Source organism: Salvia splendens, chromosome 11, assembly GCF_004379255.2.
Source record: "Salvia splendens isolate huo1 chromosome 11, SspV2, whole genome shotgun sequence".
NCBI classification, from domain to species: domain Eukaryota; kingdom Viridiplantae; phylum Streptophyta; class Magnoliopsida; order Lamiales; family Lamiaceae; genus Salvia; species Salvia splendens.
In genome coordinates, this window is record NC_056042.1 from 1,719,980 (window position 1) to 2,004,488 (window position 284,509).

The following is a 284,509-nucleotide window of genomic DNA, read 5'->3' on the forward strand; positions in this document are numbered from 1 at the left end:
GGGTTACATGAATCCCACCTGAACCCAACTTGCAATTATGATGTTCTTATTGGGCCCATCTAATAATAACATGAACAAGATAAGACTTGAAACTAACCCATTTAATTTCATGTGTGTTCGAGTTGTGTTTTCATGTTGAGTTGAAAACTTTCAACCCAGTGTTTTCATGTTGAGTTGAAAACTTTCAACCCAGTGTTTTCATGTTGAGTTGAAAACTTTCAACCCAAATGCTCTGATCATATACTCCCTCCGTATCATTATAAGTGAGACGTATTCATTTTCAGGCCGTACTACTATAAGTGACACATTTCATTTTATGGAAAAAAACAACATTATATCTCTCTCTTACTTTATCTTTTCTCCTACTTTTTTCTCTACTTTTTTTCACTCATATTTTACTTTCTCTTTATTTAACCACTAAACATCATTACCTAAAAACTTGTGCCCAAAAAATGTGTCATATGTAATAAAACGGAGGGAGTACTTAGAGCATGAGAGCATCCACAACCGTGCTCTTGCCAGCGGCACGGTTGTGGGCCCGGGCGGTACTATTCATGCCTGCTCTCTGGCAAGAGCACAACACCCACAACTGTGCTCTTCCGCAAGGACGAGCACAATTAATATAAAATTCAATTACACAAAAACATTTCCATAATATTAAAATTCATTTAAAACCCACAATAAATATTACAAATGACAAATAAAATTAAACATTGCATAATTAAAATCCTAAAAATTAAAAATTACATAATTAAAATCCTAAAAATTAAAAATGACACTACTCGTTGCCGAATTTCGCCCACATGTGGTTGATTAGGTCTTCTTGTAGTTGATTGTGGATTCGAGTATCGCGCATTGTGTGTCTTGTCTCGATCCTCTGGCCAACCGTCGTATGCTCGCCTCGGCGTAGGGGAGACCTCGCTGTTGAGCTTCCGGCTTCGTCCTCGTCGTAGAAGCTAGCCGCCCTCGGCCCTTCGTCGGCTATAATCATGTTGTGTAATATAATACACGTGAACATGATGTCGGCGATATTATTCACGTACCACAGCCGAGCCGGGGCCTTCACAATGTTGAATCGAGCTTGAAGGACCCCGAAGGCTCTTTCGACATCTTTCCGCGCTGACTCTTGACGCTGCGCAAAAAGAACCCGTCTCGGGTCGTGCGGGTTGTGGAGCGTCTTCACGAACGTCGACCACCTTGGGTAGATACCATCGGCGAGATAGTAACCCATGCGGTATATATTTCCGTTGATGGTGAAGTCGATCGCCGGTGCTACACCATTCATCACATCATTGAAGAGTGGTGACGAATATAGCACATTCAAGCCGAAATATGCATGCCAAATCCATAGGCGGTAGTCGGCGACCGCCTCAAGGATAAGCGTTGGGCCGCCGCCTTTGTGACCGCTCAAGTGTTGCCCCCTCCAAGCAGTCGGACAATTCTTCCACCTCCAATGCATGCAGTCAATGCTGCCAAGCATTCCGGGAAAGCCATGGACTGATTCATGAAGACGAAGCAACCGTTGGCAATCATCAGTGGTGGGTGCTCGAAGGAATTCATCCCCAAAAGCAGAACGAACGCCCTCGCAAAAATTCTTTAAACATAGGATTCCAGTGGACTCACCGATATGCAAATACTCGTCGAACATGTCGGCCGTTTGCCCAGTAGCGAGTTGTCGGATGGCACACGTACACTTCTGCAACGCCGTGATACTTTGCCGGCCGGCTGCATCTACACCTGTTTGAAAGTATTCAACACGTGCGGACAATGTGTTGACAATTCGCATGAACAAGCGCTTTGACATGCGAAAACGGCGCCTGAAGTAATCTGCCGGAAACCGCGGCTGGTCGGCAAAGTAGTCGGCAACGAGCCTTTCGTGGGCTCCCTCCCGGTCACGATGGATGTACCGTCGATTTGATCTGGTTCGTTGAGGAGGAGGAGCAGGGGTATTCGCCGCGACATATGCTTCGTAAGCGGCACGATGTTGTTCGTAGTATTCTTGTTCTTCGCGTTCCGCTTCCGCCATAATATGGGTGAAATCCATTTGAGATTTTGAGTGGGGGATGAATGTGTTGATAGTTTGTATGAGAATTATGAATGAGAGATGAATGAGAGATGATTTGATGTGATAAATGGATGATGAATGTGTGTATTTATAGATGATTTTGGGGAAAAAAAAAATCAAAAAAATTCAGAAAAAACGGGAAAAAAACGGCCATATTTTTGGGATTTGGAAAATATTTTTTTTTATTTTTTAGCATTATTTATAATTAAATACCGATTTTTAAAAATAAAAAATAAAAAAAAGTTTAAACACAACGGCTATGCCGTTGACGAATGGGAGCGCGCCACGTGTGCGTCCGCTGGCACGGACGTGCTCGATACATCGAGCAGCGCCGTGCCAGCGGCGCGGCTGCAGCGGCGGCGGTCCTGCGCCTTGCCAACGGCGCGGACGGCGGTGGCGTCTTTCGCCACCGCTGCGGATGCTCTGAAAGGTATATTGAGAAGGTATATTTCACATTTACCTTCTCAAAAAGGTTATTATACATTGTTAAAAAGTAATGGACTCTAATGATAGAATGTAAATTAAAAAGGCAAACAAAATAACTAACTTTTTACCTTTTCTATCATGAAGAGGTAAAAATACATTCTCAAAATGAAAGAAAGTATAATACCTCCTCAAATTTCATAAAATTTGACTAATGTAAATACCTTCTCAAATTTCATGAAGAAGATGTATTTACATTAATCAAATTTTATGAAGAAGAGGGTAAATGTGTTATTTCTCTTTACCTCTCCATTTACCCTCTCCCTTGGAGATGCTCTTATGAACAATAAATTTACATTAGTCAAATATAAATGAAAAATCATGGAATACGTTACTATGACAAATAATTTTAAGATTAATATTCTTCAAATCCTAAACTAATTCATTATAGTATACATTTACATTAGTCAAATTTAAATAAAAATCATGAAATATACAACAATACCAAAAAAAAAGTTGGTAAATTTTAATATACTTCAATCCTAAACTAATTACTCTTTCAATATACTTCAAATCCTAAACTAATTACGCTTTCATTTCCATCGAGATATTATACTTAGACTCCATTTGGCACACAGAATTGTGGGTTTGGAATTAGAATTTGAGACTTCAATTCTAAATTCAGTGTTTGGTATCATAAAAATAGTTGGATTTGAAATTTAAAAACCCTCCAATTCCACCATTTAAATTCCATATAAAAGTAGTGGTATTCCAAATATTTATAAAATTATACACATTGATTGCACACACATTCGCACACTTTGCGCGCGAGTGTATACACTGGTTATCTATGTCTGTGCGTATGTGTGCGGTGTTTGTATTTAGTAAGTGTGTGTCCAATGTATATATTTAATGATTGTGCAATGTGTGTATTGTGTGTGCGCACACAATTTTAATAATTCAATTCAATATCAAGTATTTCATTCTACCAACCGTATAATTTGAAATTGAAATCTAATTAAACTTCATATAATTTCAATTCCAATTCCGTGTACCAAATAGACACTCAATTCCAATTCCAATTCCAATATAAATAAATAGAAAATTGCAAAAAAGCCATGGGCTATACTACCTCTTACTTATATGTCACAAATAAAATGATGGAAGTGGTATGAATTTGGAGAAAAATATTTTATTGTCATAATTCTGTAACGGGTTTGTCCGTTCCTAATTAATTTTTCTAGCCAATTGCTTACCTAAAATTCTAAAAATTTCCTTTTTATATGATGATTATTATATGCATATGCAATCATATGAGATGATTTCAATAAGAGTCATGATGATTGACAATCATTTTCCATTATTTCGTAGCGAAAATCTAAACTTTTATGATTTTTAATTTATCTGAATTCGGGAATGAACATCGCCAGCAACAACACTTCAATCTAGTTTGAATATCAAAATTTTCATGTGCAAATTAAAGAAAATAAATCACAAATGCAATAAACATAAACCCCTAAAATCTGAATTCTATCAAATCAAAACCCATAAAAAGATACAATTTCTCTCATGAATCCCAATGAACGACGCAAAGAAAGACAAACAACATTCTATAAACATAACATATGAAGAAAATAAAATAATGAATTAACGACATAACGCCATTTATGTTTTTATTTATGAATTTCGTACACAAAATGTTCTTGAAATAAATGTGTGTTTAATTCTACACAAGTCGAACTTTATATTTTGGTATTTGATTTTTTTTACCCAAGCAAATTAAAAGGTTAGAAGAAGGAAAAAAGAAATAAATTGGCACACAATACTAGTGCAACAAAATTGTTGTTCGATTTGGAAGTACTCATATTACTTTCTTCAACAAAAATTTTAAAGTCAGCTATGTTTGAGTGGTGAAATCATCATTTTATCAAATAAACTAAACTGTGAATCCTTATTATCAAAAAATGGAATTTACATATCGATTTTTTGATGAAAATATTTTCATTGTTAATTACAATGGATCACTTATGAACTTTGGCCGTGCACCATCGTCATTTTATCAAATAAATAAACCAATCTATAAATGCTCACTACCAAAAAATTGAATTTACAAACTGATTTTCCGACAAAAATATTTTCATTAATTAACTTTGGTGCAAAGCACGTGCACCAATATAATTTTTTTCTTTCTCTCTCTCTTTTTAAAAGTTTTATAGAAAACCTCGTACCACTATAATTGTATATTCATACTTATGTTATCTTGCTTCTTGATTGAATAAACTGTAAATTAAGTATTTCGTTACTTCGTAATAACTAGCCTATTTTTGGGGTTTTGTTTTTATTTATTTGTTTATTTTGGGAAAATAGGCAATCCTATTGCTGTGGTAGTCCCAAATTTATTAGTGCTACAAATTTACAAAATGCAAAACTAATGTTAATTATAATTACGATAGCTACTGCCTATTGGTTAAACGTTCTATATATTACTCTACTTAAGGTTTATGTTAAAATGACAACACCTCTTAAAGTGACACTGTGACACCACGTATCCAGCAATATTATAAAGCTGCACAGCAATAGTATAAATGCTAGACAACAATCTATAGATTGATGTATAGCGTATTGGATATTGCTAGCCGATAAAAATTGTTGTATAGTGTATTGGATATTGCTGGCCGAGAAAATTTACCTTTGAGCATTTTTTATGATTGTCACATGTCAGCTGATTATTCGTCCACATATACAAATGATTGGCTAGGAATGATGGTATGGTGTTACTTTAAGAGGTGTTGTCATTTTAACGCACCCACTCTACTTAATTTACAATTATAACAAGTACTCCTACTTACAATATACTCTTATTAAATGAAATTTGGGCCTAGAATTAGAAAAAGCAATTACTTCTGAGAAACTTTAAGTACTTATAGTATAATCTTTAAACAAAATTTATCTTTTTCAAATACATTAATAAAAAATAGTATACTCATTACATATAATTAAGCCCTTCAAAACAAATTATGATTTTGTTTCATACATTAATCACTTTTATTTCCATACACATACACATACACATACACACCATGGTTAAACTAAATCGGATTTTTATTGATTACAAATGAATTAATAAATTTAATCAAAAATTAAAATAATCTAGTTAGAGTTAATAGATCCTATTTCAAAATGGTGAACTTTAAATGAAATTAATTAAGATGGATACCCGGTGCATTCGGATGTGTAAATTTATCGGACCATAAAATGTGGGGAAACCTTAAAATAAGGACAACTTTGCTTGTCCGTGTGGGCTAACCCACCAATCAGAGTGACTACAATGATACGCAGCATTTGTGCAAAATGGTACTCCCTCTATCCGGCGATCTTTATGTGTCGTTTTTGGACATTTTTCGACACTCCAAAATAGTACGTAAAATCCACATTTTTGTCGAATACAAATTAACTCTTCGTTGATTTTATCTATATACCAAAATACTATATTCAAAATGCATTTAAATTGGTAAAATATTTTTTTTACAATTAGTAGTAATATACGGTGTAGTATGACTATATGTGCGCTAAAAACAAATTTTGGGTGAAGAATTTATTACTTTTTGTTATAAAAAGTTATGGGTTAATACAGATTGGTGTGAGCTGTTACATTTGTGTGTTTGATAGCATTTAGGAAATTTGAATTAATGACAACCTTCCCATCTTCTCATCCATTTTTTTTATTTCTCATTCATATATTTCACTAACATTTTTCATCTATTTAAATTTCTTATGCTAAGTTCAAAACTATCAATTGAAATTCATCATATTCAATGAAAATATTTTACTTTTAGTTTGCAATGCTGTATGTGAAAATGGAGTGCTATAGAAGTGGACTTCATCAGTTCATTGGGAATGGTATAATAAATTTTATTTACTCAATAAATATCTTAAAAATAATATTTACATAAGCAGATTAAAGTCAGAAGAAAGTTCCAAATTACGGATAACTACCTGAAGCCGTTATATTGTCTTGACAAGCTACTTTTTAAACGGAATTCAAGGCTTTGCCGGTGAGAAAAAGTAAACACATATGTAACATTTAATTTGAAAAAACCTATGCATACATGTATACATATACATATAATTTGATATCTTAAATTAGGAGTGATTTCAAAAATTAGCTAGACAAACCACAATTTATAGAAATACAAGTGATTAGTATTTTTCACAATCGAAAATCAAGTAGAAATTGCACTCATTAGAGTAAAATAGGAGAGACACTTAAGGTCTTACTGTTTCATAAAATTGTTTCTATTTTAAGAAATGAATCAAAACGAGTACTGATATTTCAAAAAAAAAAAAAACTAAAAAACATACTCCCTCCGTCCCATGCTACTCGCACTTTTCATTTTAGGCCGTAAATTTGAGATTGATTTTTTTGTGTAATTAAAAAAGAATTTTAGGTGTAATGAGACATTACTTAATAAAAGAGCTCTTAACTTAAACTAACATATTAATTAAATGCATTAATTCTAACTTAAATTATAAATAGTGTAAGGACTTTGTGACGAGCCGAAAAGTAAACGTGCGAGTAGCACGGGACGGAGGGAGTACATAGAATACAAAAATTCATAATTATCGTTGCATATAACTAGCACGATACACACATTGTCATAAAAGACGTTAATTTACACGAGTTTTTGTTAAAAATGCGCCGCAACTTGTAAATGCATACGTGTGATCGATTCAGAATCGATTATAGCTCCCCCGCATCCTTAACATTTTAGTCATTGCAGCAAGATCTGCCCCTCCGTTGCCAACTGCACTACGCCCCTGCGGGCAATTAACATTTTAGTCATGAAACCGTTATCCGTACCAACTATATACATAAATATACTGAAAAAATCGCCGGAACTCTTGGAAATGGATATACTCACCCGTCCATAAATAATAATCAACTTTGATTCGCTCATAATAATTAGTCATTTTCCAATTTTAATCATATGAACCACCAATTTTTTCTCTTTTATCTTTTTCTTAATTTACTAATTTTGTATTAAAACTCGTATAGTTGATAGCCAGAACTATTTTGCAATTGACTATACAATACAATACTGATTTTTTTAAATATAAAAGGCCAAGAACATTAATGCAATCCTACACAATCCTATACACACAATGTAAATTCAATGAAATTAAGTTGAAAATGGGGGATGAGCTCTCACAAAAGGTGATTATTAATGAGGAGATGAGCCACAATTTAAATTTTAGTGATGGTTTAAACCAAGATAAAAAAAATTATGTGTAGGAAAGAGACAATCTCAGCTACAAAGCCCTCACGGCAACCTAGTCCACGTATATGGCCGCATGCACCTCTCTCACCAAACTCATTTACGCTCTCACACACATATAAACCACACACACTCTCTCTCTCTCTCTCCCTCTCCCTATCTGATCAGTCCAATGGCTCTAAGAAAAAGTGAGTCCGGCGCCTCCTCTTGGGTGGAGGCCGGAAGCGGTGGCGATGGGGAGCCGAACGAGGCTGCAGCTGGGGCCGTGGGCGCTGAGAGCGAGGAGCGGCGCCAGGACCCAGCCGAGGCCGGCTCCGAGGAGGCGCCGCCGGGGGAGGACCCCCCGAAGGAGGAGGAGGCCGCGGTGGCGGACCCCAGCATCTTCCAGCTCTCGTACCCGAGGCCGCGGCTGCGGTGGACGGCCGAGCTGCACGAACAGTTCGTCAAGGCTATTGACGAACTGGGTGGCGCGAACAGTAATTTTTACTTTTTTCTCTCTCCTACTTTCAGTTCAGTAAGCAGGAAAAAAGATAGGTGGAAGCTATGCTTTTTTTTAAAAAAAAATTGAAAATTATATTTTTAAGCAATTCAGATTTTTATCCTGCTTTCTGTTTAGTAAGCCAGAAAAACAGAAAGCAGGAAAAAAGATCGATAGAAGCTATGTTTTTTATAAAAATTAAAAAAATATACTTTTAAGTGATTTAGATCTTTGACAAGGGTTTTGTAAAAGAGGAAAATCGGAAATGAAGCTTTTATAGTAAGTTTACTTTTCTCTCTACTTTTATGTGATAGTGACTGTTTTTAAAAATTTATTCGAGAATATATTTATTAAGTGATTCAGAGACTTCTGAACAACGATCTACATAAATCTGAAAATTCTAAAAACAAGAAAAATAGCGCTCTCGCCACCCCATTTATGTCATTGTTGGTGTGTAATTTTTTTTTGGGTTAAAACTTGTTTTTAATATATGTATGTGGGAAGATTGTTGATTTAGTTTAGAAGGCTAATGTTTTGTTTTTTGTTGAAATAATTGTGAAATTTGTTTATATTTTTTGCAGGAGCTACACCTAAACTAATCCATGCCTTGATGGGAGTTGAAGGGATAACTCTCTTCCACATAAAGAGCCATTTGCAGGTTTTATATGCTCATTTTAATAATTTTCTATGTTCTTATCTTTAATTTTACTACTCTAGCTGGATTACATACTATAATACATAAGTCTTAGTTGTATTAAAAACATTAATGAGTACCATGATTTCACACAATTTTGCACAAAATGCAAATAATTGCAATGATTTCATATGATGGATATAAGTAATTAATGTTGTATTGAGCTACTTAGCATAGCAACTTATAAAAAATTAGGATTTTTTATATTTTACTTTTGAAATAATAAATAATTTTCTTTTATTTTTTTTTATAAATTGCTACAGAAGTATCGGCTTGGAAAGACTGGAAGGAGGCTCTGGAGAAAAGATCTCTTGCCGCCCAACTATTGTAAGTTTATAATATTTCATACAACTTTTTTACTATCATCACCCATTTCCAATTTATAACACAATTTTGAAATCTTGATGTAAAAAATATATACATGAATTTTGTGCAGTGTGTGATATCAGTATTTTTAGTCAAATTAAAGTAGAAGACAAAAATACATGTGCACTAATGTGCAATTATCACATGAGTTAAACGACATCGTTTAAGTAGTTGTGCAGATATTGTGCAAGTATTTTCCTGAAAACCAGATCTGTTTTAATTATGTGCGGTTTTGTTCGATATTATAAACCACAAAGATTCAATTGACAATATTCTTGTGACAGTTTTTAAAAATTGAGATGTAAACCAAAAATCAATTAAATAAATTTATGCTATTAGTAATACTATTTGTTTGGACTTATTAGTTGAAGGAGGAGATATGGTGCCACCAATGAACCAGCTGCAAGCTGAGGAACCTTCCGTTCAAAGTGCATTTAACATGAACGGGTAACGTTGTTTTACTTTTTTTTCTACTCTTTAATCTCGATTTGTTTCGGATAAGATTCGATGCTCCACTTTTTGTATCTCGCTGAATCGCTATGTGTACACTTTTATTTCTTTTTAATTTCAATTTTATATGCGTTCGTCGAATTTTATATGGTATATACCTAATTATTGTTACTTATAGTTTTCAAAATTACCATTTTTAAAAAAATAGTAATTAGTTATGTACATATAATTATCAATTTTGTTATAATGGTTAATTCGATATCGATAATGGTTCACTGAATCTCATCCCCGACCCGACCGCTCAATCCTAATGATCCTCATGTTTGGTATATGCAGGATCAATGTGTTGGGAGATGAGGCGCTTAGCGATCTCCATCTAATGGTCGAGGTAATACACCCCTTATCTATGTTTTCGAGTAGTTTAGTTAAATTTCAGTCTGTCTCGCAACTTTCAAAATCAGTAAGAAAAACTAAACTATGAAAGTTTGGATTTGTTCGCAATCCAAATTTTATTAATTTAGCACTACTATTTTAACCAGCCTCAGGCTACATTCGTGACTGCACCACCACCGCGACCACTACCGGCACTAGGACCACTACCAGCACCACCGGCACCGGCACCAGCACCAGAACCGGCGATAAACAGTGTCAAATACGAGGATGTAGTGGAACCTTCTCTGCTGCCTCTCTTTCCGGCGGGTGGGCCGACGATGGAGTGGCCGGAATTCAACCAAGGCGGAGCACGAAGAGCCCTCGACAACCCCCCAACGATGGACGACTACCTCAACTACTCCGCCGACTTCACCAATCCCTCCTCCTGCACCCTCTTCAACACCTTCTTCGACGACGTCGCCACCCTCCCACCCCCCAACCCGGACTTCTTCTCCCCCCCGCCTACTTTTCCTTAAACTTGTTCGTGTCTGTGTCCGTATTTATGTTTATTTTTAATTCAATGGCATTTGAACTCAACTCATAATTAATTAAGCCTTTTTGTTGCTTGTCACATGGCACGATTTACATATGTTTGAATTGATAATGCTACAAAGATTGAAATGAAAGTAGTCTCATTTCACAATTCACAAAATAAAATATAGCAAAGTTTAGTGAAACTTGAGGCTGGTGAGGACATTGTTGTTCACCGGGTCGGCCAGATGATCCAGGAGGTTCTGGTACGGGCCGACCCCGGTGACCAAAGCTTGGACGAAGTAGCCCAGGATTGCCAGCATGGCGAGCCTCCCATTCTTCACCTCTTTGAGCTTCAAGTCATTCAACGACTTCTCGTCCTTCCCGAACCCTAAGGGGTTGAAGAAGGGGCCGCCAGGGTAGGCTGGGTTGCCTGACCCCCCAAGCCCCTTCTCCAGCCCCAGGAAGTACTGCTTCCCCATGGAGCCCGGGTTGTACCAGTCCTGGAACCTCCTATGCTCCGCGAACCCCATCAGTGCCATCTCCAGGACGAACAAGGTGTAGTTGTCGGCCCAGTAGTTGTAGGTCCCGGCCGGGGGGATCACCCCGGTCTGGAACCACGCCAGGGCGGTTTCCTGAGGGATTAAACCGGCCTTGCCGAGGATCTCGGGAGCAATTGACCCGACCGCCCCCAGCATGGCGAAACGCCCGTTGATGATCTCGCCGTAGGCTAGCCATCTAGGCTCGATGAACCCTCCGGTGCCTTCCGGGTCCGACAGGCCCAACGGGTCGAACCCGTAGTCGCCCGGGAGGCTGCAAGAAAATTAAGTAGTTCTTGCCTTGATTAGTAACTTCTACTCAACTTTCATCATATTATAACATATGATGGAATAATTTATGGATTATACTTTATTAGTAGGGTCTAAGGTAAATTAGACCTATACTAGTATTTATTTATGTATAAGCTATATATCCTAAATTTGGAATTAGGAATTTCAAGACAATACTTTTTCTAATTTTTGTAATTATAATATAGATTTTTGCACAACGATTCACACAAAATATCGAAAATTTAAAACTCGTACCTTCCATCCAAGTAGGAGAGACTTTGTTGGGATGCGAACCAGAGTTGCCGGTTAGCTCCTTGCTGAAAATTCGACGTACGAAAAGTCGTGGTGAGACGTGATTGATAAAATCGTGTTCGTGTTAGTTGTCGTGTTGACTTACCTTGACGGGAGGCGTGGAGGCGGCCTTGACGAGGAAGGAAACCTTTCTGGAGGAGCGGAGGGGCGTTGCGCCGAGGATTTGCCTTGCGAGCTCAGCGGAGGTGGAGATGGATGAAGAAGAGAGCAATGCTTGTGTAGCCATTTTTGGGTATTGGAAATTGATGAAGAAAGAGCTACAAGCAAAGGGAATTTAGTAGAGCACAAACACAAGCATCTCAAGCCTCAAATATGGCCACACAGATTTTTGTGGGCCCTATAAAATGTGGTTGCTAAAGCCATGAGATAGAGTTGGGATCTTGGTATCAAATGGGAGTGTCACAACTGGCATATGATTTTGATAATAGTAGATATTATTTGGCTTTCACCTCCAAATTATTAAAAAATAATTTGACGCGTGTTTACTCTATAGTCTATTGGTATGGAAAATGAAAATACTTTCATTTGATCTTTTTTTTTCTATAAATTTGTGGTTGACATGAGAAGAGTTTGATATTCTCTAATTAGTCTTGAAATAAATCACTTAAAATTAATGACGATGATAGTGATGAGATGAAAGTGTTAAGTGTAGAGTTATTTGAAAATGGCTCTCCACTATTTGTCGGAGATGATGATCATAAAAGAACATGAATTGAGTATTTTTTGGAGTTATAATAAGAAAATGATAAAATGTACCTTTTTTTGGTTGATTATTGATCAATCATATAACTTTTGCTATATTACTTTTAATTTTAACCATTGTGGTACTATTGAGAAAAAAATAAAAAAATTATAATTTTATCTCACTTCAGTTTTACAGAAATCAACGAATGATTATGATTTAAATAGAAATTAGTCTTTAAAAAGTACAATATTATTTATAATCTGTGAATTAAAGTAATGTTGTTAATATAAGTATGTTTTTAGAATTAAAGGGTTATGAAAAAAGGCCATACCCACAAATATAAAACCACTTCCAATATCCCTTGCTCCTTTCCAATATCATATGTTAACCAGGCCCAGTCCAATATTGTTTGATGAGGCCCAATCCAATCTTATAAAAATATGCATATATATTAAGATTGTATACTACATACCTATTTTTTAACTTGAAATTAATTGATAACATCGATAAATAATTAATGGATTCGAGTGAACTGTAAATAATCAAACTCATTCTTCCTACGGTTTTGTAGTTGTAATACATAATCTCTTGTCCAAGATTCACTAGTTATTGTTGGATTGCATATAAATAGAATATTAGCGCATCTATCTCATAATTAAAAACAAACCATTAGCTGAAAAATTAAACATTTTATAAATTAAGATCTAATAAAAATAAAAGTATATGGCCCCTGTTGCAACAAATAAAAGACCCAAGGATACATGTTGCCTAATAAAAACTTACATTGGGAATCCCCGTACCTGCGGGCGAGTAATAAGATTGTGAGCACGATAGGGAGGAGGAGGCAAGCGAAACCCGAAAAGTGGTTGGCAGGCCTCATCGCATACTGCCTACCACATGACTTGATGAACGAAAGCCAGACATGGTTCTGTAGTAGTATAAGACATCGCAAAGTTGCATCTTATTAGATGACACCATGATTTACAGACACACTCGCACCTCATAATGCTTCAAATCGCTCCATCTTCCCACTGAATGAGACCAAATATTTATATAAATCCAAACAGATTAAATACTCATCATCACACTTATTATAGAATATCAAACTCCTTTCATGTTGTAAAACTCTTAAACTTTGTCTCACATCGACTTGGTGATGATCCTAGCTCATCTATATAAAAGCGGATAACTCTCCCCCTTATAAACCTATTAATGGGTGAGTGACTCATTTCTAATACATGTCGGCCACAAATGGAAAGAAAAAATATCAAATGAAAGTGCGAAAGCAAGCTTGGGGAAAATATAGCAACATTGGACGTAAAGTTGGAAGCAATAATGGAAGAACAACAACTGGTGAGTGGTTTAGTATTTGCTTCTGTGTTTTTGGAGTTGATAAATAGTTGCTTAATAGCTACGAACACGAAGCTACCATCCGTTGCGAACAACCGGTCACCATCATTTGCCAGAACTTTGAATTTATAAGCAATACCATGATAAGAATCAAAATATGGTGGAGAAACGTGTAGGTGGAACGTATATTCTTTTATCCATGAATTCTCGTCTCTATAGTTGTTCATCTTCCAGATAACAACACGATTACTATTTAAAATATCGCATAAACATAGCTGACCCTCCAAAATGTATAGATGATTGTTGCCATATGGATTGCCACCATAATCATGTGGTGGCAAAAGACCTGCGAAGAGCTCAGTTTCAATATCAAAGAAACAAACCAAGTCATTCTTCTCGAAATCAGAAACCAACCAGTAAAGATTTCCGTTCAGAAATTTAGCACAATCACGTCCCAGTGTAGGCACACCCGGTGCCGTTGGTGCGATGCTTCTCCACTCCCGTCCTGCTCTTCCTCTTCCTAGAGTGTATACATGACACAAACCATATTGATCACCGCATAAAATTTTATACAGTCCACTTAATTTGCTCACTCCGAATCCAAAAAAAGGAACCTGTTCCCATCAGAGGAGGAAGCATAGCATACTCACGAGTCATTGGATTGCATATGAACATTTCTATAGCGTATTTATCTGGATCCCACACCGTAAGCAAACCATTAACTGAAGCAATTACAACGTGAAAATTCCAACCAGGAAAACCAAATCGGAAAGTGGCTTGAAAGCCCCATCGAAGACCGTGTACTCTCTCCCGTCCCGATGAACGAAAGACAGACCTGGTTTCGAGGTGTACGACGACGTAAACTCATCCCCCTTTATCAAACGGCGCCATGATCTACAAACACACTTGCACATCATAACGCTTCTAAAACAGAGTCTTCTCAAATCTCAAGATATCACTCACCAACTCTTCCGGTAGATTTGCAAACATATCTTCCATCGTTGTTACAGAAATATCGTTCGGTTTCCCCTTAAAAAAGTTAGTGATCTTCATTAATACACTCAAGTTCCATTTCCATTCCAAAAAGTTCGTTATCTTCATTAATACCTATTTAAGAAAATTGTGTTTAATAGGTTAAATGAGATTAAATAAAATAAGAGGGAGTATAAAGTCTGTAGAGAGAGTAAAACCTGAGAAAGAATAATATAAGAGTGGTTAGATATTTTTTCTTATCATGAGTTGTAATATAGGCAGAACTAGTTCCTAGTGCCTAACAATCGAACCAAAATATAGTTCATTATTAGGTATGAAATACTTCATTTCAAGATCATTTTAGTTCAGTGTGTTGCAATGAAGTAAAACATTATAATAATGAAGTTCGTATAAAATGAAGTTAAACATTTACTTGAAGTTTGTACGGTTATAGAAACAATCCGTCTACTTTGCGGATGCCCTTATAGTCATCAAAACAATATCGTCCAACACATACATATACAATCACAAAAATCAATTTTTTAGCACCAATTTCGATTTCTCTCAAATTCAATTCCAACTTTCATCTTCATAGCAAATCGTGGAAAATAAAATAAAAAAGCAATCGAAAGAGGCAAATAATGAGAGTAGAGAGAGAGGGACATACCTTCTGAATCAGAGAGAGGACCTTTCAAATAGTGGTGTTTTACTGTTTTGGGTGATTAAGTATATTGGCTTTGCCTTAAAATTTTATAAATAAAATAAAAATAACGTGTAATAAATGAAAATGGTAGGTTGACGAAATTTGGTTACAAGCTGATACAATTATATGGAGAATAATACTACGGTGATAAATTTCTAAAATTATAGAAATCTATAGGTATAAAAAATACTGATAATATAAGTTATACATAAATGGCTTTACCCTCCAAACACCGCCTTATATTATAATTAATAATGACTAAATCGTAGCCTTTGGATGAAATCATGAAAATAATAATAATTTAGGACGTACAAGAAAGTGCTTATAAGTTGAGGACAAATTATTTTGATCTTTTGTTTTTTAGGATATTTCTATTTGTGTCCCCTAATTTTAGTCGAGACACTAACAATAATGATACTTTATAAAGTGTTGGGGGTATAATTTGACACACCAGTTAGTTTCCTTAATAACATTAAAAAGTGTCATTATCCGGTTTTTTTATGTTGTAGTGACCCTTGAGTCTGTATAGATTAATATTGTTGATGATTATTAATCCATACCCATATAGCTCTTAATATACATATGTGAGTCTGACTGTCTGACGATGATTAATCCATGCTTAATAGTACTCATTAATTATAATTAAATAAATATATACAATTAAGGAAAAATTGATTTTTCTTGTTAGAGGAAAGATCGACTATTTATCCACTCCAAAAACACCTAAGCTTTGTACATGCTCTTCTTCAACGATCTAAAATTTTTACTACCTATTTTCCAATAACACTAGCTATAACCCAAGCTTTCTTTCGACTTATAACTATGGAGATTCACAATGTTTGGGCATTAATATTTATTAGGAAAAATATATTCATAGGTTTTTTGACATTTCATATATTTTTCTACTGTTATCTACATTTAATTAAGTAGGTCCTTATATATTTAAAAATTTTATTTCAATAAATCCTTATCGTTTGTCTAAAAATTTTATTTTCATTAAATCGTTATTTTGTTCTATGGTCTTCTAACTTGTGTATTTATTCTTCTGAAACTCTGTGTTTTGCTTTCTTCTTGAAGAGAAATATTGACCATGTATTGATGATCCATCTCCTAATAAAAACAAATCATTTTAGATGAATCAATTATAAAACAATTATAAGCACAGCATGAGAAGGTTGAGTTTTTTCTCCATAATACTACTATGAAATTATACTAAATAACAGAAAATTAATAATTTTACACATAAAGATCTAATAAAAGTTTTTTTTAAATATAAGGCCACTCTTACAAATAAATAAAGTACATAAAGAACCTATGAAAATACATGAACCTACGGATATATGTTGTCTACAAAATCAATGACGTTAACATTGCAAATCCCCGTAGCTTTGAGCGAGAGAAAGCTTGGGATATAAGTGACGATGTTGTAAACATGATCGTTGGAACGGTCTAGAAAAGAATTGCTCACAAGGCATTCATCAGTGTTGTTGTTGTGGATAACTAGTTGATTATCTGTATCCACGGCAAACAACATGTCACCATTTGCAAAAACTTTGAGCGGGAAAACAACTTCACCGATTTGTGGTCGGTCGATCTTACATGCCTTTACCCAAGAATTCGTATCCCCGTAGCTTTTCATTGACCAGATGACAATTCAAGGATATTTTAAATTATCGCATACACATAGCCGACCCTCTAAAACACATAGCTCATAGTCGCCTCTCACATGGCGCCAATTTCTATCAGGATCATTACTATTATCACGAGGAGGAAAAGAAAACTTTGTAAAGAGCTCGGTTTCAAGATCAAAGCAGCAAACGAAGAAACTCTCCTTCAAATCAGATGCCAACCAGTGAAGATTTCCATTAAAAATACAGCATTTTCCTGAGGCATTCTAGGGTTGCTCGTTGGTCCTGCAATGCTTCTCCAACACCCTCCTCTTTCTAGAGTGTATACATGATACGACCTAACTTGATCACGACATAAAATCTTGTACTGTCCACTTATTTTGCTCACTCCAAATCCAGCCATGCAACTACGTACATGAAAAAGACAAGGAATCTCGATACATTCACTTGTAATTGGACTGCATACGAAAAGACTATCATCACATCCATCCAAGAATAAAAGCAAACCATTAGCTGAACCAACTACTAAACGATTATTACAAGGAGTATTTGAACATCGATTGTGAGGAGGAGGCAAGCCGAATTGGAAAAGTGGCTTAAAGGCCTCATCGCAGATTGCGAACCCCATCTCACTATGAACGAAAGCCAGGCATGCATACGACGTTGCAAAGTCACCGCCTTTTATCAGATTGCGCCATGATTTGCAGACAAACTTGCACCTCATAATGCATCTAATTGGAAGCCTTTTGATGATATCTATCGTCAACTCTCGCGGTAGATTTGTCAATAAATCTTTCTTTTGAAAGAGAAGTTTATTCGTCATCTGACACTCTGAATTTCAGTAGTTCAAAATTTTGATGAAAACATTACATAATAAAAAGTATATTTAAAACAAATATTAGTTTAAAATGAGCTCATCCTTGATTTTCGAAAGAAATGGAAAATAGATTAAATGGATTACCACTTATACCCAATACAAGACCTAACACATTCAATCACAAAAATCAATTTTTAACACCAAATTCGATAACTCTCAAATTCAATTCCTACTTACATCTTCATAGCAAATCGTGGGGGAAAAAGCAATGGAAAGAGGCAAATGATGAAAGTAGAGAGAGGGACGTACTTTTATGGGTTTCAATGGTGTTTTGGGTGATTAACATAACTTTTAATTTGGTTTATTGGCTTTGCTTTACATTTTTATAAATAAAATAAAATAATATGTAATAAATGAAAATGGTAGGTTGACGAAATTTTGTAATAATCTGAATAATCTGATACAATTATTATTATAATCGAAAGGAATTATGGAGAATGGAGATATTTAAATTTCTTAAATTATGGCAATCTACAAATTACTGATCTCTAGAATTATGAAATCAACTTGTTTTTAATTTTGATTTTACGAACAAAACATGACTCATTTAAAATTCATAAATAATTCTAGGATGATTACTTGAATTAATTGATTTTTTTGGTGTAATATAATTGATATAAACAATATAATAGTACTAAAAGATATACAAAGCAAATTAATCTTATATTTAATGGAGTACTAAGTTAATGGAAGATGTACAATACAAAATAAAATAAAATAATTGAAGATATTGAATGCAAAATAAATAAATTAATTAAAGATATACAATGCAAAATAATAATCTTTTGTTTTGTAATGTTGGATAGCAAAGTAAGTGTGGGATTAATTATCATTTAAAATTTTAATAAATTATACTTAAATAATTTGGTAGGTTGACTAAATTTGGTAGCAATCTGATACAATTATTATTATAATCGAAAGGAATTATGGAAATTACTAAAAAAATATTCCCTCTGTCCAAAAAAAATAATCTTAATTGTGTGCGAAAAAATAGTTTTATTGAGAAATTGTTAAAGTAATAAACAAGGTGAAAAAATTGATAAAGTAAGAGAAATATGGAGAAAAATTAGATAAAATATGGGAAAGGAGAAAGGTGAGTATAATATTAGGACACTTTCCATTTTAAGAAATGACACTATTGTTTGTGGACATCCTAAAATGACAAAATGGAACTATTTTTCGTGGACTGAGAGAGCATTGTATTATTAATTTACTAATTAAATCCTATTATGTCATAAACATTGTCTCAAAATCATGACCAACGAAGCTAATCCCCGATTTTTGAAAACTATATAGAAAATTGATTGAAGTGTCCCAATTATTATATACTATGCACTAGAAGATCTCACCTGTTGAGTTGAGGTGATTTGCAAATTATAAACAAAAAAGATCATGTAAATAAACTAAAAACACATAAGAATTTATGTATAAAAAAATGGTACACAAATCACCCAAAGTATAACAACTTGTTCATATGATTCAATTATAAAAATTTAAAGACTGAACATTATGAAACCCCATAGACGTGAGTGAGAAAAAGGTTGGGGTATAAATAACGATGTTGGAAGAATAACGTTGTTCGGAACCAACATATGTCCAAATCTTAAAAAACGATTACTTGTCCTAATTGCAGATCGAGGAGGGAGCTCGACATACTCCCGAGTCATTGGATTGCATATAAATATAATTTTAGCCAATGGATCCCAAGCCAAAATCAAGCCATAATCTGAAGCAATTACTGTTGTAATAGAATATTAAAATATAAACTTGATTTTGTAAATATCTAGATATTATGAAGAATTATCTAGAATTGAGGGTGAAAATATCTAAATATTTTGGTAGAATTAACTAGAGATAGAATTCTCTAGAATATAGATATTTAAAATATAAAATTATTAGGTAGATTCTAGAATAGGAGGAGGATTCCTATATAGGAATGAGTTGTAATATTTTGTATAAGTTGAGAAGTTGAAAGAGTTGAGAACTTGAGAGAGTTTGAAAAATAAAGTGTCCTTAGTTTTCCCATATTACTCTCCTAAATCATTTCCAATATATTCCACCCATTCTCCTCTCAAATATTTCCTCCAAACTAAATTACTCATTCAACATATATCTTATATATTCCAACAATTACAACACGATAGTCAGCAGAAGATGATTCATCGTGAGAAGGCAAACTGAATCCGAAAAGTGGGTTGAAGGCATCATCGCGGACAGTGTACCCCATGTCCATGTCGAGGTGAACAAAAGACAGACGTGGTTCCGTAGTATACGCCATCGCAAACTCATCCCCCTCTAGCAGATGACACCATGATTTACCAACACACTTGCACCTCATAATGCTCGTAACGGGGAGTCTTATCAAGATGTCTGTCCTAATATCTTTTGGAAAATTTGCAAAAAATTAGTGATCATCAATAATAGCTACGAACTAGCTAGATGCGGATGAAAAAAATATAATGAGATTGGAGATACTATTAGGTGAAGAAAGAGCTATATATTTTCAATAATCCTATTTTGAAAGGGAAACGATTAAGTTTATCTCTCTTTGTTTCAAATATCAATTTTATTTCTCACTTATCTGTAACGACAATCGGTTTTTTGTATATATCAATTTACTCGTTGAATACAGCATATTTAGATGAGTATCCTCTATATATATATATAGGATTGTGATCAATACCGAACCACTCTTAAACCTTAAACGCCGAACAACATCATTATATGATAACCTGGAGTTCATTATAATGAACTAATAACAAACTTATAATAAACTTCAGATTTCTAAACTATGCATGATGATGTCATTATTTTAAATCTTAGAATTCCCTATAATGAACTATAAATAAAGTTGTAATGAACTCCGAGTTATTATATAATGATGTGTTTGACGTTTAGTGTTTTAAACTAGTTTGGTATATAATACAATTCTATATATATATAGTATATATGAGAAGGAGGGTGTATTATTTTTTTTAGTAATTTTACAATTTGTAGTATGTTCTACAAAAAAAAAGTCGTATATATCCAATATTTATAAGATTACAATTGTTGGAAATAAGTCGTCATCGACTTTACACGACATTCTCGAGAAATCAAGAAATGAGGAAGATGTGCTAATTAATAACTAATCATGTAAGAATGTGTTAGAGAATTCTAGAAAAGTCAACGTGCAACTTTGATTAGTAAATTAATTATAGAAAATTGATATAAGTGTTCCCAATTATGTGTATATATGCACTAAAAGACCATGTTGAGATGAGGTCCAAGTGTGTTTGCAAATTAAAAACAAAAAAGAAAATGTATAAACAAAAAAACACATAAGAAATTAAGAATCTATTAAAATTAAAAAAAAATACACCAAACACCCAAATTACAACAACCTGTTCATATGTTTAATAAAAATTTAAGAGAAAAGGCTAATAAAACTGGTCCTGAACATATGCTCATTTTATGATTTTAGTCCTAGACATTATCTTTTGAATTTTTTGTCCCAAACATTTCAACTCGGATCACAATCGGTCCAACATTAACTATCCGTCAAATTTTAACTGTCAATGTTTTTAATCATGATTTTGACCAAATTAAATAACACAACAAAATTTAGCAACGGAACAAATCCGTCACAAATTGGGAGATTCCAAAAGTAATAAAAAAGGAATCCAAGTGCTTGTATCTCTGTGTTTGTGTATGAAGGATGGAGAGAGAGAGAGAGGCATTTTTAGTAACTGTGCATCTAAAAATAAAATAAAAAAATCTATTGGGAAACCCCTCCCTCCGCCGCCTTCCTCCTCCGCAGTTTCGATTCTGGACCCTAATTCGACCCAATCGCAGCAGCCGGCGGTCTACAACATCAACAAATACGATTTCTGCGAAGTCGTTCAGAAGCTCACCGGCTAGCCGGCGCACGAGCGGTTACCGGCGCCGCAGCCCAGGCCTCCGAGCTCGCGCCTGCAGAGGATTCGCCCCCCTCCCCATGGTTGTGAGCGAAATTAAGCTTGGGGTTGGATGAATAACGTTGTTCACAACCAACATAAGTCACAAAATCTCTTGTGTTTACGGTGTAGATATATAGTTGATCATTAGATGCGAACGTAGAAAACTGATCTGATACTGCAAATAACAAGTCACCATTCCCGGGCACGTACAAATGTCGATACAATTCAGATAAGATGAAGCTATATTCCTTTACCCAAGAATTCTCATCCCCGTAATTATTCATCTTCCACATAATAACAAGTCGCCAATTTAAAACACCACATAAAAATAGCCGGCCCTCCAAAACATATAGCCGATTATGGCCATAGATATTGCCACTATAATCACCAGGAACTGAAAAACTGGTAAATAACTCAGTTTCCAAATCAAAGCAACAAACCATGAATTTTTTTTTCAGACTCAGATGCCAACCAATGAAGATTTCCATTAAAAAATACAGTGCAATCACGGACCAGTATACGTTTGCCAGGTGCGGCTGCTGCGACGCTTCTCCACATCCCCGTGCCTTGTCCTGGAGTGTATACATGACATGAACTATAGGCATCACTGCACGAAATCTTAAATTGCCGACTTATTTTGCTCACTCGAAATCCAAAATACGGAATAGTTCTAATCGTGGATAGAGGAGGGATCTCGACACACTCACGAGTCATTGGATTGCATATAGATAGAATTTTAGTCAATGGATTCCACACCGAAAGCAAACCATTATCTGAAGCAGTTCCAGCGTGATGCAAACAGTAGATGATTGATCGTGAGAAGGCCAACCGAATCGGAAAAGTGGTACGACTTCGGAAACTTATCCCCCTTATCAGAATGAGCCATGATTTACAAACAAACTTGCACGTCATAACGCGATTTACAAACAAACTTGCACGTCATAACGCTCATAATCGGGAGTCTCCTACGATCTCTATCGTAATATCTTCAGGTAGATTTACAAACAGATCTTCCATCGTTGTTACGAAAATATCTGTCCGTTTCCCTTCACAAAAATTAATGATCTTCATTAATGGATGCGGAAAAAGAAAAAAAATATATGAGATTGGAGACGATTAGTAGATAATAAAGAGTTATATATTCTTAATAATCCTATTCTAAAAGGAAACAATATAAATCATGTTACATTTATCTTTTCTATTTATGTCAATTTACTCGTTATTATTACCGTGAAAGTGTATTTATGTACATTATAGAACTTTAATTAAAATAAAATAATTTCCCGAGACTATGGAAAATAGATTAAATTGTCCCAATTATTTATATATTTGTGAAATATGGCCCAATCTTTTAGAAAGGTCCAGCTGTATTTTGGCCCACTTCCTTAAAGCCCGAATTTAATTTGAATTGCCCAATGGTAAGATCAAACGATAAAGTAAGAGGAGAAAAAAAAAAGATTTTCAAAAAGTGGAGACGAACGGAAAAGGAAATAAAGTATATTTTTATGGACGGAGTTTTTTAATTATATTACAATTTGTAGTATTTTCTATAAAAAAAGTCTTATCCTCTATCTATAAGATTACAATGAGATTTGATTTTTAATAAAAAAAATATTTCTAATCTATCTAGAGTACAACAAATATATATCTTTAAGCAATCTTAACATCATCTTGTACAAATTTAATGATGTATGTATGAGATATATACTCATAGATATTAATATTATACATTAGTAGTTTTTAAAATGGATGAAGTCTAAATTTAAAAGCTATATATGAAAAAAAACAAGTGAGATTAGTCATGCGTTTCTGATTTATATTAGTATGTTTTATTAGTGGATTAATTATATAATAATTTGAGTATTGATGTAGAGCTTTTTTTCAAAATCAGCCAAGTAAGAGTATATTATTTTGATAAGCAGTATGCTTGATTCCTGAGCGTGTGCTTGATTCCATAATTATAATATGATTAGTTGAATTAATTTTGAAATAGATTAAATATATCTTTTCAAAGTTAAAAATTAAATATTCATTACAATTTTTACCTCGCAATCATGACCCAATAAGCTAATCCCTGATTTTCGAAAATTATGGAAAATGTAGATTAAATTGTTCCAATCAACGAAAAGATAATGTAAATAAACTAAAAACACAAATGAATCTATAAAAACAAAAAACAACAGTACACAAATCACCCAAAGTAAAACAACCTGTTCATATGTTTGAATAATAAAAATTTAAAGAAAGAACATTATGAACTTAACAACTAAACATTATGAAACTTGTAAATGAAATCAAGCTTAGGGTATAAACAACAATATTGGAAGAATGTTGTTTAGAACGACCATATGTCATAATATCGCCTGTGTTTTAGGAGCAGTTAAATAGTAAAATTAGTTACTAATTAAATAATATTATTATTTCATAAACATTATCACAAAATCATGACCCACTAAGCTAATCCTGGAAAATTGATAAAAAAGTGTACCAATAGTTATGTGTATATATGCACTAGAAGATCGTGATGGTGTTTGGGGCAAGTATGTTTGCAAATTATAAATGAAAAGATAATGTAAATAAACAAAAAAAATACATATGAATCTATTAAAAAAGAGTACACCAATAACCCAAATTACAACAAACTATTCATATGTCAAATAAATTTAAAGACTGAACATTATGAAACCCCATGGAGGCGAGCGAAATCAAGCTTGGGGTATAAACATTAATGTTGGAAGAATAATGTTGTTTAGAAACAACAAAAGTCTCACGTTTCACTAAATTTCTTGTGTTTTTGGTGTAGATATATAGTTGATCATTAGATGGGACCGTAGAACAACGATCTGATATCGCAAATAACAAGTCACCATTCGCAAGAACTTGGAGCACGTACAAATATGGATACACTTCGAGTAAGGTGAAGCTATATTCCTTCACCCAAGAATTATCATCCCCATAGTTATTCATCTTCCAAATAGTAACACTTCGCCAATTTAAAATATCGCATAAAAATAGCCGACCCACCAAAACATATAGCCGGTTATTGCCACAGTTATTGCCACTATAATCACGAGGAACTGAAAAACTGGTAAAGAGTTCGGTTTCCAAATCAAAGCAACAAATCAAGAATTTTTTTTCTAAATCAGATGCCAACCAGTGAAGATTCCCATTAAAAAATACTGTGCTATCATAGCCCAGTCTACGTTTGCCTGGTGCGGCTGCTGCGACGCTTCTCCACAACCCTGTCCCTTGTCGTGGAGTGTATACATGACATGAACTATTGGCATCACTGCATACAATCTTATACTGCCCACTTATTTTGCTAACTCCAAATCCAAAAAAACGAGTACTTGTCCTAATCGCAGATACAGGAGGGAGCTCGACATACTCACGAGTCACTGGATTGCATATAAATAGAACTTTAGACCATTGATCCCATACCGAAAGCAAGCCCATATCCGAAGCAGTTACGAGGCGAACAGTAGATGATTGATTGTGAGAAGGCCAACCGAATCGGAAAAGTGTCTTGAAGGCCTCATCTCGAACCGTGTACCCCATGTCCATGTCGCGGTGAATGAAAGTCAGGCATGGTTTGGGAGTATACGACATCATAAACTTATCCCCCTCTATCAGACGGCGCCATGATTTACAAACATACTTGAACGTCATAATGCTCGTAATCGGGAATTTTCCCAAAATCTCTATCACAATATCTTCCGGTAGATTTGCAAACAGATCTTCCTTCGTTGTTACAAAAATATAATCAATGATCTCCATTGGATGAAAGAAAAAAAATATGAGATTGGAGACTATTAGCAGATGAAGAAAGATCTATATATATTTAATAATCCTATTTTGGAAGGGAAAGGATATAAACCATGTTAAGTTTATCTCTTCGGTCAATATCAATTTACTCGTTTTAATTACCGTGAAAGTGTATTTATGTATAGCAGAAATTCAATTAAAATAAAATTACTTTCATGCATTTTTTTAATTTTTCATGCATTTTTAATTTTTTAATATATATTTAGAGGATCGACCTAAATATTTTTAATTTTAGTTCAGATAGATGTGATCAATTAATAACTAATTAGCCATTCAAAATTAAGATCAATTTCTAACCATTAGATTAGGAGATATAGTGGTTGATATAATATCAAGCAGATTATATTTTAAATTTAAATAATTATTGAATAAAATTAAGGGGTATTAATGTCAATTCTCTCTTATTAAAATTATCTCAAAACTTTAAATTACGTAACTCACTCGATTTAAATTATTCGTTCGCAAAAAAATATATCAATTTTGTTAGGAGTTTTGTGATGATAACAAGTACCAAGCTCGGCAAGTTCGTCAAGTTCGGCAAGTTCATCAAGCTCGGCAAGTTTGTCAAGTTCGGCAAGTTCGGCAAGCTCGGCAGCTCGGCAGCTCGGCAGCTCGGCTGTTATGACAACTCGTTTCCGGCAGCCGTTAGATCTGTTTTGTTAGTCAAGTTTTAATCCTAGCCGTAGGATTGAGGGTGCATCGGAACCGAGCGTGGAGTGTGCGACACGTGATCAAGAAGTTTGAGTCCAAAATTCTGTTATGCAACGGCTATTAGAGAAGAGCAGTTTGAGTTCACTTGCACGGCAGTTTCAACTGCATAGTTGATTCCTATAAGAGCAGTTGCAGCTCCATATCAGAGATTCGAGAAGAACCGAGAGAGAAAACTCAGCTGAGAGATCATAACAACAATCAATAGCTAGAGTGAGAGATACACACTATCTTTGTGAGGAACTAGCTTGTATAGTCTTCGGTGTGATATGAGTTCATATGCGAAGTGGGAGTAGCTTGTTCTTGAGTGTGTGATCTTGTTGTATGATTGTAGTTCTTGATCGTGATTGAAGTAAATCGATTCGTTATTCTCCCGTGGACGTAGGCTTACGCCGAACCACGTATATCCTCGTGTTCTTGTTGTTCCATTTCGTTTTTGCTCCGATCTAGACTTCCAACAAGTGGCGCCGTCTGTGGGAACGAGGAGAATCGTTGGAAGAAGTCGGAGATGAAGAACGGAGGGAGATGCTGAAAGTAGCGTCTCGAATGCAGCGGTCTTGGAGAAGGAGATTGAGTTCTTGATCACGTCAGTTGAAGGGGACGACGGTGTGGTCAGTTTTGGTTCGTGCAGCTTTGGGCGATATTGTTGAGAAGTTTTCTGCATTGGCGATTCATTGTGGAGAGAGCTCGAAGGTTCATCGATCAAGAAAGAGGGAAGTTCTTGGTGATCGTTGGTGTAGCTCGCTCAATGATCGTTGCTCATACTGATGATCCATAATGGGATCGAGTATGGCGATATGCAACTCATTTCCGAAGCCTATGATGATGTTGATGGATATTGAAGGCCATGAGAGCCTTGATGAGATGATGCTTCAGAGGCAGACGACGATGGTGAGATATCTTGGATGGTGCAAAGATGGTGTTCGACGAAATGCCTGAAAGGACGAATGAAGGGTTTCTTGAGGTTCCAACGGTGCATCCAAGTGGAAACGGTTACAAAATGCGGTTGCAGCATAGGCCGTCGTCAAGAAATGCCGGAGAGGAATGTGATTGCTTGGATGATAATAATCGCAAGGCACGTCAAAAGGGAACTCGAGTAGGACGGAGGCGTGACGACGACGCCATGGCTCTGCTCTCTCAGATGGAGACGCTGGGTTATCGCCCCAATTTGGCATCGTATTCGTGTTTGATAGCTAGCCTCGGAGACATCGGGAGGACGCTGGAGGCGAACGCGATATCCCAGGGAATGGTTATTTCGGGAGGTAGGCCGAAGGTTGGGCTGTTGAATTTGATGCTCAGAAGCTGTTTGATGAAAGGCCTTTCAGATTTGTCCGACGAAGTTTTTGTGCGCGATTTAAAATTGATCAAGGGAATCTGAGCAAGCATGTGAATCAGAGAAGTATACTTCAGAATAAATCTGCTGCATGATGCAAAGTCTGAAGACGAGTTACTCAAGGAGCAGCTCGGTCTGTTGGAGATCTCAATGAGAGATGCGAAGATGAGTAAGAGCAACGTCGACGACGTCGTGATCGTTAGCGATTCGAGGAGGATCCCGAAGGGGCAACAGCCATGTTATTTACTTCAAGATTTTTGTTTGCGTTTGTTGAATTGTCCGTGGGAGAGGTGCAACAGCCGTGTCATCTTAAGCGATGAAAATGGCATAATCTTGACAGAAATTCGGTTATCACTTATGAGAGATGTGTGATATCTCTAGGGATCAGCAACTCCAATTCTGAACAGGGAAGATTCAGATTAGGTGGAGGTTTTATCGTCCGGTGGAGGCGATCGTCCAGTGGGGGCGTTGTGGCTGATCAAGGAAGTGATAAAGGAGGATCTGGGGATGATTCTCGGAGTCAGGATACTGACAAGAAAAGTCAAGATTGGCGCTACTCGGACATGAGATTGACAAAGAACAAGGTGATCGAAAGAAGTGTTGTATCATCTCAAAAGGTGGAGGATTGTTAGGAGTTTTGTGATGATAACAAGTACCAAGCTCGGCAAGTTCGTCAAGTTCGGCAAGTTCATCAAGCTCGGCAAGTTCGTCAAGTTCGGCAAGTTCGGCAAGCTCGGCAGCTCGGCAGCTCGGCAGCTCGGCTGTTATGACAACTCGTTTCCGGCAGCCGTTAGATCTGTTTTGTTAGTCAAGTTTTAATCCTAGCCGTAGGATTGAGGGTGCATCGGAACCGAGCGTGGAGTGTGCGACACGTGATCAAGAAGTTTGAGTCCAAAATTCTGTTATGCAACGGCTATTAGAGAAGAGCAGTTTGAGTTCACTTGCACGGCAGTTTCAACTGCATAGTTGATTCCTATAAGAGCAGTTGCAGCTCCATATCAGAGATTCGAGAAGAACCGAGAGAGAAAACTCAGCTGAGAGATCATAACAACAATCAATAGCTAGAGTGAGAGATACACACTATCTTTGTGAGGAACTAGCTTGTATAGTCTTCGGTGTGATATGAGTTCATATGCGAAGTGGGAGTAGCTTGTTCTTGAGTGTGTGATCTTGTTGTATGATTGTAGTTCTTGATCGTGATTGAAGTAAATCGATTCGTTATTCTCCCGTGGACGTAGGCTTACGCCGAACCACGTATATCCTCGTGTTCTTGTTGTTCCATTTCGTTTTTGCTCCGATCTAGACTTCCAACAAATTTAAAGGTAATTTTATAAGGATTCTAACGAGATCTCAATTGCATATGTTCCAACGACGTTCGGATGATAGAATTTGATGATTTTTATTTCAGTTTTCGTATATGTTGATAAACAGATTTTTATCAACAAATACATTAAAAAATCTCAATATAATGTATATAAAATATCAACATAATGCATGTAAAATCTCAACATAATGCATATAAAATCTCACTATAATGCATGTAAAATCTCAATAAAACTATGTTGATATTTTCGTGTACTTGTGTTGAAATATTCATGTCATTATGTTGATATTTTCGTGTACTTTTTATTCATATTTCTTAAAACCCGTGCCGAGTTAAATGTGAACAACATTTGATAGATGGAATAAGTAGTATTTAGTCTCAGAATAATCTAAAGGGTCTTTAGTTCCTTTGAAGTACATATCATTGCATTCCAATTTCCAGCCAAACAGCAAATTTTTGTGCACTAAAACGAAATATTGAATTTCCTATTTAACTTTGGAATCGGATCCTTTACATAATTACCGTGAACACATAAATTTAAAGCAGGTTATAATAAATAAGATATACTCATAAAATAAGATTAATAAAAGAAAGCAAGTAGTGATTTTACTTAACAAGATTAACACCTGTCCCTATTCAATTACGAATTATGTTAAAAAATAGTGAAATTTACTGTAAATTGAAGTAGTCAAAGTTAGTTTCTTTTATTTAGGTCTATCTTGCAAATTGAGTGGCATTTTATTAGTTTTAATTAGTTGAGATGAGCTATTATAGAATTCATTTTGTTTAAATATGCTGTTATTTATTTCATCTTCCAAATCACAGAGGATTGGTTTTTTCTTCATCTCATTCTCTCTAATCTGCTATTTTTTGGAAATAATGAAGGAAGATTTATCGACAATTGTACTGCAAGAATTATGGATCAACATCCTCGGAAGACCTTCCGATTAGAAGCGTTATGAGGTGCAAGTTTGTCTGCAAATCATGGGGCGATCTGATCGAAGGGGGTAACTTTTTTATGTCCTATATTCCGAAACCATGCCTGGCTTTCGGGCATGAAGACACGGGATATGCTGTCTGCGACGATGCATGCTAGCCACTTTTCCGATTCCGCTTGGCTCAATCAGGTTTAACTCCCAATTCTATTTGTGCTGTGAATGATTCGGTTAATGGTTTGCTTTTAGTGAAGGATAGAGACCAATACGAAGATTTTTTTTTTGCCTAGTTAATCCAATGACTCGTGAATATATCAAGCTTTCTGATTTGTCCATACACTCAGGGGCGGACGCAGAAATATTTATCCATATGGGCTGAAATTTCTAAATTTTATACTAAAGTATACTTTTGAATAAATTAGATCATTTGTAGGGGCTTTTACATAATAATTTACACCAAATCTTAATATTTTTTTTAAAAATTAGTAAAAAAAGGTTTAAAAAATAATATCAATGAGGGCTTAAGCCCCTCCCCCTCCTCACTTGGGTCCGCCCATGCATACACTCGAATATATTCGGATTTGGAGTGAGTAAATGAAGTGGGCAGTATAAGATTTTATTAGGTGATCAATGGAGGCCACTGTCATATATACACTCTAGGAGGAGGAGAAGGGTTGTTGAGAAGCATTGCAGAAGAAATAGAACCACCTAGACAGTCTTCTGCTGGTGATGCTAAGTTTTTGAATGGAAATCTTCACTGGTTGGCATCCGGTTCCAATTTGGTTTGTTGCTTTGTTCTTGAAACCGAGCTCTTCACCACTTTTTCTCATCCTATTCAAGATTATCATGGTGATTGGAGCCGCGAATGTTGTGCATTTGAGATATTCATTTTGGAGGATTTGCTATGTTTATGCGATATTTCAGATGATGTGCATGTTTTTATTTGGAGGATGAACAATTCTGGAGATGCGAAATCTTGGGTAAAGAAATATACTTTCGACCAACAACCATATATCCTGAATAATGTTTTGCCACTCAAAGTTTTGGAAAATGGTGAATTGTTCACATCGAATGCAAATGATCGACTATTTATCTACTCCCAAAACACAAAAGCTGTTGAAACATTTGGCCTTCTTCAACGAGCTATTTATTTGTATTTTTCCAATATCACCATTTATACCCCAACCTTTCTTTCTCTCAAAAGTATGGGTATTCACAATGTTGGGTCATCATATTTTTATTAGGAAAAACATATTCATTGTGCTTCAACATATTTTTGTACTAGTTATTTTGTTTCAACGGATTCTAGATTTTAATAGAATGATTAAATTTTTTGTTTGTCATTTGTTATTTATCCAATTTCCATGTTATATCCTACTCGAGGTACAAGTTACAATTATTGAGGTAATTTTTATACGATTTTGTATCTTAAGACATTAGAATTTCAGAATTAGATTCTATAAAAATATACAAATCTTGTGATTATTAGTTAGCATAAGTCAAGCACAACTGCTTTTGTTGTTGATAAATACCGTGGCAGTGAAATCCATTGTGAACAAGTCATCATTTGCCAAAACTTTGAGTGGATAAACAAGTCCATATCCAATTAATCCTTTGAAGGAGGTATATACGTCACCCCAAGTATAATCATCTCCATAGTTGTCCATCCATCAAATAACAACAAGAGTATTATTATTCCATATGATATCGCAAAAACATAGCCGACTCTCCATAACACAGCTGATAATGGTCATGTTTGCTGCCATCATAATCCGGAAGAGAAAATTTGGTAAATAGCTCGGCCTCAAGGTCGAAGCAACTAACAAAGAGATTGTTCTCCGAATCAAATTCCAACCAATGAAGATTTCCATTGAAAAATACGGCATAATCACCCGGTGCTCTAAGGTTGAGAAAACAACAACTACGGAAATTTTCCTCGAAATCATATCCAAACAAACCTTTCATGTGGTGGTGTCGCTGCGATGCTTCTCCACAACCCTTCTCCTCCTAGAGTGTATACATAATACGACCTAAACTGATTGCCACATACAATCTTATATTGCCCGGTTAATTTGCTCACTCCAAATCCAAAAGTGCAACTGTGTGTACGCGAAGGCAGATGAGGAAGCTCGGCATATTCACGAGTCAATGGATTGCATATGAATAAAGTATTAGCGCATCCATCTCTCAGGAAAATCAAACCATTAGCTGAATCAATTACAACGCGATTATGGGCATGATAGAAAGGAGGCAAGTTGAACCCGAAAAGTGGCTCGTACTCCTCATCGCACACCGGGAAAAGCTTGTCTCGGTTAACGACAGCGAGGCAGGGTTCCGGAGTGTAGGACCTCTTAAAGTGATTACGCCATGATTTGCAAACGCACTTGCACCTCATAATGCTTCTAATCGGAAGTTTTCTGAGGATCTCTATCGCCATCTCTTGCTGTAGATTTGTCAACAAATCTTTCTTCTGCAACAGTCTTTTACTTCTTAGTACAGTAGGAGTTTCTAGTGATCTTCATCGATACCAACCTATGAATTTATTTACATAAATTAGATCATAGAAAGAAGACAAAAAACAAATTTAACAACAAAAATAAATTGTCAATTTACATAATCAATAACACATAAACAAAACAGCCATAATTGAAATTAATTAGAGAATTCACCAAACAAATTAACAACTAAGAATAAATTATATTTAAATCTAACAAAATGGTAAATTCAACAGCAAATACACATGCACAATCTCCTTTATCTTCATAGCAAAAACCTATTTTCAATCCATCAATTCATCAGCACCTGTCTAATTAATTTTCGAAATTTAAACTCTCACTACAAAATAATTGGTCGAATTTTGCAAATCATTACCTACCTAATTATATCTCGAATAGTTGCAAAGGAAGGCAGCGGCAAGGTTAGGGTTTTAAAGATGAATAGGCTATTTAGTATTTATATTCTTAAATTGTTGGGCTTCCAAATCATCAAATTAATTAGCCCAATTTTAGTTCGTTTCAGGTGGGGTCGATCGTCCTCGGTCCATGGGCCAACAGCCTTCGCCATGGGTCGGGTTGTGAAATTTGCACATAAGTTTAAATCTCATGATTTTACAGACCAATTTTAAAGTTCGTGGGAATAAACTAGATTTTTGCTCAAATGGTATTTCCCTTTACTAAATTAATTGCCATTTTTGAACTAAATATTGATGGGTTATTTAATTAAGCAGTTTAAATTAACTATGGTATATAATTAAGAATAGTTTTATTCATACTTATTCATTTTATTTAACATAGTATTCTGGTAACACAAACAAAAAGCAACATTAGAAATTGTAGGTAAACACAACGCCCAAAATCGAATACTGATGTAGTTGGAGTTTAACAGAAAAAAAAATGGTTAAATAAGAGATTATCAACAGAAAATATAAACATTTTATAAATAAGGATCCAATCAAATAAAAATTAATAATATGTAACACCACTATTGGAACAAAAAAAGTACAAGAAATTATGAAATTATAGGAACCTATAAATATATGTTTGCCTAATAAAAATATAATGACTGAACATTGTGAATCCTCATATTTTTGAGCGAGAGAAAGCTTGGGATATAACTGACAATGTTGGAAGAATAAAATGGAGATCGGCGAAGAAGACCGTTTCTCACAAGATTCCCAGTGTTCCTAGAATAGGTAAAAAGTTTATTATCTCTTTTCAACGTAAACAACAAGTCACCATCTACAGAAACTTTAAACGGAAAAATAATATCACGGATATCTGGTCGGTTGACCGTAAATGCCTTTACCCAGGAATTTGCATCCCCATAGTTGTTCATCCACCAGATAACAACACTACCACCTACTAAAATGTCACATAAACATAGTCGACCCTCCAAAACACAAAACCGATATTCGCTATTCTTATATAAAAAATATACAAGATGGTCGCCATAATTACGAGGAGGGAGAGAAAAACTGGTAAAGAGTTCAGTTTCAAGATCAAAGCAGCAAACCAAGGTATTCCTCTCCACATTATCAGATGTCAACCAGTGAAGATTTCCGTTAACAAACAAATGCAGCATTATCCTGAGGGAGTCTAGGGTGTCCTATCGCAGCTCCAACGCTTCTCCACGACCCTCCTAGAGTGTATACATGACATGTCGTATAATAATTACCACATAAAATCTTGTACTGCCCACTTAATCTGCTAACTCCAAATCCGAACACGCTGCCTTGCATAGGCATACTAGGAAGCTCAACATATTCACTTGTAATTGGATTGCATACGAAAAGAATCTCGTTACATCTACTCGACCCATCCCACACCAGAAGCAAACCATTAGTTGAACCAACTACCGCACGATAGCAGCCGAGGGTTGTAACTTCAATTTTTGGAGGGAAGTTGAACCAGCGAAGCCGCTTGCAAGCCTCGTCGCAGACAGCATACCCCTTGGTTCGATGCACGAAAGCGAAGCCTGGTTTCGGATTATACGACTTTGCAAAGTCACTCCCTTCTAAAATTTAGAAAAATTCTAAAGTTTCTATTTTTAAGGAACGGTCCAAAATTGAAATAGTTGCTATTTTTAAAAAACGGAGGGAGTATATAACATCACATTGGTCTGAACTGGCGCATTTTATTTTCTTCGCACTAATTTCCAGCTACAATTAATTTTATAAAATGGGAAATAATATTAGTATATGAAATTTTAAAAATTACAAATGTATAACAATTAAATAAACAACCATTTTTCCAGATACCATTTTTCCAATTCACTCGATACTAAATAACCTATTCTTAAATAAATTTAGAAAGAAATAAACAAATAATTTAAATATACTAAATTATCCCTTCATACAAAAAAGTAAAGATAGGGTAAATATGTCCAAAACTAATGAAACAATACCTCTAATGAATTAAAATTTTGTCTAGATACACCTCAGATATACATCTTATACTGTTCAGATACAATTTTTGTAGTTCAGTCTTTAATATTAAGATAGATTATTAAATGGTTGGGCTTCGAAATCAACAAATTAATTAGCCAAATTAGAACTCTATTTCTATTTCATTTAATGGATTTGTTTTCCAAATTATTAACAATTCTGATGTTGTTCGGAAAATATCTTGATAGTATATACTCGGAGGAAAATGTTAGGCACTATTTCTAATAATAAGTCTTTTTTTAAGATATGGATACTCATCAAAATCAATTGCCCTTTGTATTTATATAAGAAACTATGTCCATTGCCTTGTTAAACCAAATCGTGCATTCACCACCAATCCACCGTAGGTAATTTTAGCTTGCAACTTAGAAATTGTAAAGAATCCTAATTGATTTTGAATTTGAGATATAATGATTTAGTTGGAGATTGACATAAATAACATATGATTAACAGAAAACTCAATCATTTTACAAATAAGGATATAATGAAATAAAAATGAAATATACATAACGCCACTGTTACAAGAAAGAATATTACAAGAACCTACATATATATGTTTTCCTAATAAAAACTTAATGACTGAACATTGTGAATCCCCATACTTCTGAGCGAGAGAAAGCTTGGGATATAAATAACGATGTTGGAAGAATAAAAGGGAAATCGGCGAAGAAGACCACATCTCACAATATGCCCAGTGTTCTTGGAGTAGGTAAATAGTTTATTATCTGTATTCGTCGTAAACAACAAGTCGCCATTTGCAGAAACTTTGAGCGGTAAAAGAATTTCACAAACATCTAGTTGGATAGTAAATGCCTTTACCCAAGAATTCGCATCCTCGTAGTTGTTCATCCTCCATATAACAGCAATATGACATACTAAAATATCGCATAAACATAGCATACCCTCCAAAATACATAATCGATATTCGCCATTCATATATAAACAATATCTATGAGGGTTACCATAATAACGAGGAGGAAGCGAATAACTTGTAAAGAGTTCAGTTTCAAGATCGAAACAACAAATCAAGGGATTCCTCTCTGGATCAGATGTCAACCAGTGAAGATTTCCATTCAGAAATACTGCATTTTCCCGAGGCAGTCTAGGGCGGCCAATTGCTGCTCCAATGCTTCGCCATGACCCTCCTCCCCTTCCTAGAGTGTATACATAACACGACGCACAATAATCGCCACATAAAATCTTGTATTGCCCACTTAATTTGCTAACTCCAAATCCGAATACACAGCAACGTGTAGGCGGACGAGGGAGATCGATATATTCACTTATAATTGGATTGCATACGAAAAGAATTTCGTTCAATATTTTCCATCCATCCCGCACCAAAAGCAAACCATCAACCGAACCAACTACTGCACGGTCACAAGCAGTAGTTGAATCTTGTTTGTGAGGAGGAGGCAAGCCGAACTGGCAAAGTGGCTTGTAGTCCTCGTCGCAGACAGCGTAGCCCATGGCTCGATGCACGAAACCGAAGCCGGGTTTTGGAGTATACAACGTTGCAAAGTCACCCCCTTTTATCAGATTGCGCCATGATTTACAAACATGCGTGCATGTTATAATACTACTAATCGGGAGTCTTCCCAAGATCTCTATCATCATCTCTTGCGGTAGATTTGTCAATAAATCTTTCTTCTGCATCAATCTTTTACTTCTTCTGAGAGCAATTGGGGCGCTTTGATTCATCATTCGAGGCTTAGTGATCTTCATCGATAACAAGAAATAAGAAAAAACTATTCTTCTAATTCTATTTATAACAACCAATTACTCCTATTTCGAACGGGAAACGGTGTAAGAATAATTTTTTTCTCTTACCAATCTATATCTTTAACAAAACGAACGGCTTTATCTAAAGAAATTTGCATATTTATCTAATGAATCTAATTAAGATTCGGCCGAAATCCAAATAATTTTGATTCGGCATGGGTGGGCTATGGTGCTAAGAATGATTGGGCTTCATATGAAAAAATTATTTAGCCCAATTCCAGTCCATTCTCAATCACACAATTACTCCCTCGGTCCGCGAATAGGAGTATCATTTCTTTTCAGCACCGGTTTAATAAATATTTAGAAAAGTGGATGGAAGAAATATTTAGAAAAGTGGATGGAAGAAATATTTAGAAAAGTGGATGGAAGAAATTTAGTGGAATATGAGTCACACATGTATATATTAGTTTTAAATAAGTATGTGAGTGAGATAAGTTAGTGGAATGTGAGGTCTCTTTACTAATTATAGTACTCCCTCTTTGTTTAATATGACACGTTTTTCTTTTTAGTTTGTCCCAACTAAGATGACACCTTTCTTTTTTTAGAAACCTTCTCTCTCCAATTAATACATCTAACCACTTTTTCTCACTCCCATTAAAAATTGTCGGCCAAGAAATATGTCATCTTAACTGGGACGGAGGGAGAAGTGATTATGAACTTGAACTTTTATTTGTGGACGGACCGAAATAGAAAAATGGGATTTCTATTCATGGACGAAGGGAGTACTAGTTACACATTCGTCCGATCGTGGCGTATTTTATTGTCTTCACATTAATTTTTTATGAAATGAGAAACAATAGCATTATATGGAGTTTAAAAGCAACAAATGTAACCAAACGTAAAACTAAATAAGTTTCAAAATCAACCAATATGCACACAAATGTATGATACGATGAAAAAATGGTAAACGTAAAATTAATCATTTAGTAAATAACGATCTAATAAAATGAAAATTTAAAATATATAAGGTTCAGAACAAAAAATTGTACCAGAATCTTTGAAAATATAAATATCTTTACATGTTGCTTAATAAAAACTTAATGATTGAACATTAGGAATCCCCATAGCTGTGAGCGAAAGAAAGCTTGGGATATAAGTGACGATGTTGTAAAAATAAGATTTATATTGGCGAAGATGAGCATTTTTCACATGACGCTCGGTCTTTTTGGAGTAGATATATAGTTGATCATCATCAGACTTTGCAAACAACAAGTCACCATTTGCAAAAACTTTGAGCGGCAAAATAATTCCAATGATATCACCTACCGCATATGCCTTTACCCAAGAATTCGCATCCCCATAGGTGTTCATCTGCCAAATAACAGTACGACAAGGTTGTACAATATCGCATAAACATAACCGACCATCCAAGACACATAGCTGATATCCGCCATTCAAATATAACGGGTATCCATCATCATAAATAATGTGATCAGGAGGAGGGAGAGAAAAGTTGCTATAGAGCTCGGTTTCAAGATCAAAGCAACAAACCAAGGTATTCTCCTTAGAATCAATTGTCAACCAGTGAAGATTTCCGTTGAAAAATACTGCATTTTCCCAAGGCAGTCGAAGGCGGCCTGTTGCCCCAACAATGCCTCTCCAACACCCTCCTCCTCTTCCTAGAGTGTATACATGAGCACCACATATAATCTTGTATTGCCCGCTTAATTTGCTCACGCCAAATCCAACTACGTGACTATCCGCAGGCTGAAGAGGGAGCTTGATATATTCACTTGTAATTGGATTGCATACGCAAAGCCGAGCATCAATTCCACACACCAAAATCAAACCATTAGTTGAACCAACTACGACACGAAGGAGATAAGTAGTTGAATATATTTTGAGAGGAGGAGGAAAGTCGAAGTGGCAAAGTGGCTCGCAGGCCTCATCGCAGACTTCAAACCCCATGTCTCGATGAACGAAAGCCAGGCCTGGTTGCGGAGTATGCAACATCCCAAAGTCACCCCCTTCCCCTTCTATCATACTGCGCCATGATTTACAAACATACTTGCACCTCATAATGCTTCTAATGAGAAGTCTTCCCAAGATCTTTCTAATGATATCTTGTGGTAGATTTGACAAAAAGCACAATATTCTTTTACTTCTTCTGAGGGCGAGGGCAATAGGGGCGCTTTTATTCATCATCCTTTTAGTGATCTTCATCAATATATATCTATAACAAAAAGAACAGCTTTTTCTAAACAAATTTAATCATTTATCTCAACACATAATATAAGTAAGAGGATTCAGCACAAATAAGCAAATTTAATAATAAGAGAACGGTTAGTTGATTAGACGATTCTCACAACATAAATGAATTAACTATTAGTAATCAATATACAAAACACAAATAAATTGAAATAGTATAAAGTAGAATTGCTCGAAATTCATCAACACTTACCTAATTACTATTAATTGCTCGAATTCAGCTAGCACTCTGTCGAAATCGAAATAATTGCTTGATTTGGTGGAGAGTGAAGAAAAATCGAAATAATTGCTTGATTTGGTGGAGAGTGAAGAATGAGTTGCGCATTTTATATGAAAATATTAGGGTATTTAAATATTTATAATCCAAAATGAGTTGGGCTTTCATTTGAAAAAGCTATTTAGCCCAATTTTTAGTTAAATGATATAACATCAAAAATGAGTTTGTGTAGAAAACTTCTCTAATCACATGTCAAATCTAAATTCATTTTTGGATTTTTCTATGGAACGTTACTAAATATGGTGCTACTCTAAAAATTTAGAGACATGTACTAAAATTTTGTGTAAAATTTGAATTTAATTATTGGAGTAAAACTACTTTTTTATGTGATATATACTCAAAAATGGGTTTCAGTTTGAAGTAAGTAATTGGAGATAGTCTAAATAATGAGGTTGGAAACCGTTGAAGAAGATCATATTTCACTAAATACCGTATGTTTTTGGAGAAGATAAATATCCATTATTTGTATTTACTGTAAACAACAGTAACTATTTGCAATAACTTTGAACCAGTAAATAAATAATCGATTATTTGTATTTACTGTGAAATAATAAGTTACTATTTGCAAAAACTTTGAACACTCATTCATGTATAAAATGTAAATTAAAGCATGATGTTCGTATAGTTTTATTTTTTAAACACAACACATTTAATTATTGTCCCTAGTATTACAATTTACCATGGAAACATACAGTCACAATTGTATACTTTGGGATCGAACAAGAGGGGGTTAAACAATAAATTTGAATAATACTCTGATAGGGATCTCACATTCTTATTCGATCACCAAATATCTTCGGCCATATCTCCTCAACAATACATGGCATATCTTTTTTGATTTAGGACTCTCATTTTTGTTAGTTATCTTTATTTATTTTCCATATATTTTGTAATCTTTTATTTTAATTATCTTGCTATGCAAGATAGGTTTAGGGTTTAGAATTCTATAATTTATAGAATTCTCTATTCATTGAGAAATCGCCCCCAGCATAAGTAGGGTTTATCTTGTTCTTAGTTTCACGGTAAATCGTTGTAGTCCGATAGATCAAGGGTCTATCAACGGGTGCTTGATTTACTCTTCTCCCACCACAAACCATCTCATCCGAAGCTCTCTCAAAATCTCCCAAAAAATTGAAGTCACGTCACATTTTTGTCTCAAAATCTCTCATAATAAAAAACCCCATTCACGGCACTCTCTCACATCACCCCAATCTTCCCCACCCATTCACGGCACTTTGACAGTTTCAATATGAACATCCAATTCGCCAACCAGGACGAGAAGTTCTTGACGCACAGGCTTGAGCGGGAGTCCTTCGCGCGACGGCATGATGAGTTGAATAGTAGGCTCGAGGAATACTTGGCCAAACTTGCGGCCGCCGGTGTTAAGGCGACGAAGGAGCCGCTCGACCCTCCACCAGCGGCAACCATGAAACACGGATGGCAACTACCGCCATCGCTTACGCAGGCACCGCGCGGCGTATCACCCGCACCCTTGCCGCGCCTGAGAGTTGATCCTCCTCGTTTCGATGGAGAGAATGTTGTCCAGTGGATTAAGAATATGCAGATTTATTACAAGCACCGTTACACGCCTCTACCTGATTGTCTATACTGTTGAGAAAAGAGATTATTAAGTCCCAAGAAGATGCATGAGTTCCAAGAGTATTGGAAAATAAGAATAGCATTTATTATGATGTATGGTTCCTAGATACATTTATGTCTAAACTCCTATTTATACCCATGTATAATGTATCAAAACTCATCCAATGAATTCAGTTATTCAATCCAATATGGTATCAAGAGCAGAAGAAAAAATCGATCCGTGAGCCAATTCAAAAGTAGTTCTTTGGAACTCAGATTTTTCCTCATCACTGTTCCATACCCTTCCAAACCAATCAGCCAAGATCAGGCAACAAACCATCCCTATCCAATCTCAGAAAAAACCATACAGTAGCCCCTGTTGCAATAAAAACCAAGATCAAGTAAGTACCACATCCTCAATGGCCAACAAGACAATTGAAACAGTTTCAATCGGAATCAAACTAGATGGGAAAAACTTCCCAATCTGGTCGAAGTTGATGCGCGTCGCAATCGGAAGTCGACAGAAGCTCGACCACATCGAAGGAGAGAAGGCTCCTCCCCAAACCAATGATCCAAAATTCCAGGAATGGCAAGCATCCGACTTCACAGTTTTTTCGTGGCTCATCAACAACATGGAACAACGACTCGTGCTGCAGTTTGCTCAACATCAAACTGCTAAGGCAATGTGGCGGAGCCTTACAACTACTTTTGGAACCAGAGTTGATCCAGTCCAAGTATACGATTTGGAGGACAGAACCAACAAACTCCGACAAGGAAACGACTCCCTCGAAGCCTATTGGAGCGAACTCCAGAATCTCTGGGTGGGGATGGACAACCGTAAGCCATGTCCCTACAAATGTTGTGAAGAAGCAATCAATACATACAAAAAGGAAACTGAGACAAAGAGATTATATCAATTTCTATCCGGATTAAACGAGCGACACGATGGGCTCCGGAGGGAGCTCCTAAAAGAGAATCCCGAACCAACCGCAGAGGATGCATTCGGAAGAGTAAAACAAGAAGAATCCAGGGAGGGGATTTGGAAACCAGCCACCCAAACCCTAGATTCGGGAATAGGCGGCGGGTTCGGTGCGAGACAACCACCACCACAACTCCAATTCCGAGGAATCCAGTCGCCTCCCCACAGCTCATCGGCGCTACCACCGCGAGGGAACTCCAACAATCGAAAGGGAGTTGACAAATCAAAACTCTATTGCACACATTGTGGGATGACCAAGCACACCAAGGAGACGTGCTTCAAACTCGTCGGCTTCCCGGAATGGTGGGAAGATGGTCACAAATCAAACAAGAACAACACCGGCAAGGGAAGAATCGCCGTCGGGCGAGAAGGAGCAGACGAGAGCTTTTTCCTAGCGGGCAACCAAGTGGCCGCCGGCGCTGGGAACGATGGCAGCCGTCCGATTGGGAGCTCAGCGGCGGGCAGCTGGTGGGGATCTGGTGGAGGAAGCGGAAAAGAGGAAGAAGCTGCTAAGGCGTCGTATACACGCTCAATTGAAGGTAAAGGGTTTGGGGCTTTGCCTCAAACCCTTGCTTTTTCTCACTCTCTCAATTTGCACCCCAAGAAAAGTGGTTTGTTAGGAAAAGAACCCCAAGTCACCCCAAAATTGCAAAACATGCCCTTTATGCATGCTGATATTCCAAAAACACCCCATATAGAATGTAGGAATCGTTTTTCAGTCCTAAATAATGATTTCGATATTTCAGTGGCTTGTAAAGTAAAAAAATCAGATATTAGGGATGAAAGGGGGTGGATATTTGATTGTGGAGCAACGGATACTATGTCATACGATAGGGCTGATTTTGGGGAATTATCAAAGTCAAAAAGAATATATATCGAGACAGCGGGAGGGGATCTTGTTCCGGTTGAAGGGGCAGGGACTATTCAAATATCTCCAACATTGAAAATTGCTAATTGTCTTTATGTTCCCACGTTATCACAAAAATTGATGTCTGTCTCCCATGTAACACGAGAACTCAACTGCAGACTCCTAATGCAACCGGATTGTTGTTTTCTACAGGATATTCGGACGGGGATGACGATTGGGCGTGGCACTGAATACCATGGGTTATACTATGTGGACGAGGTAGCTCAAACTGGCAGAGGGATGTTGGCTCACAGACCTACGGAACGAGAAATGTGGTTATGGCATAGGCGGTTAGGACATCCGTCCTTGAGTTATTTAAATATTTTATTTCCAAATTCTCCTAAAAGCTTCACTTTTGAATGTCAGACATGTGTTTTGGCAAAAAGTCACAGACAATCTTTTAAATCAAGTAATACTAGGGTTGATTCGGTTTTTTCTTTAATACACTCTGATGTTTGGGGTCCTTCGCCAATAGTTGGGGGAAATGGATTTCGATATTTCGTTCTTTTTATTGATGATTGCACTCGCATGACTTGGGTATATTTTCTTAGAAATAAATCTGATGTTTTTTCAAAATTCTCTGATTTTTATTCTATGATTCTTACCCAATTTCAAACCAAAATCAAGGTCCTTAGATCCGATAATGGGGGAGAGTATGTCAACACTAAAATGAGAGAGTTTTGTGCTGAAAAAGGTCTTATCCATCAAACATCATGTGCCTATACTCCGGAACAAAATGGGGTAGCTGAGAGGAAAAATCGTACAATCCTAAATATAACCCGAGCCCTTATCCTAGATTCCAAAGTCCCAAATTTTTTCTGGCCTGAAGCCGTAGCCACATCTGTATATCTCCTCAATCGACTTCCCACCAAAATTCTCGACCTTAAAAACCCTCTCCAAAAATTATCCACCATGTCTAAAATACCTCCTACCTTGTCCCTCGAACCTCGCATCTTCGGTTGTTCGGTCTTTGTCCATATCCCCAAACATGAGCGTAATAAATTCTCACCCTGTGCAGATAAGTGTGTTTTCATTGGGTATGGGGCTCATCAAAAAGGCTATAGGTGCTATAATCCAAAAACCCGCCAAGTTATCACCACAATGAACTGCACTTTCTTAGAAACTGAATTCTTTTACGCCACCCAACTTCCAAGTCAGGGGGAGAAGGAAATAAATACAATTGACTCGATAAGTTGGCTGCCTATGCCAAATAATCACTACTCTACCGAAGGACTACCAGAGCCAGCTACATCTGTCGCCGAGCATGCCACGAACACACCACAACCTATGGAGCTAGGTGACACCCCAACAGTACCCGTTCCGATATCTGAGGTAACCAACCTTGAGAACTCTGTTAATATTAGCACTGTTGCTACAGAAGAAGAACAGAGAGAGATTATAGATGAAGACACCGGACAGTACATTCGACCTATCCGAAGTACTCGTGGAATTCCACCCAAACGGTACTCACCTGAAAGAACGAGCAGAAGGTCAAAATATCCAGTGGGAAGTATGGCAAGAGCAAACTTAACCAAACTGGCCAGGGCATTTGAAGCTGCCCTCTATGAAGAGGAAATTCCACAAACAGTAAAGGAAGCATTAAAAATCAAGCATTGGAGGGATGCAATGATGGTAGAGCTAAAAGCCCTGGAGAGGAATAAAACATGGAAAAAGTGTCAACTTCCAAAGGGGAAACGGACTGTAGGTTGCAGATGGGTTTTTACTATCAAACGAAGACCAGACGGGTCCATCGAGAGATATAAGGCTCGCCTTGTGGCTAAAGGGTATACCCAGACATATGGAGTGGATTACTCTGAGACATTCTCACCAGTGGCAAAGATGAATACTGTCCGAGTATTACTCTCTATTGCAGCAAGCAAAGACTGGCCTCTTCACCAGTTTGATGTAACTAATGCTTTCTTACATGGTGAACTGAAGAAAGAAGTTTACATGGAGGCCCCTCCAGGTTTCGAAGAAGACTTCAAAGATGGGGAAGTCTGTCAATTGAAGAAAACCCTGTATGGCTTAAAACAGTCGCCCAGAGCATGGTTTGGGAGATTCACAGAGGCTATGAAGAAGTATGATTATCAACAGAGCAATGCAGATCACACTCTCTTCATGAAGAAAAAAGGGGATAAAATTACATGTTTGATAATCTATGTCGATGACATGATTATTACTGGAGATGACCCTAAGGAGATAGAGGAGCTCAAGAAGAACTTGGCCACTGAATTTGAGATGAAAGATCTAGGGGCACTTAAGTACTTTCTCGGGGTCGAGGTCTTGAGATCAAAGGAAGGGATCTTCATAAATCAGAAAAAATACACTTTGGATCTTCTGGCAGAAACTGGTATGATGGAATGTAAACCTGCAGACACACCAATTGCAGTTAATCATGGACTTCAAATCACAGAAGGAGCTCAACTAGCCGATAGAGAAAGGTATCAAAGGTTAGTTGGAAAATTGATTTATCTTTCACACACCAGACCGGACATAGCATATGCAGTAAGTGTGATAAGTCAATTTATGCACCGACCCCAAAGCGATCACCTTGAAGCAGCACTGAGAGTTGTTCGGTATCTCAAAGGTACCTTTGATCATGGAATAATGTTCAGACGAAGTGAGCATCTGGAAATCCATGGATATACAGACGCCGATTGGGCTGGAAACCCAGTTGACAGAAGATCCACTTCGGGGTACTTCACATTTGTTGGAGGGAACCTTGTTACATGGAAGAGCAAGAAGCAAAAAGTCGTAGCGCTATCAAGTGCAGAGGCAGAATTTAGAGGGATCAGAAATGGATTAACTGAGGTACTATGGCTGAGGAGATTATTGGGCGAACTAGGTTTTTTATCACAGAAGACGTGTCAAATTTTCTGTGATAATAAAGCCGCAATCAGTATCGCAGAGAATCCTGTCCAACATGATCGGACGAAGCATGTTGAAATAGATAGACATTTCATCAAAGAGAAAATTGAAGAGGGAATTGTTGAGTTCCCATTTGTTCGATCTGGAGATCAACTTGCAGACATTCTGACCAAGGCAGTAGGAGCAAGAAACTTTGCAGAGGCTCTTGGCAAGTTGGATATCGGGAATCCCGTTATCCAACTTGAGGGGGAGTGTTGAGAAAAGAGATTATTAAGTCCCAAGAAGATGCATGAGTTCCAAGAGTATTGGAAAATAAGAATAGCATTTATTATGATGTATGGTTCCTAGATACATTTATGTCTAAACTCCTATTTATACCCATGTATAATGTATCAAAACTCATCCAATGAATTCAGTTATTCAATCCAATATATACCTTACACAATACTTGTTCGATCACCCGGCCTCGGAATGGAGGGCATACTGGATGGATAATAATGCTGGAAAAAGGCTGGGATGATTTTCTGTTGGCAATCAAGCAGCGTTTCGATCCCGACCTATATGAGGATTCTGTTATGCACGATCCATCGTGCCAGAGCCGCGGCAATCAACCGTTGACCCATGCCACATCATCACCGATGCAGCGGCACGCCACCTCCCAAACGACAATCCCAACGTCACTACTGCCCGAGATCAGCCAGCCATATCGTGAGTTTCCAGCTGTTCGAGCCTCAGCTACACAAGTTGTTGAAGTCGCGAACTCGAAGCAGGTGATCATCAAGTCGATGGCCGAAGACATTGGGGCGAGCCCAATTCTTTCGCTCATCAATGTTCCCAGCAACGGTGTCGTTCTTAATGATGACGTTACTCATGATTTTTCGAGAAACGTTGTCATTCCTCACTCGAGATCAGTGATGCAAGTGTTCGTCCCTCCCACATGGCGTCACGCTTACTGCTCGAGGATCAACCTATTCCCTCATCCAAGTTCCGTGATGTTATTGAAGCTAAAGTGGGAGCAACCTCTACACCACCCTATGGTAATTATTATATGGAGTCACATCTACAGAAGCAAGCTTTGCTTTGTGTTGCTGATCGGGATTTGTTCAGATTTAAACCGACATTCACCTCCGATGGTCGCTCGATCCCGACGCGCAATGTTGTGACATGTTTGGATATTCTCTTTGATTTTATGGGTTCCTATCATGGGGGTAGATAATGGAGTTGTGCTACTCTTCGATTTGGTGGAGACAAAGGAGTTCGCATATTTGACCCAGGAGCTTTTGATGGGTCGAATTAATCCAATTTAAGCACGAATATCAGCCACCCCCGTCCAAAAGTTCAGGAGTACTTCAATACCAAATGTCTTCTGCTAGTCAAGATGTCAGTGCTAGCTCTACTTCCCCTCATGGTGCAGACGTAGCTATGTCGGAGAAAGGAGTCTTCCCCAACCTGTGCAGCAACAGTATAAGGAGAAGAAAGGGGAGGAACTACGAATGTTGGCACCAATGGAAGGATCTTGGTTCAGCTGCTCTTATTTTGACTTCCACGGCAAGGTGGTTTTCAACTATGGGAGAGTTGATAGGGGATCTCATGTTCTTATTCATCAACAAATATCTTCAGTCATATCTCCTCAACAATACATGGCATATCTTTTTTGATTTATCATAACTCTTATTTTTGTTAGTTATCTTTAGTTATTTTCCATATCTTTTGTAATCTTTTATTTTAATTATCTTGCTAATTTAGAGTTTAGAATTCTATAAATTATAGAATTCTCTATATTTTTATTCATTGAGAAATAAAATATAAACTTATTCTTATTCTGGTGGAAATCGTTTATCTTGTTCTTCGATTTCACTAGAAATCGTCGGTGCTCTAGTCCGATAGATCAAGGTCTATCGTAAATTAATTATTCTAAATTAGAATGCAAAATAAATTAAGCACAAAAGTAGGTCAACAATAGAGTGTAATGTCAGGTTTGACTCACTTTTAAATTTATATTTATTCATAAAAATGTCAATGAAGATTAAAAAAAGGAATATCTTTATCAATTAAAGAAAAAACAAACAAGCTTTACACCTTGTTTCTCACCATCATAGGAACGCCTTGTCCTAACTTCAACACCAAGAGGCAAAACAACGTTAGAACAAGCGCGAACGGCCGGCCTCCGACGAGGCCGGCCAGAGCGACGAGGCAGAGCGCCATGTTCGATCTCCAAGCCGCCACAGGCTCGGCGATCTCGCTGCAGCCATTGCCATCCGATTCCTCGATCACGCCGTGATCAGAGCAAACCGAGCCGCCCTCGTCCTCTCCTTCTCCTTCTCCTCCCCCGTTTTCCGAAGCCGACGGCGATACGCTTCCGGAAACGTCGATCATCGCCTCCTCGCCCTCGTCGCAAGCAATGCCGAAATCGTGATCCTCCTCGCCCTCGTCGCAAGCAATGCCGAAATCGTGATCCTTTTTCGCGCTTCTGAGCTTCTTCGGCACGATTTTCCTCATCTTCGATTCGATCTTCGCCTTTCTCGATTTCCTCTTGGAGCTAGCGGTGGTGATCTCCATCTCCGGCGGTTTAATTTCTGCGTCGCGCCGCTTGTGAGAGAGGTTAACCAATCGGGAAATTCGTGAGTTCTTCAGCTTCTTCCATGGGAAAGGCATCGTGCAAGCGAAATCGATCGGATTTCGATTCCGAATTCTTATTTAATGAATTGATTCGGAAACGAGAAATTTCTGAAAGATGCAGATAATGTCTGCATAAATCATCCAAAAACCCTTTGATTTGAAATGGAGAGATTTGATGATTCTGAAAAGAGGAGTTTTTGCAGAAAGGGAGAAACTTTGAATCTTTGATTTCCCCCTTTCTGCTTCAAAAATGGATGGGATTGAGAAAATTTTTATTTGATGATATTTAAGGCTAATTGCGTTGTTAATATTTTGACAGATGTGAATGCACGCACGTCATGGGGTATTTGGGTCGGGTGAGATTGGACCCGTTTAACCAGGCCCAAATCCACCCACAGCCCGAATTTGATCTGAGCCCATTCAAATTCAAGCTGAACGTCGGTTGGTCCAGCTCGAGCATATTGTGACTCAAAAGATCGAACCCGGTCATTTTGACACCTCTATTTTTTCAGTTAAAATCTTCAAAGTAAGACTCACAAGGGATGATTGAAAACATCAGAAATTCGAAATTAAGTTTCCATTTCACCATTACTATTGGCAACATTATTATCAAAGTACATAAATCATGATGCCTAAAATAGGCTTACAAAATCGAAGCAACAATTCTAACATTCGTAAAAACAAACACATTTAGAGTTAACGCAGTCACCAGAAAAATAGCCTTCTTCATTACATTCTGCGGCGCATAGGTCCCTAGTAGCAGGTGTTTCTGCGCAAACCCCCTGATACCTTTTGCTTAATACTGGGCAGTAATCTGCTTCAATCATCATGATCTCCTCTGCAAATGAAATTAGTTAGTATGGATAAAGATGAAATCCATATATTGTATTTGGATTACATCTAATTCCATCAAAAAATGATCCAAATGGGCGTGCTCGATATAACTTTACACACATTTTGCCACGTTGTGTGTCCAGTCAATCACAACTGTGATTGGCCCGGCATGTGTTTTGTCCACAAAATTTTCACTCACGTTGCAATACTTTAAATAAAAAACGGTTAAGAGTAATATGTTGGTGATAATATTTTACGAGATAATGTTTGTAAATTGAAAATGATGTGCTATGAGATAATATATGTGAATGAAAAAGAGATTTTTTTTTTAGTATATCTAGTAAAAGGTGATAATTTTTTTAAGTAAAAGAGAATACACATTAACCTACGAGACGGAACGACATTATCGAGAGACTTGACCAATATGCAATAATTTAGTCCGTATAATTTATAGTTGCAAAAATCAGAATAATATACTTAATTAAAATTTATAATCGCAAAAATCAGTAACTTAGACAAAAAATGCAATAATTATTCCATGTTATCATCCAAAAAAGATGAAAGGGTGTAAACTTACGAGAAGCTAAAAGGCAAAGAAGAAAGAGAGAGAGAATTGAGAATTGCTTAGCCATTTTGAGAGTAGGATTTTTAGGTTGATATTTGATATGATTACAATATACATTCATTGCCTTTTTATAGAGTGGAGAATTGCACAAATTGAAGAAAAACAATAAAGCTTATTTAGTCACGTTTTATAACAACATTACATTTTTTAACATATAAAGTAATAAATCTTTTTCTAATCCCATTTTTTTACAACTTCCTATTTTGTTTTACCTGGAGAGATTATGTTGTTATTTTTTTACAAACGCACTCGTCCCGAATAATAAACATGACAAAAGTTTGATACTAGTATGATATTTTTCTTATTAGGGATATATGCTTATAAATTTCTAAGCTTTTATCAGATTATTGTTTTGCATAGAATCTTTAAAATTCATTTGTCATCACCAAATTATTAATTGGTTCATCCTCAGTTAATTAACGGTTTCCATCCTCAATTATTAGTACTCCACATGTCCCTCTGTAGTAGAGACATTTCATTTTAAGCACTCGTTTTAGAAAAATTATAATAAATAGTTAAAGTGGAGAGAAAGTAAAGTAAAAAAAAATAATATAGTTAAGAGTCTTCTCATTATTATCATTTTTCCAAAACGGGTGCTGAAAATGAAACGTCTCTACTACATAGGGACGAAGGAAGTATTTATTAACACATAAAATGACAAAAGTCTATGAAGAAAATTGCATTTCTAATTGCAATATTAGTTGTATGTATGGTTCTCAATAAAGCATATATGTGCATAATGTTCAATTTCAATCTATGAAATTGAATTACAAATTCATTCGTATTTATTCAAATGTGAAATATTGCTTTATACGATGTCGTCAATCTCTTAGAGAGCTAGTTATTCATAGGCCCAAGAAAATGGGTGGGCCAGCCCAACTTAAGACACAAACTAGCTTGATGGGCTTGCACGAAACAACTCACTCAAAATAAAAACTTCTGTAATAATAATAATAATTTAGATCATAAATTTGATCCAATATAATCAATCACTGTTTTATGTTTTGACAATTGTATCATCCGTGTGTAAAATGTCGACGATTCTTAAAATGAGATAGTTTCATAAGAATAATTTTTTTCTTTATTTATTTTTTCATTTTAATGAAGCAACGTTGTTTTAATAATCATCAAAAGACGGTCGTTTTATACATGAATGCAACAATTAAGAAATTGAAAAACAAACTATAACAACCATGGAAAGTTAATTAAATCCAGTTCATGAATCATAGCCTCTCCTTTATAAACTTAAACAATTTCTTAATATTGAATCCAAAACTATATTCTAATCACGAGATAGGGAGTGATATTTTTCTTTGCGACGTCGGAATTCGAAACAATGGCCACAAAAGAAGCAAAAATAACACTAATTTTCTACTTCCACTACTCAAAAAAAGAGATAAACATGAGATACTTAATTCACACTTGATAACTAAAAAACAAGAACTACTACAATACAACCTAAACGGAGGAGAGGTCTTCATACACTGTCTTGATGCCGGGCCTCTCCGACACCGGCCTGATGCACCGGAGCGCGATCCCGAGCACCTCTTTCATCCCTTTATCCGCAGCCGGGATGCTCATCTCCGCCACCAATGCTGCATCGAAGCACTCCGATCCCCGCCCTTCCGCCACCTTGAACCGGACCCAATCCGTCAGCCCGACCCCCCCATCAGCACCCGAGGCGACATCACCCGCGCACTTCCCGGTTAGGAGTTCCAGCATTATGACTCCGAACGCATAGACGTCTGATTTGAACGACGGGAGGGGCTTCTTTGACGCGACCAGCTCTGGCGCCCGGTAGCCTAGAACACCGGCATCGAGGATCTGCTCAATGGTGCCCGATTGAGTCATGAGACGGTGCAGGCAGAAGTCGGCTACACGGGCGTTGAGGTCGGGCCCTTCGAGTAGCACGTTTGCTGCTTTGAGGTTCCCGTGAGGAATGGCTCGGTCGAAATGGAGATAGTTCAGGCCACGTGCAACGTCTACGGCTATCTTGAGCCTCTGGGCCCACGTCAAGGGCGGCCCCTTCTTTCCCGGCCGATCTGCAAACGATAGGTTCGTTGAGTCGGAAACACAGAGACAACATAAGTAATTCACATTGTACATAAACAACAATCAAATTGAATGAATGATTCAATGATATTTTAAAATTCTATGCTCATTCATTCAATTACAATTATGAAAATAATTACTCCATCCTTCACAACGAAGATGATTCACTTTCCTTTTGTGTATGTAGCAACGAAAACGGCCCATTTCTAAAAACAGAAACACAATATCTCTACTTTATTCTCTCTAGTTAACACACAAAACAACACTGCATAAAACCGTGAAAGTTGCGACAAGTTAAACACCAATCAAGCATACTTAGTAAGGAAAATCAAGATCTCATCAAAGTCTATGATGACCGTGTCGATCACGGCTTCATAAAATTACAATGCAATCGCACGAACGAAATCCATGCCAAGCACGTATTACGAAGATACACAACATTGCAAGCAAAAATAAGACAGTAAATTGGTTGAAAAATCGAGGCTAGGAGATACCGTAGGGGAAGCTCGCGAGGCCTCCGGGAGAAATGTAGTCCGAAAGGATGAGCTTCTCGTGTTGCGTGGGGCCCCAGTAGTACCCTCTCAGCCCCACCACATTCGGATGTCTGATGTTGGAAAACTTCTTTGCTTCTCTAGCAAACTCCTTCCTCTGCTTAGCAACTCCTTCCCTCAACCACTTCACGGTCAACAACATCCCGTTCTCGAGAGTCGCTTTGTAGGACGTCCCGTGGCTGCTCCGTCCAAGGACTTCCGCTGGGGCTCGTGAGAGCTCCTCAGCAGTGAACGAGACAGTGTCGTCTAGAAAATACAGCTCGCCTGCCAGGCGGTCAGGGGATCCGGCCTCTAATTTCGAGAGGCTCTCCATAGTGTACGAATCACCGGATTCAGGCGACCACGAGAAGTGGCTGGTCTTCGATGGGGAGAAACCGGTTACTGCCGCCAGTTTCTCCTCAGGGTCGATTATCTCCGACGACGACCCTTTCCTCGATCTCGCGAGATCCCCGGCCGAAACGAGCAAGCCACTAGAGCGGTCCCTGCCACCTACGCTCGACGGATTCGTTGAAGGGCGGCTGACTTCTTTCGTCGTCGCAACAGGGGACGGCCTCTTGGATTTTCGCTTGTGACGGATGAAAACGACGAGCAGGATCAGAATGGTCAAGGCCGCCACACAAGAAACCACGATTGCCACGATAACGATAGTTCTCGGACGATTATTTCCAGCTTGGCCTTGTCTCGGTCCTGGAGGAGGATTAGGGAACTGCAAGGCGGAGTTGCCAGGGTAGAACGAAGACAACGGGAACCTCCTCAGATTCTCCGGGACAACGCCCGAGAGATCATTGTACGAGGCATTGAAGCTTACGAGACTATCAGACAAGTTCTCTGGCAGATGCCCGGTGAAATGGTTCCCGGAAACGTCCAACGCGTTTAGCCTCGTGAGATTAGCAAACGAGCTAGGAAACGACCCTGAGAAGTTGTTTTTTCCGACGTTGAGCCTTTCAAGTCCAGTGATCAAACCGAATCCATCAGGCAACTCACCACTGAGCCCATTGTCAGAGAGATCAATAGCAAGAAGATTAGTAATGTTAAAGAGAGGTGAAAACTCGATCCTTCCAGATAAGGCATTGCCCTGCAGGTGGAGTTCCACGAGAGTCTCGGACATCAAAAGGGAAGGCAAAAGAGGCCCTCCTAATCTGTTGAAGCCGAGATCGAGAGTGGCGAGTTTTGGAAAATGCGCGATGGCTTTAGGAAGGGGACCATTCAGGGAATTGCGCGACAGGTTGAGGTAATTCAGACGCAGAAACTGAGCTGTCGCCTCTGGAATAGGCCCGGTCAATTGGTTCTGGCTCAGATCAAGGATCTCGACGCTCTCCCATTTAGCCAACCTAGTCAAATTTCCTTGGAAGTTGTTTCTCGACACGTCGATCACAGCACAGCTTCCCGTCAGCAGCGGAAGCTCACCAGAGAGGTGATTAGAAGACAGGTTGAGAGTGTGCAACGTCGTCGAAGTAATGAAACTTATAGGCCCTGTCAAGTAAAACAAGGTATTGACAATAGCTTTTGCATCACTTCGCAAATGGATAAGATCGTAAACAGTTTGCTAAAACAAAGAAAAGCAAACACAAACATTAGATAAAACATAAGAACATATTACTAAAACACGAAAAGGCAATCGATAGTTTTGTCGAGAAAAAAGATTTTTATAAAGCTCTAAACATAGTTATAATATCTAGACGATATCTTAACTTATCATATCAAATCAAGCAAAGCAAACGAGCCTCAAACATCATATCCTACTTCACTTGCAATTTAACAATAATCAACACTACAAATTCTTACCTAAAACACGAAACAGTTACTAAAACACAAAAAGCAAACAATAGTTTGTCAAGAAAAAAATCCTTATAAGCTCAAAACATAGTTATAAGATCCCTAAATTTCATTGGCAATCCAACAATAATTAACAATACTAATTCATACCTAAGTTATGAACATAAGATAAAAATTCACGATTTTCTCAAAAAAAAAACAGCTTTGAGTGGACAATGTACCAGAGAGGTTATTCCCACTTAGGTCCAGCTCAGTTAGAACCAAAGAATCTCCTTTCAGAAGGTTGTTCGGGATGGGGCCAGAAAACCCGTTGTTGCCAAGTTTAAGGACTTCAAGATCGTAAACAAAGTTGAAGCCAGGCAACTCCCCAAACAGCTGATTATAACTCAAATCCAAGACCTTCAAGCTCCCAAAAGCCTCTGCATTGCCACCACCAACGAGCGATCCTACCATCTGGTTGTGGCTGAGATTCAAATACTTAAGAGACGGTGAGACGCCTCCTAGAAACTTCTTCTGATCCTCAGCAGGATTAACTAGCGAATTCCCACTAAGATCAACATGACTAGCATTAGTGAGCATTAAGAACAAAGGATCTACCCTGCCATCGAGCATGTTCCCATGTAAGTCGAGCACATCAAGTTTATTCATCAGCTCTAGACCCTTCGGGATGCCCTTTGTGAACCCGTTCAACGACAGATTGAGATACACCAAACTCTCCAGCCTCGTCAAGGATGAGGGTACGGGGCCGGATAGGGAATTCCGGCTCATGTCTAGAGACCTAATCGAGGCGAGGCCAGAGATTGAGTCCGGAACAGCACCAGAGAAGTTGTTTCCAGCCAAAGACAGATTCTTTAAACTAGCAAGTTTGCCAATCTCAGATGGCAACGAAGAGGATAACAAATTATCAGAAACATCGAGATACTCGAGGCTCTTAAAATCACCTAGGCTTTGATCTAACTTGCCGAAGATGGAATTGTTCGCAATCGAAAGCTTCACAAGCATGGTAAGATTAGAGAAAACACCCAAATCCACATCAGCAGACAATCCCAAATTGTCAAGAACAACAGCAGCAATGTTATTGCCATTACACATGATTCCATTCCAAGAGGAAGGGCAGCCATTGTTTTCAATTGACTCATCATTCCATGAATTAACTACAAAACCAGTTGGATCATGTTTGATTCCTTTCTTGAACTCAAGCAGTGCTAAAATGTCCCGAGATGGGAGCTGTCCTAAGCAGGAGACACAGCAAAGACTCACAACAAGAAGCCTAAATATCCTCATTCTAAACAACCAAAAAAAAGCAATCTTGTAATCCACAAGATAACATACCAAAACTAAATAATTCCACTAAAAATGTGTTCTTTCACAAAGCCAAAACTCCATACCACATTTTCTGACCAGAACACCACAGCACAAAACGGAGATCTAAACAAATGAAACGTCACCGTTTTACCACCATGGCAGCTCCCTCCTTCATAGCGAAAAATGGATAGCTCCCAAAATACAACAATGTACCCAAAAAAGGCAACAATTTCTCACTTTCTTCTCTCAATGTAGCTTTCACTAGCCGAGTTCTTGGAAAGAAAGGCAAAAAGGGTGCTCAAATTATTCCACAACAAATGCAATTTCACACAATTAAACCAAAAAGGTTTGTGGCCTTTCAAAACCCTAACAATGTGGGGAGCAAAAGATTAGATCTTTATGCCAAATTACACAAGAAAAACACTCTCTCTACACAAAAAGGGGAGTAACACCTTTTGTCTCTACTAAGCTGATTCTTTTTAGAACTTTTTAATCCTTCACCTAAGCAATCACTTTCTCGCTCCAAAAAGGTTAAGTGGGGAAGCTCAGCACATTAATTTTGTTTTGTTTCAATAACCTTTTTGCTCCATCACGTTTTATACAGCTATTAATTTAAACTGTATAGCCAATTAGGATGAGCATTAATTAGGGGGTACTATAATTTAATCAAGAATCTCTGGCACCAGAAAAAAAAAAGAGGGAAATATTAGCGGGAGGATTAAATGCGTTATTACACCCGCCAAAAGAGGAATCTTAGGACGCCAATGAGAATCATCAAATCAAGTTTATAAGTTTAATTGGAATCCAAGAGCTAAGCAAAGCGGTAAAGTAGTTTTAGGACAGGAGTGGGACCCACCAGTAACCATTTGAATAGGGTTTTAAATTTGCCTCATATAATATGGAAAAATGGGATGTTTACTTTTATTTCTTTTGAATGGTGTTTTCAATTGTGTATGTTCATTTGTCACTTTTAATTGCTATACTTTCATTTTCTTCAATTGGAATATAAAAAGATGTATGTTGATACAATCAGAGTTTTTTAAGCATGTAAGACTGATAATTTTTAACACGATACAAAATATGTACAAAATTAATAAATTTGAGTCAAATCTTATTATAATTTATGCTTCTGTCGTTAATCCATTAAAAATGTAATAATTTTGGATTGGAATGAGTTCAAATTCATAGGACCCATTTGTAATTGATCTAGGAGTATTGTTTTAATCATATTTATTTCTTCTTTTAATATAGATTAGGCTATCATTTTCCACTTTTTATTCGGTCGTCTTCATTCCATTATTTGTTTTTACCTCTAATTGTGGATGGCTATTCAAAATTAATATTCTCTGAGATTTTATACCACTTAATCGTAGCCTAGCAAGGAATTAGGGAAAGAAGCATAGATTTGGACATTTGGTACCAAACATATATGAACTCTGGTTTGATTTGATTTGATTTGATTATACAAACTCAATTTCAACTATTAAGATATCAAAATACTCTCTTCGTTCCGGACTACTTGCACTTATTTTTTTTTTGGGCGTCCCAAGTTATTTGCACTCTTTCCATTTTTAGTAAAAATTTTCACCTACAGCCGTAATATTTGACTTTGCTATACACTCATTCTTTAATCTCCGTGCCGAAAAGGAAACGTGCGAGTAGTGTGGGACGGAGGGAGTACATGAATTGAAATATGCTTTTAGTGTCGGTGTTTGGACACGTAAAAAAGAAGAAATTGATGAAGGTGGAGTTGTATGTAGAGTGTAAAACTGTGTATATTGGAGTTAGTAATAGTGAAGCATCATTCAATGATTAAATGGGGCCCACTATCTGTCATATAAATTCCAGTCTGTTGTTTGGAGAGATATTAACTTTAAATGTAGGATTGGATGGTGGGCCAGTTAGGAAATTGTAAAAAGAACTAGAATTGGTTATTTTCTTCACTCCAAAAAATAATGGAAATATATTGTGTTTATTATACTACTCTCCAAAAAAAAAAGTTTATTTACTTCATATTGGTTTTTAAAACATATGAAAAAATATATGGAAAAAAAATTAGTATTATATGAATTTTGCTTAATTGTTTTTATATACTACTATCAATTTTATACTATTATAGTGAATGAATTAGTATAATGTACACCTACTTAATTATCAAATACTCCCTCTGTCCATAAAAAATTGACCTAGTTGTAACGACACAAATTTTAATGTATAATTTGTAAAAATAAGAGTGAAATGAGGAAAGATAGTGAAAGTAGCATTAGCGGATTGTGAAGTCCATGTTATAAAATGATGTATAAAATTAGTATTAGTTTAAAAGTTTCTATTTTAGATTGTGTCTAATTTTAATGAAATGGAACATGACATGATGGACATCTTAGATTAAAAAATATGATACTACGTTGCTTTGCAATCAAAGGAATGATAAGATTGAGTTCATAAATTTTTTTTTTTGAATTTGACATATAGGGCAATGAGGTATAATACCTAATTTCGAAATTATCACAGCCCTCTACTAATGTCCAAGTAATGACGATTAGCCAGGTCTCTCTCTCTCTCTAAACAACTAAAGTAAATTAAAATATTTTCCTTGGTAGTATATATATTTTCCTTTTGTCAAAAATATTTTATTTATACCTAAAGTAAATTAAAATACACACAAATATCTATACCCTTGATGTGCCTCGATATCTTATACTCCCTCCGTCCCGCACTACTCGCACCTTTCCTTTTGGGCACGGAGATTAAGGAATGAGTGATAGACAAAGTCAACAATTACGGCTGTAGGTATAAATTGTTACTAAAAATGGAAAGGGTGCAAATAACTTGGGACGCCCAAAAAGGAAATAAGTGCAAGTAGTGCGGGACAGAGGGAGTACTACTAAGTTGCAAAAAACTCTTCTTTTAATTTCACACACACTGATTCAAGAATATAAACAAATTCGAAGTAAAATCCATTATTTTGTGTCTTTATATATTTCCTCTTAAGTATATTATAAATGAAATACAAAAAATCACACAAATCTCTTAAATCTCTACTTAGTTAAATGCATAACATTTGGTAACATTAGAGATTATATACAGCATAATGTCATTTTAACTTGCAGCGCCTTGCTTGATCAAAACCACGGATCCTTCTATTCCCTCTAACTTCATCTCAAACTCTTTTCGAACAACAATGATGACATAACTCGTCATCAAGAATCCAATGGATATAAATGTGAAAATTCGTTAAATAACAAATAAATAGATAAACAGAAATGTTTACGTTTGACTAATTAAAACTTAGCGACTGAACATTATGAAACCCCATGGTCGCGAGCGAAATTAAGCTTGGGGTATAAACATGATACGAGTATTTCGATTAGTATTAATTAGTTTAGATATATTAGGGATTTGCATATCTTTTCTTATATTTGTTTCTTGTTCCCTAAGCTAGTATTCTATTATTATAAATAGGATAGATTGTTATCATTTTATTCATTCAACCAATTAATGAAATCAGTATTTCGCACAACTTGGCTTGAATCACAAAATTATATTTCTCTATCGCTGTCGACGAGAATCTCTCTCGCGCTCAGCGCTCTTTGCCGTCCAAGTCACGACCCAACGTTGGGCGCTCGACGAACGACGACATCTCGTTTCTTGATTTTGCGTGGAAATCAACGTTAAGGAATTAGGTCCTTAACAACTGGTGCTTTCATTGAGAGCTGACCCTCCCACCATCTCGAACCGAAGCTACACCGCTGCCCGACGGAAAACATTCCGCGCACAGCAACTGCTTTGGTTGTCGAGTCCCGCCTGTCCGCCGAGCTCTAGCCGCAGGACAACACTACTTCTGCAACGCCCGACGGGAAGGATTCCCGCGTGCCGTGTCGAAGTCAGACGATCATCATCCACCACAGCCACGCCTCAGTCCGTCAACATGTCATACGACTACGCCGGTTATCGCCGTCGTCAATACGACTTCCCTCAGGCCACACTGCTATTCCGTCCGTACCAGCCGGCCCAACCTCGCCGTGTAACCAGTTGGGACCCTCCGAGCAGCCGGGTGGAAGTACTCCGCCCGCCGTCGTGGCCTGATCTAGAATCACCCTACGTCTCACACCACTTGGATCCACCTGATCGTCGCCCACGGCCGAGATACCTGCCCATCGGGTACCGCGATCGCGCGCAAGACGCTTGGCCCCGACACCGCGGTGGCTACATCGAGAGGGGTGGCCACCTATCTGATCGCAGAGATCATCAGACCCAATTAGGGTTTGATCGCTACCCGACAACCGCAACGCAGCGGCACCGCCCAACGTGCTGGGACCCACCGACGCAACAGCAGGACCGCGGCTACCCAATCGTTGACCGGCCCCGACGCTCGGAGACGTGCTGGGACCGACCTCACCCTCGGGAGGAGGTGAGAGCGCGAGTCCAGCCCGCCTCCCACCAGCCCCGCTACTCCACCGAAAAGCCAACGCGGGACCTGTACAGTCAGCCCGCTCGTGTGACCAGTCAAACTCCGGAGCAGCCACGCTTGCCGCTAATACGGGTCTCCCAGGCGGAGAAGTCAGAACGGTACAGGCTGGGTCTCTGCTGGCACTGTCCCGAGAAATGGGTGATGGGACATGTGTGTAAACAACACATTCTCTGTTATGCGGATGATGGGGAGGAGTTTGAGGAGAACATTCAAGATGAGAATTTGGCCGAAGAGAAAACTGATAATACTCTCACGATAGGATTCAGTGATGATGTTCCCAATGACATTACCGATGTTCACAATGATGGCGCTCCTCTTGATGTTCCAAACAACGAGTCCCCTGGAGAGTTCGTCAAGAACAAAGGGATTGTCAAGAACGACAATGAGTCACCGCAAGTGCTCGTTGGGGTATATGATGAGAAGATTGGTGAAAAGGAGGAGACATTGCTAGAAGATAAAGAGGATGATGATTCTATTGGTGAAGTGGAGAAGATAATCGCATCGTTCAATGTTGCTCAAATGTCATCGACGGAGGTTACGAATTGTTGGTTTAAGAGATGAAGTGTTTGCACTGGGGTAAGGATAACTGCCTATTTCTACGTGGATTTCTTTGATGGCAATGTCCCAAGTATTGTTCATCGTTCGACATCACTCGACGTCGATACACGATTCATCCCTCCGTGCAATGACACGCCATATTTGAGCATTCTTGGAGGTGATAAAGGGAGACATTCAGCTGTTCGATATATGTTTGATCCAGGAGGAGAAGTCTAGCTAAAGCTTTTGCTTTCAACTCTCGTCCTTGGTTCGTGGTTCCCACCTTGAGGACAAGGTGGATTTTAACCGTGGGGGAGTTGATACGAGTATTTCGATTAGTATTAATTAGTTTAGATATATTAGGGATTTGCATATCTTTTCTTATATTTGTTTCTTGTTCCCTAAGCTAGTATTCTATTATTATAAATAGGATAGATTGTTATCATTTTATTCATTCAACCAATTAATGAAATCAGTATTTCGCCCAACTTGGCTTGAATCACAAAATTATATTTCTCTATCGCTGTCGACGAGAATCTCTCTCGCGCTCAGCGCTCTTTGCCGTCCAAGTCACGACCCAACGTTGGGCGCTCGACGAACGACGACATCTCGTTTCTTGATTTTGCGTGGAAATCAACGTTAAGGAATTAGGTCCTTAACAAAACATCAATGTCGGAAGAATAACGTCGTTCAGAATGACCATATGTCACAAGAGCTCCATTGTTTTAGGGTTGATAAAAAATAGTCAATCATGAGATGCTGCCAACAAGTCACCATTCACTAAGACTTTGACCAGGTACATGCTTGAATATTTTATGGATAAGTCGAAGCTATATTCCTTTATCCAAGAATTATCATCTCCATGTTCATCTTCCAAATAACGACATTGTGGTGTAGCAAACCATATCCCACATCGGAGAATGAACAAGAGTTGCAAGCATATAAATGAGCTATCCCAACTCCATTAGTATGAGGCCTTTTGGGGAGTACCTCAAGAGCAAAACCGTGAGGGCTTTGCCCAAAGCGGACAATATCATACTAATGTGGAGTTCGGGTGTGCACCACCGATACCCAACAGTGGTATCAGAGCCCTGGTTCATGGGCTGGGCCTGTGTGGCTCGGGGTTCGGTGGTTGCGCTTGCAAGTTCTCCGATGTCTCTGCGTGAGCTCGACCAAGACTTGTGGTGACATGGTGACCTGTAACATGGGGGTACAAACATGTGGTCTTGGTCTGGTGGTCTTGGTTTGAGGGGAGGATTGTGGTGAAGCAAACCATATCCCACATCGGAGAATGGACAAGAGTTGCAAGCATATAAATGGGCTACCCAACTCCATTAGTATGAGGCCTTTTGGGGAGTACCCCAAGAGCAAACCCGTGAGGGCTTTGCCCAAAGCGGACAATATCATACTAATGTGGAGTTCGGGTGTGCACCACCGGGAACCCAACAGTGGTATCAGAGCCCTGGTTCAGGGGCTGGGCCTGTGTGGCTCGGGGTTCGATGGGTTGCGCTTGCAAGTTCTCCGATGTGGTGTGTGAGCTCGACCAAGACCTGTGGTGACCTGGTGACCTGTAACATGGGGCACGGACATGTGGTCTTGGTCTGGTGGTCTTGGTTTGAGGGGAGGATTGTGGTGAAGCAAACCATATCCCACATCGGAGAATGAACAAGAGTTGCAAGCATATAAATGGACTACCCCAACTCCATTAGTATGAGGCCTTTTGGGGAGTACCCCAAGAGCAAAACCGTGAGGGCTTTGCCCAAAGCGGACAATATCATACTAATATGGAGTTCGGGTGTGCACCACCGATACCCAACAGTGGTATCAGAGCCCTGGTTCATGTGGGCTGGGCCTGTGTGGCTCGGGGTTCGGTGGTTGCGCTTGCAAGTTCTTCAATGTCTCTGCGTGAGCTCGACCAAGACTTGTGGTGACCTGGTGACCTGTAATATGAGGCACAGACATGTGGTCTTGGTCTGGTGGTCTTGGTTTGAGGGGAGGTTTGTGGTGTAGCAAACCATATCCCACATCGGAAAATGAACAAGAGTTGCAAGCATATAAATGAGCTACCCCAACTCCATTAGTATGAGGCCTTTTGGGGAGTACCTCAAGAGCAAAACCGTGAGGGCTTTGCCCAAAGCGGACAATATCATACTAATGTGGAGTTCGGGTGTGCACCACCGATACCCAACAGACATCCCCATAGATGTTCAAATTCAATTCAAATTTCTACCAAAAAAATCAATTCTTTAACATCTCAAATTCAATTACCTTGTAGTCAGAACCGGAGGGTTTCGAGTCACAACAAGAGATGCAAATTCAATGAGGCGTGGGGAGTCGTTCTATTTAGCACAGCACACCATACCATACTCCGCATAAAACGCAAAAGTCTTGGCATGAAACGCTGGTTTTTTTTTAATCTCCATTTTCCTATTTAACATATTCGTTCTCTTTTTCTTTTTTCTTTTTTTACCCTTTTCTAATATTTTTTTATTATTAAAGCCTAAAACAGATTATAATATTCAATTACAACAATATCAATTATCATTACGTATGATTAGCTAAGAGTTATTTTGGAATTAGAAAATAAAATTAAAAACAAAAATGAAAGAACCATCCTACCATATGATTAGCCAAATATATTTTTTTTTTAAAACAGAATGAAAATTGTAAAAGACTATAAAGTACCATATGCTTAAATTACAACAATATCAATTATGATTGATTACATATGATTAGCTAAACAAAATTTTCGAATTAGTATTTTTAAAATAAATAACATATTGTAAATAAAAAAGACCACCCTTTTATACTACGTATCTACTCTTATTAAGTAGTATTACTACATACTATTTTATTTAACTTTATCAATGTTCACAAAATTAGACCGTTAGTGTAAATTTAACATAGATTTATTTTCCTTTTATACAAAACTAGTGGTATCACTCGTGCTATGCACGGGACAAAAGATTTTCAATTAATGAAGATACATTAATAGCTGAATATATTAAAATAAAGAAGATATAGTAAATAATATAAAAATATTTTTATAATAAGAAGTATTTATAACATTATAAACATCAACAACAAAAATTTGTAATTCTTTTAAGATACTATAAACGAATCATTTCATATTCAACATACAATTTTATACAACTTTAGTATCTTATATGAATATAGTAATATTATATAATAGAAATAACAAAATAATAGATGTGTGGATGAAATAGAAACATTACCTACTCACAAAATTTAGATTTTCAATAAATAAATACTCTCTCCGTCTCATCTCAAGTGATTGACTTCTTTTTGGCGATTGTTTTGTAAAGATGATAATAAATAGTTAAAGTAGAGAGAAAGTAAAGTAAAAGAGATAATAATAATAATATAGAAGATATGCGTATCTACATTATTCTCTTACTTACTTTACTTTCTCTCCAATTTAATTATTTATTACTCTCTTTGTCCCAACTAAATTGAGTTGTATTTCTTTTTGAATGTGCCAACTAAGTCGGGTTATTTTCTTTTTTGACAAAAAATAAAACATTCAATCAATCTTACATTATCTCTTCACCTACTGTATTCATCTTATACTTTTCACTAGAATTTCTTAACTCCATGCCCAAAAGTTTTGACTTAATATAGTTGGGACAAATGGAGTATCATTTTTTCTAAATACATGCCGAAAAACAATCAATGATTAAAATATTCAAATCTTAAAACTCTTAATAGAACAACATAAAATTGTCCCGGCCTAAAACAGTTTTCTCAAATAAAAAATCTACTATGCTTAATAAAAATAAATATGAACAGTGAACTGGCCTTATTCTCCATTGGGCACAAAAAAAATACTATGACCCCAGCACCTAAAAGAACCGCCAGGCCCAAAAACTATATAATTAGAAAAAACTTAATTAAAAACTACTCTTATTAAATTAATTATATAAATACGAAAACATTAACACTAATTAATGTCCCTAATTAACCGTATGCGCCGCTCCATCTAAACCCTAACCTAACCGGTGCCAAAATTTTCTTCTCCGACGCGACCAAAGACCTACAAAGCTCGTTTCAGAACACGATGAAATCTACATATCCACCAAAATCAAACACCTGCACGTCTCAAAGAGATCGACCTAATGAAATCCTGAAAACCCTAGAACAAATCTGCTGAAATTCACGCCGGGGATGAATCGGCCGAAAAAGGTAAAAACTTCTTCAACTGTAGGCATATAATTCACAGATATATATTGATTCAATTTAATACACTGAGGTCTACTAAACTTGATCAATCTTTTTTAAAGCTTTTCCATAAGGTTTTCTACACTAACAAAGATTTTCTTCACTAATTTCAGTAGATTAACAATGGAATCTGGCCAGCCACAAAGTGGAAATCGGAAGAACAACAAACCCTAGTTGTAAAAGGTATAAAAATTTTCTAACTACGACTGTACTCATCTAATACTCTTCAGCATGTCTAAATACTACTACTTTAAATAGACATTATGTACCTTTAGTGCTAGAGAATGATCCTTTTTATACAATTATTTGCTAACAATTTTTAATTTTCATTACCAGGAATAGGGAGAATAAAAAAGTGAAGAACATAATTACTACTATAAATTCCTGGAATATTTGCTATTCAATTAAATTCTGTTGATATTGCCTATAAATTATAACTAACCACTGTTTTCTCACATTGCATCAATTAATAGTACAAAAAGTAGTTGTTTTGCTTTAATGGATGAAAATGAAGATTTATTTGACACTTATGAACACACTACACAGATCTACGTTCGAAAATAACCCAAATGCTAAATTAGATTGTTAATGCAATTCTATACAAAATTAGATTGTTACTTAAACTTACCATATTGTATTTATTTTCCTTTAATCAAATATATTCCTTTTACTGAAATATTTTATTTGCACATAAAGTAAAAAATACACACAAATACCTCAAATATTAATCACAAAGACTAATATATCCTTTTAAATAATAATACTAGTAGAATATGAGAAAAGAGAGAAAACAAATAAGAAACAAAATATTAAACATAAAAATTAAAAGATTATTTTAAACTAACAAGTGAAAAAGAGCAAGAATGTCCTAAAATAGTACTCCCTCCGTTTCATATCCACATATCCTAAATAAAAGACACGCCTCCCTCTCCCAATCGGCGGCTCCTCCTCCCTCTCTCAATCGGCGGCTTCCGGTGAGCTCCGGCAGTTCTCTTTTATAGTTGATTTAATATGATTCAAGTATTCTAATTTTGTTTTTGAGTTGGTATTTGTTGAGATTTTGAAAATCTGTTTTTGACAGATTTATGAAAAAGTGCAGATTAGGGCAAACGAATCATTTAATCTTTTATTTTGATTATGAAAAGTATTAAAGATTTAATTTTTGTTTGATCCAATGCTTGTTTTGTAATGGTTTACAGTATTAAAGATTTGATCTTTTTTTGTTGATAGTATATTCTAATTTGTGCTTATTGCCTCGCCTGTTTCCTTTTCTTGTGTAGATTTGATTGACTCAATTGCATCCCTTTCTTGTGTAGATTTGATTACTCAATTGGCAAGAAACGAAACTGAGAGGTAATTTGTTTGCAAATCTACCGGAAGAGATTACGGTAGAGATCTTACGAAGACTCACCATTAGGAGCGTTATGACGTGCATGTGTGTTCTTAAATCGTGGCCCATCTAATTGAGGGGGATGACTTTGGGATGAGGAAAAGTCTATGAACTGCAAAAGACATTTTTGAAAGTATAGCTACGATAAATGTGTGTCACTATGAATAGGTCCTAAACAGATAGTCATCTAGACGTACCTAAGTCAAAGTAACGCAGCTTACCCAAACCTCCATACTCCATCGGAGATGCTCCCCAATAAAATAGTGTCTCAACAGTTCTCCAATGCCTATGCCCTCCGAGTCTATAATAGTCAGCTTCTGAATTGTTTTAGGTGCTTCCAAGCGGGGTCTAACTTTCTACAATAAATTACATTTACTTAATAAGATAACATGCAAAATGCTAAAGTGATTTTTAAGTTGAAACTTAAGAAAACAAACCGTCCACAATTGAATAAACATCGGACTAGGGTTGCACATATAAGCTGTCGCTAGTCTCTCGGGATAATTGTTTAGCAGCACGTTGATGGATTCAAACATGTGGTGGCACTCGTATCGGTAATGAGCATTTCGTGAGATCAATCACCCAAAACATTTGCTCTTGTCTTTCTCGTAGATATATCAAGACAGTGTCAATTGCTAATATCTGTTTTATATCATTGAAACTGTCTTGATATATCTACGAGAAGGACAAGAGCAGAGGTTTTGGGTGATTGATCTCGCGGAATGCCCATTACCTGATACGAGTGCCAACGCATGTTTGGAATTCATCAATGTGTTGCTAAACAATTATCCCGAGAGACTAGCTGCTGCATATCTGTGCAACCCTAGTCCAATGTTTCTTTTCAATTGTAGATGGTTTGTTTTCTCAAGTGTCAGCTTAAAAATTACTTTTACATTTTGCATGTTTTCTTATTAAGTAAATGTAATTTATTGTAGAAAGTTGGACCCCGCTTGGAAGCACCTAAAACAATTCAGAAGCTGACTATTTAGATTCGGGAGGGCATAGGCATTGGAGAACTGTTGATGCACTATTTTATTGGGGAGCATCTCCCGATGGAGTATGGAGGTTTGGGTAAGCTGCGTTACTTTGGCTTAGGTACGTCTAGATGACTATCTGTTTAGGACCTATATTCATAGTGACACACATTTATCGTAGCTATACTTTCAAAAATGTCTTTTGCGGTTCATATAGTTTTGCCCATTCAATATCCACATCAACGCCTTACTTTCTCGCTCCCAATCGGCTCTCCACTCCCTCCGCTCAATCGGTGGCTTCCGGTGTGCTCCGACAATTCTCTTTTTTAGTTGATTTAATATGATTCAAGTATTCTAATTTTGTTTCTTAGTTGTTATTTGTAGAGATTTTAAATCTTATTTTGAAAGCCATCATCTTTCCATCAATAATTTCACACAAATATATTTTTGACAGATTTATGAAAAAGTGCAGATTGGAAAACGAATCGTTTAACCTTTAATTTTGATTATGAAAAGTATTAAAGATTTCATTTTTTTATCCAATACTTGTTTTGTAATGGTTTACAGTATTAAAGATTTGATTTTTTTTGTTGATAGTATATTCTAATTTGTGCTTATTGCCTTGCCTGTTTCCTTTTCTTGTGTAGATTTGATTGACCCAATTGCATCACTTTCAGAATAGGATTAATCGAGTTTTTAATCATCTGCTAATCTCGGTATTGATGAAGATTTTGGAAGGGGATTCTGAGTGTGGCATAATGAATAAAAGTGCCAAAAAGAGTCGTTTATCTGTAAGAAAAGAAATGAAACTGAGAGATAATTTGTTTACAAATCTACTGCTCACTATCATGTTATCGTTGCTTCAGCTAATGGTTTGCTTTCAGTCTGTGATCAACGGGATAACATTCTATTTTTATGCAATCCAATGACTCGTGAGCATTTCGAGCTCCCTCCTCTATCTAAGTACAATAAAAATTGTTCCTTTTAGGGATTTGGAGTGAGCAAAACAAGTGGCCAATATACGATTGTATATGTTGATAAAGATAGCTGTTGGGTATACACTCTAGGAACGAGGTCGTGGAGAAGCATTGAAGCAATTGATCCAGGCATTTTTTCTCCGGGTTTTGATATTGCTGCATTTTTTAATGGAAATCTTCATTGGTTGACATATGATTCGAAAGAAAATCTCTTTGTTTGTTGCTTTGATTTGGAAACTGAGCTCTTTACCCGTTTTTCTCTTCCTTCTGAGTTTAGTGGCGATGCATATATCTACAAGTGGATATATATTTTTGAGGGTTGGCTATGCTTATGTGGTATTTTAGATTTGCGTCATATCATTATTTGGATGATGAACAACTATGCGGATGATAATTCTTGGATAAAGAAATATAGCTTTGATATGCCCGCATAATATTCAAGGAATGCGCGGGCTCAAAGTCTTGGTGACTGGCGAATTGTTGATAGCAATACCGGGTCTTTATACATATGCACAACTCATGATCAACTATTTTTCATCAACCCCAAAAACACTTAAGCTCCGGTGGCATATAAGACATATGGTCATTTGGAACAAAATTATTCTTCAAATATTGCTGATTATACCCCAAGCTTAATTTCGCTCACCACCATGGGGTGTCATAATGTTCAACCTTTAAATTTTTTGTATTAGTTAAACATATAAATAGTTTGTACTTAAGTATTTTTAGTTTATTTATATGATTCTTATTTGCATAATCGTAAACTTCTTTGCTATCTATAAAATTTGTCATCGTTTGTTATTTAACAAATTTCCACATTATATTAGAATGGTTGTGATGTAGCTAGCAAAAGTTGCTTCGTGTAATTTGTTAATTTTTCTTTCTTTAACCTTTCTGTTACTAGTACGTTATGTCCCATTTATAATACTCCGTGCCATAACTAAATAGGACTCATATTTCGGGACGGAGGGAGTATTAAATTGCGAGGTTTCAGTTTTTGCAATTGTCATCTATGTACAATACATCATATATTTGGCAATATTCAAAACGATGTAGTTCATTAAAATAAATATTTTTTCACTTGTTTATCGTTCTTAATTTAATGAAACAATGTTGTTTTGAGTATCATCAAAAGACATCGCTACGTACATGAGGAAGACAATTGATGAATCAAAACTCTGTTTTTAATAGTACGTATTTTGTTTCTAAACCTCATATGCTTTAGATATATGTAAGTCGGTTGGTCTAGCCCGAGCATATTGTGACTCAAAAGATTGAATCCGTCATTTTGACACCTATGCTTCTTTAGTTCAATCTTCAAAGTAAGACCCACAAAGGATGGTTGAAAACATCATGAATTCGAAATTAAGTTTCCATTTCAACATTACTATTGGCAACATTATTATCAAAGTTATTAAATCATGATGCCTAAAATTGGCTTACAAAACCGAAGTTACAATAATGTAAATGTAACAAAATATCGCATTGCATGATTATCTATATATAATAATGTATGTAAAATTTTGTAAAATAAAGCTAATTTTGTTGATATATTAATGATAAGATGGAATAAATCCAAGTAAAAATGGATGCATGGAATAAAATGATGTGAGAGAAATTAAATATAGAAAATGGAGAAAAGAAAGAAGGGATAAAAATTATAGATGAATTGATATGAGAGAGAAATTATGTAAATGTACCATAATGCATATATTTACTATAATTTGCAATCGTATGATACTAATTTTTTATTCACAATCGCGATTCACATAAAAACCGACCCTGGCTCTACTTTAATCCACATTGATATCACCTCGGTAAAATAGTTATTTCAATTACAAAATTTCGTTAACTTATTATCGATCATGTAAGACTTTTGTGAGTATGATAGCTACAGCCGTGAAGAAGAGAATGAAGGAAGAAGCTCTCTCAAGCTTCGGAGCTTCAGCAGCCGTAGGATCGAGTTTTAGTTAGATGTTTTAATCTGAGCCGTTGGATCAGATATAGCCGTTGATCCTTATTAGGTTTAAATAGAATTCTGTTTTAGTTTGTTAACTCAGTTTTTCCCAATTCTCTCTCTACGTAATTCAGCTCAATTCATATCAATAAACGTTTCTCTCGATTTCGCATCTATCCATCTACATCTCAATTATTGCCTCACGCATAAACAAGCTTCAATCCTAACAAATTGGCGCCGTACGTGGGAAGTGAGGAAAGAATCGTTAGGAGAAGACGAAGTTTTGTTCAGCGATGGCGTTGCGTTTGGAATCAGATAAGTTCAACGGGAAGAACGATTACTGCTTATGGAAGATGAAGATTAAAGCGATCAAGATCGAGAAGGGATGCGCAGCGGTCTTGGAGAAGCCCGATCCCGCAGATAAAGAGAAGGCACCTGCTCTCGATGACAAAGCACATGCGAAGCTAGCGGAGATGCAGCTCAAGGCTTATGGATCCCGCAGATAAAGGGAAGGCACCTGCTCTCGATGACAAAGCACATGCGAAGCTAGCGGAGATGCAGCTCAAGGCTTATGGTGCGGTAATCTTGAACCTTGGAGATAAGGTTTTACGTGAAATTCAGGAGCAGAAGACCGCGGCGGATATTCTTGATAAGTTGGATGAAACCTACTACAGTAAGTCACTAGCGAATCGTTTATATATGAAAAGAAGGGTCTATTCCTATAGTTTCTCTGGTGATAGGTCAATTCTTGAGCAATTGGAGGATTTTAATAAGGCCGTGGATGATTTAGTGGCGTGTGATGTCAAGGTCAGCGATGAGGATAAAGCTATTTTGGCCCTCAATGCGCTACCTGAATCATATGACCAGCTAAGGGATGCGATCTTGTACGGCCGTGATAAGGAAATCACCTTCTCGGAGGTTCACTCAGCACTTAAGGCAAAGGAGTTGCAGAAGGGTGCAATTAGAAACCAAGGTTCACAGGCTGAGAGTCTAAATGTGAAAAAGCTTAAGGGGAAAAAGCAGTTCAAGAAACCTCAGGATTCATCCAAGAGTGGCTCATATGGGCAAAAGGAAACCCGCTCTTGCCATTGGTGCAAGAAGCCGGGGCACTTAAAAAAGGATTGTTTTGCTTGGAAAAGGAGGCAAGAAAATGAGGGTAAGGCTGTTAACTCAGCTGAGGAAGCCCAGGAAGATGATGAGGCTCATGAAGTCCTAAATGTTATGGAGGGCAGAGTGCTATCATCTTGAATCATGGACTCAGGGTGTAGTTTTCACATGAGTCACAATCTTGGTTGGTTTGAGGATATTGAAGAAGCTACCGGGTAAGTCATTCTTGGGAATAATCAAGTCTGTTACATCAAGGGAATTGGGACAGTAAGGTTAAAAGGTGATGATGGGGTAGTGGTAATCTTGACTGGAGTGAGATATATTCCTGATGTAAAGAGGAATTTGATCTCCCTTGGTTTTCTTGAGAGGAAGGGCTGTTCTTTTGCTTCTGCTGGTGGTAAGATGAAGCTGTGTAAGTCTGGTAAAACACTCATGAAGGCAGATAGGAGGGGGAGTCTGTACTATTTGACTGCCCTTGTCTGTAGCAGAAATATTGGGGAAGCTCATGCTGTGATCTCTAGCACTTTAATCCAATGGCACTCCAGGCTAGGCCACCCTGCAGCAGGCAGCATTAAGGAGCTGGTAAATGTTCAGATGCTACAGAAACAGTCTCATGTGAGGACTGTGTGATGGGCAAGGCCAAGAAGCTCCCATATCCAAAAGGTACTCACATTTCCTCACAGCCATTAGACTATGCACATAGTGATTTGTGGGGACCTGCCCAAGAAAAATCTATAGGTGGGCAGATACTATATGAGTATAATTGATGATTATTCTAGGAGAATTTGGTTGTACATTTTGAAGGAGAAGTCTGGTGCTTTTCAAAAATTTAAGGAATGGTGTGCAGAAGTAGAGGCTGAGAAGGGGATGGGTCTGAAATGTTTTAGGACTGATAATGGTCTTGAATACTTGTCAAATGAGTTTGATGAATGTTGCAAGTTGAAGGGTATTAAAAGGCATAGGACTGTGCCCATGAACCCTAAACAAAATGGAGTGGCAGATAGAGCAAATAGGACCATTTTGGAGAGAGTGGGGTGTATGCTTCTAGCAGCTGGAATGGAAAAACGATTCTGAGCAGAAGCAGCTTCAAATGCAGTCAAACTTATTAACAAGTGTCATTCTTCTAGCATCAATGGAGATACTCCAGATTTCAGGTGGTTTGAGAGTTATGAATGACACTTTGAGTTGAAGACTTTTGGGTGCAAGGTTTTTGCTCATGTGAGGCAAGGCAAGCTAGAGGCTAGGGCATTGAAATGTGTCATGCTGGTTATTAGTCAGGAGTTAAAGGCTACAAGTTGTGGTGCATAGAACCTGGGAATGGTAAAATTATCATCAGTAGGGATGTGGTTTTCTGGGAAGAAGAATTACCATTCAAGGTGGGTTCAGCTGGTGCAAGTGTAGTCAAGGTTACTTCAGCAATTGAGGTTGAGCCTGAGAAGTCTGATTCCAGCCAAGATGAGGAGATTCCTGACTCACCTCCAACTACTAATCCAGCTAATTCATCTTATCAGCAAAATAATGATCAAATTCCTGGTACAAAAGATGATACGAGGAACTGGAAGTTGGCAAGGGATAGAGCCAGAAGGACTATAAAACCACCAGGAAAATACTCAGATGCAGAATTTCTGTTTTATGCTTTGCTAGTAGCTGACGAAGTTGAATACTCAGAACCTTGTTCATACAATGAAGCAATGCAGAGTAAGGAATGGGAAAGGTGGATGCAAGCAATGATTGAGGAAATAGAGTCTTTGCTAAAAAATGGAACATGGGTGCTGGTGGAGAAACCTGATGGCAGAAATGTTATTAGCTGCAAGTGGATTTTTAAGAAAAAAATAGAAGCTCCTGAGCCTGATGGTGTTAGGTTCAAAGCCAGGCTTGTAGCAAGAGGTTTCAAACAGGAGCAAGGTATAGATTTTGATGAAGCCTTCATCCCTGTGGTGAAGCATACTTCTATAGAGTTCTGTTAGCCATTGTAGCAAGAAGGGATTGGGAGCTGGAACAGCTTGATGTTAAGAAAACTTTCTTGCATGGGGATCTAAAGGAGACACTTTACATGATGCAGCCAGAGGGCTTCATAAAATCAGAAGATAAAGGAAAAGTATGTCTCTTGAAAAAGAGCATATATGGTCTCAAGCAAGCTAGCAGACAAATGGCATAGAAAATTTGATGAGCACATGATCAGCAGTGGTTTCACAAGTTCTCAGTATGATGAGTGTGTGTATATTAAATCAAGGTGGAGCTGTTGTGGCTTATCTCTTACTCTATGTTGATGATATGCTACTGGCTGGGGCTGCAAATATCAAGTGCAAAAAGTCAAGGATGATCTCAGAGCAGTTTTTGAAATGAAAGATCTTGATCCAGCAAGGAGAATTCTGGGCATGACAATAATCAGAGTTAGGAAGGAGAAGAAAATCTGGTTAACTCAGGCAGATTATGTTTCAAGAATGCTCAAGAAGTTTGGGTTAGACAATGTCAAGGAGGTCTAAGTTCCCTTATGCTAGCATGGTTGGTAGCATTATGTATGCTATGATCAGCACAAGGCCAGACATAGCCCAAGCAGTATCTGTCACAAGTAGATTCATGCCAAATCATGGAAAGGATCATTGGTCAGCCTTAAAATGGTTGATGAAATACATGAAGGGAGCAACTGATTTTGGAATATTGTTTGATGGAGGAAAGGAAGTTTCTGGAGATGCTTTGATGGATTGGTCAGATTTTGATTTTGCAGGGAATGTAGACACAAGGAGATCCCAATCAGGATATGTGTTCACTTTATATGGAGCTGCAGTGAGCTGGAAGAGTAGTTAGCAAGCAGTAGTTGCTCTATCTACAACCGAGGCTGAGTTCATAGCCCTAACAGCGGCGGTGAAAGAGAGCTACTGGTTAAGGGGAATTTTGGGAGATTTTGGTGTGGTTCAAGAATCAGTGGATGTTGGTTGTGACAACAACAACGCACTTTGTCTAGCTAAGCACCAAGTATACCATGAGAGAAGTAAACACATAGATGTGTGTCTTCATTTTATTCGAGAGAAGATAGATGAAGGGGAGGTGAAGATTTTCAAGGTAGATACCAGTGAGAATCCGACAGATATGCTCACGAAGCCAATGCCGAGAAACAAGCTTGAATTGTGTACGAAGCTTGTGGGTATATGCAAGATGAGTTTAAGATCGGCTGAAGCTATCAAGGTGGAGATTTGTGAGTATGATAGCTACAGCCGTGAAGAAGAGAATGAAGGAAGAAGCTCTCCCAAGCTTCGGAGCTTCAGCAGCCGTAAGATCGAGTTTTAGCTAGATGTTTTAATCTGAGTCGTTGGATCAGATATAGCCGTTGATCCTTATTAGGTTTAAATTAGGACACCGATATATCGGCCTTCGTCTATGAGTGATGGCCGATGATAGGCCTCCAATTGTGGAAGAAGGGCTGTTCATCGACCTTTACACATCTTTTTTTATTTTATTTTTTATTCCATAATTCCTACACTATAAGTAACCCATAATATTTTTATTTAAATTTGCATCTCGTTGTATTCTTTTTTCCAATACTGTAGTAAAACGAAGATTTGCTTATTAATATTTTTTGCATTTACACTTATTTAATTTGGCAATATAATAAATATAGAAGCGCAAACAAATTAGAATAAAATAGTGATGATGTGGAATGAAATGGAAGTACGACAAGCCCTTTGGAATGGCCCTTCTATTGCAGGGAGATAGACCCATAGGTAAAATGTTGACGTGGAACGAAATGACCCTCTTCCATTGTGAATGCTCTCACAGGGAGATAGACCCTTAGGTAAAACATCATCTCAAACTCGTTCAATCCCTGCTGAGACTGTGCTCCAAGAACGGCTTCGCGAATCTCTCCTTTGAACACCTTCCCAAATCCCCCACTCCAATCACTAAGCTCTCATCAAAGTAATTTGTCGCTGATCTAATCTCTCAACTAACAAGAAACGCCTCCCGGACATGACTGTGCCATTTGGCTGGTTCGTGCTCTGATAGCTCGTTGATGACCCTTTACCATTAGCAGTAGTGAACCCCTGAAGGATCGCGATTATAGCAAAGAGGAGCCACAACAGTGTCGTTCGGGTTGGAGTAGGCTACATTAGCCTTGGTGTTAGGCACAGTACCAGCATCCGCATTGATCATGTAGCCCGAATCCATCTCTCAAGCCCTCCAAAGAAGCGAATCATGGGAGGGCCTAATAGACGAACCACCAACATTCAACCTATACAACGTCTCAATCCCTTGTTTTCCCAACTCCAACCCACCACGGCCACCCCCAACTCCTCTCACAGAAACATCAAACACACCACTCCCCACCTCAGCAACCCTCAATAGCATTAACAAAACCAAACGACCATTTGATGGGACGAAGCTCACAACCACCAAATTCGACACCACAAACAAGAAATACTCCTTCAACAAATAGGAATCAGTGGAGTTGGCTTCTGCAGATCCAAACAAGTTCATCTTATTATATGCAATCTCACCGGGAACATTGAACTCGGAAACCAACCTCAAACCATTGGCCTCAACTGAAAAGAAAGACTCATTCACATTATATCCATCAACTACCAATGGATAGAAGTGCAGCCTAAGAAATGATTACCATGTGGAAGTTGAAAAGTAGAGTTCAAACTCCCACTAAAGATCCTAGCCATTCAATACAGAGGCCCGTAGATTCGATCACCATTGAACACACTAGTTGAGGCCTCAATCCCAGCAGGGGAACTAAGGTTGACATTGTTAGCTACAGCAGCATCACCTATCCATCTCCTTCCATCAACATTCACAATTTATTACAAAAGCTAATTTCTGAGCTTCTCCACATAATGCAGACATAAACAAAATCAAGCATAAACTCCCTCTAAATTTAGCCCTTCATAAGCCCGAACCAATCAACAAATCACTACAAGAATAAAAGAGGAATTGTGAAGCTTAAATCACAGTATTAACTTCATAATCACCAAGATTTCCTCTCAAACTAATTCCTCAAAAAACACATGGCTTACCTTCATCAAACACAAGCAAAGATTGAAACCCTCAGATGGCAGCAGAGTAAATGTAGGCCAAGAAAACAGATCCTAAAAATGAATGAGAAAATGGGGTTCCGAATTGGGGATTTTTTGGGAAACTAGTATATCGAGAAGTTTGTTAGCGACAATCACAACCAATCTAATATAATGTGGAAATTTGTTAGATAACAAATGGTGACATATTTAATAGTTTATGGAGAAGTTTAGGATGCAGTAAATAAGAATCATATAAATAAACTAAAAATACATAAGAAGTATTGCAACAAAAAATAATTAGTACACCAATCACATAAAGTACCACCGATCCGCATCCGCATGTTTATTTAATAAACTTAACGGTTGAACATTATGAAATCCCAAGGTCGTGAGTGAAATCAAGCTTGGCGTATAAACACCAATGTTGGAAGAATAAGGTTGTTCCAAACTACGATATGCCGCATACGTCGCATACGTCACAATAGCTTCAGTGTTTTTGGAGTAGATAAATAGTTGATCATGAGATGTAGACCAAGAAATAGTACCTGCTATTGCGAATAACAAGTCACCATTCGTCAAAACTTCAAGCACATACAAATATGGACGCTCTCTGGGTAAGTTGAAACTATATTCCTTTATCCAAGACTTCTCATCACCATAGTTGTTGATCTTCCAAATATTAACTCGGCGCCAATCTAAAATATTGCATAAACATAGCCGCCCCTCCAAAATATATAGCCGATTGTTACCAAAGCTATCACTATAATCACAAGGAACTGAAAAACTGGTAAACACCTCAGCTTCCAAATCAAAGCAGCAAACCAAGAATTTTTTTTCCGGGTCAGATGTTAGCCAATGAAGATTTCCATTATAAAATAAAGCAGATTCAAGAGGCTGTCTACATATGCCAGGCGCAGCTGCTGCGACGCTTCTCCACAACCCGGTGCCTCTTCCGAGAGTGTATACATGACACGAACTATAGGAATCACCATATAAAATCTTATATTGCCCACTTAATTTGCTCATTCCAAATCCAAAAAAGCGAGTAATTATGTCCTTTGATAGAGGAGGGAGCTCAACGTACTCACGAGTCATTGGATTGCATATAAATAGAGTGTTATTAAATGGATCCCACATCGATAGCAAACCATTAGCTGAAGCAATTGTAACACGATGGTTAACGGTAGACGATTGATGGTGAGAAGGCGAAGCGAATCTGAAAAGTGGCTTTAAGGCCTCATCGCAGACAGTGTACCCCATTTCCATGTCTCGATAAATGAAATTTAGGCCTGGTTTGGGAGTATACGACATCCCAAAGTCATCCCCCTCAATCAGATGGCGCCATGATTTAAGAACACACTTGCACGTCATAACACTCATAATTGGGAGTCTTCCCATGATCTCTTTCGTGATTTCTTCTGGTAGATTTGCAAACCGATCTTCCTTGGTTGTTGCCAAAATATATTTCCGTTTCCGTTCTTTTCTTACAGCAAGACGGTTATCTTTCGGTTTCTGTTCTTTTATTACAGATAAATGCCGCAATAGATCCTTTTTGGAGAAATGTCTCCAATCTTTTCTTAGAGCTACACGCCGTTTCCGTTGTTTTCTTACAGCTAAACGCCACAACCGATCTTTTTTGGCGAAATGCCTGTTACTTGTTCTGAGTGCAGCAGGGGAATTTTTATTCATCATCCTACACTCAGACACACATATGGCAGAATCCCCTTCCAAAAAGTTAGTGATCTTCCTCAATAACTGAAAAAAATATATGAGATTTGTAGATGCAAAACAAGTATCAATAAAAAAAATCCAATCTTTAGCAGTCCTTTATTTTAATTCATTCATAACTAAAATGTAAAGGTTAAACAATCGAAACCGTTTCACAGCTAAACAAAGCAGACAAATCCGAGCTACTTATATTCGCCAAAACTATCTAACTGCCACAAAATTCGATAGATCTCAAATTCAATTCAATTTCCAGCCACATTAAATCACAAAAAAAAGTACAGCTAAATATTTAACATCAATTGGATAGATCTCAAATTCAATTCAAATTATCGATAGGTCTCATATTCAATTGCAAATTCCAACGACAGAAATACCTTGCGTTCGGAATCCGAGAGCGTCACCGGAGGGTTTCACCGAGAGAGACACAACAAGAGAAGCGATGCAGAGCTTTCCAATTCAATACCTTCTTCTGAGAGGGTTTCAATTGAGATGCGGAGCTTTCAAGTACGAAACTTACCATATTAGTATATATATTTTCCTTTATATCAAATTTTTAATGAGTATAATTAAATATTCTAAGATAGGAGATTTATTTTAAAATATAGAAAATGAATATTAAAGAAAAGAACTGGACATCTTAAGAAAGTATGAAGAGATTTATTTCCATAGAAAGTGGATATTTAAGTGGACAAACTAAAAATGAAAAATGGACATCGTCTGGTTGAAATGAGATATTTAAACAAATCGATACGAACAACAAATATTGAAATAATTTAGAGGATACAAATGAGAAATTGGTGGAAGAATGTTAAAGAAATGGGATATAAATAAGCCAAAAAATCGAAAAAAAATGTAGGGGGTTCAGGTCCAGGCCGGGACACAACAGGGCACGGCCCCGGAGGCTCCAACGCCGAGCCGGGACGCAACGGGGCACGGCTCAAGCCGTGAATCGCCTTCCTCCATCCCGCAGGCCGCGGGCCGGGACCCAGGTGCCCTGAATATATATCCACGAATAGGATGGGAATACAAATATACCACATTGGGTTTGTCCATTACTTCATCTAATATTCGTCGAGCATTAGGTACTCGGTATCCGATTCAAATGGATTGGGCAGTATTTATGTACCCAATACCTGATATCCAATTCTATTTATAGGCTAAAAAAGATCACATGAAAAATCTTGCAATCAAGGTACATCATAAAGAATTTGGAGGTTACCTCAAGATGAGAGGCCAAAAGTCTCTCTTAATCCTCACGTCACCAATAATCTCCTACATTGGTTAGAGCCCTATAAGTTCACATTCTATTAACTCATTTCACTTATATTTTATTTTTAAAAATAGTATTCTCTCTGTTCCACTTTAGACGTCCCAATTGAGTTTTAAGAATTGTAGTTGGTGAAAAAAGATAGTGGAATGCGAATCTCACTTTTTATATAGTAGTATTAGGTTTATAAGTAATAAAATGGGAGTAGAATGATATCTGTGTTTGTGGGGCTATTATTATTTATGAAATATTCTTACCGGACCTCCTAATGTGGGTCGAACTAAAATGAAAATGTCGGGACTCCTAAAGTGGCATGGAGGGAGTATATACAAATGAGTCTTATAATCCACTAATATTTTCCACTCACTTTCCTTGTACTTCTTCCTTCCCAACTAAGTTGTGTCACTTCTTTTAGACACGGAGATTAAAAAATTTTGTTGAATGAGTTAAATGATAATAAAATAAATAGGAGAAAGGAAAAAAGTAGGAGACATAAGAGAGAGTATGCTACTTAAATCCACAATAAAATTGATAAAAGGAAAATAGTATATAATATGGTAAGTTTCGTATCAATATTATTTGGAAGATGAACAACTACATGGATGAGAATTCCTAGATAATGGAATATAGCTTCAACTTAGCATGAGGGCTTCCATATTTGTATGTGCTTGAAGTTTTGGCGCATTCGCAATAGCAGGTGCTGATTCTGGTCTACATCCCACGATCAACTATTTATCTACTCCAAAAACATTGAAGCTATTGTGGAGTATGCGACGTATGTGAAATATGTTAGTTTTCGACAACGTTATTCTTCCAAACGTCGTTGTTTATACGCCAAGCTTGATTTCAACGTTATTCAATCAGTTCATACCTATGCTACTATGCTAGTGCTTTGGTTTCTTATAGTACTCCATCCGTCGGTCATTAGGAGTCTCATTCTTTGGCGGCATGGGTATTAAGAAATGTTAAGAAAAATGGGTGAGAAATAGTTAGTGGAATATAGATCTCACTTGTATATATTAGTTTAAAATTAAATGTGAGTGGAATGAGTTGGTGGAGTGTGTGTCCCTATTATAATTTATGGTAAAAGTGAATCGGGGCTCCTATTCACGGACGGATGGAGTATATCTTAAACCTTCCGTTTTTATTTTTGATTTAATTAATTATTGATAGCAACTTTATAGTCTCGTCCCATTTATAACATCAATTTTAACAGGTTTTAATTACAATGTAAACTTAGATTAAGATTATTTTACAGTCTAAATTTGATAAAAAAAGTTTCAGTTACAACTAAAACGAGAAAAAATAACGTCAAATTTGTTGCTAATCTTTTGTCATTTCATAATAATATTTGTTTGGTTGACGCATAAATTTATGGTTGAGAACTGAGGACAAATTTTGGCAGACTTTTCTCTCTTTTTAAACATTCAACCAAAAATTTTTAGAGTATTCCCTTAACTTTTGTTTTCATTGAATTATATTAATCTGTCATCTTTAGCTTATGGTTTCTTGTTGAAATTAATTTGTGGAATTAAATAATTATTGTCTCTCTATGGAATCGACTCTTAAGTAATATAATTAACGTTATATTCTTGCAATTTAGTAAACTTACTAAGGAACCGTGTAGTATGATAGAATGAAATGATATTGAAATGAAATTACAAAATTGCGAGAGAGCCAAAATTTGATTGTGAAATTGTGAGATCGAACAATATAAATGGAATGTTTGAGGGTGACATCATATACAGTTAGTATGAAATTGTTAAATCACGAAATTGATGTAGTACTACTAATTAAACTAGAGACATGATAATATGAAATGAGAGTAAAAATGAATGAAAAATAGGAGTAGAAGACAAAAAAAATCAATGTGAACATACAAAACAGAACAATCTATGTATTATTGAACAAGATTCAAGAGACATCCATTCCATCTCAAGATGTATTTCTCCAGATTCTACTTTTTGCATCAACGATATTAGAGCACCCGCAACGCGGGCCGCCGGCACGACCTCGCAGCGGAAAGCGTTGCGGTGCACCGTGTCGTCGACGAGCCGTTCCCAAGCCGTGCCGGGTGCCGAAGGCACGACCCGCGGCACGGTCCGTGCCGCCACGCGCTTCGGCGACGTGGCTCCTCCCCGCGTCGTGCGTGTCGCCCACTCGCCGGCCCGCGAGTGGGGGACGTCACGTGCTGACGCAATAATTAATTTTTTTTAAAAAAATTCAATTTTATTAAAAAAAAAATTAACGGTAATATTACCGTTAATTTTATACCGTTTTAAAAAAAAATTTAAAATTTTCTTATTCTATAAATACTCCTACTCCTAATTCATCCTCATTTCACACACAACTACACATCTATTCTTCCTAAATCAACTTCATTTCCTCTCCAATTTTCATATTCAATCTCTTCACAAAATGTCCGGTTTTGGCAACTACGGCGGTGGCGGCTCCGGTGGGTGGGATCTCAACGCGTTCGGCGATTGGGAGACCATGTACAACACACTTGGTGGTTACGGTTCGTCGACGCCGGGCACCTAGGGGTCGGCGACGCCGGGTGGGTACCAACCACCCACTTTCGATGTGGATGCATACGCTCGAGCCTCCGGCACGCGGCCGCCTCAGGGATTGTCCCAGATTCGGGAGGGTATCCCCGTTGAACCCACACAGGGAGGAGGCGGTGGAAGCTCCAGGGCTGCGTCTGAGGCGGCCGAGGAGGAGGAGGAGGAGGAACCGGAGGATCTGGGCCGGCATCCTTACAGCAACGAAGAAACAAAGGCGGTGTACAACGCCTGGCTCACCGTCTCGTACGATCCCATGGTCGGGAATCAACAAGCCGCCAAGTGCTTCTGGGAAAAGGTCCGTGATGTCTACCACCAGACAAAGCCGAAAGGGGTCCGGAAGCGCAAATATACAATGCTCCGTTCTCACTTTAAACGAGTCGACGCACAGGTCAAAAAATTCTGCGGCATCTACTCGGCCGAAGCGGCGCAATACCAAAGCGAAGCTTCCGGCGCCGACATTCTGAGGGCAGCTTTGCGCGCCTTCCCCCAGGACACCGGTAACCAATACAAATTTGTTGATATTTGGCAGCTCGTCAAGGACGAGGAAAGGTGGGCCGGCGGTGTCCGCTCCAGCTCGGGCTCAACCTCAAAGCGCACGAAGCACACGGCGACCGGCAACTACTCGTCTGGTGACACCGGTGAGGCCAGCGAGGGTGAACCGCAGGTGTTTGGGGGTACGGGGTATCCAACGCCCGACGAATACCGCGGATCCAGCCGTGGGCGCCGTCGGCCGCAAGGGACGAAGGCGGCTAGAGCGAGGAAGGGCCGAGGCGAATCAAGCCAGCCGGCCTCGGGATCGGGCTCGCGGGGAGGCTCGGACACACTTATGGTGGCGTACATTACCGCCACAATGGCGGACACTTCCCGCTTCTCGTACGCCCAATTCACGGCCTGGTGGAACGGAATTGTTGCTATGGCAGCACAACTTGACCTTCCGCCTCCCCCTAAACCTCGACCGCCGCCGGAGGATGATTCGCCGGCGGAGTAGTTTTTTAATTTTCCCACGTTTAATTATGTATTTTTTATTGTGTGTTTTTTATTTTTTTAGGATTTTAATTGTGTGGTTTTTATTTTTTTAAGTTTTAGTTGTAATTTTTTTTAATGTTGTGTGTTTTTTAATAAAGTGTGTTTGTTATTTAATAAAGTGTGTTTGTTTTAATTGAATTGGGTTGAAAATAAAAATAAGAAATGAAATTGAATGAATAGTAATTTAAGGAACAGTTAAGGAACGGCTAAGGAACGGAGGGTTGCAGGTTCCGTGCCTTAGTTAAGGAATGGAGTAAAAAAGTACAGTGGGGCCTGCAAATAGTAGTTTAAGGCACGGTTTAGGAACGGTATAGGCACAGCGTTGTGGATGGCCTTACCGTGCTGTCTTCCAACATCCCGTTGTCGTGCGACTTCAGCCATCTCCCGATCTGCATGTTCTCAAACTTCTCAACATCCACGAACACAGTGGCAAAGTTATCATCGACTGAATGTCTATCTCGACCTCCCCCATCACATCACCCGCAGAGAACGTGTCGTAGTCATAAACTTCCTGTGGTTTCACACACGAAAAGATCATTACAACATGCAATGGCCTCAAGATCAGATCATGCAAGACGTAAAATGAGGATTACCAGCTTGATAGGACCGTAGTTCTGTGGAACGGAGAGCATCAGTTCCTCGTTCCACACGGGATTCAAGTTGCTGTCCGCCTCAGCTCTTTGGACTCTCTGCGAATGAGAAGAAACAGAGGAATTGCAGTGAATGGACGTATTTAATTGATTAGGCAGGTTATGATCGACTGACCTGCTTTCCAAGTTTCAAAACGACGTATGGGTCACTAGATAGCACATCTCGAACAGCTATCATTCTTGTCCTCATCAACACTACAATCTTACTTTGACACAATTTCCTCCCATCATCGATTACTCAAACCAGATCTGCTTCTATAAAGACAAGGCCTCAAACAATGAGCTTCACAATCATCATGAAAATCACATAAAAGAAGCAGCTGAAGCATTACATGGACGTGCCGAAGAGATTTCTGCAGCATGTGATGCCACTCATGGTGGCGGAGAAAAGGTCGTTGAGATCGCCAACTTCAATACAACGGCCTTAATGACTTGCAACAGAGATACTGCCTGCTAAATCATGTACATTAAATAATCACCAAAATAAGCAAACAAATAATGTGGCATTGTACGGCTCAACAACAGTGTCGGATACCTTTGGCGATGGAAAGACAGAGAATGTCAACTTCATCCTGTCTGGAATGACATAGTTGAAATCCGGTTGAAGAAATATCAGAACAATGTCACAATCCAATAGAATAATCACCCTCAGTTTGCATTATCAGACCCGTGGGAGGGATGTCACAGACACTGGACTTTACGTTGTTGGGGGATCCACTCGACAAAATAGGACAAGTTCTTGTTCTGCATGTTGATCATCTGCTCGTCAACTTCTTTGGGCTCATCTTGCCACGGAACATGGCTGAGGCAGTCAAGTACCTCCCGTGGCATGGGTCTGCAGCGCACATCACGTTCTTTGTGTCCAACATCTGCTGAGTGAGTTCGGGTACTGTGAGAAAGATCTATGTACTGCTGGGAGCCTCTGGAGGTTAAGGGTAGGTGCAAATCCAACCATGAAGAAATGAAGCAGTCGAAAGGGGATAAGGTTGACAGACAGTTTCCTGAGGTCAGAATTGAGTTGGCATGAGAAACGGAGACAGCATGTGATGCCACTCATGGTGCCGGAGAAAAGGTTGTTGAGATCGCCAAATGCAATACAACGGCCATAATGACTTGCATCAGAGATACTGCCTGCTAAATCATGTACATTAAAAAATCACCAAAATAAGCAAACTTACAGAAGGAGTGGAAAGCAGATATCATATAGAGCCTCATTATCCACAAACATACACTCATCCACATTCTCAACTAGCTGATAAACAAACAACGTGGCATTTTATGGCTCAGCAATAGTGTCGGATACCTTTGGCGATGGAAAGACGAAGAATGTCAACTTCATCCTGTCCAGAATGACAGTTGAAATCCGGTTGAAGAAATATCAGAACAATGTCACAATCCAAAAGAATAATCACCCTCAGTTTGCATTATCCTACACCCTTTAAACCCATCGTAGGCAGAGAATGAACTACATATTGAATTTCTTGCAAGAGAAGAAGTGATGAATTTGGTATACGTATGACAGAAGTAATTGAGACATCAAATACATAGTACTATATCTTTGTGAAGTGTTCATTATTACAAGCTTATAAACTAACAAACGGCAAGGCTTATGGTAAATTATGCCATATTCAAAATTGTATATTAAGTTCCATTAAATGCTATCTATCTCTGCATCTCTAAGTGTATGTAATTCAGACAAGCAAAGTATGGAATTCCATGTCATCAAATCCACACACTGTAAAAGATGGTCAAAATTATATATCAAATTCAGACTGAACCTAACAGTTAATCACCTAGGATGATTATTCTATACAGCTTTTCACTAGTTAGCAGATGGGCAAAACACAAACACATAAATATGTATATATGAGAATAACTTAGTGCAGTTAGTAACTAAACCTCGATCCTTAGGCGTCGCAGTACGAATTCAAATGTGGAACTTGAGGTCAGAGTTTGGCATGCAAGGGCCCTTATATCCTTCCTAGAACAGTCCTGCGAAATACGAACTAGCTCCCAGAGGGCTCCTCCGCTGATCATGTCTTTTGCATTGACCTCTGTGAAGAAGGTTGAAATCCTGTCAAAGAAATATCAGAGCAATGTCACAATTCACTACAATAATCACCCTCCGTTTGCATTATCCTACACCTTATAAACCATCGTAGGCAGAGAATGAATATCATATTGAATTTCTTGCAAGAGAAGAAGTTATGAACTTGGTATACGTATGACAGAAGTAATTGAGAGATCAAATACATATATCTTTGTGAAGTATTCATTATTACAAGATTATACACTAACAAAAGGGCAAAGCTTATGGTAAAATCTGGCATATTCAAAATTATATATGAAGTTCAATTAAATGCTATCTATCTCTGCATCTCTAAGCGTATGCAATTCAGACAAGCAAAGTATGGAATTCCATGTAATCAAATCCACACACTGTACTAAAGTTGGTCAAAATTATATACTCAAATTCAGACTGAACCTAACAGTTAATCACTTAGGGTGATTATTCTATACTGCTTTTCACTTGTCAGCAGATGGGCAAAAGACACACATAAATATGTATATACAAGGGGGTGAGCACATGGTCATCAAACAGACCAAACAACTCATTTTGTTTCTGACGAAATCACAACAGAATTCCAGCTTCAGATTTGGTTAATGATCAAACTGCAAATACATATTTGTCAATCATAACAAATCATACAAATTCCTATTATACAGGACTTTTCCAGTAGAATGAAATACAGAAATTTTAGGCAATATCAGAGGACAACAACTTTGCAGTTGTAGTTTTTACTTTAGGAGATCAGAAAGACATTGAACAATTCAGACGATGCATGCATGAGCAAATGTGAAATACCTTCTGCAGCTAAGTTGCCTTCCACTTTTACCACATATATCCGTGCAGTAGCATCCTCTGACTCAAGTAATGATAATATCTTTTGCAATCGAACTGTTATATCAAGAAGCAGATGAATACAATTACCGATACATGAAAAGTAATACAAATCCTCATTACCAGCACCATTGTTAATCTGCATGAGAGTAATACAAATCCTCACATAATCTTTGAGAAAGTGGCAATTGGCAACAAAAAAAAAGGTATTCACGCTTTATTTCAGATCTGCTTTGATTCCTTAATTTTATTGCCATGTAAATAATGAGAGGAGCAAGTTATCACAACTACAGGAAATGATGGTTGCAAACCCAAACTACCTCTGCATTAATAGCATGCTTTTGTTGGTCGATAGTCCACTTCTCAAGCTTCTTAGTTGAGTCCATATAATCCATCTGACATTTGGTTTTCTCCTCCTAACACAAAAGGTTGATAAAGGCCACAAAACTAAAAAGATCAAGTAGCTTCGAGAAATTTTTTATGGTTTTTTAAGGGATTCAAAATGGCATAAGTGATTAAGGCTGAAACTACATTTACTAATACATAACTAGACTGCATTATTTCTCTGTAAATTATAAACTCTATTCTAAATCAGAATGTTCTCCACTTTCATAGCCTGGTATAAATCAGAATGTGCACACATTATGATTGAACCTAATTTCAAAAAATAAACCACTTCTATCTTTTACATTTACTTAGATCTGGATCACAACGTCTGCTACTAACAACTCACCCTTGCCAAACATTATGGTACTTGAAGTCTCTGTTCGAGATGTAGAGAAGGACCGATTGTGATTACTAATGATGTTCTGGATGTCCCTGCGGCATAAGTACAAATCATATCCCGACTCTGTACGTATTGATTGATAGTTATAGGTTAAAACAATGTAACTATGAGCAGATATATATTACCCAATTTTTTAAACAGGTTATGCAAATGTGTGATAATATTGCTTCACAAAGTGTCATGGAAAATTACTGAAGTTGTTCAACGGAAGCTCACACATAATATACTTTCAAAACAAGCACTAACTCTGACCTCCAGATGAATCTTTAACTAGCCTTGTAAGCTTTGAATCTCAAACTGGGACGTGGGGACTGTTTTCTGCCAAGGGATTTATACATTTCCCTAAAGCACCAAGTGAAAGATATATAGACTTGGCTTCTTCTAGCATATGTCCCTTGCTTCCTTCAAGAAACAATAAAAAACTTAAATTACAATTCCAAATAGTTAACCACTGAACACAATATTAATCAACAAAGCGAGAATGGCCCCAACTGACTCTAATCTAGAGATGGGCATTAAACTTTTTAGATTCAGCATCAAGAAACTCAATCCAAGATCAGAAACAAAGACCAGAGGCAATTCATTCTAGTTATGGCCTCAACTAGGTTAAGAGGAGTGCTTGAAACTGATTTATGAATGCGTTCAGAACCAGCAAGAACTACCACGATCAGTCTGCCTTTACGTAGCATAGCAGGCCTCAAATTATCAATTGGAGCGATTTTGAGCATCAAGAGAAAATTCAGCCCTTTCCACTACAGACCTGTTCACAAGTACCTATACTATGACAAATGAGTATCAATGTTTCATAATTACAAAGGCCAAAATGTATAGGCAACCAAAAATAGTGTTATCAATACTAAGATTTACCATCAGAAGGGCAGGACTCCGAGAAGATTCAGTGTTAAGTTTAGTGTTGGCAACAAACCTATGTGCTTCACCAAAGAGTAAGAGTTGCATGAACTTTGCTGGTCTCTGATCTCCCAGACTGTCGCCCCTGGCAAAGAAACATCACCAGTTTTCTGGTCCTCAACAATTGATATATCATCATTTGTTGGGTTCAACAGATCCTGGATGTATTCTATATAAAGTTACAGAAAAAACTAATTCTATATAAGAATAGCACTTCAGAATATAAAGATCTTCGAGGAATAACTCAATCGGACAAAGAAAGATATCCATAATGATGGAACCAATATACAAGCATGCAAGTAGCCTGTTCAACCTGCAAGAATGAAACTGAGACAGAATCAGTCTCAGGTGAGATATTTGCAAGAATATCCTCCATCGCACGAACCATTATACCCCGAGCAGAGGTACCTTCATCGTCTCATCGTCCTATAGTATAAGTCTTCACGGTTCCGGTTTAACCATAAGTCATCACTGTCCCATTATAACCCTGTACAACACTCTGGGAAAGAAAAGAAACAGCATAGAATCTATAATCAAGAGAGAGTTCAAAACAGCTTCTGTGTACAAGAAAAGTATTCCATTACTTAGCATACTCTTTCAGTCTGATGATGGAAATTTTAAACATGAGCCAAATGCGGACATAAAAATAAGCCTATACATTTGCGCTTTTCTGTAATCTGTTAATATCCAGGAACACCTAACACACTGAGCCGTATTAGCACAACAAACTTGCTTCAGTATGAAATGCTCGATATGTTAAATAGTAATAAAGCTCTGCCAAGCTCACCTCAACAACAGGTTTGGCAGCAACTCTTTGGTATTCTGAGGTCGCAATCTTACAGCAACTCGGACTCTTCCTGAAACTGCCCAAGTAGCATACATGAATCAGATTTTGCTTAATCAAACAACATACTGAAGCTTAGAAGTCTTAGATTTGCTAACGCATAAGTGATCACTCATTAATTGGATTTCTCTTCTACTAACTGTATATGCATTCTATAAACATTTTTTCTAGCTTCCAAAAGAACATGAGAAAAGTCCACAAAATAATAAACATTAATATCTAGAAAAGATCATCAAAATGCCATAAAATTCTCTCCTCAGTCAGGTGTGTAACTAGTACTAAGACAGAGGATGGGGATTAAGCTCTCTGCCGCCACCGATGATATAGGATGGGGATTAAGCTCTCTGAGCAGCAATTTTGGCCGCCACCGATGATATGAACTCTTCAGCTCTACAGATTTCTAGAAAGCGGGGAAATTACAGCTATTGTCGCCGAAGCCAGAGCGGCGCATGGAGGGAGGCAATAGTCGAGAAGCAACCTTGCAATCAGTCACAATTCCCCGCCTCCTTGAGTCGCCGCAGTTGATGCCGTGCTCGTCGCAGATTACCTCCCGATCGGCATTGAGGTGGAATTGTGGATGATTTCTCTGATTTTCCTTGATTTTGGGGGGATTTTCCTTCTTCGATTTTACTAGTATTAGTATAATTTTAATGTACGTGCTATTAAAATAATCTCTATTCTCCCGGGAATAGAGAAATTTGAATGAATCTCGTTTAATTATCATTTGTAGGACTTGAAAGGGGTTTAAAATGCACATTAATTTCATTTGTAGGACTTGAAAGAGGTTTAAAATGTACCTAAAAATCGTTAAAAAATAGTGAAGCATATATATTTCAGTGAAGTATTTTAATATTGATTAAGAAGATTAAACTTGTATTTAAAATAAAAAACTGAAATCTTATGGTCATTTTGATAAACAGAGGACATCAAAACTAAAGTAAGTTTATTTGGTTTGAAAATACTAATTATTTGACACTTACGACTATGAAGTTTAATGAACTAATTATTTTGGAATATCTATATTTGACATATTTTCAAGAGTTTTACACGTATAAAATAGAGTATTAAATAAAATTGTTGAATAAGACGTAGATTCAATCAAACAAATTGAGACTTTACTATCCGATTTATACATAAAATAATTAAAGAAAGTTAACAAAATAATAAATCCCGTACCCAAAATCAAGGAGAATCAGAGCAATCATCCACATCAATGCCGCAACCAGAGGGTTTTTTCTTTTTTGTTCTAAACTAGAACTTAGGTTCTTTATTTGTTCTAGACTTTTTTTTTGTTCCGGATTTGGGAGAGACGCATGACTCTCATGCGTCTCCTTTTAATGAGACGCATGACAGTCATGCGTCTTTCATAGAGACGCATGAGGGACATGCGTCGTTAATTTTTTAATTTTTTTCGGGCAAAGACGCACGAGGGTCATGCGTCACTGGCAAAGACGCATGATCATCATGCGTCGCTAATTCTGACCTGGTTCAAACAATAAATGAAATAAGCACTTCAAATGCGGTGATGATAAGCACGTTGGGTGACATGACACCTGAACCAATAATTGCTAGTCCACTAAGATAGGTAAACTCCTAGAGGGCTGATTTTCTATCCGACAAATAAAGGGTGGTGGACCATCCTAGCCTATCACGTTATTATATTGTGAAATGTGTGGTCAAATCACTGGACAAATACATAAAATAAGGGGAGGTGGACCATCCTAGCCCATCACATGATTTATGGTGTCAAATGTGTGGTCAAATCACTGAACAAAAACCAACAAATTAAAGCAATAAAAACCACTGACAACCTGAGCGAAGCAACAAAAATAGCGACGCATGATGATCATGCGTCTTTGCCCGTGACGCATGACCCTCATGCGTCTCTGCCCGAAAAAAATTAAAAAATTAACGACGCATGTCCCTCATGCGTCTCTATGAAAGACGCATGACTGTCATGCGTCTCATTAAAAGGAGACGCATGAGGGTCATGCGTCTCTCCCAAATCCGGAACAAAAAAAAAGTCTAGAACAAATAAGGAACCTAAGTTCTAGTTTAGAGCATCTCCAATGCTGGCGGACGTCAAATAGCCGTCAAATAGCCTTCACACTGCCACATCATCAGCACTACAATTCTCCTGCCACATCAGCTTGCCACATCAACTGGACATCAAATAGCCATCAAATAGCCTTCACACTACCTATCCACATCACTAATAACAATTATATAATTTAATTTACAATTGTATCAACATACATAATTTAATTTACGAGACAAATACGGAAAATTCGAATAATAATATTAAAATTTAAAAAGTACATTACTTTTAAAAAAAAGTACAACAATTTAAAAAAATTACAAAAAGTAAAAAGTACATTAATTTAAAAAAGTAAAACAAAATCACTCATCGCCGCCGTCCTCGTCTCCGTCGTCGCCCAACGCTTCTTCACTGCCGTCGCCGCCGCCTCCGTCGCCACCTACGCCGCGGCTATTCCCGCCGGTGTCCCTCCTCATCGCCTCCAGTTCTTCACGCTGGCTCTGGAGCAATACGCGAAGAAAATCCTTCACCTCGGGGTCCACCGCCGCTTGGAAGTCGGCTAAGGTCTTCACCATTTGAGCGCGCGTTTGTTGGCGCGCGAAGAATTTGAGCTCCTCGGTAGACCTGCCGAGGGGGGATGCCGAATGGACATCCTGGGAACTCGGTGTGCCCCCCCTCGCAACCTGCTGCGCCCGCCTTTGCCCAACCGGGCGAGGTCGGCGACCGAACGACCGAGGAGTCGGGACCTCCTGGGCCGTCTCGGGGAGGTCTGACGAACCACCGCTGCTGCCGCTATAATCTCCGGTATAGTTCAGTCTCTGCCTCTTCGGCCAGCCAGCGTCGACGCCTGCCCGGAATTTCTCCGACTCGTTGAGCACAACGTAGCAGTTCCAGTAGGTGAACTCATAGTACTTCTTATCCGGATCGGGGTAGGCTCTTTCCGCAATCCTCCTGCAGTCTTCCTCTGTTTGGCCACTGGTCTGCATGCGGAGGGCGTTGGCGTACAAACCCGAAAATCGAGAGACGCCAGCCCTGATTCGGTCCCAGCACTTCCGGACCTCCTCCCCGGTGCACGGTCTCCCTTCAGGGCAAAATGCCCTGTAGGCTGCAGCTATCTTCGCCCACAAGTTGACGATCCTCTGGTTGTTTGAAACGAGAGGATCGTCGCAAACACTCACCCACGCCTTGGCAACCGCAACGTTCTCCGCGTCCGTCCACTTCCTCCGGCCCCGGATTTCGGCGCGGGGCTGCGACGACTCGCCGACCTTCTTCGCCTTGCCCTTCTTCTTACCCCGCCCTACTCCCTGGCTTTGAATGAGAGTTTCAGAAACGTCGTTAATATCAAAACCCAAGTCCGCTAAGGAGAAGGTCTCCGAATACTGTGCATCCGTTGGGGTCGATGTGTGCGAAGAACCGGTGGAAAAATCAAAAGTCGGCCGATAGGCGTTGTCCCCCCCGTGCGTCGCCTGCGACTGTGGAATCATATGTTGCGCCGGTGGCATCATCTGCTGCGCCGGTGGCTGCATGCCGGGTGCCCACCCCGGCATCATCTGCATAGGGGGCTGCATGCCGGGTGCCCACCCCGGAATCATCTGCTGCCACGGGTACACGTTGTAGTACCCGCTCATTGGAGGCCAACCACCTCCCCCAGGAGCCGGGGAAGTATGGGACCCTGCCCCGGGAGTCGGGGGCGTCTGAGACCCTACACCGGGAGCCGGGGGAGTCTGAGACCATCCCCCGGGATTAACTGGAGTACCTTCGTAGTTGTTCTCCATTGCTCGTTATTGATCTTGTACAGAAAGTAAGGTAGAGAGAGAGTACTCGTTAAAACAAGTGGTGCGAATGAAAATGAGGTTCAACGCGCGTATATATTGTGTTTTGCGAAAAAAAAAAAAATATTTAAATCCGACGCCGGTTTGGCGCCGATCCGGGAGCCACAATGGCGCCCGTGAGGATCGGCGTGGGAACCGGCGTCAGCGCGGGAATCGGCATGGCGACGCCGATTTTGACGCCGATTTCGCCCACGCCGGTTCCAATGGTTCGGCGTCAAACCGGCGTGGGCGAAAAATCGGCGCTCCGGTGGTGACGCCGACCATTGGAGATGCTCTTAGAACAAAAGAAGAAAAAACCCCGCAACCAGATCGGCGCCAAATTCTGGGAGGTAATCTGTGACGATCACGGCTTCAACTGCGGCGACTCAAGGTGGCGGAGAATTGTGACTGATTGCAAGGTTGCTTCTCGACTATCGCCGCTCTGGATTCGGCGACAACAGCTGTAATTCTCCGCTTTCTAGAAATCTGCAGACCGCTGAAGAGTTCATCATCGGTGGCGGCCAAAATTGCTGCTCAGAGAGCTTAAGCCCCATCCCCTGACTGCGGAGATAATTTTATTGCATTTTGATGATCTTTTCTAGATATTCATATTCATGTTTATTATTTGTCGCATGTTCCAAATTAATGAGTGATCACTTGGTACTAGTTATGAGTTAGCAAATCTAAGACTTCTAAGCTTCATTATGTTTTTAGACGTGACAAAACTACTTGAGAAATACAGTATATACTTTTTGATTAAGCAAAATCTGATTCATGTATGCTACTTGGGCGGTTTCAGGAAGAGTCCGAGTTTGTCGTAGTATAGGTACATGTGGAACAAGTCTGTAGTGGAAAGGGATGAATTTTCTTTTGACTACAGGAGTTTGGTCTAGAGACTTGAGATGGAAATTGATAAATTTATGGCCGAGAATGAAAAGACAGCAAAAGTTGTATGAAAATTAGGTTGAGAGAATCAGATTAGAAGCACAGGAACGTGTCGCTGAGGCTGAAAGGAATTATGTGGAATCCTTAGAGGTATACATATGCCTTAATATGCCTATGAAATTCCTGAATATCTTCTTGCATTTAGAATACTGTTTAGAATTTACAGAGAAATAATGCAGTCTAGTTATGCATTGGTAAATGCAGTTTCAGCCTTAATCACTGTTTTCATTTTGAATCCCCTAAAATACCATAAAAAAATTCTCGAAGCTACTTGATCTTTTTAGTTTTGTGGCCTTTATCAACCTTTTGTATTAGGAGGAGAAAACCAAATGTCAGATGGATGATATGGAGTCAATTGAGAAGCTTGAGAAGTGGACTATCGACCAACAAAAGCATGCTATTAATGCAGTGGTAGTTTGGGTTTGCAACCATCATTTCCTGTAGTTGTGATAGCTTGATCCTCTCATTTTTTAAATGGCAATAAAATTGATGAATCAAAGCAGATCTGAAATAAGATGAGAATACCTTTTCTTTGTTGCCACTTGCCACTTTCTCAAAGTTTAAGTGAGGATTTGAATTACTCTCATGCAGATTAACATTGGTGCTGGTAATGAGGAGGTTGTGGAGCTAAAACGGCTGCTCAAAGATGAAGTTTGTCTACGAAAAGCAACTGAAGATGAAATTCACAACTTAAGTAATCAGCTATTTAGATTTTCAAAGATGGAGGTATGGACTGTAAGATATAAGTAAAATAGTTTGATCCTTGGATGTGTAGCTACCTATGACTAACTCTTGTTGTGTAGTAGGCAGGTGGAAACTCTGATGGCTCTAGCCTTCAGCAAGAAGAAGTGAGATATTTACGGAGTGAACTGGCACAAATATCTATTGAAGCTAATCTAGTATGTTTCGTATTGACAAATGACTAGTGTTTTTAGTGGTTAAAAGCATCTTACTGTGACAGGTAATTTTTTCCCTTGCATACTTCTATTTTAAAGTTATCCCGTCGGTGTCTGCTCTGATTGTCCTAAGCTCTGAAGCGAAAGGCTTCTAGCTAAAATTTTACATTGTATTTTGTGAAAACGAATACTTAAGTGGTCTATTCTGTTTTTAATAGGTGGAATTTGGTGATAAAGTTGATTCAGTATGGGAATGCTTAGTGTGTTATTCATTTTCAAAATTTAGTACATAACTCATTTGTACATCTTCTTGAAAAAAAGAAGCCATTCTTAGGCTGCACTTTTCAACTTCCCCATGGGAATCATTTCTTAGACTGCACTTCTATCCATTGGTAGTTGATGGATATAATGTGAATGAGTCTTTCTTTTCTATTGAGGCCAATGATTTGAGGTTGGTTTCCCGAGTTCAATGTTCCCGGTGAGATTGCATATAATAAGATGAACTTGTTTGGATCTGCAGAAGACAACTCCACTGATTCCTATTTGTTGAAGGAGTATTTCTTGTTTGTGGTGTCGAATTTGGTGGTTGTGAGCTTCGATCCATCCAATGGTCGTTTGGTTTTGTTAATGCTATTGAGGGTTGCTGAGGTGGGGAGTGGTCTGTTTGATGATTCTGTGAGAAGAGTTGGGGGTGGCCGTGGCGGGTTGGAGTTGAGAAAACAAGGGATGGAGGCGGTGTATAGGTTGAATGTTGGTGGTTCGTCTATTAGGCTTTGGAGGGCTTGAGAGATGGATTCAGGCTGCATGATCAATGCAGACACTGGCACTGTGCCTAACACCAAGGCTAATGTAACCTGTGCCAATCCGAACGACACTGCTGTGGCTCCTCTACTATAATCGCTATCCTTCAGGGGTTCAGTACTGCTAATGGTAAAGGGTCATCAACGAGCTATCAGAGCACGAACCAGCCAAATGGCACCGTTAGGTCCAGGAGGAGTTTCACGTTAGCTGGGAGATTAGACAAATAAAATTATCCTACCCGATCATGCTTGAGCATATTGTGACTCAAAAGATCGAACCCGGTCAATCGACACCTCTTTTTTTTAGTTTAATCTTCAAAGTAAGACTCACAAAGGATGATTGAAAACATAGAAATTCGAAATTAAGTTTTTATTCCAACATTACGATTTACAACATTATTATCAAAGTACATAATCATGATGCCTACAAAACAGAAGTTACAATTCTAACATGGGTCATAACAAACACATTTTGAGTTACAATTCTAACATGGGTCATAACAAACACATTTTGAGAAAACGCAGTCACCAAACTCACTGCCTTCATCACGACAATTTGCGTTGCACAAGTCGCTATTAGCAGGTGGTTCTGCGCAAACCCCCTGATCCAAGTCGCTTGATACTATGCAGTAATCTACGTCAGTCATCATGATCTCCTCTGCAAATGAAATTAGTTAGTATGAATAAAGATGATATCGATATATTTAGTCATATTGCATTTGGATTACATCTAATTTCATAAAATATTGATCCAAATGGGCGTGCTCAGTATAGCATTAGTTGTCCAGACACATTTTTCCACGTGGTGTGTCCAGTCAATCACAACGGTGATTGGCTCGACGTGTGTTTTGTCCACAATTTTTTTACGCTCGTTGCAATACTTTAAATAAAAAAGGTTAGAGTAATATGTTGGTGATAATATTTTATAAGACAATGTTAATTGAAAATGATGTGCTATGAGATAATATATGTAAATGAAACGAGAAATTTTTTTTAGTATATCTGGTAATAGGTGATAACTTTTTTAAGTAAAAGAGAATATACATTTACCTACGAAACGGAACAACATTGTTGAGAGACTTGACCAATATGCAATTATTTACTCCGTATAATTTATAATTGCAAAAATCAGAATAATATACTTAATTCAAATTTATAATCGCAAAAATCAGAACTTGATTATTATCCAAAAAAGAATATAATCGCAAAAATCAGAACTTGATTATTATCCAAAAAAGAAGAAAGAGTGTAAACTTACGAGAAGCTAAAAGGCAAAAAAGAAAGAGAGAGAGAATTGAGAATTGCTTAGCCATTTTGAGAGTAGGATTTTTAGGTTGATATTTGATATGATTACATTCGTTGCCCTTTTATAGAGTGGAGAATTGCACAAATTGAAGAAAAACAATAAAGCTTATTTTAGTCACGTTTTATAACTTCTTTCCATTTTTTACAAGGAATAATAAAGCGATTAATCTTCTTCTAATCCCATTTTTTAACAACTTTCTATTTTGTTTTGAGTGGAGAGATTATGTTGTTATTCTTTACAAATGCACTCATATCGAATAATAAACATGACAAGAGTTTGATACTATAATAGTAAGATATTTTTCTTATCAGGGATATATGCTTTATAAATTTCTAAAACTTTTATCAAATTATGATTTTGCATAGAATCTTTAAAATTCATTTGTAATTACCGGATTATTAATTTGTTCATCCTCAGTTAATTAACGGTTGCATCCTACACACAAAAACTGACAAAAGTCTATGAAGAAAATTGCATTTCTAATTGCAATATTAGTTGTGGTATATGCTGCTTTTAATCGTGAACTTAGTTAATAAGAAACTAATCATAAATTTGTATGTATAGTTCTCAATAAGCATATAAGTGCATAATGTTCAGTTTCAATCTATGAAATTGAAATTGCAAATTTATTCGTATTTATTCATATGTGAAATATTGTTTTATATAATGTCGTGATTCTCATATAGAGTTATTTATTCATAGGACAAAGAAAATGGGCAGGCCGGCCCGACTTAAGACGCAAACTAGCATGATGGGCTTGCACGAAGGAGCTCATTCAAGATAAAAACTTTGGGATAATAATAATTTAGATCATAAATTTGATCGAATATAATAAAATCTTACTCCCTCCGTTCCATAATAGATGTCACACTTTCCTTTTTAGTTTGTCACACAAAAGATGTCACATTTTCTTTTATGGAAAAAGTTTTGTCTCACATTAATATAAATATACTATTTTCTCTCTCCATCTAAAACACAAAACAACATCTCTTAAAATCATGTGGGACGAAGAGAGTATAAGATTTGAGAAATTAATATTCAATCACAAACATTTTTAAGTTTTGACAATTGTATCATCCGTGTATAAAATGTCGTCTTTCAATGATTCTTAAAATGAGATAGTTTCGAGAAAATATATTTTCCTTTATTTTTTTTTTCATTTTAATGAAACAACATTGTTTTAATAATCATCAAAAGACAAATTATAACAAGCATGGAAAGTTGATCAAAACCCAATACATAAATAAAACTAAATAATAATATTGATATTATCATTTTATTTTCGCATTAAAGTAAAAATCTAGGTCTCTATTAGACCATCCCTAAAAGCAACACATTAGGTCAATGCGTGATAAGGCAAATTTCGTGCATTGGTTACTAATAAGTTTGCCTTGATCATTATACATTGGTAGACTTGCAATCGATAGTGAGTGAAAATGTCTAAAGAAAGCTTTTACGATGAGTAGGGTAGGACTATTCTTATACTGAGAGGCCAGGATGGAAGGTATTTCAAATGATTCCTTAGGCTATTTCAATTACCTGTATCAGAGTTATTTGAAATTGTGTTGTTTTTATGTCATTGAGACTGCCACAATATATGTTTTATGTCATTGAAACTGCCAGCAATTCAAATATATGTTTTATGTCATTGAGACTGCCACAATATATCTCCGAGAAGGACATGAGCAGATGGTATGGGTGATTGACCTCGCGAGTTGGTCATTATCAGACACGAGCGTCAACGCCTGTTTGGATTCCGTCAATGTGCTACTAAACAACTATCATGAGACACTAGCTGCGTCATATCTGTGCAACTCTACTTCAATGTATTAAAAATTATGGGTTGTTTGTTTTCTCGTAGTCTTTGAAATTACAACTTGAAAATTACTTTTCCATTTTACATCATAACTTATGAAGGAAATGTAATGTATTGCAGACTGTTAGATGTCATTTGAGATGATAATGGATTGAATATATGAGAAGTTTAGGAGATGTTATGTGGAAAAACTAAGAAACTCTTTATTTCTCAAACTTCTCAAGATGTACAAAATGGTACAACTCTCTCATATTTATAGGCATCCACTTCTTATTCTATAATTCTCTACTTCATTCTTTTATATTCTAAATATCTAGATTTTTCTAATAAAAATCAATATTTTTAGATAATGTCTAGTCCATATTCTAGAGAATTTTAACTCTAGTTAATTCTACTAAAAAAATATGTGCATTATCTTTTCCAAAAGCGGGTAAAACGCCCAAAAGTCAAGACATAAAATGAGCTTCATCACTCGTTCATTATAGATTAATGCTGAATTGATCGGAACAAATCAACATACATAAACTTTCACCAATTAATATAATTTTCATTTTTGTTTAGATTTTAATAAAAGAATTTTACGTCCCACATAAAATACTGTTCAAAATTAAAACCTCACGTATCATTAAACCCTATTTGATGCCCCTACATCTTCTTTCTTCACTCGTAATCTCTCTCTCTCCAATCTTCTTCTTCTCTTTCTTCACTCGTAATTTCACTCTCCAAACTTCCTGCTTTTGCTTTTAGAATCGAAATCTTCTTCTTGCGTTTGTTTCACTTTATTATGTATTAGAATGCCGAAATCTCATATGGCATATCATATTGGCATCAGAGTTACCTATCCGGTGAAAGTGGTCAGCAAAGTAGTCCGGTGAAAGTGGCCAACAAAGTAGTCCAGTGTTTAGTTGGATGAGCAGTCAAACATATTCTTAGTATTTAAATGCATGTATTATGATATATTATTTTATGTTAGTTGTGATGGTTTCTTTAGGTTTTAAACTAACTTTTTCTGTGTTTTAATTTTCTTAATGGTTCTATATGTATATGCATTTTTTCTCTTGGCATGTTATGACTATGTGAAAGATGAATTTCAAGTTATATATTACATTGACCAAACGACGAAACTAATGTTAGCATTGTTGTGTTAGACATCCTTTACCTTAACTGGAGGCCACTTTTGCAAATGCTATTCAAGTATCGCTTTGAGGTTGTCATTTCTTGTTTGGTGGTACTTGTTTGTTAGTGTTATCCATAGTCATACTTTCTTTTGTTTGTAGGAACTTGAGGAATCATTTGATGAGGTGCCAGGTATCAAGTTCCTCTATATAAATTTGTCGACTAATCTCAAGCTTCTTAAAGGCTTTTTAAATGATTTTGTCAAGTCAAGGTTAGTTGAACCTTTTCGTCTCCAAGCATTATTTTAAAATAATATTTTTGTTATTATTTTTCTTATGTTGAAGGTTTTGTTGAGTCACTTTTGGCACCAATGAAACAACCCCTATGGTAGGAGTAAAAAGAACTAAGATGAAACAAGTGAAACCAAACATCTTGAAAAATCCATTAACAAACTACACAATTTTGGTCTAAATAGTTAAGCTTAAGCATAGAGTATATTTTAAGTTGTAAGATAATGAAGTACCTTATCAGGCTCTACAATGCCAAAGCAAGCATGGAAAGCATTACTAGTAACAAGTAGCGCTGCTTTGACCTCCCAAACCTAGATATAATAATCAAGAAACCTAGATATTAAAAGATGTCAGCATATTTATACTTTTGCACAATTCAGAAACATTTTAGATGTGATCAACAACAAACAAAGAGTATAGATACCTCTGAGGATTCAAACCAATGTTTTAAAAACCGGACCGGACCGGCCGGTTCGACCGGTTCAACCGCGAACCGGTAGGCAGTCCGGTCCGGTTCACCCCTAAAAACCACTAGCACATTGAACCGCCGCGAACCGGTGGAACCGGCCGGTCGGACCGGTCCAACCGCGAACCGGAAACCGGTTTTTCAATTTTTCAAAAATTTTTTTTTTAAAAATTTGTTCAATTTTTCAAAAAAAAAATTTTTAAAATTTGTTGTTGCTAAGACTTGAACACATGACCTCATCTCTAAATATCAACTTCTTTACCACTCCACCACATAATCATTTTGAATTATTATGAACATTAATTATCCTTATACATTAAATCTGAAATTCTTTTTCCACCAAAACTAATAATTCATATTAGTTTTGTATTCTTTTAGGATAATTCATTTTAATTTTATATTCTTTTAAGATAATTCATTTTAATTCTATATTCTTTTAAGAAATTGTTAATTATAATATATTTCTTATATTTTAATTATATTTTTACAATCACTATATTTTACAATATAGGAGTTTATAATTATACATAGACTTTAATACTAGTTTTTAATATTGTGTATTATAGTTTATTATTGTATTCAAACTTAACGTCATTAAATATTCTAATATACTAATATAAGACTTGTTTTCTATAATAATACAATTAAAAGTATAATACTATAATATTTATTGATAAAACATGTAATTAAATTTTATTATTTATAACTAAATAAATAAATATATATGTATAAACAGTATTACGGTTCAACCAATGGTTCGACCAGTGAACCGGTTGAACCAGTGAACTAGTAACGACACCGGTTCGCTGGCCGGTCCGGTTTTTAAAACATTGATTCAAACCAAACATCAAGACTAGTCTCACTCGAATACTTATATGATGTCTGCATATTCTTAAGGATGAAGATTTGGTGCATCTCCAACTCCAAGAGGTGATGGTGTTGAAGAATCAAGTGGTGATGTTGTTGAAATATTCTCTTCTTTTAAATTTAGTATCTTTCCCTAGAACTTAATTATTTATGTAACACATGTCTAACCCACCAGAAAAATATTGACATACAGTGGTTCTTTTAAAAAAAAGTAAAGTCAACTCCGCTACGGCATAGAACACTAACTAAACACCAAACTACTTTGCAGATCAACTTTCATCGGACTACATTGCATATCAACTTTCACCGGGCTACTTCGTTTATTTATTTCTAAACGTCTCTCGACTTCTAATTGAGGTTGCTTGGCATTATGGAAATTTCATTCAAACTACATTTTAATTAAAATAATTTAATTTTAATTAAAATAATTTATTGATATTTAAAAATCTGAATTTTAAATTTAATTTTATAAAATTAAATCTGATATTTAGAAAATGAAACGAAATGAAGGATGACAAAGAGAAGAATAAGATAATTTTGAAATAATATCTGATTTAGTATATGATTGAATCATTGAAATAATATCATATAGAAAAAGTTAAAATAATGAAAATACGAAATTGTCCAGTATCCCAAAAGGATTTTGCAAAAGGACTGATTTTGAAATAAACCCTTTGTTAAGGGATTATTGGAGATATTTTTAAAGTCCATGGACTATTGGCAATATAAACCATAATTCATGGACCATTTTGTAGTTCACTCTATTTAAATTGTTAAAGTAGAGAGAGTAAAGTATGAGAGAAAGAACGATGGAGCAGTAACGAGAGAATAAGGTAGGTAGAGAATAAACCAAGAGATGGAATTTTTTTGCTAAAAAAAGGTAAATAGCTCACTTCAAGTTAGGGCTGGCAATTTTCGACACGACACGATAATCTGACACGAATCCGCACGAAATTATTGGGTTTGGGTCAAGTCTTATTGGATCTGTGTCCTTATCGGGTTGACCCATTAAGAACCCGATAATTTCGGGTTGGGTTCGGGTCGGATGCGGGTCGGATACGGGTAGCCCATTAAGAAATAATATTATTATTTTTATTATTATTTAAAAATATATATATATTACTTTAAATTTTTAATTTCTTATAAATTAGGTTTAAATAGTATAAAACGAATTTTAATTGTGTAAATTAGGTTAAAAATTAAGGTTTAATCGTGTAATATCAGGTTCGGGTTGTTATCGTGTCGTGTCAACCCATATTATATCGTGTCGATAACGGGTTCATGTTGGATGCGGGTCGTGTTCGGATTTGAAGGTAGCAGGTCGGGTTCGTGTTCGGATTTACAGTTTCCTTAACAGGTCGGGTTCATGTTAGACCTTATTGGGTTGGGTCATTATCAGGTTGACCCGATAACGACCCAATCCGTACGATTTGCCAGCCCTACTTAAAGTGGGACATCTAAAAAAGGAATATGACTCATTTATATTGTAATAGAGGCAGTGTAATTTAGCACTTGTTTGTAATGTTGCAATACACTCTAGAATTGGCTGTACTTTTCTTGATGTGTTTGCTATTAGTTTAGTATGGTCACTGTTGAATTTGTTATACTAAGAAATGCAGATGGAATGAAATGATTGGTTACAAGATTGAAAGAGAACAAAAATTTGATTGTGGAAAGTATAAATGCAATGGTGAATTTGTTATACTAAGGAATGCATAGTAAGATGGAATGAAATGATTGGTTACAAGATTGAAAGAGAACAAAAATTTGATTGTGGAAAGTATAAATGCAATATTTGAGGGCGAAATCATACACTGTATGTGTGAAAGTGGAAAATCATCAAAGTGAATTGATGTACTACTAATAGAACGAAATGAAGAATAAGAAAAAAATCATTATATATGATCATTCAATGAATTGATGTACTACTAATAGAATGAAATGAAGAATAAAAAAAAAATCATTATATATGATCATTCAAAACAGAACAATCTATGTAATTATGATCAAGATTCAAGAGACATCCATTCCATCTCAAGATGTATTTCTCCACATTCTACTTTTTGCAACTTCAAAGATACTGACTGCTTCACCTTCCCATCAACAATATTCACCGTGCTGTCTTCCAACAGCCCGTTGTCGTGCGACTTCAGCCATTTCCCGATCTGCATGTTCTCAAACTTCTCAGCATCCACGAACGCAGTTGCAGCAGTTATCATCGGTTGAATGTCTATCTCGACCTCCCCCATCACATCATCCGTAGAGAACGTGTCGTAGTCATAAACTTCCTGTGGTTTCACACACGAAAGGATCGTTACAACACGCGATGGTCTCAGGATCAGATCATGCAAGACGTGAAATGAGGATTACCAGCTTGATAGGGCCGTAGTTCTGTGGAACGGAGAGCATGAGTTCCTCGTTCCACACGGGATTCAAGTTGCTCTCCACCACAGCTGTTTGAACTCTCTGCGAACGAGAAATTCACCACCATAGAAACGGAGGAATTGCAGTGAATGAACGCATTTAATTGATTAGGCAGGTTATGATCGACTGACCTGCTTTCCAAGTTTCAAAACGACGTACGGGTCACTAGATAGCACATCTCGAACAGCTAGATCCGTGCCGTTTAGTACTTTAACCTTCAACACTCCAATAAACTCCACCATGCCTTCCTGCATCCAAATTGGCAGTTATTATGTTATATCAGCACAAATCCTATCAAGTTTTCGGGACTGTGAGCTTCGTATGAGACATACTGACAGCTGTGATGAAGCTGAACTTCGAAAGCTATCTGACATCGACATACTAGCTTGCAAAGAGTGCTTCGAAGTAGTTGACAGAATACGCAGGCTAGGTTTCATGAATTGCTGAAGCTCGTATTTTGACCTAAAAGGTGCAAAATGAGAAGACGAAGAGAAAAATCCAATAAACAAACAACTAGCTGAGAGTGAGCAATAAAAATTTGTCGATTCTAAACATGACGCTACCTGATAAACTGAGAGCGCTCGTCAGGGCCAGCATCGGGCCTAGGCTTCGATACCCCTTCAGGAATATAAGCCTCGTAAGTGGAATTTGCGGATGCGTTTCCACCAACCTCGACCACAGAATCCACTTGATCATCGGACCATTCATCTAACGTAACAGACAGAACCTGCAGAATAGAGCATAAACGTAGGCACATTATTTCATATTAGGAAAAGCACGCCATGGAGCAGAAAATGGAAACCATAAGTCACCTTCGAAATATGTGTGCCGAGGCTTCTATGGACACCAGAGCACTTTAAGCATATAAAGACTCCTATATTTGACGAACTGAAATGAAAAAACAATCTTATACAAACCACAAACTAGTGAGCTCGGACATCTTTTCGATCCACAAATATGTACTTAGTACTACCTCAGAAGAGCTACCAAAGTTCATGTTTATTGATCGATACGAATCAAATATTACTATGAAAGCACAAATACAGCTAAAACAAAAAGAACGAACTGCAATGCCAAGTTCTCATTAAAACTATTGTCACCATTTCTGTTCCCTGTTTACATTATATTGGCAAAAGATAAAGCAATCAAAACAAAGACGAGATTAGGGACTCACGCCCATTTTGGATCCGGAGCACCACAATCCGCACATACGCGATTATCAGGTCGAGCCAAAAGATCCTTCAATGCACTATTACCTGAACACAATTTCAGAAAGCAGCATCAAGATGGAGAAATACACAAACAGTCCATGACAAAACAACAAAAAATCGAGATCAATGTAATTAAACAGTAGTTAAATCGAGAAAGATGTCCATACGAAGGCGGTCAATAACATCTTTTTCTATTAGCACAGATGATTGTCAATCACAAAAATTGAATCTTACTAAAAACTGCAACATAGGTACATAACACCATATAATTGAATGATTTCCTTTAAAAATTGCAAAAATTAAAATGCATATATTGAAAACCTGAGGTGGTTTGTCTCCCAATGGATGGATAACTGTTCATGATTTCCTATCACAAAACCTGCAATCATAAGCCCCCATTTATAAACCCTTCAAATCTCACAAAGAAAATAGGGAAAAAGAGGTAATCACAAATCAATCTCAAATAGCACTTTATTTCCACAAGTAAACTCAAATTATGATATTTTCCCAATTAAGTAGATCAACGCCGGAGTGTAATAAATGAATAAAGATTTCCCAATTCCTCTTCCAAAAACAAAATCCCAAATTCATAAATACAGATTCTATCCATAAACTCAGAAAAGAACAATAAAAAACTGATCTTGAAAATCAAATTCTTCTGTTCTTAATCTTAAACCTCAATCAAATTCACCAGAAAATTGGAAATCTACTTAGCTTAATTCGACAGAAACTGTACTTTTACACAGCTGAAAAAAGGGAAAGATCTGGAAATGATGGTGAAAAAGGAGCTTTTGATTACCTTTTGTTGAATGTAAGAATTGAAGGTAGAACTAAATCTTGGAGAGAGAATTGAGAGAAACCATAGGCGTTTCATTTGATTTGTAATCAACGAAAAAACAACTGTTTCTTCGAAGATCATTATATGCCCACTTTCTTAATTAATGTAGGTGATATGATTGCTTTTCGTTAATTTTCCGAATAAATTTCAACAGTCGCATTTTTATTATATTTTAGTTCTTTTTTTTAACTTATTTGTTTAATATAGTAACTTGAAATTGAAATTCAATTTCGTGGAATTGTTTTCTTTTTACTTTATATGTAAAGGGTGATTCCTTTCTAAGTGAGTATGATTATAGGAATGTACTGAGTTTTTGAAATGTTGCTATAAATTTTGATGCAGAAAATGTTGGATATGGTATTGATGTGAACACATACACACGTAACACGTTCATTAATCGTGCACACAATATCTCAATCGTTCATTAACTTAATTTTGGTAAAATAAATTGACCCTGGTTTTCGGCACGTGTTCTGGAAAAATGATGTAAATAGTTAAAATTGAAAGAAAATAAAATAAGGAATAGACTAATATAGATACAATTGTCTTTTATATTTTTTATCCACTTTAACTATTTATTATTATTATCTAAAAATAACGATAAAAAATTATCAATCACATCAATTGAGACGGAGGAAGTACTATACTGAACATAAGTTTTTCATCTTAGTGAGAAAAACTGGTGGAAAACAAAAGGAATATAGATCTATCTAGAATAGACTATCCTTACCTTACTCTATTAAAATCATAAATATTGCTAAAATTTGTTGAGAAAGAACATGTGACGTCACTATTATAACTTAGAAGATTTGAAATTAGAATATAAATTCAAGCGTTTTTAACAGTTGATTTAGAATTAACCAATTGTAAATCCGAACTTCAAATTGTTTGGTTAAATATGGGTAGCCGCATAATTACCTTTCTTATGTCACCACAGAGATAAAAATGGTAAAATCCGCTAATTACAGCGTGGCAGTCAAAAGCGAATTCCGTGGTAAAAATGGAAATTCAACTGCTTCATGTTTTCTCTCTCATCGGAAGCAGACAAGAGTTTTCATCTGCTTCAACTGCAGAGATCTACAGCCATATATCGCGGTAAAGAGAGAGAGAAAGGAGAGAATTATTGGACGTGTGGCAACCCAACCTCCGTGAAATCGAGCTTCACTCACTCAGGTAAAAAAAATCATAATCTCAAACCCTAAACATCACTTCTCCAATTCAATCGAATCTAAAATTTCAATTTTCTGTTTGATTTTTCCCTATTTGATTATATTGATTGGGGGAGGGGGAGAAGAGAACTTTCTCCATTTATCATCCGTTTCAATTTTGTAACGTTACTGGAATTGGAGGGGGTGGAATTTAGTTGGATTTAATTCTGGTTTTTTTTCTCAATTTTAGTGGAATTTAAGCCGATTCAATGTGATTGAAATCCTGACGGAGCTGATTATTGATTGGAAATTCGAGAAGATTGCCTGTATGTTTGTTTGTGCTGAGCTTTCGTTGTGTTCATCTTATTTTTATGAGTTTTAGCTGTTAATTTCCTACTTAGACGCCTAATTGTGATTAATTGGATTCTGGTTTCTGCATTCAGGCATTCAGCATTATGACATCCTCCGTTCACAGCCTTTCAGGTGAATTTCTCTGAAGAAATTGCTTGCTTTGCTAGTCCTTTTTGTTCGTTTTTCGTGTTTTAATCCAAGCATAGAGGACTAGATTTTGTTGAGATTAAGCTTATTTAGGGATGTGGTATATGTTTGTATAGAAATCGCCATACATCGATTAGTGATTTCTCAGCAGCTTTGCTGCAATTTTCATGTCTTTTAATGCTGAACGTTTTCGAAGCAGGATTGAACTCAATGTTGCCATTGCTATCACACTTTTACTTCTCGGTGTTCCTCTGTTTTGATGTTCGAAATATAGATTACCTCACTAGTTTTTGTGATATGAATAATTGTCAGAGAATAGTGAGTCTGATGGACAACAAAAGCACACAGAGCCTTACCTACAACCGTCGTCTCCAGCAAAAGGGATGTGTCCCACTGGTATTGCATCACTGGGAATGCACTATGCATCACCTCCTGCTCAAGTTGGAGTAGGAAATGTAATGGTATTACACATGGTGTTAGTTGTGTTTTTATGTGTTTGAGCCATCCACCTCGTATATTGCTGAACTTAAAAGCTGAAGATATCGTCATTTTAGTCTGAATTGTGGCATCATCTGTTTTTTCGTTAGTGGCTCTGCTGCATCACTAGTGTTATTACAGGACAATGCTTTTCATGTTTCCCTCGTATCATCCTCGTGTGGAATATAACCGTTTAATCACCTTGGAATCTTCCTTAGATGTCATTTTAGGTTGTCTTGATGGCTGATGATTGATGAATACGGATTCAGTATATAATTCGGATTTCCTAATACTTGCAGGCCCAAGCAGCTTACCCGTATCCCGACCCGTATCCCAAGCAGCTTACCCAGCCTTACCTAGCGCAACCTTATCCTGCTCAGCCTATGGTACTTTACTCGTTATGCTCGTCTCCTCGTCCTAATAGAAGTTTCTCGGACTGCTCTAAATCTCAACTCAATTCAGCTGCATCTGCAATTGATGGGAATCCAGCAAGCTGGTGTACCATTGCCATCAGAAGCAGTTGAGGAGCCTGTCTTTGTAAATGCAAAACAATATCACGGCATCTTGCGTCGTCGCCAATCCTGAGCAAAGGCCGAGTCAGAAAATAAACTTTCCAAGCTTCGAAAGGTATTAATGAGATGCATCATCATTGCACTCACATGAGGCATTGTTCATAACTGATGAATCCGTGCAGCCGTATTTGCATGAATCGTGACACTTGCATGCGTTGAGGCGAGCTCGGGGAAACGGGGGTCGTTTCCAGAAAAAGAACGACAGCCAGAAGAAGAAGGACGTGGAATCGAGCGAGAGGTATCACGACAACATCAACCTCAACAGCGAAAAGGATGCCCCTTGAAGATGGAAGTTAGACGGATCGAAACAAAAGTAGCTCGGTCGAAACTGTCTCGTGTGAGTTTCGCAGATTCATTAAGATGGTTCATAGTCATTAGTCTCGTTTGTGTACATTCAGTCATAGGTTTTTGTAGGAAGCATTTCAGCAGAGTGTGAATTTCAGGTTGATGTTTTCTATCCTTTATTTAAGGTAGGAACCTAAATCCAATCCACACACAAATGCATCTTCATCAACACAATGTATATTCTCTTCGTCACACCAATTAAAATCTCTCAAATATACGAATTAGTTTCCAAGATTTCATTTTTTCAATTCTTTTTTCTCCATCAAATCATAATCTCCCTAATCCCAATCAATAAAGAAAACGAGCCACATTGCATTCAAGTGAATGGAATAAGCTAAACCACAAGAAAAGCAAATGTGTGTGTGCGTGTGTGTGAGAGAGAGAGGTGCGTGTGTGTTCTTTCAAACTCACTTCATCCGCAATTAAAAGTAGTTAACAATGGAGCGGGTGATTTTTTGAGGCCCAAATGTGATACGAATCCGATGCAAATTGCTAATCAAATGCTTCATCCGTCTACAATTAAAAATCTCATTTTGTTATTTCAACTTTTATTTCAACTTTTCAAGCGTTTACAACAAAATAGTCACATTCTATCTTTTATAAGTGAAGCGCTTCACGTTGTACTTACAATATACACTATAAATTGTTATAAGAGTGAAACGTGAGTCCCACTTTTATCCTAGTAATTTTGTATTGGATTATGTGTGGAAGTGTACCGTTTCTCTCATACAATTAATCAAATGCTTCATCCGTCCACAACTAAAAATCTCATTTTGTTATTTCAAGCGTTTACAACAAAATAGTCACATTCTATCTTTTATAAGTGAAGCGCTTCACGTTGTACTTACTCATTACACTATAAATTGTTATAAGAGTGAAACGTGAGTCTCACTTTTATCCTAGTAATTTTGTATTGGATTACGGGTGGAAGTGTACCGTTTCTCTCATACAATTAATAAAATGTGATATTTTATCGTGGACAACTGAATTAACATAATGAAATTTTAATCGAAGATGGAGGGAGCATCTCTAGCTATTTGCATCGGATTCGTGTCATATTTGGGCCTCAACGAATCACGGGCTCCGCTGCCATTAGATTCCTATTTGGGCTAGAAATATTTCCTAAAATGGGCTTAGCTGAAGCCCAATAATGTTATGAATCAAACCTATTTCAATATATACCTATTCATAAAATAATTCTATTTTTTTTCCTATTTATTGAAAGAAACTAGTGAAGTAACGTGTCAACTGCTAATTATGCGTCATAAGTTTTTGGATGAGAATTATTATATTTTATGATCAATTTTGATTTTGAGTTGTTGACCAAAGGGTGAAAGATAATGATAGTGTGCTGCATGTCTTATTCGAACAAACATGATATACAAATTATCTCCCAATCAAACCAAATTCAAAGGGTATAGATAGGCTACCTCTTTCAAATTTTTCAACACAACCACAATTACTCCACTTTTGTTTTTTATTATAATAATATGTTATCTATAAATTTTCTTCTCTTGAATCATTTCTAGTTTGCCTAAATTTCCCATGTTGTAGTTCTTGGATTTTGTCTCATTTAAACATGCAATCTTGTCCTATTCATTCCAATAATAATAAAATACAATCTATTTGATCCTACGTGTGATTGTTATACTTGACCTCAAATTTTGTTGTTGGAATAATTTCATTGTATTGCTATTTATGCGGTATATATTGACATTAGAGGTCCCAAGTCCCAACCCATATGTTTGAATTATTTTCTTGGTTGTATATGTATTATACTTAAGTAAATAATTGACTTTTTAAATTAATTAAGTACATACTCCTTATTGATTTGGCTCTTCTTTCTCCTTAAAAGAAACAATTATCATGACAGCATATTTAGAGGATGATGCTAGGGGAGCTTCAGCACCCCCACCCAATTTTCTCTTTACAAATAAATCTTACATTCCATTTTTATATAACTCAATATTGTTTTTCTATGTCCATCCAATCCCTATGTCAAAAAAACAAAGATAGTACAATGAAAATCTAGGTTCCCTACCACTCGACATGTCGTATAGGATTAAACTTTTTATGCGCTAAAAGATGTCTAATGTAAATAGTATGATTTGCGATCGAGTATGATTATAGATAAATAGTTCTATGTATAAACATTATCAAAAAAAATTATAAAACAGTGAATCATAAAAAGCAAACAATATATCTAAAATAAGTATATAAACAAGAAAATGAAAGCAAATGGACATCCCTGCGTTATCTATCAACTCTAACAACTAGAAAAAAGTGATCTTACAACGGTTTCAACCAAAACATAAAGCTTCGAACAAAAATCACAAAACAAATGGCACAACACCCATCAGCCAAACAAACTAAAATAAATTGTTCTCATAATTGAACAAAATAGGAAAGATTTTCTCCCCACCCAACCCTCCAAAATTTTAAAAAGGAGAATTTTGAAAAATAAAAAGAAATTTAGTCCTATAAAATAAAGTTTGGCACTAGAATGTTGGATGGATTGGTAACTTGAAGAGTCACTCTCAACCATAATATTGGGCTACTTTTTGTTCCATTTATTAGAAGGTTGACAAATAAAATTCATAATCTTTGGTATCACTCATACTGATGGCAAAGTATTATACCATGATTTTCTGCTATTATTATTTTTATTATCCTAAAGTTTTTCTCTTTTTCTTTTCTTTTCTCCTCTCTCTAGCAGCAGCATCCCTCTTTGCTCTTCTCCTTTACAACTTCTATTATTTCAAAAACATGGACCCCACTCTCTCTCCTCTGTCCTTTCCATGAAATCTAATCTGTATTACATTGTGTGTGTGTGAGAGAGAGAGAGAGATGTAAAAGGGAAGCAAAGTCATGGAAATTTTAAGAAAGATGGAGAAAGGTGAGACAGAGAGAGAGAGAAACGCACAAAACAAACACGCTTTTGGTGCATGAGAAAAAGGAGAGCACAAGCTACTAGCACTTTTGGCTTTAATTTTGCAAGATCACGCAAGGGGATTGGGATGTGGGAACATCAACAAGTGGGCTGGGCCCATATGTGGGCCTTTCTGCCCTACACAGCTAATATATTACTTCTTCTTTAAATTATTTATTAAATATAGTTTTATTATTAGTTTATACCATAAATTATTAATTTCTGATTAAGAATATTTTATAAAGTACTAATATTATTTTATTTTTTTCTATTATCTGTATATATGATACTACTATTTTAATATTACAAATTATATAAAGTATAATCAAAACTTGATTATAGTTAGTTTTCTCTGCGATTTCAAATATATGAATAAAATAATAATCATATTTAATTATTTTATAATTTATCAAATTAATTATATCAATAACAAAAATAAACTAAATATATAAAATAAAACATATCATTCAAATAATTGTATAAAATAAATAAGGTGTGAAGTCTTTCGGCAATTTATAATACTTTACTGGTCATAACGATAATATGTGCAGAGAAATGGATATTAATTGTTCAATGTTCATGACATAATTTGTAAGTTTATCAAATGGATATTAATTGTTCAATGTTCATGACATAATTTATAAGTTTATCAAACATAATCATGCACGAAGTATTTGTTTTATTTTCTGGAATAAATGTGCAATTATTATATGATTATGTGACAAAAAAAATGTAATTTGTCAAGGGTATACATAATGCGGCTTAGAGACAATTATTGATATAGCTCTTTGTTATTTGTCAAATTTGAAACTTGAAAAATACTATAATTACTGGATATTACTTTATGATACCATGATTCAACAAAAATCAAATCAAATTAAAATCATAATTTTATAACATCAAACGTGAAAATCATAATTAGTTTTTTTATTTGATGTGATACCTTTATTTGATTAAATATATAATGCATACACATTGTAAGAGCAAAGATTTGAGTGTTCACGTTAATAATGAACTTTGCTATATATGGGGACAAGAATATACAAATTGCATTCTCAATTTTCATATTTTTAGTTTTACTTTAACTTTTTAAAATGGATCGACTGCATTCCATTTCTTTGGATGCTTTTGAAAATGTGAAGCACTTTATTCAAAATGTCAACCTAGTGAAAAATGTAAATGTCAATTGCTTTTTCTTACCTTTTAGGATTCTTTTGAGTGAAGGCACAATGTAAATCTATATGTAGTGGAAACATTTTCAAGTATTACAAATATGTATGGTGGTTGGCTTTCGACTTTCACTATGAAAACTAAAATAGCCAAACAATTAATCTCTGTGATTATTTTGTTGTTTGATTTCAAAATTCAATTGCTCCCTCCCCATCCCAATATTACTTATCAAATAGAGTGAAATTATAGGTTTGTTTGCCAAAGTAATGATTTTAACTCATTTATAAATACACTCCTATTTAATTGTTTGATTAATGCTTTAGTAGACATATTAGGAATTTATCATTGTAAAATTTTAATTTTACTTATTTGTTGTGAAAATTTGAATCAGCCTATATATAGTCAGGATGAAGGGTGTAATGATCACTGCTTTTATTAAGGTGTTAATCAAGCTTTCTAATTTAATCATACATGGTAAAAAGGGGTGTCATCTTCAAGCCTTCTAAATCACATCATTTCACACGAATTTAAGATTTTATGTGGCTCATTGTTTAGGTTTATCTATAAATGATCATATTATTATTTAAATAGTAACGTGTGCTACGATTTTAAATTACAAATTAACGTTACCTATAAGTTTATTTGACTGTTGATGACTTTGATTTTATTATTTTTAGTAATTAACTATATATGTTGATCATTCTACTGATTAAAAAGTACTGTAAAAGTTTTGAGATAAATAAGTACTGTATTAAAATTTTATAATAATAAGGTATATATATATATATATATATATATAGGGTAGTGATCAAGATATAACTAATCTTAAGTGTATAACTAGAGAACAAATCTCAGCCACACATCTTAATGGAACAAATATTTTTTATATTAATTATATAAAATAGACTAAGGGTATTTTTGTAAATTACATTATGAAATTACAATATGAAATTACGCTGCCGTCGTTGATCGTGATGAGCTCCTTGATCTCCTCGATGCTGCTGTAGCAATCCTGCGGATTATCGTTGAAGCAGGCGTAATTCGAAGAGGAAGTGGAGGTGCCGGCGTCGTTGAAGAAGAGGTTTTGGTGGTGATCGTCAATTCCTTGGAAGGAGAAGCTCTGGTGGCTGATATGGCTGCCATCGGAGGAGCTGCAGCTGCCTTGATCAAGCGCCAGCACATTATTGGGGTTGGTGTAGGCATCACACAGTGGGGGTGTTTGTGCATGGATTCTCCGATATCTTAATACAGTAATTAGGTCTTGATCACTTTCTAGTGTTGGAGCTGCTATAGTCATATCATATCGCTTTTCGTTTGATCTTGAAAGACGAAGTTTATTTCATTTTCGATCTTCTATTTCTTCTCACAATGTGAAAAAAGTACTCTCTTTTCCATTACAACTTTAGAATTACAGAAATATTGTTTAAATTCGTCGAGAATTCAATTAAATTTTACTTTTGTCATTGTAAATCGAAAACAACATGGATTAAAAATTACTTCACTCTTGTTCACAAAACACATCACTCTTATTCTGATTTTACTTCACTCTTGTTCACAAAACACATCACTCTTATTCTGATTTTACTTCACTCTTGTTCACAAAACACTTCACTCTTGTTCAGAAAACACTTCACTCTTGTTCACAAAACACATCACTCTTATTCTGATTTTACTTCACTCTTGTTCACAAAACACATCACTCTTATTCTGATTTTACTTCACTCTTGTTCACAAAACACATCACTCTTATTCTGATTTTACTTCACTCTTGTGCACAAAACACTTCACTCTTGTTCAGAAAACACTTCACTCTTGTTCACAAAACACATCACTCTTATTCTGATTTTACTTCACTCTTATTCACAAAACACATCACTCTTATTCTGATTTTACTTCACTCTTGTTCACAAAACACATCACTCTTGTTCACAAAACACTTCACTCTTGTTCAGAAAACACTTCACTCTTGTTTACAAAACACATCACTCTTATTCTGATTTTACTTCACTCTTGTTCACAAAACACATCACTCTTATTCTGATTTTACTTCACTCTTGTTCACAAAACACATCACTCTTACTCTGATTTTACTTCACTCTTGTTCACAAAAGACATCACTCTTATTTTGATTTTACTGTTCACAAAAGAGTGAAGTAAAATCACATCCACAAGTAACCTTCCTTATTCATTCTGCAAATTACTTGCTTTTTACAGAGAGGAGGAGCAACCAAAGATTTGAGCCTCAAAACATTATACAAGCAATATAAGCACTGCCAAACTTCACATTTTATCAATTCATCAACACAACTTAGCCACGTATGAGATATTCCCCTTCTTTCTGAAGCATTTACAGTACAGTACAACATCCTCGGTGGCCTTCTTCCTGATGGCGGCGGCGGAGAGGTCCTGGTGGCAGTACTCGGGGACGCAGTCGGGGACGTTGAGGCGGGCGGTGGGGCCGCGGAGGAGGAGATGGCGGTGTCGTATGCGCGGGCGGTGGCGACGTGGGAGGAGTAGGAGCCCGGCCAGATTCTGGAGCGCTTGTTGGGCTCCCTGATCTCCGCCACCCATTTCCCCCACTTGCGCATCTGAATCCCGCGGTATGGCTTCTTCTCCGCCGCCTGCTTCCGCTTGCTCAGATTCTCGGAGCTCAACGAAGAATTCGTTCTCAAACGAATTGAATTTGTGAATTTGCCAATGACATTATTTTAGCTGCAATGACAATTATACCCCCGCCTTGTTATTGTGGAGTAAATTTGTGATTTAGGGAATTAATTTCTCCTTAAATTAGAAAATTACATGTATTAATACTAGCCCTTGATTTTCTTGATCTTGTGGCTATGATTTGTTCTCTAGTTATATGGTTAAGAGGTGTTTGCCATAGATCATGACCCTATATATATATATATATATATATATATATTGAACTATAATTCATGAAATCGTGCCTTTTCCCTAATCTTGATTATTATTTTAAGTTGAATAACAATCGAAATGTCGAAGCTAACAACGTAGCCTTAATGGTATAATCATTGCTAGTAACAAGTGATTAATTAAAAATAACCTCGAAATGATGCTATTTTGTCATATTATAATCAATAATAATAATAATAAAATACTTCTCCCTCAAATGTTTCTAAAATAGTTTTATCCGGCTAACATTTAATATGACAAAGCTATTTTTCATTAAATAACAAATAAAAAAAATCTGTTTCGAATATGCAGGGCCGACCTAGTGACATGCATGGGTTTATTTTATTTACTACTAATATGATTAGAATAACAATTGGCTCCAACTTTTATGATTCTTTTTTATACAAGTAATCACCAATAACTTTTTCAAATTTTTAAAAACATTTGCCATCCAACTCTTGTTAAAAGCTTCATGGCCCTCGTCTTCATCATGAACAAATTGTCAATGTGTAGCCATGCAAAATAAATTAGTTCAAATTACATAGGTATAACAAGGTACTTATATAATTTTATACTACTAACATAATCTTAATTATATCGAGTATACTTGAATCTAGCACACTCGTGAATAATAACTACAAGTCATATTCCAATTTTGTAGGGGCAATATGTCATGAATCTTACAGGAGGAATCAACCGATGAGAATACTTGCAATTAGGAGAATTTAATTAAGGTAATTAATTTCAAAGTTTATAGAATATTTAGTGATTTATGGGTCCCGGCTAGAGTTAGTGCATGAAAACGTTATAATGATATCATGTTTATGAAAGCATGCTTGGACACCAATGGGTATTTCCTTGTTTATTAGATTGTGTCATCATATAAAAATGGCAAAATACATTTTTAGGTCCTTATACTTTAGTCAAAATGTTCATTAGGTCCCTGTACAATTTTTTCATTTTAATAAATCCTTATACTTTTCACAATATTTTTATCAGGTCCTCGTACAATTTTTCGTTTTAGTAGGTCCTTATACTTTTATCATAACTTTCATTAGGTCCTTGTACAATCTTTTATTTTAGGGACTTTTTTACATTTATCTTGGATAATAACCTAAATTTAATTAAACTTAAAAAACTTTTCATATTCCATTATTTAACTTAGCATAGTCTATAAAGATAATATCATCTTGTTATCCAATAATCTCAATAAGTTGTAGAGAATAATAAAAAGGTTAACCTTGATGATTGAAGATTAAAATTGAAGTTTTTTTAGAATAACTATCCAAAATTTCAATTGATTATTTATATTTATATTGAAAGATACGTTTCCCTGAATATTTATAATCATAAGATAAGTTAAATAATAAAATTAAAAGCTTCAATAAATTTAATTGAATATAAATTATTATCTAAGATAAAATTAAACGAATATCTTAAAATAAAAAAATTGTATAAGGACCTAATAAAAGTTATAATCAAAGTATAAGGACCTACTAAAACGAAAAAATTGTACGAGGATGTGATGAAATTTATGAGAAAGGTATAACTATAAGGACCTATTAAAACGAAAAAATTGTACGAGGACCCAATGAAAATTTTGATTAAAGTATAAGGATCTAAGAATGTGTTTTACCTATAATATATTGTCACACCGGTTTAGTATAAGATGTAGTACAAAAAAGTTCATCAAAATCTATGTTTTAATAGCATATTTGTAGTTTATTGATTGTTGCAACTTCAAACGTGTTATTGAATATGTATATGGATTTGGATATTGATCCATTTTACAATGATGCTAGTTTCGAACAAATTTATGTGAAACATGTTTTATTTGACCTTTGCATGATTTTTGTTTAGTACAAGTAGTACAACAGGATAAATTAAAATTTAATAATTACTTAAAACATATGGCATATAACTTGTTTAATTCGCTTTCGACATTATTTAAATAAGTATGTTCTTTTATATAATTATTAGAAAACTTGATATTGATATATACCAATACCTAAGAACGAGTAAAATTACATCACATTAGCTTTAGGCAGAAGATCATGCGTGTTTGGGAAGCGGTTAGAAGTGCTCCAAACCAACTTTTGATAAAAAAAAAATATGACATATTTTCTCTTTACCAACGTCATAAAGCCTAAAGTCTAAGCATAATATCCTAGAACGAGCAGAATTACATCACGTTAGCTTTAGGCCAAAGATCATGCATTTTTTTTGGAAGCAGTTAGAATTGCTCCAAAGCAACTTTTGATAAAAAAAAATATAACGTTTTTTTCTCATTATCACCGTCATAAAGCTTAAAGTTTAAGCATAAAGTTCGAGTTAAGCTCGATATTTAATTAGGGAAAAAGTGAAAACAAGACCGATAGCCTCTATATGATCCGATAATCCAATTTCTATATCGGCTTGCTCATCGTCACAACAAATAAAAGCAATAACACTCATTTCATTGTTAATTTATTTAACACGCGGGTGAAATCAATAATTAAAATCATTCAATCGTCAAATACAAATACAACAACTGATTAAAATTAATTTGTACTAGAGATTAGCCATATATTCCCTATGTTCATGAAATATTGTCCAAGATTGACTCGACACGAGATTTAAGAAATGTGAAGAAAAACGAGTTGAAAAAATTAGTGGAATGAGAGTCTCATATTTATATACTACTAGTTTTATAATAGAATGTGATTGTAAAGACTTAGTGGAAAGTGAGGATCATTTACCATAAATAGAAAGAAAAAAAAGGTGGACAACTTATCACCGATGAACGAAAATAGCAAAATTGGACAACATTTCACAAACAAAGTGAGTATTAAATAAGGCTGTTATCCTTTGAGAATAATTTTGGTAATGACGTAAGACCAAAATTTATAAATCAATATTAATTTCACATCCTATTGTTATAAAGTAAAATATTATTTATCTATAATATTCACCACACTCAATCTTATTAATAATTCAAATCCAAATTCAAATTGAACACTAACTAATGCGTCATCCATCTGAAAAATAGACGTAGTATTTTCTTTCTCATATACTCCATTTTTCATTTTGAACACATGTATTTTTTTTGGGAACAGATGAAGTATACAATATCAAAATTATTAAAGAATACATTCCCTAAATTAATTAAATAAATTATTAAATATCTCACTCCCCCTTGCCTAATGAGGGACTTCATCCTCCCCATACATGATGAACCATACCACATCCATCATCCATCACATGTCCCATATTCATCATCACCATACAAAATGAAGAAGGTTTAGAGAGAGAGAGACTGTACATTTTTTTTTTCAATTAATAATTTCCCTAACAGAAGAAGCTACAGGCTTAACAGCTAGAAGCTCTATTTGTCTAAAATTGGCCTGCCAGTCTGCTTCCAATAAAGGCATCCCTTCTGCCTTCCATTTACTCTCTTCAATCTTTTCACTGTTTTGTGTTTCTTTAATACTCCTCAGTCCCGCATTACTTGCACTTATTTCCTTTCTGGGCGTAATTGTTGACTTTGTCTATCACTCATTCCTTAATTTCTGTGTCCAAAAGGAAATGTGCGAGTAGTGTGGGACGGAGGGAGTACTTCCATCTTTGCACACATTTTCTCATTTCCCAATTTCAATACCAACTCCGAAATACCAAATCATTGTATCCACATCACTTTGCTTAATTGCATTCAACGTGTTTGATGAAATTACTCAACCAGCTTTTCAATTGCAATTGCAATTACAATTGCAATTGCAATTCAATTTTGGTTTTGGTTTTGGTTTTTGTTTTCCCTCAGTTTCTTTTTCCTGTGGGTTGGTGCAAGGACTTTATCTACCCTCTCTCTTATCTCACTGTATATAGTACTCTCTCTCTCTCCACATTTCGCTTTCTATGAATTTCTCGAGATTGGGGTCTTGAGATAAAAACCAAGGGGACCTCTGTTCCAATAAACAACACCACCTCAACACCAGTCCTTCTCCTGCTCTCCTCTCCTTATATCTCTCTATCCTTTGGGCGAGGAAAGGGAAAGATTGTAACACACTCTCTACTACACAAAAGAGGAGAAGAAGAAGAAGAAAGCAAGCCACAAACTTGATTGATGAGTGGGAGAGTAGGCTCTCTGTGTGAAGAGAGCCTGCCTGTTCATGCAGCCATCTAAACCGCCATTTCTCCTCTTCCAACGAGCAAAGATTCAGTCTTTCTTGTTGAATGGCGCTTTCTATGCACAGGGATAGTAACAGCAGCGGCAGCGGCAGCAGCAAGCAGCAGCAGCAAATGGATGCAAGCAAGTATGTGAGGTACACGCCGGAGCAGGTTGATGCGCTGGAGAGGGTCTATGCTGAGTGCCCCAAGCCTAGCTCTTTGAGGAGGCAGCAGCTCATTAGGGAATGCCCCATTCTCTCCAACATTGAGCCTAAACAAATCAAAGTCTGGTTTCAGAACCGCAGGTACACATGTGTTTCTCAAGGCTGTTGGGACATGAGTTTGGAGTTTTTTTTAAAGGATTGGGGAAGTTTTTGAGTGATTTTAGTTGTTGTTTGTTTATCCTCTTCAAGTTATTGTTTGTACAGTTCTTTTTTTTATTTTTCTAAAAAAAAAAGATTCTTCCTTTTTTCCACTCTCCAGCACTGCTTGCTGAACAAATCGACAGTGTTGTTAGTTATTTTTGCATCTCGTGTTTGCTCTTCTGTTCTAAATTTTTCATAGAACGGGGTTGGGAATTCGTTGCTGTTCCAGCCCTTATTTTTTGCTCAATTGTTTTCAAAAAATGAAGGTTTTTAATTTAATGGAACTAAACTAAATAACTTAGTATTCTGTACATGGTTAATTGGAAAAGGTTGGGGGCTCATTCTAATCTCTTCACTAATTGAATTTGGAGGTGAAATTGTTGTGCCATTTGTTGAGATCTCAGTCAATATGTTTCAGATGGGTATTTATCATTTTGACAGTCATGCTATTAGTTGCTTAATTCACTCTGCATACAATTAATGCCCAGCAGATCTTTATCCGGGGTTGAACATTACTAAGTTTTCCAGTTGGTGGTCATCATTAAGAAGTTTACTTTTAAGATTTTTGCTTTTATTTTTTTTCTACAACTTTTCAACATTAACTGTTTTAGGTTTTCGAGGGAACTTATTCTGAAATTCTCTAACTAGTATTGTGAGACTGTAAATGTTCGTTCTTACTTATATAAATTTTCAGTAGATGGAGTACCCAGAGTTGTTTTTTATTAGTCCCGTCTGACTGTTTTGTCGATTATTTATGATACATTTATGAATAAACTCTACCAATCAGATTATATGTCCTTTTGCTCTTTGCATTCATTAGCCTCTCTCTTATTCCTGTTTGCAATCAAAATTTAGTTGCATTACACAATGAACAACTGCTTTGTTTTATGTTTAATAGATGCCGGGAGAAACAGAGGAAAGAATCATCTCGTCTCCAGACTGTTAATAGGAAGCTGACTGCCATGAACAAGCTGCTGATGGAAGAGAATGACCGCCTTCAGAAGCAGGTCTCGCATCTGGTTTATGAAAATGGTTACATGCGTCAGCAGCTGCACACTGTAAGTTTGTAATTTATTTTGTTTGTTCATGCTACATTGTTATAATTTGATCTAACCAGTTGGCTTTCAGTACTTAAAACTAATGCTACTTGTGTTCTCACAGGTTAGCTCGACCACCGATACTAGCTGTGACTCGGTGGTTATGAGTGGTCAGCAACAACAGCAAAACCCAACTCCTCAGCATCCTCAAAGGGATGCTAATAGCCCAGCTGGGTAAATTGCCTTACTGCTGCCTAAGTCATTCGAGTGTTTTAGCTTGCATGTGTTGGTGGTCCAGTAAGTTTGAATTGATGTGGCTTCTTAATCATTTTGTTTAATTTGTTTTGTGATAGTCTTCTCGCAATTGCTGAGGAGACCCTGGCAGAGTTCCTTGGTAAGGCTACTGGAACTGCTGTCGACTGGGTACAGTTGATTGGGATGAAGGTAAAGATTCCTATTTCTTAGTTTTGTCTTCTATATGTTCTCAGCTCTAGATGGTAACATCAACATGTCTTCTATATATGATGTGCACAGCCTGGTCCGGATTCTATTGGCATTGTCGCTGTTTCTCGCAATTGTAGTGGGGTAGCAGCACGAGCCTGTGGCCTCGTGAGTCTTGAACCCACGAAGGTAGTAATCAAACTTTCCTCACCTTGTCCATCATCTGTGGCATGTTTTTACCCCATTTGAAATTCAACTTTGACTAACTTTCCTTTGCAGGTTGCCGAAATTCTCAAAGATCGTCTCTCTTGGTTCCGTGACTGTCGTTGCCTTGATGTAGCAAGTGCAATTCCCACAGGAAATGGAGGGACTATAGAGCTTGTATATATGCAGGTACAATTGCTGTGATGGAAGTCTGTATGTTGTTCTTCTAGGCCTTAGGCAATTTATGTATCTTACAACTCCAAAAATGTTTAAAAGCCCACTTTGTTGTATAGGTATATGCACCAACAACGTTGGCATCTGCTCGTGACTTTTGGACGCTAAGATATATCACTAGCTTGGAAGATGGCAGTCTAGTGGTAAATGATCCTAGTACTCAACTATTTTCCGTAATTTTATACGTATTAAATTCATTTTACTGAACATCAAAGGAACACGAGTATCATGACAATTGACAGCATTGCCTTTTATGTTGCAGATTTGTGAGAGGTCATTAACATCTTCTACTGGTGGTCCAGCTGGGCCTCCTGCTACTTGCTTTGCCAGAGCTGAAATGCTACCTAGTGGGTACCTGATCCGACCTTGTGAGGGTGGTGGATCAATTATCCACATTGTTGATCACATTGACTTTGATGTAAGAACTTACCAAAAAATGTTTAGGGGTCTTTCATTCAGCTTTTCCAATGCCCTTCAACTAGTTATATGTTTGCTGGTCATCATTCAACTGATGTCACATATCGTGTGTCTTATTTTGTAATAGGCTGGCAGTGTTCCCGAAGTTTTGAGGCCTCTTTACGAATCATCCAAAATCCTAGCGCAGAAGATGACTATGGCTGTGAGTGTTACCTGGCTTGCATCTTTGTGTCTTTACATGTCTTCAATTATGTCTCAAATTAATCATTTTGTATGTTTAGGCTTTGCGTCACATAAGACAAATAGCTCAAGAAATGAATGGGGAGGTCCAGTACTCAGGTGGCCGCCAACCTGCTGTTCTCAGGGCCTTAAGTCAAAGGTTGTGCAGGTGAGTAATGACTTCCATTAGTATCTTATATTTACCTTAAAAATTATAACAATACTTATAAAATGATTACCTTACTCATGCATTTCCACAATCTTTAGGGGATTCAATGATGCTGTCAATGGATTTGTTGATGATGGTTGGTCGATAATGAGCAGCGATGGGGTGGAAGATGTAACCATTGCTGTTAACATGTCCCCGAACAAATTTCTTGGTTCTCAGTATAACAATTTGTCAATGCTCCCAACATTTGGGGGAGTCCTCTGTGCACGAGCATCTATGCTTCTCCAGGTTAGGTTTTTGTAAATCTTTTTCTTGACAAAGAAATGATGTAAATGTCATCAGCTTTTTCTTTCCATTGTCTTCACGCCCTTTAATCTATGTTATGTAGCTTATTATTTTACTCCTGATTGATAGTTTCGAAATTCAGTAGCATCTCTAAATTATATATTCATTGCAGAATGTGCCCCCTGCATTGCTTGTTCGCTTCCTGAGGGAGCATCGTTCGGAGTGGGCTGATTATGGCGTTGATGTTTACTCAGCTGCTTCTCTTAAAGCTAGTCCTTATGCAGTTCCTTGTTCTAAGCCGGGTGGATTTCCTAGTAGTCAAGTCATTTTACCTCTGGCACAGACAGTGGAACACGAAGAGGTACCCTTTATAAACACATTGATTCACGCGCCGGTCTATTTTATCTCTTAATGGCAAATTTTAGAATAATAGGTTTCAAATTGTAGTTTCTGGAAGTGGTTCGTTTGGAGGGTCATGCATTCTCCCCAGAAGACATAGCTTTGTCAAGAGATATGTACCTGTTACAGGTCTGGCAATCGGAAAACAGATTCGTAGATTTGATTTCCTTCATTATGTTCTCATATCGTGAACGAATCCTTATGTCCATGCAGTTATGCAGTGGGATTGATGAGACAACAACTGGGGCTTGCGCTCAGCTTGTTTTCGCACCGATAGATGAATCATTTGGTGATGATGCACCTTTGCTGCCATCTGGTTTCCGTGTCATTCCATTGGAACCTAAATCAGTTGGGTGCTACTCCTTATTGCCTAGCTTCTCTCTGTCAATTACGTCTTGAAATTCTGCAAACTAGCTATACGTATTTATTATTCTGTTATGATACAGGATGGTCCTGCAGCAACTCGAACACTGGACTTGGCTTCAGCCCTCGAGGTAGGACATGGTGGAGCTCGTGCGGGTGGTGAAGCTGATACGAGCAATCAGAACCTTAGGTCCGTTCTAACCATTGCGTTCCAGTTCACTTTTGAAAATCACTACCAAGAGAGCGTTGCTGCCATGGCCCGTCAGTATGTACGAAGCATTGTTGCCTCAGTTCAAAGAGTTGCTATGGCCATAGCCCCGTCTCAACTCAGCTCACATATGGTACCAAAGCCTTTTCCTGGCTCACCAGAGGCTGTGACATTAGCACAATGGATATGCAGGAGCTATAGGTGTATATTTTACTAGATCCATGAGGAACGAGCTTTTTTTTTGTTTAAACTTGCTACGTGTGGTATTAATATTATAGACTTTGTCGTTGATATTCTTCCCGACTTATTTCACAGTGTGCACACTGGGGCGGAACTCCTTCAGGCAGACTCGCCAGCAGGCGATGCCGTTCTTAAACAACTTTGGCACCACAGCGATGCGATAATGTGCTGCTCTGTTAAGATGAATGTTAGTCATTCTTCTTTGTTCATCTTTGAAAACTATTGCATTTCTCTACTTTGTTCATAAACACGGGCTACCTATTGCAGGCATCTGCAGTTTTCACATTCGCAAACCAGGCAGGGCTCGACATGCTGGAGACGACCCTGGTCGCCCTCCAGGACATAATGCTGGAGAAGATTCTAGACGAAGCAGGCCGTAAGATTCTCCTCTCGGAGTTCTCCAAGATCATGCAGCAGGTACAGCCTTCACTCACCGACTAGCTTCTCCCTTGTGACGTAAAAGCTGAGCTTTACTCATCATTCGTCGTTCTTGTTTAGGGTTTTGCCTATCTGCCAGCCGGAGTTTGCGTCTCGAGCATGGGAAGGCCTGTCTCGTATGAGCAAGCCGTCGCGTGGAAGGTCCTCAACGACGACGACGCCAACCACTGCCTTGCTTTCATGTTCATGAACTGGTCTTTTGTGTAAAGAAATAGAGTAAAAACACCTCCTAAGATATGACATCAGCTGCTTCAGTTATTTGTACCTCTTTGATTTTGCCAGAACTTATGCATATGACATAATGTTTGAGAGGGATTATGAACTTATGAGATGCCTACTATTTTGTTATATGGAAAGCAAGCTACTTTTTAATCCTCTTTTTAAATCTTTTTATTACCAAATATTGCAGCTAAAACATGCTCGAATCCAATAATAGGAGTAGTTGTATTTGGTTGGGCATGAATGAAAATATTTTTGGTTATTAACTAGCATTTGTTTGTAAATCTATTGGTAGAATTCAAACTTTGTGACTCTTGATAAGATTACTACAAATTTGAGGATCGAAAGTGATCCTTGTCTCAATCATACTATATCTCTTCCATTAGATTTGGCGTTTGGATCCTTTCTAATTTTTTTAGAAGTAAGTAAAACTATTTCTTTTTAACTTATTTCATTATAAAAATAAGTTAAAACTCATATTTCTTCCTCATTATAATTAAGAGTTACTATTACATAGGAGACCATCTAATAATAATAATTATTATAATAATAATAATAAATTTGAAGGAATCGATGTGACGGGAAATCTGCAAGAATGATATCGGTGGGTGCTAATAGAAATAAGTGATGATTTGGTTGGGTGGAAATTGAAATGTGTGATGTTGAAATTCAAAAATATAGAAAGCAAAAGGTGGTGGAAAAAAGGAATAAGGAGTGAAGGTCAAATGCATGGATTGGCTCCACAATGTCTCGTGAAGTCATCTCTGCACCTTCACTGTGTGTGAACCACCAACAGAATAATAGTACTATCTCTTAACATCGGTCCCCATTTGGACTCTTTTTTCCAAGAGTAACAATAAATAACCAAATTTTGTATACTATTAGTAATTTGATGTATTAATTATATATTTAAAATAATAAATATAATTAGTGGACAAGTTAAAAAGATTTGATTAGTCTTCAACCTCATTTTTAATTTTTTTAATATTTGAATTACTTCTATATTATTTTTCAAATTTGAATTAAAGTATACATTAATTATATTTAGGGTTCTGAAAAAATAAAAAAATTATACAAATAGCTATAATATAAGATCACAATATTATGCACGTTCCATGTATTATATATGCTCCAATATATTTAAATTAAATGCATAAATGAACTATTTTTTTCTCAAACAAATTAGTTTTTGGTCATGCAAAATTTGGTCACATAGATTTATTGTTTTTGTAAGGGATAAATACCTAAAAAGCCCATAAGTTTTGTCTGATTTGTTAATTAACAGATCTGCACTCCCACGTCCATCAACGTCTTTTCAAACCATCAATCTCTCTTAATTCCACCCTTTAACCTTAATTCGTCCTTGTTTAATTTAATCCAACTAGTCTCATCCCTCCAAATAATAATGTATTTTAACAATAAATATAGTCCTACTAATGGATCATAAAAATACTTATAACCAAGTATTGAAGTTTAAGATAAGTATAGCGTGTCTCACCTGAAACAATAAAAAAAACTTTATCAAAAATTGAAGTGAACTTATTTGTGGACGGCGCAAAATGAAACTATTATTTGAGGACAAAGTCACAAAGGAAGTATTGCTTATTCGCTTTGATGATTTATGAAATGTTATTGTGTGTGCTAAAGTACAAACAATTTTTTTCATAGGTACACGCTAAATCAATAAATTCAGATATGGATATACCGAAAATTTTGTCATTAGAAAATTAAGGGGAAAATGTCAAATATATGATATAATTGATCATTTTAAAAATTTTAATAATTTTAAAATTGAATTTGATGAATTTTTTCTGGTAATTTGCTAAAATATATTTAAATTTTTTAAGTTGTTAGACTAAGGAGATCCATCGGGTAACCTAGTGATGATTCACTGGCCTGATTTGTAGGCGTTTTAAAGGGTTGAACAACTTATCCAAAGATTTAAGTCTGCTCTATATTCAAAGACCATACTGATTTGTAAGCATCTCGAAGGGTGGATTAATGATTTAAGACTTCTTCCATACCCAAAGCCATAGATAGATTTAATGATAATTTAATTAAGGATGAACCATTTCATGACACCCGGCCGCACCATTTGATTAAAGTACTACTCCTGTATTTTACTTTTGAGTATGCATATAGCATGCATGTCATGATATGATGAGTATGACATTCATGTGATGAACATTGAATGTATGGCAACTTAATTCACTCTTTGACTTAATTGTCGGACTTTCCTTTTGCTGCGTTTGAAAATCGAGCCACTGTTAAAGCTTGCTGCCAATGGGCACCTCTCTCTCTCTCTCTCTCTACAAAAATGGGAACAAATTTACGTGTAACATTTAATGTGATAGATATATCAAATCATCTAACCAAATTAAAGTATGAAGTGTGAGATATATTGATAGTTTAATAGTGATTATATAATAATAAATAAATATAGTATGTACATTTGAGTTATTCACTAATTCAAATTTACATTTATAGTATATAACTTTTTATGCATTCATATGTGTTTTAATAATATTCTCTTCGTCCCATTATACTACTCTTCCGTCTCAAGGTAGATGATTCATTCTTTACGCTGCACGGAATTTTATACTCCCTCCGTCCCGCACTACTCGCACTTATTTCCTTTTTGGGCGTCCCAAGTTACTTGCACTCTTTCCATTTTTAGTAAAAAATTTCACCTGCAGCCGTCATTTTTTACTTTCCTATACACTCATTCCTTAATCTCCGAGCCGAAAAGGAAATGAGCGAGTAGCCCGGGACGGAGGGAGTACATGTTTATTTTGTGTTTTAAGTGAAGAGAGTAAAGTAAGAGAGGTGGAGTAAAGTAAAGATAAATGTGTTTACACTTTTAGTAATTGGATCATCTTGGTTAGGATAAACCAAAAAGGAAAGTGAGTCAGGCAACGAATAGAGTATCTCTTTTGGGTTATTTCAGTCTTGCATCATTTGTTTTAACTTATTTTACTTAGATTTTTTTGACATTCAAGTTTAAAAGGTGTGTGCCGATCACAATTTGACCAAACTTCGTAATCTAACGTGAAACTAAACCAAGAGAAAATAACCATCCTTCACACCTTTAGGTTTGTCCATATCATAAAAAATTCGGAGTCTTTCAAAATTTGATCAGACGAGCGTGCACTTGAACCCTCTTTTCATGGTACGGTTGCTTAGAATATTCAATAAGCATTTTTGGATAATTGCATAATAAACCCCCCATACTTTTAAAAATTACAAAGTGATCTCTCTCTGAAATGATTGAATTGGCACTGTTACTTAAAAGACCATTGTTGACCTACATTGAAGCATTTATTTTCTGTGGTTTCTTGTGACAGCAAAATCTGAAATAAATTTTTGGGTGTGGGATGGGTTGAATTTTTTTGCTACTTTGCTTTTCTCCATGGCTATATATTGCAGAAATACAATCATTATTTACTTTTTGGAAAAGTTAAAATAATTTGCTTACATTAGCCTTTTTGCTAGCCGGGTCTAATGTATTGATATGAACTTAAATTTAATTTGTAATGTGAAGAACGAACCTATGGTTGTGATGATCGAAAAGGAAATTAATGAAATGACAAGATGTAAGGAAGAACACAAGCGAATTACGTGGTTCGGCGTAAGCCTACATCCACGGGCAGAATCTGGTGTGTTTCTTTATTGATCACTCGAGAGATTACAAACACAAGAGCACTCAAAACTCTCAAGAATTTACAAGATGGAAAACCCTCAACTCGCCCGAAAACTTCTTGCTTCGAGAGCTAAAAACGCACAGCTGAAAGATAACACTTCCTCTCTTGAATTCTCTCTCTATCACTTTTGATTTCTGTTGTTGTTAGTTCTGGAATGAATCGCAACTTCCTTAAGTAGTACCGATCAAGAAAAACCGCCGAACAGTTTCCTTTGCCGAACAGCTTCCTTTGCCGAACAGCTTCCTTTGCCGAACAGCTTCCTTTTGTCCGAACACCTTTTGGCGAACACCTTTTGGCGAACACCTTTTGCCGAACACCTTTTGGCGAACACCTTTTGGCGAACACCTTTTGCCGAACACCTTCTGGCGAACACCTTTTGCCGAACACCTTTTGCCGAACACCTTCTGGCGAACACCTTTTGCCGAACACCTTCTGGCGAACACCTTTTGGCGAACAGCTTCCTTTTGCCGAAAACGGTTATAACCGTTTCCAACGGCTAGTTTCTGTTTCGGTTCCCAACGGCTATTTCCTGACTTGATTCTTCCACCAACTCAATCCGATCTTGATGAGCTCAAACACTAACAAATCCTCCACCTTTGAGCAATCTAAGATCCATCACCACCAGTTCCACCTTCCTTCCCATACTTACAAATTTCGGACCACCCCAACCAAATCCAAGCAATGTCGGAACTTGGATCTCGGTAGGGCTTTAGTAAGTGCATCAGCCGCATTGTGCTCGGTGCTGACCTTCTCAATCTTCACCGCACCCTTCTCAACCTCATCTCGAATGAAATGCAGCCTCACGTCTATATGTTTGCTGCGTTCATGATATGTCTGATGTTTCGAAAGACAAATCGCGCTATTGCTGTCGCACTTGATCACAACATTCTCTTGCTTCACCCCAAAATCACCAACTATACCCCTAAGCCAGAAGCTTTCCTTTACTGCCTCAGCAAGAGCTATATACTCTGCCTCCGTCGTCGATAGAGCCACCACGGATTGGAGATTAGACTTCCAGCTCACCGCGGAGCCGAACAAGGTAAATATGTACCCAGATTGTGAGCGCCTATTATCAAGGTTAGCTGCATAATCTGAATCGCAAAACCCAATAATGCTATCCTTATCTCCTTCATTCTCTGATTTGAACATTATTCCCAGATCACTACTTCCTTTAAGATACTTGAGAATCCCTTTCAAAGCCAACCAGTGCTCTCTTCCCGGACAGGACATGTATCTGCTCACCACGCTTACCGCATGAGAAATATCAGGCCTTGTGCATATCATCATATACATCACACTCCCAACTATGTTGGAATAAGGTATCTGGCTCATCTCTCTTTCTTCTTGCTGATTTCTGGGACATTGTGATTTGGACAGCTTAGTCTGTTGTGATAGTGGAACTGAGGTTGTTCTACTCTTGTCAATCTGATATTTGTGCAGTACTTTCTGAATGTAGCCTTCTTGGGACAACCACAACACCCTCTTATCTGCACTTCTGAATATATCCATTCCCAAAATCTTGCTAGCACTCCCCAGATCCTTGATTTCAAATCCCTTTTTCAATAAGGCTTTCACCCTATCTAGCTCCTGTCTATCTGGTCCAGCAAGCAAGATGTCGTCTACATATAATAGCAAATACACAGCAGGTCCCTCAGACTTTGATTTGAAGTAGACACAACTATCATATCTGGAATTTATAAATCCCATACTCTGCATATGTTCATCAAACTTGATATGCCATTGTCTACTTGCTTGCTTCAAACCGTATAGACTTTTCTTTAGTAGACAAACCTTATCTTCACTCCCATGTATCACAAATCCCTCTGGCTGATTCATGTATATAGTTTCCTCAAGCTCTCCATGAAGAAAGGCTGTCTTCACATCAAGTTGGTCCAAAAACCAACTTCTTTGAGTAACTATAGCTAGCAAAATTCTGATTGAGGCATGCTTTACCACTGGAGAAAATACTTCATTATAGTCTATTCCCTCCTCTTGTGTGAACCCCCGAGCTACAAGCCTAGCCTTGAACCTAATCTTGTTCCCAACCTCCAATTTTTTCTTGTATATCCACTTACAACTCACTGGTTTTTGTGTGGAAGGTCTCTTCACAAGCACCCATGTCTTGTTTTTGATCAGGGACTGTATTTCATCTATCATAGCCTCCATCCACTGCTTGCTCTCCTTAGAACTCATAGCTTCCTTGAAGCTTGAAGGCTCTGCATACTCTATGTTTTCTGCAACACATAGTGCATATAGCAAGTATTCTTCTTCACTGTATCTTGTAGATGGTTTAGGGATTCTTCTGACCCTATCTCTGGCTAGAACATAGTCACCCAAATCCTGCTGCTCAGGGTTCAACACATCAGCACCTGCTTCTTCTTGTTCACTATGATTTCCCATCTGCTGTTCAGGCTCAGCAGTTCTATCTGTTCCAGAAACCTCCACCTGAACTGATTCCTCAGCCTCCTCAGGTTCTGGAACACCCATCTCCACCATCCTCTCAGGCTCTGGTTCTTTCTCAGAATGAGATGGCCTCTGGCTCTCTTGAGCCTTTTCCAGAAATGGCATCCTACTTTCTTCAAATTGCACATCTCTAGAGATAATAACTTTCTGATTTCCTGGCTCTATGCACCACAGCCTGTAGCCCTTCACTCCCCTTTGGTATCCAATCATCACACATCTCAAGGCCCTTGGCTCCAACTTACTTTGCCTGATGTGTGCATAAGCCATACAACCAAAAATCTTCATATTCGAATAATCCATGGCCTTTCCATACCATCTCTGATCAGGAGTGTCAAAAGCTATAGCTGAAGAAGGACTTCTATTGATGAGAACTGCTGCCATACTCACAGCCTCACCCCAGAATCTCTTAGCCATTCCAGAGCCAAAGAGCATACATCTAACTCGCTCTAGGATGGTTCTATTCATGCGCTCAGCGACTCCATTCTGTTGGGGATTAGATGGAGATGTCCTATGCCTCTTCATACCTTTCTGCTTGCAGAAAGAATCAAACTCCCCACTCAGAAACTCCAGCCCATTATCAGTTCTTAAACACTTCAAAGAACACCCTTTCTCCACCTCCACTTCCCTACACCACTCCTTGAATTTCATGAATGTCTCTGACTTTTCCTTCAAGATAAACACCCATAATTTTCTAGAAAAATCATCAATAATGGATAGAAAGTATCTACCTCCACCCAATGAAGCTGGTGTAGCTGGGCCCCACAAGTCACTGTGGGCATAGTCTAGTGGTGACCTTGAGCTGTGAATTCCTCTCCCATAGGGCAGTTTCTTACTCTTTCCGAGCACACATTGCTCACACAAACCCAACTGCTCATTGGGATTTTCCAGCTTAATCAGCTCCTTCTTGGCCAATTCTTTGATTCCATTTTCTCCCAAGTGTCCGAGTCTGAGATGCCACATTCTTAAGTCTAATACCAGATTCACAGATCCAGTAACCACACTTGCCTTTAGATAGTATAGGCTTCTCTTTCTCTCAGCCATCATAACAACATCACCATTCTTGACGATGTTCATAATCCCATCAGACAATATGCAATTATATCCTGCTGCATCCAACACTCCAATAGAGATCAAATTCCTCTTAATCTCTGGAATAAACCTCACACCAGTGAGTAACCTGATGGAGCCATCATGAAGTCTAAGCCTGATGGACCCAACTCCTCTGATTCTGCATATCTGGTCATTTCCTAACAAAACTGATCCAGCTGCATTCTTGATTTCCTCAAAATGACTTCTAGTTGGACACATGTGGAAGCTACATCCAGAATCCATGATCCATGGAAGTTCTTCCATGTCCTCAGTCACACACAGAGCCTCCGGGACCACCAACTCTTCTGCAATATCAGCATTGTTCTTGCCATTCTCTTCCTCGGCCTGCTTCTTCTTCCAAACCCAACAATTCTTCTTTATGTGGCCTGGTTTCTTGCAGTGATGGCATGATCTGGTCTCTTTCCAGTCAGCTGTCTTGTTTTTCCATGGCTTCTTCTGTGACTTTCTTTTCACATTCTTCTTGTGATCAGTAACACTCAGACTCTCAGACACCATTTCAGTGGACTTTGGATTAGATTTCTGGATTTCCTTGAGCTTTAGAGCAGAGTACACCTCTTCATATCCAATCTTGGACTCTCTACCAAGAAGTATAGCATCCTTGAAATGCTCATAACTTGGTGGCAAGGAATTCAACAACATCAGAGCCTTGTCCTCATCTTTAATCTCTTCATCAATGTTCTCAAGATCATCGATGCACTTCCCAAATTCTTCGAGCTGTTCCAACACACCTTTTCCATCAGCAATCTTGAAAGTGAGAAGTTTCTGCTTCAGGTGCAGCCGATTTGCCAAAGATTTGGCCATGTATAATGACTCCAACTTGGACCAAACTCCAGCCGCTGTCTCCTCCTTTGAAACTTCTCTGAGGACTCTGTCATTGAGGTTGAGTATCAAGGTACTATATGCCTTGTACTCTCTGTCTTGAGCCTTTGCCTTCTCCTTTTCATCAGGCTCGGGCTTCTCCCCCTCATTACTGCCTCCACCATTTAGGGTTTCCCATAAACCCTGTTGCATCAAGATTGCTTTCATCTTCAGCCTCCATAGACCAAAATCATTTCGGCCTGTGAACTTTTCAACATCAAACCTTGCTGCAGCCATTATTCAAACAGGTTGAGCGCCTTCTTGAGGACAAAGAAAGAACTCCCAAAACTTTGTGCCTTCTCGATCAATTCAGTGGGTGAAGTTCCCACAGACGGCGCCACGTTGTGAAGAACGAACCTATGGTTGTGATGATCGAAAAGGAAATTAATGAAATGACAAGATGCAAGGAAGAACACAAGCGAATTACGTGGTTCGGCGTAAGCCTACATCCACGGGCAGAATCTGGTGTGTTTCTTTATTGATCACTCGAGAGATTACAAACACAAGAGCACTCAAAACTCTCAAGAATTTACAAGATGGAAAACCCTCAACTCGCCCGAAAACTTCTTGCTTCGAGAGCTAAAAACGCACAGCTGAAAGATAACACTTCCTCTCTTGAATTCTCTCTCTATCACTTTTGATTTCTGTTGTTGTTAGTTCTGGAATGAATCGCAACTTCCTTAAGTAGTACCGATCAAGAAAAACCGCCGAACAGTTTCCTTTGCCGAACAGCTTCCTTTGCCGAACAGCTTCCTTTGCCGAACAGCTTCCTTTTGTCCGAACACCTTTTGGCGAACACCTTTTGGCGAACACCTTTTGCCGAACACCTTTTGGCGAACACCTTTTGGCGAACACCTTTTGCCGAACACCTTCTGGCGAACACCTTTTGCCGAACACCTTTTGCCGAACACCTTCTGGCGAACACCTTTTGCCGAACACCTTCTGGCGAACACCTTTTGGCGAACAGCTTCCTTTTGCCGAAAACGGTTATAACCGTTTCCAACGGCTAGTTTCTGTTTCGGTTCCCAACGGCTATTTCCTGACTTGATTCTTCCACCAGCTCAATCCGATCTTGATGAGCTCAAACACTAACATGTAATGTGGGTTGCCATAAATTTTACATATAGTATGAAATTTATTCATAAAAATATTGACACATGTGTTATTCATTTGTACTATTCAAGAAATCATTATTAATTTTGAAATTGGATGATACGACGATTATCTTTCGTAAGTTTTGTACTTGGTGTCTCATCTTTACATATTGACAACTAAGTATTTGTCCCATTTTCCACATTTTCATAGACTGCCATCAATTCATTATTATTTCTTGAGGCATATGATCTTTTTCAATAATATGCATTAGTTTCTATTTTTTTGTCAATGAATTATACATATAAAAATTATAGTGAAGTATCTGACTCAGACATCCCTAAGATCCACATGTTAATTTCTTAGATGACATGATTATGTATTTATACTGTTTGATTAGTTTATGTAATATATTAAGGTTTTCTTACTATATAAATCAAGAAATGGAAATGCAAAAACATTTTTTACATGGAGAATTGAAATCTTTATGAAAATCCAAATATTAAAGGCCCATTTACTCTATTTACAGAAGTATGATTAAGGACCACTCAAGCAGCTAATTTCATCCTAAGGCCCAAATTTTAACCCGTTAGTTTCATCATATGGCCCAATTTCAAGCCCGTTAATTTCATCATACGGCCCAACTTCAAGCCGGCTAATATCATCCCCAAAAATTAGCAAGGAAGAAGGAAAAGAAGTGAAAATGGCGGATTCGGAAAAGGTGAAGGAGTCGATGGAATCAGCATCCAGCGAAATTTCGAGAGAATTCAGAAGCCTAACTGATTCGCGAGATTTGGATTCGATCAAACAAGCACAAAATCTCATGTATGCATGTATAGAAACATATTTTTTATCAATTGGTTATTCGATCATAATTTCACCGGAATTTAGTGATTCCAAGAGTTGAATACGCAGATTAGGGAGAATGCAAGACAGCAATGCAGTGTTGTCTCGCTTCAACGAGTACTCGGAGAATTGCTTCATGGAAGTGCACGCTGATTTTGCGAAGAACACGCGCCTCTTGCGGTCCATGAAATCGGACCTGGATTACATCTTTCAGAAGCTCAGGTATGTCAAATTCTCCGCTTTTTCCACTTCCAAATTTCAATTTTCCACAGTTTATGATGCCTTATTTATTTTTTCACAGAAGTTTAGATATACAAATGAATGTATCCTGTATTCAGAGCTTGTTTTTTTTGGATGAGTGGAAATATTTTAAGAAACTAAGAAGAGTTGATGAAATTTATGCTTTGTGATGATGATAATGGAGCCTATGAAATGTGTTGAGATGTTTGATGATCTCATATTAATGCCAGATTGAACCTTCTCCTCTTCAGCTGCAAAAAATTGTTAGCTCCCTGTGATTAGCCTTCCACAAACAAAGAACTCAAGTAGGGCTAGGAAATCCATATGGGTATGAGATGTTTTCCGATGTTTGTAGAAGCTACACTTCCTTAGCATTATGGATTAGATTAATGGCACGACAGATTCCGCGTTTGTTGTCAAAAATGGCAGAGAAGTCGAGTAGCATCCTTCGCTTGTTTGGTTACCATATCAATGTGATTTTCCCTAAGCACTTAACTTCTAGCAAAGGATCCAGTGTGGTGAAGAGGGTATTAGGCCAAGCACGGTTTATGTGAACGGATGAACAACACAGGATGAACAACACAACTGAAGCTTTCTTTGATTGCACATTTACTCCGTATATAGGAGCTGCATAGTAGTCTTCTTCAATAACACCTACCAAGTAAGCTACATTAGTGTATGCTAACCTGACTGGAACGGTCTATGTGGCAAACGGGCAGCAACTCTTTTCCTCGGATTTAAACTCTGCCCAAATAACCCTTATCATTGTTATTTTCATTGCGTGGGAGTCTTTTTTGCCACATTTCTATGAAAGCTAATGCGCGTTTATTCGGATGTTGTTTGTAGGAGCCTTAAGAACAAGATTGCAGGAACCTATCCGGATGCTTTTCCTGATACCTCTGAAATTGAAGCTCTTGATCAAAGACCAGACCTGGAGTTGCCCAAGGATAGCTAGAAATGAATTCCCACTCACATCTTCTTCTGCTCTAAATCCACTTCACACTGTTGCTCTTAGAATTCACTGTTTCTTCTGAAGTGTTGTCCAAACCGTGTGAAGTTGTGAAAAGTGCCTTACAAAAGAGGTTGTATTAGTAATGTGTTTTTCACTTCCTCGAAAACTAATGCTTTCTTCGTCTATCATTAAATATCTCATTTTCTCGTTTTTAGATGTCTCATTTCGTTCGTGTGAAGTTGAGAAAAGTTACTTGCAAAAGTAGTTGTATAAGTCCGCTAATTTCATTTCCTTGATAACTACTCCATTCGTTGGTCATTATATATACATGTCTCGTTTCATTTTATTATAATATGATAAACATTTTTCACTTCGTTTCATTTTATTATAATATGATAAACATTTTTCACTTTTTATCATAAAGACAATATATATTTGAAAACATACATTATCTCAAATTGGACAGTTAATAGTGGACAACGTAGATATTCCCTTTTATCTACAACAATGGTATAATCAATTCACACTAGAAGTGTGGCATTAAATATAATCATGAAATTATAGATAAGAATATACTGTGTGGCTGTGTGCCATAAAATAATCATGAAATTAGACATAATGAGTTTATAGAACAATTATTACTACCAAAAATTGCCAAACGAAATAAAATAGTCTGGGACCATATTAAGGTTAACTAAGAGCATCCGCAGCGGTGGCGAAAGACGCCACCGCCGTCCGCGCCGTTGGCAAGGCGCAGGACCGCCGCCGCTGCAGCCGCGCCGCTGGCACGGCGCTGCTCGATGTATCGAGCACGTCCGTGCCAGCGGACGCACACGTGGCGCGCTCCCATTCGTCAACGGCATAGCCGTTGTGTTTAAACTTTTTTTTATTTTTATTTTTTAAAAATCGGTATTTAATTATAAATAATGCTAAAAAATAAAAAAAAATATTTTCCAAATCCCAAAAATATGGCCGTTTTTTTCCCGTTTTTTCTGAATTTTTTTGATTTTTTTTTTTTTTTTTCCCCAAAATCATCTATAAATACACACATTCATCATCCATTTATCACATCAAATCATCTCTCATTCATCTCTCATTCATAATTCTCATACAAACTATCAACACATTCATCCCCCACTCAAAATCTCAAATGGATTTCACCCATATTATGGCGGAAGGGGAACGCGAAGAACAAGAATACTACGAACAACATCGTGCCGCTTACGAAGCATATGTCGCGGCGAATACCCCTGCTCCTCCTCCTCAACGAACCAGATCAAATCGACGGTACATCCATCGTGACCGGGAGGGAGCCCACGAAAGGCTCGTTGCCGACTACTTTGCCGACCAGCCGCGGTTTCCGGCAGATTACTTCAGGCGCCGTTTTCGCATGTCAAAGCGCTTGTTCATGCGAATTGTCAACACATTGTCCGCACGTGTTGAATACTTTCAAACAGGTGTAGATGCAGCCGGCCGGCAAAGTATCACGGCGTTGCAGAAGTGTACGTGTGCCATCCGACAACTCGCTACTGGGCAAACGGCCGACATGTTCGACGAGTATTTGCATATCGGTGAGTCCACTGGAATCCTATGTTTAAAGAATTTTTGCGAGGGCGTTCGTTCTGCTTTTGGGGATGAATTCCTTCGAGCACCCACCACTGATGATTGCCAACGGTTGCTTCGTCTTCACGAATCAGTCCATGGCTTTCCCGGAATGCTTGGCAGCATTGACTGCATGCATTGGAGGTGGAAGAATTGTCCGACTGCTTGGAGGGGGCAACACTTGAGCGGTCACAAAGGCGGCGACCCAACGCTTATCCTTGAGGCGGTCGCCGACTACCGCCTATGGATTTGGCATGCATATTTCGGCGTTGCTGGATCCAACAACGACTTGAATGTGCTATATTCGTCACCACTCTTCAATGATGTGATGAATGGTGTAGCACCGGCGATCGACTTCACCATCAACGGAAATATATACCGCATGGGTTACTATCTCGCCGATGGTATCTACCCAAGGTGGTCGACGTTCGTGAAGACGCTCCACAACCCACACGACCCGAGACGGGTTCTTTTTGCGCAGCGTCAAGAGTCAGCGCGGAAAGATGTCGAAAGAGCCTTCGGGGTCCTTCAAGCTCGATTCAACATTGTGAAGGCCCCGGCTCGGCTGTGGTACGTGAATAATATCGCCGACATCATGTTCACGTGTATTATATTACACAACATGATTATAGCCGACGAAGGGCCGAGGGCGGCTAGCTTCTACGACGAGGACGAAGCCGGAAGCTCAACAGCGAGGTCTCCCCTACGCCGAGGCGAGCATACGACGGTTGGCCAGAGGATCGAGACAAGACACACAATGCGCGATACTCGAATCCACAATCAACTACAAGAAGACCTAATCAACCACATGTGGGCGAAATTCGGCAACGAGTAGTGTCATTTTTAATTTTTAGGATTTTAATTATGTAATTTTTAATTTTTAGGATTTTAATTATGTAATTTTTAATTTTTAGGATTTTAATTATGCAATGTTTAATTTTATTTGTCATTTGTAATATTTATTGTGGGTTTTAAATGAATTTTAATATTATGGAAATGTTTTTGTGTAATTGAATTTTATATTAATTGTGCTCGTCCTTGCGGAAGAGCACAGTTGTGGGTGTTGTGCTCTTGCCAGAGAGCAGGCATGAATAGTACCGCCCGGGCCCACAACCGTGCCGCTGGCAAGAGCACGGTTGTTGATGCTCTAATTGCAATAGTTAAATATGGATGATATATATACACACATTAAATAAGTCAAAAAAATACATGTGTCAATATTAATCACATAGAAAAATCAAAACTATTGAACAACGGATATTTGTTTCCGCTTTGATAGGTAGGTTTATTATTGATACATTTCTTCTGCAAATTCCGAAAAAAATTCACGATTTCTCCCACACACACTCGCAGGTAATATAGTTCCATATATTCATCCCTCTATCTCTACGCTTGAGTGAAATTTTGCTGTGAAATTGGATCCAATACAGGAATCCGCGGGTGTTAGTGTCGTGGATTATCAACAAGTTTGTGAGTTGTGACTAATTTGGATTGAAATTGCAGGGATTTTGTTGAATTAAGGGGGCGCTGGGTGTATGAGCTAGGGTTTTTGAGTGGACAGATCTGAGTACGACTCTGCAATTCGATCGCTGCACTTCGGGATTCAATATGTTCTGGCGAATGGCTGGCCCCTCCACTGCATCCGCAGTGAGTGCTCGTGATCTTATTTATTCGAAGAGATATTACTTGTGTTGTTTGTTGGGTAGTTTCTTCTGTTTGTTGGATCCAATCCTGTTGGCATTTTGTTACTTGGACGTTGGATTTCGCTGTGCGTTTATTGTATTGCTGTTGAGATTTGTTGGGTCGAAAAGGGGTTCTTTAATTGGGGGAGAGTCTACCTTTGGAGTCTGCATGATTTCGTATCTATTTGGCCAGTGTGCCGTGGCAGAGTTCTATTGATTGGAAGGGATCCTATTCGTCAAACTTAATCTTGCCTGCAATTCATCTAATGGGATGTAACATCGGCCTGGTAGAGTGCCGCACTTGGTGCCACTGTGTATTCTTGCTGCCGGGTTCCTAAAGTCCTTCCAGCTGTATTTGTACAATAGGTTCTCTATTTTGAGTAGGCTAGACAGGGAATTCCATCTCGTCTGATTTATACCATATTTGCTTGGGGAAAAATAGCTACACGTTACTCAAAATTGGAAATAGGAAATGAGGACGATGGCGCTAGTTGAGTGATCTTTGTAGTCTTGCTTTTGAACAATGGGAATCAACCCGTGTCTTCGACATGAAAAGATGTTGTCCTAGTCAATGGACAAAAGGGACCGAAAATCCATTCTTCATATACCTCAGCTCCATGATAGAAGTGATTCATTTTTTCGCAAATAAACTGTCCAAGATTCATTATTGTAAATTTTTCTTGACATTGATTGGAGTGGAGAAAAAAGTAATTCAAATTGAAAATAATGTTACTTATAACCATAGGACAGGATGCTGCATAATCAAATTCGACTGCTTAGGTAAACAAGCTACACTTTCTCGTACTTTCCAGCGCAGGAATGAGAAGATGCATGCTTTCTACGGGTTGTGAAAAATATGTTATTTTCCCATTTATTGGTGGAAAGATGATCTGGGAAGTGGGAAGATATTTTGCTTTTTATTTACCATTCTCAGACTTTGTCTGCAAGCCTTTAGCTTATATTCGTATAGCTGTACAACTTTTTGTGATACCATGCTGAGCTTTATGGTCAGAATTGGCAATGGTATTCTTTTATTAGGACACGCAAACCCCGATAAAAGCATCCATTACTAGATTGGACGATTGAGTATGGAATACTTATTGCTTCTGAGTTCTGACTGTGTTAATATTAGATGGAGGCAATATTGGACAAAGATGATTTTACACTGGAGGAGCTATTGGACGAGGATGAAATCATTCAGGAATGCAAAGCTCTTAATGGCCGTCTCATTAATTTGTGAGATCAAGTTTCCTTTGGTTTCCTCTATATTAACATTTTGTTGCGTTTTCTAATCATTATATTGTGTAGAAAGTGAAGTGGGATATTCCGGTGTTCAGAATTGAGTGTATCCTATGTTTTTTCTTTTTGAAGTACAACATCACATGAGAGTATTCTTATGTAATATTAAACACAGTAATTGCTCATAAATGCTCACCAACTCATGCCACAAGCAAAAATAGAATATGCTATATAGGTTTTAAGATGAGATGCGAAGGACAGTATGATAATCAGCTAAGTAGTTTGTGCAGTAACCGATTTTCATGGGTTCTTGATTAATCCCTGAAAATGAACCATTTTCCTTCTCTGCTACAATCATGGGAACTATATTTTCTTGTTAAAATGTCCCTGTTATTATTTTTTTGGTAATAATTGGATTAAACATCTTTTTCTTTGATGTTGCACCTTTAGTTAACAGCAAATTTTCTTGCAGTTTGCGGGAAAGAGCTAATGTGAAACAACTGGTTCAATATATCGTGGAAGAACCACCAGAAGGTGCCGAAAAAGAACGAATATTCAAGTAAGCATGTGTTGTGGATGTTCTAGGTGTATTTTGTTTACAATTGACTGCATACCAAATATTTGCAATAAAATTGTAAAGGGCATTCAAATTAATTTGAAGTATGTAATTTTTCTTCTTTCTCCCCACAGGCTTCCTTTCGTTGCTTGTGAGATTTTCACTTGTGAGGTCGATATAATTCTTAAGGCCTTGATAGAGGATGATGAGGTTGGAATTTGTTATGCTATCTTCTCTTCTTTCTTCCTTTCCCATTATGTCATCTGGTCTGTCTAAAAGCTTAGACCTTCTTTATATGGGACTAAACTAGTTACCTCCTGCATTTGGTTCACAGTTAGTGGATCTGCTGTTTTCTTTTTTGGAACCTGAGCGATCCCATAGCACTTTGTTAGCTGGTTATTTCAGCAAGGTAAGGTTTATATACAAATGACTAATTATATTGCATATAGTTTTTTTTTGATAATTTCTGGCTGGTCTGTTTGATCCTTGATCTTTGATGTTCCAGGTTGTTGTGTGCCTCTTGCTGCGAAAGACAACTCCTTTAATGAACTACATACAAGTGAGTCCAACTGTATTTGTATATCTGCTATGGTTGTAGGCTGATAAGCGGTGCTTGTTATGTTCTTCGTTGAAAGACAAAATAAGTTTTTATGAATATAAAACCGCGAAGCCATGTTAATGTCACTCACAACATGATGCATAGCAACGGAGATGGAAATAATTCTATATTGTACAGTCTATTTACATGCTCGTTGAGAGAAGAGCTACTGAGTTTTCATGTTTTTAGAGAACTTCCAAATTCCTAAATGCATAACTTAAGTAGTGAACAGTTTAGCAGGTGGCACTGTCTGTTTTCCTGCATTAGAGCATCCACAACGGCGAGCAGGACGGTGTCCGTCCGTCCGTGCCAGCGGCACGGAGACGCTGTCCGCCGCTGCGCTCGCGCCATTGGCACGGCGCTGCTCGATGCATCGAGCACGTCCGTGCCAGCGAGCAGGGCGACGTGGCGCGTTTCTATTGGCCGTTGGCATTTTTTTAAAAAAAAATCGAAAATAATACCAAAAATTAAAAAAATACATTATTTTGGATTCCCAAAAATATACAGATTTTATTACCATTTTTTGAATTTTTTTTTGAATTTTTTTAAAAAAATTTAATCCCAAAATCATCTAGAAATAGGCACATTCATCATCCATTTGGGCGAAATTCGGCCACGAGTAGTGGGTTTTTTGAATTTTATGAATTTAATTATGTAATTTTTAATTTTTAGGATTTAAATTATGTAATTTTTAATTTTTAAGACTTTAATGAAGAAAATTTTAATTTTTAGGATTTTATTTATGTAATTTTTAATTTTTTTGTAATTTGTAATATTATTCCGGTTATTTTTAATGCATTTTAATATTGTGGAAATGTTTTTATTTAAATTGAATAATAGAATGGTGGGACCCTTGAGCATGGGTGTTTTGCTCTTGCCTAAGAGCAGGGAATAAAAGTGGGTTCGGGCCCACATCCGTGCTCGTTGGCAAGAGCACGGATGTGGATGCTCTTACCATCTTGTTTCAGTCATTCCAGGGTTTATATAAATGATTTGTAATTCTCAGTTATTTATTCTATATAAGTGTAGAATCCGTTACTCTTTGGTTTGATGTAATATGCAGGAATTTAAGTTCCTCTTAGAGGGATAGTTCATCAGTCTAGTTACTGCCTTGTACTATATGGCATTTACTGAGAAGCTTATTCATGTTTTTACAGGCTCATCAGGATATCATTAAAAGGCTGGTTGACCTAATTGGTATTACATCTATAATGGAGGTATGCTGTTAATCCTTTCCTCCAAACCCTGATCCTCACCCAGGCCTCTCTTTTACTATGCATATTTGTTTAAAAATACTAATAGGTTTCTTGTTGAACAGGTTTTAATACGTCTAATCGGCGCTGATGAACATATTTACACCAACTGTGCGGACTCTATGCAGTGGTTGGAAGATATGAGTGTGCTGGAAATGATTGTTGAAAAATTTAGTTCATCTGTAAGTTGCAGTAAGCATGTATACCCTGACTTGACAGTGTTGTCTTCTTTACCCCAGAGTCTGGTTATTTAGGGTGTGTGGACTATGGCATGTTTGGAGATTGACTCTCTTTTCTGATTGTTGAGGGTGTATAGCTGTTTGGGAGTTGTGCCTCTTTTGCTCATTTCTCCTTTATTACTGTGGAACAAAAGTTATTCATTTACAGAATTTACACGTGGTTTATATATATTCATTATAATCTTGTATATATAATTGTTTGTGTTTGGTAGAATTTTGTTCTGTAATTTTTTTTCTGTCTATCGGGGTGGGGGTAAGTTGAGTAATTGCATTTTGACAAATGAACCCTACTTCTTCATGTTTCTTTTTTTACTGCCATCCCCTAGAATTTGACTGATCTGCTTCACAGAGCTTTTGATGTGTGTGCTATTTTGGTTTGCAGGATTCCCCTGAAGTACATGCTAATGCGGCCGAAACACTTTGTGCAATCACTCGTTATGCTCCACCAGGACTAGCTTCAAAAATCTCCAGCCCAAGGTCCATTTTGTCTACCTATTTTTGTTCTTAGTTTCCCACATCAGATTGTTTTCTTATCTTGGTTTGAACTGGCTGTCACAGTTTCATTGAAAGACTGTTCCGGCATGCTTTGGAAGACTCGCGCCCAAAATCTGTTTTGGTTAACTTGTTGTCCGTCTGTATATCGTTGCTAGACTCCAAGAGGTTAACTTCAGGAACATATTACATGTATACCCGTCAAATGACACAAGGATCAGGAACTACTGCTAGCCCTGAGACTGTCAGAAGCATGCTAGATGGACTAGGTTAGTTCTTGGATTTGATTGCTTGTGCTGACAAGTTGAGGCTTCCATCCAGTCTTTTCTTTCTCCAAACCAATATGGATTCACTACAAAATTACAATGCAAATACATGGCTAGCTCTTAGTTTATTTTGTCCGTTCAAATACGTTTCTCAGGAGATTTTTGTGAAAAGTGTGATGCAAATCTTCATTAGAGACTGGCTTGATAACTCTACTTATTTGTTTTGCAGGGGATTTGCTCAAGCTTTTGGATATTTCATTGGAAGAGCGTGTCTTGCTTACTACTTATGGCAAATTGCAACCCCCTCTAGGAAAGCATCGTTTGAAGGTACATCTTTTGTTTCTCAAGGAGTGTTTGTTGTCGAATGTTTATTCTTCAAGTATGTTCTGTCTCCAACTAATAACTGCAAATCTCTTGTGCATTCCTTTTATAACTTCACATGGCTGCATCTGTATATTATTTCATTCTTTTATGTCTTAATAAGTGAATTAATCATTGCTGCTGAACCAAAATCTCACTTATGAACAATGATTGGGTTTTGTAGATTATAGAGTTCATCTCAGTCTTGGTCACTGCCAGCAATGAAGTTGCAGAAAAGGAATTAATTTGCCTGGGTGCTGTGAAGCATATTCTAAAATTGTTTTTCGAGTACGTTATTTACCCATTTTCATCTTATACTAGTAACTCTATAGACTCTATTGAGAATTTTGATTTTACTATTTTTTAGGTATCCATACAATAATTTCTTGCATTCTAATGTGGAACACATCATACTATCTTGCATTGAGAGTAAGAACCCTCAGTTTGTTGAACATCTGCTTCACGAATGCAATCTTGTTGGGAGGATTCTTGAAGTTGAAAGAAACTTCACTTTGACTGTTGATTCGAGCAAGGTAATTATTTGATACTGCAGTTAAAACTTGTAGTTGCTGCTATCACTTGCTCTTATTCTTTTCATCACAATTGTTTTGTCATTCTATGATGTAGGGTAAAGAATCAAATCATTCTTAAAAACTGAACTATATTAATGTATTTTGCAGCCTACTATATCCGCGGAGGGAAGAAAACCACCTAGGGTAGGGAATATTGGTCACCTAACCCGTATTGCTAACAAGCTTGTGCAATTAGGGGATAGCAACAGTGACATACAGACATTTCTACAGGTTTGCCCAATCTTTATTTGATGTCTTTTATTGCAATTTTCTGTTAGTTTTTGCAACTGCCTTCAAACACCCCTCCTCTCTTGGTTCATGACCATCATCAACTAAAGGCGACATTGTTATCTGTTGGCTTTGATGTTGTTAGTAATTCATAACAGATATACTGGTATGAATTACTAATTTTAAAATGCCTTTGTTCTTTATTTCTTTGATCATTTTTTCTGTGTTACCCATATATCTTAACAAATTAGCCTTGTTTGTACCCTTATGAGGTGCTGCTGGTGGACTGATAATGGCAATGTTTCAGTATATTTTGAATCTTGCTATGGCATCAATGCTGTTGAGTTTCTGATATATTTTTATAGAAAGTTATTTCTTACCTTTTAATTGGCAGGGAAATAGTGATTGGGTTGATTGGCAAACAAATGTCCTGCTTAAGCGCAATGCTGTGGAGAATGTCTCACAGTGGGCATGCGGGTTAGTGTTCATAAATATGGTCATCTCAGCATGTAGCTATTAGCTATATAGACTATGCGCGAGAAACTGAGATATTGCATGCTCAGAGGGTGTTGCATATATGCACATGCACCCATATATCCGATTCAAGTTGTCTCTAATATTATGGTCATGTTTCAGCATTATTCCTATGGACCTGTGTTTTGAAATTGCATAGTCTATTTAACTAAATTCCAAACTCATTCTGGACACGACATTTTTCTGAATATGCAGGAGGCCCACTGCACTCCTGGATCAGAATAGAGATAGTGATGATGATGATTACCAAGATAAGGATTATGATGTTGCAGCATTGGCGAATAACTTGAGCCAGGCCTTCCGATATGGGATCTACAGTAATGATGATATCGAGGAGGTTTGTTTTATGCTATTTAACTGCTACTGCTCGTTTTTCATTTTTTCCTTCTAGAAGATTAAAAGTTAATAGAGGCCCAAAAAGGCTAATAAGTGGCCTTCGTACCATTGGCTGAATAGTCTATATGTTTGCTTTTTGCAGGCTCATGGTTCTGTGGAACGGGATGATGAGGTATTCACATGACTGAGAATTATATAGCTTGATTATTGGTTGCATTTAGTGATGGGTTGGATGAGAAAATTTATTGGTATTGAATATCTTGCAAATTTTGGTTCAGCTTCTTTGATATTTTACTCTCTCCATCTTAAACTTATTTCTGTGCCAAGTTTTTGCACTGCCATAATTTATATTTCTGCCCTTTTCGTCCTTATAACTTTGTCAAATTTCATCTTTTTTTAATCATCTAACTATGATAACTTTTTTCAGGATGTTTACTTTGATGATGAATCTGCTGAAATTGTCATTTCTTCACTCAGGTTGGGTGATGATCACCAGGAAAGGTAAAAATGGAAATGAAACTTGTAACTTTTACCTTTATAGTTCTAACTTTTTGTATCCACAAGCTCAAAGATTAGTGAAAGTTGATTTATTAAATCAATTATTTTCTTGAACAAAATAGCAAGGCTCATTGTGATTTGTGATCTTGTTTGCAGTGGATCCCTCTTTACAAACTCAAATTGGTTTGCATTTGAAGATGGAAGAATCGCTGATGAACATGGTGCTGCTCCTGTTGCTTCTTCATCCCCCAACACTGAAGGCCATGTTGGTGTTGGAGGAGCTCATAATGTCGTTGTCGAGGAAGATGAGGACTTAGCTGATACAGCCGCATCTGAACCTTCCGAACAGAAATCAAATGTTGTTGATGGCATACCTACTAAATTGTTGGAGGCCTCCAGAGAAAGTGAGACGAGTTCCTCTGACAAACCCGAGTGGGTTGAGTGGAGGGGAAGTTCCGATTCTTTTGAAAACCCTCTTCCTTCAAATACTGCAAACACATCTGATGCAGACCAACTCCCATCTTTGCCCAATGGCGAGCTGCAGGTAGAATTAGAGGACCAACCTGGCGAAAAAACAGCTCCTTCCCCAGCCTCCACCGATGAGCCTACAGATACTGGCAAAACTAGAAGTGGAGAATCCCCTAATGGCTCAAAAGACTATGCTGCGAATCCTTCCCAGTCCTCACAAGCGGCTGAAGAGAACCGAACTATTGAACAGGACGACGACACATCTGGACCCACAGAACAGGAAAAGGAAAACTAAAACATGGAACACACTGTAAATTCTTATGCCATATATAGTGTCAAGAGGAAAACCTGGCCACTGGTATTGATGGAGAGCGGGCGACTCTGGGAAGGATGCTGCTCGTCACATGTAGAGAAAGCGAAGCTCCATCTCCTGCGCAATAAAGTGCTTTAGCTCAGCCGAAGCCTAACAGCTACTGAAAATATTTGTAGAGTCTGCCTTCTTTTTTAACTGATTTTCGAGTTTTATGTACTTGTAGGTAAAATCTGACTTTCAGTTGGGAATGTTGGATGTGTATGTTGCCAAAATCTTTGTTTATATTTGGTGCTCCTAAATTCCTCCTATTTGGATATTTGAGGCTGGAACTATTGCTATAGAACTCTGAATCACTCGCTTTGCTTCAAGAGAATCAATAATAATTTCATTCAATAGAATCAATAATGATTTCTCGTTTGTTTATGTATGAAACTGCAACTTATTGGTTAAAGGGGAAAAGACATTGTCGTTATTGCGGTTTCAACAGGACGTCGCTGAACACTCTCCTCAACGTCGAGGCGAGGCGAGGCAACCGTGGCAATGCGAATGGAAGTTGCTTGTATTATAAGACAACTGCATTGTTCTTGAATGGCCTTTTCCTCTCCTTTTTATAGAGTGAAAGGGTTGTATATGGTGTTATGTTATTCTTGTGTAGTTGTATTATTGAACAATGTTGTTCCTTCTCTGTAAAAATAAATAAACTGAGTTGTGCTAGTAGAGATAGACCCAAAACTACAAATGATCATAATATGGAAATTGTAAATGAACATATATTGCTAAAAAATTATATATTTTTAATAATTATTAATATGGAAATTGTAAATGAACATATATTGCTAAAAAAATTATATATTTTTAATAATTATTATGGAGAATGCTGATGGTTATTAAATTTTGATCAAATTCTCTTCAAAGGTTTAAAAACAGAATATTAAATCATGAATTTTGATTGTACTTCGTGGAGTACAAAACAATGTTTTTAAAAATTTTGCACATTTGAAATCAATCACGACGCTTCATTAAAATGATGTTTTTGGTGATGTTTGTTTTATTAAATTAAGTGTTTTTTGTTTATTTTTTTATTTTCTTATTTTAATTAAACAATATTGTTTGAGTATTACCAAAGACTTTTTGTACACAAATGAGACAATTAAAAAAAATTAAAATTTAATAATTTTTAAATCTTTTGGCACAGAGCTAAATTTGTAATTTAAATGAATATTCTCTCTGTAGCTTTGGTTGATCTAAGTTTCATACTAATATTTTTTTACTAAGTGTGAAAATCTTAGTACTATACTAGTAGTACTTAACAGTGATGTAGATTGGACTTCAATGTTGGCTAAATACCCAATAGATTGACTGGAGAGGGGCTGGTTCCAGCTGTTTTCTAATTAATCACTCCAAGTTTTCAACTAATTAACGCTATATGTTTGCTTAATGTTGTTAAGATACGGATTTTATATGAGTCTATATGTTTGGTTAATTTTATTAAGATGCTGATTTTAATTAGTTGGCAATAACTTTATATGCTTATAAAAGTCAAATTTTAATTGGTAGCAGCAAAATTGGAAACTAATTAATTTATTTATGTGGTCCCATGACCCCATCATTTATATATCGACTTACTACTATTTGCATGTTGTTACATCTTTCATCATCATTGTCCAAAAATTCTTACAAAACAAAGTACATGTGCTTTCCCTCATTGCCATGCATTACAAGATGAGATGTTTGAGAAACAAAGGAGAAACGAGAACGATTCTATATTCCACTGAATTTTTCGAGTAACTTTGGATACATTCGATAGATTCAACAATCCATAAAATCTGAAATAAAATAGGTAGGAAATTGTAATTGAATCGTATAACATCCTAACGAATAGAAAAACAGAGGAAATATACTTAATGTATTTAGCCTAAGGAGGAGCACTCCCGCCGTCGCCGGCAGTCCCCTCCTCCACATTCCGGAGCGCCTTCCCCTGCGATTCGTACAACTTGGCCGTGTCGTACGACGCGTGAAGCCCGAACAGCAGGTAGTACACCAGCAGGAAACACGTCCACACCATGAACCTCACGAAAGACTTGCCGTCAATGGATCCCAGCAAGAATATGTTAATCGCTATAGACGTCGACGGCATCCACGGCACCAACGGCACGCCCCACAGCTTAGGCGACCGTGCCTGAGGCACCGTCGTCCACAGCAACAAGTTCGACAGGATCCATATAGGCACGGTCACACAGTACCCGATCCACCCGTGCTCGCTCAGCCCCCAATACATCGCCGTCCCTGTTGAGGAGGCCAGGATCAGTGTGAGGTACACCACTAGCTTCTTTCGGTTCGCCTCCGTCGTCTCCCCGCTCACGTAGTACCTCCGCACGATGAGGGCTAGCGCCACCAGCATGAAGATGAAGAGCGTCGCGATGGAGAGCAAGTTTGCTAGGACTTCAAGATCGGTGAAGAAGGCTATCACGGCCGTGGAAGCGAGCATTGCGACCGTGGCGATGATCGGCGTCCCTGTCTTCGGATCAACCTTGGCGAACCACGGCGGCATCATGTGTGTTCTCGCTATGTGCGTGAGGTACCGGGCCTGCCCCACCGCGCTGACGAGGAGGACCGAGGTCATCCCCTTCAGCGCGCCAGCTGCCACGACGTACTGAGCCCAGCCCCACCCGACCTTCTTGAACGCCACCGAGAAGGGGGCGTTGATGTCGATCTCGTTGTACGGCTGCATGAGGCAGAGGACCACCGCGAGCACGCAGTAGATGGTGGTGGTGAGCACCATGGACCCCACGAGGCCGATGGGGATGTCGCGGGCCGGGTTCTTCGTCTCCTCGGCCATGGTGGAGACGGCGTCGAAGCCCACGTAGGCGAAGAAGAGGACGGCGGAGGCCTTGAAGATGCCGCGGGCGCCGTAGGGGGTGAAGTCCCTGTAGTTCTTGGGGTCGGCTTTGATGAGTCCGGCGATGATGATGAAGACGATGACGATGATGTGGACGACGGAGGCGATGTAGTTGAGGCGGGAGGAGCCCTTTGTGCTCATGACGGCGATGATGCAGACGAGTATGATGATGCCGACGGCGATGGGGTCGAGCTGGTTGAAGTCCTTTGCTAAACCGTTTACCTCGAAGCGGAAGTCTTCCGGTTGGTGGTTGCAGAGGGTGGCGAAGTAGGACGTCCAGGAACGCGCCACCGCTGCTCCGCCGATGATGTACTCGAGGAGGATGTTTCCGGCGGCTATGAATGCCACGAAATCGCCGAGCTCCACTCTCAAGTAGGCAAATGAACCACCTGCAAAATTGATAAATTAGGAGTACTAATTAGAGTAGTTTGCATCGATTCAAAAATATTGATCATCTCTGACACTTCAATTAATAACAAAACTGCAGGAAAATAGCTTTTTCAGATTATAGACTAGCTTCATACTAACAATTCATCGAATCAAACAATGCATAGTTTCGAGAAATTAAGCAATTAAAGTGATGAGTGTATACCAGCAACAGGAATTTCGACGGCGAATTCGGTGTAGCAGAAGACGGAGAGCAAGGCGGAGAGGCCGGAGAAGGCGTAGGAGAGAACGACGGCAGGGCCGGCGTGGATGTGAGCCTCTTGTCCGGTGAGGACGAATATTCCGGCGCCGATGACAGCGCCCATGCCGAACCACATCAAATCCCACGCAGTAAGCGTCCTCTTCATCTGTCCGCCGCTCCGAGCCTTGACCTCCAGCTCCGCCTCCAAGCTCGACCTCGACGTGACCCGGTCGAGCAGCCGCGCCGGAGTCTGTCTCAATGCACTCGCGTAGTTCCCCCAGCTCTGGAACGATTCCTCAGGGAGAAAATCGTCCTTTGAGCACGTGCACAGCCTCCGCCGCGTCGTCGAACCCGCACAGTCCGATTTATCGTCTCCTTCCATATTCCTTTCTGTCACCTGCAAATGTTCAATTCGTGGTTGAGATTAATCGAAATGCTTTCTATCACTGGATTAATGTTGATTGTGCACAGATTTGAAATTTCGATTTGAAGACGAAACTGATTCCTATTTATCAGCACGTTAAAACAGGGCATTCCAAACAGATCCCCAAATCACGAATCACGCATTAAGAGCAACGGAAATGTGAAGTGGATTTCAGAATCATCCAAAACTAAATCGTGAATCGTGATCGCAAAATTTGGCGTAATAAAGCACCTGATTATAAAACAAATAAACGCTAGAACAATAACCACCAGAATTGAAGCTCTATCTCTGTATCACTCTCTCTCAAAAAACTCTGTTTATAGGGAAAATCGGCGACAGAGAAAAGGTCAAGTGACCGGCGGAAGATGCCTAACGTTAACAGCTACACTTCAACAAATCTACATCGCGTGTGTGTATGCAGTATATTATATGCGATCAAATACACATCGATGAAGAATTGAACAATTGTTTATTGAATCAATCGAAATCAACGACAGCATCATGAAAAATTGAAAACTCATAGACGTTGCCTCGTATCAATCACACAGTACATATACAGGCTAAACATCAATATTTTAATTCCAAACTTGTTTCAAATACGAACAAAAACAACGAAATCGATGCTGAGAGAGAGAGAGAGGGGGAGAGAGAACCTGTATCGCGGCAGTGTAGAGATGTAGAGTGTGTTTGTGTGTGAAAATTTGTGTGTGGAAAATTTGGTAGCGCAGTATGAAGGGTTTGACGAAATATGAATATTAATATTGTATATTTTGGGTGTAAAACTGAAATGCAAGTGTTATAATATTATTTATAGAAATGAAGAGAAAAATCGGCGGGATAAATCACTTGGATTTTTTATTATAATATATAATCATTCCCCATTAATGTGGGCTTATTTATAAATATTCATAATTAGTTACAATAATGCCGATTTAATGGGAGCAGATAAGGAAAAGGTATAATACTGTAATACTCGCTCAATATTTTGATGCCAGCAAATGACTGTGATAATTGATTATCTTTATGATCTTATCATATGGTTTTTAGTAAAAAAAACAAATACTATAAATAAAGAATTCCAAGTAAATGTGGATAATTTGAGAATCAAGGAGAGAGAAATGATTCCGGATAAAACAAGCTTGAGATTCGGGAATCTGAGGGTTGGAATTTAGTCCCTAAAATGCGCGGGGAAATTTCGAAGGCCCATGCATAGGATATTGATCATGTGTGCTGTTGCGATTGCGTCGGCCCGCATTCTCATCGGCCCTTGAAAGACGAAATTGCCCTCGATCTCATGCTTATTGTATCTATCATTTATAATGGTAAAAAATTCTGGAAAATGGTTGATTTGAATTTTCAATGTCTTCTTATAGCATTCATGATAATGTCATTGAAATCCTCATTTTTTTCCGACTTTTTATGCATATTTGATCTCGCAATTCTCTCATGATCTGCCATCCTTGTATCAATTTATTATGAATTTTAATTAAACTATTTTTTTATTTAATTAAAATGCACAGTTTATTAAGAATTAAATAATTATAATTATTAAATTTAAATTACATAGAAGATTAAAGAGAGGTTAAGATGCATTATTCCACCATATGTAAAACAATTGCTGGGACCAGGATTACGAAGAAAATCATTTCTCATTCTTTTTTTGAAGATTAAAAACTCACACATTTATATTGTTGATCATTAAAATAGTTTTTCCACTTACTTTGGAAAAACTGAGGAAAGTTTTTTCATTTTTGAGTATTAAGTAGTTTAGGTTAGGACATTGCGCACCAGTTTAAAAGTTTTCCAACCTTAAATTCTTGGATGGAAAAGTGAAAATAAAATGTTTTGGAATATGTAAGTACTAATTAGTTGGAAGAATTTAATCTTTTTTTTCTTTTTCTATTTCTAATGAGTGTTCACATATATATCTATTTTTTTTATTATGTAGTATTAAGAAATGTTTAAGAAAAATAATTTTAGTTTTTTTTCTTATTATAAAGAGTATCATATATTTATTTTATATGTATATTAGAAGATATTTTAAATGATGCTTATCGGGTTTCAGTTTCTAGTTTCTTTTTACCTTTCAAACATGGCGGCGTTAGTCTTATTATCATAGTACTATAAGATTACTTTATAATGATTCAATCATTTTATGATAGAAGATGGACATGAAATAATTGGATAAATGCTGTGGACTTTTATAAAGAGTTGCAAGATCACATTCACCTCTCTGGCTAGGTTGACTTATTTAATATTATTAAAATAGAATATTCATACTTCAAGTGACCTATCTCGAATTTAATTGAATTTTTTTTATTAAGAAATTGGTTAGACCATGGCTGTACAAATCACGTTTGGATTGATACAAATATAAAAATTCCAGTTTGATACTTATTAAAACCATACTTGGTCTCTTAATAAGTCTATATATAAGGAAAGTGTGACAATTTTTTTCAATCTAACATGCGAATAAAAGGTGGCACTATGATTTAAATTAGCTTTTACTCTATTTGAAGGAGAATTTCACATTAGTCTCTCACAATTGAAAATAACCACTATAAACAATCGTTTCATTCACGCCACCTTTGATGGTACTATATGATTTGTTTGTTTTAATTTGTCTTTTACAAAAATTATAAGTAGTTTATTAAGTAAGGGTATCTACTTATACATTTTTATTAAAATTTGATCATTAGTAAATAAAACTCCAAGATCAAGACAAATAGTTATATTAGCCATAACTAGACCAAAAATAACCAAACCACACAAAAAAGCACAAGATATATGTCCACAAAAATTAGTAGCTTGAGAAAAGAAAATAGGATTTACCTCAACAAATTAGAAATCTGTTCACACAATTACACTTTCACTCTACCTAAGTTACAGATGAACAAGAAATAAGAAGCAAGAATGATCATCAAATATCACACACAACAACGTTAGAAACCAATAAAAATCAAGAAATTAGTTTTTCTGTTCATTCAAAAGCACAATTTTCTTCTCCTTCCCTTGTTTCTGTCTAACCTTGTCAATCTTTTTGCTGCCATTATTCTGCTTGCTCACAGATCCCTCCTGAGCACTGCACATTTGCGACTTGAGCCGGAACCCGAACTTCTTTGACATGCTTCCCCACGCGCTCGAAGACGCTGGCGACACCTTCACATTGCCTAACTTGTCGATCACCTCCCTCATGTTGGAGCACTCCTTCTCGAGCTCGGACACCCTCATCCTCATGCTATCCATCCCGACTTTCAGGACTTGGTTTTCCCTCACCGCGGTGGCCCAGCCTCCCTCGTTCGCCCCCATCAGCCCGCTTCTCAGCTGCCTTGAGCCGTCGAGGTTTTCGGAGACGAGGAAGCAGCCCGAGATGGAGGTTCTCAGCTGCAGCTGCTCGAAGAAGAGGACTTGGACTATTACTCTCAGCGGCAACCTCTCGTTCTGGGCTGCGTGGGTGCAGGCTTCGAGCGAGAGCTTCTGGCAGTCCATCAGCCGGCACAGCTGCTCGCGCTCGGGCTCGGCCAACCATGGGTGAGACTGTATGTGAGAGAATGAATAGTTTAGTTGATTGAAATGTTGCAATTCTCATCAATCAATGAGTACCACACTTATCGTATTCAAAAAATAAATACCGAAAAATATGAATTTTCGGTACAACAACATTATGAATTAATTTTCATATACAGTATAACGAAAATCCAGTATATACTGAAAATTACGATTATATACCGAATAGATATAATTATATTAAATACTCCATATAGTTACCTTGAGATAGACATCGATCGCGCGATAAAGACCGTCGTCCAAGGGCCGCGCGTACTCCGGCACGATAGAGGCAAGCGAGTGAAACTTGGGGTGTTTCAAGTTAACGTCAGGGGCGACCTCCGCAAGGTATCCGTCGATTAACTTCGCCACCATGGTGATGGGTGTTAGTGATGCTGATTCCATCAACTGGCCATCATCAACTGAGCCAGGAGATGCATCACCAACCACCTGATCCATGGTCAAGAAATGCTCGAGAATTCGCTGAACGCAGTCCACGTCGTACAAGGTCTCCATCGTGTAAGAGACGTTCGGCATAAGCAGGTCCTCGAGCGTCGCCTGGTCGAGCTGCATCCCTATCCGTTTCTCCAGGTTCGATACGCACGACGCGTCGGCTCGGAGAAATCTAGCCGTTCTGAGAAGACCAAACAGGAATTTCGTCGGAACCAGATCCTTCTGCAGGGGAAGTAAGCGATCAATCTCTTCGAGGAGAGCTTTCTGATCTTCTTCCGAGAGCAAGGAAGCCGATACCACCCTCGACTCACTTCCACCGTGGCGCCGGTTAAGGCCCGGTAGGTATTTTCTGGCATAACAAACGAGAGAGCCGGCAATTATCTCCTGTTTCACGCCCCGAGATTCCATCACCGAAATCAACCTTTTGTACAGAGGCAGGCTCAGATTCGACACGTCCTCATACCACCAATCTTCACTCGACTGTTTTGGTCGAGCACCTGTGCTTATCCCGTTCCACAACACACTCCCTCCCGGGCTCTGCATCGGGCCCCCACGCTCCATCATAGGCCACCCAAACAAGGCAAGATCGGTGCACGCCTTCGCAGCCAAGGAGTCGATGCATCTTTTCGGGATGTGGAGCTGTTCAGCATAAGAGAGCACATCGTCACACGTCTGCAGTGCTATCAAAGAGTCCTTCCAGCTTCGCAAAACCGTCTGATTGAGAAAGATCTCGGTCTGGGAAACGAGATTGCCCTCCCCATACTCTTCAGTCATTTCGAGATGCTCAGCAGCACACCGAAGGTACACCACTTTTGATGCAGTGAGCTCGAGTTTCACCCCGTAGCAGAACTTAGCTACAAGCTCAAACGTTTTTGCTCCACCGGGAACGTCTGAGAGTTTGATGACGCAGCCTTCTTCTCCCTCAGATGCCTCTGCGATAAGCCTCTCCATGACCCCGCTTCTTGAGAGCAACGGAAACTACAACGGGGCAGCCAACAACATGCCATATCAAGTTATGCTCAATCTCACAATAACAAGTTCAAAAAATATCAAATTCTTGAACAATGGTTTTGTTTCCTTCACATCCATCCTCACAATTTAAGCTAAATTACAAATTTACATTAGAAATCAAAAATAGATGAATCAATACGACGAAACAAAGAGCCAAGGACAATATAGATGAAAAACTGAGATAATACCTTGTGAAGATGAAACGACATTTCCTCGACTTCGACAACTACATCACTAGGGAGGCCAGTCGTGCAGAACCTATGAGTAAGCGAGAAGGAAAAGGGTGAGGAAGCAATTCACCATTTCACTCGAAAGAAAAGCAACAACTATTAGGCGCGATGAAGAAGGAAGACACAATCACATGAATTACACCAAAAGCTAATGCATACATACATATGCTATTCAACATCAGATCAAGCAAAGGTCAAAGCACTATCACAGCATCAATATTTTCCAAATAATTTGAATTTATACAAAACCAAATTCACAAGAGGGCTAATTTGCAACTTTGCCAGCTAAAAAAGATGCAATCTGCAATGGTTTTTTCTGAGACAGAGATTAGAGAACCAAACTATTACCCAAAATTGGATGTTTCTATTCAGAAAGTCTATAAAATTAACTCACATTTAAATAACTAAACAAAAGAGGAACTCAGCAACTGAAAGTCTGAAATCTGCAAAACTTGTCACAAAAAATCCCAAATCTTACACATACTATTACAGTTCTCACTTCTCAAGCATGTAAAAATCAAACTTGTAAGAAAAACTTAACAAGCTCATCAACTGAAATAAAGTCACTATTTTTCATATGTAACTGCAGGAGACAGAGCCAAACAAATAAGCCTAAACACAAAATTCATCTCATTTTCTTCAGTCCTAATTCAGACACAGGGGCAATCAAGAATTCATGGAAAACAGACATTTTTTGGACAGAAATAACACTTAAAAATAAGAAATAAAAAAGAGACAGCGTGAAGAAACAAACCAGGCTTGCCCTTGCCGCCGAAATGCATCAGTTTTGGATCCCAACTTCATACAAGCCATCTCTAAAAACTTACAATTTGCTAATTTCTCAAAAACTCCAAACACAGATCTTCTTCTAAACTCTCTGAACAAAGAGAATAACAACACAGAGCTCAAAAACTCAAGAAAAGGCTCCAATTGTAGATTTCACCAAAAGCTGCAATCAATGCAGCAAAATCCAGATGGGTGATTTCTTCTCTCTCTCATAACTCTTGTCTCTATCCCAACTCACTTCACACACCCAATTGAAACCGACCCAAAATCTGAATCCCACTTGGGATATATACCGATACAAAAATATCTTGAATCAGACAACGAATTTAGGTCAACCCCTCCAAAAACAAGAAAGAATACGAAACAGAGTTGCTCTGACACAAAAACCACTTCTTTAACCACCAGAAGATTCCAAAACTCAGCCCTTTGTGACATATGCGACACCGCAAGCTTTAGTTCATCCACAACGCTGTTCCTATACCGTTCGTTCCTTAAACTACTATTTGTGGGCCCTACTGTACTTTTTTACTCTATTCCTTAACTAACGAACGGAACCTGCAACCCTCCGTTCCTTAACCGTTCCTTAAATTACTATTCATTCAATTTCATTTTTTATTTTTATTTCCAACTCAATTCAATTAAAAAAACACACTTTAATAAAAAACAAACACACTTTATTAAAAAACACACAACATTAAAACAAAGTTACAACTTAAACTTAAAAAAAATAAAAAGCACACAATTAAAATCCTAAAAAAAATAAAATTACACAATTTTAATAATTTCATCCGCCAAAGTTTGTCCAAATGTGCTCAATTAGATCCTGTTGGAGTTGGGTGTGGGCGCTAGAGTCGCGTGTCCTTGCACGAATAGATAACCGTTCTTGTATAGACGGATGCGCTCCACTTCGAGGCGGACTACTTGCGGTTGAGCTTTCGAGGGATTCGGGGTCGAACCAATTTCCCGCCTCGGGTCCTTCGTCTTGGACAATCATGTTGTGCAAGATTATGCACGTATACATGATGTCGACCATGTTCTCCATGAACCACGTACGAGCCGGGGCTTTGATGATGTTGAAGCGCGCTTGGAGAACCCCGAACGCCCTCTCCACATCCTTGCGAGCAGCCTCCTGCTTCTGCGCAAAAAGAGTCTGCTTTGGGTTCGCAGACCCACTGCACGTCTTCACGAAGGTAGGCCACTTCGGGTAGATGCCATTGGCGAGATAGTACGCCATTTTATAAAGCCGGTTGTTGGCGACGAAGTTGATGGTCGGCACTTTACCATCCAAAACTTCGGTCAAGAGGTCGGACTGGTGGAGCACGTTTACGTCGTTGTTCGACCCGGGGGACCTCGAAGTACGCGTGCTAGATCCAAAGGCGGTAGTCGGCAACGGCCTCGAGTATAACGGTTGGCTGGGTGCCTTTGTGGCCGCTCGTGTAGGACCCCTTCCACGCCACCGGGCAATTCTTCCATTGCTAGTGCATGCAATCGACGCTACCGAGCATCCCGGGGAATCCGTGCACTGTTTCGTGAAGGTCGAGCAGGAACTGACAATCGGTCGTGCTTGGCCTCCGGAGAAATTCGTCGGTGAAGGCTACCCGGACGCCTTTGCAGAATTTGAGCAAACACATTCGCCCAGTGCTGTCTCCGATGTGGAGGTATTCGTCAAACATGTCGGCCGTTTGTCCAGTCGCAAGCTGGCGGATTGCTGTAGTACATTTCTGCAGCGTCGTGTGGCTGGGACGGCCGACCGCGTCGAACCCTTCCTGGAAGAACTCTTCTCGGGCTGCCAAAGTATTCGCGATGTGGAGAAATAACAGTTTCCCCATGCGGAAACGGCGACGGAAGTACGTATCTCCCCAAACCGGGTTATCGCAGAAGTAGTCGCGTACTAACCTTGCGGCGGCTTCCTCCCGGTTACGATGGATGTACGTACGGGAGCGTCGTTGGGGCGGCGCGACTTCTTCCGCCTCCCGTCATCGATCTTCTTCAAGTGATTGTTCCAATATTTGACGCATTTGTTCAAAATGATTCATTAATTTGATTAAATTTGAGAGAAGAAAAACAGAGTTGATTTGAGATGAAAATTGGAGTGGAAATAGAGAGGATTTGAGAGGAATAGATGTGTGTTTTTGAGTGAAATGAATATGAAATAGGAGTATTTATAGAGTAAATAAATTATAAAAAACATTAAAAAAAATTACAAAACGGCTAAAAAAAACGGTAATAATACCGTTGCAATTTTTTTTTTAATTAAATTTGATTTTTTTAAAAAAAATAAATTATTGCGTCACGTGACGAAACCCACTCGCGGAGCAGCGAGTGGGCGTCACGCGTCGAATGGGAGGCCGCCACGTCGCCTCGGCGCGTGGCGGAACATGTCGTGCCGCGGGCCGCAGCAACGACACCCGGCACGGCATGAGCACGGTTTGGCGACGACACGGCGGCTGCAACACGTGCCGCCGCGGAACCGTTCCTCCGGAACGGCCTAGGCACCGCAACGACAAAGTGTTGTGGGTGCTCTTAAACCCCATTTAACAAAATTTAGAGAGGGAGAGAAAACCCCATTTAAATCGCCTAATTAATTATTACTGTATGAAAAAGATCAAATTTTTTTCTTGGGGAAACTAATCAATGGCAGCTCTGAAACACAAATAAATTGGCATGTGGGTCCGTTGCCTTCAAACATACTCATTGCATAGAGATTCCAAATTCTTTAAGACCATCCACAATAAGCGCCCAGCGACCGCCCAGCCGAGCGCCGGCGCTGGGCGGTTCGCTGGGCGGTCTATTGCAGCCGCTGGGCGGCTGAGTGGAGAGAGAAACCGCGCAGCGCTGGGCGGTTATGTGGCGCTGGGCGGTCGGCTGGGCGGTCCGTTCGGCGCTATTGCAGCGCCCGGATCGCCCAGCGCACCGCCTAGCGCGAAAAAATAATTTTTTTTTTCGAAACACTATATATATACGCGCTTTGTTCGTCATTTTCATTCGCACGACTTGTTTTAACGAGTACTCTCTCTATCTTAATTTCTGTTCAAGATCAACAACGCAAAATGAGTAATGCTGGTGGTAGTAGTGGTGGTAGCGGAGTGATAGAAGTATTCGGTGATCAGTATCTGCGAAAGCCTACCCCCGAAGACTGCCAAGATCTGTTGCGGATGCACGGGAGTCAGCATGGGTTCCCGGGTATGTTAGGCAGCATAGATTGTATGCATTGGGACTGGAAGAACTGTCCCGCAGCCTGGAAGGGGTTCTACACGTCCGGCTACAAGGGAAAGAATCCCACGATGATCCTGGAGGCCGTAGCTGATTACCGGCTTTGGATTTGGCACGCGTATTTTGGGATAGCTGGTTCGAACAACGACCTCAACGTCCTCAACTCGTCGCCACTTTTCAACGAGCAGTGTCAGGGCATCGGTCCGGCCATCAGTTTTGTCGCCAACGGCAACCAACATGATATGGGCTACTACTTGGCGGATGGGATATACCCTAGGTGGCCCGTCTTTGTGAAGATGATCCGATGCCCAGGAGATGCGAAGAAGGCCTACTTTGCGGCACGGCAGGAGTCGGCGCGCAAGGACGTGGAGCGCGCATTTGGTGTGCTCCAGTGTCGATGGGCGGCAATTAAGGGTCCAACGCGTTTGTGGGATGTCTAATGCATTGCTGATATCATGTACGCATGTATTATCATGCACAACATGATTGTCGAAGATGAAGGTGGCGAACTGACCAATTGGGTCAACGACGATAATGAAGCCGGTCCAAGCCACGGCGTGGCCACCCCCAACGTACGGAGTGGGGTACCTCACGATGAAGCCGGCCTCTTACAAGCACACGCCGACATGCGCCAAACGGCGGCTCATATTCGACTCCAAAAGGATTTAATTGAAGAGTTATGGGCACGGAGGATTGACCGCCATTAGTTTTTTTTAATTATGTAATTTTTTTTAATTAATGTACTTTTTATATTTTATTAATATTAGTGAATTTTCTCGTTTTTGTGTCGTAAATTTAATTCCGTATATTGTGTGATTTTTAATTATTTCATTTTGTATATATTTGTTAATAATGATGTGGATAGTATGTGGCTAGGCTATGGCTGGGCTATTGCTGGGCTAATTGCTTGTTTTGGTGATGTGGCAGGAGGATTTTTAGTGCTGATGATGTGGCAGTGGCTGGGCTATGGCTGGGCTATTGCTGGGCTATTCCTATTGTGGATGGCCTAAAGTCAGTAACAATATTTTTTTCAAATAATTATAGCTTATTATCAGACCATCCACTACGGGTCTCGCCGGCGTCTCGCGTCTCGTCCCGGAGAGACGGGACCCCGGCGAGACGCATTGCAGCTCGCCGTCCCATCCCGCGCCGTCCCGCGTCGCGTCCCGTCGAGCCAAGAGACGGGCTGTCTCGCCACGCGCCTAGGCGACGTGGCGCGACCCGGCGTCGTGCGTGATGCCCACTCTCCGGCCCGCGAGTGGGCGTCGTCACGTGCTGACGTAATAAATATTTTTTTTAAAAATCGAATTTAAAATAATAAAAAATAAAAATAAAAGAAAATTTCTTTTCTAACGGCAATAATACCGTTTTTTTGTTTTTTGGTTTTATTTTTAATTAATTTTTTTAATCTATAAATACTCCTAAATTCATCCTCATTTCACACACAACTACACATTTATTCTTCCTATCATCTAAATTTTCTCTCAAATTTTCATATAACAACTCAAGATGTCCGGCGACGGCGACGGCAACTACGGCGGTTCCGGCTCCGGCTAGTGGGATCTCAACGCGTTCGGCGATTGGGAGACCATGATCAACACATTGGGCGGTTCCAGTTCGTCAACGTCGGGGGTACCAACCACCCAATTTTGACCTTGATGCATATGTCCGTCCCTCCGCCCCGCGGTATTCGCAGGGATTATCCCAGATCCGGGAGGATTTTCCCGTTGATCCCACACCGGGAGTAGGCCGAGGCGGTGTACAACCCCAGGCGGGCGAGGACGAGGAGGAAGAGGAAGAAGAGGAAGAGGATCTAGGCCGACATCCGTACAACAACCTCGAAACGCTGGCGGTGTACAACGCCTGGATCACCGTCTCGTACGATCCCATCGTCGGGAATCAACAATCCCGGAAGTGTTTCTGGGAAAAGGTCTGCGAGGTCTACCACCAGATAAAGCCGAAAGGCTCCCGCAAACGTAAATTTAAAATGCTCCGCTCTCACTTTGACCGAGTCGACCGACATGTCAAAAAATTCTGCGGCATCTACTCGGACGAAGAGGCGCGCTACCAATGCGGCGCCACGGCAACCGACATTTTGACTTCCGCTTTGCACGCCTACTACCACGACGAACATCATCAATTCAGATTTGTTGATGTTTGGCAGGCCGTCAAGGACGAGGAACGGTGGGCCGGCGGTTTCCGCTCCAGCTCGGGCTCAACCTCGAAGCGCACGAAGCATACGGCGAGTGGCCAATACTCGTCTGGTGGTGACACCGCTGAGGGCATCAACCAACCTGAGGCTGAATCCCAGGAGTTTGCGGGTACGGTCGGCGATGCTGGAGGATCCGCGAGTGGGTGCCGTCGGCCGCAAGGGACGAAGGCGGCGAAAGCGGCTAGAGCAAGGAAGGGCCGAGGCGAATCAAGCCAGCCGGCCTCGGGATCGGGCTCGCGGGGAGGCTCGGGCACACTTATGGTGGCGTACATGACCGCCACAATGGCAGACACTTCCCGCTTCTCGTACGCCCAATTCACGGCCTAGTGGAACGGAATTGTGCATATGGCATCACAACTTGGCCTTCCGACTCCCCCTCAACCTCGACCGCTTCCGGAGGATGATTAGCCGGCGGAGTAGTTTTTTTATTTTTCTTTAAATTTGTATTTTAAATTATGTTGTGTGTTTTTTTATGTTGTGTATTTTTTTGTGTTGTGTGTTTTTTAATAAAGTGTGTTTTTTAATAAAGTGTGTTTGTTTTAATTGAATTGGGTTGGGAAAAAAATGAAATTGAATGAATAGTAATTAAGGGACGGAATAAGAGACGGTTAAGGGACGGAGCGTTGCAGGTTCCGTCCCTTAGTTAAGGGATGGAGGAAAAAAGGATATTGGAGCCCTTAAATAGTGGTCAAATAGTAGTTAAGGGACGGTATAGAGAAATCGTAGTGGATGGCCTTAGTATCAAGAAGTGAAAAGCCATGAATTTTGAAAGTAACAGCCAACTGCTTCAAGGCCAGCTAAGCCATGTGGCTTCTTTTCTGTCATTTTTTATTTTTAAGGTTAAAACATACATGGTTTTAAATTTTAATTTGTTACTTAGTTTGATTTATATCCTTATATTTTAATTTAATTTATTTTATAGCTTGAATTTGATAAAAAAAATATATTTACAGCTTGAAATTTGATTTGGTTTATTTAGGGTAGAATTTTGAAAAAATATTATTTCTTCTGTCGTTTTATCAGAAGATTCATTTGAATAATGCATGATTTCAATACGGAAAATTGTACTACAATTTACTTACATATTTGTTGAATATTGATGACAATTTATGTTGAGTATAATTCATCATTAATTTTCAACCAAAATTAGTGAGTAGTGAGTACTAGTAGTTATATTACTCTTGTCTTTTAGCGTTTAACTTTTATTGTTGACTGACTGGCGATACATGCATTGATCAGAAATTGTTATGGTGGAGATATGAATAGTAAAAATTGTTATGATTTTAGTTGAGATTTAAGTATTGCCTTTAGAATAATAAATCAGAAAAAAAAAATTGTTGCAGTTTATCTACCTAAATCTTGCAAATTACTAGTTGGTGGATGCACTTTATGGTGGTATGATTTTGTGCTAAACCTAAACTCAACTAATTTTCATTATGAAATATGTTATTGTTAGCAACAGTTACACATACATCTGTCTAACTATTTTTTTTTTGTCTTTGGCAATGATGTGCAGTTGTTAGAAAGATAATTATCGAACTCATAATTTTTTTTAGAAATTAGGCAGATAAAGCATTAGAATAAATAATTGTTTGAGGGCTTGACATAAAGATGAGTGTCAACGGGAATTTGAAAGAAACTTATGAATAATAGTATGTTTATATTTCATGAAGATGAAAAGGTAAGATATGACATTTGTGTAGTGACAAAAATCAACCCGTTCATCGAAAATGTGAGTTTAAATTAGAAAATGACATTTATTAATAGGTACGCATTCTACAAATAGTCAATCTAAGCTGCCATTTTAGGACAAACAATTAAAAGGAATTAGAAAATTCTTATGCAACGAAAATAGTTTTAATTAGAACAATACTCATTTGTGGAGCAATTAGTTTTATTAATTTAGATTTAGACTGAATTTAATGCAGTGTTTGCTTTAAATTAATTCAATTGGTGGTTTTAATAAAGTGGCAAAGAGCGAAGCTCCTCGAAATCGGCGCGCCACTGATTGGAGCCAGTCATGAGCCGCACACCCACAAATGAAAGAGAAAGATGTTTCCACGCGTGCGCCGCTGCTCCACGCCGGCTAATTCTTTCCTCATTACTCTATACTTCAATTATTGGCCTAGTTTTAAAGAGAGTTAATAATCATTAAATTGTACATATATCACCTCGTTCCTAATATTAAAGAAAAATAAGTTAAAAAATTTAGAGGGAACATCATTTTAGGTCCATGAACTTTAACAAAGTATCATTTTAGGTCCGTGAACTTTGAAAATCTTATTTTAGGTCCGTGAACTTTGAGTTAGTATCATTTTAGGTCCTTTTTACTATTTCCAAGTTTTTTTGGACGAAAATACCCTCAATACCTTAAAATATATATATTTTTAATAAATTTATCATATACTCATATTTTTTTATAAATATCTTTACAATATATTTTTGTCAAATTTTTTAAATATAATTTGACCTTAAATATTATCACTTAATTTTGTGACATGCAAGTAAAATTGCTTCTTCAATTTTTTATATTAATTTTTTTAAAAATTGAATAAATAACTTTTCTTTAATAATAAAAAAATTGAATAAAGATCTTTTTATAAATATATTTACAATATATTTTTGACAAATTTTCTAAATATAATTTGACCTTCAATATTATAATTTAATTTTGTGACATGCAAGAAAAGATCTTTATTCAATTTTTTATTATTAGAGAAAAGTTATTTATTCAATTTAAAAAAAATTAATATAAAAAATTGAAGAAGCAATTTTACTTGCATGTCACAAAATTAAGTGATAATATTTAAGGTCAAATTATATTTAGAAAATTTGACAAAAATATATTGTAAAGATATTTATAAAAAAATATGAGTATATGATAAATTTATTAAAAATATATATATTTTAAGGTATTGAGGGTATTTTCGTCCAAAAAAACTTGGAAATAGTAAAAAGGACCTAAAATGATACTAACTCAAAGTTCACGGACCTAAAATAAGATTTTCAAAGTTCACGGACCTAAAATGATACTTTGGCAAAGTTCATGGACCTAAAATGATGTTCCCTCAAAAATTTAACACTAAAGATATTATATTAAATTTTAAAAAAATATAAATGAGATAAGTTATTGGAATGTGAAATTCTTTAACAAAAGTAATACTCCATTCGTCTCTATGTAGTAGAGGCGTTTCTTTTCGGCACGAAATTTAAGAAAAGTTGTGTTAAATAAGTTAAATAAATGAATAATAAAGTAGGAAATGAAAAAGGTAGAGAGATGAAGGGAAAATAAAGTAAGAGAGAGTAGAGAAAGAAAGAATAAAAGTTGTTTTTTGCCAAAAAAATAAACGACTCAGCTCCAGTGGAACAACCCAAAAAGGAATACGACTTAGCTACAGAGGGACGGATGGAGTACTATTTCCGTCATTGAAAAATAGAAAATTTTAAAATGGCACGAGTTATAATGTACAATTAGTAAAAATAGAAAGAATAACTGATAAAGTAAGAAAAAAGACGGAAAAATAAGTTAAGAAAGATGAAAAGAAAAGGTAGTGAAAACAGAATTAGTGGATTATGAAGTCCATTTCCTAAAATAAAAAATTTCTATATTTAAGGGACGACTCAAAGGAAAAAATAGTTTCTATATTTAAGAGATGAAGGTAGTAAAAGAGATAATTCTTTGTAGTGGACGATACTACTCTTCCATCAATGAATAACAACCTTACTTTGTCCACAAATAATAGTCCTACTTTTTTTTCCCTTTTTTTGGTAATTACCGAGGGTATTCACTGGCGGGCCCAGTGACTATTCCCCGCGCTGATTTGTAAGCGCGGGCCCAGTGACTATTCATTGCGCTGATTTGTAGGTAAGGATGGACGAGTCGCATGCCACTCGACCACACTCCTTAGGTAAAACTAAATATTTAATTATTTTCTTATATTGAATATCAATTTGAATGAATTTTGCAAAAAATAAATAATTACGTAATATATACTATGATTTAAAAATAGAGGACAAATATTTATATTATTTGATGTACTTTTAGAAAAAAATTTAAAATAAGTAAATTAAAATATATTAAAAAAAGCTAAATTATTTACTAGTATATCATAAAATAAAAATCAAGTAATCAAACTTTAAAAAGTAAATTAATTTAAGGGGTTTTGGAGTATTTTGATCTACAAAGTTTTTTTAACAATGATCTTATTACTTATATGTGATTATATCTTAAGCTTAGAGTTGGTGCTTGGTTGATTTATTTTTTAATAAGAACCGTGTGTGTAATCTCAATAATTTAAAGACTATTTATGAAATTCTCACTTTTGCAAAATGAAATTATTTAGAATTTATTACTCGATCCGTACATTTGATTAAAATTGCAATAAGTATTAATGACATTGTTTATCAACATTATTATAAATTCAAATCCAAACGAATAGTAACAAAAAAATATTACCATCATTTGTATTAAATTTTATTTTTTTCTTTTGCTGCAGTGAGTTGACTCCATTGTAACTTACATTTAAGCATTTTCTCTGATTAAATAATTGGCAATCAATCAATGACGCATTCTTCTAAATCGGCAAATCAATTTTACACTGAAATTTTAAAACCATTGATACCACGTCATGTAAGTTCATAAACCTAAAAAAATTACAATTTCGAAATGGTCATCTTATAATAATTAAAGCATCCCTTAATTATGACACTACATTAGATATAATGTGCCATAATATTGCTACGTACATGCAACGTTATGCCAATTGCTATATTGTTATAAAATATTTTAGTAATACTAAACAATGTAGCTGCAAAGTCAACAAATTACTACATTATTTTTTGGTTGTGTTTCTTTAAAAAAGTCATTAGGCCATGTTTGGTTGACGGGAAAGTAAAGTTGACAAGGAAAATGATTCCTGGGAAAATGAATCCCGGGAATATGATTTATAATAACTTTACTTTCCCGTGTTTGGAAAATATCAAGATTTGAAAGTATATATTTGATTTAAACAATAAACTAAAAATATACTTATCATTTTTTATTTATAAAAAATAATAATACATATTATTTAATAAATTATTAATTACAATGATAATAATTATATTATTTTATTTATTATTACGATGGATAGTTTAAATATGGATTATACATTATAATATATAATAATATAATAGTAAATAAGATTATTATTAGTATTATCATTACATTTACTTAATTTTTAATTGAATAAATTTTATAATTTAAAATTTCACTACAATTTTATTGTTAATTACTAATTTATAAATTAATAATTATTATATAATTATAATTATATTTAATTATTTAATAAATTATTATTATTATAATAAAAATAAAAATAATATTAATAATATAGTTATAATTATGATAATTTGAATTATAGTTATTTATTATCCTGAAATTAAGTATGGTTTATACTTTTAAATTATTTTTAAAACATTGTAATAAATAATAACAATAAAAATGATGGTGATAATAATAATAATAATAATAATAATAATAATAATAATAATAATAATAATAATAATAATAATAATAATAATAATAATAATAATAATAATAATAATAATAATAATAATAATAAATTGTACTATATTGCATTAAATATGTAAGAATCCTAAAACTGAGAAAAATAATACCTAAGAAAAGTTAGGATTCAGAATTCTGGAAAGTTGTACTAACTTTCTTTGTTTCAGGATTTTGATTACTTTCCCAGTTTGATTAAAAACGAAAACAAACACATGAATTTAAAATTTAAGGAATCAGATTACTTTCCCAGACAGAATCCTGGCAACCAAACATGGCCTAGTGTTAACTTAATTCGTGAAATCCGGATTTAGATACGTTGATAGATGACAACCTATTAATATAATGACGATGACAACTAAACAACAATTTGAAAGGTTATATATACATGTAAGTGATCACGATTAACAATTAATCAGCCAAAACTATATATTATTTACCAGTAAGTTATATCATTATTGTTTAATATGTTCTTCTAAGTTTCACATCAAGATCTAATCCTCACTGTATTTTTTAAATTTTGCTTGAGGCTTGTTTATCATAAATGGGGGCCCAATCATCAACCTTGGCCCTTATTATTTATCAAATGGGCCCATTTCGTCAATGGGCCTTCGTATTTTTTCTATTGAAATCTAATTCGACTCCTTAATTTTGGGTTGATATATTATTTGTTGATCAAAGCTTTAAACCCCATTACACACAATGACACAAATTTTAATACATTTGTAATATGAAATCATTATGAATCATTTTTTTATAAAGTTCATCCTAAGGAAAATAAAAATAATAATAAACGAACCCATGCCTTGCCAACATTGTCATTACCAAATAATAATTTGAGTATACTTTTTTCTTGAGGCTTTTAAATACTAGTAATAAAATATCAATTCCATTTTCCTAAACGCGGGCCCCATGTTTTCATCCCATGAAAATTCTATAAAGCCAAATTGCTTAATTCATCAAATGTTTATTCGTGAAAATTAATAATTTAATGTCACATGCTTTTTAACTACACAATTAACATAGTACGGTAATAAACAACAATAGGAGTACTATATATAAACACAAGTACGGTATTGCAGGCTGAATCTTTTTTTATGATGGTGAGAAACAAATAATTTATTCTATGAATGCATCTAAAATAAATTTGTTTTTTTTCCTTCCATGATCCACAAACTTTGTTATTCTTGAAACTATAATACAATGATTCGGATTCAAATAAAAACAAATTCATTTGCTAGTGATTTAGTAATATATTTAATTCATCTGACATTTAGAGTCGAATGATTATCTCTTTACGGAATAATTAGATAGAGATAATGATTTTTACTTGCGACTATTATATCACATTAGAGTCAAATCATTATCTCTTTATATTAGAATAATAGTCGCAAGAGATAATAAAACCAACAGATTGTAACGCAGCCGGTAGCACGGAGCTCTAGTAACCTAGAGGTCACGGGTTCAAACCCCATACTTCCGGCTTTAATATGATAATCCCCGGTCAAGCAAGATTAGTCCGATTCCAATGAAAGCAAATTCAAAATACATGATAAAGAAAAAGAGAGATAATAAAGGAGAGACATTAATATTATAAGTACTACTCAATTAAGGTCATTTATTTTTTATTTATTTTTTTGTTAGTGTAAAATTTATAAAAAGAACACTTTATAGTCAATCACTGACCACATAGCTTTATTCTTTTCTTAATTCAAAAGGTAAAGAAAAGCCATAAAGTTTTGGATCATCACATTATACAAGTGGTTTGGCTGCATTCAATTCGATCTGAAAAAAAGCTAAGGTTTTTGAGTTGGGTGTCACACGTTTTTAGGTATTTAGTGATTAAATAAAAGACGCTTTTGATTGGTAAAAAGGGTTGTCTATAAAAAGCTTGAAATACTTTACTGGTTGTGTCAAAGATTGATTTCAAAAGTCATCAATTAGTACTACAAGTGTTATTATTTCCTTCACCACTAAGCTTTTTTTTTTATCGACACGAAATTATTAGTAGTTAATATTATCATATATATGTCCATTATTTTTATAAAAAAATATCCAATTGATGATGACACAAAATGTACATGAACATGTCTCAAATCCTATTAATTTTTTTTGACTATTCGTTCTAAATTCTACAATCGTTAATTTCTGAACATTTATAAATTTATATTATCAAATAAATTATTTTTTTTATAATAAATGGTTACTCGTCTCAACAAAAATACATAAAACACATTTAACAAACATTAATAATAACCTATATAAATAACAAAAGATTTGATAGTAGTAAATGTTTGGAAACCATATAGTACTATTATATAAATTTGTTAGTATAATTTATTTTGTCAATGTAAATGCTACAGATTTTTTTTAAAAATTATAGTAATATTTTGAATTCATGATTCAAATGGTTATTTCTAATTTTAGGGTATCTGATTATTATTAGAGAAATACAGTTCTATTTATCATTATTGAAATAGAAATACACTGTTATTATTATTATCTTCATTTTCATTTCACAACCGAAACAGACATCCTTCAAAGAAAATAGGAAAATTTGTTGTCTTCTTCTTTCTTGTGCTTTGGATGCCTCTTCTTGGGTCTCGAGCTCTCCTCTCTCTCTCTCTCTCTCTCACACACACACACACACAGTAGTCACTACACACTGGACTACACTTAACTCCTTTCTACATTCAAAATTCTTGGTTCTAAGCTTTTTGCTAGAGCTCATTCATCCCCCATTTTCTTTCTTGATACTGTATTTTTCTGCTGCAGCTTGTTGTGACATTGTCGCCTCTAAACGGTTCTGTGTCAGAGCCATTCTTTGTCTTTCTCTATGGTTTCTTGAAAATAACTATTACTACTATCTGGATAAATTTAGTGGTCCATATGGACAAAGTTTTGATCTTTGACAACAAACATTTGGATTTTTCTGAGGTCTAATATTCCAAAAATAAGGTGAACTGCACTTCTTTTTTACTCCCATTTCTTGGTGTATTTCTTTAAACTATTCCTTACAAGTTTGAGCTTAGTGTATATGTTTTGAATTATTAGATAGATTTCTTCTAGTTTTGTGATCTCAGCAGATTTTGGAGCTGGATAACAATGTATTTTGCTATTTTGTCTTAATTATGTGGAAAACATACTTGTATGTTTTGCTGGGAAGTAATGAAATTCTTGAGTTGAATTTATTGCTATTTTTCATGCATTTTTGTGAGTATAGATATGCTATGTGGACCACATGTTTGGTAGGATAGTTGCAATACTTTGATTTGAGCTTAGGTTGTTGTCTTTGTTTTTTTTCTTCCATGGAGTTTTGGAGGGCTATGTATTCTGATTGCTTCACTAACTTTGACAGATGTTAATTTTTGCTTTGCTATTATTTATAGTGAATGTTAAAGGCCTAAAAGGTGGGAAAATTGTTATTGTATCAAGATTTGGGGAAAATGGGGTGTGTAGCATCAAGAGTTGATAAAGAAGAGAGGGTGAGAATGTGTAAGGAGAGGAAGAGGCTGATGAAACAGCTCTTGAGATATAGAAAAGAGTTTGCTGATGCTCAGATAGCATATTTGAGGTCATTGAGGAATACTGGAGTGACACTTAGGCAGTTTACTGAGCCTGAATCCTTGGAATTCGAGGAAACGAATTCTGCTGCTGAATTCCCTGCGTCCCCTCCTCCTCCATTGCCACCATCGCCTCCGCCTCCGCCCACTTTTAGCCCCGATATAAGGAAGTCTGAGGGTGAACCGGGAGAGGCTCAATCTGCTGTGGAGGAAATCATTGAGGTCGAAGAGGAGAGCAGTCACACTCCACCTCCACCAGTTCCTAGCTCGTCTTGGGAATACTGGGACGTTTTTGGTTCTGCCTCGGTGCATTGTGAGAGTAGAAGGGAGACGGTGGAGCAGGGAGAGGAGGAGAGCTGGAAAGATACAAATACTGATTTCATAGAAGAAGACGAGGAGGAGGAGGAGGATGAGGCAGATTTTTCTGTTGATGACATTGACATGCCGCCTCCTCCGGATACTGAGTTTGTTGATGATAGCTCGTCGATGATGAGCTGGCACACGAAGGACACGGCAGATATGGCAATGGTGATCTGGAGAGGCAAGAAGAGCTTGGCGGGCGTTGTCAAAGACTTGGACGAGTATTTCCTGAAAGCGTCCGCTGTAGTGAAGGATATCGCTGTTTTCATAGATATTAATGCAGGAGGAACATTCCTTTACCAGAGTATCAATGAGAATAAGAGTAATGGTTTTAGACTTTATTTGGTTGTATAAGTTAACTTTTGGTGTTAGTAAATATTTGTGTTCTGCATAATCTGATTTCGTGTCTTTGCATCGAGTGAGCAGGGAAGAGAAGCAATTCAGCAAAGGTCTTCAGTGCCTTGAATTGGTCGTGGTCGTCTAAATCACTCCAATCCACTAGAGAAACGGGAGATACGTTTGGATCCAGTGAGCCCTGCAAGCCCGGAGCTCACTGTATCACACTCGAGAAACTTTATACGGAGGAACAGAAACTCTATAAGGATGTTAAGGTAGTTCCCTTAAGTAAACTATAGGAATTGCATTGGTTGAAGGAAGAAATATTTTTTGTTTGGTTGATGAATTATGTGGTGATTTTTCGTTTATGTTTCTCGTTTTCTTAGGAGGAAGAGATTTCTAAGGTGGAATATGGGAGAAAATCTTTGCTACTACAGAAACTTGATGAAGAGCACGACTGGACCAGGGCGGAGAAGACACGCTCCATGTTTGAAAGTTTGCAATCTTACATCTCGTCTCTCCAAGAGTCGATTGGCAGGTCTTCTTCAACCATACTCACGCTCGTGAACAAGGAATTGCACCCTCAGTTGATCACGCTGTCTTCAGGGTAAAAGACGAGCTGCTTTTGTGTTCCAACTGATGATGATAATCATGATATGTAGCGCGTTGTATGATTCTGTATTTTATACTGATTGGATCCCGTCTTCTCAGGCTGATGCACATGTGGCAAACGATGTACAACTCTCATCAAGTCCAGCATCACATATCTCAGCAGATGAGTCATCTCACGGATCAGCAAGCCGTGGAGCCGACTACTGAATCCCAGCAGCAGGCTGCAGGCCAGCTGCAGACAGAGGTAACGTCGTGGCACCACAGCTTCTGCAAGCTCGTGAAGTACCAGCGTGAGTATGTGAGAACGCTCTGCAAGTGGATTGAGCTCAGTAACTATATCGATGGCGCTAATAACTCTCACAGCGAATCACCAACGCTGCATGCCCTCTTGGACAAATGGCAGCAAGCACTGGAAAAGTTGCCTGATAAGGTATGATTCTTGAAAAAAATGAAGTGAAGTAATGTAAACATTGTAATAAAATGTGTATAATTTGTCAATACATTTGTTTTTCTTTCAGATGGTGGCTGATGCCATTAAGTGTTTACAGTCAGCTGTTCACTCCATCATCTTGCAGCAGCAACACGAATTCGACTTACGCAAGAGATCTGAGAAGCTTGCAAGGAAATTTGAGAGGGAGCTCACTTTTCTTGCAGAAATGGAGATGAAGTTGGGAGGGAGCATCTCTGTCGAAGATCCAAAGCATCCGTTAGTAGCCAGGCGAGCTAAGGCCGATGCTCTGAGGACCTTAGCTGAAGACGAGAAAGCTAAGTACTCGAATTCTGTTAAAACAACCAGATCCATGATCCTGAAAAACCTACAGACAAGCCTGCCCAAGTTGTTTCAAGCACTGGTCGCATATTCAAGCGCTTACTGCCACAGCTTCGAGGCGATCCTCAGCTACTCGACAATGTCAGAATCGGACGACATGCAGACTGCAGCTTCTGAACTTTAACTTGGGAAGATGCAGTTCATGTTGTACTTAGAAATTAGCAGACCTTTCCGTAACATGAGCTTTTCTTGATATATATATATATATATATATATATATAGGGAGATGATCAAAATAAGTATGTGTTTAAATCCAGAAATGCAGACCAAATCTTGGCCCTAGGATTAGATGATCTAATGGTCAATAATTAACCAAAAACACGGAAGGTCATAATTAAACAATTTTAGGTCATATTATAATATTTGGGTTTAATGTCATGCTAAGATCGTTTTAGGTCATGCTTTGTTAGCATGACCTAAAAATTACCTAATTATGACCTAAAAGTGCCCTAATTATGATATTGTTCTGCGTTTCTGTATTTAAATCTAGTTTTGCATAGATCAAAACCTTATATATATATATATATATATATATATATGGATTTTGTTATCCAGATCAAATGTGGAATTTAATGTTGCAGGTGAGGCATCCTATTACTCAAATAAATCAAACTGAAATAAAAAAATCTCGAGTTTAGAAAGGGTGTTTTCATGTTCTTGAAGTTCCCTTCCGGCTTCTCTTTGGAACAGGCCGGAAAGACGTAGAACGAGCCACCTATTCGGGCCGAGTTTGTTAAGCAATTGTAAAGGAAGCATACCAAACATCTAAGTAACTATGATATCTAACAGTCTAAAAAGGTTTGCATATCATTAAAAGTTGGTGAGAATTTGACATCAATTTTCTACTATAATCAGCGAAGGGCCACAAAATTCACTATAAAAAACTAGGATGTTATAACTGTGGAAAGTCTACGCAACATGCTCATCTCCGGTTGGTCGAAGACCCATAACCGTACCTTTCGTTCAGACAGCAATGTGGCCGAGATCCGGCCTACATGCTGGCTGAGTCCCAGTCGATCACCGTTTGGTCATCAAAACTATCCCCTTGGTTGAGCTTGTTGCGAGCGAGCCGGCTCATCGTGGCAAGTCCTACAAAGGTTTATCGACATCGATGTTTAAAAAGTAGTACTGTTTTATGAAATTAGTGGTTTTAAGAGGAGTTTACCTTCAATCATTTTGTAGAGAGACGACCACCAACCATCCCTAGAAAGGTTGTGCTTCTCGAGACTCTCTTCGATTTCTTTGTCGTGCTTCCCTTCCAGCACTCCCCGGAGCGTGATCACAGCGTCCCTCGTCTTCCTGAGGACGCTGTTGTCCTCGTCGATCTCCAGCTGCACGAGGTCGTTCTGTGATGAAGTGAGGCTGACTGCGAGAGCATACTGCGCTGCTGCAGCCCAGCGAGACGAGGCGAGCCATCTCCGCTCCCCATCCACCTGTTTCTCTCTCGCGCGCTTTTCACCATCTCTAAGCACGAGGTCACGTAGATATTCAGCGTTTGCAGCTCCTGTGCTCTGCACCATCTTAGAGAAAGCACTGCCTTCTTGCCGCAGCAGTGCTTCAGGAGTGTCGAATTCGACAACCTAGCAAACGAGGCAGACGAGTCATATGAAGCAAGGAAACGACAAATACTAACTAAACCGACAGCTACTTGATGGATACACACCTTGCCAGCATCGAGTAGAAGGATATTGTCACAATCGATGATGGTATTCAAGCGGTGAGCAATGATCAACATTGTGCAGGATTTGAACTCTTCGCGGATGGTCTTTTGGATGAGCGCGTCAGTTCCAACATCCACAGCAGCCGTTGCTTCATCGAGAACGAGAATCTTTGATCTGCGGAGCAATGCTCGAGAAAGAGACAACAACTGTCTCTGGCCGACACTGAAATTCTCCCCAGCTTCAGAGACCTCAGCATCAAGGCCCAAAGAATTCCGTCTGATGACATCTTTTAGATGTGCCCTTTCTAAAGACTCCCACAGGTCAGCATCGTTGTGCTCGTTGAACGGGTCGAGATTGAACCTAACGGTTCCTTTGCAAATACATAAGAAGGAATCATCAGGCTACCAATTCATACAACATGTACTAAAGCAAAATTAAGTCCCGAACCTGAGAAAAGGACAGGCGACTGTGGAATGATTCCAAGAACCTTTCGGAGATCCATTAATCCAAACTTTGAAACGTCACAATCATCGATCAATATTCTTCCCTTTTCCAGCTCAACCATTCGGAACAAAGCATTAAGCATGCTTGACTTACCAGCCCCCGTCCTTCCAACAATTCCAACCTTATCACTAGGAGAAATGCTGAAGGATATTCCATGTAGAACAGGAGGGAGTTCCGGCCTATATCGTAGAACAACATCTTCAAAACGAATGGAACCAGCAGAAGGCCATCCGGGAGGTGGACGGCTGTCCTCAATTATGGCTGGACCTTCTGCGGGCAAATCTACATACGTGCCAACGCGCTCAACAGCATTAAAGCTATTTTCTGCTACACTAGCAATTCTTAGAACAGTAGTCAATAAGCTTGTAATGTTTAATGCATAACTGAGAAGTAATCCCATTGTAGAGGCAAACGCTTCTTGGTTCTCTGCTCTTCCGTTCTGCAAAACAGCAAAGGTTGCAGTAAACCAAATCATAATGCCTCCTACTGCCTCTAAGCGAATGGCGAGCCAGCGGTTCCCACTCATGTTAACAAGAGTAAATCTGATATTGTTGTCCATTGAATTCCCATTGATGGTGGACATCCGGTCGTATGCTTTATATGCACGAATGGTTGAAACGCCATTAAGCGCTTCTCCAAACTGGGCATACACAGGAGACCTACTGACGGAGTCTAAGCGTTTCACTTCTCTGGCAGTGCTCTGCAAACAACACAATAAATACATCATCATAAATCTCGAGGCCAGTCATTATCATAAGTAAATAAATCAGAAGCCATACCTGGTAGTATAGATAGGCAGTGTAAAACAAGACCAGAAGAGGCATAATGGCCCATAAAGACATTGTACTAACTATTCCGATGAGCACAAAGGTTGAAATAAGCTGTGCCACTTGACCCAGAAACATGTTTGCGAAAGGAGCGACAGTTCGATCAATGTCACCTAGATCCTTGGCAAATCTGTTGATGATTCGTCCGAGTGGATTTGTGTGAAAGAACACCATTGGAGCTCTGAGAATCGAATCTAGCATGTCATTGTGCAATCTTCTGGCAGCATAAAGGCTTGAAGTGATCATCCAAAATGAATTTGTTAAAGTAACCAGAACCTGAGATATGAAGATTTAGGTAATGATCATGATTTATAATTTTTATCATACAGCAAATAGAATGTTAAAACAAAAAAGAAAAAGTGCAGGAAGATAATTACATCATTATAAGAAGGCGTGACAAGAAAATGAAGTTTCTTGAATTTTGATCAGAGAGACTAGCATAATATACTTACTTGACCAAATGAGAGGAGCGAGTAAATCGAGTTATAGTATAATGGCCCATGCGCATCCTGGTGGCTGCCTACATCTGTCCAATAACTTAGCCATGTGCTGCTTGAAACTCGCAGGACTTCCGTTGAAACATAGCATGTAAACAGAATCATAACAACCCAAGCACCCCCTAGAGCATTTTTGTATCTGCATCAGTTAAAAAGAAATACGATAATGCATAAATCAGCAAAGAAGATGCTAGTAGGTGCAGTTTCCACAATTTTATCATATATCTACAACATTGCACAAATATAGTTTCTAATTCAATATTTTAGACCTAAAAGAGCCTTCCTCTTAAGAGAAAATTGACGGCCATGTATGATTCCTATGGAGATGAAGAAAGACTTTTATAATATAAAGACGTATGCTCTATGTAACATTCTGAAGTATTCATATCAGAATGAGACTTTATTTTCTACCTCATCAAAACTTTCCAGCTCACAACACCAGTTTCGCGTTCTTCCTGCTTTATAAGGATAGACTTCCCTTCTTTTTTGTTTGTTTGTTTTTCATCTTTAGCAATCTCGTTGGTTGTACCATTAACAGTAGGCTTAGCATCTTTATCATCAACTTTTCCAACATCTTCTGGTTCTTCAACATATTCTTCCATTTTTCCAGCATTTTCCATCAATTTCTGAAATAGAACGCCATTGTTGGAGAGCTCTTCAAATGTTCCCTCCTCTTTCACTGTACCTTCATGCACCAGGAGAATTCTATCCACTTCTGACAGAAAATGTAGCTGATTCGTGACTAGAACTCTTGTTTTCCCTCTTAATTCTGTTTTGATGCATTTCTCGAAAACCTAAAGAAGCAGATCAGCACAATGATAAATCATGAAAACATGTTTCTATAGTACAAAGCGAAAGAAGATTGTTGTCTACTCCCCACATCAGCCTTTTAAAGGAAAATTTTTGGTTATAATTAATCTTTATACATAACTATCAATTATACTGTTGTCCAGCTTACAAAATAGCGCCCATTTTCAGTCTACATATGCAAAAATAGAAATGGCAGCCAAAATATTCATAGCAAACCAAAAGAATGGCGTTTCTGTTATGATTTATGACCAAGTAGCAGTTGCGTGGTTTTGAACGACTCATGCATTTTCGAAGACATACCTGACGTCCGACATGAGCATCTAGAGCACTTAGAGGATCATCAAATATGTAAACATCTGAGTTAGAATAAACGGCCCGAGCTAAGGATACCCTCTGTTTTTGCCCTCCACTGATATTGACCCCACGTTCTCCAATTTCAGTAAGATCGCCACCCTATCATAGGAACATTCATGGTTGCAAATAAATCAGAACATAAATTTCTTCAACTCCATAACATTAGAAATACTTAACCATGCACTGATGTTTCTAAGATTCTTACTGGCAGTACTTCCAGGTCATGTTGCAGGCAGGTCATATCTATCGACTTCTCATATCTTGCACGTTCAAATGGGGAACCAAACAGTATGTTGTCGCGGACCTAAGAACATAAAATTTTATTTTATGAGCTCAAGTCTACTAAAGTTAAAATGTTGTCACTAATTGCACATAGACTTTGTGTCAAAATCAGATTTGACCAACAAGCACGAGACTGGAAAAGAAAGCACTAATTAACTCACTGTCGCATTAAAAATCCATGAAACTTGTGGTACATAAGCAACATTTCCTCTGATGACTACATTTGCATCTGCCACTGCAGGAAGCTCTCCAAGCATTGCTGACACGAGTGATGTCTTTCCTTCCCCGGTGCTGCCAACAATAGCAACTAAGCTACCAACTGGTATATCCAAGTTGATATTTGACAAAGTTGGCCTTTCTGCCTGTTATAGAAATTTAAATAAGTCACGGGTCAGAAAAATTATTAATCCCAGCTATCTAAAACAAGAAAGTGAGGAGAAATCGAAGAAAAGCAACTCTAACTATGTCATGCCATATGATAAAGTGGAAACATGGAGAGTGCAGGATTCCACTCATAGGATACCACTGAGGTTCAAGTGACACAAACCTTTGCCTCCCAAGAGAAGTATCCATTTCTGATAGAGATAGCTGGTAATCCCGGTTCAATGGGTGGATTAGGCATGAGAACTTGTTCTTCAGCTAGAAGAAGGCCCTCCAGACGTTTCAATGAGACATTTGCATTAACAACCTGGGAAATCACCATAGGAGGACTATGTAAATATAGTTTGTCGTCTTGTATTAAATCAAAACACGAAAGTAGCACAATTAAAATCTCGTCATTGTTCAATTTTTTTCAAGTCAAATAGTACTATACTACACTATTTTGAACCAATGAACATTAGTATTCACAATCATGGTTCTTGTAATGCTAATGGAATCACATTTAGTTGCTGTATCAGTACGGTAGTATGAGCTATTATTCTATAATCTAGCACAAGGATCCATACAGAGATTTACGTTACAAATATAATACGTGTGATACTGAAAAAAGTTTGATCACAAGTATACCATAAATTTACATTTTTACATAGTGAAAGTTATCGGGAGCTAATGGTATTTAAAGAGGGTGAGAACTAGATAATAAAAACATTGTGTCCATATGAGTAAAGAAATTTTGAAAGAAGATACCTGTGTAATAATATTTGGAAGCATGAAAAGTGGGAAACGTAAAACAGCAAACAATGACAGAGATGTAAAGGCCCTTGCAGGTGTCAAATCTCCTCCGAGTAAAGTGAATAACCCAAATGAAACTACAATCACGATGACAGGTATGCTGTTAAGGATGAAACTGTTCAACTGCAAATAAAAAAAAATAATGTCATGAAATAACAATCGAGAATTTGGCACAATGAAAAGAATAATTGATGAAAACATAAGCCAAAGATGAAAATTAAAAAAACATTGAAACTGATATAAAATAGACGTTGTCATGACGATATAGCACCATTTACGGAAACAAATAACATGAATGAAGTGAAAGTAAAAGACGTGAGAAACCATGGTTAGAGGAGAGAACTTCACAATGTGTTTTAAAAAAACGGTTCCAAATGTATAATGTTATTTCTCACTTATTGTCGAAGTTTTTATCTGATTCTACAAGGAGATGAAATGGATATAAGTGAATATTGAGTGTCAAAATTTTTTCTAGGAAATCTTACCGCTCCAAGCAGCTGAGCTTTCCGGTACCACAATAACTCGTCATTCCTGACAGTTTGAACTTTAGTCTGGAAACTATTCTCCCATGCATAACATCTGCATCCATTTTGCATTAAAAAAGCTCGTAAAAGTGATGCGTACTGTGAAACACTGATTAAGAATTATAGAATATGTAGAACTTACTTGACGGTTTCCATAGCAGCCAATATTTCATTCATGAGCCCAATTCTCTTGTCTGTACGTTGTAATCCTTCTTTTGTCAGCTTTTGCATCTTGCTTATAATAAATGTCTGTTCAATTAAGTCAATTGCAGAAAGAAGTTACAACCAAGCAACATGAAATGACTGGAGAAACGCCAGTAACAAGGGCTCCCGAAACCGAAGGGCAATATCATGAACTATGAATGTAGATCGTGTAATTTCCATAAAGAGACACATAAAAAGTTCCAGATGTAATGCACACAATAACAATGTCTTTAGTCTCTTATCACATATCGATGACTACCTTGAGGCAAGATAAATGGGCCAAAGAAAACATATACCTGTATAGGAAATAGAAGAACAAGCAACAGTGCCCCGAGAAGAGAAGCAACACCCAGCTGCAGGTAAAGAAGAACCAAGGCAATAGTAATCCGGAAAGGAGCTGACCACAAAGTGTGGAGTGATTGACATATTTGCTGCACAGCAAAAGCCAGTAATATTAAGTAATTAGTTAGACAATCAAAAGTTACAAATTAATAATTCAATCCTTTTAGCATGAGTTCAAACATGAAATTGTATATTATGCATTTCTTTTGAGTTTTCACTTACTGAAATTAAATATTTAATGAAGTAATGAACAGGTAGGCATTCAAGTACTAGAACATGGCAATCATAATGAGAAAAGATCAGCCCGGTTTTGAAAGTTGGGAAATCAAACAAACAAACATAAATGTCGTTCAAAGAAGTTTTCAGAGCATTAAAAAAAATGTGTTGGGGAATCAAGAAGAAATTCAGCTTGGCACACCTCTAGCATAGATATTGTGCAAACAAATTTCGACTAAGACCAACTGGTGCACATGGGAAGTCCTAACTTTGTAAGTTATATAATCGTCTTGCCTAACACACACTTTGAATTTACTGCTTTTTATATGGAGTATCAATCATATAAAACCCAGTTCTCAAATTTCCATGTATTCAATAATGAGAACAACAGCTTATTTTTCCAAACAGGGAATGAAATATACCTGAAGAGCTTCAGCATCTGTAGTCATCAAATTAGTAATTTTACCAGATAAAAACATTTTGCGGCTCTCATGAGTCAGCCTCAAAGATTTGCGAAAAACTGCAGCAACCTATAAATCGCGTTCAAAATCAATAAGCTCCTTGCAGAATGAAAAAACTCCCAACCACACACACAGTACCCTTTTAAACAGTAAAACTCTCCTCCAACTCTAACCAAACTTAATATAAAAACTGAGAGGATAACTCACAAACTAAAGGGCCTTCATATGTATTCGAGGACTCAAACTTAGATAAATCAAACAGTAGTTTCTACATTGAGGATCACAAGATAATAGGAGACTCCAGAAAGCTAGCTTACCAAAGTTGATCTTAGACGATAGCCAACACGCATGACATTCTGAAAATACTGAGCTTCACATAAAACACCAAGTACCTGAAATTTATCAATGAAGAGAAAGGTGTAAAAGATATCAATAACAGACTATGATCTTCATAAGTGGGAAACAGTTTTTTTAAAAATCACCAGTAACGAGTGCAGTAAATAAGGGAAATGGTGACATCATTACGTACCACTCCAACAAAAATCAAGAATGCATAGATGTAACCAATCCAAGCTGGATCTCCTTGTTGCATTGACTGTAGATGTCACCAGTAACAAAATTAAATTAACTTCCTGCATGCTCAAGGGGACAAGAATTTTTGTTTCTTTCTAAGTGAGCTAGCATGGGGGAGGTCACCAAAGTGTGCATGCAGGTTTAAGGTAAGATGCAAATAAACTGACCTGTAAGAGAAGGTTCAATATAAGGGGGCCAACAAACTGAGAAAGATCATTCCCTATCTGCACAGTGGAGAAAAAAGTACTCATGTTAGGCAAATGAGTGACATACAAATGACCCCACCGAACTCAAGGATAAAATGTTAGTGTGAGTCATATTAGCACATAACTAACGTGAAAAATTAACTAGCCAAATCACATAAGTGCGCAAACATTCTCATTGACTTCATTATTATAGTTTAAGCCAGAAGCAATAAATTTAAAATTTGCTCAGTGAAAATACTATGGATTAGTGTTTCAAAAGTAAAAAGGATCAAGTTAAGTGAAACATAAAAGTGCATAGAGTGACTTACTTGCTGAAAGAAACTTCATCACACATTGCTTTTTACACTAACACATACATATAGATAGACACAAACACAAAATCGCACAAACATATATACAATTGTGCTTCCGTGTATATTGATTATATACTCCGGTTGTTTCATGGCTGAATCCACATATTACTCAGCAACAGGTCAGAAAGTGCATGTAGAAAATGACTGAAACAATCTCCAGTTTTGATTGTGTAATAACACTTCTATAAATGAAAATGTATTGAGCCTCACTAAATGATAAAAATGTCAATAAGAGAAGCCACGCTCGGTTTACTACCTTCCAGAGGCCTCCCCACCAAAATCTGAGAAAATTAAGTAAAGGCACAGAGTCAAGTTTTTGAACAATAGAACGATATAGCAATGTGAAAATTGTATGAACAGATTCATATCTCATGAACATATAATTTTCCAGTACTGAAGACTACCTTGCACCAAGACTACGATTTAAAGCTTTTAAAAGCCAAGGTTTTGGTCTCCGAATCTCCTCAGCCCAAGATTTCTGGAACCTAAACAACTCACAAAACATAATAATTAGCTGCTAGGCAAAAGAGGGGAGGCAGAATAAAAGGAAAGAAGTTTTAAAAAATAGATGAGCATTATAAACATACGAGTCATTAAGTGTTTCTGTTTTATCCCAAGAATCAAGTTGCCAAACATCCTTCTCTGTGAGAGGCCTTCTAGAACCGAGTTTCATGATCGGGTTCATCCATGAATAGGTAACTCCTGAAGCAGAAGAAGTAAGAAACCAATAATTAACTCCAAGAAACATGCTCAAAACAAAATCATTAGGCTATTACACTAATTGTGAGGAAAAGATTTATAAGAGGAGAAAGGGTACAAGGAAGTGATGCAGGAATGTCATAGAAAAATGCTAAACAATCCCACAACGGCACAGATGATAGAATTATAGATGAAATGACATAATGGCATCTGGATAAAGTATTAAACACCAAGGAAATGAAGGTAAAAGCAATAGAACTTTTTTATAAGCACATTATAATAACGTACGAGAGATTAAGTTGGCTTGTCTCTCAGGACAAATTTGCTCCCCTCCAGGAAGTTCTTCATAAGCAGTATTGTCCTCAGATTCATTTCTCACTGGGGAATATCCCGGATAAGGATCCAAGTTAGGGATATATACGAGCAAGAGGACACCAAACAAAACCTGCATGGCTAACAAAGATTAAGCTGGGGCTCTGCATTGACAAGTAGATTAAGAAATCAAAGAAAGACTTCCTAGTAACTGTTTAGCCAAGATAACCTATCCCTCTAACAAATCTAGCATCACACCCCAATAGTCTATTACTCCCTCCGTCCACCAATACATGGAGAGTTTTGCCCCGGCACGGGTGTTAAGAAATGTAGTAGAAAGTGGGTTGAAAAGGTTAGTGGAAGGTAGGGTACATTAGTTTTATAAGGTAATGTGAGTGAGATAAAGTTAGTGGAATGTGGGGTCCATTACCAAAAGTGGTAAAAAAGCAAATGGGAAGTTCATTGGTCGACAGACGAAAATGGCAAAATGGGAAGTTATTGGTGGACAGATGGAGTATGTGAGATGGAACCTACTCATTTTGTTTTTCGATTCAAATGTCTACAAAATTTTCAGAGGACTCATGACAATAGCCTTCTGTAATCTTAAAGTTGTGGCATGCGGACCCAAAATGAAATTTGACAGTCAACACTTCTGAAAGAAGAGTGTTGCCAACAAGCCTCGGCTAATAAAAGTGTCACAAATTTCCAATTGAAAATTTATATTTGAGATATAAGAAGAAGTAGAGTGAAACAAACCTGGACAGCCACTTCACTAACATACAAAGCGAGGACGGACCTACAAAGAAAAAATACAAGCATGAATGATAATCCCTAAGTTGTAACACAATTCATATGCATTATATAGCCCAAAGCAACAAACTCTTCAAAATGGAAGAAAGAGGAAAAGGAAGATATGAAGTAACACAAGACGAAAACCATAGTACATACATTAGATTACTTTGTTTCCTTTACCCTAAGACATACTGTAGCAGTAAGGTTGTCCCAAATCCATGAGTGAAGAGATACAAACCAAGTAAATCATTTATATAGGAGATTTGATAATAAATTTGATGATAAACTTTAGCTTTACAGATCCATTAAAAACGCTAAAGAGAAGACTAACCAATCATAATACTCCTGGACGGAAAGAGCAAGGTTCAGAATTACAGCATCTCCTACGAGTGCATAAATAACACCAAACCTCACAGCCCAACGAGATTCACGAATGTACACCTTTGTCTCCAGTCCAATCATCACAAGCATAGAGCACCATGTTACGGCCTCAATGATTAGAGAAGCTATCTACAAGCATAAATACAAGTTTCAATACCCGAGCAAGAGCAAGTTTTTGAGCTCATGCTGAATAAAATAACAGATTGCATAATACACGCAAGAGAGTAGAGACACACTCGTTGGAGATATTTGAACTAGATATTTACTCACTCTTGAGTTTTCTTTTGTTTTATTTCTTAAAAAGTCTAGTCTTTTTAGTTGCATTAAGGCCAATTTTCAGAAAAAAGGAAAACAGAAAGACTCAAGAGTAAAAGATACAGCATCAGAAAAGTAGTAATATCCGCATTCCAGATGTTAAATTGAGCTACACATTCCAAGAAACCGGCACAAGTCTAGACAGCTCTTTCACATTTTCACACAATAATACCCAGATGACAGCTGTGCAATTTTCAGGAGCTTCCTGAATAACCGACTATGTGATAAAAAATCACCATTTCTTTATGGAGACTAGGTGTAACCCTGCTTTAAATATCGTAAGAGAAAAAAGTAATGTACCTCATATGGGGCAAGATCGGGCTGACCGTCCACGTTGAATGCTGAAATCCCCATTATCAATCTAAACAAAGGTTCTCCAGTACAATAAAGAGCCAGCAGACCCAGCAAATAATTGTAAAAAATTGATCTTAGGAGAAATCTCTGAACTGAGAAATCTCTTTTCATCCGCCATAGCCGATTTATGCACAGCAGCAGAAGAACCAGATGGGAAATGCAGATAACCAAGGAATCAGTAGCACAAGGAGTGTAAGCTCCAAATGCATTTTCCACTGCTCTTGCCCATACCCCATTCTTGACAGGTTGGCAATACCACTCAAATGGCTCGAAAGCCATTTTAATCAACTATGACCACTACTATCCTTCAATCCCGCATGTATATCCCGTGCTGTGATTCAGAATGAATTCGACTAGTCTTCCTGCAGAGCTTCCAACTCAAGGTTATCACAATATGAAATCTGGAAATTCAGCATATGTCAGATCAATAGTCGATTTATTCGATCAAATATAAATAATCCACACCTTAACTTCTCATTTACCAGATCAAATTCAACTATATCAGACAAAAAAATGATCTTCCAAACGTCTAACAAATTTCTGATTCGAATTATTCATCACTGAAAAGGATTTCAAGTCATTACACAATAAAACACAACTTAACATTGGAAAATTCAGTCTTTACATGAATCTTCACATCATCCACACACTAACCTCTTTAAACACTTTAGATTAGGCATTCCTCATAATCACAGCAGGAAATCAACTACTTGAACTGAAAAACACAACTAAGCGAAACTTCAATAAGTACATAAATTTGCAATTATGTGAAAAACACAACTAATTAAAAAAAAGAATCTTGACACCCACGAAAATAGGACGTTGGAAACTCCGCCGAAATACAAACACACGAGTAAAAAACGACTAATTATACCTAGGAATCGAGGAAAGAGGAAAAGGTGCTGAGTGGAAGTGGAAAATCATAAATGAGCCAATAATTCTGGGGCACACGAGCGAAGGAGAAAAGGCCACTTCTTTATGAGATAGGGTTGAAGATGTTAATAATGAGTGATAAATGTTGTCGTCGTATAGTAGTTTGTGTGGGGGCAGAGAGTGAGGAGTAGAGGAATATGGAATCTGTAAATCATACTCGACCTTTTTTCCTCAATCTATTCCCCACCATTAACAAAAATATCTCTTTATTTATAGTCGAATAAAAACAAAGGCGTCACCGCTTGCGAATCTTGTGCTGAGAGGCCGCCATATCTGGAAATGGATATATATACATGGAAATACGAAGAGGTAAATCAAAACTGCAATATTATTGTGGAGGGATATTACTATATTAAAAGGATGAATGGTTTAGTTTATTATATATATATAAAAAATGAAAATCTTACTTGTCAGTTCATATCTTAATAAAAAGTTATGATCTTTAATGAAATTTTGATGAAAATGGAATATGAAGTTATGAGTGAAATGAGGAAGATGATGAGCATTTATTTGTATTCATAGTAGTATTTATTTTCTTTCTTTGTGGTTGTATTTTTCCTTATTTGCTAGTAGAATTTATTTGATTAACAAATTAATTTTTTTATGAAAATGTCACTAAATTTGTTGTCAAAATTCTGACTTGTCTATGAAAATATACATTTCTTTAGAAATACAAATATGCAAAAAATATTTATACACAATCATTCTAGGATTTCGAGTCAACCAACATGCCAACACAAGTCAAACATTAATAAAGAATTGTTGAATTTAAGAGCATCCACGACCGTGCTCTTGCCAGCGGCACGGTTGTGGGCCCGGGCGGTACTATTCATGCCTGCTCTCTGGCAAGAGTACAACACCCACAACTGTGCTCTTCCACAAGGACAAGCACAATTAATATAAAATTCAATTAAACAAAAACATTTCCATAATATTAAAATCCATTTAAAAACCACAATAAATATTACAAATTACAAATAAAATTAAAAAATACATAATTAAAATCCTAAAAATTAAAAATTACATAATTAAACTCCTTAAAATTAAAAATTACATAATTAAAATCCTAAAAATTAAAAATTACATAATTAAACTCCTAATAAGACTACGCATCCGGCGGGATCAACCCCAATTGTTTTTGGAGACCTTTTATCATGGCCTCGTGTGTTTCAAGTTGCGTGGGTGGGGGTCATAGATGACCTATCGGCCATATTGAGTTGGCTTAAGAGCATCCACAGCGAGTTGTTCGGGGGTGGAGGTGGCACATAGGGAGCGGGAGCGGCTTCGGGAGTGGCTTCGGGAGTCGAGCCGCGACGACGGTTGGCCGCCGCCTTCTTCCTTCCTTGGGGGCGGCGTTGGGAACCGCTCGGTCCGGCGTCGGGGCTACCCAAGTTAGCTCCGGCGAGTTGGCTAGCCACTTCTTCCGAGCCGGAGTCGGATAGGGCTACCGACCTTGATCGTTTGGAGGAGCCGCTAGAGGATGATGTTATGCCTCCCTTATACTTCGGGTGCGTCCGCGTCTCCTGTCAAACGTTACGATATTTGAACGACTTACCGTTCATGGATTGGTAGGTGCTCAGCGCGGCGGTGATGATGTCGACCTCGCTTCGGCCGCTCCCGGCATTCCGGGACACCTGGATGAAATAGCCGTTGAACTTGTCAATTTCTTCGTTGGCTCGGCCGATGCAGTTGCGCACCATACTCTCGTTGCGCTCGATCGTTCCCGGCGGCCGGTTTGCATTGTACCGGCTAGAGACGCGCCACCAAAAATGATCGCCGGATTGGTTCGTTCTAACCACCGCATCTTCGGAGATTTCCAAGTACGCCTTGAACAATCTTTCCATCTCTGCCGGTGAGTACGGTGTGCGGACACCGGCGCGAGATGGAGGAGTCGGCATTTGGGAAGGGGCGCGAGGCCTAGGCTCCGGTGTCCACCCGTAGCGCCCTTCGGAGGCACCTTGGTCGTCGATTGGGTATGGACGGTAGCCACCTGGAACGGCCGAATCTTGGGTTTAAGGAGGGGCTGAATATTCCGTTTCCGGACTAGGAAACGGTTGTGAACCGAACCATTCGGGGTTCCAACCGTGAGAGCCCGAAGGGTTATCGTCTTGGCCGGACATAGTGATGTTGTAGGGTATGAGAGAATGAAGATGAAAATGGATATGAGAGAATGGAGATGAGAATGGAGATGAGAGAATGATGATGAGAGTTGTGTAGTTTGATGTGAATTTTTGGGGTGAAATTGGGGGTATTTATAGATGAAAGTGTGTATTTTTGGGGTAAAAAAATGAAAAAAAAAATTAAAAAGGTGTAAAAAACGGATATATATTTTTGGGGAAGTGAATTTTTTTTTTATCGGTTTTTTTTAATAAAAAACAGATTTTTTTTTTAAAAATAAAAAACGTTTAAATGCAACGGCTACGCCGTTGACGAATGAGAGCGCCCCACGTGTGCGTCCGCTGGCACGGACGTGCTCGATACATCGAGCAGCGCCGTGCCAGCGGCGCGAGCACAGCGGCGGCGGATGGCGTCCGTGCCAGCGGCGCGGACGGCGGTGGCGACGGACGCCACAGCTGCGCATGCTCTAAAACCTCACAAAACAGGAAAAGTCTTACTTTGGCTGCCTTTCTCTCTCTAGGGTTTTGGGAATTTGATTCTCTCTCTCTAGCAAAATCATTGGACCGAAATACAAGAAGCTCATCGCCGGCGGCTCGTGAGGAGTTACAGACATGGAAAACGGAAATTATGAAGTACCTGAGAACGCCAATGAACGTATGTATATGACCGTGAAGTTTTCGAGCTGCAGAATTTCCTCTTTTCTTTTCTTATATTTCTCTGTTGAATTGCAGATTGCCCAGGACCGCAGTCTGAATCGGCCGGCAAATCCGACGCTTGCGAGGGATGCCCTAATCAGGAAGCTTGTGCTACTGCTCCCAAAGGACCCGATCCAGGTCGGTTTCAATAAAAAAAAATTGTATTTAATCGGATTACTCGATGTGGTTCCATCGTTTTTAAGGATACTGATTAATAGTATATAGTTTGCAATCAAATTTGAAGGCAATTAATTTGTAATTTTAGCTGTTTTCATGTGGTTGAATTGTGCCCCTGTTTTTGCCATGTTATCAGCTAATTAGTCTCGATAGGTAACTCATCGAGGGGCTTCTGTAATTGGTTGGTACGAGTGTTGCAGTGGCATTTTTTTGTAAAGTGTGTAACTTGTAACTCTTCGAATCGCTTTGCTGATAAAGAAATGGTTGCTATATTCCCCTATTTACTACGGGGTTATTTTTCAGTTTAGACTTCGTATTCTAATGATTAAGATTGTCGTATTTGGTACTAGTATATGGATTAGGTCCTATATGATTAAGAATGGTGCCTCTGCGGTATCTTGCGGACTAATCCGTGGTATCTTGCTTAAAATTGACGTAAATCATCTGTGAAGTTATTAATTTGTGGTTACAATACATTTGATCATTTACATTTTTATGCAGTTATGCTATTGCTGTCTCATCTGACTATGTTTCTTTGCAGACTTGGTCACTATCGCTGAAAGAATGGCAACGGTTAAACACAAAATACTAGTCTTGTCAGGAAAAGGTGGTGTTGGGAAGAGTACAGTTTCAGCTCAATTATCTTTTTCCCTTGCAGCTATGGGTTTCCAGGTGGGACTTCTCGATATTGATATATGTGGTCCAAGCATTCCAAAGATGCTCGGTCTTGAAGGGCAAGAGATCCACCAAAGTAACCTTGGATGGTCCCCTGTTTATGTTGACTCCAACCTTGGGGTCATGTCAATCGGGTTCATGCTTCCCAACCCTGATGATGCTGTGATATGGAGAGGTCCTCGAAAGAATGGAATCATCAAGCAATTTCTGAAGGATGTCTACTGGGGGGAACTTGATTTTCTTGTGGTTGATGCACCGCCTGGGACCTCAGACGAGCATATTTCTATTGTTCAGTTTCTCCAAGCGACTGGAATCGATGGAGCCATGATAGTTACTACTCCTCAGCAGGTATCTCTTATTGATGTAAGGAAAGAAGTAAGTTTCTGCAAGAAAGTGGGGTTGCCGGTTCTTGGAGTTGTTGAGAACATGAGTGGTCTATGCCAACCCTTGTCAGATCTCAAATTCCTTAATGTAACCGAAACTGGTGAACAGAGAGACATGACGGAGTGGGTTCTTCAATACATGAGAGAGAAAGTTCCAGAAATGCTAAATTTGGTTGCTTTCAGTGAAGTTTTTGATACTAGTGCTGGTGGTGGAGCGAAAATGTGCAGGGATATGGGCGTTCCTTTCCTCGGGAAAGTTCCTCTAGATCCTCGGCTATGTAAAGCTGCTGAAGAAGGAAGATCCTGCTTTGATGATGGGAAATGCGGCATGAGCGCCCCTGCGTTGAAGACCATCATAGAGAAGCTGTTGTCGGAACTGAAGGTATCGAAACCTGAAATATTGGAGGATGGTGCTTAGTTATATATCCATTTCCCTAAATATACCATGCTCAGCCACCTTAATACCTATTTCTATTTGAAGTTATGGTTTAAATTTTATCTCCACACCATAACATTTTTGTTTCAGAGCCGTCACAATGTTAGGGATTGATTACAAGCCTATGGAGTAATAATAGTAAAGTATGATTATGAATGAAACAATGGCATTTTTGTACGGTATTATGATTGTAATGTATTATGTTCTCTGAGCAGTCTTATGTATCAATACTTTAGTTATCTTGTTTCTCTCGAAGATCATTTAGTTAGCCAGTCTCCATCCACTATTAAGTGTCATAAGTTGACTTAGCATGGATTTTAAGAAATGTAATTGAAAGTGGGAGAACATATTAGTGGAATATAGGGTTCATTAACAAGTAGTAAATAAACATATATATGAGCTTGTTGGGTTCAAAAACAAAAGAATGTATCAAGACAGTTACCAAAGTAGACGTTTGTTTGGGTCACTTATAAATATACACAAACAATAAAAAAGGAAAATAGTCAAATGGTTGCACCGTTACACAAACTAAAAATAGAACACCAAACGATTTCAGATGCCGCAATTAAGCAGGATGGAGTTTAATGCAACCTAGTCAGCTCTTCCACTCTCTTCATAAGTTCATCCACAGCAACATTCATGGCCTTCGAAATCTCCTCCATCCTATTCCTGTTGAGATCAAGGAACGATTCGATCAGATCTCCATCTAGGAAGCTTTTCGCCTCGACGGTTTTCTTCTCATTGTAGAAGGATCTCCACTGCTCGTGGCTGAGCCCCCCCACGCCCTTGATCACTTTCCGCATATTCATCTGCAGCTTCTCCAAGAAGACGTACTGCTCGTGGGGGAGAGAGGCAATGACCCCGATGACTCCATTGACTGTGCCGAATATGACCGTTGGGATCTGGCCAACGTCAGAATCTGGAAGCCGCATGACTAGTGAACCATGTCGGAATCGATTGACGAATTCGCCAAGGTGGTATTCGCCAACGACCTCGAGGCGCCCACGCTCCTCGTCAGTTGCTCCTTCACTGTTTTTACGGACGGTGAAGAGGTTGAAGTTATTCTCAGCTCCAAGGTAAATATCGTCGTCCAGAATTTCGACAGCTGACATCCAATTCGCGTTGTAGTCCCGAGCTCGCTCCTCAATAGCACCCTCCTCATGCTGCGTATAACAGCACCGACGAAAGTTAGACAAAACCGTAAACTGAATACATGATGGAAACACTGCCTTTATCTAGAGTTTAAAAATAATCACCTTGTAAATCAGCAAAGATATTGATTTCATCAGATCACCAACTACGACGAAATCCCCTCTAGTCTGAACATAAAGGGCAAGTATGTGGCCATGATGTCCACATTCGGATTGCAACTCGTGAGAGCCATCATCTCGTGGCATCCACTTGTACAACTGAATCTTTTGATTAATGGCAGCAAGCAGTTTCCCATTGAAGGCATTAAGAGAATAAACAGCACCTTTGGTTTCCTTCTCAGCAATTAGTTGGAGTTTTCCATCTTCTACAATAAAAATTAAAACCCGACCCTGACAAAACAAGAGAAAAGTTAGCAACGATAACACCAAAAATGTAGCATATCCAAAGTTGCTTTCATGAATTCCAGGGAAAAGATGTGGGAGAGATGGAAAAAGATGAAATGGTGGAAAGCACATGCACCAAAAACATACAAGACACATTGTTGAGGGCAGACACAGCTGAAAAGGGTAAAAAACTAACCTTAGTAGGTTCATTTTCTTCTGGCATTACATATGCAGTCCCCACACAGTAGTACACATTATTGTCATCAGAGAACGAGCAGCTAAGGACGGAACAACCACACTCGAATTGATCCAGAGGATAAGTAGATATGAAATCGAATGTCTGGTCATCTAACAGGCGGACAAAGTGCATTTCAGAGTCATCTGCTGCTGACAGGTTATATTTTAAACTACAAATGGCAAAAGTCCGTGTTTGTTCCTGATGACATATACGCCGTGCATGCTCCCCAAGCGGGATCGAGCGTATGTGAAGCTTTTGAATATCATCTATGGTTCCAATTGTTAGTTCGCCTTCTTTAGCAATAGCAAGGCTGTTACCAGAAAGACTTTCTTCTCAGAACACTAACAAGAAGGAAGGTCTTGCAATTGCAAGTCATACCCTTTTATAATGCTGATATTATATAAGATAGATAGAAGTAAAACTAACCAAGTTTTGTTGAACCATTTCAATTAACACATGAATAGAACAACATTGTACCTGTCGGGGAAAGCAGCTGTATTGAAGGGGCACATATAACTGACTTCTTTCAGATTTACATTGCTGTAAAGCAATTTCTTGTTACTGCTATAGATGACAGTCGGTCTATCAGAAGCAGCAAATACATGCGTGGCATTCTTTGATGAGAAAGTACGTAGAGTAATTGGTTGGGTCCCTAAAGAAACTTTCTTCCTGTCTGATAGCGCACCGTTGCTGGTAGTCAACACAAAATTCAAGAGATGTCCATCCCCAAGAGCACATAACAGATAAGATATCTGAAATTGGTAGTCAGCAAATACTGTTCATCAGTCCCACATAAATGAAGTAATGTTACTTCCAAAATTAACGGAATAAAGATGCAACTAACCCCTTCAAAAGAACAAAGAAGTACAGAACGAGGAATGATCTCCCCTCCCAAATGCTCCTTTGTTATAAGGTTCAAGTCAGGAAGTGAAAATATCCTAACACTAATATCTGTCCACATTCCCACCGCAGCTAGTTGACTGCAGTTTTTGTTATCACCAATTGGATTAATGTCCAGGCATGAGATGTCATACTCCAACTGGGTATGTTTCACTTCTCTCAGAACACCGTCACCAATTTCTAGATAAATTAAATGTCCTCCGCCAGTAGCCAATAGAACCTGTCAAAGCAAAAAAAAAACTCAATACTCACCCAAAATAGTTATATTTGATGTTTTGATAACTTAATTGGATGAGAAGGTTATTTTCTAAGTTTGTCAGACAAATCAAATTTAGTCATATGTGAATGTGATAGAAGATATACTTGAGTGACATTGGCGGTGGCAACATTAATTGAATAACCTTCCGGAGCAAACCATTCATTGCGAAGCTCTCTGCTGGTAGCACTGACTAGTCTCACTGTGCTTGAAGTAACCTGTGTGATAAATATTCAAGTGAAAATTTAGCAAAAACAAAAACTCATAAGACTAAATAAGTAGATTAAACACAATACAAGAAAGTGCAAAGTTCAACCACTGTCTTCTTTCAATAAAATACTCGGCCATTTCCTGCTAAACATTTCCACACATATGCGTACATTCTAGTATGCATGAGTTTTTTTAGTATTTCCATATGCAAATACAAAGGATCGGAACTTATATATAATGCTTAATTGAGGAGAGTACAGGTAAGAGTATTTCACTATTCCTTGGACAAATTCTGTATGTTAGTCATATCTATGCTGCAGAATTCTCAATAATGATCAAAGTTGAACTGCTTTAAACCTCTAGGTTCTAAATCTTTAGAGAAACTTGTGAGTTTTAGATAAAGGTTTGCATCAGAAACTTTTAACAAAAAGTCATACTCATCAAAAAACCAATGCCCATCGATTACTTCATTGCCACTTGAGTTCTCGCTTATGATCATGTGGCATCAAAAGATCAAACTGGGATAATTCTTCTCAAATCTACAATCCAATTCACTTAAAAGCAAGAAGAATACTAAAGAGCCGTAAAAAGAAACAAATCAATACAAATAAACAAGTTTCCCATAGTTTGATATGATCATGATATTAGGGATTTAGATACAGCATAGTCATCGAGATCTTTGTTAGTGCAATGTTAGAAGGCCTATGGAAGGATTAAGAATGTTGCATCATCCATACCTGCACAAGTTGATCATATGCAGCATCATGGCAAAACAAAGTCTGTACATTGGAACAAAAACCTTCAATCTCAGTTTCCTCCAATTCATCTTCAATATTCATTGCCAAAATACGTGTCTCGTTGATAAAGCTGACGACTAAGAAAGTATCATATGGATCATCAGTAGCTGATCGCAGCGACCACATGCCCTTGATGCCTTGAAGCTCTACAGATGCCTATGCATGACATTGAATTAAAAATCATGAGAAAATAACCAAAAATATGTTTTTTTGCAAGAAAACTTTACCACACTTACCTGTTCATTTATTCCAATACCATTTCGCACAATGCGCAAGGAACCATCCTTGTAGGCACCTGAGCAAGTTACAACTAGACCTTGACCTTGCCTCTCCAAGTCAACCACACAGAAATCAACAATTGGCCCCAAATTCACATATCTTTCAAGAACTTCCACATAAGAACCTTTTGCGTCCGGTTGAAGATTAAGCTTTATAAGCTGAATTATGATATAGATATCGATATATTAAAACTACATCATAATAGTAAAATAAAATAAAGGCACCAGGCTCACAGCGACAGCAGTAGGTATAGTTATTTAGTCGTAGATTATGCAAGTCAAGTCTAGAACTCGATCATATTCACTAAGAGAAAGTAAGGTACCATTTTATAAAGATGCTAAAACAATACTCAAATGTGATTTCTTAAGGAAAACCAACATCAACATTCAACAGAATCATAAAAAGGGTTATCTTGATTCTAGAGATAAGCAAATCCAACATCAACATAAATACAAAAGGGTTATTTATTAAACAATACCAGGGGTACACTTCATCTAGAAAAGGACGTAGGGAGCACACATATATTTGCATTGGCCAAAAGTAAGAGTGGTTTACAAAGACACATTAATGACAAAAAAAATCAAGCCACCGAGTACTGAAAATAAAACACGGTAAAATAAGATCCATAATCTTAGTAACTAATAATCAGTCTAACAATATTACATGATAAAACAGGGTATATAGTCAGTTCCAATAAATTAGATACCATTATAAAAAGAGAAAGATCTTTAAACCTGTGAATCTCCATAACTTGAGCCAACAAAAACAACAGCATTATCAAGATATGATATGGATGATGCAATAGAAGTTTCCCCCAAGAGCTCAATTTTGAGTCCAGATACTCTAGTACGTCATGAAAAACAAACAAACAAATAAAATATCAGATGCCTGTCGAAGGGTTGAATATAAACACAAGACCTGAAGACAAGAATGAGATGCTAATCTGATAATAAAATGGAGTAGAAGAAACTTACTTCTCCTTCTCATGAGTTATAACAAGTAGATGCAAAAGCCCATTGTGATCTCCTAATAAGTAGCGTGAACCATCTGCATCAACCCTTCCATAGGCTCTTGTAATAGACTTTAAGGATAAACAAACAGTAGTCAGGACGTGACATAACTGGTCTTGCAAAGACCTAGCATTTAATAAAGGAGTACAACTTACAGGTCTAATTGGGATTGCTTTGAAACTTGAGGCACTGGAATACACGATTGTTTCTTCACCAATAATGAGGACACCACAAAGAGGAGGTGGCACTGGGATTAACAAATCTGCCCCATTGTCAAGATTGTTTTGCGACCACGGACCTTCAACAAAATCTTTATCCTTCAAATTAACCTCGTATGTTTTCATATGACGCGCATCCTTGTTATCCTGCTCGCCGAAGAACAGTGGTAAAGGACAAGAACCAGTGTGTTAGGTAAAATGTAAAAACCCAATTTTGTCCTTAAGTACCAACAAATACAAAAGATAGCCAAATAGAAAATATCATCCACATAGTTTACAAAGGCTCTTTGACAATGACGCAATATACTTTAATAGGATAAGTATATGGATTAAGCAAGAGAGTGGGAAATGCAAAGGGTAGATAAGTTGGAAACATCTTAGTACTATCCATGAAGCACATCCAAAGATATCAAATGCTGACGGATATAGATAAAATAATCTTGAGCAGACAAATCAAAGTCAATCGTTGATTAAATGTATCAAATACACCACATATTCTGGTAATTTCCATGATTTAAGCATACCATATTCCTCGTTATGAGGAAACCCCATAACATGACAAAAGTAAAAATATACCTGGTAAAGTACAACAATGGTCGGCTTAGGGCAACCATACAAAAACTTGATATCTAAAACCTGAAGCTCCTCAAGCCTGAAGAAGCAACACATAAATTACATGTACGTCGGAAATGGTAATCAGAAGCCACCTAAATAGTATATTAAACTATCCCAATAGAAAGATGAGAATAGTAAACAATAAAAGCATGTATGAAACACAGAAGGCTCCACTTTTTGTTCCAGATAGTTAGATTACTAGAGTGATTATGGAAAAAAGTGCACCTGATATTAAATGCCTCTTTGAGTTGGCCTTTGTTATCAAATGGGATGACCTAAAAACAAATAAAACAGAAGTTTCAAATTCACTGGAATACTATTAAAAGTTTCGGTTTTAATTTTTAAAAACTCCAAAATACAAAAAGAAAAGTAAGATTGATACAGCAGGATGACCAATACCTTGAACAACCCATCATACAGATGTAGACCAATCAACCTGCAGTCTGGATCAACTATTCCAATCTACAAGGAAAGCAATAAAGAAGTCAAGGGCTGGCTATATATTCTAAAACAAACAATTTTGAGATCAAGAGCACAGCAAAATTTTCCCCAGGGTACAAGAAAGTACCTGTCCATTATCTGTGGGACGACCAATCCGATCAGAAACATCACCCATGGCTCTGTTTTAGAAATGGAAGCCAAAGCAATAAAAAAAAGTAAGTTTTGATGAAAGCTAGCAATGCCAACAAATATACCCATTGAAATGAGATTTTGTAAAACAAGAACTAGTTTGAAGTCCCCATTCAAATGCCTCATGCATAACTTACTTCACGCAAACTCATTAAGGCAGGAGACTTCACGCACCCAATTGAGAAGTGTATAATAAGCACATAATATTTAGGTTTATTAAACTAACAAGGCCATACCTTGTGATAACCTCGCCAGTCTCGGCGTCCCATTGCAAAACGCAGAATTTGTATCTTTCTGTAGCTATGAAAAGGAGATCTTGTGTTTCTCCCTATTGATTTAAAAAAGTTCATAAGACAGCACTTCTCTTAATTCAATGATAAAGTATTTGAAAGGATGCAAAAAATCTTCAAAAGTTTTTATCAGATGGAGCAATAACCACTGAATGTTTCGCATATGCAGGGTACTCACATGTGGGCGAAAAAGCTCGAGTGTGGCGATTCTCCCATATATCGGCACATCCAACATAGGCTGCACAACACGAGAAAAATACTTCTAAAGACGTGCTTCTCAAACTCCGAATGGAAATCATTATAATGCGCTGGAACGGCCTGAATGCCCCTTCTAGTACTTCCTTAAATCTCATCCCAAAGTAAATATTACTACTATAAAACTAGCAAAAATATAAATAAGCTCAAAGCTTGCTTCCCTATCCATCATCCCCAACCTACTATTTCTAATAGAGACTAACTGACTCCCCATTCCCTTCATTTAGAAGGGGCTTTTCACTAAATTTCAAAAAGAAAACTTAACATGTCCCCTTAATTTATGGTCCCGTGCAAGGAAAACTTCTTGTCAAATAAAATGTGATGATAAACATCAATCATTGCAACAGAAAATGCCTAATGCAACTTGAACATCATTATACCTGCAAGCCTTGAGGTGAGAGCAAATGAATCTCAATCCGGGTGCATTTCCTGCAAACAGATTTCAATTACCAAAATTTCAAATTTCGGCAAGCAGACTTAAAGCCACAATTTTTTCGCACTAAACTCCCCGTGCATGAGAGGGTTAGGGCGTTAGAGGGATGGGGCGAGCGGAAAACTTACGCAATGATGAGATTGAGCTCCTGCGGGCTAGTGAAATTGCCGACGCACGAATGCGTGACGTTGGTGGGCTTGTGCGCCGTCACCACATAATTCCATACGCTCATCTTCGCCTACTGTGTGTATGCGGCCGTATAGCTTCCTATTTCTCCTGGATAAGTGGAAACCTCAGATTCCTGTGATGTAGAGAGAGGGAGGGGGAAGGTTGAGAAGCCGGAAACAGCTCGAATTGCAGAGAGTGGGAGAGAGAAACTGCGCTTAATTGCAATGTTTATGCAGTGAGCGGTGAGGAAAACGGCGTCGTAGCAGTCGGGTTGATAGAGACAACGATGAGAGATGGGCCGCTGTGGTCGGCCCATAACTATTGGGCTGGTATAGCTATGAATATGAGGTTAATTGTCATTTTTAAAAGAGTGAACAGCACAAAATGACCCTAACTTTTCGCGGTGTAACAGCAGAGGCTCCTAATATTTAAAAATCCCACCACATGGATCTAACAAAATATATAATCACAAACCTTGTATGCTTTATCATTTTTCGGATGAAAATGCCCAATTGGGCTGAAGGGCAATTCAGTAACTTTACCAACCAAACCTGCATTATTCTGCACACTGTTGTGTAAGAGATGTCAAAAATCATAGTCTATTTTTCCATTCTCTATTTTCTTTCATCTTTCCATTCTCTATTTTCTTTCATCTTTCCCTCTCTAATGATTTCATTCCTTTCATTCCTTCATTCCTTTCATTAACTACTAAACTGATTTGTTTTGTTCATATTTATAGAAATACTACTCCAGTCCCTATGTTTTAGTATATAAAGTGGAGTAATATGAAACTATTTGTTTTTATGTTGAATGATGGAGTATTTTTTTATAATAATAATTCTATTATTATAATATACTTTATACTACTCCACTTAGTTTTTTTAAACATGGAATAGGTGTAATTAACAAAAACTAAGTGTTACTGTAATGTATAAAAATACATTAGTACTATTATAAAAGAAGGAACATCATAAAAAAATATTCTTCTATATGTAAAGAAACTATCCAACATGCATGTCAATAATAAATATTTATATTAGTAAGAAATGATAAGTCAAGTTAATTTTAGTAAAAACACTGATTTCTACATGATATTTTATTCTAGTGTAAAGAAGAATTCTTGTGAAAAAAAAAACAGCTAGTATAATCATCGTATATGAAATCTCATTTGTCATTATATATTTTGTTAGATCCCTGTGGTGGGATTTTTAAATGTTAGGGGCCTCTGCTGTTACACCGCGAAAAGTTAGGGCCATTTTGTGCAGTTCACTCTTTAAAAAAAATACATCGTTCATTCACAAAAAAATTGTCTCATTCCAAATATTGAAGATTCTCTTCCATATTTTACCCAAATTTTCTTATTTTCTCTCACTTTACCAAATTCTTATCAAAACTCGTATCATCCATCCATAAACCTATTTATAATGGATGAAGGGAGATATTGATGAATTTACAAATTTTGTCTTATTATATAATTTTACCAATAGATATATTCTTAAGAGTGTGCATTCACAATGCCTGTGAATCTGACGGAGGGGAGAGGAGGAGGCGACAGTGCAAGAGGGAGACGGTGGCGGTGCTGGAGGGGGAGATGGCAGTGGTGGGTGAGGAGATGGCGACGGTAGGGGAGGTGACATTGGTCTAGTGGCGTATCTATATAGGAACAAGGGGTACAGTTGTACCCTCAGAATGTTCTGGATTAATATAAAATGTAGTCTTGCATTTTCAAAATCTATTAGTAGCCCAGTGGTAAAGATGCAATATTTTTACGTGGAGGCCTAGGTTCGAATCCTTGCCACATGCGCTACTCCTTTGAACTTCTATTTGTATTTGTAATTAATGCATAATTCTTCTTTTCTTTTCAACTCAATTTGTTGAACTTCTATTTAGTTTTCTTAAATACTTTATTTTTAATAGATGTTCTCTCATGCTCTTTTCAAATTTAAATTTTTTTATTCGTATTTACTTTTAAATAATTATTTAACTTCCATTTGTATTAATTCAATACATAATGCTCTTTTTCAACTCAATTCGTTGCACTCCTAATTTTCTTAAATACTTTATTTTTAATAGATATTCTCTTCATGTATTTCTCCAAACTTTTTCTAGAATTTGTATTAATTCAATACAAACTAACATGCTCTTTTCAAATTTAATTTTTTTATTTGTAGTATTTAGTTTCCAATAATTACTTTATTTTTAATAGATGTTTATGAAATTGAGTATCGTTAGTAAAAATTTATAAAATTAACCTCTATGTAATATATTCCGAACAAAGCATCGATATTTATATTTCTAGTGAATAATTTATTTATTTTATTTAATATGAAGTTTTTCGATGAAAAAAAGAAACTGTATTTGAAAAGTACATAAAATTTGTGAAAGCGAAATAAAATGAATAAAAAGAATTAGCCGAATTTTGAAACTTTACAACGTTGTAATTGTTTTTCGTACCCCCATATCATAATTCCTGGATCCGCCACTGCAGTGGTCAGGAGGGTATGTATGCTCTAGCAAGAAATGGTGGCGAAGGCAAATCCGTGGAGTGACTATGAGATAGATGTGCATAGAGTAGGTGAGCGTGTTTCTATAGTAAAAATTTATGTAGTTCACAGGTATTGATCCTTGGATGTTGCACACGATATATTCTCACCTTGACCAATACTTGCACTGCATTGCGGTTTTAGTGTTTAAATTTGTAGAAAATATTATGTAGGTACTTTTGTATTAGAAATTAAAAAAATAAAAAAACAAGCTATTTATAAATGCTTAATCCAACGAAACGACATGCTTGTATACTGTATAGGAAAACAAGAAGGGATCTCACTAATGAAATAGTCATGACATAATCCTATGTTAAATGGATATTGTATTTATTATTGATTAGAAAACTACATGCTTGGAACAATATATAGATAGTAGTATTATCGAAAGACATTTAGTACTAAAAGGTCAATCCATCAATGTTTACCACCTATTCAATTCAACAACCATTCAAAGTTCAAATATTAATAATAAAATAAAAGAATAATCATAATTAATATATTTAATCGGTTCTTTAATTTAATAATCGGTTAATCGGTTAAACCGATCGGTTCTCGGTCTAATTAATATATTTAATCGGTTCTTTAATTTAATAATCGGTTAATCGGTTAAACCGATCGGTTCTCGGTTAGACCGAGAACCGATCAAGACATGCAGAACCGAGAACCGATATAACCGAAAACCGAATTGAACGGTTCTCGGTTAACCGAGAACCGAGATGATCGGTTCGGTCATCGGTTAACCGACTAACCGATGACCAAATTATCAGCCCTAGCCTTCACCAATCATTTACTTTCATTGGACTATGAATCAACTACAAAAATATAAGTTTTAAAAATTATCAAGGACTTAGATTTATTAGTTTATTATTTTTATATATCTAAATGAACTCTAAAAAGTGTGAATGTGTCCTAATTGAAGCATTTTAAGGTTTTTTGATTGATTTCTACTAGAGAACTAATCTCTCATCCCAACAATCAAATACAAATTTTAAATTATTAACTGCTTGTATTTATTAGCTTATTGTAAGTATCTATATAAATGAATCCTAAAAATTGAATATTTCATAATTGAACTACTTCATTTCAAGAAATTTTTTCCACCAAATGGTTTTATTCTATTCATATGGCCGCCAACCTCATGCTTAAGGGATGAGGTGCTGAACTACCACGCCAACCATATTGGTTATTTTAAAGATAATTATGTATCACATTACTATCACACATTGCGATGAGTATACGTGTATGTACAAAAATAACATAAAGATAGAAATATTTGAATCACTGGTGAAAATTGAAAAGTTTTTAAAACATTTCAGATTTAAATGATTTACAAAGCACCAATGTTCTTTAGACCAAGTACAACTCCAACCCCAATTATGTGACCTACAGTCCCACAAGCCAATGTATCTGCAAGGGTGAAGCCAGCTGGGTCACCGGTCTGGAGTCCTGAGTCTCTTGCCTCCAATTTCAGTCCGGCGGTTGCCTTTCTGTTCGCCGATGGAGCCAATCCAAATCGGCCAGCGAACAACATCAAACTAGTAGCAGTAACCATGATCTGCATATTCAAATCATTAATTCAAGAGTATTTTATTTTTGACATTATTTTTTGACCATTCATTCGTAAATCATGTACTCCATAGCCTACATGTTCCATTAACTATGGTTAAAGATTTTTGGACACATACTATGTTACACGGGACGATCTAAATAGAAAAACAAACTACGGATAATGGGACAAAAAGAGTTTTTTTTTTCCTCAAGCTTTACCAAATTTGTGGGCGAGCCAATGAAGTCGCAACGAGCACCCAAAGCTCCCCGTCCTCTGCGCCTCATGGGTTGGACAGCCACCTGAGATGAACATTTCAATATGTTAGCATTTAGTCGCGTTATTATTTCATATTTGTGACAACATTTGGTAACATTATAATTAATTCAATTTTTACAAGCATTTAGTCGCGTTATTATTTCATATTTGTGACAACATTTGGTAACATTATAATTAATTCAATTTTATGTAAAACTAGTTTTCGAATAAACTCTATCAAGGTGTAGTATCAAACACTCATCAGACCTGACTTGTGATTTAATTGATACACATATATTGTTGGATTAAAAAAGATACATTAATACATTACACTGAAATATACATACATCTAAATTACTTACTACAATAATCACAAATTATATATCTATATTATGAGACAATAAACTACATATCTAATCTTTTTTCACATTAATCTTTTACCGTTTATTAATATACCTTAATTAAGCACACTACTATTGTGCATTAAAAAACTTGAACACACTCACATAAATGCAAGGGAAGGTTTTCCCCTTACCAAACTACTCCACTATGTTTTTTATTATTCCTATAAAATCAGTATATTGTCTGAATTACACAATGAAATACTAAGTTGAGGAAAAAAATATGAAAACTAACCAAATTCTTGACAGGAGAGAGAGTTGCTGTTTGGGGCTTGAGCCCATTGAACTGTGGAAGGGAAGTCATCACAACAGATGCCATTTTTGCTGATAAAATGCAGTTTTTTCTCTCTTTGCTTGAGTGAATATTATGTTATGAACTTGGTAGAGTGATTATAAGTTTGGAGAGAGAGAAATAAATCTGGTTTCAGCCACATGAAGAGCTTGTGGACTCAAGGACCTGATTTGGATGCACTTGGATACTTGATGCTGACATGGAAGTCAATGATTGGTGTATTCTATATGGATAAGATTGTTAAGGGTGGCAAATATTTCAATTGGTGCATATGATCATCTACATAATCATCTTTATATACGTCTACAAAAAAAGTCACCCAATGGGACACATTGCTATATTGGGATATTGGTCCTTAAGGCCATTAGCAATGGGCCCTAAGGCGCGCCACGTTATCAGTTTTATCCTCCTACCCCCACCTGCAATGTGGCGTCCTATGACGCGCCCTATGCATTTTTATTTTATTTGAATATTTAAATAACTACAAAAATTGGGGAAAAACTTCATTTCATTTATAGAAATTAATACATTACAATACGAATTAAAAAAATATGAAAACTCAGCGACGACGGTTACAGGCCCACACTTCTTCAAGCATGTCGTTCATGAGCTGAACATGGTCATGTTTGTTGCGCATTGAGGCCTGTCTAGCTAGAACCTCATTGAAGCCCGCCGGTAATCCTCTAGCGGGGGGCTCGGTTGCCGTGCTGGATGAGCTAGATACACCGTCATCATCGTTCCAGTCGGTGATGCTCCCACCCTCATGCTCGACTGTCATGTTGTGCATGATTATGCACGCATACATGACATCGGCGATGACTTCCTTGAACCAGAGACTATCCCGGCCTTTCACAATTGCCCACCGTGCTTGGAGCACACCAAATGCCCGCTCGACATCCTTCCGCGCCGACTCCTGCTTTTGCGCAAATAAAGCCCTCTTCTCACCAATTGGGCAGCTGATCGTCTTCACAAAAACAGGCCACCGTGGGTATATGTCATCGGCCAAGTAGTACCTCATGTGGTATTGACGCCTGTTGGCAGTGAACTTGATGGTCGGGCCGTTGCCATTGCATTGCTCGGTGAAGAGGGTGGATGAGTTGAGGACGTTAATGTCGTTGTTCGACCCGGCTACGCCGAAGTAAGCATGCCATCAAAAACGCGTGCCATCGTCCGCGACCATCGTCCTCCGATCCCGCAATGGGGCGCCCTATGTGGCGGACAATGGCCTATCGTCCGCGCCATCGTCCGCCGAGCCCACAATGGCGCGGACGATAGGCCATCGTCCGCGACGTAGGGCGCGGACGATGCATCGGGCGCGGACGTAGGGCGCGGACGATGGCGGACACCCACAATGTGGGCATCGTCCGCGCCCGAGGATAATGGACTCCATCGGGCGCCCCATTGCGGGTGCCCTAAAACCACGAATTTCGGTCAATTTTAGTATTTCTTACTAACTTTAAAATTGGTCTAAAAAATACCACAAACTTTATATTTTGTTTGTTATTTCCACAACACAGATAAGATATCTTCGGCAAAAATCTTATTATACGTGGACAACCGTGAAATGTTTATGATATTTAAGATTACTTTTTAAGTTCGTGACAAGTATGATAAAAATCTACGTAAAAAACCACGTTTATTTAGTAGTGCCAAGTAGGATAAAAAATGCACGGAAGTTGGTCGGATATGGTTATTGTCCTGCCATGAGAAATAACAAACAAAACGTAAAGTTTGTGATATTTTATGTCAATTTCAAAATTCGTAGAAAATAGCAAAATTTAGTGAAAGTTGATGATTCTAGAGACCAATAGACAATATCCCTTGCTATATTTCAATGTCAAAAATCGATCATTTAAATAACATTGTATGGGTATGCAAAAATTAATCTATACTATTATTTTGTCAATTTTCATATTTTATTTTTTTCATCTAATTTAATAAATAACATTTTCTTCAAAAAAAATAGCTCGTGACATATGGTGTATATTTCAAACCCGAAAATCTAATTTTCCAAAAAAGAAAATCTGCACGGAGCAAAAATCTAATCACAAATCCCCACATTCGAACAGAAATCCAAATTGATCCCAACATAAGAAAAAAATCCAAACGAAATTTAATATTTCGATTTGATTTGATTTGATTTGGTTATTCCCATTACGAATATTTTGGCTCAGTATCTTTATTACTCCTATCATTTGAGCCCATTAATGATTCTCCGCCCCATTGGAAAGGTAGAATCAATAAATTTTTAAATTTCAACCCATTGGGCCTTTCATCATTTTTCTTCATAATGCAGCTGATTTCGGGCTTTGCTTCTATCAAAAGCCTGCCCAATATCAGCCCACTGACATACATATAAAAATTTTAAAAAATACGACAAAAAATAAATACGTAGAAAAAGAAAAAAGAGCCGCCGAAAACCGAAAATCAGAAGGTATAAGGGCATTAGCAATGGGGCGCCCTAAGGCGCGCCCTAAGGCGCGCCCTATGGCGCGCCACGTCAGCAGTTTTATCCTCCTACCTCCCCACCTGCAGTGGGGCGCCCTAAGGCGCGCCCTAAGGCGCGCCCTATGGCGCGCCACATCATCATTTTATTTATTTGTTTAATTGATTTAAATGTTTTCAACTAACAATTAATAACGAGTAAATAAAAAGGTCGAAATAACAAACGGGGACACATTAATAAAAAAAGAAGTTACACCGTTCAACTTACAAAAAAAAAAACTAAGTCGGTGCAATTCCCAACTTCCGACGCAGTTCATCTATCAATGCCCGGAGGTATTCGGCTTCGTCGGGGTCGGTACACTTCTTGAGGGCCTTGTGCGTCTCCAACAACGTCCTCGCCATCGACGCTGTCGCCAACGACGAATACACTTCGGCTGCCTGGGGCGGGAGCATTTCCGGGAGCGGAGGTGGGGTTGCAGCGGTCGAGGATGAGGTCGCGGCCGCCTTCCCTTTGGCCTTCGCAGCCTTGACGCCGGGAGGACGTCGGGAGGACATCGGTGTGCCGGAACCGCTGTCGTCCACGTACAACCGGTTGAGGTCAACCGGTTGATTGCCGCTGCCGCTGCTCGTGTAACCACCAACTTCGGTGGTCTTCATCCTCTTTGCCCGATGCCTATCGTCCGCAGCCATCGTCCGTGTACGCCACAATGGGGCGGACGATGGCGCGGACGATAGGCATCGGGCGCGCCATCCTCCGCGCCCTTAGTATCGGCCGCGACGATCGTCCGCGACCTATCGTCCGTATCCGCAATGGGCGCGGACGATCGATGGCGCGGACGATGCGCGCCATCGGGCGTGCCATCGTCCGCCCATTGCGGATGGCCTAAGTTCTCTAATTTTTCCGAGGTTAGCTTTTCTTTAGCTACGAACTAACTAATCACTTTGCTTGTTTCTCTCTGCTACTAAATTAATGCTATTTATCAAAAAGGGTTGCTTTTATCTCGATGGTTTTGGTTGATTAATTGATAAAGTTAGTTTCTTTGCTAGTCACTTAAAACCTGAATGCAATTTACTGAAGTTTACATATAGCTATCTTCTTTGTTTTTGAATGGATTTGTTGTTAGTCAATAAGAAAAACAAGAATACTTCATGCAAACCAAAATAGAAATGACTTAATTAACTTGAAACTCCCTAAACTAAAAAAGTGACTCTATTAACATGAAACGGATGGAGTAATAATTACTCCCTTCGTCCCACAATAAGATTCACATGTTATCATTTTTGTCCGTCCTACAATAATAGTCACATTTCATTTTTACCATAAATAGTAAGTAGGTCTCACAATCCGCTAATTCATTTCACTCACATTTTATTACAACATTACTGTAATATAAAAAAGTGGTCTCATATTATACTAACTTTTTCCAATTCGCTATTCTTTACCTTTTTTAAAACTCGTGCAGATGAAAAAAGTGACTCCTATTGTGGGACGGAGAGATTATTATATGTAAATCATTCATAACAAGTTTTGTAGATGTGAAGAAATATTATTATTATTATTATTATTATTATTATTATTATTATTATTATAGCATTATCATCAAGTAGCACTTTTCTATTTTAATTTTTGCGCTAAGTGGAGTATCAGTTAACATAACAAATATAGTATTAAGTTACTGATGTTGGGTCATAAATTGATATTTATGAATCAATAAATTGATATATTTTTTTATGCCAACTAATATTAATATTATATATTCAGAATAAAAAAAAATCATGTAATGATCAATCTCCTTTATACAATATACTTAATTACTTAATGTTATTTATATTTCATATTTCTCACTAAATTCCAGTTGTGACTTATGAGTGCCCAAATGTTTTTGTCATATTTATATAACAGTATATCGTTCCAAATCTTAGTTATATTGAAAATTATTTATATGTCTACCAAAGTTGGTGGCCTCGAGAAATTAAAATAAATATAGAAGAAAATGTCAAATATCGCTTTATGTCACACTAAATTACTCGAATATGAATAGTTCCAAATATTCACTTTCAAGTTTCAACCTAATATATAAAATCAATTTTAAATAATTCTCTCTCTCTCTCTCTCGAAAATCTTTTGTGATGAACATTTAATTTTCAGAAATAAATGAGTAAAATATTAAGAAAAGTATTTGGAGAAAGCCCAATTTCATAAATAAAATAAAGTACACGAGACCTAAACTTTTTACTACTATATGTTTTAAAAAAGAATGAAATTTGAAGAGACATAGCAGTTGACTTATTATTCCAAATGCCAGTTTGCCATCACAAAAACAGATGAAAAACTCTGTCAAATCGAGGCAAAGAATCAATATACGTAGAAGACACGAATTTATATTGTTATAAAAAATTCAAACAAATTAAAATTTTGAAACATTTTCTGAATAGTTGGTAGCAAATCTAAGAATAATATGAAGAAATAATAACGTTCATAACATGATACAAAGTTCCTGACATGTAAAAAACAGCCAACAGTTTCGAAAATAATTTTTAATTGTTAATACCGATAAATTAAGGAATAAAGTATTGTTAGATTCCATTTCTCGGATTCATCACCAAAAAAAATTCCTAATTTTGGGTTATTCTTGATTTGGTGATTAAGGTAAGTATTTAATTTAATGTCTGAGTAGGGTTTGTCGAAGTGACAACATATTTTGTATGTTTGTTAACCTATCAAAACACCGAGAATATTGCTATTGTGTTTTTTGTTGTTGTAACTTCAAATTTAAATGATTTGATGATTTCTTAGGTATATTAATTGCTAGCACAATGTGATTCTTTTCTTTATTTATACTTTTTCTCTTGAATATCATGTTAGGTGCGACGAAATTTCTATCAACAAATATTATGATTTTGTATAGTTTACCCTCTAATTTTACCAATAAAATCATTTATTTATTTAACAATTTTCAACTTTGTATTCTAATATATCCACATCCTTCGAATATAATATTTGCTGCGTGTAATAATAGACAAATTAGAATATGATTTTTAGTAATAATTAAGATAATTGGTATGCTTCTGCATGATAGAGAAAGTCGGGCATATATTATGAAGGGAACTTGAAAAATAAACCTTTTTTTATTAGAAAGGTTAGAATAAAAATAAAAAATAAAAAAATTGACATTTCGAGTACATAAACATTAAAGTATATATCAAATAAAGATTTAGTGAGTATGGAAGTATTGTTTTACGAATAAAATCTAAGTAGAACAGAATATCTAAAAAAGTAAATGTATTTTGTCACCAATTGACAATGAGGTGGTGACACTCTCTCAAAATCTAAAATAGTGCGGATTTCATAATTAATTAGTAGTAGTACAATATTTAGATATGTAATTACAGTTGATTAGTTCCAAACTGATCTTATTAACAAAGTGAGACATCACAAGATTCCAAATCAATAAAAGAGGCGACGGATCCCACAAAATCTTACACTCCTATTTGGAAGCTTTAACTAATCAATCTAACGTTAATCTAATTAACCAATCTGGCCACTAATTCAGGGCTAGAGGGGGTGATATAGACAAGAGTAGTGATTTAGAGACATAATGTCTCTTTGCCATAATGCCCCTATGTCACTTTGCCATAGCTATATTTTATATCATGACTAATTTACCCTAATGCTATATTAAGTAAATTTATACCATTAGATTATGATTGTTTCACGTAATATAAAATTCTTAATACACATTAATATAGAGTACTTCTTTGGATATATACATACGACAAGATTGGAATATTAAAAAAAATTAGTTATTTAATATTAATAATTTTAACTTGTTTATAAAATAAATGCATTATCAATTTTTGGAAGCAAAACGTTTTCTTTCATTGAAAAGTTTTCTGTCAAAAAATTTAATAGTATTAAATTTAAATTTTATTTAGGAATACCGAATACCGAATTTATAACATAATTTTCAATAAACAAATATGAAAAAGTTTTAATTCTCCATAGAGTTTCTTTTTATAATTTTCTAATTAATCATAATCTATAATATATTATTACAACTTTTCTTCCTGTTAAATTCAAATAAACTTACTAATTCTATCTTTTTGGCATTTTCAAACCTTTTTTATTCCTTTTAATTCAACATTGCTAAAACTTGGTAAATTTTTTGCAATTCTTTATATTTTAGTTTATTATTATGAGAAATTGAAATTATGAATGTGCAAAAACACATTATGCATTGGAGTTATAGTCTGATTTATATCGGTTTTGTGATTTAGTCTAAAATGATTGAGTTTGTCTTTTAAATTTGAGTTTAAGATATTGGAGTAATTAGATTTAAGAATGTTAAAAAACCACGGTATGCATTGGAAATCGATTGTAACTTTAAAATTAAAATTTTTTAAAAATTTAAAAAGTAAAAGTTTTAAAATTAATCTTATGATATTCTTAAAATAAAATAGTAAACTTAATTAGTATTAATATGTCATATATCAAATTTTAATTTATTCAATGAAATAGTGAATCAAGCTAAGAATTATTAATATTTTAGAAAAAAGGAGAAAATATTAATTATATGACTTTAAAATGTTTAATAGATGAGTTAAGAAATATGTAACTTTTTGTCAAGGTTTGATGCAACGTTCCAAAACCAAAGGATTTAATTATATTACAATTTTGAAAAGTAATGAATTAAAGAGTTAGGAAGAAAATAGTAAAATAGCTTCAAAATTTTAACAGCATATGGTTATATGATCTGAGTTGTAACATTAAAAAAATTAAGAATTTTAAAGAAATTAAATTTTTTGAATGTAAAAAAATTAATATTATGAAAATTTTAAAATCAAAACCACAAACTCAACAAGTATTAATATATAGAATCAATGGAATTACACTATTTTAAAACTTTAAATATGTGTCTTTAAATAAATGAATAGAAATATGAGATAAAAAAAAATATTTTCAATCATAAATATAAAGGTTGTATGTAAAGAAAATAATTGAATACGCATAATTAGAGCAATGTCCTTAATTAAGTATATTAATTAACAATTTAATGTTTTTATATGCACAAGGGTAGTACGGTATATGTACAAAACATTTATTTAAATAAAAATATAAAACAATCTAAAATGACTACTTTAACCTCATTATGTCTTAGACATTATGTCTCCAAAACATTTTTCTATAGACAATATGTTCGGACCACTGAATTTCACTCGCGACTGACCCGTAAAGAGCGTTCATTTCTATCTATATGTTGATGTTGTTTTTTGTTGAATTTATGTTTTGAACTGCTTGTATATACGTTAACTTTGTTGTTTTTATAATTCTAATACTCTCATTTATTGCATTTATGTTAATTATAGTAAAAGTATATAATGCACATCTCTATACTCTTAGTATAGCTTATTCTAGAGATTTCGGTACTGATACAATTCACAACTATGATTTAATTGTTGTTTACTTTCGCGGGTTTCACGTTTTTTGCTATTTGTTGTTATCAACCATTTTTGGTGGATTGACAGTTTGACATTATTGTCTTGTGTTCGTTTGCTAATTTTCTTTTGTAATAATATTGGATAAGTGTTTGCTTTTATATATACTACATTATATTGATTTCATTGATTTTTGTTCTTGCATATGTTCTAAACTGATTAATCTCGTATTGCTAACCCGGTGCTTGCTAAATTTTTTTTAAATTTGAACAGTTAATTTCTTCGTGTAAAAAAATCGAGAAAACTTTTAGTAGTAAAAATGGTTCAACCTTAAAACATCATATATATATATATATATATATATATATATATATATATATATATATGGTAGTGATATATGGCAAACACCTCTTAACCAAATAACTAGAGAACAAATAATAGCCACAAGATCAAAAAAATCAAGGGCTAGTATTAATTTTCGAATTTAATGAGATATTAGTTCTCTCAATCACAAATTTACTCCACAATAACAAGGCGGGGGTATAATTGTCACTTCACAGACAAAATTACAAACATGGAGATGGAGGGGAGCACGCTGTTGGGCGTGGTGGAGCTGAACGAAGGCGTGTCGGATCTGGAGACGTAGGCGACGGCGATGAGCGGGAAGGCGAGTAGGAGGATGAGGCCACGGAGGAGGCTGCCGACCTCGATCACCATGAGCATGAAGTAAGGGAAGGAGGAGCGGGAGATCAGGAGCGTTCCGTCGAGATCCGCCGCGATTGAGTGGCGGTTCGAGCTGGAGAGGTCGCATTTCTCAATTGAGGGGAAGCGCGCCGCCGCCGCGGCGGTTTCAGCCATTTCGTCTCTCTCGAAGTTTTGTGTGTGTGTGTGTGTGAGTGTGTGGAGAGGTTTATGTATGCATGAATTTTGTATATTAATGAGTGTAGGTGTTTTTATAATTATTTATAATTTTGAATCGGTTTCATATAGTTGCTTTGTTGTTCGTCATTTTATTGGCTTGAACATTTTATAAGATAATAAAGGAACTCATCTATATTGTATTTATATTTTGATGTATTGTATGCGTTATTGTTGGTCAATTTATTTTTATTGAAATGGGAAAAATTGGTTAACATTAGTAACTATTTACAAATAAGAAGCTGAATAACTAATGACGTTGCTAAAGTAATTGTGATGTGTTATAAATCATGCTAAGAGTGAAGTAAAATAATGCTAAGAGTGATGTGTTTTGTGAACAAGAGTGAAACAAAATCATAATAAGAGTGATGTGTTTTGTGAACAAGAGTGAAGCAAAATCATAATAAGAGTGATGTGTTTTGTGAACAAGAGTGAAGCAAAATCATAATAAGAGTGACGTGTTTTGTGAACAAGAGTGAAGTAAATTCATAATAAGAGTGATGTGTTTTGTGAACAAGAGTGAAGTAATATCATAATAAGAGTGACGTGTTTTGTGAACAAGAGTGAAGTAATATCATAATAAGAGTGACGTGTTTTGTGAACAAGAGTGAAGTAAAATCATAATAAGAGTGACGTGTTTTGTGAACAAGAGTGAAGTAAAATCATAATAAGAGTGACGTGTTTTGTGAACAAGAGTGAAGTAATATCATAATAAGAGTGACGTGTTTTGTGAACAAGAGTGAAGTAAAATCATAATAAGAGTGACGTGTTTTGTGAACAAGAGTGAAGTAAAATCATAATAAGAGTGACGTGTTTTGTGAGCAAGAGTGAAATAAAATCATAATAAGAGTGACGTGTTTTGTGAACAAGAGTGAAGTAAAATCATAACAAGAGTGACGTGTTTTGTGAACAAGAGTGAAGTAAAATCATAATAAGAGTGACGTGTTTTGTGAACAAGAGTATGAGTGACGTGTTTTGTGAACAAGAGTGAAGTAAAATCATAATAAGAGTGATGTGTTTTGTGAACAAGAGTGAAGTAAAATCATAATAAGAGTGACGTGTTTTGTGAACAAGAGTGAAGTAAAATCATAATAAGAGTGATGTGTTTTGTGAACAAGAGTGAAGTAAAATCATAATAAGAGTGACGTGTTTTGTGAACAAGAGTATGAGTGACGTGTTTTGTGAACAAGAGTGAAGTAAAATCATAATAAGAGTGATGTGTTTTGTGAACAAGAGTGAAGTAAAATCATAATAAGAGTGACGTGTTTTGTGAACAAGAGTATGAGTGACGTGTTTTGTGAACAAGAGTGAAGTAAAATCATAATAAGAGTGATGTGTTTTGTGAACAAGAGTGAAGTAAAATCATAATAAGAGTGACGTGTTTTGTGAACAAGAGTATGAGTGACGTGTTTTGTGAACAAGAGTGAAGTAAAATCATAATAAGAGTGATGTGTTTTGTGAACAAGAATGAAGTAAAAAAGAGTGAAGTAAAATCATAATAAGAGTGATGTGTTTTGTTAACTACAGTGAAGTAAAAACACGGTTATAGTGATGTTTCTTTGATTTTTTGCTATAGTGATGTATTTTGTTAACATTAGTGAAGTAAAAACATGGTTATAACATAATTGTATTATTGTTAATCAAGAATGGATCTCAGATCATAAAATAGAAAACTTACTGATACAGAATAAAACTACATGAATATCTGTGTGGATGGAGTAACAAAATCAAGCTAATTACAAGTGTAGATGTTAAAAATGTATAAGTACGAGGAAAGAACTCAACATAATTCAATAATACTAATACTAATACTAATACTAATACTAATACAAATTCATGTAACACGTTGCTTTCGTGTATTGAGTGAGTGTCGGGCGCAACTATAAACAAAAAAAGTTACTACTACAGTCTACACAATCCAAAGATCTCTCTCTACAAAGACTACAGCAACAGTGATTGAGCAAGAACAGAAGAAGGTAAACCAAATGGGCAAGGCAAGTTAGATTCGTAAACAACACGAGTAGTAAAGGCAACGCCATGATCTTGCCCCTGTTTTTCAAGCAGCGCAACAGCAACGAGGACTATTTCACCCGCCGCCGTCTCCACGCTCTTCCCCTCATCATGATTGAACACCAAACCGCTGCGGTTATCGTTGCTAATCAGCTGTTTAACTAGCTCCATATCACTCCCCAAATTAATCGGTTTTTTACCAATAAACGCATCATGATGCATAAAATCAATCAAGTGCACCATATCGTCGAGAATACCCCTCAAATCCAAGTGCACCACCGCATAGCCAAGCAGCTTGCCGCCGCTGCCGAATCCGCAGCCTCAGGCGCTCCGCCGGTGAATCTCGATCTTCGGAGACGATAATTTGGTCGATTTGGCCGCTAATTTCTCGAGTTCCCGCTGACGAGGACTTCGGCGTGGAGCGAGACGTCGTCGGCGAAGCAGATGGAGAGGGCCACAGATGGAGAGGTAGCCGTGAGAGGCAGGCAGGCCAGAGGAGGGTGACGCCGGAGAGGAGGTGCAAGCTGCTCCGCCACCTCCTTCGTGGGAAAAGGAGAGATTGTGTGTTTTTGTGTGAGCGTGAATGATGTGTGTGTGAAAATATGAGAACAAAGTTGATTTCCTAAAAACCCCAATGCAATTTTTATTAATAGAAAATGAATACTTAATTTAGTCATTAGATTGAGATAATGAGTGGCTGAGATTTGTTCTCTAGTTATACACTTAAAATTAGTTATATCTTGATCACTCCCCTATATATATATATATATATATATATATATATATATATATATAGGGGAGCGTTATTCTCCTTTTCACATCTTAGATCCTTTTTCCTTCTTAATATTACGCGTTAGATCTAAGGCATCAACGGATCAGATTGATTCTATAAAACTGGTTCCGTGTTGCATTATAGAAGGTGGTTGTATGCATTACAGGGTTATTATTGACATTTGACGAAAAAGTAACTGCCACATTTTGGTATCTGCGAATAATGCACCACATGGTTACGAGTAATGCATATAATTGACTATATAATGCACAATATGTGAACTGTAATGCATACGAATAAGATGTACCATGTTATGATGTTTGGACACACGTTTCTTGTTTCCCCTAAGGGTTTAATAAGCTTAGGGGCTAGGGTATAGTACGTAGACACGTATGTAATCTTCACATGGTAACGAGTAATGGATATAATTGACTATATAATGCACAATTTGTGAACTGCAATGCATACGAACAAGATGTGTTGTGTTATGATGTTTGACACACGTTTCTTGTTTCCCCTAAGGGTTTAATAAGCTTAGTGGCTAGGGTATAGTACGTACGCATTAATAACAAATTATAAAACGATACGAATAATTCACCAAATTGTCACGAGTAATGGATGTTATTAACTATATAATGCACAATATGTGAACTGCAATACATACGAATAAGATGTACCATGTTATGATGTTTGACACACGTTTCTTGTTTCCCTAAGGGTTTAATAAGCTTAGGGGCTAGGGTATAGTACGTAGACATTACTAACAAATTGTTGTTATTGGAATATACATATGTGCATTATTTGGTTTAGGTAGTGCATTATGTAGCTGTTAATTGTCATTATCTCAGTATATTATGCATTATTAGAGGTATTGTGTATATGGGTTAATCAACGGATTGAAGATTACGTACGTGCATTTAGTAATGTCTACGTACTATACCCTAGCCCCTAAGCTTATTAAACCCTTAGGGGAAACAAGAAACGTGTGTCAAACATCATAACATGGTACATCTTATTCGTATGCATTGCAGTTCACATATTGTGCATTATATAGTTAATAACATCCATTACTCGTGACAATTTGGTGAATTATTCGTATCGTTTTATAATTTGTTATTAATGCGTACGTAGTATACCCTAGCCCCTAAGCTTATTAAACCCTTAGGGGAAACAAGAAACGTGTGTCAAACATAATAACACATCACATCTTGTTCGTATGCATTGCAGTTCACAAATTGTGCATTATATAGTCAATTATATGCATTACTCGTTACCATGTGAAGATTACATACATGTCTACGTACTATACCCTAGCCCCTAAGCTTATTAAACCCTTATGGGAAACAAGAAACGTGTGTCAAACATCATAACACAGCACATCTTGTTTGTATGCATTGCAGTTCACATATTGTGCATTATATAGGCAATTATATGCATTACTAGTGACCATGTGGTGCATTATTCGTAGCGGTTTCCAGCCATTATTAGATTACTATTGTACCCTCATAATGCACAAAATAGGACAAATAATGCAACACGGGATTAATTACCCAATGTTGATCTGGACCGTCCATTTCTCTAATCTAATGACTGATATTAAGAAGGAAAAAGGAGGAAATATAGGAATAGGAAAAGGAAATGAATACATCCATATATATATATATAAATATTGTACTCCACTTCTTTATCTTTAATCTTCAATTGATTAGTCATATTAAATTAATTACGATTTACCAACCCCAAAATACAAGATTTACTTCAAACTTTTGATCTAGATAAAAAGATCAAATGTAAAGGGCATATATGGTTTTCTGTAGGGCCAATATAGTAATTAACCATTCCGATGCTTCTTCACACATACTGCAAATTTAATAGACAAAATATTGGACCATTCTACACTGTTTTTGAAGATTCCACACACACATACACATATTAATCATTAATCATCATGTATCATCATTTTTATATTATTGTACCATTCCTAGCTACGTATTATAATAATTCATGTCAGATAGTAAAAAACCTATCCTTCCTACGAAGGACAAAAGAATTCTTGGCAAATAAACAAAAAAACAATTGCATCTCATATTAGAGGTGTTGTAAACAGACTTGTCCCACCTTTGAATAGTCTATTTACTTACTAATCGGTCTAAATAATTAATTCGAGATTGTTGTTTATATAATCCTATGCATAATTTTCTAATAGATAAAGAAATCGAAATGGAGTATCATAAAATTATAAACAAATATGCCATGTACATATAAAATAGAGGAAATTGTAACTTGAAACTCATCGCTAGAAAAGTAGAGATTATTGATGAGATTTATATAGATAATCTTATAAAATCCGTCCAAAATCAAAGTTATCGGGCGGATGGCATTTGTTGATATAAGTAGCGTTGATAAATAAATTACCGATTGTCACTGTATTTTACCGAGACCTACCAATAACGACATTCCGCCAGTCACGTGTCATTCCATATATTCCGTTGTCTGTTGAAATGTACTGATGGATAATTTATCAATAGCTATTAATCGACACATCCGTATTTATCGAAAAATCCACCGATAATAAGAATATTTTATCCACAGCCCATCATTTACTAGTTTGAATTACCACAATGGGACCGATTTGGATTCAGTGATTCACCATCATTGCATGGAATGATAGCACAAAATGCCATAAATTTCTGCTTTAATGACTCCATTATAATAATATGAGTTGGGGCAATATCTTTTCATTACATTGGACCTACAAACAATTTTATATGATGAAATTACCTTTCTCTCATTTCCAACTTTACCATATCCCGTTTTCCCTCCAATACTGATATGCGCATGCATATCTTCTGATTCACGCCATTATGTTCTTTCCAATTTACTACATATATCAATTTACTTAAAATGTAGTAAAAGGTTATATGCATGTTAGTGCATACGCATGTAAGCTTAGATCTTAGCATTTTTGAGGGCTTCAAGACAAGGATATGCATCAACAGTCTTAATTACTGATCAACTCGCTGATTCGTAGGCATTTCGAAAAATGAGATATCTGACTTATAAATTTAAGACTGGTCCATGCTTGAACAAAAGTCAATAATTCAATTGATTCAAGGATGGAAATGCCAAAATCCTTTTTTTTCCTCCTTTGACACGTGCCTCCTCTCGATACTCTTCCAGCACGTGCCGAGGTTACGTCACCACTCGCGAAATCAAGAAGGCCTCTGCACGTGTGGTACAGGGACTCACGTGACAACTAAAAACTAGGTGTAATATTCTGAATTTGCATTTTAATGGGATCTATATATAATCATATTTACTACTCCATAAATATAGAATATTATAAGATTAATCGTAGAAAATTAATTCAATACGAAAATTTAAGTTTTACAAAAAATAATAAATAATTAATCATAACAACAAATTGCTTAATTGTCTTAAAACTCACTTTCTAATAATATTATAAATGATAGAAATAATCACAAATGCTATTTAAATTTAGTGAATTTGGTTAATAATTCTGAAAATAAATTGAAATAGGTAAAAATATATGAATAATGAAAACACTAGTCCAACATGATTTTTTTTGCAAATATTTATTTTTTAATATATTGAGACGACACCATTGTACATACTCTATTAATCGGTCATTAATTATCATACATTTAAGATCGGCAATTTTGAGAAATGTAAATAATACTGGTGGATAGTATATTGCGAGTTTTATTTTCATTTGTAAATTTTGTAATGATATGTGGATGAAACTAGTTAATGGAAAGTGTAAACTATTTATCACATACAATAAAACTTAAATGAAATATGTAATAATGAATATCTTGATATAATAAAAATGATAATTAATGTTTAATGAAAAAATAACTAAAATTGAAAATTTGGCAATGTGGGAACATCTAGACGAAATTGTTTACCAATTTTGAAGTTTGACTATTTTACGTTTTCACAAACAAGGGTAAGAAAAAGAAATATTTTTAACTAAAATTACTCATTAAAAGTTGAATTATGTGTAATTATTCAATAAGACACTACATGTGTGTGGGCACATGCCCATAAGCTTACTGGTACGATCTTATCAATAGAGCATACGTCCCAAAATTGTCTTAATAAATGGAGAAATGTGAATCTTTTATCATAGTACTATTATTATAAAGAAGAATCCCTAATTACAAATACACCCCTAATCATAATTTGATCCTTAAAAGTTAATTTCTAAAAGTAAAAGAGCATTGCATACATCAATCATCAGTTTACTTTAAATGAAAGGTTAAATTTTATTGAAATAAAGGAAAGTTCTGTTTGGACAAAAATATACTACTGTACCTTCTGTCGCTCGTAATTGTACGAGATCTTATATGATGCAATAAATCTACCATAAAAACTAAACATATTCGATTGCCAATTTTGAATGTTTTAATATATATTACTGTACTATTTCTCTACTTTAAGATAGAGAATAGGTAATATTACTCTTTTGTTAATGATATATATTAAAACATTGAAAATTGGCAATTATGTGAGAAATAATAAAGTAGAGTAAATTAGGGGTGTCGAAATGGGTAGCGGGTAATCCCGAACCGACCTGATACCCGACGGAATCGGGAAACAGGGCGGGTCGGGTATAATAATTTTGGGTTTCGCGGGTATCGGGTATCCGGATACCCGACCGGGTAATCTCGCTAGTCCCGAAAATACCCGATATACATGTGGTATTTGGATTAGCTCATATGATTATTTAAAGCAGATATTTAAAAAAAATTAAAATATAAGTTCTCAATTATTCTTAAAATTTATTCAAATGAGCATTTGTGCAGCTCATATGATTATTTAATCATCCAATTCCTTATTTATTCTTGAATTTAGATGTATAAGTGTAACAATATAAAAGATTAAGAATTTTAACTTAAAAATTAGAAATAGACGAAGACAAAGAATCAGAGATTACATGCCTTGATATCAATTTTCAACAAAATTAAATAATAAAAAAAGTTTCAAGTGAGACTATTACATTCAACAAGTACTATTTTTAAAAAAGTATCTAAAATATACAAATAATATTTAAAAAAGAAGATTTCAAAAAAAAATCGGGTCGGGTACCAGCGGTGTCGGGTGCGGGATACCCGACTCGGGTATCAGGTAATACCCGACTAACTGCGGGACGGGTATCAAGACTAACTTTTGGGCCAAAATCGGGTGTGGGTACCCGTTTCGACACCCTAGAGTAAAGTAAGATAGAGAATAGTAAATAATAAAATATAAAGAATAGTGTAAAGAAGAGTATTATATCATTACTTTACTGGTACTGTGCATAATTACTTTTATCATAATTTCATAAGAGCATCCGCAGCGGTGGCGGTTGGCGCCACCGCCGTCCGTGCCAGCGGCAAGGCGAAGGACCGCCACCGCTGCAACCGCGCCGCTGGCACGGCGCTGCTCGATGTATCGAGCACGTCCGTGCCAGCGGACGCACACGTGGCGGTCTCCGATTCGCCAACGGCATAGCCGTTGGTCTCAAACAATTTTTTATTATTTTTTTTTAAAAAATCGGATTTTTATTTAAAAAAATCGATAAAAAAAAAAAAAAATTCACTTCCCCAAAAAATTATATCCGTTTATAACCGTTTTTCCCCACTTTTTAATTTTTTTTTTATTTTTTTTACCCCAAAAATACACACTTTCATCTATAAATACCCCCAATTTCACTCCAAAAAATTCACACTTTCACTACACAATTCTCATCATCAATCTCTCATATCCATTTTCATCTTCCTCTCACACCCTACAACACCACTATGTCCGGTAACGACGACAACCCAAGCGGCTCTCACGGTTGGAACCCCGAATGGTTCGGTTCGCAACCGTTTCATAGTCCGGAAACGGAATATTCGGCCCCTCCTCTCACCCAAGATTCGGGCGTTCCGAGTGGCTACCGGCCATACCCAATCGACGATCAAGGTGCCTCCGATGGGCGCTACGGGTGGACACCGGAGCCTAGGCCTCGCGCCCCTTCCCAAATGCCGAATCCTCCATCTCGCGCCGGTGTCCGCACACCGTACTCACCGGCGGAGATGGAAAGATTGTTCAAGGTGTACTTGGAAATCTCCCAAGATGCGGTGGTTGGAACGAACCAATCCGGCGATCACTTTTGGTGGCGCGTCTCTAGCCGGTACAATGCACACCGGCCGCCGGGAACGATCGAGCGCAACGAGAGTATGGTGCGCAACTGCATCGGCCGAGCCAACGAAGAAATTGGCAAGTTCAACGGCTATTTCATCCAGGAGTCCCGGAATGCCGGGAGCGGCCGAAGCGAGGTCGACATCATCACCGCCTCGCTGAGCACCTACCAATCCATGAACGGTAAGTCGTTCAAATATCTTAACGTTTGGCAGGAGACGCGGACGCACCCGAAGTATAAGGGAGGCATAACATCCTCCTCTAGCGGCTCCTCCAAACGCTCACGGTCGGCATCCCTATCCGACGCCGGCGAAGAAGTGGCTAGCCAACTCGCCGAAGCTAACTTGGGTAGCCCCGATGCCCAACCAAGCGGTTCCCGACGCCGACCGCAAGGTAGGAAGAAGGCGGCGGCCGAACGACGTCGCGCCGCGACTCCATCTGCCCCTGCTCCCGAACCCGCACCCTATGTTCCACCTCCACCCCCGAACAACTCGTTGTGGGCCCTTTTGGCCCAACTCAATATGGCCGATAGGTCAACTATGACCCCCACGCAACTTCAAACGCACGAGTCCATGATATTGGGTCTCCAAAAATAATTGGGGTTGGTGCCGCCGGATGCGTAGTCTTCCTCGGGTTATATTAGCCAATAATTATGTAATTTTTAATTTTTAGGAGTTTAATTATGTAATTTTTAATTTTTAGTATTTTAATTATGTAATTTTTAATTTTTAGGATTTTAATTATGTCTTTTTATTTTATTTGTAATTTGTTATTTTTATTGTGGTTTTTTTAATGAATTTTAGTATTATGAAAATGTTTTTGTGTAATTGAATTTTATATTAATTGTGCTCGTCCTTGCGGAAGAGCACAGTTGTGGGTGTTGTGCTCTTGCCAGAGAGCAGGCATGAATAGTACCGCCCGGGCCCACAACCGTGCCGCTGGTAAGAGCACGGTTGTGGATGCTCTAACCCACATAAAATATCATTCTCTGAATTCACCAAAATTATATCACACTTACGTTAGTAAACATTCACAGAGAGTATGCAATTATAGTTTTCTTTTTATAAACATCATTTCTTATAAATTTCCTTGCAATGCAAAAAACTTGCTAATGGCATTGTCTTCATTAGCCAAATATTTTATTAAAATTTCCTATCATCATCGATGTTGCATATTCTTTAAGGATGAGCATAATGATAATTAATCTAGTAATTAAAAGATAATACTGTAGTAGTAAATAAATTGAGGTAATAGCTCAAACTAGCCCATCTCACTTGGCAAAATATTTTTTTTCCGATTTAGAGGAAGTAAAAGGGTATAGATGATTTACTTAAACAAGTAATAAGAAAAAAAAGTGATATAAAACTCATACAAGGACAATAAAGAAAGTTGTACTTTATCTATTCTATCAACTCCTATTCTTTTTTAAGATATCATGACATCTCACCTAAAGTGAGTTATTTTCTTATTTGAAAAAATATAACTCTTCATTCTAATCAATACTTATTTTCTTAAATAAGTAGTACCACTACTAGTAAACCACTACTAGTAATAAGGATATTGAAGCCATTTTAACATCAAAAGACTTATTTATCCTTTATTGTTTTTATCTTTCATGATAAATCGAAATTACTCCATCCATTTAATTAATTACCGCCCTAGCCTCCGTACTACACAGCTTAAATAAGGGTATCCACTATAGTGGCGGCGCGCCGGCCGCCCCCTTCCCGCCGTCGCCCTGCCGGATTATAGTAGGGAGGACGTTCGCCCCGAGGCGGACAAAATTTCCAGGGCGGAAGAGGCTTCGGCGTGTTTTGTGCGAGGACGCGCCGGTCCCCGATCGCCATGCCTATAGGCGCGCCAGCCGCCCCCTGCGAATTTTTTTTAAATTTTCTACATTTTTAGGGTTTAGAGTGAGATTGGAGAAGGGAGAAGGGAGAAGGAAGAAGAAGTAGTTAAGAATTTTGTATAATTAAAATGCAAAATTGGTTATAAAATTTCGGGGCTATTGGAAGTGTTCGCTTATAATGGCGGAAACCTTTTTTTTTGCGCGGACAAAAAAATTAGAGCTGTGAACAAAAAATGGGACGGAGCTATTGGGGATGTCCGCCTTACGATGGATACATACAATTTCCTCCGTCCTTCCCCACCTCCCTTTCTCTCGCTAACACCATATAAATACACACATTTTACATTTTACATTTTACATTTTACATTTTACATATACCTCGAAGCAGAAGCTAGCTCTACCACTAGCATCACAGCTCACCCTCTCCAGTGTACGGAAACCCTAGCTATTCCCTCTTAATTTAATATCCACACCAATAAAGCCTGCCTCTCTTCAACCATTTCTCCCCCTTTCACAAAAGCCTCCATTAATTCCTCCTTCCTCAGCTCCATCCTTTGTCTCACTCTTTTCTGCCTAAATTTTGACTTCGCACATGTTCATCCATCCCCAAATATTCCCCTTCCCATCCCAAAAAAGGATATAATTGAAATTGCGTGTGAAAGTTTAATTGCCGGTTGATGAAATCGAGGATAAGATGTTGATCGACGATTGCGAGGGGGTGTATTCTAGCAAGAGTTCGATGAGCAGCGACACGACGACGATTAGCCATTGCGCGAGCTTCAGCCGCCTCTCGTTCGAGATGCCGTCGAGCTCGCCGGAGCAGCAGGCGGCGCTGCGGCCGCACCGGTCTTCGGACTCCTCGTTCCTGGCGATTCGTTTGAAGCCGAATCTGAGCTTCCGCGACTTCAGCTTCGTGAGGCAGATCGGCAGCGGGGATATCGGGAGGGTTTACCTGTGCCGCCTCCGCGGCGGCGAGGAGGAAGGGCGGCTCTACGCGATGAAGGTGGTGGATAATGATGTCCTGGCGGTGAAGAAGAAGACGCAGAGGGCGGAGACGGAGCGGAAAATCATGCGAATGTTGGATCATCCGTTTCTGCCGACGCTGTTTGCGGAATTTGAAGCTTCGCATTTCTCCTGCATTGTTATGGAGTACTGCGCCGGCGGCGATTTGCATTCTCTGAGACATAAACAACCGAATAAACGCTTCTCTCTTAGCTCAGCTAGGTGAATCTCTCTCTCTCTCTCTCTATCCTTTCAATTTCATTATCATTACTTTATCTTCAAATCAATTTTAGCCGCAAATTTCCATATCTGGAATTTTCATTTTTCTTCAATTTCTGAAATCCGATCCTAATTTACCACAATTCTATCTATGTTCTTCAACAGGCAATCTAAAATAAAATTGCTAATTATTCCAATTGAAAATTTTTACAGGTTTTACGCCGCGGAGGTTCTCGTAGCATTAGAATACCTTCACATGCTAGGAATAATCTACAGAGATTTGAAGCCGGAAAATGTGCTGGTTAGATCCGACGGTCACATTATGCTAACCGACTTCGATCTCAGCCTCTGCTCCGACGCGACTCCTGCCGTCGAATCACCGGACTTCTCGCCGGACTCTCTCTCCTCGCCGCGGACGGCGGCTCCCCGCGCCTTCGCGCCGTTCTCATGCATCTCCGACCGGTTCTTCCGGTCGAGAAAAATCCAAACGCTCGCCGCGAACCGCCTCTTCGTGGCCGAACCTGTCTCGGCCAGGTCCTGCTCCTTCGTTGGGACGCACGAGTACGTGGCGCCTGAGGTGGCATCCGGTAGGTCCCACGGCAACGCCGTGGACTGGTGGGCCCTCGGAATCTTTATCTACGAGATGATCTACGGCCGAACCCCATTCGCCGGTGCAAACAACGAATCCACGCTGCGTAGCATCCTGAAAAACCCCCTCTCGTTCCCGTCCGACGCGCCGTGCAGTCAGAGTGAGTCCCACGCGCGGGATCTCATCGCGGGCCTGCTGGCGAAGGACCCGGCCCGGCGCCTTGGGTCCAAGCGCGGGGCGGCCGACGTGAAGACGCACCCGTTCTTCCGGGGGCTGAACTTCGCGCTGATACGGACGGTTACCCCACCGTCCGTGGCGGGGATGCGGAGGCAGAAGACGGCGCCGGTGGCGTGTCGACCGGCCTCGCCGTTTGGGGTGTTTTAGGCTTATTGCCATTAATTAGGTTAATTATGATAACTTAGTAGTACTATGTATTATTAGGCTGAAACAAAATTAAATGAGAAAAGGGAAAATTTGTATAGAAAGTTGATGTGAATTATGCGGCGATATTATAAGCTGTTGGAAGTTATTATGTCATTTTTGTGACAATTTAAGCGATGATAATTGGGTTTAAATTTAAAGTTTAAAGTGTTGATTATTTTAATTAGAATTATTGACTTTGATGAGTTAAATATATGCAAAAGCGAAGTATTTGAATATTAATTATATTATTGTATACGTGGTTCATTGAATTTATAGCTGTACATTCTGCCATCTCGAATATTTTATAGTTTGAATTTTGATATTTTATGCCAGCATGCCAGAGACATGAAATATCTGTGATGATCGATCAGGAAGTGGGAAATAAATTCGATTCGATATTATTTAATTTTCTGTGAGTTTCTATTTTACCTCTAGTATTTAATTTGTTAGGAATAATATAGTGTTGATAGCAACATCTTAATAGTCCGAAATGTCCATAAAAAACTAATCACCAAAAATCGCGTTTCTTTAAAATCTAAAGAATGGAAAAATGAATCATTATTTTCACGATAATTATGAGCTTTTATTTACTCATCTCTTCTTATATATTTATTTACAAATGTATTTATTGAGAAAATAAAATAAATTCATAGTTTTGGTTCATTGTTTTGAGCTTCCGTAAATGGGGTAAATGTACTAGTAACAAATAGCAAGAGACAAAAAAATTATGGGCAAAACAAATTTCACGAATAAGATTCCAAAATCCATTGCTTTATAAAAGGAAAAAATGTGTGGAGAAATTGTTACACACGTCGTGGCGAGCACAATGACCGATGATGAATTCTTTAAGTTGAACTCGTGAGATCAGACAAGGTGAATAAGGTCATTCGGCGCCGAAACTGTGAGGTAAACACAACTTTAAAGGGTTGCTACGAAGCTACTACAACATAATGTCAACAATAGCCTTAAATTCCGAATTTAATGAGATTTTCTAATTTTCATAGGATGACGGTGGGTGGGTCGACCCTCGACCCCACCTCGATTTGTCACTGTTCGGAGCTCCTCCATGATGCTCCGGCATGGGGACAGCGGGAATCGCCCGCCATGTGCCGCGTTTGGATCATGTCTTTAAACAACCGGAGAGCCTTCCCTGACGTCAATCTGGGCATTTTGTCTTTTACTATTATTACAATTATTCTTTTTCTCTTCTTTCAATTTGTTTAATTATTTTCTGTCCTCTTTCTTTGTCTCTAGAAGCAGTTGACTGATTGAATTTAATACTTTCTCCATTTCAGAACAAAATTTTATATCCCCACAATAGTATACAAAATATACTCCATTTATTCTTTTTTTATGAGTATATTTTTGAAGAAGATAGTTTTAAAACTTTAGATAATGGAAATTTGGCATGAGATTCCCGAAATAATTATGCTATTATTTGGTAAATTAAGAAAATAAAGTGAATATAAATTAGAAAATTTTGGAAGTTAGGAATTTGACAACACATGGGAAGCCCAGGTGGCCACCTGCCCACCAGGCAGCCCCATCACACCCTTTTAACCCACTGTCCCTTTCACACGACAACGTGGGGCCCACTAACCCAACACCACCTGACCTACCCCTCTCTCCTACGTGGCACCCATGTTTTGCCACGTGGTTAGTGTGTTTAATTACTTAGTAGAGTTGACAGTAATCTTTGTTTCTGAATTTTTAATAGGGATTAAGACTATTTCACTGTTTTTTGAAAATTAAATAGTACTTCCTCCGTCCCGGATAATTCATCTTACTTTGACCGGGCACGGGTTTTAAGAAATGTAATGAAAAGTGAGTTGAAAAAGTTAGTGGAATGTGTGTCCTACTTTTATAAATTAGTTTTATAGTAAAATGTGAATATGAATGCGTTAGTGGAATATGAGGTCCACTATAAAAAATAGTAAAAGTGAAATGGAACAAATTATGTGGGACGGACCGAAATGGAAAAATGAGACAAATTATCCGGGACGGAGGGAGTAATTTATAAACGATGAGATAAAAGTTAATTTTTGTTGAAGTATATTAATTTGAACATGAGAGAGTTTAACTTGAAAGCTATGAGACATGAGGTTAAAGGGTATCCAACAATTTAAACTTTAATTACATATTTATATTTGAATTTTGCATGTAATTATAAGGCATTGACGCAGTTGATCACTGCTTCTGTCTCAATATGAGCGAGGTTTAGTTTTTGATATCTCCTACCTCACTCATTCTCTAGATTTTTATAAACTCTGTTTTTATCATGAAAAACAAATTCTGACTCGTTTTTTTGATTTTTTTGACGATGCATACTTTTTCACCCCAACACTACTCTTATCGATAACAACTTTATATATCTCTACTTTCTATCCTTCATCTTTGAATATTCCTCTTTCTTTACTGGTCGACACCAAAAATGCTAACTTTGCTACCTATTGATGTCTTTATTGCAAAAAATGTTCTAAAACTATGATGTTATGAAATGTAGTAGGATAATTATCCTAGAACATGCGAGTCTTTTTTATATTTTGGATTTTATATAGAAGATTTTTCAATACTTATATTACAATTTTTGTTTTTATTATTGTTGTTCAAGAAGAAAAGAAAAGACTATCGAATGATGAAGATATGACTCCATTAATAGATTGGCCTCTTTTCTCTCACATGGTGACAAAAAAAAATAGCGACTTCGGTCCTCTAACATCAAAATCCTAACTTTGTTACTTATTGATGTCCTTCATTACCACAAATATTCTAAAACATTATGCTATGATAAAATGTAGGGTAATTATAGTAGAACATGTGACTCTTTTATATGTTTTGGATTTTATACAAGATTTATAAATATGCGTTGATCTTATAACTATCGATTTTGTTTTTATTGTCGTTGATAAAGAAAACGAAAAGACTGTTGAATGATGAAGATATGGCTCCATTAGTAGATTAGCATCTTTACCTCAATAAAGCCAATTCCTTTTTATATGCTTTTCTTTTTCTCATGGCTCATAATTCAGAATTGTGGCCCTCGAAATAATTTAAAAACTTATATCAATTATCCTTTGCTTTTATCATGCATCAATTATTAATAAGTCCGTTACACATATAATTTTAAGTCATACCCAAATCAATATATTCATCCATTAATTGACACATTTCTTTTGAACAATTAGAGTTTAGAAAGTGCTACTATTAAAAATAGGTAAGTCAAAAACAAATAAAATAGGAGAGGTTAGAATGAATATTTTTTGTGTAAAAAAAAGAAGTATACTTGATCGACTATTACATTTAATCGTGATTGCATTTATAATTTCAATGGTAATCACTATTGTTTTAGCAAAGAATAAAAAGAAGATTAACCTTCCCAAATAAAGAAGATATTACTATAGGTAAAAGGAAAAATCATCGAACAAAATAGATGTGGAGTTGACTTAGACTTTGAATATAAGTATTAAGAGCGACCAAGATATTGGTGGGAACTTGAAATACGATAAAATCGATAGAGTGGTTGGCTCATGTAACATGAGAAACTAGTACTTTTTAGAATAATTTTATATGGTTTCATGTGATGTTTCCAAAGCTTAATTATTCCATCTCTCGGTTATCTAATCCACGTTCCACATTAATCGGTTGTTTGGATAGATTTTGAAGAAATTACAGAAAAACGAGCATATTTATTTAATAATGACTCTAGCATGTTCAAATTCGCACATATGTTAAAGAAAATTTTCAAATGAAACATGAACTTGACCTTCAATTTTCTAATCAGGACACATGTAAATGATAAAAATTCGTTAACGATATGATATTATCTTTATTAATTCGACATGATAATACTATAATAACGTAAAGAGCTTAACAAACAATACAGAATGATGCAGACATGTAGTGGATGAAATATGATCCAACAGTATAATAGTAATTGTCATACTAGTAAAATTAAGAAATGGAAGTGAAATATGAAATGTGTAAAAATAAGATCATAAGCCAGACATGTAAAGCATTGAAAAATATAAATAATTAGTACAATATTAGTAATTAATTATTCATAGACAATTATCATACCCAAAATCAGTGTTTTGAAAACCGGTCCGGACTGGCCGATCGGACCGGTTTGGCCGCTAACCGGTGCACAGTCCGATCCGGTTTACCACTTTAAACTGCCGGAAGGTTGAGCCGTTTTGGACCGGATGAACCAGGCGGTTCGATCGGGACCGCCATCCGGTTGAATCGGTTTTTTAAAATTTTCAATGATTTCACCAAAATTTGAGGCCAATGGGATTCAAACCATAGACCTCATGTGTATAAGTCAACTCCATTACTACTCCACCACTTCAATTTTTGTGATATAACAATAACTTTAGTTATTCTTATAATCAATGAATAAATTGATTAATTAGTTATGACTAATTGTAAATAAAATATGTTAATTATATATTTGTTATTTAATAAACTTTAATAGTAATTTATTACACTAAATTTGAATATTGTCATATATATATATAATAAATCAAATATAAAATTTAATATATTAGGTGCATATTTATATAACTATATTTATATTTCACTAAAATTTAATTATACTTATCCATAATTAAGTTTAATAATATTTATTATTCACTAAATTATATATTTATATATGAATTTGATCAAAACTACATTTTATTATATAATAAATTTGATGTATTTATATAATATATATTTAATTATATATTTGCTATAGTAAAATGGTCCGACCAGTGATTGCAGGGGCGTAGCTAGCCTACGTCTAGATGGGGCAATTGCCCCTCCTCACCCCACTCATCCTTCTATATTTTGGTACAAATTTCCAAATATATATCAATTTATTCACTAAATGCCCCTTTATTAAAATTCATAAAATTACCCTGGATATAATTTTGCCCCCTGCGTCATGATTTTCTAGCTACGCCCTTGAGTGGTTGGACCGGTCTAATCAGTTGAACCGTGAACCAGTAGCTTCGCCGATTCGCTTGCCGGTCCGGTTTTCAAATCATTGCCCAAAATCCATTGAGAATGTAACGTAACAAAATTCGTAGAATGTACAGGTCCTCAACGTAGTGTTGTACAACCGGTCCCTACTGAAAAAGCTCTAGCTGGACCACGTCAGCTCTTAAATCTACTGTGGGCCCATGGGTCCCCAAACGACGCCGTACTCAGGAGAGAGAAATTTGAAAGAGGATGTCACGTGAAGTACATTGTGCTTGGTAACTTGTGCCTAGTTAGGAAGGACTTGACTTACGTTGCCTATGAACCCAAAATTAATCTGCTACTGCGACAATATTGTGTGGTGCAATGGGGCAGAGCATTTACTGTGTTTATCACTTTTCAGTTATATTGTCTTATTATTGTCAATTCCTCTTGTCACTTCTAAAATACTCAATCAAATTTAAAGTTGGGCCTCAAGTTAAATTCCTACCTGTTCTGTTCATAGTAATTTTAAAAATCAGCCTTAAACATTTTTCTCGATTTTGTATAATGAAATATTCTGATTTTTATTAATAATATGTTGTTGATTTGAAGTATATTTATTTCAAATTAATAATGTGGTTGCATATTTTTCTATATAGTATTTTTTTAAAATGATACTCCATCCATTCCAATTAAGTTGGTATAAAACTTTTGGGCACGAAGATTAAGAAATTGTGTTGAATAGATTATATGAAAGTAAAATAAAATAGGAAAGAGAAAAAAGTATGAGAGATAAAGATAGAGTAAAGTAGATGATGAAATAAAGTAAGAGTGATTGGATGTTATGTTTTTTGTCGAAAAGGAAAATGACTCAACTTTGTTGGGACGTCCCAAAAAGAAATACGACTCAATTTAGTTGGGACGGAGGGAGTAAAATTTAAAGTTGTATCCTTGTAGAATTTTTTGAACATCACGATAGGTAAAGTTCACTCAAATTCGATCCCCAAAATTGAGAAAAAGTTAAGATTTATATTTTTAAAGCCAATTATGGAAGTTGCAAGATTAATCAAAGTTCATGATTTTTATAGCAATTTCCTCTATATGAATTATACTACTTATTATTTTCGTTTTGAGTTAATCAGGTCATTTCAATTCAGCTTTACAAGATTTTAGAAATCAATGTTTTAATGAGTTAAATGAAAATAATTAAAGTAGAAAATAATATACAATAAATATATAAAAATACAAAAAATAAAAAATTGTTTATTTTTGTGAAAGAGGAAATAACTCGATTAACGTGAATCATCCCAAAAAAAAATACGAATTGATTTGGAATAAAGATTAAACAACAATATTGGATTGGTTGGTTAGTAATACAAATAGGATCGCGTACAATTCATCAAACAAGATAATAGTAAAATACAATACGAGATAATAAAAAAATAAAAATAAAGTTTGTCAATAAGTAAACTAATCATAGATGAGCATGCGATAGATTAATTACCTACACAAAAAGTGAAGATGCTTATCTTGAAATATAAGGCCCCTTAGTATTTTCATCTCTCAAGACCAGAAATAGTAAGAACCAGCAAAACCTCCACAAACATCATATTAATAGATGTCAGCATTGAAGCAATCGAATATGTTGAGCCTTTTTTGGTACGATGGAATGAAATGTTATTCCTAAGTTCATTATAGTCATTTGCTAAGTTCATTCCATTCCACCCTCATATCATTACATCATACCAAGAAAGGCCTTAGAGTTCCCGCAAATTTGATAATCCCCAAAAAATTTCTTCGGGGTCTTCGAGTAGAACATCAATATCACTGGTACCGTCGGAAGGGAGCTTCAGATGTTTTACTTGCTCACAAGTCACAACATCTTTTACCTAGAGCTCCTTCTAGATCAAGACCATAGCATCTCCGAAGGTCGAGTGACAGCCATTGAGAATGGCTTCCAGTCCCTCATTCTTCGTCTCCAGTGCCCAAAGTCTGAGATGGCACAGATTATGCATGGTTTTTCCAATTGCAACACCATACCGAACGGAGAATCTTACACCATCATCGAGGTCATCCTCCTCTTCTGACTGCTCACAACAAAATTCGTTATATGTAAATGATTTCAACATGGGGCATGAGGTGCCGATGGTTTCAAAATCTATGATATCGAATTCTGGCATTATAATATAGTGTAACTCTTCCAGTTGTGTGAATTTTTTTATTGCATCGGTCCAAGCAACATCATCCCTTCCGAAATACCTTTCAAGTGTAAGGCATCGAAGCTGACTTGATCTGTCAAGGGAGTATAAAATACACCATATCAGTGATTATGGGAATAGAACGAATGGGAAACCCACAAAAGCATAGGAGTAACAATGAGAGCGAAACATTCACATGATAAACTCAAAATCCATAATGTTGAATCATGTATGTATATGTAAACACACACAAGATACTTATCTTAAAATAAATCATCACACAAGCTTGAAATTCACATAAACAGTGATAAGCTACTGTTTATTAAGCTTTTCTCAACCTACACCTGATCACCTCCACCCCATCTCCATGTATGAATAACCAGAATAAATATTGTGAATAGAGGAAGCAGAAGACATGGCAAAGAAAGTTGAAAAACAGAGATACACATTTCCCATCTTGTTAATATATTCATCCAACAAGATAAAAAGACAAGTTCGACCTCTTTTTTTGCACATCCTCAAAAGCGTTAACTAGAACCATTGCCTCACAACATGAAAGTGACAAATATACAACCAAAAATCAAACTTTTAATGTTTAGCAAAACTTTTATTAGTAGTACTCTTTGTCTGATACCACAAGCATTGCAAATTCAAAACTGAAAACACAATCCTTACTAATCATCAATCAGCATGTTCTAACCTGCCAAAATTAGTTTAAGCACTCTTAAAACAATTTCTAAAAGCTGATTTTAATACTTTGACTCAAGTCATATACAAAACACACACACACACATTACTAAACTTTCTGTCATTCACAGCCTCATTAGACAATAATCATTCCACTAAAATCAACTTTCAAAACTCAGCATCAACAAAATTAAAGCAGAAAAAATGAAAGCAATAATAGAGCAGAGAATGTTGGTAACGAAGGAAGGAATTATACCGCTCGGCGACGTAGTTTAGAATCCCATCTTCTGCTTCCAAATAGGCAAGCTTTAGCTCGAGCAATTGTCCCTGGCTACGATCCACAGCGCTACGCCAAATGATATCAAAATCCACTGCGCTACGAATGTTATCAAAATCGTCGGATTGCTGGCAACGTCGATAGTCCAAATCGATAACGCGCCATATGGCGGGATTCTTGCAGACTCTCCACCATGTACTACACACCAGCATCGCACTCACAATTATCTCCTCGGCATCCAACCTTTGCAGGATATTCGCCGTCAAATCCTCCGGCAGTTCGATCGATGGAGGCGGCGAAGGTGCGGCTGCCGGCGCCGGAATTGGATATTCAGCTCTGTTTGATTTCCTTCTCTTGCTGAACATTTTCGGAATCTAGGGTTCCGTTTTGAAATGCGCGGGATTTTGGGGTTTGCCTGGTTAATTGAGTCAAATTTTATTGAATTATAAATTTTCAAATGTTTGATCTATATAATTAAAAAAAACTACTGGCCAACTAAACCGGTTCCAAATGGTTGGAGTTTCTACTAATTTTATAGCTCAAACTGGACTAGGCACCGATTCGTGGCCAAACTGGTTCCAAATGGTTGGAGTTTCTACTAATTTTATAGCGCAAACTGGACTAGGCACCGATTCGTGGCCAAACCGGTTCCAAATGGTTGGAGTTTCTACTAATTTTATAGCGCAAACTGGACTAGGCATCGATTGGTGGCCAAACCGGTCAGACTGGCCATACCCAATATCAAAACGCTGTGACATGTAGACATATTGATATAATGACGGGGCAATTTTTAGCAATTCATTATTCGGCAGAAAGAGGGTTTTAATGCAAGCCCTGACCGGGCTGGTGAACAAACATGGACCATAATGATAAGTTAAATAGGCTACTTAACCATAATAACTTATGAGTAAATACATAACTCATATAAAATGTTTTACATTTGTTTTATATTAGTACAAAAAGTTTAAAGTTTATGTGAATCATACAAAAAGTTTAATTCGTGTTTAATGTAGTACATTCCGTCATTTTTATTTAAATGACATCAACTCTTTATATATCTGAAGTACAAAATGTTAGTATATGATTGTGTCATGTTAGTATAATAAGATGTTTCATTTGAAATTCACTTTAGATTTAGTTGTTTTGGTTTATTATATATCTGAAGTACAAAATGTTACTATATGATTGTTTTGGTACAAAAAATTTCATCATTATTTTATTGTTGGTGCACCACATAAGTACAAAGTTAACACGGTTAAATAAAAATAATAAAATGTACTAAATTGAAATACGAATAAAATTTTTTATATGATTTATGTAAACCTTAAATTTTTTGGTACTAAACTCATGTAAAATTCATTTAAATTCTTTTTCTTGATATAACTTGCAAAGTAAACAGGCCTAATTAGACGCATGTCAAGGGCATTCTTGTCATTCCAGTTCTTCTCTGGTTTGTTAACAAACATTTTTACTATCACTGTTTGAAAAATGTAAGGAAATGTGGGCTTAAGACACAGGAAGAAGCAAACATGTTGGTCTATATAGTATATATATATATGTCGTTTCTTTGACAAATCCCAAACAAAAAAGAAGAAAACTTTGACAAAGCAAGAGGGGCTCTCCATAGAAGAACCAGCTCCCAATAATGCCCAAAATTTGTAGAGACAATAATGGTACAAGCATATACACACGAGCATATCTACATCAAGGTTCCAGCTTCAGTGACACCACCCGAGACTGCCTGTTGCGTTTCGCAGCCTTCACAAACACCACCGACAGACAAGCCGGTGCCCACCATGGCCGTCGTACCTTTTGCTCCCCTTTCAAGCAGGCAACTGTGATAAAAATCAGTCAAGATTTGCAATTTCACAACAATTAAAACCCAAGACGACATAGTGAGGAACGAGATAGATAATAACATAACCAAAACAACCAAATCTAAAGTGGATTTCAGATGAAAAATGTTGAAGCCTTACTAGCACAGCTTATATATATTGATTATCATCCATCACATTTAGCACGCATCAATACAACGAATGATCATGAGAATACCTACAGATTGTGATATAAACTCTCACATGTCACTCTAACGTCGTTTCTAGATTCCCATCCAATTGGTATGTTAATAAATGGAGAAACAGCATTCATATTTCATTCCTGTGTCCATAGATTGAAATCTAAACTATAAAATACAACCAAACAAGACACCATTGATTTGACAAGCAAGCAGCACATTGCAGCTTAACATGAGTTTTAGAGAACAATATCACACACAGAGGGAGGGAGATGAACCTTTTATTCGCCTCAGCTCCTTGCACAATGTTATAAAATCCCCCCATTTCATGTGGCACTTCCGTATGAATCGGAGGATCTGTTCAGTCGTAAACATTGACATCCCTTCCAAATACTCTCCAGTGACCCCATTTTCTTTGAATATTTCACGATAGTTACCAAGATTTATTTCTTCCAACCACAGCCCAACATCCTACAAAGCAGAGTCATACAAATTGAAAATCTGCTTTGTTCAACAATACTTCAATTCCCTACTTTGTTTTTTTCTCATTTGATTCCACCAAAAGACACATGCTTAGCAAAGTATATTAATTAGTAATGGCGGTTTTATGACTTTTGTAGTTCGAAACAAGTTGGAAAGGTTCGAAAAGTGTAGTCATATGCAAAAATCTGAACAGTTAAAGGCTTTAACGTGGTATTAATGGATTTGATAAAGGAAAGAGGAAAGGTTTCAGATGAATCAATATAGAGCGGATATTCAATCCACCAATATCACAAAATAGGTCAAATTCAGAGTAATGGATATGAATTGCATTTTAGAAATGTACTCATCCAGACATTTATTATAATGGTTTCCATCTTCCGGGCCAATAATCCAAAGGAAAACTACAAGATCGAAAACCTAGTTGTCTTTACTCCAAGCTGTGTAAAAACAAACATACTTCAGTTTTTGATGGCCTAAAGTTGATGCAAAAACCTGGGTTAGGAATCAAAAAGGGCCTCAGCACAATTATTTACATGCCGATGCAACAAGATAATGACATAACATGATACAATGATGGTAGATAGAAAAATCCAAAGAGAAAGCACAGTATCACTGACTGTGTGTAGCTCCACGCCACTTCCACGACAACTGAAATGACTAACAAGCATCTAGGGCCACATTGCCAGGCGTAATGTACATACACGTGAAGTCCTAATTGCATGTCTAAAAGCACACATAAATTTAGCTATGTTGGGCTACACATATCAGATCAGCAACCAGTAACCAACAAAACTTATCTACAAGGCAAGTATCCCTGAACAGGGGAGAGTAGAAGTGACCAGCTCCTTGCTTCATCAACCTCATTCGAGAAACCACTAGCACGGTTCTTTTTGGCACGATTCGAAAAATTACCAATTTCGTTGCTGCAAAAGGAATATGAAAAATCCATTCATAATCTGAATTGCATTTCCATAGAGGCTCTTTTCGCCGAGTCATTTTCTCTAAGGCTGGTGTCTATGTATCCAAGATCCCATATTTTTAAGCAGACACAGCCTTCACACCCGAGTAACATACTGATATCCAACACCCCCATTACTGAAACAGCTAACAGAGGAGGGCTCACAATCAGCTCATAAATTAGCCCAAAATCAAATGGTTATTTGGTGGCTCATTCAATCACTGGAAATTCAAACCCAAATTCCCACATTAGGCAGAGGCAAGAACCAAAATATTAAAACTACTACCACTCTCACTAAAATTAAATTACATCTGAATTATCACAAAACCTCCCTCACAATAACCAAATAGCAGAATTTCACCAACAGTAACACATAAACTTAAACAAAATCATTAAAAAATAAGAACTTGAGCAAGAAAGCCCAAGATCCAAAGAAGAGATTCACAAAAAATAGGAAAAACAAGAAAACAAATTGAAGAATTACCTCAACAGTCCAAATAAAGAAATCCAGAGGCTCCGGCTTCTCTTTTTCTTTGCTCATGTCGCAGAAGAAAGAAAAATATCCAAGGCCCTTCTTCCAACAAAAAAGAGAAAAAACCTAAAATTTCAATTGGGAAAATTTCAGATCATAGCAGTAAATAACTTTTTATCAACTTCGCATACAGTTGGTGTCAATAATTGCAAAGGGGCAAATCCAAACCTTTGAATAATATGGAGCAATCAAGGGCTCAGATTTCTACATTTGCTGATGAGTCTTTAAAGTGAATGAGAAAGAGGAGAAGGAGGAGGAGAGACTGAGCTAAAACACTTAAAAACTAGCTCTTGTTTTTGTTCTTGTCAAATCACATTTTACCCAATTTTGCTGCTTGACTTTGAGGCCATCCACGATAGGAATAGCCCAGCCACAAACTCACATCATCAACACTAAAAATCCTCCTGCCACATCATCAAAACAAGCAAATAGCGCAGCCATAGCCTAGCCATAGCCTAGCCACATCACTCAAAATTATATAAAACAAATAATTAACAATCACACAAAATACAAAATTAAATTTACCACACACATACGGGAAAATTCAATAATAATATTAAAAATTTAAAAAGTACATTAATTAAAAAGTACATTAATTAAAATTAAAATAACATTACAACATCTTCATTAATGAGTTTGTCCCACATCGAAAGTAGAATATAAAACATTCAAGGATGTATCTATAAAAGAGAAACAACCAAGAATGAGTTTGTCCCACATCGAAAGTGGAACATAAAACATTCACGGATGTCTCTATAAAAGAGAAACAACCAAGAATGAGTTTCATAAAAAAACATTAAATAAAAAAATTAAAAAAACCACTGGGCGATGCGCTCGGCGATCAAGAGCGCTGCAATAGCGCCGAGCGGATCGCCCAGCGCACCGCCTAGCGCCGTGAAACCGCCGAGCGCTCGGCGGTTTTTAATTCCGAAAGAACCGCCCAGCCGACCGCCTAGCGCCGGCGCTCGGCTAGGCGGTGCGCTAGGCGCCATTGCAGATGGCCTTACAGTATATTCTTTTACTAGTACCTTATTTTTAATTTAAATTACTAAAAATGAAAAATATGTTTAACCTTGGAATTGAATGGTTTATTAATTGTGGATGCGACAAAACTTTTTCTTTGATAGGATAAGATAAACAACTAAAATGCTGTATTTTATTTGGCATAATTGGTGGAGATTTTGAGTTTGTTATTGTACGAATAAGCTATAGTGTAATTTAAAAAAATTCCATAACTTATTCTAAATGTGTGTATCATACTAATCTATGAGTGGAGTTTAACCAACATATTCAAAAAGTCCAAGTTTCTCCTTGTTAGAAAAAAAGATTGAGGATTTAATGTTTTTGGGAGAAGGGTAGTTTTATGAAATTATAGTATTATATTTTGTGAATGCAGAAAGCTAAAAACAAAGAGAAAAATAATTTGAAGGAAATATTTAATTGAGTAAGACTCTTATCCTACAAGAGATTGTGTCAATTGTATGATTGAAGCATTGGAAGGCTAGGCTACATCAGGCCCAATAACTTTTCCTTGCTGATTCATCATAACCAAACTTTTGAATTAATTCAGTTTTTGTGTATGCTCTAAGACATAATCCCACTTATACATGCAGATAATGCAATAGGTGTTCTGTTTGAACAGCAAAAGCAGAATATTAAAATTGAAAGCATATAGATTCAGAGTCATAAGCTGTATGTTGTTACTAAAAAAAGACAGAAAGAATCCATGAGATATACCAAGCAAAAAAGGGGAGATGCAATGAAACCTCCAAAATGCTGTCTTACAACTTGAAATCAACTAGCAACACAAACGCCTACTAAAATGTTAGGAGTGGTATTTGTCCATATAGATATTAGCCAAAATCGATAGAAGAAACCTTTACCGTCTACCATGGCTCTTCCGGAGCCAAACCATTTACCGTAACACCTACATAAAAAGTGAAGACATATCTTGAAATCTCAGGCACCTTAGCATTTTCATCTAAAAAGGTTTGAAATCATAAGAACCAGCAAATCCTCCACAACCATCATCATCAGACGAATCAGGCATGCAGAAATCTACCAAATTCGATGATTTAATGACATCCCAACTTTCATATCCGGGATCTTCAAGCAAATCAGGATCACTAGTGTTACCGTCAGTAGGGAGTATCAGATCTTTTATTTGCTCAATACATCTGTTAAACAGAGCTTCATCTAGATCAACACCAGAGCATCTTCGAAGATCGAGTGATTCAAGGTGGGGGCAGCCATCGATAATCGCTTCCACTCCCTTGTTCCTCATATACAGGTCCCAAAGTCTGAGATGGCGCAGATTAGGCATGCTTTGTCCAATCGCAATAGCATGCTTAGTGCAGAAATTGTCAAAAGCCTCATCTTCTGGAAATAATGGATGCTCATAACAATGTTCGTTATATGTAAATGATTTCAACATGGGGCAAGAGATGCCAATGGATGCAAATTGTTTGGGAGTGAGTGGTGGCATCCTGATAAGGTGCAACTCTTCCAGTTGTGGGAGTTTTTTCATTATATCAGTCAAAGCAGTTTCCATTTGCTCATACCCTGCGAGTGTAAGACATCTGAGCTGACTTGATCTGTCAAACGAGCAGAATATAAGACCATATCAGTGATTATGGGTAAAGAAAGAACTGAAAACAACAAAATAGAGGTTCTAAAAGCAAGAATCACCACACCGGGAATATTTAGGTTGTCCAAACAGCAGTAACACACTAACACTGGAGCAAAACATTCACATAACAAATTGAAAATCCAAATTGTTAAAGAATCATGTGTAGATGTATACACGCACATCATACTTATTCTAAAATCAACATAATATCATCATACAAGCTTGAAAATTCACATAAACAGTGATGAGCTACTTATTTACAAAGCTTTTCTCAACCTCCACCCCATTGCGATGTACAAATAACCAGATAAAATAATGAGAATAGATGTGGCAGAAGACATAGCAAAAAACAGAAATACACATTTCCCATCTCGTTAACATATTCATCCAACAAGATAAAACCACAAGTGCTAAGTATAGCCTCTTTTATGCGAATACGACTGTGCATCCTTAGAAGCATTAACTAGATCTCATTGCCTCACAACATGAAAATGACAATTATACACCAAAATATCATTGTTTAGCAAGAATTCTAAAGCTCTCTCTATAAGACTGTATGATACAAGCATTAGAGCATCCGCAGCGGTGGCGGTTGGCGCCACCGCCGTCCGTGCCAGCGGCAAGGCGAAGGACCGCCACCGCTGCAACCGCGCCGCTGGCACGGCGCTGCTCGATGTATCGAGCACGTCCGTGCCAGCGGACGCACACGTGGCGGTCTCCCATTCGCCAACGGCATAGCCGTTGGTTTCAAACATTTTTTTATTTTTTATTTTTTAAAAATCGGATTTTTATTAAAAAAATCGATAAAAAATAAAAAAAAAAAAATTTCACTTCCCCAAAAAATTATATCCGTTAATAACCGTTTTTCCCCACTTTTTAATTTTTTTTTTATTTTTTTTACCCCAAAAATACACACTTTCATCTATAAATACCCCCAATTTCACTCCAAAAAATTCACACTTTCACTACACAATTCTCATCATCAATCTCTCATATCCATTTTCATCTTCCTCTCACACCCTACAACACCACTATGTCCGGTAACGACGACAACTCCAAAAACAATTGGGGTTGGTGCCGCCGGATGCGTAGTCTTCCTCGGGTTATATTAGCCAATAATTATGTAATTTTTAATTTTTAGGAGTTTAATTATGTAATTTTTAATTTTTAGTATTTTAATTATGTAATTTTTAATTTTTAGGATTTTAATTATGTCTTTTTATTTTATTTGTAATTTGTTATTTTTATTGTGGTTTTTTAATGAATTTTAGTATTATGAAAATGTTTTTGTGTAATTGAATTTTATATTAATTGTGCTCGTCCTTGCGGAAGAGCACAGTTGTGGGTGTTGTGCTCTTGCCAGAGAGCAGGCATGAATAGTACCGCCCGGGCCCACAACCGTGTCGCTGGCAAGAGCACGGTTGTGGATGCTCTTACTAATTCAAAAATTGAAACCACAATCCTTACTAACATCATGTTCTAACCTGCCAAAGTTAGTTCAAGCACTTAGCAAATCTGATTTCAACTAAAATACTTATTAAAGACTTCATCATGTTCTAATCTGACTTTATATAAAAATTAATCTCCCAGAAATTCTGCAAATCACACAAAATTAAAGCACAAAAAATGAAAGCATTACTAAGCACATAAACGGAGCAGAGATTCATGCGTAGCAAAGGAAGGAATAATACCTCTCGGCCGCGTAGTTTAGAAACCCAAACTCTTCATCCAAATTGATAACCTTTAGCTCGATCAACTGTCCCTGGCTACGATTCACAGCGCCGCGGCAAATGAGCTCGAATTCTAATACGTCGTGGGAATCGCAACGTCGATAGTCCAAATCAATAACGCGCCACATGGCGGGATTTTTGCAGACTCTCCGCCATGTACTGCACACCAGCTGCTCGATCCCCAGTCTCTGTTCCGCGTGCAACCTTTGCAGGATATTCGCCGTCAATTCCTCCGGCAGTTCGATCCACGGAGGTGCGGCGGAGTAATCCGGCGCCTTCGACATGCCGAATTTGGACTTCCTTTTCAACTTTTTCGAATTTTAGGGTTAGGTCATCCGCATTCCGTCTCTTACCCGTCTAATCTCTTCCATATTCATTGTCCCACGGTACTTTTCATCGTATCTCTCAACTAAGAGACAACACCTGCATAGCTCAATCTCTTAACGGTCTCTTAGCCATCACATTTCTTAACTATTCATTCAATTTTATTTTTTATTTTTATTTTCAACAAATTCAATTAATAAAAACACGCTTCGTTAAATAAAATTACAGCTTAAAATTCTAAAAAATAAAAAAATATATAATTAAAATCCTAAAAAATAAAAATACATAATTTAAAATCTTTAGCCCACTCTCTCTAAATTCAAAATCTCCTTCCTGCTTCGATTTTCTTCTAGCGATTCTTCCATTATTCGACGCATTTGCTCAAATGGATCTATGAATGGATTAAATTTGGGAGAAGAATAATGTTATGAGATGAAGAATATAGTGTTTGAGTAAGAATAGAGAGTTTTTTTGTGGTGGATTAATTTGTGGGAATGATTTGATATTTATAGAAGTGATTGAGAGTTTAAAAAATACATAAAAAATAAAAAAATTGTAAGAAACGGCTATAAACGGCTAGCATATTTTTGGGATTTTTTTATTTTTCGAATTTTTCATGAATTTTAAAAAAACAAAAAAAACATTTTCAACCGAAATAAACGACGCTCACTCACGGGCCCGCGAATGGGCGTCATGGACAAACCAACGCTCGCCACGTGGCCAACGCGCGTGGCGAGCTGTCTCGCGCGCTGCCTCTCCGCGGCGAGACAAGGGACGGGCTGGGGACGAGACAGAGCCCGCATCGAGACGCGATTCAGGTGCTCTGAAGATGATTCAATTTTATGTGATGTAAACATACGAAGAAGGTTGATTATTAGTATGCCTTTTTTCAAAAAATTAACTCCTTTATAAGGGAGAAAGTTACAATTAATATGAAGAGGGCTAAAATTCGACACCTCATGCAATAATGTCTAAGCTTATTGTCGATAGGAGAAATGCTCTAACTGATTATTAGTATGCCTTCGGTCTATATAGTTTGCCGCTTGAATCCATATAGTTTTGATAGTTTATCACAACAATGACCTTTATATAGTCCGTGAGCATTAATCATGAGACTTTTATTTTATTTTGTGAGACTCGGATTTTATTTGATTAATTATGGTGTAAGGAGGTCTACTGGATACATGATAATCATAATAAAATAAGTAGTTAATTAATTTAACATTATGAAAGTAACAACTCTCTCTCCCACAAAAAAACTCACAAATAATTTAAACCGTAGGTCTTCGACGTGGATTTGCCACTCTAACTTCTTTTTCATGTCTGTCTCTCTTGCTCGTCTGGATGGATATTTTACTTTATCGGTACAACGGAATATTATTTATTTTGAATTGTATATATTTTCGGCAAAGGTCATTCCCATACCTAAGGATAATCTCACTCAACAACTATCATTCATCCAACTTGAATAGAGTGTGTATCAATACATCCTAGATATATAGTTCACTTTCTCCATAAACAACCACTAAATATAACTGCTAAAGTGAGAAATCTGAGAATGATCTCTTATTTGCTCAAAACATCTTTCGCCTGAATCCCCTTGCAGAACAAGATAACAACTTCGAGGTGGAGGCATCCTTTGAGAATCGGATCAAGTCCCTCCTTACCAGACTGGAAATATTCAGAAAGTCGGTTTCCAATTGCTACAGCCTGACATGAAAACTCCACATCCAGGCACCAGCAGCTTGTACATGTAAAAGAGGCCAACATAGGGCAAGATATGCCAATGGTTTCACAATCTATGGGATCCATAGTTGTTGATATGATAAGATGCAACTCCTCCAATAGTGGAAGTTTTTTTATTGCCTCAGCCAAAGCTTTTGATGTTGGATTACAGTATACAAGTGTCATGCTCCGGTAGATCGATCCATCGAGGCGGTGGTGGCACGGCTGAGGGTGATGAAGAGACAGCCACGTTGGTGCTCTTTCCCTTGGTCAACATCTTCAGTATTTAGAGCATCTCCAGTAAGACTGGACATCAAATAGCCCTCAAATAGCCTTCACACTGCCACATCATCAGCACTACAATTCTCCTGCCACATCAGCTTGCCACATCAATTGGACATCAAATAGCCCTCACATAGCCTTCACACTACCTATCCACATCACTAATAACAATTATATAATTTAATTTACACTCGTGTCAACATACAGAATTTAATTTACGAGACAAATATTATAAATTCGAATAATAATATTAAAATTTAAAAAGTACATTAATTTTAAAAAAATACATTTAAAAAAATTACATTAAAAAAATTACATAAATTTGCATAAAAACTAACGCCTTGCAATCCTCCGCGCCCACAACTCTTCAACTAAATCCTTTTGCAGTCGAATATGAGCCTCCGTCTGACGCATGTCGGCATGTGCTTGGAGGAGGGCTTCTTCATCGTGAGGTACCCCACCTCGTACGTTGGCGGTGGTGACGTCGTGGCTTGGACCTGCTTCATTATCGTCGGTGGCCCAATCAGTCAGTTGTACACCTTCATCTTCGACGATCATGTTGTGCATGATAATACAGGCGTACATTATATCAGCAATGCAGTCGACATGCCACAAACGCGTTGGTCCCTTAACTGCAGCCCATCGAGCTTGAAGCACACCAAATGCGCGCTCTACGTCCTTTCGCGCCGACTCCTGCCGCGTCGCAAAGTAGGCCTTCTTCGGATCTGATGCGCACCGGATCTTCTTCACAAAGACGGGCCACCTAGGGTATATCCCATCCGCCAAGTAGTAGCCCATATCATGCTGGTTGCCGTTGGCGACAAAACTGATGGCCGGACCGACGCCCTGGCACTGCTCGTTGAAAAGGGGCGACGAGTTGAGGACGTTTAGGTCGTTGTTCGAACCGGCTATCCCAAAATATGCATGCCAAATCCACAGCCGGTAATCAGCTACGGTCTCGAGGATCATCGTGGGATTTTTTCCCTTGTAGCCGGTCGTGTAAAACCCCTTCCAGGCAGCGGAACAGTTCTTCCACTCCCAATGCATACAATCTATGCTGCCTAACATTCCCGGGAACCCATGCTGATCCCCGTGCATCCGCAGCAGATTCCGGCAATCTTCGGGGGTAGGCTTTCGGAGATACTGATCACCGAATACTTCGATCACGCCCTGACAGAAATACTTCATACAATCGATGGCAGTCGTCTCACCGATGTGGAGGTATTCGTCCCACATGTCTGCCGCGGTGCCGTAGGCCAACTGCCTGATTGCCGCAGTGCACTTTTGAATAGGGGTGTGGCCGGGTCTGCCAGCCGCATCGTGCCTGAAGCGGAAATACAGATATCGCTGCTCCAAAGCGTTAACAATACGCATAAACAAGTCCCGCCTCATCCTAAAACGACGCCTGAAATGGTTGGCGTCAAAACGCGGCTCCTCTGCGAAGTAATCTGTTAACAGGCCCTGATGTGCAGCTTCATGATCACGATGCACCACTTGTCGACGGTGGACAACTGGTCGTGGGCGAGGTGCCGCCGGCTGCATATAACTCTGCATCCATCGATCAACCTCACGGCTCGTATAGGCATCTAGCTCTTCATTCATCATACGCTCGTACTCATCCGCATCCCCACCACTACCACCGGCATTACTCATTTCTTAAATTGATCTTGTACAGAAAATAAGGTAGAGAGAGAGTACTCGTTAAAACAAGTGGTGCGAATGATAATGACGTTCAAAGCGCGTATATATAGTGTTTTCAAAAGAAAAAAAATAAAAAATAAAATCCGACGTCGGTTTGACGCCGATCCGGAACCCACAATGGCGGCGTGAGGATCGGCGTCGGAACCGGCGTCATCGCGCGAATCGGCATGGCCACGCCGATTTTGACGCCGATTTCGCCGACGCCGGTTCCAATGGTTCGGCGTCAGACCGGCGTCGGCGAAAAATCGGCGTCGCGATGCCGACGCTGGTTATTGGAGATGCTCTTAGGGGTCAGTTGAATATCTATATCTTGGTGTGCTTGTGTATATATATTGGTGGTGGGGTAAAGAATAATTAATTAATACATTGTTTTCAAAATTGAAATAAGAGGCTCCTCGTTAACTGACCATACCTATTCCTGATTTCAGTTACAATTCATACATTAGACAAATTGAATAAATGAGTTTGTGATTACAAGGTTAATTAATAAAGATTCTAGAATGAAGTGAAGACTCATACGGCGTCACTTAATTATCTAGTGTGATCAGGCTCTTTTATTTTCCCTCCATCACAACTAAATTAACTCAAAACTTTTAGACACAAAGATTAAAAAATTATATTAAAAAATAGGAGAGAAAAGTAAAGTAGGAAATATAAAGAGAGAGTAAAGTAGGTGATATATTAAAGTAAGAGTAATTAGATGTTTTGCTTTTTGTCAAAAAATAGGAAATAACTCAAAGTAGTCGGGACATCCCAAAAAGAAATACGACTCAACTTAGTTAAGACGAATGAAAAACTAATATACAAATATTTTTAAAAATTTTACTATTTTTATTCTATAAACTTTAAATTTAACGTATAATATCACGAATTTAAATAGTTTTTCTAACTTGCAATAAAATATAATCACGTTAAAATGATATGGATAACTATATCTAGCTTTTAAGTAGTATTACGTCTACGTTGAGTGTCACCTAAGTATTACTTTCCCAAATATGTTTGATTTTTGATTTAAGGAAAAAATCAGACAAATTTGATGTTAAGTATTTACATTCAAAAATTTAAATTTTGGGAAAAACTAACACTTAACCCTAAATAATAATATAAAGATTATTTGCTCCGTTTCAAATAAAATAAAAATATACTACATCCGCTTATCAGACCCAAGTTGAACAGACGTTCATAAATGAAAAGAGGCTGATTAGTAATCTCATTAGAGCATCTCCAGTGGGCGGATGTCCCACTAGGACATCCACTAGGACATCCCAAAAACACCTCCTGCCACGTCACTAGGACTTCCCATCCCACTGCCACGTCACTAGGACATCCCCTGCACAATCCGCCCTTCCCATCGCTCTTCCCACTAGGACATCCCGCAATAAAAAAAATCACAATAATTTAATTACATAAAAACGGAATTATAATTTTGACACAGAATAAAAACTGAATTATAATTTTAATTACATAAAAACTGAATTTAATTACATAAAAAAAATAAATAAAAAAATTAATTACGGGACGTCCGACCCGGACGTCCTACCCTCGCCACAGTGGCGGACGTCCGCCCGCCCGTTGCCCGCATGTCCGAGGACACCCGACGTCCTCACGGGACGTCCGTATCCGATCATCGACGCCACAATGGCGGACGTCCCGGTCGCCCGTCGGCACGTCCGACCGGACGTCCGCCATTGGAGATGCTCTTAGAAGAGGTGCATGAGTGCATCCTTTATAGTCTCTGAACCGTTATTAATTAAAAATATATAGGAATAAGAAGGGTCATGAGCATTGTATATATATACATACACACGACCATGATATACATCTTACCCTTAAAATAAAAAAATGTTGAGCATGGGAAAGAAATCAGAATCCAGCACACAGGCGGCCTCTTCATTCTCAGCTATGCTTCCGCCTCCGCCGCCATGGACCAAACTGCCCGAGGATTTGACTGCGAATATCCTCCAAAGGTTGCACACCGAAGAGATACTGGAGAGTGCGCAGAAAGTGTGTGGTACATGGTGGAGAGTCTGCAAGAATCCTGCCATGTGGCGCGTCATTGATTTGGATATTCGGCGTCCTGCTGCCCGCAATTTGCAGAAAAGTTGCAGTTGCATTCCCAACGACTACGACAAGGATCTCTGTTATTGCGCAGTCAACAAATTTGAGTACATTTGCCGTTGTGCAGTGGACCGTAGCCAGGGACAATTGGTTGAGCTAAAGCTTGCCAGTTTTGAAGTGGATTGGTTGCTAAAATACATAGCCGACCGGTATAATTCTTCCATTTGCTCCGTTTGCTTTGATTTTTTCTATTTTTTTCTTTCACTTTGCAGAATCACTGATATATGGCTTATGATCTACTCTTTTGGCAGATCAAGTCAGATTCGACGCCTTACACTTATAGAATATGAATATTACGATGCACGATTTACTAATTTGACTTCGCATATAAAAAAACTGACAGTTGGAAGAGTTGCACCTAACCATCAAGCCAAAGTTTTCTCCTCAAGATTTTGAAACCATTGGCATCTCTTGCCCAAGTTTGAAATCATTCACATATCACAACTGTTGGACTTTGCCTCTAGATTTTTCAGGTCATGTTGCAGCAATTGGAAAAACAATGCCTAATCTGTGCCACCTCCGACTTTGTGAGCATTCGATGGTGAATAACGAACTGGAACCAATTCTCGATGGATGCCCCAACCTCAAATCTGTTGATCTTCGGCGATGCTTGGCTTTTGATCAACGAGGCAAAAGATGTTCTGATCAAATAGAAGATATGTGGCTCCATACTGACTCTATCAGTTTTAAGGAATGGATTATGAAACCATATGTACGGCAGGATAACTATTATAGTGATCCTGAATATGAGTGTTGTGAAGATTTTATTTCTTTTGACGTTTTGCGGTCCTGAAATGCTAAGAGACTTTGGAATTCAAGTGCCGTTCACTTTTATTTTAAGCTCTTGAGTTGTGAATTGTGATGCTATTTTTTTTAAATGGTTTATTTTGGCAGTATATTTTGAGCTTAATTGCATTCCCATAATGTAACAATAACATAATGTACTGAAAATAAAAAAAAAATCAGTAAGGTTGAAAAAAAGTGTGTATATGTATGTACACACACAAAAATACTTACCTCGTTATTGTAAAAAAAGTAGCATCATCCTTCACCAAGTGAACCATCAAAATCTTAGCATTTTAATTCAAGACAAATAGTAAGAACCATCAAAATTCTCAATCCTAATAAAAGTTTGGATCATATTAATAATCACTGTCATAGGGAAGAGAAGACGTCATAGTCAGATGTTGTATTTGGTCTAAACATCTTTTGCCTACAACCCCCAAAAAATCAAGACCGTGGCATTTGCGAAGATGAAGTGATTCCAGTTTGGGGCAGCCATCAAGAATCGCTTCCAGTCCCCAATTATGAATAGTAAGTGAACAAAGTCGGAGATGGCGTAGGTTAGGCATGCTTCCTCCAATGGCTACAGCATGCTCTGAAAGTAGGAGTACTAAATAAAGACCATATTTCTTGCTATTATATGTGAATGATTTCAACTTGGGGCAAGAGATGCCAATGGTTTCGAAACCTTTGGGACCGAGCGTTGGATCCATCAAAGTAAGATGCAACTCTTCCAATTGTGGAAGTTTTTTTTATCGCATCAATTAAATCGCTTTCTATTATTGTATAATTATCAAGTGTAAGGCATCATAGCTGACTTGATCTGTATAAAACATGCGCCATATCAGTGATTAATCATGGGAAAATGAATATAAAAGAATGGCAACCAAACAAAATAGAGGTTCGAAAAAACAATCATCGTATAATACTACACACTAACTGTGCACTCTCTAGTCTCTCTTCAGCACCCAACCTTTGCAGGATATTGGCCGTCAATTCATCCGGCAGCTCGATCCATGGAGGGGCCACTAAGGATGATGAAGAGGCAGCCACCGTGAGAATTGGAGGTTCAATTTGGATCATCAGCCGATTTCTTCCTTACTATGAGTTAGGGTTTTCTAAAGTTTTAGTATAATACTATGTAGATGGAAAAACAAATTTTTTGCTAATTAGGGTTTCATCGTATTACGGAGTTTGATAACTTTGGAAAGAATCGAAGATTAATTAATTATAAAATCAATGGCGGATTTAGTTAAATTGATTAAAATTACAAATACAATTGATTATCTATAATGAGATTATTAAATTAATATCTTTATCAATAAGAAAGTAATTATTAATTTGTTGAACTACTAATAATCAATTTATTATTAATCACGAAAATAATTAAATAGTCTCAATTAAGATCACCAAATCGTTTTAGAATTTTTAATTAATTTAACTAACTCCGTTGATTTTATAATTAATTAATTAATCATCCAACCACAAAAAATTCAATAAGCTTATCGATGAGTAACGATGTAAATAGCTGGACAAACTCCAAATATGAATTACAGTGAGATGTAAAGATACAACTGGAAAAACAAACTCCAAAAGTCCAAATGTGATGCCAACTAAACCATTTGAAAAAACATAAGTAGAATCATAGTTCAAGTACACCTAACATAAAGGAGCCAAAACACTTGCCGAGATATCAAACCACAAACTGAAATTCAGAGGTTAAAATGATGACGTGACATAATATAGGGCGGACTATATGTTGCCTCATTGTGAATGCTCTTATTGTAGAGTGCCTTGGGACCAAACTTTTGGCCATAAAAAAAATTGAGAAACCCACAAATCGAACAATTGAATATCCATATATGAAATTCACAAATCATAGCAATCGAAATCAAACACCTTGAATATTCACAAAGACGAGTTGAGATAGATGTAAACCGCAGGAAAAACAAACTCCAAATATGGTGCAAACTAAACCATTTGAGAAAAAACAAAGTAGCATCATCCTTCACCAACCTAACATAAAAGTGAAGAATCAGAATCTTAGCATTTTCAAAACAAATAGTAAGAAGCATCAAAATCTTCAATCCTAAATAAAATCAGGATCATATGCATAACCACTATGATCAGAGTCAGAAGCTGTTGATTCATTGTCGTTATACCAATCATAATCCACCTGACCACGTTCAGATTGAGAAGGCTCAGAATCGAGAATCAGATCTTCTATTCGGTCAAAACATCGTTTGCCTAGACCCCCTTGTAGATCAAGACCGGAGCATTGCTGAATATGAAGTGATTCAAGGTTGGGGCAGCCATCGAGAATCGCTTCCAGCCCCTGGATTCCAATACAAAATGTAAAAAGTCTGAGATGGCGCAAGTTAGGCATGTTTTTTCCCATGGCTACTGCATGCTCTGTAAATTCAAATAGACCATCCCAAATGTTTATATATGTAAATGATTTCAACATGGGACAAGAGATGCCAATGCTTTCAAAATCTTGCGGATTGAGACTTGGCGTCATCTTAAGACTTCGGCCAGCCAGCTTCAACACCCGCACAAAATTTGGCGGAATCCTGCAGCACAAGATAGACATCCCAATATTTGAAGACGCCGAACTTCTTCTTCTTGTCGATGAACTGCTGCATGGACAAACTCTTCAAGTCCTCCATGGACATGCCGCTGGTTGCCGTACGGATATTGTTTTCGTAGATGCCGGTCCATCGGCTGAGCTGTCTCCTCAGCCACTCCGACATTGCTCTCCATCGTGAGGCTTCGAACCTGGCGGGCTGAATTTGATGTAGTTCTAGCTAATGCGCCACCACATCCTGTCGATAGTCTTGTTAGCCCGATGTAGGGATCCTCGACTATACTCGTCCAAGCCTTTGCCAGCGCGACGCACTCCGCCTCGCTCCAGACGGTCCTCTTTCCCTCGCCAACCTCCTCCTCCTCTCCATCGTCCCTCGCCCCACCCTCATCGATGAGGACACGCAAGGACTAACCAATGACCTTTCCCTTATCCTTGCCCTTACCCTTGCCCTTGCCCTTGCCCCTGCCCCGTCCCTCTGCCACCGGTGGTATCTTCGTTGGAGACTCCCTGAACGGTTCCAAAGAGAAAGTCTCATTGCCGGTGAACCGAGTCTCCAGTTGAGTACTGTCACTAGATAATAAATCCATATAGGGGCGATACACGTTGTCCCCAGGTGATTGAGAGACCCCACTCTGCTACCCCCTGTATCATACAGGGCATCACCATCCCCGGCATTTGGGGCACCATCCCTCCACTTCAGGCTGTGCCCACACAAAAATTTTCACAAACAAAGCCTTGAAAAGAACTGATCAATAAGAATGTTAGGTAAGTTCATGATTAATTTTAATTGATTTCAAAAGGGTAAAAGCTTAAGATGGATTAGAGATGGTAAATACTACTACTAAACACCATCACATCTACACATTGTTCCAAAAATATACCATGAGAAAAACTTCACCCATGAAATAAAAAAAATGTTGTTTAAACTTTATACCACTCCTATCAAGTAAAGAACAATATATAGTAGCAAAATTAAAGGAGAAGGGACGGCAGAGGTACCGGCATCTAGACTAATTCGCCCCAGAATTGTTCTGCGCAGTGGCTTTCTTAGGCCTACCACGCCCACGCTTTGCTGGTTCAAGGCCTTCTGTGGCTCCTGCATCAGGTTTCTTTAGAGGAGAAGGTTTCTCAGCCTTGTCCCCTTTCGTGCTTTCAGCAACTACATCTGGTGTTTCGTCAGCACATTCTTGCGCATCTACTTGTGTGCTCTCTTCTCCATCAGGAAGCCTGCCTGGTTTTGCTACCTCATTGCCTTTTGTCCCTACTAGCCCTCCGGCTTGGGCACCATGCGTTGCTAAGCTTCCTTCGCTTAGAAACACTAACAGCATCTTCATCTATGCTGTCAGCATCTTCTCGCACTTCCATTTCTGAGCCCTCTTCTTCAGCATTCTCGCTTGAATTCAAGCTTTGAGCATCCTCGTTTTCCTTAGCCTTGGAGCTCTCCTCCTCCAACTGGTTCTGCAGCGTTTCAATCACGTTCATCAACTCTTTGTCCGACAGATGAGGTAGAAGTTTAAGCATATATCATGAAATACAGATAGTAGACGACTGAGTAGAGAGGCCATGCAAGACAAATATACAACAACTCACATGGTCCACGGTGCTGGATCATTATCACAATGCACAAATAGATAACGGCAGACGACAAATCCCTGTAATAACAATAAAATGAAATATGACAAAACAATAGATAGATAAGTATCAAAGTTTTTGTTAGACACCTTAATTTCAAGAAAACTCAACAAGTAAAAGAAAGCGTTGTCGTCTAATTTGAGCACTAAACAGCACAAAGAACATTAGAAATAGCACTAGTTTGCACAGTGTTACAAAGTAATATTAACAACAAAATTAAGCATTACATGAGAAATGTTAGCTTACCTCACAACTCGAACAGGATATCCCTCACGACAACTAACTCTTAGAGCTTCATTGGAACTTTTAAAGCTCTGATCAAAGGACTGTTTCTTGTTCGTCCTTTTATTCCCGGTAAGGTCGCTGTAACCAGCAATAAAATAGAGAACTTATGGAAAGTTATTAATAGAACCTTATAAAGTAAGTATTGGCACAGACTATGCACATCCAGTTTCACATTAAGTTCAAACAAATATCATCTTAATCTTAAGTAATAATGTGTTAAAATTCTAATATCTTGTCCCACATCGACTTGGTAACGATCCTAGCTCACCTATATAAGTGTTGATAACCCTCCCTCTTATGAGGCCTTTTAAGGGGTGAGTGGCCAATTTCTAATATGGTATCAGAGCGGGCCCAAGTCGATGATGGATTATATCTCTTTATATATCTCTTTATCTCTTCTCTGGATTATATCTCTTTATATATCTCTTCTCTTGCCTACCCACGTGATGGAAGTCCTCTTTATCTCTTCTCTGGATTATATCTCTTTATATGAAAGTCCGATGTGTCATTCCGGCCCACACGTGAGGGGGCGTGTTAAAATTCTAATATCTTGTCCCACATCGACTTGGTAACGATCCTAGCTCATCTATATAAGTGTGGATAACCCCTCTTGCCTACCCACGTGATGGAAGTCCGATATGTCATTCCGGCCCACACGTGAGGGGGCAATGATCCTAGCTCATCTATATAAGTGTGGATAACCCCTCTTGCCTACCCACGTGATGGAAGTCCGATGTGTCATTCCGGCCCACACGTGAGGGGGCGTGTTAAAATTCTAATATCTTGTCCCACATCGACTTGGTAACGATCCTAGCTCATCTATATAAGTGTGGATAACCCTCCCGCTTATGAGCCATTTTAAGGGGTGAGTGGCCCATTTCTAATATAATGCCAAATAGAAGCAGCATTTAATACCTCCCCATGTAGAGCCCTTTTAAGGGGTGAGTGGTCCATTTCTAATATAATGCCAAATAGAAGCAGCACGATCCTAGCTCATCTATATAAGTGTGGATAACCCTCCCCTTATGAGGCCTTTTAAGGGGTGAGTGGCTCATTTCTAATATAATGCCAAATAGAAGCAGCATTTAATACCTCCCCATGTAGAGAAACCATTCTCCATGATCCTCGTCGTCCTCGTAACCACCCGAGAGTGCAACCGATTAGATTGACCCGCCATTGCCAATAACTGTAAAATCTTCAGGATAAAAGCGAAGCCTTGTGATAAGGTGCAAATCTTTCAATTGCAGGGGTTTTTTAGTGCCCCCATTAAAGCAGTCGTTGTTGCACCATAGTTGTCGAGTGTGAGGCAACGTAGCTGACTTAATCTGTCAAGTAAAATAATTTACAATGTTGGTCTAATTCAATCCTTACAAGCTGTCACTTAACTTGGTTCTAACACTTGCAATTTCGCTTTTACTATAAATTATAAATAGGACACATTTCATTAACCCTTTTCAGTCACATTACATTCTATTGTAAAATTAATATATAAACAAATTCACATCTCTACGTCGAAGCGGAAGTTAGGATATCCAAGTTGGTCCATCCTAACAAATGCCTTTAGGTACCGAGGCGCAGAGACTGAATCGTAGAAGGACAAGGCAGGGGTGAAGCTGAACACTGACATAGCCTTCTCTATATCGACATTGTAGGCCGGAGATGGAGGTATTGTTCGTGGTTCTTACGGCGGACTTCTGAGGGCCTTCTGTTCTCCCACTTGCTGCTTCGTCGAGCTTTGAGGCGGAGCTTATGGCTCATCTTCACGGCTTAGCGATTGGATATGGAGTTCTCTTCTCATATATGGATAGAACTAGACTCAACGACTCTCGTCTCTTTACGGTCATCTGGACAGTTAGGTTGTGCTGAGCTCAAACATTTTATGGATCAGATTACATACAATCATTCTTCATCTATCTCTAAGGTGTGTAATAATTAGGGTTTAATGTAGGATTTATAATCAAGTAAAAATATTATCGTGTTTTTCAAATCAAATTGGTATTAAAACTGGTGAAATAAGTTATCCAGCATAGCCAAATCCCTAATTATTGGAGGCATTAATCAATATTAAATCACCCAAATTAACATTATAAAATTCAATTTTACCGAACAAATAATAATCAATTTATTATGAATCACGATATTAATTAAATAATCTCTGACATTAACTTATTAATTAATTAATCAACGATTCTCTTTATAGTTTAAAAAACGAGGAAACCCTAAAGTTAATAATTCGATTCTCTGTGTATGCACTGCAAAGGCGAATATCATGCCAGCCCTAATTAACAAAAGATCAAAGCTTTTCAACAAGGCCGCCGCCTCCTCAGACGCGCCGCCGTGGCTGGAACTGCCGGATTATTTGACGGAGAATATCCTACTGCCAATCGGAGATATACTGACTACTGCGCAGAAAGTGTGTACTACATGGCGGAGAGTGATAAAAAATCCCACGATGTGGCGCGTTATTAACTTGGATTGTCGAGATTGGGCTGACAAAAAATTCGCTAGCGTATGCTATCGCATAGTGGATCGTAGCCAGGGACAATTGGTCGACCTAAAGCTTCTCAGTTATAATGATCAAGACTATGAGTTTCTTGATTACGTCGCCGGGTATAATTCTTGATTCTCTCTTCTTTCTCTTTCTTGCTTGGCTATTGCTTTCTTTTTTGTGTGTGCGCTTTAATTTGTTCTAATAACACAAAACCTAAACCTAGGTTAATTCTGCCTGTGTCGAACCAGTAATTTATCTTAATGAATATTTAGTTTAAATCATCAGCTTTTAGAAATTGATGCAAGAAATTGCAAAAACTATTTTTTGCCATGTTGATTGATACTACTTCCATCATTGAAATTAAGGAATTGATAGGTTGAATGTAGAGAATAAAGATTGAAACATAATAAAATTGGACAGTGAATAAAGTTTTTCCTTGAAAAGAAATGGAATATGCAGAGGGGGCAACTAGTAAGGATTGTGTTTTCAAATTTTGAATTAGTAATGCTTGTATTAATTAGCATAGATAGGTCTTGCTAAACATTCTAATTTTGGATGAAGGAAAAGCTGTCTTATAGATTACCACTACTACAACATCACTGATATAGTCTTTTGACAGATCAAGTAAGCTCCGATGCCTTACACTCGCAGGGTACGAGAAAATTGAAATTGGTTTGACTGATGCAATAGAAAAACTCCCACGGTTGGAAGAGTTGCACCTTATCAGAATGCCATCACTGAGTGTAGAAGAATTTGAAAGCATTGGCATGTCTTGCCCCATGTTGAAATCATTTACATATATAGACCATTGGCTTACGGATTACCCTATCGAGGGAAGATTTGGCACTGAGCATGCCGTTGCAATTGGAGAAACCATGCCTAATCTGCACCATCTCGGACTGGAAGCGATTCTCGATGGCTGCCCCCATCTTGAATCACTTGATCTTCGGAGATGCCTTGGTCTTGATCTGGAAGGAGCTCTGGGTAAAAGATGTTCTGACCGAATAAAACATCTGAGGCTTCCTTCTGACTACAGTGTTACTGATTGGGTTATCAAATATCCTGCGTATGAAGATAATAAATCTGAATATAAATACGAAAATGGAAATAAATATGAATGTGGATATGTTACTACTTACTATGACAGTGATTTTTATATACCTCCAGAATTATGATCTGTGCTTATTTATAAGATTTTGATGAATATGTATTTTTTTTCATCACTTTTATGTCATGCTGGTGAACTATGATAGTACTTACTACTTTGTTTTTTTGAATGCTTTATTTGGCAGCTTATTTTATTCTATATTTGTCCTTCTAATTCGTTTGTTTGGATCTCGATTGAGTTTCTTGGCATTTAAATTCACAAAATTTGTGAATTAGTGACATTATGATACGAGCCCGAGACCGTATTATGCCGGTATTGTCTCTTTATACTACTTTAAATTTCCTATGTATCCATAGAAACACTTTAGACTTAGTCTAGCGTTGGAGAAAGTGATACTAGTATTTAAATTAAATACTTTCTCCTTGCAATAAAAATAGACTCTTTGGTCTGTCCTAAGAGAACAATGAAGTGGATGGAAGAATTATACCGCTCGGCATCCACTTGAAAATCGAAAAGCTTTACCTCGACCAATTGTCCCTGGTTACGACCCACTGCGCAATGGAAAATGCAACTAAATTCGTTGGGTGTGTCGTAATTTCGACAATCCAGATTAATAACGCGCCAAATGGCGGGATTCTTGCAGACTCTCCACCATGTAGCACACACGTACGTGCTGTGCCCTCAACAAAATCTCTGCAACACCAGCTCGATCCATGGCGGCAATCAGGGGCGGACACACATAGGAGAAGGGTGGGGCTTAAGCTCTCACCCAAAATGTAATTTTTTTTTATTTTTTCTACTTCTAAGTTCGTTTATATTTTTGAAAAATCATCCATAGCCCTTACAAAATAAGTGTCTTTCAAGACTAAATCATCAAAAATTATATGATAAAATGGCTGAAATAAATCTTAAAATATAAACTGCAGACAGAAATGAACAACAATGACCTCCGAGTATTTGTGAAGAAGATGATTCAATTTACAATATAATAATACTACTAGTGTCTCAAAAACTATGTCAAGTTATTTATTGAATGTAAAAGACTTTTCTTGATTGTTCATTTATTGTTATAAATTAATAGTGCTACTATTCTTTTCCACAACGATACAATAGATAAAATCATAAAATACATATGATGGTTTTATTTTTCTTTTTCTCAATAGATTAGATATACTATGAGGGCTATAGAATTACAAATTGCATAGTACGGGTATTAATTTTCCTTCCAAATTCATAACCTATTTTCAATAATCTGTATTCTATAGGTTCCAACAAAAATAAAATGTTTTCTTTTTTGAGTTATTCCATTAATAATGAAAATACCATTATTACTACTTTTCTCTCTTATTTTTATCTCTCTTCGTTAACTTACAAAATAATATTATATCAAATCTTATGACAAAAAATAAATGTTTCATATTTAATTAGACAGATGGGTACTATATTAACAAATAATAAACCTATCGATAGATTTAATATTTTGGGTTTAATGTATTTTTATAGTTGTTGTGTTTGTGATTCTTAATAGTTTAATATTTTTCTATGTACTATTTTCGTTGTGTAAAAGTAGACAATTTTGAAACGATACGAGTTTTTAATGTGCACTTTGTAAAATAAAAGAGGGAACGAAAGAAAATGATTTAAATATTGTTAGTGAAAGTCTAACAAAAATAAAAAGAATATTTACTATTCTTGAATGAATAAAAATTAAAATAGTGTTTGTTTTTATGTAACGAACGAAATATAGTAATACTGCTATATATATAGCGGTTATACGACACATATATATAGTCATCCCCTACTATGATATTTTTCTGCGTCCGCCCCTGGCGGCAATAATGGAAGCGTAGGTGAGGCTGAGGATGATGAAGAGGCAGCCAACGTCGAAACTGGAGGTTCAGTTTGGATCATCGATTCTGGTTTCGTTCTCTTGCTCAACATCTTGAATATTTAGGGTTAGGTGAATTCCTAGGTATATCATGGTTATGTATATATTTGTAATCGTACTACAAATTAATAACCATTAGATTTGAAGATATAACTAATGGTCTATAATTAAGCCTAATTTTAAAATTTAATAAAAAAAGGTAATTTTGTTAATTCTTAATTAGTACATCTCATAAATCTCTCATTCTTTCCATATTATTCTATTTAACTGGTAGCAGATTCTATATAATTTTGATGTATATTTATTGATATTAGGAAGGGTTATGTTAGGTTGACAATCATCTTAAATTGATAACGGACAATTATGTCAACAACTTATGCTATTGATGTCAACACGAAGACATGTCAATTAAATATAATTGACATCTACATAGTTATCAGTTATAAATTTAAGATAATTATCAACTGATAGTAGATATATTCGTATTATTCTTTTAATTAATTGATAACTTAAGTTAAGTACATTGATATCTAAGCATGATTGTATTGATACGCGTGTACATACATCATATGGATACATAGTCACATTATAAATCGAACACAAAATAGCGTATTGATATTGTTCGATTCATTTTTATGATTTATCGTGCTGATATTTTACTCTATATGAATATAACCAATATTGTCTAAAGCATATTGGTAGATTGATTAATAATTATAATTTTATCGGGTTAAAATTTTATAACTTAGTATCGGGTTTCAGGCAGTATTACTAGCCATGAATTAATGGTTTCAAAATCTTTGGGATTCAGTCGTTGGGATTGAAAAAGTTATTGAAATTTGTTAGCATTTGTTCAGTATGCAGCCTTTGCAGGATATTTGTCGTCAAATCATCGGGCAGTTCAGTCCATGGCGGAGATGGTGGCGCTGCTGAGGCCATGCTGAATATCTTTGATTTTTGTTAAGGGAAATGCTATGTGGCCGCTGACCATAATAGGATATTTTGATCAATATACATACCAAATAATTAATAAATTAATAAAATCATAAACATATAAATATATTCTGATTTAAAAGTAGTTATAGATATTAAACAATTAAATTATAAAATATAAAATAATAAATTAAAGTTTAAAAAAACTGAGTGGATATCTAATATAAGAAATAAAAATGAGCTACATATTCAAAGTTCCAAGATGATTTGATGACTTAGTCTTTTATATGTATTTATTTCGGTACAAAGGATGAATTAGTCTTAGATAATTATTACTTTTAAGATGAACTAAATCCAAGTAAATAAACATTAAATGTAACATTACTTTATTTTTATGGTCAGCCATTATGGTCATTTAGCACTACTCGTTAGTTAATTAGGGCTAACATGATATTCGCTTCATCAGTCCATAGGTTTCCTCGTTTTATGGAGTTTGTTAATTTTAAAGAAAATCCATAAATAATTAGTAAGTTAATGGCATATATAGTGAGTTAAGCTTATTAAAAATTAAGATATTATTAGTGATTTAAATTGTAATTAATTGTGATTAATAGTTAAATTGATTATTATTAGTTCAGCAAAATTGAATTTTATAATGTTAATTTGGGTAATAAAATTATAAATCATTGGTATTAATTATAAAATCACTAATTTGGGTGATTTAAGTATAAATCTGTAACGGAATTTTGATAATGATAATTTAAATATTTTTTAATTATAAAGTTAAAAGAAATCAGTGATTATTACAATAATAAAAAACCAATTTAATCGGTTAAAAATATAAAAAGCAAGCAAAAGCACTTCATTGTATATCACCACTAATGATTCGATTTCCCCTCTTAATTTGAGATTCTACCTGACATCACTATTTTCCCATTATACATTTCTCTTCATCTCTGTATCAACAGAAATTATAGAATCATGTTTCTTAGTTTTTGGTGAATTAAAATTTTGTGAATATATAAATCCCTATTAGAGATTTGAATTGAATTTTTAACTTGCAACTAACTAATGTAATTACGACTTTTATTTTGGAGCCTACCTATTTATTTGACTGCAGAGTGAAAAAAAATATGCGTGAAATCAATAGATTCAATAGTTAATGGTAAGGATTTATCAATGAGTAGAGATGTAAATAGCTGGAAAAACGAAATCCAAATATGAATTAACAATGAGAGCTAAATATAGCTGGAAAAACAAACTCCAAATATGGAGCCAAGCCAAGTAAACATTTGAAAAACAAAATAGCATCATTAATTGTTCAAGAACCTAACATAAAAGTGACTCTTAGCATTTTCAAGACAAATAGTAGTAGTAAGTAGCATCAAAACAATCCTAATAAAAATCAGGATCAGAAACATAGTCATCACTAAGGTCGCCTGGGAAGACAGAGAATGGATCATAGTTACCAATATCATAACGAGAATATGATGAATCATTGTCATCATCCCAATAATAATCCGCCTGATCAATTTCAGATTCAGAAGAATAAGAATCAAGAATCAGATCTTTTATTTGGTCATAACATCTTTTGCCTAGACCTCCTTGTAGATGGAAATCAGAGCATTGGAGAAGATGAAGTGATTCTAGGATGGGGCAGCCATCAAGAATCGCTTCCAGACCCTTATTTTCAATCCGAAGTTTAAAAAGTCGGAGATGGCACAGATTAGGCATGGTTTTTCCAATTGCGACAGCATGTTCTGAAAAGTCTACAATATAAGTCTGACTGTTGGTAAATGTGAATGATTTCAACATGGGACAAGAAATGCCAATGGTTTCAACATCTTCTAGAGTGAACGATGAATCCATTATAAGTTGCAATTGCAACTCTTCCAATTGTGCAAGTCTTTTTATCGCAACGACCAAGTGTGTTAGTGAAAAATACCCTTCAAGTGTAAGGCATCGCAGCTGACTTGATCTGTTTATTTTTGGAATATAGAATGGAAAAAGAGATCAACACCGAAAAACTAGAGGAAACTTGTAAAAAAGAAAGAATAAGAACTACAGAAACAACAATGAGCACAGAGGAAGCAGATGACATAGCAAAATGAGAAAACCTACATAGTAGAAATAAACTAGCATATTGATGGGGTACGTACTAAACAAGCCCAATAGCAGTGACGGCCCATCAGCCCAAAGCCCAAGGAAGAGTATCAGTTCGGCATTACCAAAGAGTTCGGCCCCAGCCTACAGCTCGGTAAAAGCCAACCAATCAGTTCGGCATTACCAAAGAGTTCGGCTCCAGCCTACAGCTCGGTAAAAGCCGACCAATCAAGCTCTACTCTCAGATCGGCAAAAGCTGCTCGGCAATAGTTCAGAAGTTCGGTCTCAGTATTCGACCGAACTGGGAGATAGTGGACTCATGCAGAACCTCCACGACCTCCACTACACGATCTATTTAGTGGTGTCAACTCATGCAGGATAGCGGACCAAACAAAGAGATAGTGGACCCATGCAGGATCTCATGACCTCCACGACATCCACTACTTAGTTAGTGGTGATGCAAGCCACGACCTAGTTAGTGGTGATGCAAGCCACGATCTTAGTTCAATGTATAAATAGAACTTAGATCAGATAGAAGAGGGCTCTCTAGACACAAAATATCATATAGCAAGTCTGTATTTGTAAGCTGGAAAACCAGATCAAGCAATACAATCTTGCCCTCCTTTCTTCCCGTGGACGTAGATTTACCTCAGTAAATCGAACCACGTAATTCCTTGTGTCGTGATCTATATTCATTACCTGCATTTACTACCATCAAAAATTCGCCCAACCATCACTGGCGCCGTCTGTGGGAAACAGAGAACCAAATTTGTGATAAAGCGAATTTTTGACCCTTTTTCCACCCCAAAAAAAAAAAAATGCATACCAGATCACGTAACACCCATAATACCGTTCGTGATAACCCTGAGGAAGCTAGTCCAGCCCGCAGGTCTGGAAAACAGCCTCGGGAGAAATCTACTTCCAGTTCTCACGGAGAAGGAACAAGCCGCTCAAAGACTCATCGCACCGAGTCTTCCCAGCAGCCCGATTTGAACGAGGCTGTCAAATTGTTTTTGGCCGAGAAGCAGGAAGAGTTCTTAATTTTCCTGCAAAAGAGCCAAAAGCCGGAGACGAAAACGGTGGATTCTCCCTCCTCATCCAGACATGAAAGTCACTACCGCAGTAGTGCTGTGTCTTCCAGGAAGAAGAATCCTCAACCCCGACATGTTCCTGTTCCTCCTCGGTACCGGAATCACAGGAGAACTCCATCTCCTCCATACCGAAGAGATGTCGGGTTCGCCATGTACGGAGCATTGAAGACTCCGTTCTCGGACGATATCACCCGAACTCCCTTGCCACAGAACTACCGAACTCCGTCGATGACTTATGACGGGTTAGTGGATCCTCATGATTTCCTGGGACGCTATCAGTATAACATGGCGAACCAGGGTCTCAATGAGGTCTATATGTGCAAGCTGTTTCCCGAGCTGCTTATCGGGAACGCAAGAAGGTGGTTCGATAGCCTCCCCCAAGGCAGCATTAGATCTTACCGAGATCTAATGGATGCTTTCCACAGGAGGTTCTTTCAGAAAGCGGAAGCCCGAATCACTTCGGCTCAGCTGCTTTCTATACGTCAAGGTCGCGACGAAAAGATCAGCGACTTTATGACGAGATTCCACCAGGAATGCCTACAAGTAGATGATCTCAATGATCTACTTGTCATTTCGGCATTCCAAAATGGAATCCTGCCCGGAGCTCTCTACAGAAAGCTCGTGGAATGCAGTCCGCAAACAGCTCAAGAGATGTGGGACATTGCGGACCAGTTCTCCCGTGCCGATGAGGCAGACCGTCGCAAACGGTCTTTAGACAGCTCATCCCGAGGAGACAGGAGGAAGCCCGATCATAGCGATCAGGGACATCCTCGCCGAACTCCTTTTGGCGATCAGGGACATCCTCGCCGAACTCCTTTTGAAAGGATTCAAAGGACTCCGGTGCAAGACCGATTGGGACCACGTCTCAATCCTGAGAAGCCGCCCGCTCAGTTCGTACCATTGAACAAGTCGAGAGCGGAAATTTTTGAACTGCATTCCGATATGTTCGAAAAACCAAAGCGGATGACGAAATCGGCCGCGCGTCGACCTCAGGATCAATATTGCTCCTTCCATCAAGACCACGGTCACGATACCGAGGAGTGCCGACATTTGGCTGCAGGTATTGATGCTCTTGTGAAAGCAGGGACGTTAAAAAATACCAAAGCAAGCAGCCGAAAAAGAACAAAAAGCAAAGAGGTGCAAACTGCGCTCCTCAGGATCTGAAAAAGCAACAGGACCCTGAAGACGATGACGAGCTGCAATATGATGGAGTAATCCTGACTATTGATGCTCTCCCTGCCGGGAAGACTAAATCGTCCCTGAAGTCAGAGCGCAGAGGCTTCAATCGAGAGGAGCCAACGCATAAAAGGCTGAAGCAGGACGAAGTGATTACATTTTCAGATGCAGATCCCGTCCCGGCCATCTCTCCTCATCAAGACGCTATTGTCATCCAAGCCGGAGTGGCAAACAAACTGATCCACAGAGTGTTTGTGGATACCGGAGCGTCAGTCAGCATTCTTTTTAAAGAATGTTTCGATAAACTAGAAGTGGATCCAGCTCGGCTCAGTCCGGCTCCACTTCCTCTGAAAAGTTTCGCCCAGGAGGACACCCGCCCTGAAGGTATTATCAGCCTTCCGATCACGGTGGGAAAAGCGCCTACAAGCTCCAGTACGATGATCGAGTTCTTTGTGGTAAAAGCTCGGTCCCCGTACAACATCATCTTGGGAAGAGACTGGCTCAACGCAGTTCGGGCCGTTTGCTCTACTTATCACCTCACCATCAAGATTCCCACTAAAGGTGGGATAGCGGTCATCCGAGGTGATCAAAAGAGAGCAAAAGAGTGTCTGCAGATTGCGCTTAAAAGTGCCGAGCAATCAGATCGGCATCATCAAGCATAGCAATCACAGCAGCCGGAGTCTGAGGCAAGCGAAATGACCGAAGTCACACCAGAGTCGAACTCAATGACCGTTCAGTTATACGAAGATGATCCATCCAGAACGGTCAAGATCGGTTTCGCGGGAACGTCTCTACTCCGAGGAAAGACCATCCAGCTCCTCAAGGAGTACAAAGATGTCTTTGCATGGTCTCCGTTGGACATGACCGGAGTGCCCCCTGAGGTAATCACTCATCGGTTAAATATTGATCCTTCAGTCCGGCCTATAAAACAGAAGCAAAGACTCTTTGCGGCAGAAAGAAATCAAGTCATCCATGACGAAGTCCGCCAATTATTGAAAGCGGATGTATTATTCGAGGTGAAATATCCTTCTTGGGTGGCCAATCCTGTGATGATCAAGAAAAAAGAAGGAGGATGGCGGATGTGCATAGATTTTACCGATCTAAACAAGCACTGTCCTAAAGATTGCTATCCCCTTCCGAACATAGATAAAAAAGTAGAAGCTTTGATCGGCTTCGAAATTTTCTGTTTTCTTGATTTATACAAAGGCTACCACCAAGTTTTAATGGATGAGAATGATGCTTCAAAAACGGCTTTCATTACTGACTTCGGCATCTTTGCTTATAAAAAGATGCCATTCGGTTTAAAGAATGCCGGAGCCACATATCAAAGGATGGTAGATAAGCTTTTTCGGCATTTGATAGGAAAAGAGGTTGAAGTGTATGTCGACGACATAGTCGTCAAAAGCAGAAGCACTTCGGAGTACGAAGACAACCTCAAATCCACCCTCGACGTGCTCAAAAAAGCCAACCTCAAACTCAATCCCCAAAAATGTACCTTTTTGGTAGATTCGGGAAAGTTTCTGGGTTGTTGGGTTTCAAAGGACGGACTCAAGGCAAATCCCTCAAAAGTTCAAGTTGTTCAGAACATGGCGATACCGAAGTCCATACATGATGTGCAAAGGCTAACTGGATGTCTAGCCGCACTGAATAGATTCCTTTCCCAAGCAGCCGAAAAGCAACTGCCGTTCTTCAAAATGTTGAAAAAGGCACCAAAGTTTGAGTGGGGAGCCGAGCAGAAAAAGGCTTTTGACGAGCTCAAAAGTTATTTAGCCAAGCTTCCAATTCTCTCTGCTCCAACAGATGCCGAAGTGATATTCTTATACTTAGCGGCATCAGATCAAACCATTAGCGCGGTGCTTATACGAGAAGAAGGCCTAAAGCAGCTTCCCATCTACTTTACAAGCCGAGCATTAAGAGGTCCAGAAACAAGGTATCAACCTCTGGAAAAAATTGCTCTGGCGTTAGTAAATGCAGCAAGGAGACTGCGGCCATACTTCTATGCTCACAAGGTATGCGTCTTAACCGATCTGCCACTTCGGCAAGTTTTGACCAAGCCAGAAGCATCAGGCAGAATCGCCAAATGGGCCATAGAGTTGGGAGAACACTCAATAGAATATCTACCTCGGAAAGCCATCAAGGGACAAGCCTTGGCAGATTTTCTTGCAGAGGCAAAGTTCGATCAAGCAATCCCTGTTATTGCCGAACAGGAAAATCCTGCCAATGACGAACTAACACAGCCCCAGGAATCCGAAGTAGAACCGCCGGACTGCTGGAGTGGATTCGTAGATGGAGCTTCGAATAAGACGGGAAGTGGAGCTGGTATTCTACTTATCGCTCCCGACGGACACGAGGTAACTTATTCACTTCGGTTCTTATTCCCAACTACTAATAACGAAGCCGAATACGAAGCCCTCCTTGCCGGACTTCAATTAGCGCAAAGTCTATTTGTCAAATCTCTCAAAATCCATTGTGATTCACAAGTCATAGTGAATCACATGCTGGGTACAAGTGAAGCCCGAGATGAGAGGATGAAAAAATACTTGGACAAAGCGCAAAGCATTAGCCGAAGTTTCTCTTATTTTCGGATAATCCGCATTCCCAGAGCGGAAAACAGCCGAGCAGATACTTTAAGTAAGTTGGCCTCATATCCGAGCTCAAAGGTGGAGGAATTACTACACCGAAGCATTGATGAAGCTGAGGTACATTCAGTAACCAGCTCGCCGAACTGGATGACGCCGATCTTACAGTATCTAGATCAAGGACAACTGCCCGAGGATAAGAGAGAAGCTCGGAAAATCACATGCCGAGCACTTCGGTATGAACTTCATGAAGGAGTCCTATACAGAAAGTCCTACCTTCAACCGTTATTGCGATGTGTAGGACCAGAAGAGACGGACTACATCCTTAGAGAAGTTCATGAAGGATCTTGCGGTAGCCACATCGGAGCTAGAGCTTTAGCTAAAAAAGTTCTGAGATGGGGATATTATTGGCCAACTTTGGTACAAGAAGCAGTGCAGCTCGTCAAGACATGTACGAAGTGCCAAATTCATGCAAATATCCCAAGGATGCCGCAGACCGATCTATGTGCTATGCAAAGCCCTTGGCCTTTTATGCAATGGGGCATAGACATAGTAGGACCACTACCACAAGCTCCTCGGCAAATGAAATTCCTTATCGTTGCCGTGGATTACTTCACGAAGTGGGTGGAGGCTGAACCATTAGCTACGATAACGAGCTCGAAGGCATTGGATTTCGTCTGGAAGAACATAGTGTGCCGATTTGGCATACCCCACATCCTCATTTCGGATAATGGGACTCAGTTCACCGACAAGACATTCAAGAATTGGTGCCAAGAGCTGAATATTCAACAGCGGTTCACTTCGGTCTCCCACCCACAAGCAAACGGACAAACGGAGGTAACAAACCGTATCTTGGTGAAAGGGTTAAAAGCTCGGTTAGAACAAGCCAAAGGACAATGGGTAGAAAATCTCCCTCAAGTCCTATGGTCCTACCGAACTACACCCAAAACCTCCAATGGTGAAACTCCGTACAGTCTGGTGTACGGCACTGAAGCCGTGATTCCGGTTGAGATCGGCATACCCAGTCCCCGAACTCTTAATTTCTCAGCAGAAATGAATGATGACGGACTGAGAGCCGAACTAGATCTGGCCGAAGAAAGAAGAGAATTGGTCTGCATAAAAGCAGCCAAGTACAAGGAGCAAGTAGCCCGGTATTATAACCAAAGGGTGAAAAAGCTGCAATTTCAAGTGGGAGATCTCGTCTTGAGAAACAACGAAGTAAGCCGAGCAGAAAAGCTGGGCAAACTCGAACCCACATGGGAAGGTCCATATCGGGTGTCAGAAGTCCTCGGCAAAGGGTCTTACAAATTGACTCACATGTCAGGAGAACAAGTACCCCGAACATGGTACATTTCCAACCTCAAGAAGTTCCATTTGTAAGAGACAGTCCGGTCAGTCAGTCTTGTGTCTAGTTCGGTCCTAGGGGTATGTGCTTTCTTTGTTTTTTACTTGTTTTTTATGTTTGTCTATGTGCGTTTTGTTCGTCTATGTGCGTTTTGTCTGTCTATATGCGTGTCGTCTCTTACAAATGTTACTGAGGTATCTTGTTCTTCGAAGGCTGATCCCCTTTTTAGAACATATATAAGCCAACGATTGTGAGTCCAAGCTTCTAAGGAGGATACAAGACCACAATTCAGCTTAAGAAACAAGCAGTTCGTCTGAAACGAACTGCAACAAAGGGAAAGTCCGATCCACGCGATAAAACTCGCCGAACTAGGACAAGGGAAAGTCCGATCCACGCGATAAAACTCGCCGAACTAGGACAAGGGAAAGTCCGATCCACGCGATAAAACTCGCCGAATTAGGACAAGGGAAAGTCCGATCCCCAAATTAGGACAAGGGAAAGTCCGATCCGAGCGATAAAACTCGCCAAATTAGGACACAAGCTTAGTCCGGTCAAAGAAATTTACTTCATAAGACCAAAGACGAGTCCGGTCAAAGAAATTTACTTCATAAGACCAAAGACGAGTCCGGTCAAAGAAGTTTATTTCATAAAACCGAGGACCAAGTCCGGTCAAAGAAGTTTACTTCATAAGACCAAAGACGAGTCCGGTCAAAGGAGCTTACTTCATAAGACCGAGGACGAGTCCGGTCAAAGAAGTTTACTTCATAAGACCGAGGACGAGCACGATGAAATTTTTTCGCTGAGCTGTAAATACGCAGTGATAGAAGCGAAATGAAGATTTCATTTATTAAAACTTGTTCGGCATACAACTCCGCTGCCCTACGAGAAGGCGTTACGCTATTACAAAGGACTATTCTACTGTCCCTGGTTGCTAAAGTTGAGCCATCTATTCACAAAATCCTCGTGAAGCCGAGTTCGGGCGTTCCGGGCAGCTGAAGAATAAGCAGGTCGACGAGATACTCTGATCGACCTACCGCCTCTTCCTTGAGTCCGGGAAGTACTGGCACCTCGGCGGCGAAGAGTCTCTTCACGAAGCATTTGTTGATCTTGCTCACTCATAATCACAGCTCCTCTACGAACTTCAGTCCGTCCTTGTCTTGACGTTTCCGGTTGCTCCTGAGTCCGTTCTCGTCTTGACGTTTCCGGTGGCTCCTGAGTTCGTTGCTGATTTGGAGTAGGATTTTGAGCAAGTGGATCAGAGGTTTGAGCTGGAGTATGAGCATCTGTTGGCGGGAAATGCCTAAGGAATCTCTCGATTGAAGGACGCCGGGAAAGAACGATGTCGTACCGAGAAGCCCATCGCCGCAATGATTTCACAACTTGTTGGCAAGCCGAGCTCTCCAGCGCATTGTTCCTCCGGAGTACGTGATATTCCTCCCACAGTTCGTCAACTCGTTCCTGAACTTCAGAGATGGTCATTCCCCCGCGCCTGCTGATGAAATCCTCATATGCAGTCCTCTCAGCGACGGCAGTGTTCAGCTCGGCCTCCAGATCTTTCTTTTCGGACTCTAAGTCCTTATTGTCGGCCTCCAGCTTCACTAAACAAGCCAAGAGTTCGTCATTCTTCATCTGGTCAGCTATGGCTTTTTTCTCAGCTTCGTCTAAAGCGGAAGAGTACAGCCGCTTCCAGTGAAGTACCTCCAGCTCCTTAAGAGTTAAGAATACAAAGCAGCTATGTCAGTTCGGCATTTCAGTTTACTGAGCAGGTAGTAAACCACAACAGGAGTAAAAGAGAGTACGAAAAGCTATACGAAGACACAAGTGCAGAAAGAAGAATTTTTTCATTCATAAGAAAAAAAATTTTTACACAAGGAGGGCTTCAAGGCCATTTTACAACAAGGAAGAAACTAAACTAAGAGAAGGGAGACGAAATCATACTCCGCCAGCTTCGTCTCCGGCTTCTCGGTGAGGTTCAGCTTCCTTCTCCTTGTCTGCCTCAGCTTCAGCTTCGGCCTCCCTGCTCCTCCCAGCCTGCTCGGTGCCCCCATCACCGATCAACAGCACCTCTTGCTCGGCCTGCCTGTCTCCGGTCTGCTGATCAGGCTGCTCGGTCTCACCCTCTCCGTGGAAAATTGGAGCGGGTGAAACTGACCTTAAGGAGGCAAAGATAGCCTCCATATTCTCGTCCCGGTCAGCTCGGCAACTACGAACTCGGTCAGCAGAAAGCAGGACCGAGGACGAAGCAAGCTCCTCAAGGAGCGGCAGACTCTGGAGACGAGCTGCTATCTCTCGGCCGTACAGCGGCAGAACGACTTCGGGCCCCTGCTCGGCATTATCGGTCATCAGTTTCAGCAGATCACCGACAAATGCCGAAAATTGATTGCTCAGAAAGAGTTTCTCCGCGAAAGCACGGAGAACCTCCCCTTGGGCAACCACGGCGGCAGCATCCCTCCGTTTCGTCTGCTCTCGCTGGATGACGAGCTGATTTTTGGCAAACTGGGCTTCATCCTGGGCCGAGATCCTAGCAGCTCTGGCCTTCTCAAAGTCGGCCTTAGCCTGTTCGGCCTGGTGACGAGCTGCCGCCAAATTCCTCTGCATCTCAGCATAATCGTTGGACGCTTTGGAGAGTTCAACGGCGACGAGCTTGGAGAGCATATCGTTCCTCTGAAAATGGAAAAAGGAAAAAGTCAACCGAGGGGCCACAAAAAATACAGGAAAAAAGCAAGGCCAGAAAATCAAGAAGAGAATTCACCTCGGCGAAGTCCGTGGGCCATAAAAAGGGCTCACAGATATGTTCCGAAGGAGGCGCCAAGACCACGTCTTTCTCTGGCGCTCTTGGGGGCTTCTGGGTCTTCCCCTTCCTACTTGCCGAAGTCGACTCCGGCTTCTTTGGATCCGAAGAGGTCTTTTGCCTCTTCGGATTCTTCTCGGCATCAGGCGCCGAGCTGGTAGCCTTCTCTTTCTCCGGCTCCTTAAGCTCGGAGGATTTGCGGCTAATCTTATTCAGCATGTACACTGCCAAAAAGCAAGAAAGCAAAGTTAGTTTTCGCCACAAAAGCAGTAAGGCACAAAAAAGAATTCCTCACCCTCGGTCTCTTCATCCGAAGACGAGGAGTCGAACACGAAGTCGCCCTTGACGAGCTCAGACTCCAGGTACTGCTTCCTAATCATAGGAATCTTATTGAGCTCGCCCTCGAGCTCGTCCAACGGTTCTAACCGAGGATGAGGAATCACGGACTTCGGCCCTCTCCAAGGAAAGCCCGGAGCCGCTGTCCTATTATAAAAAAAGAAGCGATGTTGCCACTTTGGCCACTTGGTTTTGCAGAAGGCCCTAAAAGGCTGTAAAGGGATCAAGTAAAACCAAGATCCTTTTCTCTTAAACTGGAAAAAATTAAGGATTGCCCTCAGAGACAGATCCTTGTCTAGCCTACGCAGTTCGGCAGCAAAGGCCGATAAGTGCCTCCAAGAGTTCGGAGTCACCTGACCTAAAGGGAGTTGAAAAAAATCTAGCAGCTCTACAAAGGCAGGGGGAAGAGGGAAACGAAGCCCGCATTCCAAGCCGGCTTCATAAACGGTGGCGTAACCCTCCGGCGGCGAGTCAGCCCTATGAAGGTCGTCGGGAATCGCAACCTTCCCCCCAGGAAAAAAATATTTTTCGTGTAAGGATATCACAGTATCCTTACTCAAGATGCTGTGAAAATACTCTACGGTCTTCTCCCCGGATTCCTTCCGGCTAGAAGACCCCTTATCCCCTTTCCTACCGCTACCTGACTCAGAAGAAGAAGAAGAAGACATGGTTCTTACTCTTTGAAAGTCTGAAGAAATTCTGAAGAAATTCTCGAAAGCGGAAGGAAATTTTTACGCAAAAGAGAGAGATTGCAGAAGAAGCAATAGCAAAAGTGTTCAACTGATGAAGAAAGGACGTATTTATCAGATTCGGAGAAGATTTCAAAATCATCGCACCGTTTCGAATCCCACCTTTTCAGGATTCAACGGCCGGATTTTACTGTCGCATTTAATGCAGTCACGCGCAAGGCACGTCCCCTGACGTCAGCCTCCCCCGTACCTTTATCCAGAATGCCGAAGTGACTCGCTTCGCCGAAGTGATTCACTTCGCTTTTCGGGGGGGTAGTGATGGGGTACGTACTAAACAAGCCCAATAGCAGTGACGGCCCATCAGCCCAAAGCCCAAGGAAGAGTATCAGTTCGGCATTACCAAAGAGTTCAGCCCCAGCCTACAGCTCGGTAAAAGCCAACCAATCAGTTCGGCATTACCAAAGAGTTCGGCTCCAGCCTACAGCTCGGTAAAAGCCGACCAATCAAGCTCTACTCTCAGATCGGCAAAAGCTGCTCAGCAATAGTTCAGAAGTTCGGTCTCAGTATTCGACCGAACTGGGAGATAGTGGACTCATGCAGAACCTCCACGACCTCCACTACACGATCTATTTAGTGGTGTCAACTCATGCAGGATAGCGGACCAAACAAAGAGATAGTGGACCCATGCAGGATCTCATGACCTCCACGACATCCACTACTTAGTTAGTGGTGATGCAAGCCACGACCTAGTTAGTGGTGATGCAAGCCACGATCTTAGTTCAATGTATAAATAGAACTTAGATCAGATAGAAGAGGGCTCTCTAGACACAAAATATCATATAGCAAGTCTGTATTTGTAAGCTGGAAAACCAGATCAAGCAATACAATCTTGCCCTCCTTTCTTCCCGTGAACGTAGATTTATCTCAGTAAATCGAACCACGTAATTCCTTGTGTCGTGATCTATATTCATTACCTGCATTTACTACCATCAAAAATTCGCCCAACCATCACATATTCATCCAACAAGTTAAAAGCAATAATACTATGAATAAGAAAATCTTCCATAAAGTATAGCCTCAGAATAAAACAACAAATCTACTTAATAAAATGATGAATTACCCCTAAAACAAACTCGATCCATTGTCTCAAAGCATTAAAATGACTCATTACTCAATGATGGTAGTAATTTTATTTGACAAACTATTAAGGACTTGTCATACTTGGTGGAAATTGTTCCAAGGCATAAGTTCTTCTAAGGCTATATAATTAGATTTAAAACTTCTAGGTCTATCCACTCAAAGCATGAAAATGATAAACATACACCAAAATTTCTATGTTTATAGCAAGCCTTTTTAGTATTCACTCAACTTTTCACAAAATTTTAAACAGTGAGCACAAAAGTATTCACTCAACTTATGCATTGGACCAAACATGGAAGTTGTTCCAAAAACAAAACCAAACAGCAAAAATAGTAAGCACAAAAGTACCGGTCAGCTACGTAGTTCAGCAAGCCATCAACTTGAACACAGGAAAGCTTTAGCTCGAGCAATTGTCCCTGGCTACGATCCACTGCACAGCGGCATATCATCTCAAATTTGTCATGCCCACTACATAAATCAATAACACGCCACATGGAGGGATTCTTGCACACTCTCCACCATGTACTACACACTAGCTGCGCACTCATAATTATCTCCTCAACTTTCAACCCTTTGCAGGATATTCGCCGTCAAATCCTCGGGCAGCTCGATCCATGGCGGAGATACTGGAAGCGGTGGCGCGGCTGAGGCAGCCACCGTCGGAATTGGAAGCTCAGTTTGGATCATCTGCTCGCTCGATTCTGATTTTGCTCCCTTGCTCAACATCTTCAATCAGTGATTATGAGTTTGGTTAATATTGGAGGTATATCATGTTATTATATATATACACATGCTAATGACAATTGACATTAATGTATTGAAAATTTAAATACTAAGAGGCTCTTCGGTAACTGCCCACGACTCTTCTTATTCCTGTTTTAAATATGGACAAATTCAATAAATGAGTTTGAGCTTTCAAGATTAATTAAATGATTATAGAATGAAGAGACGACTTTTATAAATGTCACTTTTTCTTGTTCCACTAAAAACGATACATTTTCGACAAACATGTTTTGATTGAGCTATATTCTTGATTTGAAATCCAACTGTTGGTATATATTCAAGTGATTTCAATATTGGGCAAGCGAAGCCAATAATTTCAAAAAAATTCTTTGGGATTGTGTTAGGCTTTCAATTGGCCTAACGCCTAAGAGATCAAGCACGAGTTTGGGATTGGAACCATTGAAGATTTGTGAGATTGAAACTGACAATAATTTGATGAAACATTTGGTTTTCGGCATGAGATTCACGCAGTATTGTTTTGTGAATTAATAAATAGAGAGTAAAGTAAGAGAGGTGAATAAATAAAGATTGTGTTAGTTTTTATTTTAGAAAATATTTTATTTTTAATGGGACCGCCCGAAAGGAAAATGTTTAATTTTTAATGGGACATCGCTCGAAAGGAAAATGTTTCATTTTTAATGAGACAAAGGGTGTTGAGAAAAGGATAAGCCTATAAGAAGAATGGAGTTCCAAGATTGGAACGTTTATTATGCCTGCCTTGTTCCAATAATAGTGTAGTTCCAATAATACATTTATCGTAGGATCTTAAGGGTCACCAACATCCCTATAAATTATATAGGTGTTGAGTACCATTTCATCATCCAGTTCAATACAATTATTTTCTCCCGTTGCTTTCTTCTCTAACTGTGTTTTTAACAAAGGAGTACATTATTTCTCAATAAATAATTAAAGATCAACATTGACTCTCAATTTATACTAACTAGACTCTAAAGACTAAAATAAAAGACATATTAAATAAAATCAAGAAAGATAAATTATTGTGATACGGTTCTATTCTTACTTTTTATACGATTTACATAAAATTCAAACATTTTAGACTAATATGATTTACCCTGATAAGGTGCAACTCTTTCAATTGTGGAAGTTTTTTTACTGCATCAGTTAAAACAGTTCTTCACAGGATATTCACCGTCAAATCGTCTGGCAGTTCTGTCCATGGCGGCGATGGTGGAGGCGCGGCTGAGGGTGAAGAGGCGGCCATGCTGAAGATCTTCGAATTTTAAGGCTTAGTGTTGGGAATGTGAATGAATGAGTTTAGTTTGTTATGTTTCCTCTAATTCATAGTGGCGGAGTTAGTCATAAATTGGGAAATTATTTGGATTGAAGATTGATGGATCCGCGAATTATTGATGATGATAAATGCTCGTAAAAATAAGTTACGACACGGTGAATTTACGTGGTTCGATTTACTGAAGTAAATCTACGTCCACGGGAAGAAGGGAGGGCAAGATTGTATTGCTTGATCTGGGATTACAGCTTACAACACAGACTTGCTATATGCTTTTATCTCTAGAGAGCTTAACCCTTTTCTATCAGATCTAAGTTCTATTTATACATTGAACTAGGATCGTGGTTTGCAGCCCCACTAACAAGATCGTGGGTGAGCAATAACTGCTCAATAACTGCTTCATACCACTAAATAGATCGTGGGTATAGTGGAGGTCGTGGAGGCCTTTCGTGAGTCCACCAACTCCTAGTTCGGTCGAATGCTGAGACCGAACTGCTGGACTTTACCGATCAGCTCTTGCCGATCTGAGAGGAGAGCTTGACTGGTCGGCTTTTACCGAGCTGTAGGCTGAGTCCGAACTCTTTGGTCGTGCCGAGCTCTTTGGTCGTGCCGAACTCTTTGGTGCCGAACAGATACTCTTTCTTGGGCTCTGGGCTGATGGGCCGTCACTGTTATTGGGCTTGCCATTAGGGTTTAGTTCGTACCCCATCACTACCCCCCCCGAAAAGCGAAGTGGATCACTTCGGCGAGGTGAGTCACTTCGGCATTCTGGATAACGGTAAGGGGGAGGCTGACGTCAGGGGACGTGCCTAGCGCATGCCTGCATTAAATGCGACAGTAAAATCCGGCCGTTGATTCCTGAAAAGGTGGGATTCGAAACGGCGCAACGATTTCGAAATCTTTCCCGTATCTGATAAATACGCTCTTTCTTCATCATTGAAGCACTTTTGCTGTTGCGTCTTCTATACTCTCTTTCTTGCGAAAATTCTCTCTCCGCTTTCAAGAATTTTTTCAGACTATCTTCACCTTCAAAAAGTAAGAAAAATGTCTTCTTCTTCTTCTTCTTCGGAGTCGGGTAGCGTTAGGAAAGGGGGGTAAGGGGTCTTCTAGCCGGAAAGAATCCGGGGAGAAGACCGTAGAGTATTTTCACAGTATCTTGAGTAAGGATACTGTGATATCCCTTTACGAAAAATACTCTTTTCCTGGGGGGAAGGCGGTGGTACCTGACGGTGATCACAGGGCTGACTCCCCGCCGGAGGGTTACGTCACCGTGTACGAGGCCTGCTTAGAATGCGGGCTTCGTTTCCCCCTCCCTTCTGCCTTTATAGATTTACTAGATTTTTTTCAGCTTCCTTTAGGCCAGGTGACTCCGAACTCTTGGAGGCACTTGTCGGCCTTCGCTGCCGAACTCCGTAGGTTAGGAAGGGATTTGTCTTTGAAGGCGATCCTTAAATTCTTTCAATTTAAGAGGAAGGGGTCTTGGTTTTACTTGATCCCTTTACAGCCCTTTAGGGCCTTTTGTAAAACGAAGTGGCCGAAGTGGCAAAATCGCTTCTTCTACTATGATAGGACCGCGGCTCCTAGTTTTCCCTGGAGAGGGCCGGAGTCCGTTATCCGTCACCCTCGGCCTGAACCGTTGGACGAGCTCGATGGCGAGCTCAACAAGATTCCCATAGTTAGGAAACAATACACGGAGTCTGAGCTCGTCAAGGGCGACGTCGTGTTCGACATCTCGTCTTCGGACGAAGAGGCCGAGGGTGAGGATTTCTCTTTATCTTTATGCTCTACTGCCTTAACGAAGAAAATCTGACTTTGCTTTCTTGCTTTTTGGCAGTGTTCATGTTGAATAAGGCTATCAGAAAGTCCTCCGAGCTTGTGGAGCCGGAGAGAGAGAAGGCTACCAGCTCGGCGCCTGATGCCGAGAAGAATCCGAAGAGGCAAAAGACCTCTTCGGGTCCAAAGAAGCCGGAGTCGACTTCGGCAAGTAGGAAGGGGAAGACCCAGAAGCCCCCGAGAGCGCCTGAGAAAGACATGGTCTTGGCGCCTCCTTCGGAGCATATCTGTGAGCCATTTCTATGGCCCACGGACTTCGCCGAGGTGAATTGTCTTCTTGATTCCTTGGCTTGGCTTCTGTCCTGTATTTTTGGTGCCCTCTGTTAACTTTTTTCCTTATCCATTTTCAGAGGAATGATATGCTCTCCAAGCTCGTCGCCGTCGAACTCTCCAAAGCGTCCAACGACTATGCCGAGATGCAGAGGAAATTGGCGGCTGCTTGTCACCGGGCCGAGCAGGCTGAGGCAAACTTTGAGAAAGCCAGGGCTGCTAGGATTTCGGCCCAGGATGAAGCTCAGTTTGCCAAAAACCAGCTTGTCATCCAGCGAGAGCAGACGAAACGGAGGGATGCTGCCGCCGTGGTTGCCCAAGGAGAGGGTCTCCGTGCCTACACGGAGAGACTCTTTTTGAGCAGCCAGTTCTCGGCCTTTGTCGGTAGTCTGGTAAGGCTAATTGCCGATAAGGGCGAGCAGGGGCCCGACGTCGTGCTGCCTCTGTACAGCCGAGAGATAGCAGCTCGGCTTCAGAATCTGCCGCTCCTTGAGGAGCTCGCTTCATCCTCGGTCCTGCTTTCTGCAGACCGAGTCCGGAGTTGTCGAGCTGATCGGGACGAGAACCTGGAGGCTATCTTTACCTCCGTGGGACCCGTTTCACCCGCTTCGACTTACAACGGAGAGGGTGAGGCCGAGCCGCTGGAGCCGGAGGCCGAAGTCGAGCGGGCCGGGCATCCAGAGGAGGAAGCCGATCAGGAGGCGGAGGCGAGGCCGGCAGGATGCGAGGCCGAGGCTGAGGTAGCTCAGGAGAAAGAAGCTGAACCAGAGCGAGGAGCCGGAGACGAAGCTGGCGGAGTATGATTTCGTCTCCCTTCTCTTAGTCTAGTTTCTTCTTTGTAAAATGGCCTTGAAGCCCTCCTAGTGTAAAAATTTTTCCTTGTGAATGAAAAATTCTCTACACTTGTCTTCGTATAGCTTTTCGTACTCGCCTTTACTCCTGTTGTATTTTACTATCTGCTCGGTACAGCTGCCGAACTAATATAGCTGCTTTGTACTCAAGGAGATGGAGATACTTCACTGGAAACGGCTGTACTCTTCGGCTTTAGACGAAGCTGAGAAAAGAGCTATAGCCGATCAGACGAAGAATGATGAGCTTCTGGCTCGTTTAGTGAAGCTGGAGGCCGATAATAAGGACTTAGAGTCCGATAAGAAGGATCTGGAGGCCGAGCTGAATACGACCATTGCTGAGAGGACTGCGTACGAGGATTACATCCGTGTGCGCGGGGGATTGACCATATCAGATGTTCAGAGTCGAGTTGACGAACTGTGGGAGGAATATCTTGTACTCCGGAGGAACAATGCGCTGGAGAGCTCGGCTTGCCAACAAGTTGTGAAATCACTACGGCGTTGGGCTTCTCGGTACAACATTGTTCTTTCTCGGCGCCCCTCCATAGAAAGATTCCTTCGGCATATCGTGCCAACAGATGCTCGCACTCCAGATCAAACCTCTGGTTCCCTTGTTCAAAATCCTACTCCAAGTCAACAACGAACTCCGGAACAGCCGGAAACGTCTAGACGAGAACGGGCTCAGGAGCAACCGGAATCGTCAAGACAGGGACGGACTGAAATTCGCCGAGGAGTTGTGACTATGAGCGAGCAAGATCAGCAGATGCTTATTGCAGAGACTCTTCATCGCCGAGGTGTTAGGACTTCTCGGGCTCGGGGAAGAGGCGTTGGGTCGAGGATAGCATCTCGTCGACCTGCTTATTCTTCATCTGCTCGGAACGACCGAACTCGGCTTCCAGATGATTTTGTGAATAGGTGGCTCAACTTTAGCAACCCCGAACAGTAGAATAGTCCTTTGTAATAGTAGGGTAGCGGAGTTGTATGCTGAACAAGATTTGAAAAATGAAATTTTGTTTCCGCCTCTAACACTGTATTTACAGCTTAGCGAAAAAATTTCATCGTACTTGTCCTCGGTCTTATGAAGTAGACTTCTTTGACCGGACTCGTCTTTGGTCTGATGAAATAAACATCTTTGACCGGACTCGTCTTTGGTCTGATGAAATAAACATCTTTGACCGGACTTGGTTTGTGTTCTAATTTGGCGATTTTTGTCGCCGGGATCGAACTTTCCCTTGTCCTAATTCGGCGAGTTTTATCGCGTGGATCGGACTTTCCCAGTTAACCGAAGTGGTCTTATGCAGTAAACCTCTTTGACTGGACATGGTCGTCCCCGGTCTTATGAGGTAAACTTCATTGACCGAACTTGGTCGTCCTAATTCGGCGAGGTTTATCGCGTGGATCGGACTTTCCCTTATTGCAGTTCGTTTCAGACGAAGTGCTTGTTAAGCTGAATTGCGGTCTTGTATCCTCCTTGGAAGCTTGGACTCACAATCGTTGGCTTATTGCAGTTCGTTTCAGACGGACTGCTTGTTAAGCTGAATTGTGGTCTTATATCCTCCTTAGAAGCTTGGACTCACAATAGTCTTTAATAATCGATCTAAAAAGGGGATCAGTCTTTAAAGAACGATATACCTTGGTACCATTTGTAAGAGACGACAAGCACATAGAGACAAAACACATAGAGAAAAAATGAAAAAGACGAAAGAAAAAACTTTAAACTTTTTATAAAACGACAAGTAAAAAGTACAAGTAAAAACAAACAAATAAAAACATGTACCCCTATGACCGAACTAGACACAAGACAGACTGACCGGACTTTGTCTCTTACAAGTGGAACTTCTTGAGGTTGGAGACGTGCCATGTTCGGGGTACTTGTTCTCCTGACATGTGAGTCAATTTATAAGACCCTTTGCCGAGGACTTCTGACACCCGATACGGACCCTCCCATGTGGGTTCGAGTTTGCCCAGCTTTTCTGCTCGGCTTACTTCGTTGTTTCTCAAGACGAGATCTCCCACTTGAAATTGAAGCTTTTTCACCCTTTGGTTATAATACCGGGCTACTTGCTCCTTATACTTGGCTGCTTTTATGCACGCCAATTCTCTTCTTTCTTCGGCGAGATCTAGTTCGGCTCTCAGTCCGTCGTCATTCATTTCTGAGGAGAAATTTAGAGTTCGGGGACTGGGTACGCCGATCTCCACCGGAATTACGGCTTCAGTGCCGTACACCAGACTATACGGGGTTTCACCGTTGGAGGTTTTGGGTGTAGTTCGGTAGGACCACAGGACTTGAGGGAGATTTTCTACCCATTGTCCTTTGGCTTGTTCTAACCGAGCTTTTAACCCTTTCACCAGAATCCGGTTCGTTACTTCCGTTTGTCCGTTTGCTTGGGGATGGGAGACCGAAGTGAACCGCTGTTGAATGTTCAGCTCTTGGCACCAATTCTTGAACGTCTTGTCGGTGAACTGAGTCCCATTATCCGAGATGAGGATGTGGGGTATGCCAAATCGGCACACTATGTTCTTCCAGACGAAGTCCAATGCCTTTGAGCTCGTTATCGTAGCTAATGGTTCCGCCTCCACCCACTTCGTGAAGTAGTCCACGGCAACGATAAGGAATTTCATTTGCCGAGGAGCTTGAGGAAGTGGTCCCACTATGTCTATGCCCCATTGCATGAAAGGCCAAGGGCTTTGCATAGTGTATAGATCGGTCTGCGGCATCCTTGGGACATTTGCATGAATTTGGCACTTCGTACACTTCTTGACGAGCTGCACTGCCTCTTGTACCATGGTTGGCCAATAATATCCCCATCTCAGAACTTTTTTAGCTAAAGCTCTGGCTCCGATGTGGCTACCGCACGATCCTTCATGAACTTCTCTGAGGATGTAGTCCGTCTCTTCTGGTCCTACGCACCGCAATAACGGCTGGAGGTAAGACTTTCTAAAGAGGACTCCTTCATGAAGTTCGTACCGAAGTGCTCGGCACGTAATCTTCCGAGCTTCTCTCTTATCCTCAGGCAATTGTCCTTGATCCAGATACTGCAAGATCGGCGTCATCCAGTTCGGCGAGCTGGATACTGAATGTACCTCGGCTTCATCAATGCTTCGATGCATTAATTCTTCCGCCTTTGAGCTCGGATCTGAGGCCAACTTACTTAAGATATCTGCTCGGCTATTTTCCGCTCTGGGAATACGGATTATCCGAAAATAGGAGAAACTTCGGCTGATGCTTTGCGCTTTGTCCAAATACTTCTTCATTCTCTCGTCACGGGCTTCACTTGTACCCAACATGTGATTTACTATGACTTGTGAATCACAATGGACTTTGAGAGATTTGACGAGCAGACTTTGCGCTAACTGGAGTCCGGCCAGGAGGGCTTCGTACTCGGCTTCATTATTAGTAGTGGGGAATAGGAACCGAAGTGAGTAGGTTACCTCGTGTCCGTCGGGAGCGACAAGTAAAATACCAGCTCCACTTCCCATCTTGTTTGAAGCTCCATCTACGAATCCGCTCCAGCAGTCCGGTGGCTCTATTTCGGATTCCAAGGGCTGTGCTAGTTCGGCATTGGCAGAATTCTTCTGTTCGGCAATAACAGGAATTGCTTGATCGAACTTTGCTTCTGCAAGAAAATCTGCCAAGGCTTGTCCCTTGATGGCTTTCCGAGGTAGGTATTCAATTGTGTGCTCTCCCAACTCTATAGCCCACTTGGCGATTCTGCCTGATGCTTCTGGTTTGGTCAACACTTGCCGAAGTGGCAGATCAGTTAAGACGCATACCTTGTGAGCATAGAAGTATGGCCGCAGTCTCCTTGCTGCATTTACTAATGCCAGAGCAATTTTTTCCAGGGGTTGATACCTTGTTTCTGGACCTCTTAATGCTCGGCTTGTAAAGTAGATGGGAAGCTGCTTTAGGCCTTCTTCTCGTACAAGCACCGCGCTGATGGTTTGATCCGATGCCGCTAAATATAAGAATATTACTTCGGCTTCGGTTGGAGCAGAGAGAATAGGAAGCTCGGCTAGATAACTTTTGAGCTCGTCAAAGGCCTTTTTCTGCTCGGCTCCCCACTCGAACTTTGGTGCCTTTTTCAACACCTTGAAGAACGGCAGTTGCTTTTCGGCTGCTTGGGAAAGGAATCGATTCAGTGCGGCTAGACATCCGGTTAGCCTTTGCACGTCATGTATGGACTTCGGCATTGCCATGTTCTGAACGATTTGAACTTTTGAGGGGTTTGCCTTGAGTCCGTCCTTTGAAACCCAACAACCCAGAAACTTTCCCGAATCTACCAAAAAGGTACACTTTTGGGGATTAAGTTTGAGGTTGGCTTTCTTGAGCACGTTGAGAGTGGACTTGAGGTTGTGCTCGTACTCCGAAGTGCTTTTGCTTTTGACGACTATATCGTCAACATACACTTCGACCTCCTTTCCAATCAGGTGCCGAAAAAGCTTGTCTACCATCCTTTGATAAGTGGCTCCGGCATTCTTTAAACCGAATGGCATCTTTTTATAAGCGAAAATGCCGAAATCAGTAATGAAGGCCGTTTTTGAAGCGTCAATCTCATCCATTAAAACTTGATGGTATCCTTTGTACAGATCAAGAAAACAAAAAATTTCAAAGCCTATCAAAGCTTCTACTTTTTTATCTATGTTCGGAAGGGGATAGCAATCTTTGGGACAGTGCTTATTTAGATCGGTGAAATCTATGCACATCCGCCATCCTCCTTCCTTTTTCTTGATCATGACAGGATTGGCCACCCACGAAGGATACTTCACTTCGAATAACACATCCGCCTTCAATAATTGACGGACTTCGTCATGGATGACTTGACTTCGTTCTGCCGCAAAGAGTCTTTGCTTCTGTTTTATCGGCCGGACTGAAGGATCAATATTTAACCGATGAGTGATTACCTCGGGGGGCACTCCGGTCATGTCCAACGGAGACCATGCAAAGACGTCTTTATACTCCTTGAGGAGCTGGATGGTTTTTTCCCGAAGTAGGGGCGTTCCCGCGAAGCCGATTTTAACCGTTCTGGATGGATCGTCTTCGTACAGCTGAACTGTCATCGAGTTCGGCTCCGGTATGACTTCGGTCATCGCCTCTGACTCCGGCTGCTGTGATTGCTATGCTTGGTGGTGCCGATCTGACTGCTCGGCACTTCTAAGCGCAATTTGCAGACATTCCTTTGCTCTCTTTTGGTCACCTCGGATGACCGCTATCCCTCCTTTAGTAGGGATCTTGATGGTGAGGTGATAAGTGGAGCAAATGGCCCGAACTGTGTTGAGCCAGTCTCTTCCCAGGATGATGTTGTACGGGGACCGAGCTTTCACCACGAAAAACTCAATCAACGTACTGGAGCTAGTAGGCGCTTTCCCCACCGTGATCGGAAGGCTGATAATACCTTCAGGGCGGGTGTCCTCCTGGGCGAAGCTCTTCAGGGGAAGCGGAGCCGGACTGAGCCGAGCTGGGTCCACTTCTAGTTTGTCGAAGCACTCTTTAAAAAGAATGCTAACCGACGCTCCTGTATCCACAAACACCCTGTGGATCAGTTTGTTTGCCACTCCGGCTTGGATGACAATGGCGTCTTGGTGAGGAGAGATGGCTGGGACGGGATCAGCAGCCGAGAACGTAATCACTTCGTCCTGCTTCAGCCTTTTATGCGTTGGCTCCTCTCGATTGGAGCCTCTGCGTTCTGACTTTAGGGACGACTTGGTCTTCCCGGCAGGGAGCGCGTCAATAGTCTGGATTACTCCATCATATTGCGGCTCGTCATCGTCTTCGGGATCCGGCTGCCTTTTCGGATCCTGAGGAGCGCAGTTCGCACCACTCTGCTTTTTATTCTTCTTTGGCTGCTTGCTTCGGTATTTT

General features: G+C 37.9%; 27 protein-coding genes, 2 long non-coding RNA genes and 1 pseudogene across 63 annotated transcripts; 12 read left to right on the forward strand and 18 right to left on the reverse strand.

The window, feature by feature from the left end:
* Window positions 1-7,936: 7,936 nt before the first annotated feature.
* LOC121756045 (myb family transcription factor PHL7-like) lies at window positions 7,937-10,660 on the forward strand. The gene is made up of 6 exons (XM_042151503.1): window positions 7,937-8,240; window positions 8,824-8,900; window positions 9,200-9,263; window positions 9,668-9,749; window positions 10,089-10,140; window positions 10,292-10,660. The coding sequence occupies exons 1-6, from the start codon at window positions 7,937-7,939 to the stop codon at window positions 10,658-10,660; spliced, it is 948 nt and encodes a 315-aa protein (XP_042007437.1).
* A 65-nt stretch (window positions 10,661-10,725) lies between these two features.
* On the reverse strand, window positions 10,726-12,085 carry LOC121756224 (chlorophyll a-b binding protein 8, chloroplastic). The gene is made up of 3 exons (XM_042151716.1): window positions 11,883-12,085; window positions 11,741-11,802; window positions 10,726-11,468 (listed from the first exon to the last, which is right to left on the reverse strand). The coding sequence occupies exons 1-3, from the start codon at window positions 12,021-12,023 to the stop codon at window positions 10,853-10,855; spliced, it is 819 nt and encodes a 272-aa protein (XP_042007650.1). The 5' UTR covers window positions 12,024-12,085; the 3' UTR covers window positions 10,726-10,852.
* Window positions 12,086-31,767: 19,682 nt separating this feature from the next.
* Window positions 31,768-32,512, reverse strand: LOC121756046 (F-box protein At5g49610-like). The gene is made up of 2 exons (XM_042151504.1): window positions 32,126-32,512; window positions 31,768-32,082 (listed from the first exon to the last, which is right to left on the reverse strand). The coding sequence occupies exons 1-2, from the start codon at window positions 32,510-32,512 to the stop codon at window positions 31,768-31,770; spliced, it is 702 nt and encodes a 233-aa protein (XP_042007438.1).
* Window positions 32,513-34,135: 1,623 nt separating this feature from the next.
* LOC121756047 (putative F-box protein At3g16210) lies at window positions 34,136-36,708 on the reverse strand. The gene is made up of 2 exons (XM_042151505.1): window positions 35,692-36,708; window positions 34,136-34,587 (listed from the first exon to the last, which is right to left on the reverse strand). The coding sequence occupies exons 1-2, from the start codon at window positions 36,671-36,673 to the stop codon at window positions 34,136-34,138; spliced, it is 1,434 nt and encodes a 477-aa protein (XP_042007439.1). The 5' UTR covers window positions 36,674-36,708.
* Window positions 36,709-37,796: 1,088 nt separating this feature from the next.
* On the reverse strand, window positions 37,797-39,290 carry LOC121755097 (F-box protein At3g07870-like). Its single transcript, XM_042150392.1, has 2 exons — window positions 39,201-39,290; window positions 37,797-38,972 (listed from the first exon to the last, which is right to left on the reverse strand). Exon 2 carries the CDS (start codon window positions 38,960-38,962, stop codon window positions 37,826-37,828), a length of 1,137 nt encoding a protein of 378 aa, XP_042006326.1. The 5' UTR covers window positions 38,963-38,972; window positions 39,201-39,290; the 3' UTR covers window positions 37,797-37,825.
* An 11,762-nt stretch (window positions 39,291-51,052) lies between these two features.
* On the reverse strand, window positions 51,053-55,931 carry LOC121756447 (LRR receptor-like serine/threonine-protein kinase GHR1). The gene is made up of 3 exons (XM_042151995.1): window positions 54,295-55,931; window positions 52,241-53,770; window positions 51,053-51,736 (listed from the first exon to the last, which is right to left on the reverse strand). Exons 1-3 carry the CDS (start codon window positions 55,355-55,357, stop codon window positions 51,153-51,155), a joined length of 3,177 nt encoding a protein of 1,058 aa, XP_042007929.1. The 5' UTR covers window positions 55,358-55,931; the 3' UTR covers window positions 51,053-51,152.
* An 8,435-nt stretch (window positions 55,932-64,366) lies between these two features.
* LOC121754136 lies at window positions 64,367-66,593 on the forward strand. The gene is made up of 3 exons (XR_006040551.1): window positions 64,367-64,589; window positions 64,739-64,808; window positions 65,942-66,593. It is a non-coding gene; the product is annotated as an uncharacterized LOC121754136 (long non-coding RNA).
* A 126-nt stretch (window positions 66,594-66,719) lies between these two features.
* Window positions 66,720-67,821, forward strand: LOC121754137. Its single transcript, XR_006040552.1, has 2 exons — window positions 66,720-67,292; window positions 67,637-67,821. It is a non-coding gene; the product is annotated as an uncharacterized LOC121754137 (long non-coding RNA).
* Window positions 67,822-74,573: 6,752 nt separating this feature from the next.
* Window positions 74,574-76,141, reverse strand: LOC121753820 (probable receptor-like protein kinase At1g30570). Its single transcript, XM_042149082.1, has 2 exons — window positions 75,643-76,141; window positions 74,574-75,568 (listed from the first exon to the last, which is right to left on the reverse strand). The coding sequence occupies exons 1-2, from the start codon at window positions 75,692-75,694 to the stop codon at window positions 75,198-75,200; spliced, it is 423 nt and encodes a 140-aa protein (XP_042005016.1). The 5' UTR covers window positions 75,695-76,141; the 3' UTR covers window positions 74,574-75,197.
* Window positions 76,142-76,278: 137 nt separating this feature from the next.
* LOC121753819 (F-box protein At3g07870-like) lies at window positions 76,279-78,273 on the reverse strand. 2 transcript variants are annotated; one of them, XM_042149079.1, is made up of 2 exons: window positions 78,148-78,273; window positions 76,279-77,800 (listed from the first exon to the last, which is right to left on the reverse strand). In XM_042149079.1, the coding sequence occupies exon 2, from the start codon at window positions 77,735-77,737 to the stop codon at window positions 76,355-76,357; it is 1,383 nt and encodes a 460-aa protein (XP_042005013.1). In that variant the 5' UTR covers window positions 77,738-77,800; window positions 78,148-78,273; the 3' UTR covers window positions 76,279-76,354. The 2 variants fall into 2 exon arrangements, with proteins under 2 accessions (XP_042005013.1, XP_042005014.1); XM_042149080.1 differs by having other exon boundaries at window positions 76,279-77,738; window positions 78,148-78,270.
* A 4,571-nt stretch (window positions 78,274-82,844) lies between these two features.
* On the reverse strand, window positions 82,845-89,407 carry LOC121756407 (probable ADP-ribosylation factor GTPase-activating protein AGD13). Of its 21 annotated transcripts, none has more exons than XR_006040931.1 (15): window positions 89,143-89,406; window positions 88,666-88,741; window positions 88,472-88,575; window positions 87,837-88,377; window positions 87,632-87,743; window positions 87,222-87,371; window positions 86,916-87,001; window positions 86,503-86,598; window positions 86,147-86,239; window positions 85,180-85,354; window positions 83,816-84,411; window positions 83,613-83,730; window positions 83,396-83,535; window positions 83,224-83,319; window positions 82,845-83,141 (listed from the first exon to the last, which is right to left on the reverse strand). XR_006040931.1 is itself a non-coding variant. In XM_042151953.1 (5 exons), the coding sequence occupies exons 3-5, from the start codon at window positions 83,468-83,470 to the stop codon at window positions 83,004-83,006; spliced, it is 309 nt and encodes a 102-aa protein (XP_042007887.1). In that variant the 5' UTR covers window positions 83,471-83,535; window positions 83,613-83,730; window positions 83,816-84,414; the 3' UTR covers window positions 82,845-83,003. The 21 variants fall into 21 exon arrangements, 1 of the variants encoding a protein (XP_042007887.1); XR_006040940.1 differs by having other exon boundaries at window positions 87,837-88,191; window positions 88,287-88,377; window positions 88,472-88,741; XR_006040941.1 differs by having other exon boundaries at window positions 87,837-88,205; window positions 88,287-88,377; window positions 88,472-88,741.
* A 3,507-nt stretch (window positions 89,408-92,914) lies between these two features.
* Window positions 92,915-95,593, forward strand: LOC121754109 (kinesin-like protein KIN-UA). Of its 6 annotated transcripts, none has more exons than XM_042149453.1 (4): window positions 92,915-93,606; window positions 93,832-93,936; window positions 94,108-94,242; window positions 94,323-95,593. In XM_042149453.1, exons 2-4 carry the CDS (start codon window positions 93,853-93,855, stop codon window positions 94,440-94,442), a joined length of 339 nt encoding a protein of 112 aa, XP_042005387.1. In that variant the 5' UTR covers window positions 92,915-93,606; window positions 93,832-93,852; the 3' UTR covers window positions 94,443-95,593. The 6 variants fall into 6 exon arrangements, 5 of the variants coding, with proteins under 5 accessions (XP_042005387.1, XP_042005390.1, XP_042005388.1 ...); XM_042149456.1 differs by having other exon boundaries at window positions 93,832-93,927; XM_042149454.1 differs by having other exon boundaries at window positions 92,915-93,034; window positions 93,371-93,936.
* A 7,354-nt stretch (window positions 95,594-102,947) lies between these two features.
* LOC121755563 (probable ADP-ribosylation factor GTPase-activating protein AGD13) lies at window positions 102,948-105,659 on the reverse strand. The gene is made up of 9 exons (XM_042150878.1): window positions 105,508-105,659; window positions 105,030-105,087; window positions 104,672-104,753; window positions 104,310-104,385; window positions 104,061-104,224; window positions 103,830-103,959; window positions 103,629-103,745; window positions 103,444-103,539; window positions 102,948-103,361 (listed from the first exon to the last, which is right to left on the reverse strand). Exons 2-9 carry the CDS (start codon window positions 105,067-105,069, stop codon window positions 103,080-103,082), a joined length of 987 nt encoding a protein of 328 aa, XP_042006812.1. The 5' UTR covers window positions 105,070-105,087; window positions 105,508-105,659; the 3' UTR covers window positions 102,948-103,079.
* Window positions 105,660-106,573: 914 nt separating this feature from the next.
* Window positions 106,574-108,820, forward strand: LOC121755564 (annotated as a pseudogene).
* A 10,660-nt stretch (window positions 108,821-119,480) lies between these two features.
* On the forward strand, window positions 119,481-125,132 carry LOC121755999 (homeobox-leucine zipper protein ATHB-14-like). The gene is made up of 18 exons (XM_042151453.1): window positions 119,481-120,046; window positions 121,005-121,164; window positions 121,268-121,377; window positions 121,497-121,587; window positions 121,678-121,773; window positions 121,864-121,977; window positions 122,082-122,165; window positions 122,285-122,440; window positions 122,567-122,641; window positions 122,721-122,827; window positions 122,926-123,115; window positions 123,285-123,473; window positions 123,560-123,640; window positions 123,725-123,859; window positions 123,958-124,283; window positions 124,398-124,509; window positions 124,590-124,739; window positions 124,821-125,132. The coding sequence occupies exons 1-18, from the start codon at window positions 119,808-119,810 to the stop codon at window positions 124,965-124,967; spliced, it is 2,562 nt and encodes an 853-aa protein (XP_042007387.1). The 5' UTR covers window positions 119,481-119,807; the 3' UTR covers window positions 124,968-125,132.
* Window positions 125,133-134,897: 9,765 nt separating this feature from the next.
* On the forward strand, window positions 134,898-136,464 carry LOC121754116 (kxDL motif-containing protein 1-like). Its single transcript, XM_042149465.1, has 3 exons — window positions 134,898-135,028; window positions 135,119-135,271; window positions 136,136-136,464. The coding sequence occupies exons 1-3, from the start codon at window positions 134,907-134,909 to the stop codon at window positions 136,242-136,244; spliced, it is 384 nt and encodes a 127-aa protein (XP_042005399.1). The 5' UTR covers window positions 134,898-134,906; the 3' UTR covers window positions 136,245-136,464.
* A 2,882-nt stretch (window positions 136,465-139,346) lies between these two features.
* Window positions 139,347-147,793, forward strand: LOC121755583 (serine/threonine-protein phosphatase 6 regulatory subunit 1-like). Its single transcript, XM_042150903.1, has 19 exons — window positions 139,347-139,490; window positions 140,658-140,761; window positions 141,237-141,323; window positions 141,455-141,530; window positions 141,655-141,729; window positions 141,826-141,879; window positions 143,076-143,135; window positions 143,237-143,353; window positions 143,793-143,887; window positions 143,969-144,171; window positions 144,398-144,495; window positions 144,713-144,816; window positions 144,896-145,061; window positions 145,209-145,331; window positions 145,723-145,805; window positions 146,058-146,199; window positions 146,341-146,370; window positions 146,626-146,699; window positions 146,853-147,793. Exons 1-19 carry the CDS (start codon window positions 139,452-139,454, stop codon window positions 147,457-147,459), a joined length of 2,337 nt encoding a protein of 778 aa, XP_042006837.1. The 5' UTR covers window positions 139,347-139,451; the 3' UTR covers window positions 147,460-147,793.
* A 1,432-nt stretch (window positions 147,794-149,225) lies between these two features.
* On the reverse strand, window positions 149,226-152,207 carry LOC121753538 (cationic amino acid transporter 1-like). 3 transcript variants are annotated; one of them, XM_042148740.1, is made up of 3 exons: window positions 152,082-152,207; window positions 150,969-151,401; window positions 149,226-150,765 (listed from the first exon to the last, which is right to left on the reverse strand). In XM_042148740.1, exons 2-3 carry the CDS (start codon window positions 151,384-151,386, stop codon window positions 149,393-149,395), a joined length of 1,791 nt encoding a protein of 596 aa, XP_042004674.1. In that variant the 5' UTR covers window positions 151,387-151,401; window positions 152,082-152,207; the 3' UTR covers window positions 149,226-149,392. The 3 variants fall into 3 exon arrangements, with proteins under 3 accessions (XP_042004674.1, XP_042004675.1, XP_042004676.1); XM_042148741.1 differs by lacking the exon at window positions 152,082-152,207 and adding an exon at window positions 151,660-152,065; XM_042148742.1 differs by lacking the exon at window positions 152,082-152,207 and adding an exon at window positions 151,504-151,653.
* A 2,021-nt stretch (window positions 152,208-154,228) lies between these two features.
* Window positions 154,229-157,866, reverse strand: LOC121753687 (BTB/POZ domain-containing protein At1g30440-like). Its single transcript, XM_042148927.1, has 4 exons — window positions 157,423-157,866; window positions 156,627-156,696; window positions 155,197-156,405; window positions 154,229-154,965 (listed from the first exon to the last, which is right to left on the reverse strand). Exons 1-4 carry the CDS (start codon window positions 157,479-157,481, stop codon window positions 154,396-154,398), a joined length of 1,908 nt encoding a protein of 635 aa, XP_042004861.1. The 5' UTR covers window positions 157,482-157,866; the 3' UTR covers window positions 154,229-154,395.
* A 13,086-nt stretch (window positions 157,867-170,952) lies between these two features.
* Window positions 170,953-174,380, forward strand: LOC121753883 (protein ALTERED PHOSPHATE STARVATION RESPONSE 1-like). Its single transcript, XM_042149164.1, has 6 exons — window positions 170,953-171,382; window positions 171,814-172,669; window positions 172,774-172,958; window positions 173,070-173,290; window positions 173,395-173,725; window positions 173,814-174,380. Exons 2-6 carry the CDS (start codon window positions 171,871-171,873, stop codon window positions 174,246-174,248), a joined length of 1,971 nt encoding a protein of 656 aa, XP_042005098.1. The 5' UTR covers window positions 170,953-171,382; window positions 171,814-171,870; the 3' UTR covers window positions 174,249-174,380.
* A 527-nt stretch (window positions 174,381-174,907) lies between these two features.
* LOC121756504 (ABC transporter C family member 2-like) lies at window positions 174,908-187,082 on the reverse strand. 6 transcript variants are annotated; one of them, XM_042152064.1, is made up of 28 exons: window positions 186,839-187,082; window positions 186,619-186,679; window positions 185,911-186,326; window positions 185,246-185,424; window positions 184,879-184,918; window positions 184,099-184,255; window positions 183,699-183,813; window positions 183,516-183,596; window positions 183,368-183,392; window positions 182,720-182,776; window positions 182,509-182,574; window positions 182,297-182,371; window positions 181,941-182,048; window positions 181,257-181,391; window positions 180,899-181,005; window positions 180,718-180,811; window positions 180,188-180,355; window positions 179,607-179,747; window positions 179,221-179,421; window positions 178,983-179,081; window positions 178,724-178,876; window positions 178,025-178,407; window positions 177,569-177,752; window positions 177,069-177,392; window positions 176,233-176,989; window positions 175,788-176,155; window positions 175,290-175,704; window positions 174,908-175,213 (listed from the first exon to the last, which is right to left on the reverse strand). In XM_042152064.1, exons 3-28 carry the CDS (start codon window positions 186,241-186,243, stop codon window positions 175,116-175,118), a joined length of 4,863 nt encoding a protein of 1,620 aa, XP_042007998.1. In that variant the 5' UTR covers window positions 186,244-186,326; window positions 186,619-186,679; window positions 186,839-187,082; the 3' UTR covers window positions 174,908-175,115. The 6 variants fall into 6 exon arrangements, with proteins under 6 accessions (XP_042007998.1, XP_042007996.1, XP_042007997.1 ...); XM_042152062.1 differs by having other exon boundaries at window positions 185,911-186,365; XM_042152063.1 differs by having other exon boundaries at window positions 186,619-186,692.
* Window positions 187,083-189,503: 2,421 nt separating this feature from the next.
* On the forward strand, window positions 189,504-191,664 carry LOC121756318 (cytosolic Fe-S cluster assembly factor NBP35-like). The gene is made up of 3 exons (XM_042151826.1): window positions 189,504-189,669; window positions 189,747-189,848; window positions 190,429-191,664. Exons 1-3 carry the CDS (start codon window positions 189,627-189,629, stop codon window positions 191,361-191,363), a joined length of 1,080 nt encoding a protein of 359 aa, XP_042007760.1. The 5' UTR covers window positions 189,504-189,626; the 3' UTR covers window positions 191,364-191,664.
* A 66-nt stretch (window positions 191,665-191,730) lies between these two features.
* On the reverse strand, window positions 191,731-199,442 carry LOC121755736 (DNA damage-binding protein 1-like). Its single transcript, XM_042151104.1, has 19 exons — window positions 199,176-199,442; window positions 198,995-199,043; window positions 198,538-198,597; window positions 198,306-198,397; window positions 198,008-198,059; window positions 197,839-197,901; window positions 197,665-197,714; window positions 197,401-197,476; window positions 196,762-196,971; window positions 196,571-196,677; window positions 196,331-196,439; window positions 195,554-195,754; window positions 195,258-195,473; window positions 194,418-194,528; window positions 193,999-194,274; window positions 193,632-193,906; window positions 193,113-193,464; window positions 192,638-192,922; window positions 191,731-192,544 (listed from the first exon to the last, which is right to left on the reverse strand). The coding sequence occupies exons 1-19, from the start codon at window positions 199,277-199,279 to the stop codon at window positions 191,963-191,965; spliced, it is 3,270 nt and encodes a 1,089-aa protein (XP_042007038.1). The 5' UTR covers window positions 199,280-199,442; the 3' UTR covers window positions 191,731-191,962.
* Window positions 199,443-203,014: 3,572 nt separating this feature from the next.
* Window positions 203,015-204,382, reverse strand: LOC121753822 (photosystem I reaction center subunit psaK, chloroplastic-like). The gene is made up of 3 exons (XM_042149083.1): window positions 204,202-204,382; window positions 203,529-203,609; window positions 203,015-203,316 (listed from the first exon to the last, which is right to left on the reverse strand). The coding sequence occupies exons 1-3, from the start codon at window positions 204,283-204,285 to the stop codon at window positions 203,089-203,091; spliced, it is 393 nt and encodes a 130-aa protein (XP_042005017.1). The 5' UTR covers window positions 204,286-204,382; the 3' UTR covers window positions 203,015-203,088.
* A 19,874-nt stretch (window positions 204,383-224,256) lies between these two features.
* LOC121753549 (protein kinase PINOID-like) lies at window positions 224,257-226,262 on the forward strand. Its single transcript, XM_042148754.1, has 2 exons — window positions 224,257-225,101; window positions 225,312-226,262. The coding sequence occupies exons 1-2, from the start codon at window positions 224,572-224,574 to the stop codon at window positions 226,069-226,071; spliced, it is 1,290 nt and encodes a 429-aa protein (XP_042004688.1). The 5' UTR covers window positions 224,257-224,571; the 3' UTR covers window positions 226,072-226,262.
* A 6,255-nt stretch (window positions 226,263-232,517) lies between these two features.
* On the reverse strand, window positions 232,518-234,624 carry LOC121755076 (putative F-box/LRR-repeat protein 23). The gene is made up of 2 exons (XM_042150357.1): window positions 234,193-234,624; window positions 232,518-233,343 (listed from the first exon to the last, which is right to left on the reverse strand). Exons 1-2 carry the CDS (start codon window positions 234,576-234,578, stop codon window positions 232,953-232,955), a joined length of 777 nt encoding a protein of 258 aa, XP_042006291.1. The 5' UTR covers window positions 234,579-234,624; the 3' UTR covers window positions 232,518-232,952.
* A 1,109-nt stretch (window positions 234,625-235,733) lies between these two features.
* LOC121753656 lies at window positions 235,734-238,505 on the reverse strand. Of its 2 annotated transcripts, none has more exons than XM_042148890.1 (4): window positions 238,369-238,505; window positions 238,153-238,266; window positions 236,506-236,698; window positions 235,734-236,048 (listed from the first exon to the last, which is right to left on the reverse strand). In XM_042148890.1, the coding sequence occupies exons 2-4, from the start codon at window positions 238,207-238,209 to the stop codon at window positions 235,918-235,920; spliced, it is 381 nt and encodes a 126-aa protein (XP_042004824.1). In that variant the 5' UTR covers window positions 238,210-238,266; window positions 238,369-238,505; the 3' UTR covers window positions 235,734-235,917. The 2 variants fall into 2 exon arrangements, with proteins under 2 accessions (XP_042004824.1, XP_042004823.1); XM_042148889.1 differs by lacking the exon at window positions 238,369-238,505 and adding an exon at window positions 237,623-237,889 and having other exon boundaries at window positions 238,153-238,272.
* A 1,429-nt stretch (window positions 238,506-239,934) lies between these two features.
* LOC121753924 (putative F-box/LRR-repeat protein 23) lies at window positions 239,935-242,907 on the reverse strand. Its single transcript, XM_042149217.1, has 2 exons — window positions 242,521-242,907; window positions 239,935-240,794 (listed from the first exon to the last, which is right to left on the reverse strand). Exons 1-2 carry the CDS (start codon window positions 242,841-242,843, stop codon window positions 240,182-240,184), a joined length of 936 nt encoding a protein of 311 aa, XP_042005151.1. The 5' UTR covers window positions 242,844-242,907; the 3' UTR covers window positions 239,935-240,181.
* Window positions 242,908-256,257: 13,350 nt separating this feature from the next.
* LOC121756050 (putative F-box/LRR-repeat protein 23) lies at window positions 256,258-257,662 on the forward strand. The gene is made up of 2 exons (XM_042151508.1): window positions 256,258-256,606; window positions 257,107-257,662. Exons 1-2 carry the CDS (start codon window positions 256,266-256,268, stop codon window positions 257,660-257,662), a joined length of 897 nt encoding a protein of 298 aa, XP_042007442.1. The 5' UTR covers window positions 256,258-256,265.
* Window positions 257,663-261,811: 4,149 nt separating this feature from the next.
* On the reverse strand, window positions 261,812-262,285 carry LOC121756051 (putative F-box/LRR-repeat protein 23). Its single transcript, XM_042151509.1, has one exon. The coding sequence runs from the start codon at window positions 262,283-262,285 to the stop codon at window positions 261,812-261,814; it is 474 nt and encodes a 157-aa protein (XP_042007443.1).
* Between the last annotated feature and the right edge of the window lie 22,224 nt (window positions 262,286-284,509).

What these genes read in the sequence shown, in the direction of transcription:
- LOC121756045 (XM_042151503.1), top strand. Translation starts at nt 7,937, where the DNA reads ATGGCTCTAAGAAAAAGTGAGTCCGGCGCCTCCTCTTGGGTGGAGGCC. An exon ending in CGAACTGGGTGGCGCGAACA is followed by an intron (nt 8,241 to 8,823) that starts GTAATTTTTACT and finishes TATTTTTTGCAG; the next exon opens with GAGCTACACCTAAACTAATC. An exon ending in ACATAAAGAGCCATTTGCAG is followed by an intron (nt 8,901 to 9,199) that starts GTTTTATATGCT and finishes AAATTGCTACAG; the next exon opens with AAGTATCGGCTTGGAAAGAC.
- LOC121756224 (XM_042151716.1), bottom strand. Translation starts at nt 12,023, where the DNA reads ATGGCTACACAAGCATTGCTCTCTTCTTCATCCATCTCCACCTCCGCT. An exon ending in CCTCCACGCCTCCCGTCAAG is followed by an intron (nt 11,803 to 11,882) that starts GTAAGTCAACAC and finishes TCGAATTTTCAG; the next exon opens with CAAGGAGCTAACCGGCAACT. An exon ending in CTCTCCTACTTGGATGGAAG is followed by an intron (nt 11,469 to 11,740) that starts GTACGAGTTTTA and finishes ATTTTCTTGCAG; the next exon opens with CCTCCCGGGCGACTACGGGT.
- LOC121756046 (XM_042151504.1), bottom strand. Translation starts at nt 32,512, where the DNA reads ATGGCGATAGAGATCCTCAGAAAACTTCCGATTAGAAGCATTATGAGG. An exon ending in TAACCGGGCAATATAAGATT is followed by an intron (nt 32,083 to 32,125) that starts GTATGTGGCAAT and finishes TATACACTCTAG; the next exon opens with GAGGAGAAGGGTTGTGGAGA.
- LOC121756047 (XM_042151505.1), bottom strand. Translation starts at nt 36,673, where the DNA reads ATGCAGAAGAAAGATTTATTGACAAATCTACCGCAAGAGATGATGATA. An exon ending in TGGGCATATTGTGAGATGTG is followed by an intron (nt 34,588 to 35,691) that starts GTCTTCTTCGCC and finishes TCTAAATTTTAG; the next exon opens with AAGGGAGTGACTTTGCAAAG.
- LOC121755097 (XM_042150392.1), bottom strand. Translation starts at nt 38,962, where the DNA reads ATGAAGATCACTAAAAGGATGATGAATAAAAGCGCCCCTATTGCCCTC.
- LOC121756447 (XM_042151995.1), bottom strand. Translation starts at nt 55,357, where the DNA reads ATGAGGATATTTAGGCTTCTTGTTGTGAGTCTTTGCTGTGTCTCCTGC. An exon ending in AAGTGGGAATAACCTCTCTG is followed by an intron (nt 53,771 to 54,294) that starts GTACATTGTCCA and finishes TTTACTTGACAG; the next exon opens with GGCCTATAAGTTTCATTACT. An exon ending in CCTCGCGAGCTTCCCCTACG is followed by an intron (nt 51,737 to 52,240) that starts GTATCTCCTAGC and finishes TATCGTTTGCAG; the next exon opens with ATCGGCCGGGAAAGAAGGGG.
- LOC121753820 (XM_042149082.1), bottom strand. Translation starts at nt 75,694, where the DNA reads ATGGCTAGGATCTTTAGTGGGAGTTTGAACTCTACTTTTCAACTTCCA. An exon ending in TACTTTTCAACTTCCACATG is followed by an intron (nt 75,569 to 75,642) that starts GTAATCATTTCT and finishes CTTTCTTTTCAG; the next exon opens with TTGAGGCCAATGGTTTGAGG.
- LOC121753819 (XM_042149079.1), bottom strand. Translation starts at nt 77,737, where the DNA reads ATGATGAATAAAAATTCCCCTGCTGCACTCAGAACAAGTAACAGGCAT.
- LOC121756407 (XM_042151953.1), bottom strand. Translation starts at nt 83,470, where the DNA reads ATGAGGACAAGAATGATAGCTGTTCGAGATGTGCTATCTAGTGACCCA. An exon ending in TTTTGAAACTTGGAAAGCAG is followed by an intron (nt 83,320 to 83,395) that starts GTCAGTCGATCA and finishes TCTCATTCGCAG; the next exon opens with AGAGTCCAAAGAGCTGAGGC. An exon ending in ACTACGGTCCTATCAAGCTG is followed by an intron (nt 83,142 to 83,223) that starts GTAATCCTCATT and finishes GTGAAACCACAG; the next exon opens with GAAGTTTATGACTACGACAC.
- LOC121754109 (XM_042149453.1), top strand. Translation starts at nt 93,853, where the DNA reads ATGGATGATATGGAGTCAATTGAGAAGCTTGAGAAGTGGACTATCGAC. An exon ending in TTAATGCAGTGGTAGTTTGG is followed by an intron (nt 93,937 to 94,107) that starts GTTTGCAACCAT and finishes ACTCTCATGCAG; the next exon opens with ATTAACATTGGTGCTGGTAA. An exon ending in TTAGATTTTCAAAGATGGAG is followed by an intron (nt 94,243 to 94,322) that starts GTATGGACTGTA and finishes GTTGTGTAGTAG; the next exon opens with GCAGGTGGAAACTCTGATGG.
- LOC121755563 (XM_042150878.1), bottom strand. Translation starts at nt 105,069, where the DNA reads ATGAACAGTTATCCATCCATTGGGAGACAAACCACCTCAG. An exon ending in CAGCTTCATCACAGCTGTCA is followed by an intron (nt 103,746 to 103,829) that starts GTATGTCTCATA and finishes ATTTGGATGCAG; the next exon opens with GAAGGCATGGTGGAGTTTAT. An exon ending in ACTACGGCCCTATCAAGCTG is followed by an intron (nt 103,362 to 103,443) that starts GTAATCCTCATT and finishes GTGAAACCACAG; the next exon opens with GAAGTTTATGACTACGACAC.
- LOC121755999 (XM_042151453.1), top strand. Translation starts at nt 119,808, where the DNA reads ATGGCGCTTTCTATGCACAGGGATAGTAACAGCAGCGGCAGCGGCAGC. An exon ending in GAGCATCTATGCTTCTCCAG is followed by an intron (nt 123,116 to 123,284) that starts GTTAGGTTTTTG and finishes TATTCATTGCAG; the next exon opens with AATGTGCCCCCTGCATTGCT. An exon ending in TGGATATGCAGGAGCTATAG is followed by an intron (nt 124,284 to 124,397) that starts GTGTATATTTTA and finishes CTTATTTCACAG; the next exon opens with TGTGCACACTGGGGCGGAAC.
- LOC121754116 (XM_042149465.1), top strand. Translation starts at nt 134,907, where the DNA reads ATGGCGGATTCGGAAAAGGTGAAGGAGTCGATGGAATCAGCATCCAGC. An exon ending in AAACAAGCACAAAATCTCAT is followed by an intron (nt 135,029 to 135,118) that starts GTATGCATGTAT and finishes TTGAATACGCAG; the next exon opens with ATTAGGGAGAATGCAAGACA. An exon ending in TACATCTTTCAGAAGCTCAG is followed by an intron (nt 135,272 to 136,135) that starts GTATGTCAAATT and finishes TGTTGTTTGTAG; the next exon opens with GAGCCTTAAGAACAAGATTG.
- LOC121755583 (XM_042150903.1), top strand. Translation starts at nt 139,452, where the DNA reads ATGTTCTGGCGAATGGCTGGCCCCTCCACTGCATCCGCA. An exon ending in AAGCATGCTAGATGGACTAG is followed by an intron (nt 144,172 to 144,397) that starts GTTAGTTCTTGG and finishes TTTGTTTTGCAG; the next exon opens with GGGATTTGCTCAAGCTTTTG. An exon ending in GGTGATGATCACCAGGAAAG is followed by an intron (nt 146,700 to 146,852) that starts GTAAAAATGGAA and finishes TCTTGTTTGCAG; the next exon opens with TGGATCCCTCTTTACAAACT.
- LOC121753538 (XM_042148740.1), bottom strand. Translation starts at nt 151,386, where the DNA reads ATGGAAGGAGACGATAAATCGGACTGTGCGGGTTCGACGACGCGGCGG. An exon ending in CGTCGAAATTCCTGTTGCTG is followed by an intron (nt 150,766 to 150,968) that starts GTATACACTCAT and finishes TCAATTTTGCAG; the next exon opens with GTGGTTCATTTGCCTACTTG.
- LOC121753687 (XM_042148927.1), bottom strand. Translation starts at nt 157,481, where the DNA reads ATGGCTTGTATGAAGTTGGGATCCAAAACTGATGCATTTCGGCGGCAA. An exon ending in CGGCGGCAAGGGCAAGCCTG is followed by an intron (nt 156,697 to 157,422) that starts GTTTGTTTCTTC and finishes GCTTACTCATAG; the next exon opens with GTTCTGCACGACTGGCCTCC. An exon ending in TGTCGTTTCATCTTCACAAG is followed by an intron (nt 156,406 to 156,626) that starts GTATTATCTCAG and finishes GCCCCGTTGTAG; the next exon opens with TTTCCGTTGCTCTCAAGAAG.
- LOC121753883 (XM_042149164.1), top strand. Translation starts at nt 171,871, where the DNA reads ATGGGGTGTGTAGCATCAAGAGTTGATAAAGAAGAGAGGGTGAGAATG. An exon ending in GAGTATCAATGAGAATAAGA is followed by an intron (nt 172,670 to 172,773) that starts GTAATGGTTTTA and finishes TCGAGTGAGCAG; the next exon opens with GGAAGAGAAGCAATTCAGCA. An exon ending in AACTCTATAAGGATGTTAAG is followed by an intron (nt 172,959 to 173,069) that starts GTAGTTCCCTTA and finishes TCGTTTTCTTAG; the next exon opens with GAGGAAGAGATTTCTAAGGT.
- LOC121756504 (XM_042152061.1), bottom strand. Translation starts at nt 186,243, where the DNA reads ATGGCTTTCGAGCCATTTGAGTGGTATTGCCAACCTGTCAAGAATGGG. An exon ending in TTCCAAATATTATTACACAG is followed by an intron (nt 179,748 to 180,187) that starts GTATCTTCTTTC and finishes GTGATTTCCCAG; the next exon opens with GTTGTTAATGCAAATGTCTC. An exon ending in CGCTCCTCTCATTTGGTCAA is followed by an intron (nt 177,393 to 177,568) that starts GTAAGTATATTA and finishes TTCATATCTCAG; the next exon opens with GTTCTGGTTACTTTAACAAA.
- LOC121756318 (XM_042151826.1), top strand. Translation starts at nt 189,627, where the DNA reads ATGGAAAACGGAAATTATGAAGTACCTGAGAACGCCAATGAAC. An exon ending in ACCTGAGAACGCCAATGAAC is followed by an intron (nt 189,670 to 189,746) that starts GTATGTATATGA and finishes GTTGAATTGCAG; the next exon opens with ATTGCCCAGGACCGCAGTCT. An exon ending in TCCCAAAGGACCCGATCCAG is followed by an intron (nt 189,849 to 190,428) that starts GTCGGTTTCAAT and finishes GTTTCTTTGCAG; the next exon opens with ACTTGGTCACTATCGCTGAA.
- LOC121755736 (XM_042151104.1), bottom strand. Translation starts at nt 199,279, where the DNA reads ATGAGCGTATGGAATTATGTGGTGACGGCGCACAAGCCCACCAACGTC. An exon ending in AAAGAGGCATTTAATATCAG is followed by an intron (nt 197,477 to 197,664) that starts GTGCACTTTTTT and finishes TTGCTTCTTCAG; the next exon opens with GCTTGAGGAGCTTCAGGTTT. An exon ending in AAGAAAATGAACCTACTAAG is followed by an intron (nt 192,923 to 193,112) that starts GTTAGTTTTTTA and finishes TTGTTTTGTCAG; the next exon opens with GGTCGGGTTTTAATTTTTAT.
- LOC121753822 (XM_042149083.1), bottom strand. Translation starts at nt 204,285, where the DNA reads ATGGCATCTGTTGTGATGACTTCCCTTCCACAGTTCAATGGGCTCAAG. An exon ending in TCTCTCCTGTCAAGAATTTG is followed by an intron (nt 203,610 to 204,201) that starts GTTAGTTTTCAT and finishes TGTTCATCTCAG; the next exon opens with GTGGCTGTCCAACCCATGAG. An exon ending in TTGGCTCGCCCACAAATTTG is followed by an intron (nt 203,317 to 203,528) that starts GTAAAGCTTGAG and finishes TTGAATATGCAG; the next exon opens with ATCATGGTTACTGCTACTAG.
- LOC121753549 (XM_042148754.1), top strand. Translation starts at nt 224,572, where the DNA reads ATGTTGATCGACGATTGCGAGGGGGTGTATTCTAGCAAGAGTTCGATG. An exon ending in TTCTCTCTTAGCTCAGCTAG is followed by an intron (nt 225,102 to 225,311) that starts GTGAATCTCTCT and finishes AAATTTTTACAG; the next exon opens with GTTTTACGCCGCGGAGGTTC.
- LOC121755076 (XM_042150357.1), bottom strand. Translation starts at nt 234,578, where the DNA reads ATGTTCAGCAAGAGAAGGAAATCAAACAGAGCTGAATATCCAATTCCG. An exon ending in CTAAACTACGTCGCCGAGCG is followed by an intron (nt 233,344 to 234,192) that starts GTATAATTCCTT and finishes CTCCCTTGACAG; the next exon opens with ATCAAGTCAGCTTCGATGCC.
- LOC121753656 (XM_042148889.1), bottom strand. Translation starts at nt 237,706, where the DNA reads ATGACTCGGCGAAAAGAGCCTCTATGGAAATGCAATTCAGATTATGAA. An exon ending in CTTTTGCAGCAACGAAATTG is followed by an intron (nt 236,699 to 237,622) that starts GTAATTTTTCGA and finishes TCTGCTTTGTAG; the next exon opens with GATGTTGGGCTGTGGTTGGA. An exon ending in GGAGCTGAGGCGAATAAAAG is followed by an intron (nt 236,049 to 236,505) that starts GTTCATCTCCCT and finishes TTTTTATCACAG; the next exon opens with TTGCCTGCTTGAAAGGGGAG.
- LOC121753924 (XM_042149217.1), bottom strand. Translation starts at nt 242,843, where the DNA reads ATGTCGAAGGCGCCGGATTACTCCGCCGCACCTCCGTGGATCGAACTG. An exon ending in CTAAACTACGCGGCCGAGAG is followed by an intron (nt 240,795 to 242,520) that starts GTATTATTCCTT and finishes CTCGTTTGACAG; the next exon opens with ATCAAGTCAGCTCAGATGTC.
- LOC121756050 (XM_042151508.1), top strand. Translation starts at nt 256,266, where the DNA reads ATGCCAGCCCTAATTAACAAAAGATCAAAGCTTTTCAACAAGGCCGCC. An exon ending in TTTCTTGATTACGTCGCCGG is followed by an intron (nt 256,607 to 257,106) that starts GTATAATTCTTG and finishes GTCTTTTGACAG; the next exon opens with ATCAAGTAAGCTCCGATGCC.
- LOC121756051 (XM_042151509.1), bottom strand. Translation starts at nt 262,285, where the DNA reads ATGGATTCATCGTTCACTCTAGAAGATGTTGAAACCATTGGCATTTCT.